This window comes from Bombina bombina, chromosome 1, assembly GCF_027579735.1.
Source record: "Bombina bombina isolate aBomBom1 chromosome 1, aBomBom1.pri, whole genome shotgun sequence".
Lineage (NCBI taxonomy): Eukaryota > Metazoa > Chordata > Amphibia > Anura > Bombinatoridae > Bombina > Bombina bombina.
In genome coordinates, this window is record NC_069499.1 from 607,968,209 (window position 1) to 608,249,799 (window position 281,591).

Genomic DNA, 281,591 nt, shown 5'->3' on the forward strand with positions numbered 1-281,591 from the left:
AATTGAATACTTTGCTTTAAACAAATATCGCTTAAACAAAACTTAGCACTATTGCACACCTAATATAAGTTAGTTCAAACATGTTTTCAAGTTTTTAAACACATTGGCAAGTGGAAAGAAAGCTTAAATTGCCTTGTTTCACTTTAAGGCGGTTTTCACTTAACAGCAGGGCTCCGGTCCCTAACCCGCGGTATGAGGTATACCTGTATATACTTTCTAGCTATAGGAAAGGCTAAGTAAGCAGATGGAAACCAAGGGCTGATTTATAAAGGCATCTTTTGCTATAGAGAATGAGATGTGAAATGTCAGATTACAAGAGGTCGGTATATATTGGTGTGTGGACCTGAGTTTGCTTGAATTAGAAGCCAAATTAAGCCTGTGTCGCTAGGCCCTGATTTAAGCTGACCTAGGAATGATAATGAAAGACACGTGAGTTGTCAATAGACTGTTTACCACATCCCATGTGATGTTTAAAACAAAAGTTGTATACATAGAATGACAAAGGGTGAGCTATTGTTTATTCTGTTTGATAAAAGTATCTTCTTATGGTGGCATATCTGGACCTAATAGCAGTGTGGTGAGGTAACATATGTAAGTACAATTATTGTCATGAGGAAAAATAATTTTAATTAAGGCAACTAAAAAGAAAAAGAGGGGTAGCCTGTTATGGAAAATGTATGTAGGAGAGATATGACATTTGTGGTGAGCAAATTATTATCATCCTAGGCACCTATATAATGTTTTTCATTATTTGTTTCGAATATATTTCATGGCTTGATTTTCCATATTTTGGAGGGTTACAAAAAGATTTGCTCTCCTAAATTTTCCACCCCAATAAACATCCTACCACACTATTCCCACTGAACACCTTTTTCGAGATTTTGTCCCTTGACTGTGTACACAGAGAAAACATCTTTCCAAAAGAACTCAGTATTAAAACATTGCTTCCTTTGTACTAAGGGCGTTTTTCTTTTAAACATCCTCCTACTTAACATGCATGTCACTTAAATAACCCCCCCCCCCCCCAATAAAGGTCCAGATTATAAGTGCTGCACTAATGATAGCTAAGACATAATACATAATATTGCTGGACCGGACTAACATTAGCGCACAACTTAATATTACAAGTCTAGGGTAAAACTGATTTACCAGAGAACAGTTAGCGTAACCGGTATCGCTCTAGGGTAACCTATCGTTTCAATGGATATTGAGATATTTTTACAAAAAAACAGATTCAGATAAACTATAACACTCATATATACACATTTTGATAAAAAAAAATATTATTTTAATATTGATAAAAAGGATTTAAAATGGAATATGGCAAAGTGTTTTACTGGAAATGGCTCCAATGTGTGTGTATTTATGTGTTTATATGTGTAAATACACATGTAAACTCGTGTGTGTGTGTATATATATATCTATATATATATATAGTTAAATACCTGTAAACATGCTTTATCATATATACTTGAAATTCCTATTTTCTTCACTTACAAGAAGTTCTCTTTATTTTTAAATATCTCTCTCTCTCTCTCTCTCTCTCTCTCTCTCTTTACTTCCAACTTGAAATACATGTGTTAATGCAGTCGCATTCATTTTTTATTTTGAGTTAGCGCTTGTGAAGAAAAAAATAATTAGTGCACTACTTGTAATCTGGCCTATGCTATACACTTTCCAAACATCACTCTTTCTGCAATTTTTTTTTGCTCTTTTCAAATACTCATATGCCCTGAATTTTACTCACTAAACAAACACGTTTTCCACCAAACCATGTACTTTTTTTTTTACACTTCACTTTACAGACTCCCAACACTAAGCTACACGGGCCCTATATATTAATGATTTATCTTCATTCTGGGCCCTGTTTATAGCCTACATGTATGTCAAAATTATGCACACCTATCCTTTTAGAGGTGCTGTAACTTCAACATAGCATTGCCCCCTCGCATACTATCAATCTTCAAGTAGCATCTTGACTTTATTATGGGTAATTTTACTGGGCCTTTCAATGTATCCCAAAACAACAAGTGCCTTAATATGGTGACACTTGCCTAAATATTCCTGTCTTGGAGGCTGGATCACTTCCAAACCTCCACCATCTGCAACTTGAATAACATATATATAACTAGGGTGACCATATTGCCGCTTTAAAAAGGGACACATATGAAAAAGACATATGTCAGGGCTGTTTAAAAGAAATGTTTTGTATAAGAACCCTGGCATATGTATTTTTCAAACGTGTCCCTTTTTAATGCGGCAATATGGTCACTCTATATATAACATATATAAATAAATATATACATAGTATATACAAGCTACAAAAACAAATGACAAAACGTTGCTCTACATAGGACTGACAATTTAACTTTAATGTTATTAGGGCACTGACTAAGGGAAGTTCACATCTTTTCTTCAAAACTTCCTCTACTGTGCTAATATCTGTTACCTTTAAAAGGCCACTTACAAGACACTGAGTTCTGGCCAAGACCCCAGCTGCCAGTCTGCTTTTCATTCGGCCAGGGACATGAGTCACGAAGTGGGAATGTAAACAGTGATTAGACGTCTTGAAACATACGCCCAATTAACATGTTTCGATATGTGCTTTAAGCTGGGCCAGAAGTACTGCTGATTTTTATTCTGATTCTCTGCTGTATCTGCATTTTATATATACTCCGGGCAGTATTTCACTTATACAACTCAGTACCACTGTTTTATAGTTAACCGACTCCATTGTAACACTGATTTTATTTTGTATATACCCAACATTAATTTGTTTTTTTTTTATACCCAGTTGTAGAACTGTTAAATTTACTTAGTATAAGCATTATCATTATTTTTGTATATATGTATTAAAAAGCAAGAGCTTTCTTCCATGATTCAGATAAAGCATACCATTTTAATTGTTTTTTTTTTTCAAATTTACTTCTGTTATCTAATTTGCTTCATTCCATGTTTTCCTTTGTTCAAAAGAATGCCTAGGTAGACACAGCAGCAATGCACTACTGGGAGCTAGCTACTGATTGGTGGCTGCACATAAATGCATCTTGTCATTGGCTCAAGTGATGTATTAAGGTAGCATGTTTTAGATACCAGTTTTGATTTAGAGTATATGGCATATACTTACAGGAGGTGGATATACAAGCTGTAAAATATTCAGTAATGGCTGAAATATGTATTAGGTAATCTTGATGACTGATTAAACTAATGCTTAAAGTTACAGTAAACACCTTGAGACTGTAATATAAAATATTTAGTTATTCATAATAAAACAACTTTTTATATTTTTTATTGCCCTTTTGTCATGTAATATGAGTGAAAATTGAGGGTTTTCTAATCCTCCGAAGTGGAAATGCACCCTGCTGACTTCTCAAGGCTGATCCTGCTACATATATGTATCTAATTGGACTCAGCAGTGGTTATTAGATAACAAAATATTCTGGATTCAACAAAACTCATTTGTGCAATTAAAGGGACACTGAACCCAAATGTTTTCTTTCGTGATTCAGATAGAGCATGCAATTTTAAGCAACTTTCTATTTTACTCCTATTATCAAATTGTCTTCATTCTCTTGGTATCTTTATTTGAAATGCCAGAATGTAAGTTTAGATGACGGCCCATTTTTGGTGAACATACTGGGGCATATGTATCAAGCTCCGAATGGAGCTTGATGTCCCGTGTTTCTGGCGAGCCTGCAGGCTCGCCAGAAACAGCAGTTATGAAGCAGCGGTCACAAAGACCGCTGCTCCATAACCTGTCCGCCTGCTCTGAGCAGGCAGACAGACACCTCCCTGCTGGCAGCCTATTGGCCACGAGTCTGCAGGGGGCGGCGTTGCACCAGCAGTTCTTGTGAGCTGCTGGTGCAATGATGAATACGGCGAGCGTATTGCTCGCCGTATTCAGCGATGTCTGTCGGACCCGATCCGCACTGTCGGATCAGGTCCGACAGACATTGATAACTAGAGGCCACTGTGTGGTTCTTGCTGATTGGTGGATAAATTCACCCACCAATAAATAAGTGCTTTCCATGGTCCTGAACCAAAAAATAGCTTAGATGCCTTCTTTTTCAAATAAAGAAAGCTAGAAAACGAAGAAAAATTGATAATAGGAGTAAATTAGAAAGTTGCTTAAAATTGCATGCTCTGTCTGAATCACGAAAGAAAACATTTGGGTTCAGTGTCCCTTTAATATCTGACTGAAAAAAACAAAACTGTCGCCGCTCATATATGGCAGAATTCATAAAGATTTGTAATTGACTCGGGGCAGAGAGTGGGTGGTTCATCTCTATTGAAATCAATGAAGTCATAATTCCAATTCCAAAGATAACGGCATAAGTTATGAAATAGTGAGACTCAATCACAAGACGAGATAGGGGCAACATCATGCTTAAAAGGACAGTCTACTTGAAAATATGTATTTCTTAAAAAGATAGATAATCCCTTTATTACCCATTCTCCAGTTTAGCAGACAAAGGTCTTTGACATACGTATGCGTGTATATATAGAGAAGAGGAACAGAGGCGCCAAGCATGGCCTAGTAACGTCAGGGCACCAGAGAACACAGGATCAACAGGATAGAATATACTCACAAGTGAGGCGCACCCATATGGTGCTATTGGAGCAGACTGGAACTATATACGTGGTCCAGCTCACGTCACCACCAGCTAGAAGTCCGAAACCAGATGATCCTTAGGATAGCCTATTGGTTAAGTCAAGAGGCGAAGCACCACCAGGTGCAATATCAGCATTACTGGGACCTCTCAGCCACCCAGTGGACTGCGGATTCCAGCCAACAGGATGAAAGTGATCCCAACTTGAATATAAAAATCCAGCAAAGGAAATATTCTTCCCCCACAAAGTAGGACCACGCAGGGGGGGCGTAGGCCTACGGGCATTACGATGAATAGGTGTGTTCCCTTAGGCCACGTAGGTGGGCGGGGCTCACGGATGCCACGATGAACAATTTGTCCATTATAAACGCCAGGTCTGCAAACTCAGGGTAATCTGTCATTTCAAATAAAAAGAAAACGATCAACATTGTGAATAACATTGTAGGATTCTAAGTCAGCTATTACATGGTAAAAAACATGATGATTTTAAACAGATGAATCTGTAATTGTGTTGACTTTTTGAGATTACGGATCAATCAAAAAGTAAATGTATCATTCTATCAAAGTTAGCGTTTTACTACTGTAATGGTTTTTTACTAGACAACTTTTTATATTTAGTCAATATAAGCCTAGGTAACATAACTAGTACATTTCTAGGGTACTATAGAGGGAGAATGGATTATTTGAGACAATACATTTTCACGATATGTATATACACTATTACACTTTTGGTATAATTTGATGTACTATGTATAAAAATTGAATTGAATTTGAGCATATTGTGATACGAACTTATATAGGTAATGTTTAGAGATGTATGATCATTTCCAGTGGTCTGAATGTAATATATGATTGAATTGTATTAATGCTGTCAAATGTTTTTAATTCTGTCTGTGAGGGTTTTTGTATATAGAGGTTGCTATACCAACCGATTACCAATACAGGTGTTAACACTCAAATGGTTAATTAATTGCTCCTTTAGGACCAAGCCCCTTTTGCTCTACCCTTTATATGTAGCAAGTGTTTGTAACATTGTTTTATAGCCTGATGAAACAGCCCTGGGGTGGCTGAGAAACACGTCACTTGATTTTAAATAAATAACTTTTTATTATACACTTGCTACTATTTTTGTCCTACTTTGTGGGGGCAGAATATTTCCTTTGCTGGATTTTTATATTCAAGTTGGGATCACTTTCATCCTGTTGGCTGGAATCCGCAGTCCACTGGGCGGCTGAGAGGTCCCAGTAATACTGATATTGCACCTGGTGGTGCTTCGCCTCTTGACTTAACCAATAGGCTATCCTAAGGATCATCTGGTTTCGGACTTCTAGCTGGTGGTGACGTGAGCTGGACCACGTATATAGTTCCAGTCTGCTCCAATAGCACCATATGGGTGCGCCTCACTTGTGAGTATATTCTATCCTGTTGATCCTGTGTGCTCTGGTGCCCTGACGTTACTAGGCCATGCTTGGCGCCTCTGTTCCTCTTCTCTTTTTAGACCACGTTACATCAGGATGACCGTCCTATGACAGAGAGCTGCCTTTATCCTTGTTTCTTCAAGTTTACTGTTGTGGACTTTCTGTGATATCTGCATACACTCATATGCCCACTTCCACTTATTCGGGTTTGATTTTATGATTGTATAGATTGTGTTACTGATAACAACCTTAGCTATACTTTTATGTTTTTGTTGTAGGTGTTATACACTAGTTAGCGCCCCCTAAGAGTGCGGTGTGTACCGAGTGCACACCACTCTCTCAATTTCTTGCGTGTATATATATATATATATATATATTTATATATATATATATATATATATATATATATATATATGTATACATATGTATTAATTTGTGTATATATGTATTTACAGACATATATACACATATAAACACATAAATACATGTGTGTGTGTGTATATATATATATATATATATATATATATACACACATATATATAAGTGTATTGGAGCCTATTGCAGTCAAGTAGCTGAAAAATCATATCTATGCAATATTCACCTATACTATAATCGCGTTTGTAACGCGCCAGTCGCCAGTTGTGCACCCATCCTCAAAGGAATGTTGGCTGCGTGCGCAGCCAAAAGAATCCACCTGGATGCAGCGTAGGCAAACTCGAAGCCTTAAAAAAAAAAAAACGCAAAAATAACTAAAAAACACGTAACCGCCCACAGGAAATAAAAAAAAACTTAGCCGCCCACACAAAGTATAACAAAAAAAAACGAACATTCCGCACAAAGTATTAACAAACACCTAAACTGTCAAGCCCTACATCGCAAAACAATAAAGTAATTAACCCCTAATCCGCAAATAAGATAATTAAAATATTAATCCCTAAACCGCCAGCCCTCAACATCGCAATAAACCTAATTAACATATCAACCCCTAAACCGCCAAAACCCCACATCGCAATAAACCTAATTAACCTATTAACTCATTAACCGCGAACCCCCCACAACGCAAATAAATAATTTAATTACTAAGCCCCCTAACCTAACACCCCCTAAATTAACCCCTATACTAAGTTACACTTAAATAAAACCTAACATTAAATTACAAAAAAAAATCATCTAAAATTACAAAAAGTAAAAAACTCTAAAATTACAGAAAAAATAAACAAAATTATCAAAAATAAAAAAAAATTAAACCTAATCCCTATGAAAATAAAAAATCCCCCCCCCAAAATAAAAACACCCCCTTAGCTAAACTAAACTACCAATAGGGCCTTTTGTAGGGCATTGCTCTAAGTTAAACTGCTCTTTTACGTTTAAAAAAATACTAAGGGCTCGATGATATAATCTTCGCCAGCTCTAACTTACTTTTTTTTCACTGACTCTCGCAGGGCTGCCCCGGTGCAATGATCGTAAAAAAGAGGCAGTCCCTGCAAGTGGCGAGATGGCTCCTATTAAAAGTAATGAAGCTCGTTGAATAGGGACACTTTGCTCCTTAGTGCGAAGTTAGCAGGGAGCAGGGGGAGCACTTTAAAATTAAAATCCTGCAGCCAATATAACTCACATTATGCTGCTTTCTGCGTATAGCATCTAACATTTGCCTATATTTTAGTTTCCCTTTTTTTTTATTGGGGTTATAAGTGTTCGTATTGTTTTGAGAAAAGCTCGCCACCCTTTAGTTGGCGAGAAAAAAACTGTGACATCTGCAGTGCGAAAATCTTTATAGAATTACGATGGGATTAGTGAGACATTTTCATATACGCCCATGTTAAGCCCATTTTAAGAAAAAACAACAATTACGCTTTGCATTTTGTATTTATAAGTTCAAATTTCTGTGTGATTTTTGCATAACCAGTGTGCTACAATCACGATTTACGCTGTGCCTATTTCATTTGATTTATTCCTGTGTAAATTACATACAAATTTTACTTTTTTGTTAACATACGATTTTTGGTGAAGAATTTTGTTACGATTTTTGATGCACCTGAACAATACAAATTTTCCCTGCTTATTTTTTGTGTGAATGGTTCAAATATTTGTTTTGTATGATGTTTAAAATACGAATTTTATTGTGAATTTTTCATATGAAAATGCAGAATACGCCCCTTAGCGAGACACCCTGTTTTCAGGGTAAAAAGCTTTAGATCATTCCACTAGGGAAATAGAAGGACTGGCGAGCATTCTTTAATAATCTCGCCAGCCCAGAGAGCTTTTATTCATTGAGTCCTATGTCCCCCCTAACACTAAAGAAACCTAAACTACCCATTGCCCCTAAAGGAGCATTTGTATGGGCATTGCCCTTAAAAGGGCATTCAGCTATTTTACTGCCCTTAAAAATGAATTTAGCTTTTTTACAGCCCATTAAATCAATCCCTATTCTTAAAAATTAAAAAAACCACAAAAATAAAAAAAAATCCGAAGACTAAGCCCCAAATAGGTACTCACCGTTCCTGAAGTCCGGCAGAGAAGGTCTTCTTTCAGGCAGCTCCATCATCTTCTATCCTCATACGTAGTAAATGCGGCGCGGAGGTGCGGAGCTGGCTTCCCCAATGCACGGATCCTCAACGGCGTTTCTGGGCGGCGGTCCTCAACGGCGTGGAGGCTCCTCTTTATGCGATCGTCCGTGGCACACTGAAAATTGAATGCAAGGTACCGCTGAGGAGCGCCGCTGAGGACAGCCGCTCAGGATCCACGCATCGAGGAAGACCGATCTGCACCTCCGCGACGCAACGCCTTCGCACAGGAGATGAAGATAGAAGATGACGGACCCACCTGAAAGAAGACCTTCTCCGCCGGACTTCAGGAACGGTGAGTACCTATTTGGGGCTTAGTCTTAGGATTTTTTTTTATTTTTGGGGTTTTTTTTATTTTTAAAATGAGGGATTTAATGGGCTCTAAAAGAGCTTATTGCCCTTTAAAGGGCAGTAAAAGAGCTGAATGCCATACAAATGCCGCTTTAGGGGCAATGGGTAGTTTAGGTTTTTTTAGTGTTAAGTTTTTTTCTTTTGGGGTGGTTGGTTGTGTGTGGGGGTTTTACTGTTAGGGGTAATTGGTGTTTTCTGTAAGTAAAAGAGCTGTTTAACTTAGGGCAATGCCCTACAAAAGACCATTTTAAGGGCTATTGGTATTTTAGTATTAGATTAGGGGTGTTTTTATTTGGGGGAATTTTTTATTTTTATAGGAGTATTAGTTTAGGTTTAACTTTTTTTATTTTGGATAGCTTTGTTTATTTTTTTCTGTAATTTAACTTTTTTATTTTTTGTAACTTTAGCTAGGGGGTTTGTATTTTTTAAACATAGACTGTCCTCTGGGCAGGCTTATCGCCTCATATTTAATAAAGTGTTTGTGTATTTACTGTAAATATTTCACAAGCAGGTTTGCATGCGAGTAAGGGAATTGTTTCCCCCCCACTTTTTGTGCTGCATTAAGGACTCTATAGGGGAATTTGTTAATTAATTCACAAAATTCAGTTTGGCTTTTTGCACGCCTCAGGTAAGCGCTTGTCCGAAAACTTTTTACTCTCAACTTGAAATAAATGTGCTACCCGACACATGGATAAAATCTAGCAAAGTTAACGTGCGAGTGAGAGTGCTAATTTGATCAGCACTTGTAATCTAGCCCAAAATGTAGGGAGTGCAAAAAAGATGACCATAAAGTCAAGGGTGCAGAGTTTACATGTGTGGTACCTCAGATTCTACACTCAACTCCTACGTTTATCTTTTTTTTCTCAAATTCCCTATTCCCTCTCTCTTTGTTCTGTGGAGAGAACCAAATGTTTAAAACAGACATTGCCCTGCAAATTCAGTGCATATGGTGCCTTTGAAGTTTGGGGATCCACTAGTGTTTGTCCCACAGTATGACTGGCTGTACTTTAATAAGAGGCCCGCTTATCCTCAGTGCAGTATCCTTTGTGTATTTCTTATTAGTTTGTACACTAAGCTCTAGCAATCTCCATACCACAATCTGTAAATATTTTGTTCCTTAAAAATTACTTTAGAATCAAAGCCAAGTACAACATGTTCCCGCCCTAATCCCACACATTGGGATGAAGTAACACTGGAGGAACACAGTAAACCTCTTCTATTAAATCACCCAGTAGCTCTACAAGATGCAGTGTTTGTAGAATTTGATCCTATAAACATGCAAGGGGTAAGGTTGCTAGGTAACCAGTATTAGTATTAAACCTGTATTTTAACTGGTTGTTCAGTAAACTTTATCTAGAAAATGAGACACTTGTGCATGTTCAGGGCCATGGGTCTGATTTGAGGTTTAATAGAGGTAGAAAACTGACAAGTGCTGCAGGCAACAGAGTGTGATTTAATGTCCTATATGGGCATATGGCTAAAAGGAGCTGGTTTCCAATATTTTTGTGGAGGAGTCAGGAGGACAGCTGGGAAGCCTAATAATATGATACTTGCAATATGAAATATATAACTTTAAGTAAGATCTTTGCAGTTTAGGACCAAATAGGTAGGTAACAATCCTATAGCCTTGTTACAAGACAGCTGATATAAAAAGAAATGCAACCATGAAGACGTTATACACAGAGCTTCTAACTATGCTGCATTTTTTTTGATTCACCTACTTGAGGTATGTAAACTCTACCTCCATTTTCTTTATATATGCAACCTAAATTCACCCAGAAATGTCCACCCACTTTAATTGCTCTGGATCAGAATAGGCCTCCAAGACTGCACATGGGTTTAAAATAAGAACAAATAGCATTGTGCCAGATTACGAGTGGATCGCTATTGTTAGCAACTGTGGTTTTCTTTACGCTCAAATTCATAGGTGGTTTAGATGTTAGTGGATTACTTTGCAATGGGGGCTGTGGCAGTTTAGGGTTTAAAAGGGTAGTGGGTTACTTTGCGATTTTGGTGTGTGGCAGTTTAGGGGTTAATAGTGTAGTGGGTTTCTTTGCTTTGGGGGTTGTGGTGGTTTAGGGGTTAATGGTTTAGTGGTTTACTTTGCAATGTGGGGGTGTAGCGGTTTAGGGGATAATAGTGTAGTGGGTTACTTTGCAATGGGGGTTGTGGCAATTTAGGGGTTAATATCAGCATTAGGTATTTTTCCACTTTTCTCTCTCCATTGAAGTCAATATGAGAGTATGTAAAGATTTACTTTCAACTTGTAATACTACTCGACGTGTTCTAAAAGCAGAAGTCGAGTGGAGTTAGTGTGCAAGCTGTATTGGTAATTACTGCTCCACTAGTAATCTTGCTAATTGTGAGGTATATATATGCAAATGTGGATCCCATACAATTAGAGATATTTGGTGTAGGCATTTGTGGTATAAAATAGTTTGAATCATCTAGTATGTTTAATGGTGTCCTATAGAGACCCAGTAGAACCAATGGTATGTACAATCCTATAAACCATCATTTAAGTATCTCTGTTATACACTATAATGTGGCCAGACACAAATGTTGATAAATACTATCATCCTGGTTTAGAATAATTGCAATTCTGAATGGAGAACTTCTACCCCAGTCAAAGGTTTCAAACAGACTGAAGCTTATATTCCTTTGGATTTCTTATATTTAACATGTTGTTCAATATACAGGAATTTAAGCTTGAAAGGTTGTCGTTTGTAAAACAGGGAATGGGTGTTTGTCAATGGGAGTGTTTTGTGTTTCCCTGAGTGGATATTGCCAGGGTCAGTGACAGGGACAGACTACTAGTTAAGACTTTTACTAGCTGTATGGAGGTGGGGGACAGTGGCACAAACACATGTTCAATTTCAGGGGCGTCCTCAGGATGTGGGAAACTTGTACTTTTTAGTACATGTTGCAATTTATATATCTTTTAACCAAACACACATGGGTACCAATTAAACAGATTTTCATCAGTGGCTTTCTTTTGGTTTTTGGTATGGCTTTGAAACTGCTCTTATAGTTTGAGTTACCCAGATGCTCTAGATAACTTTGGCTTCTTGGTGACATTTCTCACCACCGAACAGTCAATTTTGTCAGGAAGTTATTTTTAGGCAGAGTTGTCATTTGTTCCTTTTTAATGTTGAATTCAACTTTGGTTATGGTGGGTTTTGAACTTGTTTGTTTATAAGGCCGAACCCCAACTGACTGGTTACCATTTAAAAGCTGTCAGATTTACTTGTCCAACCTAAGGTTCGAGAGCTACATGTGGCCTTCCAGTGCTTCTTTTATCAACTACTTAAAAAACTGAAGATTATTTGTATCTGAATTAGTATTTGATCTTATAACAGCTATATTTATTTTCTTTCACCAAATATCTACTGATTCGGGTTAGGAAAACAAGAAATTATTCCACGTGTCTGGATCTTTATCACATCCCATCTCAGATGCATCAATGCATTATATTAAAAAGAACATATTGGCTAATGTATAAGCAAAATCAATGGTATATATCATGACCTTTAAAGTCGTCAATCCCAGGCCCAACATAATAACACTTTATAAAACTACATTACTTATATAAATAAGACTTGCACACAAAACTTTGGTATAACATTGGCCGCAGCCATTTTATTAATAACAATAATTTAAATATTAAATATAATAAAACATTTTAAACATTTTAAACAGAACATACCTAATGTTCTTAATTAACATTAAACATTAAAACATATTGCCAATTCCCCACAGCGGTGCTAGTTCCCAAACCCACAAAAAAATAACATGGCCGTCATTCAAAAAACTGGACTCAACTATATCCACGTTGAGTCCGTACCAAGCACACCTCCACTTTAATAGGGAACCCCTTGTCCCTATAATAAACCAGTTGCCCGCTCACCCCATGGAGAGGCAACTTCTTAAAATCCTCCAAATCACTTGGCCATATTGCTTAAAATATTTGTCTGGGAACTAGCACCCCCGCCTTGCTGCGACAATCACAAAACAAGGAAGGAACACCACATATTCAGGGAAGGAGGGAGGGAGCACTTTTCCAAACAATTTTTCTGACAAGCTGATGACAGATTCTCCTGCTCTTTTCTTAAGTACGCAGTGGCGCGCGCTAACCCCGCCCATTACCCCTTAAAACCCAATCAGAACAAACCAGGCCTATTCCTCCAACGGTCAAGGCCCCTTCCCGTTACTCCGCACTCCCAGGGGCTCCTTGACCTTTAAAGTCGTCAATCCCCGGCCCAACATAATAACACTTTATAAAACTACATTACTTATATAAAAAGACTTGCACACAAAACTTTGGTATAAAATTGGCCGCAGCCATTTTATTAATAACAATAATTTAAATATTAAATATTAAATATAATAAAACATTTTAAACATTTTAAACAGAACATACCTAATGTTCTTAATTAACATTAAACATTAAAACATATTGCCAATTCCCCACAGCGGTGCTAGTTCCCAAACCCACAAAAAACAACATGGCCGTCATTCAAAAAACTGGACTCAACTATATCCACGTTGAGTCTGTACCAAGCACACCTCCACTTTAATAGGGAACCCCTTGTCCCTATAATAAACCAGTTGCCCGCTCACCCCATGGAGAGGCAACTTCTTAAAATCCTCCAAATCACTTGGCCATATTGCTTAAAATATTTGTCTGGGAACTAGCACCCCCGCCTTGCTGCGACAATCACAAAACAAGGAAGGAACACCACATATTCAGGGAGGGAGGGAGCACTTTTCCAAACAATTTTTCTGACAAGCTGATGACAGATTCTCCCGCTCTTTTCTTAAGTATGCAGTGGCACGTGCTAACCCCGCCCATTACCCCTTAATACCCAATCAGAACAAACCAGGCCTATTCCTCCAACGGTCAAGGCCCCTTCCCGTTACTCCGCACTCCCAGGGGCTCCTTGACCTTTAAAGTCGTCAATCCCTGGCCCAACATAATAACACTTTATAAAACGACATTACTTATATAAATAAGACTTGCACACAAAACTTTGGTATAAAATTGGCCGCAGCCATTTTATTAATAACAATAATTTAAATATTAAATATTAAATATAATAAAACATTTTAAACATTTTAAACAGAACATACCTAATGTTCTTAATTAACATTAAACATTAAAACATATTGCCAATTCCCCACAGCGGTGCTAGTTCCCAAACCCACAAAAAACAACATGGCCGTCATTCAAAAAACTGGACTCAACTATATCCACGTTGAGTCCGTACCAAGCACACCTCCACTTTAATAGGAAACCCCTTGTCCCTATAATAAACCAGTTGCCCGCTCACCCCATGGAGAGGCAACTTCTTAAAATCCTCCAAATTACTTGGCCATATTGCTTAAAATATTTGTCTGGGAACTAGCACCCCCGCCACCAACTGGTCTGCTCAAGCAGCCCAGTCCCGCCAAACCCAAAATTTTTCCCAAAGCTTCTTTGATGTCAAATAAAAATAGCTGCAGCCCAAATTGATTGAAATGAACCCCATCTTTTAGATAAAATTCCTCAGCCTTCACCCTTCAAAATCAGGGTGAAAAACAACCCTCCCCCCCCAACCTTCTTACAAAGGAACTAATTATTTTATTAATTTTTTTACGGCTCCTTTCAAGCTTTTCATAATCCCATGCTGATCTCCACACTAGTCGTGGAGTGATCTGTGACCAAATTATCTTTATCTCAGGATAAAGATCTTTAATATTGCCCAAATCTCTTTTTATTCTTCTGACTAGTTCCTTTTGAGGAATAATACCCAAATCATTCCCCCCCAAATGCAACACTAAAACATCAGGGTGATGGAAAACCTTACTGTACTCAACAAATACTGGAAACAAAAGCTCCCAACACATGCCCCTAATCCCAAACCATTTGACTTCCCATTGACCAACTGGACACCCGAGCTGCAGGCCGCCCATTTTCTTACTGTCCTCAGCATTGGCCCAATAAATAAATGAATGCCCCATCACCCATACGATCCTCACACCTGAAAATACAAGAAAATAAAAGAAAAACATTCAGGATGCTATTTGCTCAGGCATTCCCACAACATTCTCCCACCTTTTTCTTTTTTTTTTAAACTCTCAAATCAGGCCTAACATAAGATTTATAACAATTTGAACCCCATCTACCAATCTTTTTTACTATATCTTCCCTCAAACCTAGTATAGAAGCCTCAGTAGCGGCCCCTATACGAAATGAATGGGACCCAAACTCTAATGGATTAAAACCCAATAACCCAATTGATCCCTTCAAAATGGCCCTAAATTGATACTGCGACAAAAAGGAACCATCGGAATGAATCAATAACGGGCCATCTTGCGAAGGCCGTATAGACCCATAATGCATCAATACCTGACAAGGACATACTACTGACCCACTAGGGAACAGAACTATATTCTTGCCTTTTTTTATAAATGTCAGTTTTACTACTCCTCAATAAAATTTCCACCCGATTTTCGTCCCATATCACATCTTCTTTCTGTAAACCCCCAGAAACCCTTCTGCTAGGGCTTACTAATTCTGATATCCGGAAGGCCCCGAAAAAGGCTAAAACAAAGGCCGTTCGAAACAATGTTATTTCAAATGCTGATGAACAAATATAAGACAGTACTACCCAAATCTTTTCCAGCAATGTAAATGTAATAGGCCTTCTCTTATCTATATTCTTCGACTTCTTTTTCAAACCCTTAAGGACCTGACGTACCCAAAAAACTTTTGTAATATCACACATACCCAATAAACGGAATCTAAAAGCTAATGCCGCCAATCTTTTATCCATATTAGATGCTGACAAACAAGAAGTTCCCCAATGCCACATCCATTCCAATAAGCAACCTGTGACATCATCAGACCCTTCCTTAAGTTCAGCCTGACCTAACCACGTTTCCCATTCTCTCCAGACTGATACATAAGAAGACCAAGTACCTGGAGCCAAAGAATTCTTAACTAACTCAGCCAGTCCTCCTCCCCAAGCCTCCATAATTGATTCGGGAAATTCACTCCAACTGCATCGGCCTGAGGCGCTAGCTCCCGAAAACGGCTCCACTGTGAACGAGATAAAGCATCTGCTATCAAATTACACTTACTAGGGATATGTTTTGCCCTGACAAAAACATTCATACTCAAACATTTTAAAACCAGCACTCTCAGTAAACGCAAAACTGGCAATGAGGAAGCAGATAACGAATTGATAGCAGAAACAACACCCATATTATCCGTGTGGAATAATATAGATTTATTAACCAAGTCACCCTCCCAAACAAATAAAGCTACCAATATCGGAAATAGTTCAAGAAATACCAGGTTTCGAGTTAAACCAAGTCCCACCCAATCCTGAGGCCACACATCCGCACACCAATGGCCCTGAAAATATGCCCCAAAACCCACACCACCAGCTGCATCAGTTACCAAATCCAACTCAACATTGGAAACCCGAGCTTCCATGAAGATCGCAGCTCCATTAAAAATTTTAAGGAACTCTAACCAAACCCTCAAATCATCTTTGTGTCCTTTTTTAACCCTCACAAAATGATGAGGCTTGCTTACACCAGATGTGGCCAATGACATTCTCCTGGAAAACACTCTCCCAATGGGAATGATTCTGCAAGCAAAATTCAATTTCCCCAACAGTGATTGCATTTCCCGCAAAGTCACCTTACGAACACCAAGAAAACGCTGAATAATTTCCGACAAATCCACAATCTTTTCCCTCGGCAACCTACATTCCATCTTAGCCGAATCAATTGTGATCCCCAAAAAATTAAGGGCCGTAACTGGACCCTCGGATTTTTCCATTGCAATGGGAACCCCAAATTCAGATGCCATTAAATAAAAACAATCCCTCAACTTCAAACAAACATCCGACTCAGGAGGACCCACAAACAGAAAGTCATTGAGATAATGTACAATAGAAGAAAATCCTGACTTAACCTTAACAACCCATTCCAAAAAGGAACTAAAACACTCAAACAATGAACAGGAAATGGAACACCCCATCGGAAGACAAAGGTCCACATAAAAAACTCCATCAAAACAGCAACCCAAAAGGTAGTGGGAAGAAGGATGAACCGGAAGCAACCGAAAAGCTGCTTCAATATCAACCTTAGCCAGCCAAGCAAACTGACCGGCTTCCCTAACCATCTTAACCGCCAGGTCGAAATATGCATAGGACACTGACGATAATTCATCCGGAATGCCATCATTCACAGACCCACCTTTTGGAAAAGACAAGTGGTGAATAAGACGAAATTTACCCGGATCCTTCTTAGGTACCACACCCAAAGGTGAAATACGCAAATGGGGGATTGGGGGAACTTTAAAAGGCCCCGCCATTCGACCCAACGTAACCTCCTTCTCAAGTTTACTCTTAACAACATCTGGCCATTCCCTAGCTGACTTCAGATTGCCTCTATAATAAACAACACCCCCAGAAGATGGAATTTTAAAACCATATTCAAAGCCATGCAACAATAACAAAGCTTTCTCCCTAAAACCCTTTTGTTTAGCGTAAAGTACGAGCCACAGCTCCATCCCGCTTAACCTCACCGGAGTTACTCCCTTTTTCAGACAACTCCTGGGCTCCACCCAATTTGTTCTTTTTGAAACACTTGGAGAATGGGTGAGCGCCCCCGCACCCTGAACACGAACTTACAAGCAGATCCCCATTTGCAACCCTTCTCATTGAAAGCGAAGCAGAAACCCTTTTTAACTGTTGCCGACGACCCACTCTGGAGTGACCCGCCGGCTCCCCCACGAAAGGGCTGCGAAGACCTTAACGGGGTCATTATCTTGAGCCAAAGACCCATATCCCGATCATCCCATTTCATCTCAGGCTTAACCGACAAACGTTGCCTAAATTGCTCATCATAAACCCACCAAGCCATACCCCCATATGTTCTCTGAGCAGCAGCAACTTCATCTAAATAACAAAAAAGAGCCGCTCCCTGTTCAGGAAACTTACCAGCAAACACACTGGCATAAATAACAAAAGCTTGAAACCAATTGGTAAAGGTTTTAGGTAGCTTTCTGTACCGTTTTTTCCTCTCCTCTTCCTCCTTTTTTGACGCATCTTTCTTTGAATCCTCAGGTATTTCAAAAGATTGGTCAAGCGGTAAAAGAGAAAATAATTCAATAAATTCCCTCTTCCAGATCTTTTCCCTTAACTCAACCGTGAAGTGCATACCTAAAGGCCCGATAGAACACAAACAAGACCTAGCCAAAGCCGTATCAGCAATTTTAAGTTCAGGGCCCCCCAACCCGTTATTCTCAATATTAACCACTTTTGACTGGGGCAATCCAACTGCTTGGGCCTGAATTGCTGACCCTTCACCTTTAGTGACCTCAACAGAACTCCCAACTGACACATTTGGCAATGGAGATCCAGAAGGAACCCAAGAATTGGCGACTCCTCCTGGAACTTTAGCACCTTCTAACTTAGCTAACAACTCCCTTAAACCCGCTACCACAGTTACTGATATAGGATCAACATTCACCCCAACTTTTTCAACCCCAACATTCAATTCCCCAGCACCAGCTCCCCCATTACCTGTTCCATGATCCTGAGCCGCAGGGGACTGATCCACTTGAGATGCAGCCGTGACCTTCTCCCTACTTTGAAACCCAGAAGCCCTAGGTTCTGTAATAGCCATCTCTTGTTGACTTCTTTCAGCCTGTAAAACAGAAACATGTGACAAACCCCCCCGATGGCGCCCATAAACCAACACCCCTACTAGCCGTAGACATACCCAACCCGCTATCAACCAAAACCCCTCTACCCTTCTTAGGAGCTGTAACCCCAGACACTTCCACCCTTGAGTACCCATACCTCTTGCGCTGTCTACCTCTACATTGTATTCTCCCATTCCCAGACCTGTTTGGACGTTGAACAGAATTAACCGAACTATTAAATGTATTGCTATGACCCCTTCTCAAATCCCCTTGATAGCCAAAATTTAAATTGTTGGCCGTACTCACCCCTGCTTCATCTCCCTTCGAATTAGAACGTCCCACCATCGGAACGCCATCCTCTATATCAAGCCTGATATTATCCATCCAGGATTCCTGTAGGCCATAAGCTTCCCCACTCAGGCCGTCATTTCCCACCACCAGAAAATTCCCTTCTGAAAAATAAGCATTATTAGACACAGGCAAATTTTCGACCACATCAACATTCCCGCCCCTCAAATTTCTTATCTCACCCCTTAAAATTAAATCTCTCGATGCCCTAACTGCTGGCCTAAACTGGCAAAGAGAACCAACCGTACGAGGAGAAGAAGGTATAAAATCCTCCTCAGAGGAATCTAAATATAAGGTTAAATCCTCATCGCCAGTACAAGCTTCCGCATCAGGCTGATTCTCAATTACTTCAACCCCCTTAACTCTTTCATCTAACACTCGAAAAGTCTGCTCCTCAAAACTGCTACTAGGCCTCAAAACCTGGGCCGTCCTCGCAACTTTATGTACCTGCGCCTCTACCACTTGAGATAAAACAGACGAGCCTGAAACCCCTGCCTCCCTTCTATCCTCGACTCTCTGTCTTTCTAATACACCTACTGACCTAACACTATTTGCTTGCTCATTACCAACGCCCGCTAAGCTAGGCCTCAACGAGCCGTCACCTTTATTAACTTGTCTCCTTCCTTTACTAGACTCTTTCTGGCCTACAATGGCCGTCTTACCCTTAGGCAAAGAATCACCCTCCTTTCCCGAAACTATCACTTGTTCCGGTACAGAAACACTGCTGCAGGATGGTATAGCAGGCTGCCTGGTCTCCGCTTCAACCTGCCGACTCCCAGAACCGGAACCTGTTCTCTTCTTCATGGTCGACTTTACCCCCGGACTGGGGCTGCATCTCCTGCGGCCACCGGTACTTCCTTCAGAATCCGGATCCAGACGAACCGGAGGCCTAGAACGCCTTACCGGTCTAGGAGAAGCAGCCTCTTTATCCGCCCTCTCTCCGGTATCCGGAACCAACAGTGGACGGAGCTTTTCTTCGAGCCAGGTAGGGCCCCTTTTTTTTTTTTTTTTCAAAAGTAATTTTTATTTTAAGGTAAACTTATACATAACAATAACTTGTTATACAGTTTCTTGTATATACATAGGTCTTTCTGAAATCACAATGAGAATGCCAGCATAAGCAAACACAGGTCGTATCATACACCCGCAAGGGTTTCTCAATTTACATAAACACATAAAAAAATGACATTACATTTTGACTGATCTTAATTATAATGATTGGTAGGATATAATAATCCTAGATATTAACTCAACATTATAGTAATTACAGCAAGTCAGTCTAGGGAAAACCATTACCATGCTTCTCTCAGTGACCCGACGGATCAATTCCAGTGTGCATCTCCAGGCGGGGCAAACCGTCCCAGAAGAAATAGGAGCAGTAGAGAGTAAGGACTGGGGTAGGGGGAGTAGGTTGCATAGTGGGAGGAGAGAGGGTGGGGGATAGGGAAATAGAAGGTGGAGGTGAGAGAGTGTGGGTCAGTGATTGCAGGTGGAATAGAGCAGATGGGGGGGCCTGTGACAAAGGTCAAGGCCCGCCCATCTATCTAGAGTTTTCTTGGTAATAAAACCAAGGTTCCCAGATCTGCCAGTAGAGATCTTCTTTATCCATATTGAAGTAAAAGCCTTGTTCCATCCTGGCATATGTCTGTATTATGGAGGTAATAGCTGCAATGTCTGGGGGTTGTGTCTGTTTCCAGGCTCTCGCTATCGCCAATTTAGTGGCCGCAAGGACAAAAATTAGTAGTTTAGACAGAGGGGCCAGAATATGTCTCGGGAATATGTGCAGTAGAGCTATATCAGGGGTAAGTGGTCTATCAAGCCCTAGGGTAGAACAAAGGGAGGACACTTGCGCCCACAGATGTTTTAACTTAGGGCAGTCCCACCATATATGTATATCGGAACCTCTCAAATCGCAGTCTCTCCAGCAGAGAGGGGATGTTGTAGGAAACATCTGGGAAAGTCTAGAGGGGGTATAGTACCATTTCAGAAACAATTTCATATACGATTCTAGAGTGTTCGCACAATGTACTGTCTTCTTGGTTAGTGTCATTGCCGTGTGTAGATCTTTGTCAGTGATTGGTCTGGACAAGTCTCCCTCCCAAGCTCTAATTTGCCAAGGTCTGTCTTTGTTTGTGGACGACTGTAGTAAGCTATAATGGAATGAGATAAGTTTAGGGGTCCTAACAGGGAGTTGCCACAATTTTTCCCAGGTAGTCAAAGGTCTATTAGGGCCTTTAGGGAATCCCCAAGAGATCAAGAAAGCGTATAGTCTAGAGTACTCGAATTTAATCCATACGGGGGGTTTGGAATGACAGATCTTATATTGCTCGGGGCGACCAAGGTGCCCGAGGGATATAGCTGGGAGATCATCTTCAAATCCCAAACACCCCAGCTCTGCACATGTGTATCAGGCAGGGCTGCAAGCAAGGCGGGCAAAGACTGGATAGGAGATGGGTGCGGAGCAACCTCTGGCAGATTTCGAAGGGTATACCAAATTTTCAAGTTTTCTCTAATAATGACGTTTTTTATTCCCAGAGTGTCTAATCGATAGGCAGGGATCCATGGCAGGTCAGCTAAACTCAGACCTGTAGGGAGATCACAAGCCTCAATGGTCTTCCATCCTTGCGGTTCACTTTTGTCTGCCCATGCTAGAATGTGAGAGAGCCTGGCGGCCTCATAGTACCCGCGAATACTAGGCATAGCCACGCCCCCCTGGTCATACTTTTTCTGAAGTATCTTTGCTGCAATACGAGGTTTAGATTTACCCCAGATATACTTTTGACCAAGAGATTGGAGCTTATCTATAAGGGCACTAGGAACATTGAGGGGAATGCAGCGGAAGTAATAAAGAATTTTGGGCAGGATCGTCATCTTAAAAGATGCTATGCGGCCCAGCCATGAGATTTCTATGAAGTTCCATGAGGTGGTGAGCTCAGTAACTTCCTTAATAATATCTGAGTAGTTTATAGCAAGTACTGCTTTCGGATCTGCCCCAAGTTGGATCCCCAAGTGTCGGATGGTGGAATGTGACCATTGAAAGGAGTATGAGGTTCGCAAAACATCTAGTTCAAAAGTAGGGAGACCAACAGGTAGAGCCTCGGTCTTAGAGACGTTGACCTTATAATAACTATGGGCACCAAATATGGAGATAAGATCGAGGAGGGCAGGTAGTGAGCCCAGTGGGTTTGTGAGGAATAGTGTCACGTCATCCGCGAACAATGCAATTTTTGCAGTTCAGCCGGAAAACTGTACACCCTGTATCGTACGTGAATTTCTAATGGCTTGGGCCAAAGGTTCAATGGCTAGTGTGAAAATTAGGGGCGATAGGGGACACCCCTGTCTAGTACCATTCGTAATACAAATCTCCGGAGAGGTAAAACCCAAGCCCTTAACAACCGCAGATGGAGAGGAGTATAAGGCACGGATAGCTGTTATCACTTCGCCTGGCATGCCGAATTGGGCTAGTGTGCACCACAAGTAATCCCATCTGACCCTGTCAAACGCTTTTTCTGCGTCTAAAGACAGGGCCAGCATGGGAAGTTTTAAACGAGATGCCTCTGTGAGGATATTCAGCATTTTTCGAGAATTATCTGGCCCTTCTCTACCAAAGGTAAATCCAACCTGATCTGAATGTATTACCTTCGGGAGTAGGGTATTAAGGCGGTTGGCCCAAAGTTTGGCATAGAGCTTTACATCACCATTAATCAACGAGATTGGTCTGTAACTGGTGCATTGTGTTGGATCTTTATTTGGCTTGGGTATTGGTAGAATTATTGCCTGCAGGTATTCTTTAGTAAAAAGGCCTGACTCTCGAGCTTCCGAAAAAACCTTGAGAAGGATTTTATTTAAATCAGCTTTAAAAAGCTTGTAGAAGGATGCCGGGTACCCATCCGGGCCCGGGGCTTTATTATTTTGGGTATGCTTGATAGCTAAATTAATTTCAGTTAGAGAGAACGGGGCCTTAAGTATTTCTTTATCTTCCTCTGATAGAGTGGGTAGATTAAGACTTTGTAGGAAATCCTTCACTTGTGATATAGGGGATTCTTCACCAGCCATTGAAGGGTGAAGATGGTATAAATCAGAGTAATAGGCCGCAAAAGTTTGTCCAATTTCTTTAGGCGAGGAGACCGAAATGGTCCCCTGTTTGAGTGACAGAATTCTAGCTGCCGCGGTTCTACCTCTTAGTTTGTTCGCTAAGAGTGTCGAGGCCTTATTACCCTGGCAATATAGTAACTTTTTGAATCGAGTATGGGCTTCTTTAACTCTCTCCAATTCCTTGTCTGCTATTTGCGCTCTAAGCGTTTTGATTTTATCAGCCAGAGGGCCCGACGGGGAAATCTTATTTTCTTGTTCAGTCAGTCGTAATTCTGTCATAAGAAGGCCCAGAGGGGCTTTCAACTGATGTCTAAGTTTTGCCTGCCTCCGAATGCAGATCCCTCTCACATACGCCTTCAAGGCAGCCCAAACTGTTTGAGGGGGCATACCTGGAGTTTCGTTTAGTCTTAAGAATTCTCTTATAGAGTTTTGGAGGGATGTCCTAAAAGGCTTATCCTGGAGGGCTTGTTTAGGGAATTTCCAACTAGGCCTAGACATAGTTGTTTGGTCAGTGGAGAGAGTAAACATGAGAATATCGTGGTCCGACCAAGCACAGACCTTTATATGCGACATTAAAACTCTGTCAAGTGTCCATGAATCTGTGAAGAAGTGGTCTAGTCTCGAGTAAGAGTGATGGGGTCTAGAGAAGTATGTGTAATCTCTGTCATTATGGTGGTATGCCCTCCAAATATCATAAAGATTGTGCTGGATTATGTGCTGACGGAATTTGTTGGCAGTATTTATGGTATATGTGTCAATTTTTTTCTCCTTCTGAACTTTCTTGTCAACTAGGGGGTCCCACACCATATTGAAATCACCCCCTAGAATCAGAGTTCCAGTCTTATACTTTTCTATTTTAGACAGTATCCCTTTCAAGAAATTGGGTTGCGATTGGTTAGGGGCATAGATATTTACCAATGTAAATAGAATACCGTTAAGCTTACAGGTGAGTAAAAGATATCTACCCTGAGAGTCTTTCTCTTCATAGATATGTTCAAAGTGCATAGTTTTATGTATAGCAATAGCTACCCCTCTAGATTTCTCAGAGTGAGAGGATAGAATCACAGTGGGATAATCTGGGGTTCTATATGGGGCCTGGGAGGACGCTAACCAGTGTGTCTCTTGTAAAAAGATAATTTGTATTTTGAGAGCCTTCATGGTGTTTGTAAGCATACTTCTTTTATCTTGCGAGTTGAGGCCCTTAGCATTCAATGTTGCAAAAGAGATATTATTAGGGATCGACATGTTTGCAGGCTTAGGAAACCAGGGGAGTGAGAGGGAAAAAGATAGTGGAGAGGGGAGTAGGGTTAAGGCACAAAACTTACCCCGCCTGGATCTGCACACCCAAATATGTCTCTTGGTAATCTTAGGTTAAGAAGTTCTGGTCTATGTTCAGAGAGGCCTCGTGAGACCCAATTCCAAGGGAACTACCCTTGTTACCTGAAAGAAGAAGTATAATTAGCCTGGAATTATTTATGTAGTATAAACAGTACGACCTATATCGTTAATACTAAACCAAGTTTACTCGGGTGTATTTGCTTAGGGTGGAAGTGTATTAACAAGTATGGTGACCCGTCGGATCACCAAATGGAGAAGCGTATCTAGGAATTAGACTAACTTCTCCTGTCCCCTTAGAAGGGGATATCACAAATATAATTTGCGTATATGTGGGGGGGGGGGGGCGGTACAAGTATATCAACTTGTAGAAGTAGATTGACTAACCATGGGGGAATGTGAACTTTAGGACAGCAATCATAACTCAGATTAATTGACATAGTAACATAAGTCTACATTCAGTGCTATTAGTCTGTTGCATGTTATAGCCATAAATTCAAATTTCAATTAGATCTAGATTTAGTTTAAAACAAATCTTACTATATGCCTATTAAACAGTTTGCAGCATAGACTATTTGGAGAAGGGGAGATATTCGCGACCCTCAGCATCTGAAAAAATAGGATGCTTAGTAAATAGAGGCAAACGCCTCAGGGCGGATTTTCTGATTCCGACAAAAGATCTCGAATCTCCACCTCTTCAACATGAAACAAGTATCTAAACAGAAACATAAGTACACACAACAAAACTTGTAATGGCATATATATCATTTGAAAGAGTACTATCATATCATTTTTTGTCTCTCAAAGAACAGCGGCTAAACTTCAGTTGGATCCAGATTTTAGTTTTAAGCGATTCTTACTATATGCCTGTCAAACAGTTTGCAGCATAACCTAATTGGAGAAGAGGAGAGAGTCGCGACCCTCATCATCTAAAAGAAAAAGGGGATGCTTAGTAGATAGAGGCAAAACGCCTCAGGGCAGATTTTCTGTTACCGACAAGGAATCTCGAATCTCCTCTTCTGCAACATGAAACAGATATCTAAACAGAAACATAAGTACACACAACAGAACTTATAATGACATATATATCATTTGAAGGAGTGCTATCATAACATTTTTTTTTTTTTTTTTTTTTTTTGTCCCTCAGAAGGACAGCAACCAAATTCCAGTTGGATCTAGATTTAGCTTTAAACAATTCTTACTATATGCCTGTTAAGCAATTTACATCATATATTATTTGGGGAGGGGGAGATATTCGCGACCCTCATCCTCTGAAATAGGGGATGTTTAATGAGCAGAGGCAAAACGCCTTAGGGCAGATTTTCTGTTTCCAACAAGAAATCCCGAATCTCCTCCTCCTCAACATGAAACAGATATCTAAACAGAAACATAAGTGTACACAACAAAACTTGTAATGGCATATATATCATTTGAAAAAGTGCTATCATATCATTTTTTGTCTCTCAGAAGAGCAGCAGCTGAGGAAATTTGTTTTCCTATAGAAGGCTTTTGTGGGCCAGGTGTGAAGTCTGGGGCTCCAGCTCGTAATTTAGGTTGAGGGGCCAGAGGGAGTGTATCAAGGCCGGATGTATTAGGTAGTGAGTCCCTTCTTGTTCTGGATTCAGGTGTTATCAGATCCCACTCTTTTAGCAAGTCAAATCCCTCCTGAATGGTGAGAATGGTATGGGTTTCCCCATTTTTTGAGACTATCAATTTCGTCGGGTATCCCCATCTATATCTAATATTCTCAGCTCTCAGGATTTGGGTAATGTTCCTAAAGGTTCTTCTTCTTTGTAGAGTGAAGCTTGAAATGTCTGGAAAGACCGAGACCTGCTGGAATTTTGCTGGTAGTTGTGGTTTATTGGCCAACTCTCTCATTATTTTCTCCTTATGTGTGAAAAAATGTATCCTAGCAAGGACATCTCTCGGCTTATCTTGAGATACCGACCTTGGTCTTGCCACTCTGTGGACCCTGTCTAATAGGAAACTTGTCGGGTCGGTATCAGGCAATACAGTCTTACAAAACTCTAGGACATAGGGTTCCAGATCTTGTGAGCCAATTTCCTCAGGTATCCCTCGGAACCTCAAATTATTCCGTCTGGATCTGTCCTCCATATCGGCCAATTTTATCTCTAGGTCTGATAACTGGGTTGCCAAGCTCTGAGAATATGCTAGAAGATGAGCCTGATCTACCGTAAGATCTTCTTGTTTGCGTTCTAGGGTGTCCGTCCGTTCCCCCAGTGACACAATCTCCCTGCGCAGCTCAGCTGTAGAACCTTTTATTTCTTTAGTTAATGTGTCTTGAAGGAGGTTCATTCGTTTGGTGAGAGCATCAACAATAGATGTAGATATTGCGTCTGATGTGGGAGCTTGGGAGTTAATGCTGTTGTCAGATTCACTGTCATCCATCACAGAAGCAGAATCTCGGTATGCTTGAGCTTTATGAGAGAAATGGCCTTTAAAGTGGTCAACTACTGTCTTCTTGGGTGGTTGAGATAGCCTTGGCCTTCTTCTAGAATTTTGGGACATGCTTTGTTTCCTGTCTTCAGTTGTAGAAGTGTAGCCAACTGGAATTCAGTCAGATATTGCACTGGAATGTAGGATAGCAATTATAAAGAGTAAATTGTAGAGGATTGTGACATAGTCTCCCTGATGTCAATCTTAGGTTAGGCGGCCATGTTTAACATATTACCTGCAAGCAGGGTAAATTGTAATAGTATACTGTGTATCAATAGAGTGTCCTGCTTAACTCCACATAAGAACTGATTATTTAATATTCTATAGAGTATAGAGAGCTCAGTTTTAAATAAGGTGTGGATGCTTGTCTAGTCCCCTTGTCACTGCGCTTGTTCTATATGCGCCAGGAGGGTGCAGAGGAAGTCTATTGTGTACTACTCCGGTCCTTCCGAGTGCAATTGTTCTTCCAGCCTGGGCACTGTTTAAGCCTGAGTTATATTGCTCTAGCTGGCATATCAATCTCCAGCTCCTATTCCCTGCGCTGTTCAGAAGGGGTAGGGGAGCTGAGTAGCTAGATGAGTATAACAGTAGCAGGTATTCAGTATTGTAAAATGAGGCCCTGTATGAGCAAGGTGTTAATTCAGGCACCTAGAATTAGCTTGTGATAATATAGAAAGGAACAGCAGCTTTTATGTCTTGTGAATAGCCCAGGGCAGAGGTTGAAATAGATATGTTACAGGTCGTTTGTTTCCTCAACTTAATCAAAATTAGCTGTTAAATAGAATGTGCCAGTAGTTAGTACAGTCCAAATATGCCGTGGAAGGTTGATTTGGCAGGGTTAATGTCCCAATGTGATGCCTGGATTTTTAAGTTAGAGAGTGCTACGTATTGCCTGCAGGGTGGGAGACTGAATGGCTATTGATAGTGCCCAATTTATAAAAAGTGTATTAGGGTCTGCGGTAGTGAGGGCTATCAGTGCAGAAATGTAGTGCTTTTATGTCTCACCCTCCGTTCAGGCTGATATCAGTTTCCAGCAGCACGTCTCATCACCTCCAGGGCAGGCCTCAAAGATGGCGGCGTTCGCGCCAAAATGCAGGGCACAGTGTGCACTCCCTCTCCGCTGCCTCCAAAGAAGTCCGGTAAGCTCCGGTAAGGAAAAAGTAGGAACCGGGTCCACCCCCGGGTTGTTATAGAAGCCGGGCTATTGAGAAAAGACTGCCCGATGAAGTAAGTGTCCTTGTGCGGCGTCCCCCAGGCAGGTCTGATGTGCGGCACTGAGCTGCTGCTCCGGAGCGGAGCCCCGACCCTCCGGGCAGCAGCGATGAGTGTAGGGAGATAGGAGGGTGAATGCCGGGGTCAGGCAAAGGCAGGATCAAGGCTGTACCGCAAGGTAAATTTGCACCCCTGGCTCCGGTAAAGATGGTATGCTGCTCCCGAGCTGAGTCAGAGGGATGCTGTTGTAACGCTCATGCAGCGTGTCCTTCACAGCCTCAGGCGTAGACTTCAATAGCAGGAGGTCTGATGTAATATATTTTAGGATTTGCTAGGAAAGATATGGGTTTTATATATTAAAATAACAGTGTACTAAGAGAGAGCTCTGTCGACACACGTCTTCACAGCTAGACGGTTAGCTCCGCCCCCGGTAGGGCCCCTTTTTACCGCTTCCTCTTTAAGCTGCTCTAATAGAGCCTCAAACTGCGCCATAGCAATAATGCAAACGAACAAGCACTTTTCCAAACAATTTTTCTGACAAGCTGATGACAGATTCTCCCGCTCTTTTCTTAAGTATGCAGTGGCGCGTGCTTACCCCGCCCATTACCCCTTAATACCCAATCAGAGCAAACCAGGCCTATTCCTCCAACGGTCAAGGCCCCTTCCCGTTACTCCGCACTCCCAGGGGCTCCTTGATAAAGCAATGCAAATTTAAAATGTGTTTATATTAAAGCATATGCTCTACATTTTATTAAACAGTATTTCTACAATTTTCTTCTCAGTTCTTTAAATGTAAAAAAAAAAAAATGGCCTCCATAGTGCGCTAGGCAAACGGCTGAACAAACAACTCTTCTAGAACCAAGAATATTTTGGCTCCCATTCTATAAAGTTCTCTGTGCTTGTCAGATCCTATAAGAAATCTCGTTAGTACTGGGAAGCCCCTGTGCTAATTCTATAAAGTCAGTTTTTACCTTGAGAGCAGTATATAAACAACAGTATATCTATATATAGATGTTTGTGGCATCCATTCAGTAGATTAGAAAAGTTCTAATGTAGGATTGGCAGGTATTTTTTCTATTAAAAAAATGTAAAAAAAAGACCCAGAAACAAATATCTAGGTCTGATCTGAAATCTGATGTGGACCTATGGATGACAGGAGCTATGAGGCAGTGGCCCTAATCTGTGCTTTGAAAGAAGTGTATAACTATCAGGGGCTGCAATCAGTGGGTTCTGATCTGAGGTTTATGGTTAAATGGTTAATATATATGCAGAGCAATGGGGTTTGAGATCTGATTGTGATGGCACTTAACTGCTTTTCCTCAGCCATCTGCTGGCAATTTGATATTTTTATGGAAGACACCGGGCATCCTAGAAGGTATCTCACAATTTCATACAGTACAAACATTTAGGTGTTTAGGAGACACACAGAGTTTCTTTTAGGAGAGAAACTGTCCCTCCAAAAAATGTTTGACATCTGATTAGCTCAGCTGCAGTTTTATCATGCGTTCCTTTAATAGTTCAGTCTATTAATTTGTAGTGTTTTGATTATGTTATACACAGATCAGTGACTGCACTCTTACTGCTTACCTTCTATGAACAGGAGATGCTGTCTACAGGTTGTTTCCTTAATACAGAGTTTTAAATAGTTTTCCTCTCTGTCTACAAAAAAATAACACAATAAGTGTTTAATTGAGAAACACTACACACCAGCTATGCTTTATTTAAAGAGACAAGATATTCCGATAGAGCATGCAATCTTAAACAGTTTTCCAATTTACTTCTGTTATCAATCTTGCTTCATTTTCTTGGTATTCTTTGTTCAGTGAACAACATTGCACTACTGGGATCTAGCTAAAAGCATTAGGTGGCCAGGAACAGGAAAAATATGTACACCCACCAATCAGCAGTCAGCTCCAATTAGTGCTTTGCTGCACCTGAGCCTACAGAGGTATAATTGGAAAGTTGTTTAAAATTGCATAGTCTAATATATGCTAAACATCTGACTACCAGATTAGGTCATTACTTACCTTCTGTGATCCACCTTGACCGGGGGGGTTTGTCATGGGAAAACAAAGGACTGATAACATCCAGGGTCGGGGTTTGGCATAAGCAACACATATATCACTACTGCATGATTTGGGAACCTTGGGAAACTTTAGATCCCTTATAACCTAGGAATGTAACCGAACTCAAGAATCTGTGGGCCAATCTATTTGTGACAGATAAGGCTGTATTGGCGGCTAAATGCTGGAGAAGTGTTTTTGTTAGTTTATCCCCCTCTTTTTTTTTCAAGAGCTTAATTTCAGATAAGTACTGCTGAGAGTACTAGGCTAGATCTATTGTTGAACCAGTAATGATATGTTAACATACAGGTTATATAGAAAATGAAGTTGACTTTATTATAAGAGTATTCAATAGCATCCACATTCTGCAATTTTATTTCTGATTACCTTATAATACTTAGGGCTCCATGTCCTAAGCAGTGTAAGCTGCTTTGGAGCCTTTGCGGGTCAGGTTTGCACATGAGGACCGCTGCATCTTACAATCTGCACCACATCTGAGTTTTCACAGAGAAATCACCCCGAACATGTTTACACGGGGTGATTGACAGGCCCTTCTCTTGTGCAATTGCAATGGTACACACGGGCAGCGGACGAACAGTTGAGAGCCTTGTCCGCATGGAGTTTAGTACATCTGGCCCTTAGAGTCTGACAATTATTAGCTTTGAATGTACAATACTCGTTGTGCAATGATCTACTGTATACTCAACAAACACTTAAAAATAAAAGGCATTTCATGCTCCTATCTGAATCATGAAGCCAAAAGTTTGGGTTTCATCATGTTCCTTTAAAAGTGAAGCAGACATTTCCACTAAAAGGAGGCTGCGTAGCATTTGCTGCAATTAACACTCCTGCATATTAATCAAACATGTAAAATTACTTTTTAATATTTTTCAAAAATATAAACCCCAAACGGCTATATTTTTTGTATTATACTTATTAATTGTGAAATAATGCTACAACAGCTTGCATAGTAATGCTATGAAGTCTGCTCTTGTAACTAATAAATACATACTTGTAAAAAGAAGGATTATATATGTCTTTAAAGTAAACTGGTTATTATGGTTCCATGAAATCAGCAATAAAAACATAGCAACATACACCAACATACACCTGCATCTTTCAAAGAAATGGAAAGATTTACTTTCTTTACTTTAGTAGTTTTAAACAATTTTAGAAGTTTTCATAACATTTGATCTAGATTTAATAAATTAAACAAAATATACAGGTACAGTAGAATGTAAAAAAGCCAGAAGATCAGGGCAAAAACACAGGTCCAGTACAGGGACACAAGTCAGAAAATCAGAACAGGTAGCACAGGTCCAGTATAGAACACAAGCCAGAAAATCAGTACAGGTAGCACAGGTCCAGTACATGAACACAAGCCAGACGATCAGTACAGGTAACGCTAGTCTAGCACAGGTGCACAAGCCAGAATTACAGTACAGGCAGCACAAGTCCAGCACAGGGACACAAGCCAGAATATCAATGCAGGCAGCACAAGTCCAGCACAGGAACACCAGCCAGAATATCAATACAGGCAGCACAAGTCCAGCACAGGAACACCAGCCAGAATATCAATACAGGCAGCACAAGTCCAGCACAGGAACACCAGTCAGAATATCAATACAGGCAGCACAAGTCCAGCACAGGAACACCAGCCAGAATATCAATACAGGCAGCACAAGTCCAGCACAGGAACACCAGCCAGAATATCAATGCAGGCAGCACAAGTCCAGCACAGGAACACAAGCCAGAATATCAATACAGGCAGCACAAGTCCAGCACAGGAACACAAGCCAGAATATCAATACAGGCAGCACAAGTCCAGCACAGGAACACCAGCCAGAATATCAACTGCCTACACCACACCCACTACCCAAACCTATTTTTGCATATGTTTAGCCATTGAGAAAAACCTTATTCAGTATCAGTATCTTTCACTACTCAACACAATGTTTTTTTAGTACAAAATGTATTTATACCTATATATATGCATATATATATATATATATATATATATATATATATATATATATATATATATATATATACAGTATCTCACAAACGTGAGTACACCCCTCACATTTTTGTAAATATTTTATTATATCTTTTCATGTGACAACACTGAAGAAATAACACTTTGCTGCAATGTAAAGTAGTGAGTGTACAGCCTGTATAACAGTGCAAATTTGCTGTCCCCTCACAAAAGTGAGTACACCCCTAAGTTGAACTGTCCAAATTGGGCCCAATTAGCCATTTTCCCTCTCCGGTGTCATGTGACTCGTTAGTGTTAAAAGGTCTCAGGTGTGAATGGGGTGCAGGTGTGTTAAATTTGGTTTTATCACTCTCACACTCATACTGGTAACTGGAAGTTCAACATGGCACCTCATGGCAAAGAACTCTCTGAGGATCTAAATAAAAGAATTGTTGCTCTAGATAAAGATGGCCTAGGCTATAAAAAGATTGCCAAGACCCTGAAACTGAGCTGCAACACGGTGGGCAAGACCATACAGCTGTTTCACAGGACAGGTTCCACTCAAAACAGGCCTCGCCATGAGTGACCAAAGAAGTTGATTGCACGTGCTTAGCGTCATATCCAGAGGTTGTCTTTGGGAAATATACGTATGAGTGCTGCCAGCATTGCTGCAGAGGTTGAAGGGGTGGGGGTTCAGCCTGTCAGTGCTCAGACCCTACACCGCACACTGCATCAAATTGGTCTGCATGGCTGTCATCCCAGAAGGAAGCCTCTTCTAAAGATAATGCACAAGAAAGCCTGAAAACAGTTTGCTGAAAATAAGCAGACTAAGGACATGGATTACTGGAACCATGTCCTGTGGTCCAATGAGACCAAGATAAACTTATTTGGTTCAGATGGTGTCAAGCGTGTGTGGCGGCAACCAGGTAAGGAGTACAAAGACAAGTGTGTCTTGCCTACATTCAAGCATGGTGGTGGGAGTGTCAAGGACTGGGCCTGCATGAGTGCTGCTGGCACTGGGGAGCTACAGTTCATTGAGGGAACCATGAATGCCAACATGTACTGTGACATACTGAAGCAGAGCATGATCCCCTCCGTTCAGAGACTGGACCACAGGGCAGTATTCCAACATGATAACGACCCCAAACACACCTCCAAGACGACCACTGCCTTGCTAAAGAAGCTGAGGGTAAAGGTGATGGACTGGCCAAGCATGTCTCCAGACCTAAACCCTATTAAACATCTGTGGGGCATCCTCAAATGGAAGGCGGGGGAGCGCAAGGTCTCTAACATCCAGCAGCTCCATGATGTCATCACGGAGGAGTGGAAGAGGACTCCAGTGGCACCCTGTGACGCTCTGGTGAACTCCATGCCCAAGAGGGTTAAGGCAGTGCTTGAAAATAATGGTGGCCACACAAACTATTGACACTTTGGGCCCAATTTGGACATTTCCACTTAGGGGTGTACTCACTTTTTTTGCCAACAGTTTAGACATTAATGGCTGTGTGTTGAGTTATTTTGAGGTAACAGCAAATGTACACTGTTATACAGGCTGTACACTCACTACTTTACATTGCAGCAAAGTGTAATTTCTCCAGTGTTGTCACATGAAAAGATATAATAAAATATTTACAAAAATGTGAGGGGTGTACTCACTTTTGTGAGATACTGTATATATACATATAGGAATATCTATTTAGAAATACTTAGAACATATTCTGCTATATGTAGAACATTGGAATGTGATATATGTACAGTAAATACACAGTATAACACTTTATAAAATATGAATATTGCATAAATATGCTTTTACATGTTTTTACTACTTAAATGCAAAGGGCCCCAATATACTTATATATGTTTAGATGTGAGGGTGAGGGGAGGTGTGTGGTACTCGGTATGCAGGAATAGAAACACAGAACAAGGAAAGTCTTTTCTTGAAAAGCTTTACTGAAGTAATGCAAATAAACAGCAGGTAAAGCAATTTGAGATCACAATTCAACCTGATGATAATCAAATAAAAGTCTTTTGCAAAAAATATAGTCAACAGTATACTGGTGTTGGGGAGAAGGAAAAGAATACTTAAAGCACAAGTCCCTCAACAAGCACAGACTACCCAGCGGGAACTGTTGGTGAGGGTTCTTTAAATGTCCAGGTAAGAACAACTGACACAGCTTGGGGAAATAAGATAAACACACCAGTATTAGGAATCCTGGTTTGACTTTCAGGATACAGGTAAGTATACACAGGTATCACAGCAGAGATACCTGTGCAAAAAGAGAAAAACACAGTGCAGCTTCGACTCAAGGTAATTTATTTAACATAGAGCAAAGTGCACCAAGCAAGTGATTGCCCTTACTATATATAAGATTAAAAAATGCCTTTGGTAATGGAGTTGCAGTGTACAGTCCTCAAACATCCAAACGTGGGGCAAGATGGAAGTCCCCTGTGGAGCAATGAGAATCTGTGTGTTATACGCACGCATGTGACCTCAACACGTTTCTTCAGATCAGCAGTCGAGCTTTCTCAAGAGGAGAGGAAAAGTCGGATACCATTGAATCACCCAACCTCCTATTAAATATGCAGTCCTTAAAGCGGTAGTACTTATGAAAATGTTAATAAGAAGGATAATTTATCTTCATATTAGACATATAGATCATTTAAAAACCAAAATACAAAAATATTTAAATGTTAAAAAATGTATGTACAAAATGTTATAATCCGCTGTTCCAAACATATTAAATACATTCAATAACTGAATCCTAAAATTCAAGTATCAGTATTTAAAATTAAAAATAAAAATTAATAACAATATGTTCCCAGCATGAAATTGCAAAGGTACAAAATGAGTGAAATAAAAACATATCAACAAGTTCAAATTTAAGTACAAGCAATTAATATATAAATTATGAGTTTAGTTTATGATGGAATTGTCTATTGGTCAAAGGTGGCATAAAGGGAAAGACAAGAATATCTAAGTTGGAATCCTAATAGAGACAATGAGATTATTATGGTTAAAATAATACCTGATAGCTGCCCCTGTGATTACCATGAATTACAAGTCTACATATGTGCCTGTATATCAATGTCTATGTTTAAACCATGAGGTTATAGGCTATTTAGTTTCTTGCTTACGTAACTGTAGGAGTCTATTGTATCTACCCGACGGTATCATATCAATCACCTGTACCTTAAGGGATCTGGGGTCATTCCTATGATACTCAGAAAAATGTTTTGGGACATTATGCTTAATGTGTTTCTCTTTGATACTGTAAAGATGTTTATTAATCCCCCATCTTATTTGGCGTTTGGTGCGTCCTACATAAAGTAGACCCCACCCACATTCTAGTTGATATACTACATAGGTTGAATCACAGTTGCTTCTGAACTTAATATAAAAGGTTGCAGTATTATCAGAATTATGGAATTGAGGTGAACAATTAGTGTGACTACAAATGTTGCACCTTGACTTTCCATATTTAAAGGTAAGATCCCTTAAGGTACAGGTGATTGATATGTTCCCACCGGTATCACTGTTTTTAGTATTACTTTATGTGTATTTATCTCTGCTTTCCACCTTGATATGTCTTTTGGGTACAATTATAGACACCTGTATGCTTATTATTTTAAGCATACAGGTGCTTATTTATTTCCCCTCCACACCAGCGCTGTTCAATATATATATACTATCATAGCAGAGATACTTGGTTTCAGGAGCATGGTAAGCATACACAGGTATCACAGCAGAGATGCTTGGTCTTAGGAGCAAGCTAAGCATTCACAGGTATCACAGCAGAGATGTTTGGTCTCAGGAGCAAGGTAAGCATACACGGGTATCACAGCAGAGATGCTTGGTCTCAGGAACAAGGTAAACATACACAGGTGTCACAGCAGAGATGCTTGGTCTCAGGAGCAAGGTAAGCATACACAGGTATCACAGCAGAGATGCTTGGTATCAGGAGCAAGGTAAGTATACACAGGTATCAAGGTAGGTATGCTGGGTCTTAGGAGCAAGGTGAGCATACACAGGAATCAAGGTAAGTATGCTGGGTCTCAGGAGCAAGATGAGAGAGCATACACAGGAACAAAGGTAAGTATGCTGCATCTCAGGAGCAAGGTGAGAGAGCAATAACTCAGTCTAGAGTGATGGTATAAGTGAGCTTTTATAGGAACTCCCACACCTGTTCCTATAATCAATGACTGGACCTTTAAATCTAGGAAGCATGCGGCTGCACACGCCTAGAGAGTTGCAGCCACAGCTGTTAGACGGACTGATCTCGGTGTCCCTCCACTTGGGACGCCAAGCATAACTGCTGCAGGTTCCGTGGTTGCAGCGGCCAGGGGGTAAAGGTAAGGTCCTGACACTAGATATGTATACATATGTATTTATGTGTTTATATGTGTATATTTGTCTGTTAATATATATATACACATATAAATACATACATATGTACACACACATATACATATATATTTATATACAAACATATCCATCTTTAGAGATGTATATGTATCTCAATAATAAAGCCCTTTGTTGCCTTTTTTTTTACCTGAGACCAATGGGCATATTTATCAAGCTCCGAATGGAGCTTGATGCCCTGTGTGTCTGGCCCTAATATCTTTTAGCTCTTATAACTTCTGTGTGCAATAATGTTTATTAGATAGTGTTATTATGAGTGCAAGTGTATTTGTAATGTATTTTTTATCGGCTAGATTTAGAGTTTTGTCGGTAACGACCCGCATAGCTAACGCTGGCTTTTTTCTGGCCGCACCTTTAAAATAACTCTGGTATTGAGAGTCCACAGAATGGCTGCGTTAGGCTCCAAAAAGGGAGCGTACAGGCATATTTAACGCCACTGCAACTCTCGATACCAGAGTTGCTTACGGACGCGGCCAGCCTCAAAAACGTGCTTGTGCACGATTCCCCCATAGGAAACAATGGGGCTGTTTGAGCTGAAAAAAAACCTAACACCTGCAAAAAAGCAGCGTTCAGCTCCTAACGCAGCCCCATTGTTGTCTATGGGGAAACACTTCCTACGTCTGCACCTAACACCCTAACATGAACCCCGATTCTAAACACCCCTAACCTTACGCTTATTAACCCCTAATCTGCCGCCCCCGCTATCGCTGACCCCTGCATATTATTTTTAACCCCTAATCTGCCGCTCCGTAAACCGCCGCTACTTACATTATCCCTATGTACCCCTAATCTGCTGCCCCTAACACCGCCGGCCCCTATATTATATTTATTAACCCCTAATCTGCCCCCCACAACGTTGCCTCCACCTGCCTACACTTATTAACCCCTAATCTGCCGAGCGGACCGCACCGCTATTATAATAAAGTTATTAACCCCTAATCTGCCTCACTAACCCTAAAATAAATAGTATTAACCACTAATCTGCCCTCCCTAACATCGCCGACACCTAACTTCAAACATTAACCCCTAATCTGCCGACTGGAGCTCACCGCTATTCTAATAAATTTTTTAACCCCTAAAGCTAAGTCTAACCATAACACTAACACCCCCCTAAGTTAAATATAATTTAAATCTAACAAAATAAATTAACTCTTTTTTTTTTTTATTTATGTTTTCTTTTTATTTTCAATTCAAAACAACAGGTAAACATATATAAGGTCAATAGTTTACAATCAAGGTAGGATAAATAAATCATGAAAAAGATTGATGTTAAGCTAAACATAGCATAATGTTTGTCATGAGGACAGTCCTTGTTGAAAGATTATACCATAGTCCAATGTCCTTTAATTAATCCATCGTGTGCTGTGACATTAGAGCTCTTGTGCTTAGGAAGAGTTAGAGATTAGCAGGTGTGGGGGGAGCTCCTGTTGTTTCAAAGATAGGACTAATGGTGACCTTGCCCAATTGGGATGCTGATATACATTCCTCAAGACATATTGTATTATAAGTGTGAGGCAATGAAAGTAAACTTATCTCAGAAAAATTAGCACTTAACATAAATTAAGGAGAAAAAGGAGAGAAGAGTAGAGTAAAGAGAAAGATGGGAAATGGAAAGATAATGGGGAGCTAACATGGGGACCGTGTACACAAACAGTGGTCTTATTTCTCTGCTTCTTCTGGTGTTGTTTACTAGCCCACTTCACTAGTCTGTGGTTAGAATTTTTATGCGTTGAACCATATTTAGATCATTACGAGTTGTATATGATTAGGGCAGAGATGTCTCGTTAATGGCAGGGAAAGGGGGGGGGGGATATGGGTCTTTTATAGAATTTAAAGATTTTAAAGATTTTAAAGGGAGGACCTTTTGTTGATTTGAGTCTATGTACCAGCGAATGTGAAGGATTCCCACAAGAAGATCATATCTTGATATAGGGTGAGTTGGCCTAATTTGAGGTAATGCAATCTTTCTAAAAGAAGATTTTTTTGAACTGATGTTATCCATTCCTGGATAGCAGGGATTGATGTAGATTTCCATTTTCTAGGGATTAGCTGATTTGCAGTGTTGAGCAGTAAGTGGTAAAGGTGTTTTCTTATCTTACAAGTAATGGCGGGGGGTTGGCAGAGTAGAACTAGATCTGGGGTGGGAGATATGTTTGTGTTTAATATTTTATTAATATATGTAAAAATTTGTGACCAGAATGGTTTTATAAGATCGCAGTCCCACCAAATGTGGGTGAGGTGTCCCTCTTGTGTGCAGCCTCTCCAACAGAGCATTGATGAGTTTTTATATATAGATTTTAATCTTGCTGGAGTTAAGTACCATCTCATCATTATCTTGATGTTGGTCTCTTTAGCTTGGGCTGAATGTGCTGAGTGGGTTAGAGTGTCGAATCTGCGCATCCAGATTTTGGGGGCAGTGTTCATCTTGAGTTCTAGGTCCCATCTTTTTGTATAAGAGGGGAGAAGTGGAAAGGACATTTGTAGGATCAGTTTATGTAGTTTGGAGATTGTTCTAGGTGTATTTTCAATTGATTGGCATATTTGTTCAAAGAGGGTGAGAGATCGTGTTAGGTTCTTTATATCCTTGTGTGTGGTTATGTAGTGTCTTGCCTGATTAAGACGAAACCAAGAGGATAGGAATGGATGATTTAGGGATTCCATTTGGTTTTTGGTTAAGATTTTGTGATTGCTATCTGTCAAGAGGTATATAGGAAGTGATCTGGAAGGACTTGCGGGTTGGGGGGGTATTTGGTGAAGGCCCGGTGGGAATTCCGGGTTATTGAGAAGTGTGGTGAGAGGAGAATATCGAGAGGAGATTTTGTTCAGTGGTTTGTTGATTAGTCTCCAGTCTGACCATGTTTCATTTGTTATGGATAAGGAGGATATACTGCATTTATTGAAGAAACCCGGGTTCCAACATATCTCATCTAAGTTATGTGACAATGATAGGGAGTTTTCTAATTGTACCCATTGTTTGGGATTTGGGCCATTGATTTTGCACCAATCTGAGATTCTTTGCAACGAAGTGGCAAGTTTATAGGAGCGAAGATGAGGGACCCCCAGTCCCCCATCACTAGGAAGTTTGTGAAGCGTGTTTTTATTAATTCTAGGGGGTATGCGTCTCCAAATGTAATCGTTTATAATTTTTTGTAAGATATCCAGGTCTTTCTGGGTGCCTGGGATGGGGATTGTCTGGAGGATATATAATATTTTTGGCAATAGCATCATTTTTGCTGTGTGGATTCTGCCTAGCCATGAGATGTTTTTGGGTAACCAAGTTGAGGTAAGGTTTTTAAGTTCTGAGATTAAGGTACCATAATTGTGTATGCGGAGATCTGCTATGTTGGGGGTAATGCGAATGCCTAAATATTTTAGGAATTTTGTTTGTAATTTGAGGGGGCAAGATAGTTTCAATTCATCTAGAGATTGGTTAGTGAGATTGATAGGGAGATATTCAGATTTTGTCATATTGATCAGGAAGTTGGATACAGTCCCGTAATGGTCTAACTCTGAAATAGTTGTTCTAAGGGAGGGGAGCGGGTTAGTGAGTGTCAGGAGGATGTCATCTGCGAATATGGCTAACTTGTGGGTTTGGTCATCTACTTCTATTCCACGTATCTGGTTATTAAGACGTATTTTAATAGCGAGCGGCTCTAAGGCTAAGATAAATAAGAGTGGAGATAAGGGGCATCCCTGTCTGGATCCATTTCTGATTTCAAAGGGGTCAGATAACGTACCATTTATTCTGATTTGTGCTGTGGGATTGGTATATAAGGCTAGGATTTTTTGAATAAAAGAGTCTGGGAAGTTATATCGTCTTAGGGTTTCTTGTAGAAAAGTCCAGTCTAGTCTGTCAAATGCCTTTTCGGCGTCAGTCGATAGGAAAACAGTCGGGGATTGGGTTGTCGAGATGTATTCTAGGAGATTGAGAACTTTAACTGTATTATCTTTAGCCTCTCTGTGGGGCACAAAACCCACTTGGTCTTGGTGGATTAAGGACGGAAGGATTTTATTAAGACGGGTGGCTAAAATTTTGGCGTAGAGTTTTAGATCTATATTAAGAAGGGAGATGGGTCTGTAATTGGCTGGGGAGTCAGTAGTTTTACCTGGTTTGGCAATAACAGAGATATTTGCTTGAAGCATGCTATCAGAGAAGGGACGGGAGGCATTTATGTGGTTAAATAGGTTTGTTAAAGGTGGGATTAGTAAATTTGCAAATGTTTTATAGTAGAGACCTGTATAGCCGTCTGGGCCTGGGGCTTTATTTTGTTTTAACTGTCGGATAGCGTCATTTACTTCTGAGGTGGATATAGGTTTCTCCAGTAATTCGCTTTGCTCAGAGGTCAATTGTGTGAGTGGAATATTCTTAAGGTATTGGGAGCAAAGTTGGCGGTGTTTTCGGGTGTCCCTGTTGGGGTATAAGTTATAGAGTTTATGGTAGAATATTTTGAATTCGTTCGCTATAGTGTGTGTGTCTTCTATGATTTTACCTTGAGCTGATTTTATAGAGTGTACATAGGTTTTCTGTTGTTGTTTTTTCAGAGCTCTTGCAAGGTATTTCCCTGGCTTATTACCCTCTCTATAGAAATTTTGTTGGAGAAATAGCAATTGCCTTTGTGCTTTGACATGAAGGATGGAATTCAGTTTATCTCTCTTTACTTTGAGTTCCTCAAGGACAGCATTATCTAGGGGGTTGATTTTGTGGGTGTAGTCTAGCTCAGATATTGCAGAGGTTAAGCTTTCTATTTCGAGTCTACCTTTCTTTTTGATTTGTGCTTTTGCTTTAATAAATTCTCCCCTGATTGTGCATTTGTGAGCTTCCCAAAGGGTTGCCACATTCATATCTGGAGTGCTGTTATGTGCGAAATAGTCTTTAATATGAGTTGCGAAGAGCTTTGCTTGAATTGGGTCTAGTAGTATGGAGTCATCCAATTTCCATTGGAAGGCCCTAAGTGGAGCAGAGGGCCAGTTAATATGACACGAAACTAGTGAGTGGTCGGACCAGGAAGTGTGTTTTATTTGTGAAAGTTTGGAATGAGATAGGAGTAAGTGATCTACCAATATATAATCTAGCCTGGAATAGTTGCGTTTGGGGTGGGAAAAAAAGGTGTAGTCACGTTTTTGGGGGTTGAAGTATCTCCATACATCATGTATGCCTAAGGATTTGAATTTCCGCCAAATCTTGGGTAGGTTAGGGGTTTTGGTTCTGGATTCTGGGTTTGAGCAATCAACCGTAGGGTCTAGAGGGAAATTGAGATCTCCAGCTACTATAAGGGAGCCTTTTAATTCTTTTACAATTAAGTCTGAAATCGAATTTATAAATTGGTCTTGTCTGGAGTTAGGAGCGTAGGCATTCACTAAGGTTACTGGTTTACCAAATAGTAAGCCTTTTAGGCAGATATACCTACCTTCCTTATCTGAGATGCACCGTATCTTAGTGAACGGCAAGGATTTGTGGAGCAATATACTGACCCCATTGATTTTCTTATTAGGGTTTGTGCTGTGGAAGTGCTGCGGATAATGTGGGGAGAAGTGTTTGGGAATATTTTTAGATTTAAAGTGCGTTTCTTGGAGCATCAATATGTGTCCACCTTTTTTCTGGAGGTCATTAATGGCCATTCTCCTTTTTTGGGGGCAATTTAGGCCTTTGACATTTTGAGTAAAAATAATCAGTTCATGTGGTGAGTGTCTATTCATTTTGGTTGTGTGAGAAAGTTAAGTTTATTTTGAAAGGTGCCAGCATAGCTAATAAATTGGGCGTCATGTGTGCACACGGTAAGAGACAGAAGAGGGGGAAAGGTAGGAGGTGCAGAAAAAGGTAGAGAAAAGGAAGTAAAGAGAGAGAGAAAAGAGAAACAGAGTACATTTTCCATCATAAGTACATTAAACATTCATAAAATTGAGGAGATAAACTCCCAACTGTATGAGAACCATTAAACTTTGCTAATAACTAACAGTCAGCATAGTATAAGAAATCAAGCATTTCAGTGCAATAAAAGGGAACTTACGAAAAATAAAAACATTGTGCAGCAATAAACCAATAATAAAGAAATATGGGCCCCAATCTAAACTGGGGCAGGAAGAATGGAAACAAAAAGTGGGGTTTACCACGAAACGTCAAAGTCAGCTTGTAACATCTCTAGAAGACATCTGGGGTGAAGCGGGCTTCTGTGTTCTCTTTTGACGGACTGGGATCCATTCCTTCCGTTGCGGGAGTGGTGGAGGTCCTGTGGTGTTGGGGTCTTTGATATGGGCGGGTAGGCCCTCAGCTAGTTGTGGTGGTTGAATGTCTAGTTCTCTGCAGATAGGTAAGATGTCATCTGTAGTGGAGCATGATAGGCGTCTGCCCTTCCATAGTATTATCAAATGAAAGGGAAAACCCCAACGGTATGGTATGCTTCTCTTCCGTAGAAGTGATGTTAGTGGTTTAAGATCTCTGCGTTTGGAGAGTGTCCTTTGAGATAGGTCAGTGAAAACCTGTATCTCTACATTGTCGTACCTGAGGGGTTGTTGTTCTCTTGCAAGTTTCATTAATTCTTCTTTTACCTGGTAATTGGTGATTCTGGCTATAACGTCTCTTGGTGGTTGGTCTATTTGTGGTTTGGGGCGCAGAGCTCTGTGAGCCCTGTCAATTTCAATTTTTGTCTGTGTTTCTTCTTTTTTCAGGGTACTGAAAAAGTTTTGAAGGTATTGCTCTAGGTCAGGTGTTGCAACAGCTTCATGAATTCCTCTTAGTCTGATGTTATGGCGCCTGCTGCGATTTTCTGCGTTGTCCAGTTTATCTTCCAGCTCTGAAATGTTTGCACCCTGACGTTGAACAGTGTGATGGAGCTCTGTGATAGCCTCTGCTTGGGCATCTTGTGTGTTTTCAAGTGATTCTACCCTGTGTCCTATTTCAGAGATGTCTTTCTTGAGGTCAGAGATCTCATCTTTAATGCATTGCTTGACTTGAGTTATTAGTGATGAGAAGTCTTTTTTTGAGGGGATTGAGTGAAATAGAGCTGTGGGTATGGTAATGCTTTCTGCAGGTTGATCACTTTCAGATTCTGATGAGCTTTGGCCTGAGACAAGATCAGGGGGGTCAGCTTCTTCTGAAGCATTGGCTTTATTTTCCAAGGTCTTAAAGAATGTATTTACAGTGTGAGACGTGGCTTTCAGCTGCTTGCTGCTTTTACTTGGTTTACTGCCTTTCTTTGGCGACATTTTTTAGCGTAGATAGAGAGGTTTGCAAGACCAGTTAGGAGCTGCAAAAAAAAAAGGAAGGTGACTCTAGGATCTGATTTGACAGTTATGTCCCTTTTAGTAGGAGAAATTAGGTTGCAGTGTGATCCCTCAAGTAAGGTAAAGGATTGTGTCCTCAGGTCTTTTCACTGTTAGATTTTTGATGAGGAGAAGCTTACGTTGGCAACAAGCTATGTAGAGTGTTACCCCTCTGCAGTTTATTCAAAGATCTTTTTTTTTATGTAGGCATGTAGGGGTTAATGCTTGAGTCTTTTGCGTTACATTATGTGCCGGTGCTACGATATGAACATGTGTGTTCTTAGTGCAAATATATCCCCACAGTAAAGCTGCCGGACATAGGTCTAACTGAGAGATGTGTCTCGTTCTGCTGCTTCAGCTATTAGTGCCAGACTTCTCCTTTGGTTGTGCGAGGTGCGCACATTACTTTATTTTAGGCTGCGGCCTACTGCGTGACTCACCTCCGCATCGGGAAGCCGTGACTTGTTGCCCAGTGCTTTGTTGCTGCTCCGGTTTGCCTCGACTCAAGACGCTCAGTTGATATGGGCTAACCGTGAGAGCCGATGTGCTGGTGTCTCATTTAGGAGCGTTGGCGGGTGCGTGAAGGCCGCAGTCATGCGTTCACTTTTAGGAGGCGATCCGGTAATTAAATTTGCAGATAGATGGTCCCAGAGTGGCTAGTCACAGAGTGAGTGTGTTTGCCGAGGATTGTGGCTGTTAGTTTGCGTGAGGCATGAGCCTGAACCGCTCTCATACAGATAGGGCTGAGGAGCTCTAAGAGAAAGCAGCCATCTCCTAGGCTGGCTAGCTCCGCCCTCAAAATAAATTAACTCTTATTAAATAAATTATTCCTATTTAAAGCTAAATACTTACCTATAAAATAAACCCTAATATAGCTACAATATAAATTATAATTATATTATAGCTATTTTAGGAGTAATATTTATTTTACATGTAACTTTGTATTTATTTTAACCAGGTACAATAGCTAAAATAGTTAAAATAATTACAAAATTACCTGTAAAATAAATCCTAACCTAAGTTACAATTAAACCTAACACTACACTATCAATAAATTAATTAAATAAAAACCCTACAATTACCTACAATTAAACCTAACACTACACTATCAATACATTAATTAAATACAATATCTACAAATAAATACAATGAAATAAACTAACTAAAGTACAAAAAATAAAAAAGAAATAAGTTACAAAAAATAAAAAAATATTTACAAACATCAGAAAAATATTACAACAATTTTAAACTAATTACACCTACTCTAAGCCCCCTAATAAAATAACAAAGACCCCCAAAATAAAAAAATGCCCTACCCTATTCTAAATTACTAAAGTTCAAAGCTCTTTTACCTTACCAGCCCTGAACAGGGCCCTTTGCGGGGCATGCCCCAAGAAATTCAGCTCTTTTGCCTGTAAAAAAAACACATACAATACCCCCCCCAACATTACAACCCACCACCCACATACCCCTAATCTAACCCAAAACCCCCTTAAATAAACCTAACACTAAGCCCCTGAAGATCTTCCTACCTTATCTTCACCATACCAGGTTCACCGATCGATCCAGAAGAGCTCCTCCGATGTCCTGATCCAAGCCCAAGCAGGGGGCTGAAGATGTCCATGATCCGGCTGAAGTCATCATCCAAGCGGGAGCTGAAGAGGTCCATGATCCGGCTGAAGTCATCATCCAAGCGGGAGCTGAAGAGGTCCATGATCCGGCTGAAGTCTTCTATCAACGGCATCTTCAATCTTCTTTCTTCCGGATCCATCTTGAAGACCTCCGACGCGGAACATCAGTGTTAGGGGCAGCAGATTAGGGGTACATAAGTATAACGTAGGTGGCGGTCGGCAGATTAGGGGTTAAAAATATTTAATCGAGTGGCGGCGATGTGGGGGGACCTCGGTTTAGGGGTACATAGGTAGTTTATGGGTGTTAGTGTACTTTAGAGCACAGTAGTTAAGAGCTTTATGAACCGGCGTTAGCCCAGAAAGCTCTTAACTACTGACTTTTTTCTGCGGCTGGAGTTTTGACGTTAGAATTCTAACGCTCACTTCAGACACGACTCTAAATACCGGAGTTAGGAAGATCCCATTGAAAAGATAGGATACGCAATTGACGTAAGGGGATCTGCGGTATGGAAAAGTTGCGGCTGAAAAGTGAGCGTTAGACCCTTTCCTGACTGACTCCAAATACCGGCGGTAGCCTAAAACCAGCGTTAGGAGCCTCTGTGTTAGGCCTATGTGTTTTGTGCTACTTTTTAGTTTTGCAAAACAGTTAAACAGAGCTCTGAAGTTGCAGAATTATTCTAGCATTAATCACAGCGATCACGTTTACTTTCAACTCATAATACCAGCAGTAATCCTAATGAACACAAAAGACCCGCGATAAACCCCTTATTGCTCACACAGAAAAGTAGTAAAATAGCATGCCCTATTGGAATCATGAAAGTTTAGTTTTGACTAGACTGCCCCTTTAATCCTGGTTTGAGCATTGTCATACTACTTATTCAAGTTTGATTAACTATATCATTTCCCACACCAAGAAATGAGGCGCTTGATTCCTCTAAATGAGTTATAGCAGTAGTTTTTCCTTAATGCTATTTAAGAGCCAGATAACAAGTGAATGGCTAACAGTTATGCGCAAGCAAAAAATGGTTGATCACGGGTGTTATGGTAGCATTTTAACCTTTACGCAACTCTCCATTCCGAACTTAAAAAATTACTTTTGAGTGTAGAGTTTTCAGTGCGCCTGTATTACAGTTTGTGCGGTCGGCTATAACACTAGCATTATGGCTTATAACGCCATGATCCATTCCGCGATCTGAACAAAAATGTTTCACAAATCTCATAATACACTAACACCCATAAACTACCTATTAACCCCTAAACCGCTACACCCCGCATCGCAAAAACTATATTAAACGTATCAACCCCAATCCATCGCCCACCCACATAGCCAATATTAAATAAACAAATGAACCCCTAAACCGCCGACCCCCACATCGCCAACACTAAATAAACCTATTAACCCCTAAACCGCCGCCCCCCCCACACCACTACTACTATAAAAAAAACTAATACCCCTAAACCGCCGGCCCCCCACATCGCAAAATACTAAATTTAATTATTAACCCTTAAACCTAACGCCTCCTAGCTTACTTACAATATAACTATCTTAAAATAAATAAAAACCTACCTGTGGAAAAAAAAACTATGATTAAACTATAAATTACCCTAACATTACTATTTTAAAAAAATAAAATAAAAATAAAAAAACCTAAATTACAATATTAAAAAGTCCTAACACTACGAACATATTTAAAAAAACCTAACATTACAAAAAAAATACTAAAATTACGAAAATTAAAAATAATCTAACATTACAAGAGGACCAGTGCTCCAGATGAGGACCAGCGCTCCGGATCCGTGCATCGCTAAAAACCGCTCTGCACCTCCGGGAAGAAGATGGTGCCGCCTGGAAGAAGATCTTCGCCGCCTGGATGAAGACTTTGCTCTGCCTGGACTTCTGGATTTCAGGAACGGTGAGTAGATTTTCTGGGGTTAGTGTTGTTTTTTTGTTTTCTTTGGGGGTGGGTTTTGTTTTTAGATTTGGGCATTTTTTATTTTATTGGGCACAAAAGATCTGATTGCCCTATTAAGAGCAATGCCTACACAAATGCCCCATTAGGGGCAATGAGTAGCTTAGGTTTTTTTTAGACTAAGTTTTTTTATTTTGGGGGGTTGGTTGGGTGATTTATGTTTATGGGGGACTGTAATTTTTGTAGGTAAAAGAGCTGTTTAACTTAGGGCAACGCCATACAAAAGGCCCTTTTAAGAGCTATTGGTAGTTTATTGATAAATCAGTTTATTTTTAATTTTTGGGTGGCTTTTTTGTTTTATAGGGCTATTAGATTAGGTTTAATTTTTGATATTTTTAATAATTTCGGTAATTATTTTTTGTAAACTTAGATTTTTTTTTACTTTTCGTAATATTAGTGTTTTTTTTGGTAATGTTAGATTATTCTTAATGTTCGTAATGTTAGTGTTTTTTTTTGTAACGTTAGGTTTTTGAAATATTTTCATAGTGTTAGGATTTTTTAATATTGTAATTTAGTTTTTTTTAATTTTCTTTTATTTTTTTAAAATAGTAATGTTAGGTTAATTTATAGTTTAATCTTAGGTTGTTTTTTTTTCACAGGTAAGTTTTTATTTATTTTAAGATAGTTATATTGTAAGTTAGGGGGTGTTAGGTTTAGGGGTTAATAGTTTAATTTAGTGTTTTGCGATGTGGGTGGGGGGAGGCGGTTTAGGGGTTAATATGTTTAGTTTAGTGTTGGCGATGTGGGGGGCCGGCGGTTTAGGGGTTAATAACTTTATTTTATTAGTACCGATGTGGGGGCCGGCGATTCAGGGGTTAATATGTTTATTTAGTGTCTGCGATGTCAGAGGGTGGCGGTTTAGGGGTTAATAACTTTAATTTGTTGGGGTGGCTGATTAGGGGTATTTAGACAAGGGGTTTATGTTAGGGTGTTAGATTTATATATAACTTTATTTTCCCCATAGACATCAATGGGGTTGCATTACAGCGATTGCCATTCCGCGATCACAGGTGTTAGTTTTTTGCTAACACTTTCTCTCCATTGATGTCTATGGGAGAAAATGTGCATGAGCACGTCAAGTCAGGCATTGGCTTTTGTGCGGTATGGAGCTTATCACACCATGTCGCACAACAAAAGAAGGTTTTTCAGTAACTTGTAATAGCAGCACTTTGGAGAGTGCAATGCCGCTATTTTTTTTGCGTTATTTACGCACTGGGTTTAGCGCATAACTTGTAATCTTAGTGATTATACGTTGAAAGTAAACACAATTGCTTGAGCGAAATTGAAGTTAACCTTCGTAGGGATAATGCATCTTCCGAGCACTGGTTTACTCTTTTGCAAAACAAAAAAGTGTCACAAAACCCCTTTAAAAATAAAATACATTTTAAAGTATAGTTACACACATAATAACACCATTTAATAAAACATATTAAAAAAAATATTGCACAATAAAGTTATAAGGGTTAAAAAATATGAGGTCTCAGGTGCTGGAAAAAGAATGACATAACTAAGGACTGGATATAGGTCTGAAAACGTTGCTTTGTACCTTGGACCATAAACAAATAACGGTCTCTTTTTAATCAACCTGATCTAGGCTGGAGTAACTTTCTTCATATTTGTCTGCTTATGACCCTACACTCCCGGCCTTAAAGTGAAGGTAAATTTTGATGATAAAGTGCCCAGTTTTTAAAAATTTAATTAAAAACTGGGGAACTTTAATTAATCAAAATGTACATTTCACTTGTGGTGTGAGCTGCTGCATCGCTTCCTCCACCCATAGCAAAGCCTCTTCCTGGGTCTAAAATGAGGAATACGGCTTCCTCCAATCATGGCGTGATTGGAGGATGACCGATCCGTCATTTCTGATGTAGGAAAAGGTTTTGCAACAACCGGGGGAAGCTGGAGCGGCTGTCAAGATTAAAAGGTAAGTATTTTCACAACACGAGTGAAATGTAAATTTTGATGAATTAAAGTGCCCCTGTTTTTAATAAAAAATTTAAAAACCGGGAACTTTATCATCAAAATTTACATTCTCTTTAACTGCTTATAGGTTGCTGTTCCCTATACCTTTTTAAATTACACAGTTTCCATCAGTCAGGCTAGGTACAAGGATGATCCATAAGATTTGGAACGCAGGAATCAGCAACTGTCAAGCAGCAAGTACAAAATCAGAACCAGAGGTATAGTCAAGACCAGGTAAGTTTTATCCAGCAGATTTGTCTTGGTTGAAATCTCACTAAGCAAAAAGTCTCTTTTGGGAAGATGAAACAACTACCATTCATAGCTGCTTGCTGGAGTCATGGTTGCCCTGGTTACATATGACATGAATTATTTACAATGTATGTCTTCCTCTTCCAAGTGATTATACTCCCACAAGGGCTCAAAAATCTTCTCAGGATAAAAACGGCCATATTCTTTAGCTACATAACTGCTAAAGTCCAAACCACATAATTAAATGCACATTGTCAGGTGTGTGCCAATATGGAGAACCCATTAAATATGAGAAATTCAAAGTCTATAGTAGTTCATGGGCCAGTTTCAGAGATCTCAGTGGATGACCAATAAGAAAAAGTGCTGAATAAAGTCCATTAAAATTTTGATTTTCAGGGAGTCAGAAGATGGGATAAGTTGGTCTGGAAACCCAACCGATAAAGCCTCAGATGTAGAGATATTCCAAACTAAGGATGACTTTCTTAACTACCTTACAGCTAGATTATGAGTTTTGCGTTATGAGTGAAAAAGCTTCATAACGATGTTCCAATCAGCAAATAGAATGCAAGCTCAATCCTATTGGCTTATTGCATCAACCAATAGGATTTTTTCAACTTTAATTCCAATTGGCTGATAGACTTCTATCAGTCAACCAGAATTCAAGGGATGCCATCTTGGATGACATCCCTTAAAGGAACCTTCATTCTTCAGTAGCCGTCGTCAGAAGAGGATGCTCCACGCTGGATATCTTGAAGATGGAGCAGCTCCGCGTCGGAAGGATAAAGACAGAAGATGTCGTCTGGATGAAGACTTCTGCCCACCTGGAGGACCACTTCTTGCCGCTTGGATGAAGACTTCTCCTGGCTTCGTTGAGGACTTCTGCCCGCTTGGATGAAGACTTCTCCCGGCTTCATTGAAGATGGATGTCTGGTCTTCAAAAACTGTAAGTGGATCTTCGGGGGTTAGTGTTAGGTTTTTTTAAGAGTTTATTGGGTGGGTTTTATTTTTAGCTTAGGGTTTGGACTGAAAAAGAGCTAAATGCCCTTTTAAGGGCAATGCCCATCCAAATACCCTTTTCAGGGCAATGGGGAGCTTAGGTTTTTTTAGTTAAGATTTTATTTTGGGGGTTTGGTTGTGTGGGTGGTAGGTTTTACTGCACCTCTCTGCCAATCCCTTCACTGACATCCTCTTGTCTCTAGGATCAAACATAAAATTATCACTCTGACATACAAAGCCCTCAACTGCACTGATCCCCCCTATATCTCAGACCTTGTCTCCAGATACTCTCCCTCCCGTCCCCTTCGCTCTGCTCATGACCTCCTACTCTCCTCCTCTCTGGTTACCTCATCGCACTCCCGTTTACAGGACTTCTCCAGACTGGCTCCCATCTTGTGGAACTCTCTGCCTCGCTCCACAAGACTCTACCCTAGTTTTGAAAGCTTCAAGCGCTCACTAAAGACTCTACTGTTCAGGGATGCATACAACCTATGCTAACCTTACTTTATACCAGTTCCACTCCTCCATTGCCATCCCCTGAACCCCCTTAGCCTGTAAGCTTAAGAGTCCAGCTGTTTGTAGATCACCTTCTTAAGAGCTGACTACAACAGTGCAACTCTTGGCAGGGCCCTCTACCCATTTGATCATATAATTGTTTTGTTGTACCCCCCCTTTGTTTATAGCGCTGCGGAATCTGTTGGCACGCTACAAATAACCGATAATAATAATTTTCATACAATATTGAGGTATACCACTGAAAATTAAACATAAGTTGTACTTTAAAATTAATTTCAAAGTTACAATGCAAAACATGTGTCTCTGTTAGCCAGCCTAATGTGTATCTAGTCTTCAAAGGAAATCCAGTGAGCCTTTGTGTTAAATTATCACATGTGTCTGTTAGCTCATAATATCTTGAAATTCTGTTAGCTTATCTGAAAATAGTGCAGAATTTCGTCTCCAACACCCCAGGATGCATATTGAGAATCTTCAAGGGGCTGTTTGTGATCTAACATTTGATTGCCAAGTAAGTGTTAATTACTATCTTTATGGGCTTTAGCCATTTCCAAAGAGGTCATCACAGACAGCATGCCTGTATATCTCTATATGGGGTCACCATCTAATAACCATTATTATACATTTTGGGCAGGAAACTCCATATATGGGTATTCAAACTTGAGAGTGTCATTCTAAGACTTTAAAGGTGTGAGTTCCTTTGTTCTCAGATGTTTTGTTAATCAGGAAAAGGCATCTCATGCCTGACCTCAGATTTCCAATACACAGAATGTAATCAGCGATAAAATGAGCATGCTCAAATTTAATATTTGATAGATTGTATACTTATTTTATCTTATTATATATATATATATATATATATATATATATATATATATATATATACAGGTAGCCCTCAGTTTACGCCGGGGTTAGGTTCCAGAAGGAATGGTTGTAAATTGAAACCGTTGTAAATTGAAACCCAGTTTATAATGTAAGTCAATGGGAAGTGAGGGAGTTAGGTTCCAGGCTCCTCTCAAAATTGGCATAAGTAACACCTAATACATTATTTTTTTAAAGCTCTGAAATGAAGACTTTGAATGTTAAACAGCATTATAAACCTAATAAAATAATCACACAACACAGAATATATAATTAACCTAAGTTAAATTAACAAAAACATTTGCTAAACAGCATTATAAACCTAATAAAATAATCACACAACACAGACTTCACTTGCATTTTTCTGCAAACAGTTATTTCTATGCATTCCAATCTGGACTGATTTATAGACAGGAAGATCTTGTTCCTTTGAAATCTGCTCGATAGCTCAGGTCTGGTTAAACTGATTAATTTCAGCTTGCTTGGCTTTGCTGCAACACAAGCGGACATCTCCACCTACTGGCTATTTTAATAAATGCACTGCTTCTCAATGCTTTTCAATAGCAGTCACATGACTGGAAAAAAAGGTTGTTATTCTGAAACGGTGTAAATTGAACCGTTGTAAAACGAGGGCCACCTGTATATATATATATATATATATATATATATATATATATATATATATACTCCTTGCAAATAAATGCACTCACAGGTCTTCCTTAAGGTGAAAAACAAAGCTTTCTTTAATGTAACGTTTTCAGGGATTTCTTCCCCTTCTTCAGCATAACAAAGTGAGAAAAAACAATCAAATTTATACACATGTGTACAATCAACAAACAATTCATACCTGTGTTCACTCAGTGTAATTTTGCGGCAAACTGTTATGTGGAACGCATAGCTTGCGTTCTATCTGTGCTAAACCGGAAGTTTCTGTCCCTGCCATATCCGGTGTATAACTTCAAATAATATATATATATAATTTGTGTCTGTGCTTTTTTTAAATTATATGAGTCAGTCTTATTAATCTAGTCTATATGACTACTGTGCAAATGTTCATCCTACCTATTGTGTATACTTAATCACTTCCTATTACCTGAAAGTGCGCTACCAGAGTTTGTGTCTCCTGAACTTATGCTAGTTAAACTTCCTTTCTTCTGCGTGTGATTGCCCGATCATAGTACTTACTGTTATCCCTCATCGGGACTATAACTTACTCACTGTGATCATCCTTAAGTTAGCTGTATACTTGCTATAAGGGCTATGTTACGTTGTCGTTCCGGTATTGTTATTCTGGTTGTCAAGGTAACCGTTCTCGGCCGGAACTATTTGGCGTGGGGATCTGTTACTAGTAATTAATGTATGGATAGCTTTTAATAGTATATGCTTAATGTGCTTCCCCTGCCGTTGTGATTACAGTATATACAATCATACTATTATATCAACTTGCCACACATAAAGTAACATTGTTGTACCGATCATACGGCATATTCAACTATACATTATATACATTATACATACTGACATTAAGTTACTGATAATATATTTACTAACTGCTATGCACTGCTGCATAGCCTACTATTTTCTACTGCAAGCTGCCAGATGGTATGAGCATTGACCATAGGTGATGGTGAAATTTAGTTGTCAAAAGTTTCTGTAGAATTGTGTATTTCCCAGAGTGGTTAAGATTTACTCATATACAGTTCCTGTATTGGTGTATTGTCCCTATATAGTATTCTTTGTAGGACCCTTATGATCTTTCTTCCCTGCTTCCCTTCATTTAGGGTATTCTCAATGTTTATGTACTAGATATATATTGCTCTTAGTACTGTCGCTGTTCTGTTTTTTCTGTGCGTACACCATTTCACATGCCTCCATAGATAGAATGATTGCTTCTTCCTGTATCCTTTTGTAGGGACTCTCAGCGCGATTTTTGGCTCATTTTATTAGATATAGGAGAAAAATTTCTTTAAATACATAAAGGGCAACTGACCCATGTGGACCACTTGTTCCATGTGTGGTGGGTGGCACCTCTGTGTCTCTGTCCTACTCAGGTTTTTGGTATATATTAGATGGTTCACCCCCACTGGGGGCAAGCCCACTAGAGCACCAAAACTCACAAGTGTTTACCACTGGCTGTGCCTTGTAATGTGTCTCTGATCTATATGAGCACTTTATAGTCCAGCGGAGAGTTAAGTCCCCTGGGGCTATGGTGCCCAGTCTGTACATCCACTCGGCTTCACACCTTAGCAAGGTCTTGTTCCGATCACCTCCTCTGTCCAGTGGGGGGATGTGGTCGATGAGTATGTATCTGATAGTTGATAATTGGTGAGACTTTATTGCACAATGTCTCGCAACCAGTTGGTCTGAATCTCCTTCACTGAGTGCTAATCGGATAGCTCTCCTGTGGTTGGCCATCCTTTCTCGTAGTGTGCCACTTGTTTTCCCGACATAGAATTGGGAGCATGGACAGAAGAGTAGATATATCACTTGTGTCGTGTAACAAGAAATTGAGTGCTTAATGGTGTACACTTTATTGGATTGATATGAAATGTTTTGGTGGCTATTAGGCCATTGCATGTGGTGCATCCTAGGCATCTATACGAGCCTTTAATGTTTACATGGGTAGGTCCCATGTAGCTTTTCTTAGGATCCGTGTGAACCAGAATATCTCGCAAATTGGTTCCTCTTCGGTAAGCTATCATAGGTGTCAGATTTTCTGCAAACTTCAGCCTCGTGTCAGATTGTATCAAGGGCCAGAGCGTCCTCAGTATTTTACCAGCTTGTGTTGTGTTTGGGGCAAAGGTGGTAGCCATTATTAATTTGTTCTGTGCTTTAGCTTTTGCTGCTGTGTGGATGAGAGTGTCCTGTGTAAGTGGTAGGACTTCACTCAGAATATCATCCACAATCTGTTTCTTATAACCCCTCTGAAGGAATTTGTCTTTCATTTCTTGTAGCTGGGAGACCCCTGCAAAATGGTTCGAATTATTCCTAATTACTCGGATCATCTGGGATTTGATGATTCCCCTCAAAAGTGTAGGTGGATGACAGCTATTGGCACTCAATATAGAATTTCTGTCTGTTGGCTTGTGGTAAAGCATGCTACCCAATTTATGGCCCTGTATATAGATATTTAAATCAAGGAACTGTATTTCATTCTCATTGTGAGTAATTTTAAATCTCACAGTGGTATCTGTGTTGTTTAAGTGGTTAAACCATTCATATAGTGTTTTTTGTCCCCCTCGCCACACCATGAAGACATCATCGATGTATATCACGTAAAATACTATCGAGGATGTGTCTGTATTCCATAGGTAATTATTTTCGAAGTGGGACATAAATATATTGGCGTAGGATCGGGCCATATTTGACCCCATCGCCGTGCCCGCTATTTGCAGGTAAAATTTTGTCTCAAATCGAAAATAATTATGGGTGAGGCAGAACTCTAAAAGGGTAAGTAAGTATTCCACTGGTGGTCCCTCATATAGCCTGCCTTCTGTAAGATGTGTTCTTACTGCATCCATGACAATGTCATGAGGGATTATCGTGTAGAGGCTGTTGACATCCAGGGTTACCAGGATGTCACCAGCCTCCACTATCACATCCCTCATTTTCCTTATCAGATCATTGGTGTCAGCTATATATGATCTGACCCCCCTGACTGTGGGTTGTAAAAGGATGTCAATCACTTGAGCAACTGGCTGTGTGAGTGATTGTACTGCTGACACTATGGGGCGACCCGGAGGCTGATGTAAAGTTTTATGTATTTTTGGAGTTGTGTACAGGATAGGTATCCGTGGATGTTTAGTGACACAAAACTCATATGTTGTGTCGGTTAGGTAGCCTTGTTGTAGACCCATTTGTAAAATGCCATCAATTTGTTTTTTAAACACAAAGGTGGGGTCTTTCGGTAACCTTGTATATGTGTTTGTATCTGCCAGTTGTGTCAGGATGTCTATCCTGTAATCTTCATAGTTCATTAATACAATTGCCCCGCCCTTATCGGCGGGGCAAATTACAAGACTATGATCACCCTGTAATGTCTTAATGGCTGCTTTTTCTGTGTTAGTTAAATTATGTTTCCATATTTTAGTAGTCCTCTCTTGTTCCATATCTTGTGTGACTAGCCTCACATATGTCTTAGTGCTTGCACTACTGTTGTGAGGTTCAAATGTACTGGGTTTCCTACATTTTGGGGTCATGTATATCACCACTCTGTGGAATATGTTGGAAATGTTCTTTAATTTTCAAATTTCTGTTAAGCTTATATATATCCGTTTTAAGGTCAATTTCAGATATAGTATGAGTAGGTACAAAAGATAAACCCTTGTTTAAAACAAGTGTTTCAGCCGAAGTGAGTTTATGTCTACTTAAGTTAACAACTATGTCCTCTGTCTGAAGCGACGTGTTGGTCTGTTTCTTTTACTGCCCCCCCGTCCTCCTGATATGTGGTCTATGCCACCTCCCTCTCCTCTTGATCTGGTGGTTACCCCTAAAAAATGTTCAGGTGTAGAGTGTCCCCACCCTGTGTAAGAGGTATGATGTACAGTTTGTGAGGGGTATATATCAGGTGATGTTTGATTTATGCGCAGGGTGCTTGTGTCTGTATCCGAGGTTTCTGCTCCACTTGTGTCAATGGTATGTAACTGACACATATAATTTAAAAAAAGCACAGACACAAATTATATATATATATTATATGAAGTTATACACCGGATATGGCAGGGACAGAAACTTCCGGTTTAGCACAGATGGAACGCAAGCTATGCGTTCCACATAACAGTTTGCCGCAAAATTACACTGAGTGAACACAGGTATGAATTGTTTGTTGATTGTACACATGTGTATAAATTTGATTGTTTTTTCTCACTTTGTTATGCTGATGAAGGGGAAGAAATCCCTGAAAACGTTACATTAAAGAAAGCTTTGTTTTTCACCTTAAGGAAGACCTGTGAGTGCATTTATTTGCAAGGAGTATCTAATTCATTTCTGCACCCAGGCAGTTGACCCTAGGAGGGTAACACGGTACAGTGGACGGTATTTATATGATGTATACTAGTGTACCCCCAGGAACCTACAGTGGATACACTCAGTGACTACTATACTACAGCAAGTTTGTGCATTTTTTAGCACACACAGAGAGTGCCCTAGGACGGAGTGGGTAATACAGGAGAAACCCTTATTTCAAGTACTCAACCGAAGTGACCTACATAGAGCTGAAAATAATCCATCAATATGGAAGCTGCATTCCATCCTACTACAGATCTCCCTCCACCAGGAATAACCACAATGGATAACATAGAGGATCCAGGAGTACAGGCATTTGGAGCACAGATTGGCACAGTGACATATACACAAGACGATGCGGCCAAAATATTATTTGCTCTGATCAACAGAACAGCTGGTGAGACCTCTGTAAATGTATATCACAATCTGTTAAAGTTAAAAAAACTTGAAATTGACCTCATGTTGCATGGCAGCTATTTATCAGAGTACCATAGACTTAACCACATACCCAGGGGGTTTAGGGTAAAAAATATCCCCACAATAGGTAGGGAGAATCCAGAATTCCGAAAAAAATGGTGCCATATATTAAATAAATGCTCTCTAGATTTAATGTTGCTTGTAGTAGAAGAGGTTACTATCATCTTAGCCAGGGTTAGGATTGAAATAGTCACATTTGAGCAGACACATAATGACACACTAACTAGAGACCAACAAGAAAATTGGCTACTCAAACTTAAACAGCATATAGAAAAATATAGATCAGAACTACTGGTGTTTAAGAATAGAAAACTTGACACTGTCAACTCAGATTACACACATGGTAGAGTATACAAATGGTTAACCAACACTAATGAAGGTAGGACCAGGAGACCACAAAGTGTACATCATACCTCTTACACAGGGCGGGAACACTCTACACCTGAACATTTTTTAGGGGTAACCACAAGATCAAGAGGAGAGGGAGGTGGCATAGACCACATATCAGGAGGACGGGGGGGCAGAAACAGAAACAGACCAACACGTCGCTTCAGACGGAGGACATAGTTGTTAACTTAAGTAGACATAAACTCACTTCGGCTGAAACACTTGTTTTAAACAAGGGTTTATCTTTTGTACCTACTCATACTATATCTGAAATTACCTTAAAACGGATATATATAAGCTTAACAGAAATTTGAAAATTAAAGAACATTTCCAACATATTCCACAGAGTGGTGATATACATGACCCCTTACACAAATGTAGGAAACCCAGTACATTTGAACCTCACAACAATAGTGCAAGCACTAAAACATATGTGAGGCTAGTCACACAAGATATGGAACAAGAGAGGACTACTAAAATATGGAAACATAATTTAACTAACACAGAAAAAGCAGCCATTAAGACATTACAGGGTGATCATATTCTTGTAATTCGCCCCGCCGATAAGGGCGGGGCAATTGTATTAATGAACTATGAAGATTACAGGATAGACATCCTGACACAACTGGCAGATACAAACACATATACAAGGTTACCTAAAGACCCCACCTTTGTGTTTAAAAAACAAATTGATGGCATTTTACAAATGGATCTACAACAAGGCTACCTAACCGACACAACATATGAGTTTTGTGTCACTCAACATCCACGGATACCTATCCTGTACACAACTCCAAAAATACATAAAACTTTACATCAGCCTCCGGGTCGCCCCATAGTGTCAGCGGTACAATCACTCACACAGCCAGTTGCTCAAGTGATTGACATCCTTTTACAACCCACAGTCAGGGGGGTCAGATCATATATAGCTGATATCAATGATCTGATAAGGAAAATGAGGGATGTGATAGTGGAGGCTGGTGACATCCTGGTAACCCTGGATGTCAACAGCCTCTACACGATAATCCCTCATGACATTGGCATGGATGCAGTAAGAACACATCTTACAGAAGGCAGGCTATACGAGGGACCACCAGTGGAATACTTACTTACCCTTTTAGAGTTCTGCCTCACCCATAATTATTTTTGATTTGAGACAAAATTTTACCATGGTGTGGCGAGGGGGACAAAGAACACTATATGAATGGTTTAACCACTTAAACAACACAGATACCACTGTGAGATTTAAAATTACTCACAATGAGAATGAAATACAGTTCCTTGATTTAAATATCTATATACAGGGCCATAAATTGGGTAGCATGCTTTACCACAAGCCAACAGACAGAAATTCTATATTGAGTTCCAATAGCTGTCATCCACCTACACTTTTGAGGGGGATCATCAAATCCCAGATGATCCGAATAATTAGGAATAATTCGAACCAATTTGCAGGGGTCTCCCAGCTACAAGAAATGAAAGACAAATTCCTTCAGAGGGGTTATAAGAAACAGATTGTGGATGATATTCTGAATGAAGTCCTACCACTTACACAGGACACTCTCATCCACACAGCAGCAAAAGCTAAAGCACAGAACAAATTAATAATGGCTACCACCTTTGCCCCAAACACAACACAAGCTGGTAAAATACTGAGGACGCACTGGCCCTTGATACAATCTGACACGAGGCTGAAGTTTGCAGAAAATCTGACACCTATGATAGCTTACCGAAGAGGAACCAATTTTGCGAGATATTCTGGTTCACACGGATCCTAAGAAAAGCTACATAGGACCTACCCATGTAAACATTAAAGGCTCGTATAGATGGCCTAATAGCCACCAAAACATTTCATCACCCCAATCCAATAAAGTGTACACCATTAAACACTCCATTTCTTGTAACACGACACACGTGATATATCTACTCTTCTGTCCATGCTCCCAATTCTATGTTGGGAAAACAAGTGGCACACTCCGAGAAAGGATGGCCAACCACAGGAGAGCTATCCGACTAGCACTCAGTGAAGGAGATTCAGACCAACCGGTTGCGAGACATTGTGCAATAAAGTCTCACCAAGTATTAACTGTCAGATACATACTCATCGACCACATCCCCCCACTGGACAGAGGAGGTGATCGGAACAAGACCTTGCTAAGGCGTGAAGCCGAGTGGATGTACAGACTGGGCACCATAGCCCCAGGGGCACTTAACTCTCCGCCGGACTATAAAGTGCTCATATAGATCGGAGACACATTACAAGGCACAGCCAGTGGTAAACACTTGTGAGTTTTGGTGCTCTAGTGGGCTTGCCCCCAGTGGGGGTGAACCATCTAATATATACCAAAAACCTGAGTAGGAGGGAGACACAGAGGTGCCACCCACCACACATGGAACAAGGGGTCCACATGGGTCAGTTGCCCTTTATGTATTTAAAGAAATTTTTCTCCTATATCTAATAAAATGAGCCAAAAATCGCGCTGAGAGTCCCTACAAAAGGATACAGGAAGGAGCAATCATTCTATCTATGGAGGCATGTGAAATTGTGTACGCACAGAAAAAACAGAACAGCGACAGTACTAAGAGCAATATATATCTAGTACATCAACATTGAAAATACCCTAAATGAAGGGAAGCAGGGAAGAAATATCATAAGGGCCCTACAAAGAATACTATATAGGGACAATACACCAATACAGGAACTGTATATGAGTAAATCTTAACCACTCTGGGAAATACACAATTCTACAGAAACTTTTGACAACTAAATTTCACCATCACCTATGGTCAATGCTCATACCATCTGGCAGCTTGCAGTAGAAAATAGTAGGCTATGCAGCAGTGCATAGCAGTTAGTAAATATATTATCAGTAACTTAATGTCAGTATGTATAATGTATATAATGTATAGTTGAATATGCCGTATGATCGGTACAACAATGTTACTTTATGTGTGGCAAGTTGATATAATAGTATGATTGTATATACTGTAATCACAACGGCAGGGGAAGCACATTAAGCATATACTATTAAAAGCTATCCATACATTAATTACTAGTAACAGATCCCCACGCCAAATAGTTCCGGCCGAGAACGGTTACCTTGACAACCGGAATAACAATACCGGAACGGACAACGTAACATAGCCCTTATAGCAAGTATACAGCTAACTTAAGGATTGTCACAGTGAGTAAGTTATAGTCCCGATGAGGGATAACAGTAAGTACTATGATCGGGCAATCACACGCAGAAGAAAGGAAGTTTAACTAGCATAAGTTCAGGAGACACAAACTCCGGTAGCGCACTTTCAGGTAATAGGAAGTGATTAAGTATACACAATAGGTAGGATGAACATTTGCACAGTAGTCATATAGACTAGATTAATAAGACTGACTCATATAATTTAAAAAAAGCACAGACACAAATTATATATATATATTATATGAAGTTATACACCGGATATGGCAGGGACAGAAACTTCCGGTTTAGCACAGATAGAACGCAAGCTATGCGTTCCACATAACAGTTTGCCGCAAAATTACACTGAGTGAACACAGGTATGAATTGTTTGTTGATTGTACACATGTGTATAAATTTGATTGTTTTTTCTCACTTTGTTATGCTGAAGAAGGGGAAGAAATCCCTGAAAACGTTACATTAAAGAAAGCTTTGTTTTTCACCTTAAGGAAGACCTGTGAGTGCATTTATTTGCAAGGAGTATCTAATTCATTTCTGCACCCAGGCAGTTGACCCTAGGAGGGTAACACGGTACAGTGGACGGTATTTTTATATATATATATATATATATTTATATATATATATATATATATATATATATATATGTATTGTCTACTGACATTCAGAGGTACCCTGACTGACAGAACCAGTCGATCTTCTACAGGAGGGTTAGGAGTTAGACTTCAACTGTGTTTATGAGAAAAAAGCTTATGTATTGTGATGTTCTTTATCAATCTATTCACATACAATATCTTAGAGAAAAGGTCAAATTTGTAGGTGGGGGCAAAGCCTAGTCCCAGACCTAGAATACTAACTTGTGCATCACTGAGTGGATAGTCTAATAAAATAATCACATTGTAGTTTTGTATTTGGACTGATGTCTTTTCTCCCTCAGATTATATCTGTCCTGACTGCCTGGATCGGTACCTCCCACCCCCATAAGTTCCTGGGACAACATAAAAACCTGTTCCAATAACCTTTCCTCAGTCACATTAACTACAGGCCACAAAACGTGTGATCCAATATACCTGGCTCTTTCAGGTGCAACCGCTATATGTCCTCGCCTTTCTTTGGGTCTAACATCTGGATCCTGCAACATATTACCAGGAGTGGAGGCCATCCCTGTATCTTGATTATTCACTTTATTTTTCAGAGTTCCCTGCTTATTCACTATAGTTTCTACTACTCTGGGGGGGCATAACTTCATCTCCTGATTTGGGCTCATTATCCGAAAAGGTGACCGATTTAGACATACTGTAGTTTAATCTCCTTCGCCTCCTATTCCTATTCCTAGACTTATTCCTGCCTCTATTATTCTGGGTTCTCCTGAACTTTGACCTCTATTTACGATTTCAAATATAAACAGTATTAGTATCATAATCTGTCTGATCTCAAATATACTTGGAATGTTTGATGTCCAAAACTCCAGCCCTTGCCTCTGCTACTGCCTGTTGTAAGAGACCATCAAACTTTGGATAATCAATATTGTCCCTTGTAGCATTAAGCATGACAATTTTATATTTAATCAATAACAGCATCAAACGTACAGAACATTCACTAAGTATGTACATAATTCCAAGAATCTATAAATTCCTTATACTCAACCTCAAAGGTTGGGAACTTGATAATTTGTAGTCCCCTTGGAATGATTGAAAGCTTTAGATAGAGCTCCAGGGTTCAAATGTTCCACTGTAATTGATGTTCCATAATCAATGATTTCCCCATTTCCTCAAATAGTTGACTGAGAGAAAAGTCAGTTCTAGAAGTTGAGAATACCTTTTCCAAATCAGAACCTTGACAGTCTCTAAAAGTAATTGGCTTAAGTAAGTAAAAATGTGTGCCTTCCATTATAACCCTTACTGGATGCCCACTTTTAAGCAAAACTAGTGCAGCCAGATGCACTCATATAATTCCAAAAGAAAAGAGATTGTTTTACTGCAGGGGAAATTCCACCATATTTAATATTCTTAGTTGTGTAATCCAGCCCGGTATTTCAGTACATAGCATATAGAGAGGCTAAACCACAACATCATAGCAAATATTTATGTTCATATATCATACACTGAATGGTCGCAGTCAATCCTAGTAAGAGGTAATGTCAAATGGATATGTAACCCATAAATCACTGATAGTGGACACCAAACACATCTGTGTCAAGGAGACTTACTTGCGTATATATCCATAGTAGGTTGCTTCCACAAGATATGTGGGCAAAGCAATTGTGGTATACCTGCACCGTCAGTGTAAACTCAATTGTCGCACCGTACCCAATCATTCCCGTGTTGGAGACACAGCAAACAGCCGTTTAACTCAACCTCATTCCAGGAGACAGCAGCCCTTCAAACACACAGCACACCAACAATCTTCATTCACTCTGTGGCGGACATTCACAGCGACCAATCAGCTGTTAGGCACATGACTGCAAATTCTAGGTTGTCTCTCTCTCTCACTGGCTGGCTGGCTCAGGTGCATATGGATGTGTCACTGCTTCCTTTTATTATCAAGGAAAAAAGGGCTGTCCCTTGCTTAAAGGTATAACATATCACAATATCAGATTCTAAACACAACTTTGGTTTCTGCAATATAGATGCAAGTGAGTGTATATCTTTTAGAGTAATACTGATGAATCTATCAATAAACATATAGTAGATGGATAAAACCTAAAGCAACTCATCCAGTAATGATAATTAGGTAAAATGATTTACATATTTTTACAAAACTCCTAGCCGGCAATTCTCCAAAGTAGAGGGTGGTGCAGTATGATGGTTTCAGAGTTTCAGGAATGCAGCTTAATGTAACTGTCAGCATAAACTCTAGATTTCCGGAGGCATACTAACTCCCACTGTTTTCAAGCACTTGGCCTACATGGCTATAAATAAAAAGAGATGCTCATGCATTGTGGGAGGTACAAGAGCATATGGCCCTTTTACTGAAGATACCAATTGGTGAAGAAATGCCTTTACTGTCACAATCCAGTGCAAGCCTGGGATATATTTATTTCAAAGAATCTATGGGACTGGCATGTAGTGCAATCAAGTCCAAGTTCAAGTTTAACATATCAATCCCTGCCCAAGATAAAGTAAAATGAAAATTATATCAACAACAAACACAATGGCCTCAATTTATCAAGGTCTGTCGGATCTGATCCGACAGTACGGATCAGGTCCGACAGACCTCGCTGAATACGGCGAGCAATACGCTCTCCGTATTCAGCATTGCACCAGCAGCTCACAAGAGCTGCTGGTGCAACGCCGCCCCCTGCAGACTCGCAGCCAATAGGCCGCCAGCAGGGGGTGTCAATCAACCCGATCGTACTCGATCGGGTTGATTTCCGGCGATGTCTCTCTGCCTGCTCAGAGCAGATGGACAGGTTATGGAGCAGCGGTCTTCTTGACCGCTGCTTCATAACTGCTGTTTCTGGCGAGCCTGCAGCCTCGCCAGAAACACGGGGCATCAAGCTCCATTCGGAGCTTGATAAATATGCCCCATAGTGATCACATACAAAACAATAATCTAAATAAAAACATACATTATAGGCAAGCTTTATTTAATTTTCACAAAAGAGATTGCAGGCCATGCCGCATAACCTTAGAAACTGCCAAAAAAAATCATGGATGACTATTTAAGTCCAAGACTTTGTCAACCAGTACCTAGCAGTCCACTGCTTCAGTCAATAGATATTGCCCCCCAAAAAAACATAACTGAGAACCACAGATAGACCCTCTGACTTATCCAAAACAATGGGTACAGCAAAATCTACAGCTACAATGTAGAAAGTATCACACAATGTGACAGAAATGTTTGAATCAGCAGGACTGAAAACAAAAAGTCATCTATGTAATGGTCAATTGAGGGAAAAACGGACTGCTAACAAAGCATACACTTGAGCATCCCAAAGGAGATAGAGGTCTGTATAATAGGCAACATTATAGCAAATTATGATAAATGGGAAGTAGGCAGAAGGCAGCTTCAATATCCACCGTTAACATTAAAAGGAATCACCAGCCAACAGAACTAAAGACACAGCCTGATCAGAAGCGGGATACTTTTGATGAAAATTCGGTGAGAATAATATCAATAACAGAACTCAGATTTGGTTTCCAATAAATGATGGATCATCTTAAAATTTCCAGGTTCCTGTTTTGTAGAGGTACCCTTAGTGGAGAAATCTGTTAGTTAAGCAAAGGTAAACAAAAATGGTCCAGCCATATGACCCAACACCATTTCTTTTGCAAGCTTCTCTCTCACAGCATATTACTTTAAATAAATATACTTTGAGCTTATATGAACCTTATTATGGTCCCGCTTAACATTTAGCAGTGGTACTATTTGAGTTCTGACCAGGAGGAAGGTGAAAAGCAGAGCAGTAGTGGCTTCTTAATCATCATATCTCCACAGTGAATTCAACATTGATAGATAAACTACAACTAAGAACCAAATGGATAAAAAAAGAAATATTTTATAAGTCTTACATGGCTTATCACTTTCAATAGCAGTACAACACCTTGGAACCAGAGTTTGCAATGTACAAGATAGGAGACAATGGGGCCCATTTATCAAGCTCCGAACGGAGCTTGTGGGCCCGTGTTTCTGGCGAGTCTTCAGACTCGCCAGAAACAGCAGTTATGAAGCAGCGGTCACAAATACAGCTGCTCCATAACCCTGTCCGCCTGCTCTGAGCACGAGTACGATCGGGTTGATTGATACCCCCTGCTGGCGGCCCATTGGCCGCGAGTCTGCAGGGGACGGCATTGCACCAGCAGCTCTTGTGAGCTGCTGGTGCAATGCTGAATACGGAGAGCGTATTGCTCTCCGCATTCAGCGAGGTCTTGCGGACCTGATCCGCACTGTCGGATCAGGTCCGCAAGACCTTTGATAAATAGGCCCCATAGAGTTTAAAGAGATATATGGACAATAATTGTAACTCATGGGTGAGAGATCTGTGATTAAATGTGGGTTTCTAAGATTTGTTCACTATATATTTAAATTGTTCTATGTGTTGCACTGTTTATCCACCAGTCTCTTTACCCTTATACCTTAGTATATTTTTCGCAGCATGTGTGGTTCACTGTAAGGTAATATGGTTTTTTTCCCTTTATTTTTCTTTCTTTTTTCTCCCTTCAGCTGGAAATAGAGGGTACTCCCGATGTGGAAGTAATAAACTGAGCTATCGCCTCCCACAATTATATATATATATATATATATATATATATATATATTTATAGAGTATACATATATTTTTTTTCTCCTCCTTTTTCTCTCTCTCTCTTGCTCCTTGCTATAGTATTTTTTTATCCTAATAATGAAGTTGTTAGCACAGCAGGAGATCTGGACTATGCTAAAGACAGGAGGCTGAGTTTGGGAGTTAGCGTAGGGTATGCTATGTGTATATCGGTTCCTGAAGAATGCTTGGGGGGGCATGCACAGTTTAGCGTGCAGGAGATTTTGACCTCTGCTTTTCATCTTTCTGTTTGTCATACCTGCTCTAAAGGTAGCGCTACTTGCAAGTTTCGTGTTGGAAGTGACCCTACAGTAATTTTGGGGCCATGGCCTTTGGAAAGGTGTTAAAAGACCTTTACTGATGTCTCTTTAGTGCTTATTCATTCAATGGAAATCCTGGCATTCTTGTTACTGCTGGTAATGGTTCTGATCCCTGTTTATGTCCTAGTTTATGCTCCAAGTCTTGCCCTTACCTGTACCCTGCCAGACTTACTGGTTGCTGACACTTTACTTTCCATCTGCCAGCTCCTTTTGCTGTGATATCTGGTTCCAGATGGATATACTGGTTCTAAACTGTGTCCTATTTACTAACTACACTGTTGGGTGCTCCTTGTTTCTATAATTGGCTCAGCTTTCCCATTGATGACCTCAGACTGGTCAGACTTGGTTCCAGTAACCAATGTTCCCTCTAACTTTTTTTTTCTGAGGGCAATTTTGTTCTGCATGCAGGCTTGATACAACTTGTGGGCAGCACTACACAAACACACACACATATATATATATATATATATATATATATATATATATACACAATAAAAAAAAGTCCAGCACTCGCTCACAAGCTCACAGCTAAGAATAAAAGCAAAACTGGAAGAGTTAGTTACCGCATTTGGCCAAATGGGACAAGCTCAGGCACCACGTCAAGGTCTCTTCCTAGTGCCTGAGTCCCTAATACAGCCACACAACTGCAGCCACACACACAAATGCAGGCTAATAAACAAACTGGGAACAAGTCAGGGTTCACAGACTTATGTAATCACTCCGGGCGTAAGCAAAGTTAAGGAGTGGAACAGCACATCCAGACCGGACCGGGTACATATCCCATGACCCACAACCAGGCTCAGCTTCGGTTGCTATCGCACTCACATAAAGCTATATCCACTTGCAGGGTCACAGGCAGTTAACCCGGTCCGGTCTGGATGTGTTGTTCCACTCCTTAACTTTGCTTACGCCCGGCGTGATTACATAAGTCTGTGAACCCTGACTTGTTCCCAGTTTGTTTATTAGCCTGCATTTGTGTGTGTGGCTGCAGTTGTGTGGCTGTATTAGGGACTCAGGCACTAGGAAGAGACCTTGACGTGGTGCCTGAGCTTGTCCCATTTGTCCAAATGCGGTAACTAACTCTTACAGTTTTGCTTTTATTCTTAGCTGTGAGCTTGTGAGCGAGTGCTGGACTTTTTTTATTGGGTGTAACAGTGTTTGTTTCTGTAATTCAGCCTTTGGTTCCTTCACCCATGCAGGCCCGGGGTTAACTTCCTGTGACCCTGCAAGTGGATGTAGCTTTATGTGAGTGCGATAGCAAACGGAGCTGAGCCTGGTTGTGGGTCATGGGATGTGTACCCGGTCCGGTCTGGATGTGCTGTTCCACTCCTTAACTTTGCTTACGCCCGGAGTGATTACATAAGTCTGTGAACCCTGACTTGTTCCCAGTTTGTTTATTAGCCTGCATTTGTGTGTGTGGCTGCAGTTGTGTGGCTGTATTAGGGACTCAGGCACTAGGAAGAGACCTTGACGTGGTGCCTGAGCTTGTCCCATTTGTCCAAATGCGGTAACTAACTCTTACAGTTTTGCTTTTATTCTTAGCTGTGAGCTTGTGAGCGATTGCTGGACTTTTTTATTGTGTGTAACAGTGTTTGTTTCTGTAATTCAACCTTTGGTTCCTGCACCCAGGCAGGTCCGGGGTTAACTGCCTGTGACCCTGCAAGTGGATGTAGCTTTATGTGATTGCAATAGCAACCGAAGCTGAGAGTGGTTGTGGGTCATGGGATGTGTACCCGGTCCGGTCTGGATGTGCTGTTCCACTCCTTAACTTTGCTTACGCCCGGCGTGATTACATAAGTCTGTGAACCCTGACTTGTTCCCAGTTTGTTTATTAGCCTGCATTTGTGTGTGTGGCTGCAGTTGTGTGGCTGTATTAGGGACTCAGGCACTAGGAAGAGACCTTGACGTGGTGCCTGAGCTTGTCCCATTTGTCCAAATCCGGTAACTAACTCTTCCAGTTTTGCTTTTATTCTTAGCTGTGAGCTTGTGAGCGAGTGCTGGACTTTTTTATTGTGTGTAACAGTGTTTGTTTCTGTAATTCACCCTTTGGTTCCTGCACCCAGGCAGGCCGGGGTTAACTGCCTGTGACCCTGCAAGTGGATGTAGCTTTATGTGAGTGCGATAGCAACCGAAGCTGAGCCTGGTTGTGGGTCATGGGATGTGTACCCGGTCCGGTCTGGATGTGCTGTTCCACTCCTTAACTTTGCTATATATATATATATATATATACAGGTAGCCCTCAGTTTACGCAGGGGTTAGGTTCCAGAAGGAATGGTTGTAAATCGAAACCGTTGTAAATTGAAACCCAGTTTAAAATGTAAGTCAATGGGAAGTGAGGGAGATAGGTTTCAGGCCCCTCTCAAAATTGTCATAAGTAACACCTAATACATTATTTTTAAAGCTTTGAAATGAAGACTTTAAATGCTAAACAGCATTTTAAACCTAATAAAATAATCACACAATACAGAATATATAATTAAACTAAGTTAAATGAACAAAAACATTTGCTAAACAGCATTATAAACCTAATAAAATAATCACAAAACACAGACTTCACTTGCATTTTTCTGCAAACAGTTCTTTCTATGCATTTTAATCTGGACTGATTTATAGACAGGAATAACATAATTTATGCTTACCTGATAAATTTATTTCTCTTGTGGTGTATCCAGTCCACGGATCATCCATTACTTGTGGGATATTCTCCTTCCCAACAGGAAGTTGCAAGAGGATCACCCACAGCAGAGCTGCTATATAGATCCTCCCCTAACTGCCATATCCAGTCATTCGACCGAAACAAGCCGAGAAAGGAGAAACCATAGGGTGCAGTGGTGACTGTAGTTTAAATTAAAATTTAGACCTGCCTTAAAAAGACAGGGCGGGCCTTGGACTGGATACACCACAAGAGAAATAAATTTATCAGGTAAGCATAAATTATGTTTTCTCTTGTAAGGTGTATCCAGTCCACGGATCATCCATTACTTGTGGGATACCAATACCAAAGCTAAAGTACACGGATGAAAGGAGGGACAAGGCAGGCTTAAATGGAAGGAACCACTGCCTGTAGAACCTTTCTCCCAAAAATAGCCTCCGAAGAAGCAAAAGTATCAAATTTGTAAAATTTTGAAAAGGTATGAAGCGAAGACCAAGTCGCCGCCTTGCAAATCTGTTCAACAGAAGCCTCATTCTTAAAGGCCCAGGTGGAAGCCACAGCTCTAGTAGAATGAGCTGTAATTCTTTCAGGGGGCTGCTGTCCAGCAGTCTCATAGGCTAAGAGTATTACGCTCCGAAGCCAAAAAGAAAGAGAGGTTGCCAAAGCTTTTTGACCTCTCCTCTGTCCAGAGTAAACAACAAACAGTGTAGATGTTTGGCGAAAATCTTTAGTAGCTTGTAAGTAAAACTTCAAAGCACGGACCACGTCCAGATTATGTAAAAGGCGTTCCTTCTTTGAAGAAGGATTAGGACACAATGATGGAACAACAATCTCTTGATTGATATTCTTGTTAGAAACTACCTTAGGTAAAAACCCAGGTTTTGTACGCAGAACTACTTTATCTGAATGGAAAATCAGATAAGGAGAATCACATTGTAAGGCAGATAACTCAGAGACTCTCCGAGCCGAGGAAATAGCCATCAAAAACAGAACTTTCCAAGATAAAAGTTTAATATCAATGGAATGAACTTTAAGAACCAAGTTTAAGCTCCATAGGGGAGCAACAGGTTTAAACACAGGCTTAATTCTAACCAAAGCCTGACAAAAAGCTTGAACGTCTGGAACTTCTGCCAGACGCTTGTGCAAAAGAATAGACAGAGCAGAAATCTGTCCCTTAAAAGAACTAACTGATAATCCTTTTTCCAAACCCTCTTGGAGAAAGGACAATATCCTAGGAATCCTAACCTTACTCCATGAGTAATTCTTGGATTCACACCAATAAAGATATTTACGCCATATCTTATGATAGATTTTCCTGGTGACAGGCTTTCGTGCCTGTATAAGGGTATCAATGACTGACTCGGAGAAGCCTCGCTTTGATAAAATCAAGCGTTCAATCTCCATGCAGTCAGTCTCAGAGAAATTAGATTCGGATGATTGAAAGGACCTTGTAGTAGAAGGTCTTGTCTCAGAGGCAGGGTCCATGGTGGAAAGGATGACATGTCCACTAGGTCTGCATACCAGGTCACGCAGGCACTATCAATATCACCGATGCTCTCTCCTGTTTGATTTTGGCAATCAGTCGAGGGAGCAGAGGAAACGGTGGAAACACATAAGCCAGGTTTAAAAACCAAGGTGCTGCTAGAGCATCTATCAGTGCCGCTTCTGGGTCCCTGGACCTGGATCCGTAACAAGGAAGCTTGGCGTTCTGGCGAGACGCCATGAGATCCAGTTCTGGTTTGCCCCAAAGATGAACCAATTGAGCAAACACCTCCGGATGGAGTTCCCACTCCCCCGGATGAAAAGTCTGACGACTTAGAAAATCCGCCTCCCAGTTCTCTACACCTGGGATATGGATTGCTGATAGGTGGCAAGAGTGTGTCTTTGCCCAGCGAATTATCTTGGAGACTTCTAACATCGCTAGGGAACTCCTGGTTCCCCCTTGATGGTTGATGTAAGCCACAGTCGTGATGTTGTCCGACTAAAATCTGATGAACCTCAGGGTTGCTAACTGAGGCCAAGCTAGAAGAGCATTGAATATTGAATATTGCTCTTAACTCCAGAATATTTATTGGGAGGAGTTTCTCCTCCTGAGTCCACGATCCCTGAGCCTTCAGGGAATTCCAGACTGCACCCCAACCTAGAAGTCTGGCATCTGTTGTTACAATTGTCCAATCTGGCCTGTGAAAGGTCATAGCTTTGGACAGATGGACCCAAGAAAGCCACCAGAGATGAGAATCTCTGGTCTCTTGATCCAGATTTAGCAGAGGGGACAAATCTGTGTAATCCCCATTACACTGACTGAGCATGCATAGTTGCAGCAGTCTGAGGTGTAGGCGCGCAAATGGCACTATGTCCATCGCCGCTACCATCAAGCCGATTACTTCCATACACTGAGCCACCGAAGGGCGCGGAATAGAATGAAGAACACGGCAAGATTTTAGAAGCTTTGATAACCTGGATTCTGTCAGGTAAATCTTTATTTCTACAGAATCTATCAGAGTCCCTAGGAAGGAGACTTTTGTGAGTGGGGATAGAGAACTCTTTTCCTCGTTCACCTTCCACCCATGTGACTTGAGAAATGCCAGAACTATGTCCGTATGTGACTTGGCAATCTGAAAGCTTGACGCCTGTATCAGGTATCAGGATGTCGTCCAGATAAGGGGCCACTGATATACCTCGCGGTCTTAGGACCGCCAGAAGCGATCCCAGAACCTTTGTAAAGATTCTTGGAGCTGTAGCTAACCCGAAGGGAAGAGCCACAAATTGGTAATGCCTGTCCAGAAAGGCAAACCTTAGGAACCAATGATGATCTTTGTGAATCGGTATTTGAAGGTAAGCATCCTTCAAATCCACTGTTTAAGATCTTTAGATACAAAATGGGTCTGAAAGTTCCCTCTTTTTTGGGAACCACAAACAGATTTGAATAAAAGCCCTGTCCCTGTTCCGTCTGTGGAACTGGACAGATCACTCCCATAACTAGGAGGTCTTGCACACAGCGTAAGAATGCCTTTTTCTTTATCTGGTTTACAGATAATCTCGAAAGGTGAAATCTCCCTTGAGGAGGGGAAGCTTTGAAGTCCCGAAGATATCCCTGAGATATGATCTCCAACGCCCAGGGATCCTGAACATCTCTTGCCCACGCCTGGGCGAAGAGAGAAAGTCTGCCCCCTACTAGATCCGTTACCGGATAGGGGGGCGTTCCTTCATGCTGTCTTAGAGGCAGCAGCAGGCTTTCTGGCCTGCTTGCATTTGGTCCAGGACTGGTTAGGTTTCCAGCCCGGCTTGGATTGAGCAAAAGTTCCCTCTTGTTTTGTAGCAGAGGAAGTTGATGCTGCACCTGCCTTGAAATTTCGAAAGGCACGAAAATTAGACTGTTTGGCCCTTGGTATGACCCTTACCTCCAGTAATGTCAGCAATAATTTCCTTCAAACCAGGCCCGAATAGGGTCTGCCCCTTGAAGGGAATGTTAAGTAATTTAGACTTTGAAGTCACGTCAGCTGACCAAGATTTAAGCCATAGCGCCCTATGCGCCTGGATGGCGAATCCAGAATTCTTAGCCGTTAGTTTAGTCAAATGAACAATGGCATCAGAAACAAAAGAATTAGCTAGCTTAAGTGTTCTAAGCTTGTCAAGTATTTCAGTCAATGGAGTAGCTGTCTGAAAGGCCTCTTCCAGAGACTCAAACCAGAACGCCGCAGCAGCAGTGACAGGCGCAATGCATGCAAGGGGCTGCAGGATAAAACCTTGTTGAATAAACATTTTCTTAAGGTAACCTTCTAATTTTTTATCCATTGGATCTGAAAAAGCACAACTGTCCTCGACAGGGATAGTGGTACGCTTTGCTAAAGTAGAAACTGCTCCCTCCACCTTAGGAACTGTCTGCCATAAGTCCCGTGTGGTGGCGTCTATTGGAAACATTTTTCTAAAAATAGGAGGGGGGGAAAACGGCACACCGGGTCTATCCCACTCCTTATTAATAATTTCTGTAAACCTTTTAGGAATTGGAAAAACATCAGTACACTCCGGCACTGCATAGTATTTATCCAGTCTACACAATTTCTCTGGCACTGCAATTGTGTCACAGTCATTCAGAGCAGCTAATACCTCCCCAAGCAATACACGGAGGTTCTCAAGCTTAAATTTAAAAGTAGAAATATCTGAATCAGGTTTCCCCGAATCAGAAATGTCACCCACAGACTGAAGCTCTCCTTCCTCAGCTTCTGCATATTGTGACGCAGTATCAGACATGGTCCTTAAAGCATCTGCGCGCTCTGTATTACGTCTAACCCCAGAGTTATCGCGCTTTCCTTTGAATTCAGGCAGTCTGGCTAATACCGCTGACAGGGTATTATCCATGATTGCCGCCATGTCCTGCAAAGTAATCGCTATGGGAGTCTTTGATGTACTTGGCGCCATTTTAGCATGAGTCCCTTGAGCGGGAGTCAAAGGGTCCGACACGTGGGGAAAGTTAGTCGGCATAATTTCCCCCTCGTCAGAATCCTCTGGTGATAATTCTTTTAAAGATAACAGCTGATCTTTATTGTTTAAAGTGAAATCAATACATTTAGTACACATTCTCCTATGGGGTTCCACCATGGCTTTTAAACATAATGAACAAGGAGTTTCCTCTATGTCAGACATGTTTATACAGACTAGCAATGAGACTAGCAAGCTTGGAAAACACTTTAAATCAAGTTAACAAGCAATATAAAAAAACGTTACTGTGCCTTTAAGAGAAACAAATTTTGCCAAAATTTGAAATAACAGTGAAAAAAGGCAGTTTAACTAACGAAATTTTTACAGTGTATGTAACAAGTTAGCAGAGCATTGCACCCACTTGCAAATGGATGATTAACCCCTTAATACAAAAAACAGATTAACAAAACGAAAAATACGTTTTTTAAACAGTCATAACAACTGCCACAGCTCCACTGTGGCTTTACCTTCCTCAATACACGACTTTTGAAGCCTTTTGAGCCCTTCAGAGATGTCCTATAGCATGCAGGGGACTGCTGAGGGAAGCTGAATGTCACAGTTTGTAATATTAACTGCACCAACTGTAACTTTTATACTATAACAGTGGAAAGCCTCAGGAAACTGTTTCTAGGCAAAAATAAAGTCAGCCATGTGGAAAAAACTAGGCCCCAATAAGTTTTATCACCAAAGCATATATAAAAACGATTAAACATGCCAGCAAACGTTTTATATTGCACATTAATCAGAGTATATACCTCTGATAGCAAGCCTGATACTAGTCGCTTTTAAATCACTGTATTTAGGCTTAACTTACATTAATTCAGTATCAGCAGCATTTTCTAGCAATTCCATCCCTAGAAAAACCTAAAACTGCACATACCTTATTGCAGGATACCTTGCACGCTATTCTCCCTCTGAAGTTACCTCACTCCTCAGACATATGTGAGAACAGCAGTGGATCTTAGTTACTTCTGCTAAGATCATAGAAAACGCAGGCAGATTCTTCTTCTAAATGCTGCCTGAGATAAAATAGTACGACTCTGGTACCATTTAAAAACAATAAAACTCTTGATTGAAGAAAAAACTAACTATATTACACCACTTTCCTCTTACTACCTCCAGCTATGTTGAGAGTTGCAAGAGAATGACTGGATATGGCAGTTAGGGGAGGAGCTATATAGCAGCTCTGCTGTGGGTGATCCTCTTGCAACTTCCTGTTGGGAAGGAGAATATCCCACAAGTAATGGATGATCCGTGGACTGGATACACCTTACAAGAGAAATCTTGTTCCTTTGAAATTTGCTCGATAGCTCAGGTCTGGTTAAACTGATTAATTTCAGTTTGCTTGGCTTTGCTGCAACACAAGCGGACAGCTCCACCTACTGGCTATTTTATTAAATGCACTGCTTCTCAATGCTTTTCAATAGCAGTCACATGACTGGAAAAAAAGGTTGTTATTCTGAAATGGTATAAATTGAACCATTGTAAAACGAGGGCCACCTGTATATGTGTATATATATATATATATATATATATATATATATATATATATATAGTATATATATATATGTATATATATATATACTGTGTATATATATATGTATATATATATATATATATACACACACACTGTATAATATATATATATTTATATAAATAGATATGTACACTGTATATATATATATTGTATGTGTATATGTATGTGTATCTATATATATATATATATATATATACACACATCTCATGGGACATGTTAAGCATTTTTGATGTACCTGCACAAATTGGAGTAATGCTTAAGAGACAGAAGTTCCCATTCCATGCCAACCTCAGGAGAGTGCGGCTAAAGCCCATATACAAGAAAACTTTAGCTGTAAATCCCCCAGATGGGCTCACTGTGAAATAAAGAAAAGGCGACTTCCTCATCCCTCCGGTGTTGTGTGGCCTGATGTGCTGCCTGCGCTACACCGAGAGGGAACATTGCCAGTGACCCATCAAGGTAAATCCTTAGTTGCAATATACTGTGACACCTATATGGTCTCTAGATCAACAGTAAAAGCATGAAACAATGTAGTAAATCCATATCTCAATCTCTGCTTCAACACTAAAGAGAGTGTCCATCAGCTCACTCCACCAATAGTTCTTTTATTCCACACATAAGCTATGTTTTCTTTCTTTTTTCTTATAAGATGGGATATGATAAATCATTTATTGAGTTTAATAAAATGCTGTAATGCTACTGAGCATACTCTTAGGAGCCGATTTATTAAAGTGCGAGCGTACATGATACGATGTAGTGTATCATGTCCGCCGCACATCGATACATGCCGACAGCATATATGCTGTCAGCATTTATAATTGCCCAAGCAGTTCTTGTGAACTGCTTGTGCAATGCCGCCCCCTGCAGATTCGCGGCCAATCGGCCGCTAGCAGGGGGTGTTAATCATCCCGATCATATAAGACCACTGCTTCATAACTACTGTTTCCGGTAGACATGTGAGTTTCGTTTCGGGCGAATTCAGAATTTAGCTGAATCTTGGCCAATTCAGAGATTTGGATGCATTCGAATTTCCAAATCGGCACATCCCGAAAAATTCTGAAGATGAATAAATTAGTTTCCGATTTTTCTGATCCATTATTCATATTCAGAATTTTTCATTGCTCTATGTAGTAAATCGCAGTTCCCCGACACTAACTTTAAGTCTCTAAATCATTAAATAAAGCTATTAACCCCTAAACTGCCATTCCCGACACTAACTAAACCTTTTAACCCCTAAACCACTGTTACGAAACATCGCCGACACAAACTAAACATATTAACCCCTAAACCGCCTTTCCTAAACATCGCTGGCATGAACTAAACCTTTTAACCCCTAAACCCCCCACATCGCCAACACTAACTAAACCTATTATCCCCTAAACCCTAGTTCCCCAACATCGCCGACACTAACTAAACCTATTAACCCCTAAACCGCCGTTCACAAACATTCCCAAAACTAACTAAACCTATTAACTCCTAAACCGCCGTTCCCAAACATCGCCAACACTAACTAAACCTATTAACCCCTAAACCATTGTTCAGAAACATCGCCGGCACAAACTAAACCTATTAACCCCTAAATCGCCGTTCCCACACATTCCCAAAACAAACAACCTATTAACCCCTAAACTGCTGGCCCCCACATCACAACAACCTAAATTAAACTATATTAACCCCTAAAACTTACACCCCCTAACTTTAACATAATTAAAAAACACCTAAATTAAAGTTTAAAATTATTAACTAACTACCTATTTAAAACTAAATACATACTTACCTGTGAAATAAAACCTAAGCTAGCTACAATATAACAGTTATATTGTAGCTAGATTTTGTTTTATTTTTATTTCACAGGTAAGTTTGTATTTATTTTAACTAGGTAGACTAGTTAGTAAATAGTTATTAACTATTTACTAACTACCTAGTTAAAAAAAAAAAAATTTACCTGTGAAATAAGACCTAAGCTGCCTTACACTAAAACCTAACATTATAAAAATAATAAACAGTACACTATCTACAATTACACAAAATAAAAAAACTACCATTATAAAAAAAACTAACGAAATTATTCAAAATAATAAAAATAAATTATTAAAAATAATAAAAATTATTCCTATTCTACAAAATAAAAACAAACAACCCCTAACATTACAAACTCGCACCCCCCAAACCCACAAAATAAAAAACCTAACTAGAAAAACCTAATCTACCCATTGCCCTGAAAAGGGCATTTCTATGGGCATTGCTCTTAAAATGGCATTCAGCTCTTTTTCTGCCCTTAAAAGGGCATTCAGCTCTTTTAAGATTGCCAATTAGCCCTAATCTAGAAAAAAAAAAACCCACCTCAAAGAAACCTTAAAAAAAACCTAACACTTACCCCTCTTTAGGGACTCACAGTTGCTTAAGTCCAGCTTGAACAATCTTCATCCCAGAGTCTCCATCTTAATCCAGGCGGCTCCATCTTCATCCATCGTGGGACCGGCATCTTCTTCATCCCTGCGGAGGCAGAGCTGTCGATGCGCAGAGGCGGAGGTCCAGACGGAGGTCCATCGATCTGACGTGGAGGTCCTCTTCATGCAATCGTCCTCCGCACACTGAGGATTTATATGCAAGGTATCATTGCAATCCTATTGGCTGAAAAATTTAAATCAGCCAATAGGAATGAGAGCTGCTTAAATCCTATTGGCTGATTTGAACAGCCAAAAGGATTTAATCAGCTCTCATTCCTATTGACTGACATTTTCAGCCAATAGGAATGCAATGGTACCCCCAGTATAAAAAGGGTACCTTGCATTTGAATCCTCAGTGTGCGGATTGATAATTTGTTTGTTATTTTTTGTAATGTGTTTTTAAAACTTTTTGGGGTGTTTTTTTCCCGATTAGGGTTAATGGGCACTCTTAAAAGAGCTGAATACCCTTTTAAGGGCAGTAAAAGAGCTGAATGCCCTTTTAAGGGCAATGCCCATAGAAATGCCCTTTTCAGGTCAATGGGTAGATTAGTTTTTTTTATAGTGTTTCATTTATTTTGTGGGTTTGGGAGGTAGGGGTTTATAATGTTAGGAGGTGTTTGTTTTCATTTTTTAGAGCTGATTTCTTTAGGGCAATGCCCTACAAAAGGCCCTTTAAGGGCCCTTGGTAGTTTATTATAGATAAGGTTTTTTTTTTGGGGGGGTGTTTTTAAAAAAAACAAAAAAAAACAGGTTATTAGAATAGGAATAATTTTTATTGTTTTGGATAATTTCGTTTGTTATTTTTTGTAATAGTAGTATTTTTTATTTTTTGTAATTTTAGTGTTTATTATTTTTTCTAATGGTAGGTTTTTTTATTTTTGTAATGTTAGGTTTTAGTGTAAGGCAGCTTAGGTTTTACTTTTATTTCACAGGTAAGTTTGAATTTATTTTAACTAGGTAGTTAGTAAATAGTTACATAAATTAGTAATGTTAAATTTTTCGTTTTTTCGGATCCATTCTTTATTCATATGCATTATTCTATAACTTCAGAATAGAATAATGCATATGAAATAAGAATGGATCCGAAAAAATGAACGGATCCGAAAAAAACGAACGGATCCGAAACTGATTTAACATAACGTAACTAATTTGCCAAAACACATTTTTTTTTTAAACTTAACTAAATTAATTTTTCAAAATTTTTTTTTTTTAACTACTTGAAAATGAAACAAGGGGAAAACGAAAATGAAAACAAGGGGAACAAGGGCCGTTCGCCCCTTGTTAAATCTACCCCTTAGCCATTAAAGATGATTATCATCTCCTAAAAAATGGTAAAGGGAGGGGGAACAGTAAGGACACACACACTGGAACATACAAAATTTAGTCTTTGATCAGGCCAGCACGTGCACTGTCCACCCTGGGGCAGATCACAGGTTTTCAAATGTAAAAAATGCAATATAGTATATTAAAACAATGGACAACTTAGTCATCAATCACCGCCCGAAGTCCACCGTTCCTGAAAACTCTGTGTTCACTTATCCCAAACAGCTACCCTCATGAGAGATGAGCAAGGCTGTACAAATGTGAGTGCTGTGTTTAAAATGGAGAAGATTAACATTCAAAGTTCACAACTATACTCCAACAGTATAAACAAAAGCAGCTTACTCACAATGGCATATTCCTTTAAGAACGGAACTCCCTTTATATTCGCTGTAACTCTCTCTCCCAGATCCGTAATGAAGTGCTGTAAGCGTTGTAGTGTGCAATCCGTATCGTGCCCTCTGTGCTGTTCTCATTCCACTTTCATGGGCCGTCTTTTATGCAGACTTTCATTCACTACCCTTGGGGTGTTGTACACAGATATTGGATAAATCTCCCCTGCAGAATCCCAACCAACTTGTCCGTGCTCACTATTGGCCAAACAGCATCCGCATGATCATACAATGAAGTAGTTAGGAGCACCAAGTGAGTGGGGTTTTAGAATAACTATTTATTGTTACATACAAAGTAAAAGTAAAGGGTACAATGCCCTAGGTGAAACCTCTATAACGGGAGGCAAAAGAAACAATGGCTGACATTGTTTCTTTTTAACAATAAATAGTGATTCTAAAACCCCACTCGCTTGGTGCTCCTAACTACTTAATTGTTTGATAATCATCTCCTGCCACTATTTTTGGAACAATAAAGTATAGAAGTATTTTCTATAAGAAAAAACTAAGGGGACGCGCTGTAGTGTTGATAGAAATTGTGTTGATGTGAATGAAATTCTTCTGATATCGTGTGAGTTGAACCGTGACAGATAAGTATGTGAGAGTAGAGGTGTATATGTGTATATGATTGAGTGAAATCTTGTTAATCAAAGGAGAATGTGTGACTTGTTACAAACCGTAAGACTTGAAACAATTGTGATACATAAGCAAAAAAATCATGAAACAATTGTGATACCTAAACAAAAAATCAGTTGGAATATTGCAAAGAACTAAAGACTTGCAACAAAATATGTGAACAGTTGAATTTGATTAAACTCAAAAAACTGAAAAGTCCAATATGTGATAAGTGTTCAGAGATAAAAAGTCCAAATTCAATGTAAAGGATATATAAAGAACAAAAGTTCAAAGGATCAAAACAAATGGCTTGCTCCGCTTGAATCCAAGGTGTGATGAATCAGGAAATCTAGGAGGATAGAAAAACAAGGGGCGCCAACATAGTGTGAATCAGTTTGGAAAACTGGAAAACAGTAGTTATAATAAAATCTACTCACAAGTGGAGTGGCACCTAGAACCAACTGGGTGCATACTGGCAGGCTGACATTCAGGACCAGCAGTCAGTACGCTGGGGGTCTCACCCGGGAGACCTGTGGGTGGGTCAGATGAGGTAGATGGAGTCGGCTGTGTGTCGTCTGGTGAGCCGGATCGCCACTGTGGAAGTCCAAAGGGCTGTGTTGTTTATCCCAAAAGGGTAGCTGCTCACACAATCAGCCTTGTTTCCAAACGAGTTTCCAATGTCAGTGTATGGAACAAAGGTTACATAAAAGACCATTTTTCTTGTTCTATCTAGAGTCTATCGACCATAACCATCTTATTTTTGTTTTCTAGAATATAAGATATGAGGGCTCTTTACAAGAACAATGTTTTCTGCAAACTCATATTTCTAATACATCCATATTATCTACTATTGTTTGGTATATTACGAGTGATATCAATCTCATTTGTTGTCATATCTGAATAGCTCTTTTAGATCAGTAAAAGCCTAGCATAAACAAGGTCAAGGGTTCGAGCCCAACCCAGAGGAAAACATATATATATTTTTTCTAGTTTATATATATTCTTTATTGATTATATACAGATTTGTTTTGCACACTAAACAATAGTCACCATTGGGATCTTATTTTCATATAACCCAATAGTCTTTTGAGGTGACAACATGTTTATCTATAGGATAGGATACATACACAGGTTTACCTTTTTTTTTTTTTTTTTTCAGAAACACTATCACAGGTGTTACTCATCAATGCAAATACATGCTGTTTTTATGTTTGTTCTTTTTGTTTTTTGTTTTTTCATGATATGAATATATTATCTGATTGCTGCTCAAACACAATTTTGATACGTTCCATTTTTTATTGTATTTTCGTTTTTTAACATTTTATTGTCAATTCTTTGGAGATGACCTCCACATTTTGATTCCGGGTCACTGTCAGGTATAAATGGTAGCCTGTTGAACACCTTTGTATATGCCTGAGGAAACGGTCCTTTACGGACTGAGAAACGCGTAGCAATTAAATACTTGTTTTTAGACAGACCCGGTTTTCTGTGCCTTTTTAATATTACCACAGTTTGCAGTGGTTATACCCAGTTTGGTTTTTATCCCTTTGTTCCATACACTGACATTGGAAACTCGTTTGGAAACAAGGCTGATCGTGTGAGCAGCTACCCTTTTGGGATAAACAACACAGCCCTTTGGACTTCCACAGTGGCGATCCGGCTCACCAGACGACACACAGCCGACTCCATCTACCTCATCTGACCCACCCACAGGTCTCCCGGGTGAGACCCCCAGCGTACTGACTGCAGGTCCTGAATGTCAGCCTGCCTGTATGCACCCAGTTGGTTCTAGGTGCCACTCCACTTGTGAGTAGATTTTATTATAACTACTGTTTTGCAGTTTTCCAAACTGATTCACACTATGTTGGCGCCCCTTGTTTTTCTATCATCTTTGGAACAATACTGCAATGCCAAGGACCATCAGTATCAGCACACCCAAATATTGGTAAAATACAGCGGTATGCCCACTGTTTTCTCCATAGCTGCAGGAGATACATTAACAGGAGCATTTTTATTATGATAAATAAAAGGGGTGTGGTTTAGTAGGTAGAATGATCCTTGGGATTTTCAACAGAAAGGCACGTTTAATTACCAATATAATTCTTGTTTTGTGAGTAATGAAAACTTGGATAGAAAATAATACTGAATGTTAGCACTTTCTAATAATATGTACATTTGTTTGAAGTTGTTTAGCTGTTTAACTGTGTATTATTATTCTATTGATTTAAACTGAGTAAATGAACTGAACGATTTTTTACCCATTTCTTTATTATCCCAAATACCTTGTTCATAGAAATATATATTTGTATACCCTGTTAAAGCCTCAGGGGTCGATTTATAAAGCAGTGGATTCTGCTTCCGACCCTCTCTGCTTCAGTTCCGACTGAAGCGGAAGTTTAGAAGCAGCGATCCTAAGACCGCTGCTCCTTAACTTGTCCGCCACCTCTGAGGTGGCGGACAGCAATCAGCCCAATCGAATAGGATTGGGTTGATTGCTAGCGGCCGATTGTCCGCAAATCTGCAGGGGGCGGTATTGCACCAGCAGTTCACAAGAACTGCTGGTGCAATGATAAATGCGACAGCATATGCTGTCGGCATTTATCGATGTGTGGCGGACATGATTCGCTATAGCGGATCATGTCTGTCCGCACCATGATAAATTTACCCCTCAGATTTAAAGTGATGATAAATCCTAGCGTTTTTCAAACACTAGGATTTACCAGTGATGCAAATAAAGGGGACTTTCAGTCATGAAGTATAAAATACTTCATGCTGAAAGTTTCTTTATTTGCCTGTAGCGTATGCCACGCTGAACGCCTCAGGCCTCCCACGGCAGAACGTTATTTTGTCTGTAAGGTGATGTTAGCCATTAGCCGTGCGGCCCAGTTGAAACTATGCTGTATGGCTAGCACGTTATTGGCTAACATTACCTCATACGATTTATCATTTTATATCACCATCTCAAAGTGTTTAATGACCCTTTAAAAGCATTGTATATAGCTTACATTTACTTTCATTGCAATTTTGAGGGCATTTTACAGACATTCGCATAAAGAAGTTCTAAACCGTGGGATATGTTGTTGCTTTACAAATAAATGATAATAATAAACAGATAATGGCAAACCACTGCATCATCACAAAACTGAGACATTGTTTACAATATGTAAGACGAAGTTCATGAGATGAATTTTAGCAGCATATTTGGTGAGAGGAACAGGAAGGCTATTGACATAAAAAAGCGTCAATAAACACATTTGGCTAGATTACGAGTTGTGCGTTAGGCTGAAAAAGCAGCGTTAACAGGTCCTAACCCTGCTTTTTCACTACCGCTGCTATTACGAGTCTTGCAGGTTATGGGGCACTGCACACTTTTTTGGCCTTACCGCAAAACGACGTAAACTTCTTAAACCCTTTTTTCTATGGGACTTCCATAGCGCTGGTATTACGAGTCTGTCCTAGGAGGCCAAAAAGTGAGCAGTACACCCTACCTCATCAAGAGTCCTATCGCATATAAAAGTCAGTAATTAAGAGTTTTACACTACAACGCCGTAGCATAAAACTCATAACTAAAGTGCTAAAAAGTACACTAACACCCATAAACTACCTATTAACCCCTATACCGAGGCCCTCCCGCATCGCAAACACTACAATAAAATTTTTAACCCCTAATCTGCCGCTCCGGACATCGCCGCCACTATAATAAACATATTAACCCCTAAACCGCCGCACTCCCGCCTCCAAACACTAGTTAAATATTATTAACCCCTAATCTGCTGTCCCTAACCTCGCCGCCACCTACATTATACTTATTAACCCCTAATCTGCTGCCCCCAACATTGCCAACACCTACATTATTTTTATTAACCCCTAATCTGCCGCCCCCAATGTCGCCGCAACCTACCTACACTTATTAACCCCTAATCTGCCGCTCCCAATGTCGCCGCCACTATTCTAAATGTATTAACCCCTAAACCTAAGTCTAACCCTAACCCTAGCACCCCCTAACTTAAATATAATTACCATAAATCTAAATAAAAAATAATATTATTACCTAAATAATTCCTTTTTAAAACTAAATACTTACCTATAAAATAAACCCTAAGCAAGCTACAATATAACTAATAGTTACATTGTATCTAGCTTAGGGTTTATTTTTATTTTACAGGCAAGTTTGTATTTATTTTAACTAGGTAGAATAGTTATTAAATAGTTATTAACTATTTAATAACTACCTAGCTAAAATAAATACAAATTTACCTGTAAAATAAAACCTAACCTAACACCTAACACTACACTACAATTAAATAAATTAACTAAATTAAAAACAATTAAATTAGCTAAATCACAAAAAAACAACACTAAATTACAGAAAATAAAAAAACAAATTACAGATCTTTAAACTAATTACACCTAATCTAATAGCCCTATCAAAATAAAAAAAGCAATTTTCAATAGCCCTTAAAAGGGCCTTTTGCGGGGCATTGCCCCAAAGTAATCAGCTCTTTTACCTGTAAAAAGAAATTCAACCAACCCCCCCAACAGTAAAACCCACCACCCACACAACCAACCCCCCAAATAAAATACTAACTAAAAAAACCTAAGCTCCCCATTGCCCTGAAAAGGGAATTTGGATGGGCATTGCCCTTAAAGGGGCAGTTAGCTCTTTTGCGGCCCAAAGCCCTAACCTAAAAATAAAACCCACCCAATACACCCTTAAAAAAAACCTTACACTAACCCCCTGAAGATCGACTTACTGTTCTGAAGACAGGATATCCATCCTCAAGGAAGCGGCAGAAGTCTTCATCCAACCGGGCCGAAGTCCTCAACGAAGCCGGGAGAAGTCTTCATCCAAGCCGGGCGAAGTGGTCCTCCAGACGGGCAGAAGTCTTCATCTAGACTGCACCTTCTATCTTCATCCATCCGACGTTGAGCGGCTCCATCTTCAAGACATCCGAAGCGGAGCATCCTCTTCATCCGGAGTCTTCTTACTGAATGACGGTTCCTTTAAGTGACGTCATCCAAGATGGCGTCCCTTAGATTCCGATTGGCTGATAGTATTCTATCAGCCAATCGGAATAAAGGTAGAAAAAATCCTATTGACTGATGCAATCAGCCAATAGGATTGAAGTTCAATACTATTGGCTGATCCAATCAGCCAATAGGATTGAGCTCACATTCTATTGGCTGTTCCAATCAGCCAATAGAATGTGAGCTCAATCCTATTGGCTGATTGCATCAGCCAATAGGATTTTTTCTACCTTAATTCCGATTGGCTGCTAGAATTCTATCAGAACAGTAAGTCGATCTTCAGGGAGTTAGTGTTAGGTTTTTTAAGGGTATATTGGGTGGGTTTTATTTTTTAGATTAGGGTTTGGGCCGCAAAAGAGCTAACTGCCCTTTTAAGGGCAATGCCCGTCCAAATGCCATTTTCAGGGCAATAGTTTTTTTTAGTTAGTATTTTATTTAGGGGGTTGGTTGTGTGGGTGGTGGGTTTTACTGTTGGGGGGGTTGTTTGTATTGTTTTTTACAGGTAAAAGAGCTGATTACTTTGGGGCAATGCCCCGAAAATGGCCCTTTTAAGGGCTATTGATCGTTTAGTTTAGGCTAGGGTTTTTTTTTATTTTGGGGGGGGCTTTTTTTTATTTTGATAGGGCTATTAGATTAGGTGTAATTAGTTTAAAGATCTTGTTATTTGTTTCTTATTTTCTGTAATTTAATGTTTGTTTTTGTACTTTAGCTAATTTAATTTAATTTATTTAATTGTTTTTAATTTAGTAAATGTATTTAATTGTAGTGTAGTCTTAGGTGTTATTGTAACTTAGGTTAGGTTTTATTTAACAGGTACTTTTGTATTTATTTTAGCTAGGTAGTTATTAAATAGTTAATAATTATTCTACCTAGTTAAAATAAATACAAACTTGCCTGTAAAATAAAAATAAACCATAAGCTAGCTACAATGTAACTATTAGTTATATTGTAGCTAGCTTAGGGTTTATTTTATAGGTAAATATTTAGTTTTAAATAGGAATAATTTAGTTAATGATAGGAATTTTATTTAGATTTATTTAAATTATATTTAAGTTAGGGGGTGTTAGGGTTATGGTTAGACTTAGGTTTAGGGGTTAATATGTTTATTATTGTGGCGGCGACGTTGGGGGCAGCAGATTAGGGGTTAATAAATGTAGGTAGGTTGCAGCGACATTGGGAGAGGGAGATTAGGGGTTAATAAATTTAATGTAGGTGGCGGCGATGTTGGGGGCAGCAGATTAGGGGTTCATAAGTATAATGTAGATGGCGGCGGTGTCCGAGGCGGCAGATTAGGGGTTAATAAATATAATGTAGGTGTTGGCGATGTCGGGGCAGCAGATTAGGGGTTAATAAGTGTAAGATTAGGGGTGTTTAGACTCGGGGTTCATGTTAAGGTGTTAGGTGTAAACATAAATTTTGTTTCCCCATAGGAATCAATGGGGCTGCATTACTGAGTTTTACGTTGCCTTATTGCAGGTGTTAGACTTTTTTTCAACCGGCTCTCCCTGTTGATTCCTATGGGGAAATCGAGCACGAGCACGTACGACCAGCTCACCGCTGACTTAAGCAGCGCTGATATTGGAGTGAGATATAGAGCAAAATTTTGCTCTACGCTCACTTTTTGTCTTTTAACACCGGGTTTGTAAAATCCCGTAATACCAGCGCTGTAGGTAAGTGAGCGGTGAGAGAAAACTGCTTGTTAGCACCGCATAGCCTCTAACGCAAAACTCATAATCTAGCCGCTAGAAAATACAAGATTTTTCTACAGACTTCACTTAATCAAACTATAAAATTAAATAAATGAGTATAATAGGTGACTGTGAAAATGTCCTGAATTTATTGAAACTTTGTTTGCCTAGATTGTTTTTCAATGTTCAAACTCCACCGACCACTTGCCTTATTTTCAGGAGCCAATCTGGACTTGTTGCTTGAGCAGACACAGCTAGCCACAGTCCTTTTGCTAGCGAAATATCTATTGTTTTGCAGTTTGTTATCTTATCATCTCTGCTAAAGCAATTAGGGACATATATACACCAGGGTGAAGCCTGCCATGTGCACTTTGAGTTCTTAGAACTGGAAAACCAACAGCTTTCAGACTTAAAGGGACACTAAAGTCAAAATTAAACTTTCATGATTCAGATAGACTATGCAATTTTAAAAATCTTTCCCATTTTCTCCCACTATCAAAATGCGTACAATCTTTTTATATGCACACTTTCTGAGACACCAGCTCCTACTGAGCATGTGCAACATTTCACATTATATGTACAGTACATGTATGTGTTTGTGATTGGCTGATGGCTGTCACATTATATAGGGGGAGGATGAAATGGTCGTAAAATCTACTACTCATTTAAAATTAAGTGCTATAGCATTGTCTTTCTATTATGTATTTGTTGATTATAGAATCCTACAGTATTTAATGGTTGTTTAAATTAGAACCAAATGGGGGACAATAATTAAACTATGTTGTAAAGTTGATTTTGTATGCATATTTAAACTTTTTTTAAGTATAATCTTGAGTGTTTATTGTTCCTTTATGGCTACATTATTTTACACACACTGCACATATATGTACATAACATTACATAATACACAATACGTTGCATTTATGTTTTTCACATGTACACGTTCATTTTACATTTAAAGGGACACTAAAGCAAAATTAAGCTTTTTAAAATTCAGATAGAGCACACAATTTTAAACAATATTCCAATTTACTCTCATTGTCAAAATGTGCACTTTCTCAACCAGCTCCTATTGAGCATGTGCAAACATATTCATATATATACGTATATGCATTTTGTGATTGGTTGATGGCTGTCACATGGTACAGGGGCAGTAAAAATAGAAATATCTTTGAAGCTTGTCAGAAAGAATTTTGAGCTCATTTGAAATTCATACTATTGTATTATCTTTTTATAATGCATTTGATACTGATGCCATTCTACTGTATTTAATGGTCCTTTAAACATCTAGTATGTTTTGTAAGGAGGGGCAAAAATCTGAAACTGAGAGAGTGAAAGCGTAAGTGAGGGGGGAAGGAGTGAAAGGAGTAAGAGGAGGCATGAGATAGAGTGAATGAAAAAGGTAGAGAAAGAGATGAAATGGGGATATATTGAGAGAGTGAGAAGGAACGTGAAAGAGTAAGAAACCATTCAGATGGTAACATTATTAGAGAAAGAAATGGAGGAGTTTGAGATAGAGAAAGTACAGGAGCACATCAGTGAAAGGACAAAGGTAAGAAAAAATGTACAAAAAAAATGTAAGTGCAAAGAAATGTAATGTATAAAACACAGGTTTTATGACTGTTACACAGCTGTCAAGCCTAAAACGGGGCTAGTGGTAAAACTAGATAAGAAAACAGGTGGTAGACCTCCAATTGAAATAGTCTTTAACAAATAGGTAGATATGTTCTCAATTTAACTAAATGTTTTGAAATAATAAAGTAGTTCAATCTGTAGTTACGCTATATCTACAATTCATTTGTCCATACAGAACAAAAAACATTTGCTGTTTATAAGGTCAAAAATGGGTTTGTCTAACATCTCTCTTCAAACAATCTTTAATTTTCTATTTTGGTCTTTTTTTGCCGGTTTTTCTAGATTCCTTCTATAGGAAAGATCACATTCCATTTTTAAGATCAACAACAACTATTTATAGCAACACAAATCTTCATATAATGTAATAGAGAGTTTTATTGTTGCTAACTCTGGAACTGGAATAAGATCTTTGTCTATGTTTGCAATCATATTTATAATGACCTCTATGTTCCTTTCTTTGTCTAAGGGCTTATGTCTTTTTGATTCTTTTTATTTATTCCTTTTACTCATATATCTGCATTGTATCAGATAGTATATATAATCAATTTACTTTGAAATATAGTAAAGATTGTCTATTAGTAAAAATAATAAAATTTGATAACAGGTTATTATTTTAAGTTTACAAACTATTTAGATACATTTTTTTATATTTTCATATCTATCTTTAGAATGTTACTGTTTCCACTGATCTCTTCTGCTAATGTAATTATCCTATAGAATTTTTGGAAAATCGCACTCTCCCATAAATAAAAATGTTCTAAGTTTTGTACATTCTTCCATATGTAATAGTAGTTGGTTTCCCCAATATTTTACTAAATTGTTTATTAGAGGGTATTTGTCAGTCATATTTCAGTTCATTGTTTGCTTGAAGCTTGAAATATGGATTTCTTCCCACAAGGCCATATTTTAGTCCAATGTAATTACTGTTATTTTTGCAAGGGAAAAAAAATTCTGAAGCTGATAATCTTCGGGGCATGAACATACAATATGAATAAGACTACAAAAGTACCTGCATAGCTAGCTAAGGACATTAGTAGTCTTGGGCACAGATAATTGTCATAAGACATTCTGGAGCTTATAGGGACATAAAACTTTGATTACAAGTGGAGCATAAAAATGGTATCTCTATAGTGTGCTAACATCTCTAGAATGCAATCCATAGCTCTTCCATTTTTACTGTCTTACTAAAAGTTCAAAGTAAAATGTTAGCGCTTAAGCAAAATCTATGGGCGGATAGCGTGGTCCTATTAAATGCCTCACATGGGCCAAGCTGAAAAACTCAGGTGCTGGCTATTGCCTGATCTCTAAATCAAAGGTCCTCTAAACTTTTAAGCTTTTAAATATATATATGGTATGGCATGGTATATTACAATGTGTTGTACTGGGAAGGGCTCAAAGCAAAGGTGTATATGTATGTGTATAGATTTGTATGTGTGTATGTATATAAGTGTCTGTATGTATATATGTGTGTATGTATACATTTGTATGTGTCGTCTCACATACACATACATATGTACACACATATATGCATACACACTTATATATCTACACACATACTAATACACACACATACAAATACACCTTTGAGCCCTTCCCAGTCCAGCACCTTGTCATATACCATAGCGCTTTAATTCACTTTTTTAATATTTATTTAATAAAAAAAACCTGTATATTTAATTTAATTTAATATATATTAATATATCGGTGTGTGTGTGCAAATGGATTTATTTTAATATACTATACATCCATTTCGTTATGCTTTTATTTTATCCCTAAACACATTATTTCAGGTCTCCCAGCGCAATACATTTTTCAGCACTATTATGTGTTGCTCTCGAGCCCAACACATAACTCACAACTTTTTGCTATCCATTGAAACCATAGGACATAATAACAGTTTGTGATAAACCTTTTTTTTTCAATTACATATAATACTAGATTGTGGATAGAACACCATATCAGCAGAGCTATCAGTAGCACTCCACTAATCTAGGCCTTTGTAATTATAAGAATTTTCTATGTTCTTATAATAAATTGACATACCCGTTAAGCATGAAAACTTTCCATGGCCAGACTGCCCCCACTATTTGTCTTATTTGTTTCTGGAAGAGACAACGCTTACCACAGCAAACTTATTGTCAAAACTTTTATTGGAATGTACTATTTTATCTTATCACAAGTTAGGAATCTGTATGTAGCAGGGTTAGGCTTGTTAAGCCTTCCTTGTACACTTCCAGCTCTCAAAAGTAGAGAACCCTACATTTTTTAGAGATAAATAATAGGAAAAGGGGGCAAAATAAATAAATAAATTATATTGCAGAGTGTTTGCTACTTATAATCATTTTATATTACAGTTTCATAGATTTTTATGTCTTTATAAATAGAAGTACAAAACGAAAGTGCGTCAGTACAAGTTCAGACAAAGGCTACTGACTTTGAATCAGTGAGTGTTTGATATACGTTTTCATAAAGCACTGATGGGCATTTCCATAACTGTGGGCTCCAGCATACACACCTGTTTGTCTAAAAGGTTATACTATTAAAATGTCTCCAGCATTAAAATGTCATTAGTAACATTAAGCTTTCAAATTTTGCAAGTTGTAAAATACATGGGTTTAAAATGTTGGAGCCCCAGACAGAGGACATTTCAGGTGTAGACTTAATAATGTAGGACAAACATGTTGACAATTAGAACTTCACCTTTGGACACAAACACAATATTACAGCCTGATTATAACTGTATTCAAATACCCAACCAACAACATAACAAAATGTAATTTTCTTTTTATTATTATTTTTAACAGGCATACAAACATTGATGAATAAAAATACCATGAGAAGAGTTGCATGAGTTAGCAATAATAATTTCAAGAATCTCCTTTCTAATTGACACAGTCAGTCTGTTATTTCAGAGTGTCAAAGAAGTAGACCTTTGTAGGGGAGTATAGCTCTCCGGGAGGAATAATAGGCGAATAGTCCTTCTAAATGAAGATCCCAATGAATGATGCTCAACAGAAGGAGATATATGTGAAAAAGACAACATTAATTAACAAATAAAATGTAGGTGTTCGTATGAACATATAAACAAATAAACATAAACACGAGACAGCAGGTTCGTAGTTTGGTTGAGTAGACCACTAGACAGCTAGGTTTGCTTATAAGAGTAAAGCTTAAGTAGTAGTGTAGAGAGGTTACAGGTATTTCCAATTAGTTTTACAGATGTGTCGGTAGAGAGGGTAGGGAGAAGAAGGGGAGGTTAGCGAATGGGATGATGTGAATAGATGTCCCTACATCTTTAGGAGCAATGCTAGTTGGGTTTGACATTGACTCCCAGTAAAATTTAACATCTAAAAACATAGAAAGTTTATTGCATTTGTAGTAACCATAAAGTTCTCAGAGTAGGATCTCATTTGTTTTTTTGTAACCATAGTTGTCCGGTAGATAGTCTTGTTAATTTCCAAAACTTGACCAGTAACAGCTTGGCGCTCTTCAAGCACATTTGGGAAAGTGTGGAGCATATTTTCCAGTAGCAACTTCTGTGTAATAGGGCCACATCTGGTGTTAAAAAAAGGTCTGGGCCTATAAGTGTTTGAAGTGTTTGCTCTACGGATTTGCATAAAGAAACTATTTTAGGGCATTACCACCACATGCGTAGCATAGTGCCAGCTGTGTTGCAACCTCTCCAGCATAGTGGAGAGGAAGACGAGTAGATTTTATTAAAGGAACATGAAACTCAAACATTTTCTTTTATGATTCAGATAGAGAATACAATTTTAAACAACTTTCTAATTTACTGCTATTATCTAATTTCTTTCATTCTCTTGGTATCATTTGTTGAAGGGGCAGCAATGCACTAATGGTTTATAACTGAACACATGGGTGAGCCAATGACAATCAGTAAATATATGCAGCCACCAATCAACAGCTAGAGCCTAGGTTCTATGCTGCTCCTGAGCTTGTCTAGATAAACCTTTCAGCAAAGCATAACAAGAGAAGGAAGCAAATCACCATATTTTTCGCTCCATAAGATGCACTTTTCCCCCCTTCAAAAGTAAGGGGAAATGTCTGTGCATCTTATGGAGCGAATGTGACTGCCTATGACAAAAAAAAATTAAGTGAATGACACCGCACAGTGACCTGGCTGGCTGGCTGACCCGGCTGCCCGTCCCGGCTATTATTGCTTTAAAGTTGTTGGCACTGTGGTGGTCTGTGCATGCCGTGCGTGTGTGTGTTGTCAGACTCATAGAGTGGAGGACTGGAGCGCGAGGCGGAGCTCACTTGCCTGACGTCACTCACTCTGAGACAGAGAGGGAGAAATCTTGCGGGATGAGCCGCCTGACATCTCCAAGTGAGTCATGACACAGGCTCACACACTGCAGCAGCAGCACCATCCATCCATCTGAGCCAGGTGAGGTGGTGACTGAGTGAGCCCGCCGCTGCGGCCTGCAGAAGACAGTCGACATGCGAGGAGCATGTGAGTAGGTAGGAATGGTTGCAGCACTGGTGGGGGTCTCTGAGGAGCCGGCATTTCTTGGAATGGGGTGGGGGGCTCTATAAGGAGGGGCATTTGAATTTCTACTAGGATGGGGCCTGAGGGGGGTCTCTCTGTCCGAGGGGGCCGAAGCAGCTGGGCACATGCAGTATGAGTGTCAATCATTCAATTAAAAATGACTTCTTCACTAGTTACAGCACTGGTAGTTTCCTTCCTGTCCTGATAATAATTATATTGGCATCAATTGATGGTTGTCCTGGCAGCAAGCAGCCAGCACCCAGGTTCTTTATTCCACTGTTGACTGCTGTTCTATTATTCTGTTATAGTTTATTAAATAGTTTACTACACCATTTGATTCAGAATATTTTTTTTCTTGTTTTTTTCCCTCTAAAAACTAGGTGCGTCTTATTCTCAGGTGCGTCTTATGGAGCGAAAAATACGGGTAAATAATAGAAGTAAATTGGAAAGTTTTTTAAAATTGTATTCTCTATCTGAATCATGAACGAAAAAATGTGGGTTTCATGTCCCTTTAAGCTTGACCGGTGTTAAATACCAGCTAAGGAGTATCTTAAAATTCATCTCTATGATTCGAGCCAAGGTGGTGGATCTACGGGTGTTATTGTAAATTTTCCTCCATTCCTGTTCTAAGTGTTGTGTCGTATATGTTGGGAGTTAGAACAAACTGTTATTTTTATTAGCAGAGCAGAAAAACTGCAGATAATGCTGCAATAGTCTATAAGGGCAATTATAGTGGGACAACAATATGCTTTAATTCATTACAGCATATAACTTTATTACTAGCAACCCTGCAGCTCTGTTTTACCCTCACATAGTTAAAATACCTTTATGTGTACCAAATAGTTAAAGTACTATTCAGGAGCTGCAGAGAACTGTTCCTGAGCAGAATCTTCCTGTGACCCAATCAGCAACGGTAACAAACCAACAGTGGGGCTTAAACACATGTGAGCGCCATTAGTGATATCAAATGCTCTGAGTAAATAGAGCATGCCATTTTTTCCACTTTAATATCCCTTTAACACATCGCAGTATTATAGCAGCTGATTTCTCCTTCTTACCGCATGAATATGAATTAAAGTGGTATTTCAGCCCCTATTCAGATGCTCTCTAAAATGGCTGCCCTGCCAGACTCCGAACAAAGATTTACATTTTTCCCAATTTGTTATGTTTTATTAATTGTATTATTTATTTTACAGGTAGGTATGCGGTACAGCCAATCAGAAGCATACTGCCCAACCCATAGATTACAATGGGAATATGCTTCCAGCTACCATTACTGTCTGTGGGTTGTGCAGTACACATCTGACTCACTGTACGGTCTGTCTGGAAGATAAAAAAAGCATTACAAAGGTGGTCCATCATGCTGCTTTTCAAAGATCACCCAAAGGGGGGCTAAAATACCACTTCTACACCTCTTCATACTGCAAGAAGGTTACATGAGCTACTAAAATCCTGCTATTCGTAAACAACAAAGCAGAAACATAAACTGTTTACTACCCCTTTAATTAGACATTTGAAGTATTTGTAGCAGTGACAAGGCTGTGCAACATTTTAAAGATCAGTGGCCATATTATAAAACCCAAATATTCTACCAGTACTTACCGCGTGGGTTATTTCTGGTGCTTCCAAATTCAAACCCATTACAATCCATACATCAGCTCAATGATAACCCATTTATCTTCAGGTTTTCAAATGCATTCGGCCAAAGCAAACACCCCAAGAATACTTTATTTATGTCTGTTTTCCAAGGCCTAGATTTGGAGTTTGGCGGTAGCCGTGAAAATCAGCGTTAGAGGCTCCTAACGCTGGTTTTAGGCTACCGCCGGTATTTGGAGTCAGTCAGGAAAGGGTCTAACGCTCACTTTTCAGCCGCAACTTTTCCATACCGCAGATCCCCTTACGTCAATTGCGTATCCTATCTTTTCAATGGGATCTTTCTAACTCCGGTATTTAGAGTCGTGGCTGAAGTGAGCGTTAGAATTCTAACGACAAAACTCCAGCCGCAGAAAAAAGTCAGTAGTTAAGAGCTTTCTGGGCTAACGCCGGTTTATAAAGCTCTTAACTACTGTGCTCTAAAGTACACTAACACCCATAAACTACCTATGTACCCCTAAACCGAGGTCCCCCCACATCGCCGCCACTCGATTAAATATTTTTAACCCCTAATCTGCCGACCGCCACCTACGTTATACTTATGTACCCCTAATCTGCTGCCCCTAACATCGCCGACCCCATTATTATATTTATTAACCCCTAATCTGCCCCCCTCAACGTCGCCTCCACCTGCCTACACTTATTAACCCCTAATCTGCCGACCGCAAAGCACCGCAATTTACGTTATCCTTATGTACCCCTAATCTGCTGCCCCTAACACCGCCGACCCCTATATTATATTTATTAACCCCTAATCTGCCCTCCACAACGTCGCCTCCACCTGCCTACACTTATTAACCCCTAATCAGCCGAGCGGACCGCACCGCTATTATAATAAAGTTATTAACCCCTAATCCGCCTCACTAACCCTATAATAAATAGTATTAACCCCTAATCTGCCCTCCCTAACATCGCCGACGCCTAACTTCAAACATTAACCCCTAATCTGCCGACTGGAGCTCACCGCTATTCTAATAAATTTATTAACCCCTAAAGCTAAGTCTAACCCTAACACTAACACCCCCTAAATTAAATATAATTTTAATCTAACGAAATTAATTAACTCTTATTAAATAAATTATTCCTATTTAAAGCTAAATACTTGCCTGTAAAATAAATCCTAATATAGCTACAATATAAATTATAATTATATTATAGCTATTTTAGGATTTATATTTATTTTACAGGTAACTTTGTATTTATTTTAACCAGGTACAATAGCTAAAATAGTTAAAATAATTACAAAATTACCTGTAAAATAAATCCTAACCTAAGTTACAATCAAACCTAACACTACACTATCAATAAATTAATTAAATAAAATACCTATAATTATCTACAATTAAATAAACTAACTAAAGTACAAAAAATAAAAACGAACTAAGTTACAAGAAATAAAAAAATATTTACAAACATTAGAAAAATATTACAACAATTTTAAACTAATTACACCTACTCTAAGCCCCCTAATAAAATAACAAAGCCCCCCAAAATAAAAAAATGCCCTACCCTATTCTAAATTACAAAAGTTCAAAGCTCTTTTACCTTACCAGCCCTGAACAGGGCCCTTTGCGGGGCATGCCCCAAGAAATTCAGCTCTTTTTCCTGTAAAAAAAACCATACAATACCCCCCCCAACATTACAACCCACCACCCACATACCCCTAATCTAACCCAAACCCCCCTTAAATAAATCTAACACTAAGCCCCTGAAGATCTTCCTACCTTATCTTCACCAATCCAAGTTCACCGATCGATCCAGAAGAGCTCCTCCGATGTCCTGATCCAAGCCCAAGCAGGGGGCTGAAGAGGTCCATGATCCGGCTGAAGTCATCATCCAAGCGGGAGCTGAAGAGGTCCATGATCCGGCTGAAGTCATCATCCAAGCGGGAGCTGAAGAGGTCCATGATCTGGCTGAAGTCTTCTATCAACGGCATCTTCAATCTTCTTTCTTCCGGATCCATCTTGCAGACCTCGAACGCGGAACATCCTGCTGGCCCGACGGACTACCGACGAATGAAGGCTCCTTTAAGGGACGTCATCCAAGATGGCGTCCCTCGAATTCCGATTGGCTGATAGGATTCTATCAGCCAATCGGAATTAAGGTAGGAATATTCTGATTGGCTGATGGAATCAGCCAATCAGAATCAAGTTCAATCCGATTGGCCGATCCGATCAGCCAATCAGATTGAGCTCGCATTCTATTGGCTGATCGGAACAGCCAATAGAATGTGAGCTCAATCTGATTGGCTGATCGGATCAGCCAATCGGATTGAACTTAATTCTGATTGGCTGATGGAATCAGCCAATCAGAATTTTCCTACCTTAATTCCGATTGGCTGATAGAATCCTATCAGCCAATCGGAATTCGAGGGACGCCATCTTGGATGACGTCCCTTAAAGGAGCCTTCATTCATCGATAGTCCGTCGGGCAAGCAGGATTTTCCGCGTCGGAGGTCTGCAAGATGGATCCGGAAGAAAGAAGATTGAAGATGCCGTTAATAGAAGACTTCAGCCGGATCATGGACCTCTTCAGCTCCCGCTTGGATGATGACTTCAGCCGGATCATGGACCTCTTCAGCTCCCGCCGCTACTTACATTATCCCTATGTACCCCTAATCTGCTGTCCCTAACACCGCCGACCCCTATATTATATTTATTAACCCCTAATCTGCCCCCCACAACGTCGCCTCCACCTGCCTACACTTATTAACCCCTAATCTGCCGACCGGACCGCACCGCTATTATAATAAAGTTATTAACCCCTAATCCACCTCACTAACCCTATAATAAATAGTATTAACCCCTAATCTGCCCTCCCTAACATCGCCGACACCTAACTCCAAACATTAACCCCTAATCTGCCGACTGGAGCTCAACGCTATTCTAATAAATGTATTAACCCCTAAAGCTAAGTCTAACCCTAACACTAACACCCCCCTAAGTTAAATATAATTTTAATCTAACGAAATTAATTAACTCTTATTAAATAAATTATTACAAAATATTACAAAATGTTATGCATGTTAAATTCAATGGCTACAATTTGTTAACGGCATATGCATAACATTATTCCCCTTTAAATCTTAGAAGGGGTTGCAACATTGTATCTGCACCAGTGTTTAAAAACCTGTTCAGTTGTCTAATTTGACACATCTGATGAAGCCCTGAGTTCAGCCCGGAAAGGGGGAGGGGCGAAATGCGTAATGCTTTGAACAAGACACAGCGTGGAGGACGCCAGCATGGTGGAAGTGCTGTGAATTTTGGCGATATCGATTCCAAGTGTTTGGGCAAGTGAAGAGCTGCATTGGCCATATACATCGCAGTAAGACACACCGCGGAAGAGATCCTGTCAGGTAATACCCGCTGAGTTTGTGAAGATATCGAAGGTAAGCCGTGCAGCAATAAGCCTTGCACCCTGAAGATTTCTGTATTACCTGCATATGCGATTAAAGTATTTAACAGTGATTTGCCACACTTTGACTCTCATATCATTATTTAGAATCCGGTACCGGATAAGATACATAATCAATAAGGGGAATCAAGGATGGCATTCTGTTTATCAATAACCGGAGCATGTTTTTACACTCAAGTGCCCGGTAGCAGAGATGAACTTTCTCATGAGCCGGCTCTAATCTTTAATATGCTAGCCATAATCATATTTCAGTAGTGCACTACACTTGTATTTTGTTAATTGCTTTTTTTTCAGTATTTGCTTATGGCTATGTTTTTAATAAATATGTATATGTCCAGCATACCTGTTTAGGATATCGTTTCTATTTATATTGTGTGGGTTTTGTATGGTGCGGCCTGACATCCGCTTTAGCTCTCTAGGGCCTAGATTTAGAGTTCGGCGGTAGCAGTGAAAACCAGCGTTAGAGGCTCCTAACGCTGGTTTTAGGCTACCGCCGGTATTTGGAGTCACTCAAAATAGGGTCTAACGCTCACTTTTCAGCCGCGACTTTTCCATACCGCAGATCCCCTTACGTCAATTGCGTATCCTATCTTTTCAATGGGATCTTTCTAACGCCGGTATTTAGAGTCGTTTCTGAAGTGAGCGTTAGAGCTCTAACGACAAAACTCCAGCCGCCGGAAAATAGCAGGAGTTAAGAGCTTTCTGGGCTAACGCCGGTTCATAAAGCTCTTAACTACTGTACCCTAAAGTACACTAACACCCATAAACTACCTATGTACCCCTAAACCGAGGTCCCCCCACATCGCCGCCACTCGATTAAAAATTTTTAACCCCTAATCCGCCGACCGCCACCTACGTTATCCCTATGTACCCCTAATCTGCTGCCCCTAACACCGCCGACCCCTGTATTATATTTATTAACCCCTAACCTGCCCCCCACAACGTCGCCGCCAGCTACCTACAATAATTAACCCCTAATCTGCCGACCGCAAAGCGCCGCCACCTACGTTATCCTTATGTACCCCTAATCTGCTGCCCCTAACACCGCCGACCCCTATATTATATTTATTAACCCCTAATCTGCCCCCCACAACGTCGCCGACACCTGCCTACACTTATTAACCCCTAATCTGCCGAGCGGACCTGAGCGCTACTATAATAAAGTTATTAACCCCTAATCCGCCTCACTAACCCTATCATAAATAGTATTAACCCCTAATCTGCCCTCCCTAACATCGCCGACACCTAACTTCAATTATTAACCCCTAATCTGACGACCGGAGCTCACCGCTACTATAATAAATGGATTAACCCCTAAAGCTAAGTCTAACCCTAACACTAACACCCCCCTAAGTTAAATATAATTTAAATCTAACGAAATTAATTAACTCTTATTAAATAAATTATTCCTATTTAAAGCTAAATACTTACCTGTAAAATACATCCTAATATAGCTACAATATAAATTATAATTATATTGTAGCTATTTTAGGATTAATATTTATTTTACAGGCAACTTGGTAATTATTTTAACCAGGTACAATAGCTATTAAATAGTTAAGAACTATTTAATAGTTACCTAGTTAAAATAATAACAAAATTACCTGTAAAATAAATCCTAACCTAAGTTATAATTAAACCTAACACTACCCTATCAATAAATTAATTAAATAAAATACCTACAATTACCTACAATTAACCTAACACTACACTATCAATAAATAAATTAAATACAATTCCTACAAATAACTACAATTACATAAACTAACTAAAGTACAAAAAATACAGCCAATAGAATGCGAGCTCAATCTGATTGGCTGATTGGATCAGCCAATCGGATTGAACTTGATTCTGATTGGCTGATTCCATCAGCCAATCAGAATATTCCTACCTTAATTCCGATTGGCTGATAGAATCCTATCAGCCAATCGGAATTCGAGGGACGCCATCTTGGATGACGTCCCTTAAAGGAACCGTCATTCGTCGGGAGACGCCGGAAGAAGAGGATGGATCCGCGTCGGCTGATTCAAGATGGACCCGCTCCGCACCGGATGGAAGAAGATCGAAGATGCCGCTTGGAGAAGATGTTTGCCGGTCCGGATGTCCTCTGGACCTCTTCAGCACCGGATGCCAGGACGGATCGGTGATACCTGGATGGTGAAGACAAGGTAGGAAGATCTTCAGGGGCTTAGTGTTAGGTTTATTTAAGGGGGGTTTGGGTTAGATTAGGGGTATGTGGGTGGTGGGTTGTAATGACACCGCACAGTGACCTGGCTGGCTGGCTGACCCGGCTGCCCGTCCCGGCTATTATTGCTTTAAAGTTGTTGGCACTGTGGTGGTCTGTGCATGCCTTGCGTGTGTGTGTTGTCAGACTCATAGAGTGGAGGACTGGAGCGCGAGGCGGAGCTCACTTGCCTGACGTCACTCACTCTGAGACAGAGAGGGAGAAATCTTGCGGGATGAGCCGCCTGACATCTCCAAGTGAGTCATTACACAGGCTCACACACTGCAGCAGCAGCACCATCCATCCATCTGAGCCAGGTGAGGTGGTGACTGAGTGAGCCCGCCGCTGCGGCCTGCAGAAGACAGTCGACATGCGAGGAGCATGTGAGTAGGTAGGAATGGTTGCAGCACTGGTGGGGGTCTCTGAGGAGCCGGCATTTCTTGGAATGGGGTGGGGGGCTCTATAAGGAGGGGCATTTGAATTTCTACTAGGATGGGGCCTGAGGGGGGTCTCTCTGTCCGAGGGGGCCGAAGCAGCTGGGCACATGCAGTATGAGTGTCAATCATTCAATTAAAAATGACTTCTTCACTAGTTACAGCACTGGTAGTTTCCTTCCTGTCCTGATAATAATTATATTGGCATCAATTGATGGTTGTCCTGGCAGCAAGCAGCCAGCACCCAGGTTCTTTATTCCACTGTTGACTGCTGTTCTATTATTCTGTTATAGTTTATTAAATAGTTTACTACACCATTTGATTCAGAATATTTTTTTTCTTGTTTTTTTCCCTCTAAAAACTAGGTGCGTCTTATTCTCAGGTGCGTCTTATGGAGCGAAAAATACGGGTAAATAATAGAAGTAAATTGGAAAGTTTTTTAAAATTGTATTCTCTATCTGAATCATGAACGAAAAAATGTGGGTTTCATGTCCCTTTAAGCTTGACCGGTGTTAAATACCAGCTAAGGAGTATCTTAAAATTCATCTCTATGATTCGAGCCAAGGTGGTGGATCTACGGGTGTTATTGTAAATTTTCCTCCATTCCTGTTCTAAGTGTTGTGTCGTATATGTTGGGAGTTAGAACAAACTGTTATTTTTATTAGCAGAGCAGAAAAACTGCAGATAATGCTGCAATAGTCTATAAGGGCAATTATAGTGGGACAACAATATGCTTTAATTCATTACAGCATATAACTTTATTACTAGCAACCCTGCAGCTCTGTTTTACCCTCACATAGTTAAAATACCTTTATGTGTACCAAATAGTTAAAGTACTATTCAGGAGCTGCAGAGAACTGTTCCTGAGCAGAATCTTCCTGTGACCCAATCAGCAACGGTAACAAACCAACAGTGGGGCTTAAACACATGTGAGGGCCATTAGTGATATCAAATGCTCTGAGTAAATAGAGCATGCCATTTTTTCCACTTTAATATCCCTTTAACACATCGCAGTATTATAGCAGCTGATTTCTCCTTCTTACCGCATGAATATGAATTAAAGTGGTATTTCAGCCCCTATTCAGATGCTCTCTAAAATGGCTGCCCTGCCAGACTCCGAACAAAGATTTACATTTTTCCCAATTTGTTATGTTTTATTAATTGTATTATTTATTTTACAGGTAGGTATGCGGTACAGCCAATCAGAAGCATACTGCCCAACCCATAGATTACAATGGGAATATGCTTCCAGCTACCATTACTGTCTGTGGGTTGTGCAGTACACATCTGACTCACTGTACTGTCTGTCTGGAAGATAAAAAAAGCATTACAAAGGTGGTCCATCATGCTGCTTTTCAAAGATCACCCAAAGGGGGGCTAAAATACCACTTCTACACCTCTTCATACTGCAAGAAGGTTACATGAGCTACTAAAATCCTGCTATTCGTAAACAACAAAGCAGAAACATAAACTGTTTACTACCCCTTTAATTAGACATTTGAAGTATTTGTAGCAGTGACAAGGCTGTGCAACATTTTAAAGATCAGTGGCCATATTATAAAACCCAAATATTCTACCAGTACTTACCGCGTGGGTTATTTCTGGTGCTTCCAAATTCAAACCCATTACAATCCATACATCAGCTCAATGATAACCCATTTATCTTCAGGTTTTCAAATGCATTCGGCCAAAGCAAACACCCCAAGAATACTTTATTTATGTCTGTTTTCCAAGGCCTAGATTTGGAGTTTGGCGGTAGCCGTGAAAATCAGCGTTAGAGGCTCCTAACGCTGGTTTTAGGCTACCGCCGGTATTTGGAGTCAGTCAGGAAAGGGTCTAACGCTCACTTTTCAGCCGCAACTTTTCCATACCGCAGATCCCCTTACGTCAATTGCGTATCCTATCTTTTCAATGGGATCTTTCTAACTCCGGTATTTAGAGTCGTGGCTGAAGTGAGCGTTAGAATTCTAACGACAAAACTCCAGCCGCAGAAAAAAGTCAGTAGTTAAGAGCTTTCTGGGCTAACGCCGGTTTATAAAGCTCTTAACTACTGTGCTCTAAAGTACACTAACACCCATAAACTACCTATGTACCCCTAAACCGAGGTCCCCCCACATCGCCGCCACTCGATTAAATATTTTTAACCCCTAATCTGCCGACCGCCACCTACGTTATACTTATGTACCCCTAATCTGCTGCCCCTAACATCGCCGACCCCATTATTATATTTATTAACCCCTAATCTGCCCCCCTCAACGTCGCCTCCACCTGCCTACACTTATTAACCCCTAATCTGCCGACCGCAAAGCACCGCAATTTACGTTATCCTTATGTACCCCTAATCTGCTGCCCCTAACACCGCCGACCCCTATATTATATTTATTAACCCCTAATCTGCCCTCCACAACGTCGCCTCCACCTGCCTACACTTATTAACCCCTAATCAGCCGAGCGGACCGCACCGCTATTATAATAAAGTTATTAACCCCTAATCCGCCTCACTAACCCTATAATAAATAGTATTAACCCCTAATCTGCCCTCCCTAACATCGCCGACGCCTAACTTCAAACATTAACCCCTAATCTGCCGACTGGAGCTCACCGCTATTCTAATAAATTTATTAACCCCTAAAGCTAAGTCTAACCCTAACACTAACACCCCCTAAATTAAATATAATTTTAATCTAACGAAATTAATTAACTCTTATTAAATAAATTATTCCTATTTAAAGCTAAATACTTGCCTGTAAAATAAATCCTAATATAGCTACAATATAAATTATAATTATATTATAGCTATTTTAGGATTTATATTTATTTTACAGGTAACTTTGTATTTATTTTAACCAGGTACAATAGCTAAAATAGTTAAAATAATTACAAAATTACCTGTAAAATAAATCCTAACCTAAGTTACAATCAAACCTAACACTACACTATCAATAAATTAATTAAATAAAATACCTATAATTATCTACAATTAAATAAACTAACTAAAGTACAAAAAATAAAAACGAACTAAGTTACAAGAAATAAAAAAATATTTACAAACATTAGAAAAATATTACAACAATTTTAAACTAATTACACCTACTCTAAGCCCCCTAATAAAATAACAAAGCCCCCCAAAATAAAAAAATGCCCTACCCTATTCTAAATTACAAAAGTTCAAAGCTCTTTTACCTTACCAGCCCTGAACAGGGCCCTTTGCGGGGCATGCCCCAAGAAATTCAGCTCTTTTTCCTGTAAAAAAAACCATACAATACCCCCCCCAACATTACAACCCACCACCCACATACCCCTAATCTAACCCAAACCCCCCTTAAATAAATCTAACACTAAGCCCCTGAAGATCTTCCTACCTTATCTTCACCAATCCAAGTTCACCGATCGATCCAGAAGAGCTCCTCCGATGTCCTGATCCAAGCCCAAGCAGGGGGCTGAAGAGGTCCATGATCCGGCTGAAGTCATCATCCAAGCGGGAGCTGAAGAGGTCCATGATCCGGCTGAAGTCATCATCCAAGCGGGAGCTGAAGAGGTCCATGATCTGGCTGAAGTCTTCTATCAACGGCATCTTCAATCTTCTTTCTTCCGGATCCATCTTGCAGACCTCGAACGCGGAACATCCTGCTGGCCCGACGGACTACCGACGAATGAAGGCTCCTTTAAGGGACGTCATCCAAGATGGCGTCCCTCGAATTCCGATTGGCTGATAGGATTCTATCAGCCAATCGGAATTAAGGTAGGAATATTCTGATTGGCTGATGGAATCAGCCAATCAGAATCAAGTTCAATCCGATTGGCCGATCCGATCAGCCAATCAGATTGAGCTCGCATTCTATTGGCTGATCGGAACAGCCAATAGAATGTGAGCTCAATCTGATTGGCTGATCGGATCAGCCAATCGGATTGAACTTGATTCTGATTGGCTGATTCCATCAGCCAATCAGAATTTTCCTACCTTAATTCCGATTGGCTGATAGAATCCTATCAGCCAATCGGAATTCGAGGGACGCCATCTTGGATGACGTCCCTTAAAGGAGCCTTCATTCATCGATAGTCCGTCGGGCAAGCAGGATTTTCCGCGTCGGAGGTCTGCAAGATGGATCCGGAAGAAAGAAGATTGAAGATGCCGTTAATAGAAGACTTCAGCCGGATCATGGACCTCTTCAGCTCCCGCTTGGATGATGACTTCAGCCGGATCATGGACCTCTTCAGCTCCCGCCGCTACTTACATTATCCCTATGTACCCCTAATCTGCTGTCCCTAACACCGCCGACCCCTATATTATATTTATTAACCCCTAATCTGCCCCCCACAACGTCGCCTCCACCTGCCTACACTTATTAACCCCTAATCTGCCGACCGGACCGCACCGCTATTATAATAAAGTTATTAACCCCTAATCCACCTCACTAACCCTATAATAAATAGTATTAACCCCTAATCTGCCCTCCCTAACATCGCCGACACCTAACTCCAAACATTAACCCCTAATCTGCCGACTGGAGCTCAACGCTATTCTAATAAATGTATTAACCCCTAAAGCTAAGTCTAACCCTAACACTAACACCCCCCTAAGTTAAATATAATTTTAATCTAACGAAATTAATTAACTCTTATTAAATAAATTATTACAAAATATTACAAAATGTTATGCATGTTAAATTCAATGGCTACAATTTGTTAACGGCATATGCATAACATTATTCCCCTTTAAATCTTAGAAGGGGTTGCAACATTGTATCTGCACCAGTGTTTAAAAACCTGTTCAGTTGTCTAATTTGACACATCTGATGAAGCCCTGAGTTCAGCCCGGAAAGGGGGAGGGGCGAAATGCGTAATGCTTTGAACAAGACACAGCGTGGAGGACGCCAGCATGGTGGAAGTGCTGTGAATTTTGGCGATATCGATTCCAAGTGTTTGGGCAAGTGAAGAGCTGCATTGGCCATATACATCGCAGTAAGACACACCGCGGAAGAGATCCTGTCAGGTAATACCCGCTGAGTTTGTGAAGATATCGAAGGTAAGCCGTGCAGCAATAAGCCTTGCACCCTGAAGATTTCTGTATTACCTGCATATGCGATTAAAGTATTTAACAGTGATTTGCCACACTTTGACTCTCATATCATTATTTAGAATCCGGTACCGGATAAGATACATAATCAATAAGGGGAATCAAGGATGGCATTCTGTTTATCAATAACCGGAGCATGTTTTTACACTCAAGTGCCCGGTAGCAGAGATGAACTTTCTCATGAGCCGGCTCTAATCTTTAATATGCTAGCCATAATCATATTTCAGTAGTGCACTACACTTGTATTTTGTTAATTGCTTTTTTTTCAGTATTTGCTTATGGCTATGTTTTTAATAAATATGTATATGTCCAGCATACCTGTTTAGGATATCGTTTCTATTTATATTGTGTGGGTTTTGTATGGTGCGGCCTGACATCCGCTTTAGCTCTCTAGGGCCTAGATTTAGAGTTCGGCGGTAGCAGTGAAAACCAGCGTTAGAGGCTCCTAACGCTGGTTTTAGGCTACCGCCGGTATTTGGAGTCACTCAAAATAGGGTCTAACGCTCACTTTTCAGCCGCGACTTTTCCATACCGCAGATCCCCTTACGTCAATTGCGTATCCTATCTTTTCAATGGGATCTTTCTAACGCCGGTATTTAGAGTCGTTTCTGAAGTGAGCGTTAGAGCTCTAACGACAAAACTCCAGCCGCCGGAAAATAGCAGGAGTTAAGAGCTTTCTGGGCTAACGCCGGTTCATAAAGCTCTTAACTACTGTACCCTAAAGTACACTAACACCCATAAACTACCTATGTACCCCTAAACCGAGGTCCCCCCACATCGCCGCCACTCGATTAAAAATTTTTAACCCCTAATCCGCCGACCGCCACCTACGTTATCCCTATGTACCCCTAATCTGCTGCCCCTAACACCGCCGACCCCTGTATTATATTTATTAACCCCTAACCTGCCCCCCACAACGTCGCCGCCAGCTACCTACAATAATTAACCCCTAATCTGCCGACCGCAAAGCGCCGCCACCTACGTTATCCTTATGTACCCCTAATCTGCTGCCCCTAACACCGCCGACCCCTATATTATATTTATTAACCCCTAATCTGCCCCCCACAACGTCGCCGACACCTGCCTACACTTATTAACCCCTAATCTGCCGAGCGGACCTGAGCGCTACTATAATAAAGTTATTAACCCCTAATCCGCCTCACTAACCCTATCATAAATAGTATTAACCCCTAATCTGCCCTCCCTAACATCGCCGACACCTAACTTCAATTATTAACCCCTAATCTGACGACCGGAGCTCACCGCTACTATAATAAATGGATTAACCCCTAAAGCTAAGTCTAACCCTAACACTAACACCCCCCTAAGTTAAATATAATTTAAATCTAACGAAATTAATTAACTCTTATTAAATAAATTATTCCTATTTAAAGCTAAATACTTACCTGTAAAATACATCCTAATATAGCTACAATATAAATTATAATTATATTGTAGCTATTTTAGGATTAATATTTATTTTACAGGCAACTTGGTAATTATTTTAACCAGGTACAATAGCTATTAAATAGTTAAGAACTATTTAATAGTTACCTAGTTAAAATAATAACAAAATTACCTGTAAAATAAATCCTAACCTAAGTTATAATTAAACCTAACACTACCCTATCAATAAATTAATTAAATAAAATAATTACAATTACCTACAATTAACCTAACACTACACTATCAATAAATAAATTAAATACAATTCCTACAAATAACTACAATTACATAAACTAACTAAAGTACAAAAAATACAGCCAATAGAATGCGAGCTCAATCTGATTGGCTGATTGGATCAGCCAATCGGATTGAACTTGATTCTGATTGGCTGATTCCATCAGCCAATCAGAATATTCCTACCTTAATTCCGATTGGCTGATAGAATCCTATCAGCCAATCGGAATTCGAGGGACGCCATCTTGGATGACGTCCCTTAAAGGAACCGTCATTCGTCGGGAGACGCCAGAAGAAGAGGATGGATCCGCGTCGGCTGATTCAAGATGGACCCGCTCCGCACCGGATGGAAGAAGATCGAAGATGCCGCTTGGAGAAGAGGTTTGCCGGTCCGGATGTCCTCTGGACCTCTTCAGCACCGGATGCCAGGACGGATCGGTGATACCTGGATGGTGAAGACAAGGTAGGAAGATCTTCAGGGGCTTAGTGTTAGGTTTATTTAAGGGGGGTTTGGGTTAGATTAGGGGTATGTGGGTGGTGGGTTGTAATGTTGGGGGGGGGGTATTGTATGGGTTTTTTTTTACAGGCAAAAGAGCTGATTTTCTTGGGGCATGCCCCGCAAAGGGCCCTGTTCAGGGCTGGTAAGGTAAAAGAGCTTTTACATTTATTAATTTAGAATAGGGTAGGGAATTTTTTATTTTGGGGGTTTTTGTTATTTTATTAGGGGGCTTAGAGTAGGTGTAATTAGTTTAAAATTGTTGTAATATTTTTCTTATGTTTGTAAATATTTTTTTATTTTTTGTAACTTAGTTCTTTTTTATTTTTTGTACTTTAGTTAGTTTATGTAATTGTAGTTATTTGTAGAAATTGTATTTAATTTATTTATTGATAGTGTAGTGTTAGGTTAATTGTAGGTAATTGTAGGTAGTTTATTTAATTAATTTATTGATAGTGTAGTGTTAGGTTAATTGTAGGTAATTGTAGGTATTTTATTTAATTAATTTATTGATAGGGTAGTGTTAGGTTTAATTATAACTTAGGTTAGGATTTATTTTACAGGTAATTTGTAATTATTTTAACTAGGTAGCTATTAAATAGTTCTTAACTATTTAATAGCTATTGTACCTGGTTAAAATAATTACCAAGTTACCTGTAAAATAAATATTAATCCTAAAATAGCTATAATATAATTATAATTTATATTGTAGCTATATTAGGATGTATTTTACAGGTAAGTATTTAGCTTTAAATAGGAATAATTTATTTAATAAGAGTTCATTAATTTCGTTAGATTTAAATTATATTTAACTTAGGGGGGTGTTAGTGTTAGGGTTAGACTTAGCTTTAGGGGTTAATCCATTTATTGTAGTAGCGGTGAGCTCCGGTCGTCAGATTAGGGGTTAATAATTGAAGTTAGGTGTCGGCGATGTTAGGGAGGGCAGATTAGGGGTTAATACTATTTATGATAGGGTTAGTGAGGCGGATTAGGGGTTAATAACTTTATTATAGTAGCGCTCAGGTCCGCTCGGCAGATTAGGGGTTAATAAGTGTAGGCAGGTGTCGGCGACGTTGTGGGGGGCAGGTTAGGGGTTAATAAATATAATATAGGGGTCGGCGGTGTTAGGGGCAGCAGATTAGGGGTACATAGGGATAACGTAGGTTGCGGCGGTGTACGGAGCGGAAGATTAGGGGTTAAAAAAAATATGCAGGGGTCAGCGATAGCGGGGGCGGCAGATTAGGGGTTAATAAGTGTAAGGTTAGGGGTGTTTAGACTCGGGGTACATGTTAGAGTGTTAGGTGCAGACGTAGGAAGTGTTTCCCCATAGGAAACAATGGGGCTGCGTTAGGAGCTGAACGCTGCTTTTTTGCAGGTGTTAGGTTTTTTTACAGCTCAAACAGCCCCATTGTTTCCTATGGGAGAATCGTGCACGAGCACGTTTTTGAGGCTGGCCGCGTCCGTAAGCAACTCTGGTATCGAGAGTTGCATTTGCGGTAAAAATGCTCTACGCTCCTTTTTTGGAGCCTAACGCAGCATTTTTTTGAACTCTCGATACCAGAGTTAATTTTATGCTGCGGCCAGAAAAAAGCCCGCGGAGCGTTAACAGCCCATCTACCGCCAAACTCCAAATCTAGGCCTAGATTTGGTAGAGCTCTCTCTATCTAATTTGTTATATATTGAATTTTGGATTCCCAGCACATAACTTAATACCCATATATAATCTGAGTGCCCCATAGCCCTAGTAACATATATATATATATATATATATACACTTACACATATTTAGACATGTATATGTATGTATCTCTATGTTAAAGCCCTTTGTAGTCTTTTTTTAACATCTGAGACCTCATATCTTTGAGCCCTTATACATTTTTTATGCAATATTTTTTTTTTTAATAATTTTGATTAGACAGCGTTATTATGAGTGTAACTGTTCAATGTATTTTTGATGTGTTTTGTGCAACTTTTTAGTCGAGCATAACAATTAACCAGAGCTCTGAAGTCACGCTAATCCAATGCGCATTTAGTTTCAACTTTTAATACATGCGCTACTTTCAACACAAGCCGCAATATACCCCTTATCGAACACGCGCAACAGTTATTGCATCAGTCATGATCTAGGCCTAGATTTGTTATATACATCATTTTGCTTGGTTTGAATGTCATTTTTGGCTGTTTGCACAGCTTTTTTAATGTTAAAGTTTTTGCACATACTCAGTTCGTATGTAAATAAACCAATCATGATTACTAAATTTCTTCCCAGCATGTATAACCTAGTTATACAGAACAGTGTCATTTTTTAGAAAAGGACAAAGTAGATTTTATGTTAATGGTAAAAAAAGGAATAAGAAAAATTTCAAAATTTGAGAAACAATATACTGGAGTAAATATCACAGACATTTATCTGCTGCTCATAAAAATAGCTAATTAAAGGGGCATTGTAGCCACTATATTATTATTAATTAGCTTTCAAAAGAGAAATTTTTTTTTTAAAATGGGACAAAAAACTCCAACTTTTTCTGTAAACACTCAGATATAGCATGCATTTATAAACAACTTTCCATTTCACTTCCATTATCTAATTTTCTTTGTTTTCTTGACATCTTTTGTTGAAAAGTATAACTTGGCAGGCTCATGAGCAGCAGTGATTATTGGGAGCTAGATGCTGATTGGTAACTGCACATATAAACCTCTTGTGATTGGTTTACCTGATTTGTTCAGCTAGCTCCCAGTAGTGAATTGCTGCTCCTTTAACAAAGGATACAGAGATAATATAGAAGTAAACTGTAAAGTTGAAATCATATGCACTATCTGAATCAAGAAAGACAAATGTTGTTTTTTATGTCCTTTTAAGCTTAGCATACTGTACTTGATTCCGTGAAAACATTGCTCTTCAGTTCCCTGTTAGCTGTAAAATGTTTTCTTTTTGCCAATGCTGTACAGGTACAAAACCCTTCATCCAAACTGCTTGGGACTGAAATAGTTTGGATTTTGGAATGTTTGCATTTGTAAAATGGGGCAGTTTGCAGAGGGGATGCAGTCAAGTGTAAACAACAATGTGCCAGATTATGAGTGGAGCACTATTTAGCACTTTTGCTAGAGCGCTAATTGCGCTAGAAGTAAACTTTTTGCGCGTGTCGGGTTTCGCTTGTATTATGAGTTGAAAGTAAAAAGCTATCCCTCTTGCGCTACCCCGATGCATGGAAAAAGCTGAACGTAGAATATCATGTTTTATTTATTTATAAATACATATTTCTACATATATTTGATGGTATTTTGGCACAATATATATCTATATCTATCTATCTATCTATCTATCTATCTATCTATCTATATACATGATAATATATAGGTATTGATATATACATATAGCATCGAAGAAAGAAGGCACTCACTGGGTCTTATCCATCAAAGAAACAACTTTAATTTATGACGTTTTGGGGTTACCCCCCTTTTCAAACAAACATACCACCATACCGTGGTATGTTTGTTTGAAAACGGGGGTAACCCCGAAACATCACAAATTAAAGTTGTTTCTTTGACGGATAAGACCCAGTGAGTGCCTTCTTTCTTCGATGCTCTGGCCTCTATTTATCAAAGGTCTTGCGGACCTGATCCGACAGTGCGGATCAGGTCTGCAAGACCTCGCTAAATGCGGAGACCAATGTGCTCTCCGCATTTAGCATTGCACCAGCAGCTCACAAGAGCTGCTGGTGCAACGCCGCCCCCTGCTGACTCACGGCCAATCAACCACCAGCAAGGAGGTGTCAATCAACCCGACCGTACTCAGAGCAGGCGGACAGGGTTATGGAGCAGCGGACAGGGTTATGGAGCTGCTTCATAACTTGTGTTTCTGGCGAGTCTGAAGACTCGCCAGAAACACGGCCCTTCAAGCTCCGTACGGAGCTTTATAAATATGGGCCTATGTTTTATGTTGGAGTGCACCCTGGGCATCACAGGCGAACAAAGTCTTGAAACCTATTACCTGGAGTGCTTTACCATCTCTTGTGCTTATATATATATATATATATATATATATATATATATACTTTTATATATATATATATATATATATATATATATATATATATATATATATTCTAAATACATAGAACATATTCTGCTATGTGCAGAACATTGGAATGTGAAATATTTACAGTAAATACACAGTATAACACTCCATTCAATATAAATACTGCATAAATATGCTTTTATTGGTTTTTATCTACTTGACTGCAAAGGGCTCCAATGCACTTCTATAAATGTCTATATATGTCAACATATGTATTTATGTCATACAGAGAGAAGCACACTCACAGGAACCATTAGTGAGATTTAAAACATACAGAGAGAAGCACACTCACATTCTCCATAGGGGTGATGGGGGAAATTAGACTTTGGACTCCTTTCCAAATGTACTTAGAGGGATATGGCTGCACCTCACTGACGAGGCCCATAGAAGCCGAAATGATCGTCTGGGGTTGCTGTTTCCCTTGTTCAGAGAAGAACTGCCTGGTATTTCAGGGCTGGACTGACCTTGTTAGGCAGGATCAGACTGATATACTGCAGGAACATTTTCCTCAGTGAAAAGCACAATTGGGCAAAAATAAGCTACTGCCAGGTGGTAACCATGCCATAGGACATGCCACTGAGCTGCTGTTTGTTCCTGGCAGACTGCTTCTCTTTCCATTTGTATTATGATCCTGGATAAAGTCTCCCTAAGGGTGATGGGGGGAACCAGACGTGGACTCCTTGCCTAATGTGCTTAGAGGGATATTGCTGCACCTCACTGACAATGCCCAAAGGTGGCTGAAACCTCACTGACGAGGCCCATAGAAGCCGAAATGATAGTCTGGGGTTGCCGTTTCCCTTGTTCAGAGGAGAATTGCCTGGTATTTCGGGGCTGGACGGACCATGTTAGGTGGGATCAGACTGATATACTTCAAGAAAGTTTTCCTCTGTGAAAAGCACAATTGGCAAAAAGAAGCCAGGCTATAGAACAAACAACTAAGCTGTTGTTTGTTCCTGGCAGACTGCTCCTCTTTCGGTTTGAATTTGGATTATGACCATGGGGAAAGTCTCCCTAAGGGTTATGGGGGAAACCAGACATTGGAGTCCTTTCCCTCTAGCGCAACCTCAAAGCTCTAGTTAACAGTTTCACAAAACAAAAAGTGTCACAAAAACATCAAAAACACATTACAAAGAACAGTTACACTTATAATAACACTATCTAATAAACAAGTATTAAAAAATATTGTACAAAAAAGATATAAGGGCTCAAAGATATAATATCTCAGGTGTTAGAAAAAAAGACAGACAAAGGGCTTTAACATAGAGATACATAAATATACAGCTCTAAATATGTATGTATTTATGTATACTTATGTATTTATTTGTGTAAACATGTATTTACAGACAAACATATAAACACATAAATACATGTGTACACATATATAGACATATATATATAGTGCATTGGAGCCTTTTGCTGTCAAGAAGATGAAAACATGAAAAAACATATTTATGCAATATTCATATTTAATAATGGTTTAAAGTATGTATTTATTTTAAATGTTTCACATTCCAATGTTCTGCACATAGCAGAATGTATTCTAAGTATTTATAAATAGATATTCCTATATATTTGTATATATATATCTATATATGAGTACTTATGTATTTATATGTGTATATATGTATTTAAAGATACTATTACACCAAAAGGCTTGAATGTGATGATTGATTACAGCTGCTTCTATAAATGACTGTGAGCTTCCTCTCATCAATATTTTTGTGCGCTTCTACCATCTTCTTGGAGCACGTAGTTCTTATTTTTTATTCTGTATATAATGATGGTTAACATTGGTCATTTAGTATATAAATTGATATGTATGGAGTAACATATTATATGTAATTAATTGGGATTTATTTGACATTAAGACATAAAATATGGAATATCTAATACCTAATATTATTCCCTTTACCTCTATCAACTATGCTAGGACCAATTTTATTTTAACTTTTGTAGAGTCTATAGTAATATCCTGATAAGCTTATTTTTTTCACAGATTAGTAGTTTTGTTGTCATGGGAACATTTTATGCCTTGCTGTGGGCGGAGTGACCGCATCCAATTGGGTAAGACCGCTACTGAAGCACTCATAATGAGTGTATATATAGGTTCTCCGGACAGCATATGTCACCTACATTATGATTTTTTGTAGTCATTTGGGCATTATATGACGATGTGGCTGATTGGTTACCATGGTAACACCCTTTGTCTGATTGTGGGCGGTTTCGCCCGTATTCAAATTGTAGACCTGATTGTTTCCTTTTGGTTACCATGACAACCGACTCCATATATGTCATCACGTACGTATGTGCGTTCGGTCCATGTGCATTATGCCTTACGGACGTTTGTTGTGCTTTTATTGTTATGACTATGTCCATATGACGATGACATAAATTCATGTTGAGAATGTTCAGCTGTTTTATGTGCTAATTGCAGCGGTGTACGTAGCGAATCAGGATATGGGGTGGGGATATTTAAGACACTCTTTGGGTGATATGTTTTATGCTTGTCGTGTGTGATTTATACATGTGACTAAGACCTCCTTTTGTGGCGAAAACATTATGTTTTTGAATCATTAAAGGTGCTACTTTGAATCTCTTGTGCTGCCTTGTATTGTTGTGGATACAGTGGGATTTACACCGGATCTTATTCCTCAACTATTTACATGTTTGGATTTGCTAAGGCCGTGCACAGAGTGGCTGGTGATGCTGGTGAGTGCTGATTTCTCTGTATATTTTATATATATATACTGTATAGGTATAGATATATATTGTACCAAAATCAAGTCATTAGATCAGCAAAGCTCGCTAGCTCTCTCGAACCTCTTCTCTCTTCCATCCCCTCCTTTTCCTGTCCTGATGAATCCATCTGCCACTATAACTCCACCCTTACATCGGTCCTTGATAACCTGGCCCCACCTGCCATAACTCGGAAAACATACACTCAGCCTCAGCCCTGGCATATTCCTCTGACACTGCACCTACGCAGATGTTCCCGTACTGCTGAGCGACACTGGAGGAAATCTCGGAGTTCTGCTGACTTTCTTCTCTATAAGTTCATCTTGAACTCTTACTATTCTGCCCTTAATCTATATAAGCAACATTACTTCTCTACTCTTATCTACTCTTTTTTCAAACCCAAAACATCTGTTCTCCACATTCAATACTCTTCTCTTCCCACCCCCACCTCCCACCACAACTTTTCTCTCAGCCCAAGATTTTTCCAGCTACTTCAACAATAAAATTGACTCCATCTGAAATGAAATCAGCTCTCAACATACTACCGGTCTCCCACCCCCTCAAAAGCTCACAATCATCCAAAACCCACATAGCCATAAATTTAGCTATTTTGCCCCTGTTACAGAGGATGAAGTTTCTGCCCTTATACTATCTTCTCACCTCACTACCTGTCCCCTTGACCCCATCCCCTCACAACTACTCCCCTCCCTCTATTCTTTCCTTACCCCTATACTCACACACATCTTCAACCTCTCCCTCAGCACTGGTATAGTTCCCACATCTCTTAAACATGCATTAGTCACACCTATCCTCAAAAAACCTTCTCTCGATCCAACCTCCCCATCCAACTACCACCCTATTTCCCTACTACCTCTTGCCTCAAAACTTCTTGAAAAGCTAGTATATGCACGTCTATCCCATTTCCTTAGATTAAACTCCTTCCTTGACCCACTGCAATCTGGATTTTGCACCCTTCACTCAACAGTGACAGCAATTGTTAAGGTTACTAACGACCTACTTACAGCAAAATCAAAAGGCCACTTCTCTCTACTTATCCTCCTTGATCTGTCTGAAGCCTTTGATACTGTCGACCACCCTCTTTTTCTCCATACCCTCCAATCCTTCGGCATCTGTGACATAGCTCTCTCTTGGTTCTCTACCTATCTGTCTAACCGTACCTTTAGTGTAGCCTTCTCTGGGGCATCCTCTGCCCCGTTACCTCTTATTGTTTCGCAAGGCTCTGTCCTCGGTTCCCTTCTCTTCTCAATCTACACATCCTCACTAGGTTCCTTAATAAAGTCCCACGGGTTTCATTATCATTTGTATGCCGACGATACCCAAATCTACCTCTCTGCACCAGAACTATCTCCTTCCTTGCTAACCCGTGTCACTAACTGTCTCTCTCATATCTCATCTTGGATGTCCTCTCACTACCTCAAGCTAAATCTCTACAAAACTGAGCACCTTATTTTCCCCCCTTCTTCCAAAATCTCCACCCCCCATGTCTCTATAACTGTTGATAACTCCATCATTACCCCAACCTCACATGCCCGATGTCTTGGGGTCACACTCATCCTTTCCCGCCTCGACTACTGCAACTTTATCCTCTCTGGTCTCCCTAGCTGCCGCCTAGCTCCTTTACAATTCATAATGAATTCCTCTGCCAGGTTCATCTTCCTTGCATGTCACTTTTCATCTGCCGCACCTCTCTGCCAATCCCTTCACTGACTTCCTCTTAGCCTCCAGGATTAAACACAAAATTCTCACTCTGACACACAAAGCCCTCAATTGCATTGCTCCCCCCTACATCTCAGACCTTGTCTCCAGATACTCTCCCTCCCATCCCCTTCGCTCCGCTCATGATCTCCTACTCTTCTCCTCTCTTGTTACCTCCTCACATTCCCGTCTACAAGATTTCTCCTGACCTCTAGTTTTAAAGCTTCAAGTGCTCGCTGAAGACTCTACTATTCAGGGATGTTTACAACCTACACTAACCTTCCTATCTCCACTGCTATCCCCTAAAACCCCATAGCATGTAAGCCTATGAGCCCAGCTGTTTGTAGTTCACCTTCATAAGAGCCGACTACAACAGTGCAACTCTTGGCAGTACCCTCTCTCCTCATTTGATCCCTGCAATCGTTTTTTATATACCACCTATGTTCATAGCGCTGCGGAACCTGTACCTGTTGGCGCTCTACAAATACCTGATAATAATAATAATAATAATATACCATCAGATATATAAATATATATATATATATATATATATATATATATATATATATATATATATATATAATATGTATTTATGAATAAATAGAACATATTCTGCTATGTGAAGAACATTGGAATGTGAAATATTCATATTTTCATGTTGGGTTAGCGCAATTGAGAATATGCAATAGCATTCGCTCACTAGTAGGGTGTTTATTTTTTGCTCCATTGACTTCTATGGGGCAATAGTTATCGCTCACCATATATTGTAAGTTCGTCTTTTGGCGTGCATCTGTTAGCAAGTTTTCTTTCAACTTGTAACATGAGCGTAACCCGAAGCAAGCAAAAAGCTTACTTCTAGCGCAGTTAATGCTTGAGCAGGAGCATTAAATAATGCTCCACTTGTAATCTGGCCCAAAGGATTGGAATTTTATATTAACATTTTGTCAAGTATTTTTGACTTTACTTATTGGGACAAAAATATTACAGGGTTCTGCTTCCTAGAGAGCTTAGAATCTACAATCTAATAGTTCAGCCAAAATGGATATTCCGATCCAAAGTTATATACATCTGAAAAAAAAACTAATGCTTATAATGCAGCACTTAATTGATACAGGTATTTAAAGAATGTTTTACAAATGAAATAATTTGATAACAATAATTATACTATGTGCATTAATAATGGTGTATAATTATGCCAAAAATTGATAATAATCACATACTGCTATTAATTAAACCATATAAGTGTGTGATCATTTATTAGCAACATAATAATACTAGCAAGATATATAATAATATTGTAGTGAAGTTTGTTGACACAATTGTGTAATAACTACATTAGAGTGTATCACAATTAATGATGTCGCGAATAGTTCGCCGGCGAATAGTTCCCGGCGAACATAGCTTGTTCGCGTTCGCCGCGGCGGGCGAACATATGCGATGTTCGGTCTGCGCCCTATTCATCATCATTGAGTAAACTTTGACCCTGTACCTCACAGTTAGCAGACACATTCCAGCCAATCAGCAGCAGACCCTCCCTCCCAGACCCTCCCACCTCCTGGACAGCATCCATTTTAGATTCATTCGGAAGCTGCATTCTTAGTGAGAGGAGGGACAGTGTAGCTGCTGCTGATTTAATAGGGAAATCGATAGCTATGCTAGTGTATTCAGTGTCCACTACAGTCCTGAAGGACTCATCTGATCTCTGCTGTAAGGACAGCACCCCAAAAAGCCCTTTTTAGGGCTAGAACATCAGTCTGCTTTTTTTTTTTTTTTCCTGTGTAATCTAATTGCAGTTGCCTGCCTGCCAGCGTGTGTGTCAGACTCACAGCGTATACTGTGCCCACTTGCCCAGTGCCACCACTCATATCTGTTGTAACAGTAGTGTACATTTAAAAAAAACAACACTTTTTTGACTGTGAAATAATAGCAGTCAGTTTCCTTCACATGTGTGCGTTTCAGTGCCTGCCAGGGCACAGTGTCACACCAGTGCAACTCATATCTGGGGCGCGATCCGATATCGATCGCAGTTTGCGGCGCAAGCGAGGGAACCGGCGTCGCCCGCAGTTTCAGCTCGCAACTCGAGCCATCCCATATAGGTCGCCGTCAGATGCTAACGTGCCGTAAGTCTCACAAACCAGCGATGTCCAGAAATCTGCGTAAGTACAAATTTCTGGCGTCGCCAGTGACTTGCGCCACGTTAGAAACTGCCGGCGCCTATAAAACCTGACTAAAGTTTAAAACACCCGCACTGTCTAACACGCCTCCCTAACATAGCCCGCACTGTCTAACACGCCTCCCTAACATAGCCCGCACTGTCTAACTGTCTAACCCTCTATCCGCTATCCCCCCTCACTAGCCTAACAATAAAAATGCTATTAACCCCTAAACCGCCGCTCCTTTACCCCGCCGCAACCTAATAAAAAACACCGCAGAAATGTAAAAATAGCCCTGGTCCCAAACGGACAGAAAATGGAAAAGTGCTGTGGTCATTAAGGGGTTAATGTACACTACTGTTACACCTAGGGGTCGATCCGATATAAATCGTCCCCCGCAAAAGCCGGCGACGCCAATATTTGCGCGGATTTGGTATCACATATACGGCGTAACCTAGAAGTTACGCGCGTATATTTCTGCCGTCGCCCGCAGTTTTTTGGGCCATAGGCAGGTATACCAAACCCGCGCAGTTTGGTATCCAATATGCAGCGTAAGGACTTACGTGGCGAAAATGGAGAAAACTTACTCCATTTTCACCTCGCCACAAAAAGCAGCCGTAAGAAGCCTTACGCTGACTATTGGAGCCCCGTAACTCCCTAAACTAACTAGAAAATAAACCTAACACCTAACGCATGCGCAATGTCTATCTCCCTGTCAACCGCGATCTGCTAAAATAAACCTAACACCTAACGCATGCGCAATGTCTATCTACCTGTCAACCGCGACCCCCCCCCCCCCATCTACATAAACTAACCCCCTACTGTGAGCCTCTAAAACCGCCGCCATCTACCTTATCTATCCCCTAATCTGACCCCTTACACCGCCGCCACCTATATAAAAATTATTAACCCCTAATGTAAGCCCCTTACACCGCCGCCATCTCTATTAAAATGATTAACCCCTAATTTAATCTACCTACCCCGCCGCCAGCTATATTATCTATATTAACCCTAAGTATATTATAGTTAATATAGGTATTACATTATATATATTAACTATATTAACCCTAATTATATTAGGGTTAATATAGTTAATATAGTTACTATAGTATTTATATTAACTATATTAACTCTATCTAACCCTAACTAAATTTATATTAAATTAATCTAATTCATTTATAAACTAAAATATTCCTATTTAAATCTAAATACTTACCTATAAATTCTTCTTTGCCGCTTGGAGGAAGACATCGCCGGAGGAAGAATTCTTCTTTGCCGCTTGGAGGAAGACATCGCCCGGATCGGATCAGGAGTTCGGCCCGGTGTGGTGAAGACAAGGTAGGGAGATCTTCAGGGGGGTAGTGTTAGGCTTTTTTAAGGGGGGTTTGGGTGGGTTTAGAATAGGGGTATGTGGGTGGTGGGTTGTAAATGGGGGGGGGGGGATTGTATTTGTTGTATGCAAAAGAGCTGAATTCTTTGGGGCATGCCCCACAAAAGGCCCTTTTAAGGGCTGGTAAGGTAAAGAGCTTTGAAATTTGTTGAATTTAGAATAGGGCAGGGAATTTTTTTTATTTTGGGGGTTTATTATTTTATTAGGGGGCTTAGAATAGGTGTAATTAGCTTAAATATCTTGTAATCTTTTTTTTATTTTTTGTAATTTAGTGTTTGTTTTTTTTTGTAATTTAGTTTAGTTAATTTAATTGTATTTTTAGATAGATGTTTGTAGTTTATTAAATTTATTGATAGTGTAGGTGTATTTGTAACTTAGGTTAGGATTTATTTTACAGGTAATTGGGTAATTATTTTAACTAGGTAGATATTAAATAGTTAATAACTATTTAATATCTATCATACCTAGTTAAAATAATTAACAATTTACCTGTAAAATAAATATTAACCCTAACATAGCTACAATGTAATTATTAATTATATTGTAGCTATCTTAGGGTTTATTTTATAGGTAAGTATTTAGATTTAAATAGGAATATTTTAGTTTATAAATGAATTAGATTAATTTAATATAAATTTAGTTAGGGTTAGATAGAGTTAATATAGTTAATATAAATACTATAGTAACTATATTAACTATATTAACCCTAATATAATTAGGGTTAATATAGTTAATATATATAATGTAATACCTATATTAACTATAATATACTTAGGGTTAATATAGATAATATAGCTGGTGGCGGGGTAGGTAGATTAAATTAGGGGTTAATCATTTTAATAGAGATGGCGGCGGTGTAAGGGGCTTACATTAGGGGTTAATAATTTTTATATAGGTGGCGGCGGTGTAAGGGGTCAGATTAGGGGATAGATAAGGTAGATGGCGGCGGTTTTAGAGGCTCACAGTAGGGGGTTAGTTTATGTAGATGGGGGGGGGGGATCGCGGTTGACAGGTAGATAGACATTGCGCATGCGTTAGGTGTTAGGTTTATTTTAGCAGATCGCGGTTGACAGGGAGATAGACATTGCGCATGCGTTAGGTGTTAGGTTTATTTTCTAGTTAGTTTAGGGAGTTACGGGGCTCCAATAGTCAGCGTAAGGCTTCTTACGGCTGCTTTTTGTGGCGAGGTGAAAATGGAGTAAGTTTTCTCCATTTTCGCCACGTAAGTCCTTACGCTGCATATTGGATACCAAACTGCGCGGGTTTGGTATACCTGCCTATGGCCCAAAAAACTGCGGGCGACGGCAGAAATATACGCGCGTAACTTCTAGGTTACGCCGTATATGTGATACCAAATCCGCGCAAATATTGGCGTCGCCGGCTTTTGCGGGCGACGATTTATATCGGATCGACCCCTAGGTGTAACAGTAGTGTACATTAACCCCTTAATGACCACAGCACTTTTCCATTTTCTGTCCGTTTGGGACCAGGGCTATTTTTACATTTCTGCGGTGTTTGTGTTTAGCTGTAATTTTCCTCTTACTCATTTACTGTACCCACACATATTATATACCGTTTTTCTCGCCATTAAATTGATTTTTTAAAGATACCATTATTTTCATCATATCCTATAATTTACTATAACATTTTTTTATAAAATATGAGTAAAAAATGGAAAAAACACACTTTTTCTAACTTTGACCCCCAAAATCTTTGACAAGTTATAGGGCCATAAATACAAGTAGCACTTTGCTATTTCCAAACCATTTTTTTCAAAATTAGCGCTAGTTAGATTGGAACACTGATATCTGTCAGGAATCCCTGAATAAACATTGACATGTGTATATATTTTTTTAGAAGACATCCCAAAGTATTGATCTAGGCCCATTTTAGTATATTTCATGCCACCATTTCACCACCAAATGCCATCAAATAAAAAAAATTGTTCACTTTTTCACAAATTTTTTCACAAACTTTAGGTTTCTCACTGAAATTATTTACAAATAGCTTGTGCAATTATGGCATAAATGGTTGTACATTTTTCTCTGGGATCCCCTTTGTTCAGAAATAGCAGACATATATGGCTTTGACGTTGCTTTTTGATAATTAGAAGGCCGCTAAATGCCACTGCGCACCACACGTGTATTATGTCCAGCAGTGAAGGGGTTAATTAGGGAGCATGTAGGGAGCTTTTGGGGTAATTTTAGCTTTAGTGTAGTGTAGTAGACAACCCAAAGTATTGATCTAGGCCCATCTTGGTATATTTCATGCCAACATTTCACCGCGAAATGCGATCAAATAAAAAAAAAACGTTACATTTTTCCAAATTTTAGGTTTCTCACTGAAATCATTTACAAACATTTTGTGCAATTATGGCACAAATGGTTGTAAATGCTCTCTGGGATCCCCTTTTTTCAGAAATAGCAGACATATATGGCTTTGGCATTGCTTTTTGGTAATTAGAAGGCCGCTAAATGCCGCTGCGCACCACACGTGTATTATGCTCAGCAGTGCAGGGGTTAATTAGGGAGCTTGTAGGGTTAATTTTAGCTTTAGTGTAGTAGACAACCCCAAGTATTGATCTAGGCCCATTTTGGTATATTTCATGCCACCATTTCACCGCCAAATGCGATTAAATTAACAAAAATAGTCAACTTTTTCACAAACTTTAGGTTTCTCACTGAAATTATTTACAAACAGCTTGTGCAATTATGGCATAAATGGTTGTAAATGCTTCTCTGGGATCCCCTTTGTTCAGAAATAGCAGACATATATGGCTTTGGCGTTGCTTTTTGGTAGTTAGAAGGCCACTAAATGCAACTGCGCACAACACATGAATTATGCCCAGCAGTGAAGGGGTTAATTTGGTAGCTTGTAGGGAGCTTGCAGGGTTAATTTTAGCTTTAGTGTAGAGATCAGCTTCCCACCTGACACATCAAACCCCCTGATCCCTCCCAAAGAGCTCTCTTCCCTCCCCCACCCCACAATTGTCCCCGCCATCTTAAGTACTGGCAGAAAGTCTGCCAGTACTAAAATAAAAGGTATCTTTTTTTAATATATATATTTTTTAGCATATTTACATATGCTGTTGTGTAGAATCCCCCCTTAGCCCCCAACCTCCCTGATCCCCCCCCCAAAACAGCTTCCTAACCCTCCCCCTCTGCCTTATTGGGGGCCATATTGGGTACTGGCAGCTGTCTGACAGTACTTAGTTTGCAAATAAAATGTTTTTTTTTAAATTTTTATTTAATTTTTCTGCAGTGTAGCTTCCCACCCCCCCAAGACCAATCCCCCACCCGCTCCCAGATCACTTAGATTTCCAAGTACTAAATATTTTGCACCCCTTTCTCCCACTTATAAAAACATTTTTTTCTGTAGTGTAGCAGTTCCCACCCGCTCCCTCCCCGTGCACGTGCCCGCCCGCCTCCTCCCGTGCATGCGCGCGCGCCCCCGGTGATCCCGCCCCAATCCCGCCCCCCCTCTCTGACAAGGACCGCATCGATGGCCGCCCACCCGCCTCCCACTTCAGCTCCCACCCACCAACGAATGCGGCCATCGATGCCCGGTGCAGAGAGGGCCACAGAGTGGCTCTCTCTGCACCGGAGGGGTAAAATTTGTTATTGCAGGATGCCTTGAGGCATCGAGGCATCCTGCAATAACCGGAAAGCAGCTGGAAGCGATCAGGATCGCTTCCAGCTGCTTTCCAAACAGAGGACGTACGCCATACGTCCTCAGGCGTTAACTGTATTTTTTCTGAGGACGTAAGGCGTACGTCCTCGGTCATTTAGGGGTTAAAAAAAAACTAGAAATTTGACTGTGAAATAATAGCAGTCAGTTTCCTTCACACGTGTGTGTTTCAGGGCCTGCCAGGGCACAGTGTCACACCAGTGCAACTCATATCTGGTGTAACAGTAGTGTACATTTAAAAAAAAATTACAATTTTGACTGTAATAGATTGAATAGCAGTTAGTTGTCTGCAAGTGTGTGTGTCAGGCCTACAGCGTCTACTCTGCCAACTTCTGCCAGTGCACAGTGCCACTCATATCTGTTGTCACAGTAGCTTGCACGCATAGTACCACTAATCGAAAAAAAAATGACAGGCAGAGGCAGGCCACCCCGCAGGGGCCGTCGTGGTCGTGGTGCTGTGATTCCCTTTGGCCCTAGAATAATGCAGTGCGGTGCGTTAAACGGGGAGCTTGGTCTGTCACTGTGAAGCGGGCGTAACCCTTACACTACCTGATCAATACAACATCATACCTGATGTTTTAAAGCACGTTATTCCAAACAATTTAGGAATGTTAGGTGATTTATGCCCTTTATGGATTAAAACCAGACTCTGCATCAACTATGTAATTTTCCATGGGAGTTTTGCCATGGATCCCCCTCCGGCATGCCACAGTCCAGGTGTTAGTCCCCTTGAAACAACTTTTCCATCACTATTGTGGCCAGAAAGAGTCCCTGTGGGTTTTAAAATTCGCCTGCCTATTGAAGTCTATGGTGGTTCGCCCGGTCCACGAACATTTGTGGAAGTTCGCGTTCGCCGTTCGCGAACCCAAATTTTTATGTTCGCGGCATCACTAATCACACATTCATTATTTTTTTTTACAAATTATACATCTATAAAGGCTTCTAAGTTACACAGCATTATGGAAAAATCTGGTACATATGCGTTAATAATATTATATATGTGTTTTGCTAATTATAAAAGATCACCTAGATATTATGTTTTTCCACTGTAACTATTCTATTACTGTTTCTCTAACGTTCTTCCCTCAGAGGGAACAGGTTAAACTTAACTCAGGTTTTTTTTCTTTTCCTTAGCCTTGAAACATCAATAAAGATTTCACATATCCACAGAGGAGGAGTAGGAAATATTTATGGGTAACTTTTGAAGCAAGAAATACAGTAAAATACACCATGTTCAATGCCTTCCTTTCATACATATGACACACGGTTCCATTGTTAAAGTTAAACATTACCCAGAAACCTTTTTCATTTTGGCAATAAAAGACATTGGAGACGCTAAGCATGGTTCTTTATTGACCTTATGTCTTTTTTTCTTTTTTTTTATCCTGGAAGCATAGTTAAACTTTACCCAAGTTATATGGCCTTCCAAAAGTTGTTGTGAGGTTTCAGTTCCTACTTTTATTTGATTTTATTTTTAATAAAATTTTTGTTCAAGTCTAGACTATCCATAAATCCGCTTTAAACAAAGAGGGTCAGATTAGAAGTAGCGCAGACTTTTCCCCTTGCTTTAACTGTGGTCTGAGTTAAATTTTAACATGGCCGGGATTGCACACACATTACAAGTTGAAAGTGAAAAGTTAGTGCACAAGCGAAAGATCAGGCGCGCTAAATTCAGGACTTCAGATATCAAGACCGCGCTAACTCCTTCCCCCCGTAGACTTTTATGGGGAGTGCTACTTTGAAATGTGTCAACAGATTCCTCAGGTCTTTGCAGGGTGCAATAAATAAAACCTAACACTTATCACTCCCTCGCTAACTTGACACCGCATTTTAAACAACAGCACTAAACTCAAATGTAGTTAAGAACACTTAACATTCCAATGTTCTTTTCATATATATATATGATTTTTTTTTGTAAAATATATATCTATATATTTATATATCTATATGAATTATGTATAGATATATACAGATATATACAGGTAGCCCTCAGTTTACGCCGGGGTTAGGTTCCAGAAGGAATGGTTGTAAATCGAAACCGTTGTAAATTGAAACCCAGTTTATAATGTAAGTCAATGGGAAGTGAGGGAGATAGGTTCCAGGCCCCTCTCAAAATTGTCATAAGTAACACCTAAAACATCATTTTTAAAGCTTTGAAATGAAGACTTTAAATGCTAAACAGCATTATAAACCTAATAAAATAATTACACAACACAGAATATATAATTAAACTAAGTTTAATGAACAAAAACATTTGCTAAACAGCATTATAAACCTAATAAAATAATCACACAACACAGACTTCACTTGCATTTTTCTGCAAACAGTTCTTTCTATGCATTCCAATCTGGACTGATTTATAGACAGGGAGATCTTGTTCCTTTGAAATCAGCTCGATAGCTCAGGTCTGTTTAAACTGATTAATTTCAGCTTGCTTGGCTTTGCTGCAACACAAGCGGACAGCTCCACCTACTGGCTATTTTAATCAATGCACTGCTTCTCAATGCTTTTCAATAGCAGTCACATGACTGGAAATAAAGGTTGTTATTCTGAAACGGTGTAAATTGAACCGTTGTAAAACGAGGGACACCTGTATATATATATATTTAAAATACAAAGAACATTTTCACCTAAGTGAAGAACATTGAAGACTGAATAAAAATGATATTGCATGTTTCAAGGTATTTAACGGTGAAGGGATGAAAAGTATACAGTATATATTATATATATATATATATATATACACATATATATGTGTGTGTGTGTGCATATATGTGTGTTTATATGTGTATATATGTATGAGTGCACATATATATATGTATACACACATACATATGATGAGAGCTACTGAAATTCTATTGTCTATTCAAATCAGCCAATAGAATATCTGTAGCTCTCATCCTATTGGCTGATTTGAACAGCCAATAGGATTTCAGTAGCTCTCATCCTATTGGCTGATTTGAATTTCAAAAATCAAATCAGCCAAAAGGAATGCAAGGGACGCCATTTTGAAAAGGCTCCCTTGCATTGAAGATTCAGTGTACGGCGGCGACCGTATGAAGAGGACGCTCCATGCCGGATGTCTTGAAGGATGGACCCGCTCCGTGCCGCCGGGATGAAGATAGAAGATGCTGTCTGGATGGATGAAGACCTCGCCGCGTGGATGGATGAAGACCTCGCCGCCTGGATGAATACTTCTCGCCGCCTGGATGTCCGGACTTCAGAAACTGTAAGTGGATCGTCGGGGGTTAGTGTTAGTTTTTTTTTTAGTTTTTTTGGGTGGGTTTTTTTTTAGATTAGGGCTTGGGCTTTCTTAAAAGAGCTAAATGTCATTTTCAGGGCAATGGATAGCTTAGGTTTTTGTTAGAGTTAGGTTTTTTATTTTGGGGGGTTGGTTGGGTGGTGGGTTTTACTGTTGGGGGGGTCTTTGTATTTTTTTTACAGGGAAAAGAGATGATTTATTTAGGGCAATGCCCTACAAAATACCCTTTTAAGGGCTATTGGTAGTTTTTTGTAGGCTAGTTCTTTTTTTATTTTGGGGGGCTTTTTTATTTTTATAGGGCTATTAGATTAGGTGTTATTGTTTTTATTTTGGATAATTATTTTTGTTATTTTTCGTAATTTAGTGTTTGTTATTTTTTGTAATTTAGTATTTTTTATTGATAGTTATTTTAATTTTAGTATAATAGTCGTTAGGTTAATTGTTAGTTTAAACTTAGTTTTTTTTAATTTCACAGGTAAGTTTTTATTTATTTTAAGATAGGAGTATTGTAATTTTAATTTAAAGTTAGGGGGTTGTAAGGTTTAAGGGTTAATAGTTTAATTTAGTTTTTGTGATGTGGGGGGCTGGCAGTTTAGGGGTTGATAGGTTTATTTAGTGGCAGTGATGTGGGAGGCCAGAGGTTTAGGGGTTAATAACTTAATTTAGTGGCGGCGATGTTGGGGAGCGGCGGAATAGGGGTTAATATCTTTATTATAGTGGCAACGATGTTGGGGTGCGGAGAAATAGGGGTTAATAACTTTATTATAGTGGCAGCGATATCGGGAGCGGCAGATTAGGGGTTAATAAATTTATTTTGGTGTTGGCGATGTCGGGGGCGGCAGATTAGGGGTTAATAACTTAATGTAGGTGTCGGCGATGTAGGGGGCAGCAGATTAGGGGTGTTTAGACTTGGGGTTTATGTTACGGTGTTAGGTTTAAACCCAACTTTTTTTTTCCCCATAGACATCAATGGGGTTGCATTACGGCGATTGCCATTCCGCGCTTCAGGTGTTAGTTTTTTTTATAACACTCTCTCCCCATTGATGTCTAAGGGGAAAGCGTTCACAAGCACGTCAAAGCAGCCCTTGGATTATGTGCAGTATGGAGCTCATCACCACCATATCGCACGCACAAGACGGCTTTTCAAAAACTTGTAATGGCAGCTTTATGGATCGTGAAATAACGCAACTTTTGTTGCGTTCGTTTTACACCCTTTATAGTGCAAAACTTGTAATCTAGGTGTCAATTTCTAAGTCATTTGGTGACTAGTGGACCACTGGAAATTTCAAACCCTGTATGCATACATTGAAGCCCTTTCCATTCAAATACCTTGTCATATATACCCATTTTAACCATTATAAAACATTTTGGGTCAGATTACGAGTGGAGCGCAAATGTTTGCGCCCAAATAATAAGGGGTTTATCGCGGGTGTTTGCATTCGACAGGCTTACCGCTGGTATTACAATTAAATGCGATCACTTGTGCGCAGTCGCGATTTACGCTAGAATGATTACCACAACTTCAGAGCTCTTGTTAACTGTTTTGCAAAGCATAAAAGTGTCATAAAACACATAAAAAATACATTACAAAGCATATAGTTACACTCATAATAACACTATCTAATAAAAATTATTCAAAAAACATATTGCACAAAAAAGTTATAAGGGTTCAAAGATATGAGGTCTCAAAAAGGCAACCAAAAGGCGTTAACATACAGATACATACATATACATGTCTAAAGATGTATATATATGTATATATGTCTATATATGTGTACATATGTATTTATATGTGTATATATGTATTTAAAAAAACATATATACACATATAAACACATAAATACATATGTACACATATATAGACATATATATATATATATATATATATATATATATATGTGTGTGTGTGTGTGTGTGTGCATTGAAGCCCTTTGCAGTTAAGTAGATGAAAACATGTAAAATGATGTAGATGTAAAAGCATATATATGCAATAGACATTTTTAATAAAGTTTTATAGTGTATATTTACTGTAAATATTTCACATTCCAATGTTCTGCACATAGCAGAATATGTTCTATGCATTTATAAATAGTCATTCCTATATACCTAAATATATCTGTATATATCTATATAAAATCATCTATATATACAGTATATAGGTATAGATATATATTGTACCAAAAAACATCAGATATATGTAGAAATATGTATTTATGAATAAATAGAAAATATTCTATTTAAAGAACATTGGAATGTGAAATAAACATATTTTCATGTTGGGGGTTTTTCCTCACTTTTTTTTGCTCCATTGACTTACGTGAACGCGCACGTGATATTCTAACTTTGGCTTTGTAAAATTAGTTTACTTTCAACTTGTAATATGAGCGTAACCCGACAAGCGCAAAAAGCTTACTTCCAGTGCAATTAACGCTCATGTGGAAGCGTTAATTTGCACTCCACTTGTAATCTGGCCCTTTAATTAATATTTACGGGATTTTTTTGAGCAGAAATTGTATATATTAGTGTAACAGTTTATTTTAAAGGGACACTAAACCCAAATATTTTCTTCAATATTCAGATAGAGAAAACAATTTCAAACAACATTCCAGTTTACTTCTATTATCTATTTTGCTATATTCTTTAAATATCCTTTGATTAAGAAATAGCAATGCACATGGATGAGCCAATCACACAAGGCATCTATGTGCAGTCAACAATCAGCAGCTACTGAGCCTATCTAGATATGCTTTTCAGCAAAGAATATCGAGAGAATGAAGCAAATTAGCGAATAGAAGTAAATTGGAAAGTTGTATAAAATTGCATGCTATTTCTAAATCGTGAAAGAAAAAAAATTGGGTTTCATATCCCTTTAATATGTTTTAAATTTGTTTTGTAAAGATTTTTTGTAACCCTTACAGTTTACACTAGGGGGCGGTCTTAGGACCGCTGCTTCTTAATTTATGTTTCAGGGAAACCTGAAACTATGGGGGGTAGATTTCAGCATCTGCTTCTTGATAAGTCTATCCCTAGGTCTGAAGCCACGCTAATTCTTCTAGTGCAGTTTCTGTTTGCGATTGAGTCCAACCGTTTACTTTTAACTTGTAATATGCACGCTAGCTAACACGGTTATTATATACTTTGCATGAGAATGTTCATCTATCCATATTTGCTGTGTATAACAATATTAAACTGAGGGACAACCATATATTTCATGAATACTCTTGTCAGGACATTGCAATGTGCAGTCTTCATAGATTTTCTTTCACCTAAAGTAGCCTGAACTGTCCAAAAACAAGCAGTAAAAATGTGCCTATGATTTATTTAAACCTGGGTTATTTCACCAACAGAAACATAGAGCATAGGGCACTACAGCTTTCTATCTTATCATGGGAAAAGAAAATGACTGCACAGTTAAGCAGCACTGCAATGGCATCAGTATTGCGGACCCTGTGTGTGTCTGTAGAACTGGGTATACTCATTACTTAATTGTGCTCCTGTCAACTGAGAAAAATATATATATTTATGATCAATAAAGAAAGAGATCTACTGGGGTGTGAGGAGAAGGGAGACCGACTAATAAAGGCTATTCCTTTGAAAGACTAGAGAGAGACCAATGACATCCACCCTATTCAAGATCACACTTCGGGGGAAATGCCCATCAAAAGCTTATAAAATGCATATGTTTGGCTTGACCAGTATGGACATGCATTGTAGCAAACTACACACACATGGGGGTCTTTTTGGAAATAGCTGGCATGGAATATCAAAGGCTGAGGTGAAATACAGGTCATAAAAAATTACTCAAGGAGAATGGTCCTACAAAAGCAAAGGGTGGAAAGTGTATTGTAATAATAAAGATTCTCACATGAAATGAGAGATGTATGTCTCAAAAGAATTTATTTTCAAGGGTAGTTTTAATCTTGCTTTAAAAAGAGAATATATATTCAGTAGAGATAAAGGGTTGGAATTTATATATTAATATAGATATATTTATATATTTTAATACTCCAGAACATAAATGTTTTTGCCATGCAGGTTCATATATAGAAGAGGACCTATACCCTGGCCTTTTTCTGCATACACATACTGCAGAACAGATACACTTCTAACCTTGAAAAACAAGTGTACTACTGACCTCTCATAAGCATACTACACACACAAACACATACACATATGCGCACACACACAAACACATACACATATGCACACTCACACAAACACATACAAACACAAACACATAACACACACAAACACATACAAACACATACACACACACACATATGCGCACACACACAAACACATACAAAGACAAACACATATACACACACAAACACATACACATATGAACAAATACAAACATACACACACATATACACACACACACACATACACACATATGCACAAACACATACACACACACAAACACATACACAAACACATACACATACAAACACATACACACACAAACACATATGCTCACACACACATATGCACACACACACACATATGCATGCGCACACACACACATACCCATACGCACACACACACACATGTACAAATGCACAGTTACTCACACAAACTTGCATTTAATAAGTATAGAAAAAAGTAATAGGAATAAAGTAAAACAAAAACAGGCAACAGATATATATTCACATGCACTGGTATTTGCTTGCTTCTAGATCTGCACATGAGACGTGGCATAGGATGTAGTATGAGAAAGGTGAATATTGTCTGAATACTTTGTTACTCACACACACACACACACATCAGGCTACAAGTGACGGCTCACTCATGCTGTGCAAACACATTAATGGATGTGAGGTAATGTGTAAACAGCTCCCGCTTATCTACTGTTAATTGGAAAGCAAGAGGTACTCAGAGGTTAGAAAGAACTGGCAGCTTCTCACGCACCCAGAGGGAACAAAGGAAGAACGCAGGAGGAGGGGTTAGAGAGAGAAAGCTTTCGATTTTCATTATACACTCTTCTGTATATATCTAGGCCATTGAGATTGTCCCTTACCTTAAAGGTTAAACAGACAGGAAAAAAACAATGGTACATGGAATCTATCTCTCTATCTATAGACAGACACAACTGTGAAATTCCTAGTCTGTCTGCTACCCACTTAGTGGCAATGCATGTAGATAAATAATAATGTCTAATCTGTATATATGAGGGAGTACCTGCAACCACTCTCTCAGCCAAATAACCACAAAAGTTTTCAGAACCCTGGCCCTGCAGGACCTTAAAATCACCCTAGCCTGCTGTTGCTTCTGTTTCCTCTGATTTTGGTGTGTCCACTCTACAGCATCATATGTGTGACCTTTCTGTGCACCAGAACTGAGGAGGAAAATGATGGGCCTGGCTGCCACACTGCCTGACCACCAAGCAGAAATGTAACAAGATGCATGCTAATGCATACCAAAAGCAAGTTGCACTCTAATTCATACCAAAAGCAAGTTGCACACTAATGCATTACAAAAGCAAGTTGCATGCTAACTTATACCAAAAGCAAGTTGCATGCTAATTCATACCAAAAGCAAGTTGCACACTAATGCATACCAAAAGCAAGTTGCACACTAATTCATACCATTATTATTATCAGTTATTTGTAGAGCGCCAACAGATTCCTCAGCGCTATAAACATAGGCGGTATACAAGGTAGCATTTATAGGGATCAAATGGGTAGAGGGCCCTGCCGAGAGTCGCACTGTTGTAGTCAGCTCTTATGAAGGTGATCTGCGAACAGTTGGGCTCTTAGGCTTACATGCTAAGGGGGTTTGTGGCAGATAGCAATAGAGGAGAGGAACTGGTATTAGGAAAAGTTAGTGTAGGTTGTATGCATCCCTGAACAGTAGAGTCTTTAGGGAGCGCTTGAAGCTTTCAAAACTAGGGGAGAGTCTTGTGGATCAAGGCAGAGAGTTCCACAAGATAGGAGCCAGTCTGAGAAGTCCTGTAAATGGGAATGTGAGAATGTAACAAGAGAGGAGGAGAGTAGGTGGTCGTGAGCAGAGTGAAGGGGATGGGAGGGAGAGTATCTGGAGACAAGGTCTTAGATATAGGGGGGAGCAGTGCAGCTGAGGCCTTTGTATGCCAGAGTCAGAATTTTGTGTTTAATCCTGAAGGCAAGAGGAAGCCAGTGAAGGGATTGGCAGAGAGGTGCAGCAGATGAAGAGATATGTGTAAGGAAGATGAGCCTGGCAGAGGCATTCAATATGGATTGTAATGGATATACCAAAAGCAAGTTCCACGCTAATGCATAAGAGGAGCAAAAGCAAGCGCTGTGTTATCCCTCACACCCTAGATCAATGTTTTAAAAAAAAAACCCAAAAAAACCTGACACTGAGCGTGTGAGCACTTACCTCCTAATTAACTTTTGTCTAAATTACGAGTTTTGCGTTATGAGCTGTGCGGTGCTAACGTGCAGTTTTTTTCTCACTGCTCACTTACCTGCAGCGCTGGTATTACAGGTTTTTACAAACCTGGCGTTAAAAGGCAAGAAGTGAGCGTAGAGCAAAATTGTGCTCCATACCGCACTGCAATACCAGCGGTGCTTAAGTCAGCGGTGAGCTGGTCATACGTGCTCGTGCACGATTTCCCCATAGACATCAATAGGGAGAGCTGGCTGAGAAAAAGTCTAACACTTGCCAAAAAGCAGTGTAAAACTCAGTAACACAGCCCCATTGATTCCTATGGGAAAACACATTTTATGTTTACACCTAACACCCTAACATGAATCCCGAGTCTAAATACCCCTAATCTTACACTTATTATCCCCTAATCTGCCGCCCCCGACATCGCCGAAGAATACATTATATTTATTAACCCCTAATCTGCTGCTCCGGACATCGCCGCCACCTACATTATACTTATTAAACCCTAATCTGTTGCCCCCAACATCGCCGACACCTACATTATATTTATTAACCCCTAATCTCCCTCCCCCCAATGTCGCTGCAACCTACCTACATTTATTAACCCCTAATCTGCTGCCCCCAATGTCGCCGCCACTATTCTAAATTTATTAACCCCTAAACCTAAGTCTAACCCTAACACCCCCTAACTTAAATATAATTTAAATAAATCTAAATAAAATTACTATCATTAACTAAATTATTCCTATTTAAAACTAAAATACTTACCTATAAAATAAACCCCAAGCTAGCTACAATATTACTAATAGTTACATTGCAGCTAGCTAAGGGTTTATTTTTATTTTACAGGCAAGTTTGTATTTATTATAACTAGGTAGAATAGTTACTAAATAGTTATTAAAGGGGCATAATACCCAAATGTTTAAACACTTGAAAGTGATGCAGTATAGCTGTAAAACGTTGACTAGAAAATATCACCTGTACATCTCTATGTAAAAAAGAAAGATATTTTACCTCAAAAGTTCCTCAATAGCCACATCCCATTGTAAAGGATTTCTAAGCAGCATATTAGTATGTCTGTCCTGGGACAGCTAAGGGGATGAGCCTCGTGCACTCTCATATTTTTTCCCTATTCAGGTTAAAGGAAGTTTACTATGAAATCTCATGAGAGTTAAGTCAAATCTCATGAGATCACAGTAAAAGAGTTCATGACCTCAGCACTGCTGATGCTGATTGGCTACAGTTCATTTCTTCATTATTTTTTTTACCTGCAGCTGGGAGCAGCTGAGTATAACTTTTTACACAGAACTAACTCTGCTGAGATGAGGAGATTGTGAGGTAAAATATCTTCCTTTTTTACATAGAGATGCTCAGGTGATATTTTCCTGTCAGCTTTTTACAGTTATACTGCATCAGTTTCAAGTGATTTAGCATATGAGTATTATGTCCCTTTAACTATTTAATAACTACTTAAATTAAATACAATTAAATAAATTAAATAGAATTAGCTAAATCACAACCCCCCTCCCAATTAATTACAGAAAATATAAAACAAATTACAAGATCTTTAAACTAATTACTCCTAATCTAATAGCCCTATCAAAATCAAAAAGCCCCCCCAAAATAAAAAAAAACCCTAGCCTAAACTAAACTACCAATAGCCCTTAAAAGGGCCTTTTGTGGGGCTTTTACCTGTAAAAGATTGCTGCCCAAAGCCCTAACCTAAAAATAAAACCCACCCAATACACCCTTAAAAAAATCCTAACACTAACCCCCGAAGATTCACTTACCGGGAGAAGTCTTCATCCAAGCGGCAAGATGTCCTCAACAAAGCCGGCGGAAGTGGTCCTCCAGATGGGCAGAAGTGGTCCTCCAGACAGGCAGATGTCTTCACCCAGATGGCATCTTCTATCTTCATCCTTCCGACGCGGAGCGGCTCCATCTTCAGGACATCCGACGCAGAGCATCCTCTTCAATCAACGTCTTCTTCGGAATGAATATCTCTTTAAGTGACGTCATCCAAGATGGCGTCCCTTAGATTCCGATCGGCTGATAGAATTCTATCAGCCAATCAGAATTAAGGTTGAAAATATCCTATTGGCTGATGCAATCAGCCAATAGGATTGAGCTTGCATTCTATTGGCTGTTCCAATCAGCCAATAGAATGCAAGCTCAATCCTATTGGCTGATTACATCAGCCAATAGGATTTATTCTACCTTAATTCTGATTGGCTGATAGAATTCTATCAGCCAATCGGAATCTAAGTGACGCCATCTTCGATGACATCACTTAAAGAGATATTCATTCCGAAGAAGACGTCGATAGAAGAGGATGCTCCATGCCGGATGTCTTGAAGATGGAACCGCTCCGTGTCGGAAGGATGAAGATAGAAGATGCCGCCTGGGTGAAGACTTCTGCCCGTCTGGAGGACCACTTCTGCCCGTCTGGAGGACCACTTCTGCCGGCTTCATTGAGGACATCTTGCCGCTTGGATGAAGACTTCTCCTGGTAAGTGAATCTTCGGGGGTTAGTGTTAGGATTTTTATAAGGGTGTATTGGGTGGGTTTTATTTTTAGGTTAGGGCTTTGGGCAGCAATAGACCTAAATGCCCTTTTAAGGGCAATGCCCATACAAATGCCCTTTTCAGGGCAATGGGGAGCTTAGGATTTTTTAGTTAGGCTTTTATTTGGGGGGTTGGTTGTGTGGGTGGTGGGTTTTACTGTTGGGGGGTTGTTTGTATTTTCTTTTACCAGTAAAAGAGCATATTTTGGGGGGCTTCTTTAATTTGATAGGGCTATTAGATTAGGTGTAATTAGTTTAAAGATCTTGTAATTTGTTTTTTATTTTCGGTAATTTAGTGGGGTTTTTTGTGATTTAGCTAATTTTATTTAATTTATTTAATTGTATTTAATGTAGGGAATTTATTTAATCGTAGTGTAGTGTTAGGTATTATGGTAACATAGGTTAGGTTTTATTTTACAGGTAAATTTGTATTTATTTTAGCTAGGTAGTTATTAAATAGTTAATAACTATTTAGTAACTATTCTACCTAGTTAAAATAAATACAAACTTGCCTGTAAAATAAAAATAAACCCTAAGCTAGATACAATGTAACTATTAGTTATATTGTAGCTATCTTAGGATTTATTTTATAGGTAAGTATTTAGTTTTTAATAGGAATAATTTAGTTAAAGGGACAGTCTAGTATAAATTAAACTTTCCTTATTCAGATAGGACTTTTAATTTTAATCAACTTTCCAATTTACTTTTTTTTTAATTCTTTTTTTTATTAAAGAAACACAGGTACAAGGAGATATATATCAGCATTTACAAGGCACAGTCATAAGACATTAAAGAAATGCTACATACTAAACATCTGTATATTAACATTTGTGGTATAGTTGTCATTGAGCATTACAGAAGAAGGTGGTATATTTCTCAAAGGTGATTCACATACGTGATTGGCGTAAGGACACGCCCCCTTCTTACCTCCTACCTGTGTGTATGTTTGTACTCTGAATCGATATGGATTAAACATCCTATTTTATTTTGCAAATACAACGCTGTGCTGCCTTTTTTGTTCCATTATTTCTCAAAGGTATATATGCACTATGCAAATCTGAATACAAAGGATTGAGTCTGTATAAAAGAGATCTGAACATTGAGAGGTACATAAAGGACTAGTCGAGTCCCATTTTATACTAAACCTGTGCCTCTTAATTTTTTTTTTATATATTAACAACTAAGAACAGAACAAAATATACAACAAAACATACAACAAAACATACAACCAAATATTAACACTGGTGGTATGCCCAAAAGGGTATACTAATTCTTGTTGCAGTAGGTATAACAGGTAATATGCAGCTTTATAGAAGATGGAATATATGTATATGTGGTGCTCACATAGCAAAGAAACCAAGTGACATTCAGTTGTACATATATATATACGCATACACGCATACACATACATACATACCCACACATACAAGTCGTTGTAGATGAAACTTATAAAGTGAAACAGCAGGCTTTTATAATATGTGATGAGGTAAGCCAAGGCATGAAAAACCAGTTGCATCATTCAATATGAAGAGAGGTGCAGCACTGAAAGATAATTAGCAGGAATGTTTAAGTAATGCTACTAATGTCTAGGCTATACTGTGGAAACAGAGACTGGGCAATCCCAGTATATTAAACACAAGTGATGCATGAGACTGCAAATAATTCTAATAAAGTAATACAGCATGCTTCTGCATATAGAGTAAACTGAAGTATATCGGAAGATAAAATACAAATGGCATCCTACAAAAAAGTAAAAAAAAAAAAAAAAAAAAAGAGGCAGGATTGAGAAATCATTAACAAAATCTATAAGCAATAATACCAATGTCTAGCTTATACTGTGGAAACAAATCAGGAGTTTTCAGCATGGGAAGCTGGGCAACCTCAATATGTTAACTCTAAAGTATTTAACTCTAAGGCCTAGATTTAGAGTTTTGTCGGTAACGACCCGCGTAGCTAACGCCGGCTTTTTTTCTGGCCGCACCATAAAAATAACTCTGGTATTGAGAGTCCACAAAAAGGCTGCGTTAGGCTCCAAAAAAGGAGCGTAGAGCATTTTTAACGCAGCTTCAACTCTCGATACCAGAGTTGCTTACGCAAGCGGCCAGCCTCAAAAACGTGCTCGTGCACGATTCCCCCATAGGAAACAATGGGGCTGTTTGAGCTGAAAAAAAACCTAACACCTGCAAAAAAGCAGCGTTCAGCTCCTAACGCAGCCCCATTGTTTGCTATGGGGAAACACTTCCTACGTCTGCACCTAACACCCTAACATGTACCCAGAGTCTAAACACTATACACTAATAACAGACACAGTTTGGCTAACCTCTTCTCATATGTTTTGTGGCCCTTCTCTGAACTTTTCTTATTCTACAATATAATTTTTAGAGATTGGTCCCCAAAAGTGTACTCCATACTCAAGGTACATACTCAAAATTTAGAACCTTACGGCTAGATTTAGAGTTCTGCGGCAAAAGGGGTGCGTTAGCTACGCGTGCTTTTTTCCCCCCGCACCTTTTAAATACCACTGGTATTTAGAGTTCACAGAATGGCTGCGTTAGGCTCCAAAAAAGGAGCGTATAGCATATTTACTGCCACTGCAACTCTAAATACCAGCGTTGCTTACGGACGCGGCCAGCTTCAAAAACGTGCTCATGCACGATTACCCCATAGAAAACCAATGGGGCAGTTTGAGCTGAAAAAAAACCTACCACCTGCAAAAAAGCAGCGTTCAGCTCCTAACGCAGCCCCATTGTTTTCTATGGGGAAACACTTCCTACGTCTGCACCTAACACTCTAACATGTACCCCAAGTCTAAACACCCCTAGCCTTACACTTATTAACCCCTAATCTGCCACCCCCGCTATCGCTGACCCCTGCATATTATTTTTAACCCCTAATCTGACGCTCCGTAAACCGCCGCTACTTACATTATCCTTATGTACCCCTAATCTGCTGCACTAACACCGCCGACCCCTATATTATATTTATTAACCCCTAATCTGCCCCCCTCAACGTCGCCTCCACCTGCCTACACCTTATTAACCCCTAATCTGCCGAGCGGACCTGAGCGCTACTATAATAAAGTTATTAACCCCTAATCCGCATCACTAACCCTATAATAAATAGTATTAAACCCTAATCTGCCCTCCCTAACATCGCCGACACCTAACTTCAAACATTAACCCCTAATCTGCCGACCGGAGCTCACCGCTACTATAATTAATGTATTAACCCCTAAAGCTAAGTCTAACCCTAACACTAACACCCCCCTAAGTTAAATATAATTTTAATCTAACGAAATTAATTAACTCTTATTAAATAAATTATTCCTATTTAAAGCTAAATACTTACCTGTAAAATAAATCCTAATATAGCTACAATATAAATTATAATTACATTGTAGCTATTTTAGGATTAATATTTATTTTACAGGCAACTTTGTAATTATTTTAACCAGGTACAATAGCTATTAAATAGTTAAGAACTATTTAATAGTTACCTAGTTAAAATAATAACAACATTACCTGTAAAATAAATCCTAACCTAAGTTACAATTAAACCTAACACTACACTATCAATAAATTAATTAAATAAAATACCTATAATTATCTACAATTAAACCTAACACTACACTATCAATAAATAAATTAAAATACAATACCTACAAATAACTACAATGAAATAAACTATCTAAAGTACAAAAAATAAAAAAGAACTAAGTTACAAAAAATAAAAAAATATTTACAATCATAAGAAAAATATCACAACAATTTTAAACTAATTACACCTACTCTAAGCCCCCTAATAAAATAACAAAGACCCCCAAAATAACAAAATGCCCTACCCTATTCTAAATTACTATATTTCAAAGCTCTTTTACCTTACCAGCCCTGAACAGGGCCCTTTGCGGGGCATGCCCCAAGAAATTCAGCTCTTTTGCCTGTAAAAAAAAACATACAATACCCCCCCCCAACATTACAACCCACCACCCACATACCCCTAATCTAACCCAAACCCCCCTTAAATAAACCTAACACTAAGCCCCTGAAGATCTTCCTACCTTGTCTTCACCCTACCAGGTTCACCGATCCGTCCTGAAGAGCTCCTCCGATGTCCTGATCCAAGCCCAAGCGGGGGGGCTGAAGAGGTCCATGATACGGCTGAAGTCTTCATCCAAGCAGGAGCTGAAGAGGTCCATGATCCGGATGAAGTCTTCATCCAAGCGGGAGCTGAAGAGGTCCATGATCCGGATGAAGTCTTCTATCAACGGCATCTTCAATCTTCTTTCTTCCGGATCCATCTTGCAGACCTCCGACGCGGAACATCCTCTTCTCCCGACGCCTACTAGCCGAATGACGGTTCCTTTAAGGGACGTCATCCAAGATGGTGTCCCTCGAATTCCGATTGGCTGATAGGATTCTATCAGCCAATCGGAATTAAGGTAGGAATATTCTGATTGGCTGATGGAATCAGCCAATCAGAATCAAGTTCAATCCGATTGGCTGATTCGATCAGCCAATCAGATTGAGCTTGCATTCTATTGGCTGTTCCGATCAGCCAATAGAATGCAAGCTCAATCTGATTGGCTGATTGGATCAGCCAATCGGATTGATCTTGATTCTGATTGGCTGATTCCATCAGCCAATTAGAATATTCCTACCTTAATTCCGATTGGCTGATAGAATCTTCAGGGGCTTAGAGTTAGGTTTATTTAAGGGGGGTTTGGGTTAGATTAGGGGTATGTGGGTGGTGGGTTGTAATGTTGGGGGGGTATTGTATGTTTTTTTTTACAGGCAAAAGAGCTGAATTTCTTGGGGCATGCCCCGCAAAGGGCCCTGTTCAGGGCTGGTAAGGTAAAAGAGCTTTGAAATATAGTAATTTAGAATAGGGTAGGGCATTTTGTTATTTTGGGGTCTTTGTTATTTTATTAGGGGGCTTAGAGTAGGTGTAATTAGTTTAAAATTGTTGTAATATTTTTCTTATGTTTGTAAATATTTTTTTATTTTTTGTAACTTAGTTCTTTTTTATTTTTTGTACTTTAGATAGTTTATTTCATTGTAGTTATTTGTAGGTATTGTATTTAATTTATTTATTGATAGTGTAGTGTTAGGTTTAATTGTAGATAATTATAGGTATTTTATTTAATTAATTTATTGATAGTGTAGTATTAGGTTTAATTGTAACTTAGGTTAGGATTTATTTTACAGGTAATTTTGTTATTATGTTAACTAGGTAACTATTAAATAGTTCTTAACTATTTAATAGCTATTGTACCTGGTTAAAATAATTACAAAGTTGCCTGTAAAATAAATATTAATCCTAAAATAGCTACAATGTAATTATAATTTATATTGTAGCTATATTAGGATTTATTTTACAGGTAAGTATTTAGCTTTAAATAGGAATAATTTATTTAATAAGAGTTAATTAATTTCGTTAGATTAAAATTATATTTAACTTAGGGGGGTGTTAGTGTTAGGGTTAGACTTAGCTTTAGGGGTTAATACATTTATTAGAATAGCGGTGAGCTCCGGTCGGCAGATTAGGGGTTAATAATTGAAGTTAGGTGTTGGCGATGTTAGGGAGGGCAGATTAGGGGTTAATACTATTTATTATATGGTTAGTGAGGCGGATTAGGGGTTAATAACTTTATTATAGTAGCGGTGCGGTCCGCTCGGCAGATTAGGGGTTAATAAGTGTAGGCAGGTGGAGGCGACGTTGTGGGGGCAGATTAGGGGTTAATAAATATAATATAGGGGTCGGCGGTGTTAGGGGCAGCAGATTAGGGGTACATAGCTATATTGTAGGTGGCGGCGCTTTGCGATCGGCAGATTAGGGGTTAATTATTTTAGGTAGCTGGCGGCGACATTGTGGGGGGGAGATTAGGGGTTAATAAATATAATACAGGGGTCGGCGGTGTTAGGGGCAGCAGATTAGGGGTACATAAGTATGACGTAGGTGGCGGTCGGCAGATTAGGGGTTAAAAAAATTTAATCGAGTGGCGGCGATGTGGGGGGGCCTCAGTTTAGGGGTACATAGGTAGTTTATGGGTGTTAGTGTACTTTAGAGTACAGTAGTTAAGAGCTTTATGAACCGGCGTTAGCCCAGAAAGCTCTTAACTACTGACTTTTTTCCTGCGGCTGGAATTTTGTCGTTAGATGTCTAACGCTCACTTCAGACACGACTCTAAATACCGGAGTTAGAAAGATCCCATTGAAAAGATAGGGTACGCAATTGACGTAAGGGGATCTGCGGTATGGAAAAGTCGCGGCTGAAAAGTGAGCGTTAGACCCTATTTTGAGTGACTCCAAATACCGGAGTTAGCCTAAAACCAGCGTTAGGAGCCTCTAACTCTGGTTTTCACGGCTACCGCCAAACTCCAAATCTAGGCCTAAGAAAGGGAAACCATATTTTCCTACATATACATATACACATAGAAAGCAAAATGAGGTATCAGAGTATAAAATGCAAATTGTTTCATTCAATGTGATGATTGAGACAGCATTGATGGGAAGTGAACAAAATCTGCATTGCTGAATACTTGCTGTTGAATATTCAAAATAAAAATTAAAAAAAAGGATTGCAGGCATATTTTTTTATCAAGGTTTAAGCAACCTGTCATAAGTAAAATGATGGTGCACTGCCATCTCTTTAAAGCAGTCCCTTATGGAAGTCCCAAACATGAGGGGGGTGAGTTAATACCCTATCTCTGCAAAGGATATCATCCAACTCCTACACGAGCAGGGAGAGGATGAACGCTGCAAACAAAGCATGAGTGAACAGGACATAAACTGCTCCAAGTGTGGAATGAGAAATATATTGCAGCTGTCCCTGAAAAGGTCCTGCAGAGCTTTACATCTTTTCTATCCAGACAGTCTGCCCACGTGTTGCTCCACTGAAATGGTCTTGTAAGTTTATTACACTGAGGGTTCCTCTGAGAGCAGCCAGCTGCTAGTAGCTCAGGAGCTGACCATCAGTAATCAAATAGGCACAAGTCTGTTACGTTTAAACTGACCTCATGGCATGTTTCTGCAGTCTTAGGTGGGAGTCTCAGTGATCCAAGAGATATATCCTCTGAGCAGCCGTTATGAGAGTCCAATATGAGAACAGTTAGATTGTCAGCATACTTCACATAGCCATGCTGTATTGGGTACTCAGTAGTAGAATTTTCCTTGTGATCTTCACACATGGTCATTATCGGTTTGGTGCCTCTCACAACTCCCTGAACTTCCTGGCATAACTCTGAACAGGCAGATAGCAATCTGTCCAGTGAAGGTGTAAACAGCATTGTCAGTTCCTGGATGAGGTTATCTTTGCACATCAGCATGTTGAATCCTACTTTGCATCCAGGATTATAGGAGGCCTCAGCTGCTGTTTATAAGATGTGTAGGCAGTTTTACTGCTGTCTCTTCTCAGGACAAGGGCGTGATGTAGGGGCCCTTCACGCATCAGGTTTCAGCTGCAGCAAGTGCCCGCATAGATTAGGATGCCTGCTCAGCAAGAAAAGTAGCGTGGGTTAGCTGGTGGCAGCGATTAATTGCTTTTTTAAGAGCTGTTTTGCAGAGCTCTTTCTTCTTGCTGCCACCCAGTTGCTCCGCCCACAGGAAGTCTTCCAATTTACTTTTATCATCAAATTTGCTTTTTTCTCTTGGCATTCTTAGTTTAAACTATACATAGGTAGGCTCATATGCTAATTTCTAAGCCTTTGAGGGCTGCCTCTTATCACAGGATTTTTAAATCTCTTTTCAACACAAAGAGACAGAAAGTACACGTGGGCCATATAGATAACACTGTGTTCAGGCATAGGGGGGTTATTTAAGATCTAGCACAAAACAATGCTAAATGCAAGATAATAGAAAATAACATGTCACAGTCATGTGATCACTCAGGGGGCTGGAAGAAGGTTCTAGATAAAAGGTAATCACAGAGGTAAAAAGTATATTAATATAGGCAAATGGCTGACACATAGGATTTTACACCTCACAGGTACTCCTGGCTATTCAGAACAGACCATGTAGCCTTTACCACAAAAGTTAGCTATACTTCATAAAGTACTAGACACAAGCACTTTCTTTTCTCTTCTTTCTATTCTTTATTTTATTGTTGATATTTTACAAGTTTAACATCGCATAAACCCCTTTTTTGGTTACTGTATTTATAAACCCCAAAAGTGGTTCATACAGCAACCCAGCTGGACATTCCTTTTGGATAAAAAGACTGTACCCTGGATCCACACCAATTTTCGAAATGAGGCTCTCACAAGATGACTTTATAACGGCCTACACTCCACAGATAGCCTCAAACATTTAGCACATATGAAACGTAAACTACAGCCAGTGGGCCCGAGGGAAGTATATATGGAAGGTTAGCAAAATGGGTTTGTTAATAACGAGTCATATTAATGTCTGTAAGCAACTCTATTTCCTATTTGTTGTAATTCTTCCTTATATGAAAAATAAAAAAAGTTGAACACAAAAAAAAAAATAAGTATATTAATATAACTGTGTTGGTTTTGCAAAACTGGGGAATGGGTAATAAAGGGATTATCTATCTTTTAAAACAATAACAGTTCTATGGTAGACTGTCCCCTTTAATGATAGTAATTTTATTTAGATTTATTTAAATTATATTTAAGTTAGGGGGTGTTAGGGTTAGACTTAGGTTTAGGGGTTAATAAATTTAGAATAGTGGTGGCGACGTTGGGGGCGGCAGATTGGGGGTTAATAAATGTAGGTAGGTTGCGGCGACATTGGGGGAGGGAGATTAGGGGTTAATAAATATAATGTAGGTGTCGGCGATGTTGGGGCAGCAGATTAGGGGTTAATAAGTATAATGTAGGTGGCGGCGATGTTAGGGGCGACAGATTAGGGGTTAAGAATATTTAACTAGTGTTTGCGAGGCGGGAGTGCGGCGGTTTAGGGGTTAATATGTTTATTATAATTGCGGCGATGTCCGGAGCGGCAGATTAGGGGTTAAAAATTTTATTATAGTGTTTGCAATGCGGGAGGGCCTTGATTTAGGTGTTAATAGGTAGTTTATGGGTGTTAGTGTACTTTTTAACACTTTAGTTATGAGTTTTATTCTACAGCGTTGTAGTGAAAAACTCATAACTACTGACTTTAAAATGCGTTAGAAATCTTGTCGGTAGAGACTGTACCGCCTCACTTTTTGGCCTCCCAGGACAAACTCGTAATACTGGCGCTATGGAAGTCCATAGAAAAAAAGCTTTACGAACTTTACGTAAGTAGGTTTGCGGTAAGGCCAAAAACGTGTGCGGTACACCTATACCTGCAAGACTCGTAATAGCAGCGGGCGTAAAAAAGCAGCGTTGTTAACGCACTTTTTTACCTTAACGCACAACTCGTGATCTAGCTGTTTGTATTTAAATTCAGTGTCAGAAATATTTTTTGTTAAATACATTCAGCTAGATTACGAGTTTGGCGTTATGAGTGAAAAAGCATCGTTATGCTTCATAACGCTGCTTTTTCCCTAACGCCGCACACCTTTTTGGCCGTCACGCAATGTCAGTACCGCACTTTTTAAAAGTCCTTTTTTTAATGGGACTTCCATAGTGCCGGTATTACGAGTTTGCCTGGGAGGCCAAAAAGTGAGCGGTAAACCCTATACTGACAAGATTTGTATCGCCATCTAAAGTTAGTAGCTATGAGTTTTACGTTACAAAGCTGTAGCATAAAACTCATAACTAAAGTTTCACAAAGTACACTAAACACCCATAAACTAACTATTAACCCCTACAGCGAGGCCCTCCCGCATCACAAATACGAAAATAAAATGATTAACCCCTAATCTGCCACTCCGGACATCGCCGCCACTTAAAACATGCATTAACCCCTATTCCGCCCACTCCCCAACATCGTCGCCACTATAATAAACCTATTAACCCCTAAACCGCTGCCCTCCCGCATTGCAAACACTATTTAAAGATTAATAACCCCTAATCTGCTGTCCGCCTACACTGCCGCTATAATAAACCTATTAACCACTAAACCGCAAGCCCCCCACAACGAAATATACTAAAATAAATTATTAGCCCCTAATCCTCTGGCCTCCCACATCACTACATAAATATATTAACCCATAAACTTAACCCGAACCCTAACGTAACCCTAAGCCTAACCCTAACCCTAACACCCTCTACACTTAAATATAATTAAAATAAATCTTAATAAACGTACAATTATTACCTAAATAATTCCTATTTAAAACTAAATAAATACTTACCTGTAAAATAAAACCTAAGCTAGCTGTAATATTACTAATAGTTATATTGTAGCTAGCTTAGGTTTTATTTTTATTTCACAGGTAAGTTTGTATTTATTTTAACTAGTTAGACTAGTTAGTAAATATTTATTAACTATTTACTAACTAACTAGTTAAAATAAATACAAATTTACCTGTCAAATAAAACCTAACCTGCCTTACACTAAAACTTAACATTACAATAAAATTAAATAAATTAACAAAATACAATTATCTAAATTACAAAAAAAAAAATAAACACTAAATTACACAAAATAAAAAATGAAATTATCAAAAATAAACAAATTACTCCTAATCTAATAGCCCTATCAAAATAAAAAAAGCCCCCCAAAATAAAAAAAAACCTAGCCTACACTATACTGCCAATGGCACTTAAAAGGGCCTTTTGCGGGGCATTGCCCCAAAGAAATCAGCTCTTTTACATAGCAATTAAAAATACAAACATCCCCCAACAGTAAAACCCACCACCCACACAACCAAACCACCCAAATAAAATTCTATCTAAGTAAACCTAAAGCTAACCATTGTCCTGAAAGGGCATTTGGATGGGCATTGCCCTTTAAAGGGCATTTAGCTCTTTTTCCATGCCCTGAAAAGGGCAATCAGCTCTTTTACGAAGTGCCCAAACCCTAAGCTAGAAAATAAAACCCACCCAAAAAAAACTTTAAAAAACCTAACACTAACCCCCGAAGATCCTCTTACAGTTTTCGAAGTCCGGACATCCATCCTCATCCAGCCGGCGAATTCTTCATCGAAGCGGGCAGAAGTCCTCATTGAAGCGGGCAGAAGTCTTCATCAAAACGGCATCTTCTATCTTCATCCATCGGTGCGGAGCGGGGTCCATCTTCAAGACATCAGGCGCAGATTGATTACTATTGAGCTTTCATCCTATTGGCTGATCCAATCTGCCAATAGGATTAAGCTTGCATTCTATTGGCTATTCCAATCAGCCAATAGAATGCAAGCTCAATCCTATTGGCTGATTGGATCAGCCAATAGGATGAAACCTCATTTTTTCCCCTTTAATTTCTATTGGCTGATAGAATTCTATCAGCCAATTGGAATGTAAGGGACGCCATCTTAGATGACGTCACTTAAAGGAACTTTATTTTCCAGTGACGATTGGAACAAGAGGATGCTCCGTGCTGAATGTCTTGAAGATGGACCCGCTCCGTGCTGGATGGATGAAGATAGAAGATGCCGCCTGGATGAAGACTTTTGCCCGCTTGGATGAAGATTTATGCCCACTTCGATGAGGACTTCTGCCCGCTTAGATGAAGACTTTGCTGTCTGGATGAGGATGGATGTCAGGACTTCAAAAACTGTAAGTGGATCTTCGGGGGTTAGTGTTTTTTTGGTGGGTCATATCTTTAGCTTAGGGTTTGGGCACTTCGTAAAAGAGCTGATTGCCCTTTTCGGGGCATGGCAAAAGAGCTAAATGCTCTTTTAAGGGCAATGCTCATCCAAATGCCCTTTTCAGGGCAATGGTTAGCTTATGTTTCTTTAGATAGAATTTTATTTGAGGGTTTGGTTGTGTGGGTGGTGGGTTTTACTGTTGGGGGATGTTTGTATTTTTAATTTCTATGTAAAAGAGCTGATTTCTTTGGGGCAATGCTCCGCAAAAGGCCCTTTTAAGGGCCATTGGCAGTTTAGTGTAGGCTAGGGTTTTATTATTTTGGGGGACTTTATTTATTTTGCTAGGGCTATTAGATTAGGAGTAATTCGTTTTATTTTTGATAATTTAGTTTTTTATTTAGAGTAATTTAGTGTTTATTTTTATTTTTTAATTTAGGTAATTGTATTTTATTAATTTTATTTATTTAATTTTATTGTAAACTTAGCTTTTATTGTAAGTTAGGTTAGGTTTTATTTGACAGGTAAGTTTGTATTTATTTTAACTAGGTAGCTAGTAAATAGTTAACTATTTACTAACTAGTCTACCTAGTTAAAATAAATACAAACTACCTGTGAAATAAAATAAAACCTAACGGCTAGTTTACAAGTTTTGCGTTAGAGGCTATGCAGTGCTAACAAGCAGTTTTGTCTCACGCTCACTTACCTGCAGCGCTGGTTACAGGTTTTTACAAACCCGGCGTTAAAAGGCAAGAAGTGAGCATTGAGCAAAATTGTGCTCCTTACCGCACTCCAATACCAGCGCTGCTTAAGTCAGCTGTGAGCTGGTCGTACGTGCTCATGCACGATTTCCCCATAGGAATCAACGGGGAGAGCCAGTTCAGAAAAAGTCTAACTCCTGCAAAAAAGCAGCGTAAAACTCAGTAACGCAGCCCCATTGATTCCTATGGGGAAATAAAATTTATGTTTACACCTAACATCCTAACATGACCCCGAGTCTAAACACCCCTAATCTTACACTTATTAACCCCTAATCTGCTGCCCCCCAACATCGCCGACGCTTACATTATACTTATTAACCCCTAATCTGCCGCTCCGGACACCGCTGCCACCTACATTATATGTATTAACCCCTAATCTGCCGCTCCGGACACCGCTGCCACCTACATTATATGTATTAACCCCTAATCTGCTGCCCCCAATATCGCAGACACCTACATTATATTTATTAACCCCTAATCTCCCACCCACAATGTCGCCGCAACCTACCTACACTTATTAACCCCTAATATGCCGCCCCAACATCACCGCCACTATAATAAACATATTAACCCCTAAACCGCCGCACTGCCGCCTCCCAAACATTAGTTAAATATTATTAACCCCTAATCTGCCGTCCCTAACATCGCCGCCACCTACCTACATTTATTAACCCCTAATCTGCCGCCCCCAATGTCGCCGCCACTATATTAAATTTATTAACCCCTAAACCTAAGTCTAACCCTAACACCCCCTAACTTAAATATAATTACAATAAATCTAAATAAAAATTTATATCATTAACTAAATAATTCATATTTAAAATTAAATACTTACCTATAAAATAAACCCTAAGCTAGCTACAATATAACTAATAGTTACATTGTAGCTAGCTTAGGGTTTATTTTTATTTTACAGGCAAGTTTGTATTTATTTTAACTAGGTAGAATAGTTATTAAATAGTTATTAACTATTTAATAACTACCTAGCTAAAATAAATACAAAAGTACCTGTAAAATAAAACCTAACCTAAGTTACAATAACACCTAACACTACACTACAATTAAATAAATTAACTAAATTAAATCTGCCGCTCCGGACACCGCAGACACCTACATTATATGTATTAACCCCTAATCTGCTGCCCCAATATCGCCGACACCTACATTATATTTATTAGTCCCAAATCTCCCGCCCCCAATGTCGCCGCAACCTACCTACACTTATTAACCCCTAATCTGCCGCCCCCAGTGTCGCCACCACTATAATAAACATATTAACCCCTAAACCGCCGCACTCCCGCCTCGCAAACATTAGTTAAATATTATTAACCCCTAATCTACCATCCCTAACATCGCCGCCACCTACCTACATTTATTAACCCCTAATCTGCCGCCCCCAATGTTGCCTCCACTATATTAAATTTATTACCCCCTAAACTTAAGTCTTACTCTAACCCTAACACCCCCTAACTTAAATATAATTACAATAAATCTAAATAACATTTTTTATCATTAACTAAATAATTCCTATTTAAAACTTATACTTACCTATGAAATAAACCCTAAGCTAGCTACAATATAACTAATAGTTACTTTGTAGCTAGCTTAGGGTTTATTTTTATTTTACAGGCAAGATTGTATTTATTTTAACTAGGTAGAATAGTTATTAAATAGTTATTAACTATTTAATAACTACCTAGCTAAAATAAATACAAAAGTACCTGTAAATAAAACCTAACCTAAGTTACAATAACACCTAACACTACACTACAATTAAATAAATTAACTAAATTAAATACAATTAAATGAAATTAAATTAGCTAAAGTACAAAAAAACAAACGCTAAATTGCAGAAAATAATAAACAAATTACAAGCTATTTAAACTAATTACACCTAATCTAATAGCCCTATCAAAATAAAAAAGCCCCCCCAAAATAAAAAAAAAACCCTAGCCTAAACTAAAATATCAATAGCCCTTAAAATGGCCTTTTGCAGGCCATTGCCCCAAAGAAATCAGCTCTTTTACCTTTAAAAAATAAATTCAAATAACCCCCAACAGTAAACCCACCACCCACACAACAACCCCCCAAATAAAATACTATCTAAAAAAACTAAGCTCCATGGCCCTGAAAAGGGCATTTGGATGGGCATTGCCCTTAAAAGGGCAGTTAGCTCTTATTAGGCCCAAACCCTAATCTAAAAAATAAAACCCACCCAATACACCCTTAAAAAAAACCTAACACTACCCCTGAAGATCGACTTACTGTTCTGAAGAGCGGACATCCATCCTCAAGGAAGCGGCAGAAGTCTTCATCCAACCGGGCCGAAGTCCTCAACGAAGCCGGGAGAAGTCTTCATCCCAAGCCGGGTGAAGTGGTCCTCCAGACGGGCAGAAGTCTTCATCCAGACGGCATCTTCTATCTTCATCCATCCAACGCGGAGCGGTCCATCTTCAAGACATCCGATGCGGAGCATCCTCTTCAAACAAAGTCTTCTTACTGAATGACGGTTCCTTTAAGTGACGTCATCCAAGATGGAGTCCCTTAGATTCCGATTGGCTGATAGAATTTCTATCAGCCAATCGGAATTAAGGTAGAAAAAATCCTATTGGCTGATGCAATCAGCCAATAGGATTGAAGTTCAATCCTATTAGCTGATCCAATCAGCCAATAGGGGTTGAGCTTGCTTTATATTGGCTGTTCTAATCAGATCAAATCTTTTTTTTATTTTGATAGGGCTATTAGATTAGGTGTAATTAGTTTAAATATCTTGTAATTTGTTACAATTTGTTGTAGTTTAGTGTTTGTTTGTTTTTGTACTTTAGCTAATTTAATTTAATTTATTTAATTGTATTTAATTTAGTTAATTTATTTAATTATAGTGTAGTGTTAGGTGTTATTGTAACTTAGGTTAGGTTTTATTTTACAGGTACTTTGTATTTATTTTAGCTAGGTAGTTATTAATAGTTAATAACTATTTAATAACTATTCTACCTAGTTAAAATTAATACAAACTTGCCTGTAAAATAAAAATAAACCCTAAGCTAGCTACAATGTAACTAATAGTTATATTGTAGCTAGCTTAGGGTTTATTTTATAGGTATTTAGTTTAAATAGGAATTATTTAGGAAATAATATATTTTTTTTTAGATTTATTTTAATTATATTTAAATTAGGGGGTGTTAGGGTTAGGGTTAGACTTAGGTTTAGAGTTTAATACATTTAGTATAGTGGCGGCGACGTTGGGGGCGGGCAGATTAGGGGTTAATAAATGTAAGTAGGTGGCGGGCAATGTTAGACACGGCAGATTAGGGTTAATAATATTAACTAGTGTTTGCGAGCGGTTTATTTAACTAGTGTGTGCGGCGGTTTAGGGGTTAATATGTTTATTATTAGTTGCAGCGATGTCCGGAGCGGCAGATTAGGGGTTAAAAATTTTATTTTAGTGTTTGCGATGCGGGAGGGCCTCGGTTTAGGGTTAATAGGTAGTTTATGGGTTTTTAAGTTACGGCGTTGTACTATAAAACTCTTAACTACTGACTTTTAATGCGTTAGGGATCTTAGAGTTTAGAGGGTGTACCGCTCACTTTTTGGCCTCCCAGGACAGACTCGTAATACCGGTGCTATGGAAGTCCCATAGAAAAAAGACTTTACAAAGTTTATGTAAGTCGTTTTGCGGTAAGGCCAAAGAAGTGTGCGGTGCCCCTAAACCTAGCAGCGGTAGGGAAAAAGCAGCGTTAGGACCTGTTAACGCTGCTTTTTCAGCCTAACGCACAACTCGTAATCTAGCCGTAAGATAGCTACAATATAACTATTAGTAATATTGTAGCTAGCTTAGATTTTATTTTACAGGTAAGTATTTATTTAGTTTTAAATAGGAATTATTTAAGTAATAATTGTATGTTTTATTTAGATTTATTTTAATTATATTTAAGTTAGAGGGTGTTAGGGTTAGGGTTAGGCTTAGGGTTTCGTTAGGGTTTGGGTTAAGTTTATGGGTTAATATATTTATGTAGTGTTAGTGATGTGGGAGGCCAGGGGTTTAGGGGTTAATAACTTTAGTATAGTGGCGGAGACATTGGGGGCGGCAGATTAGGGGCTAATAAGTTTAGGTAGGTGGTGGCAATGTTAGGGCCAGCAGATTGTGGGTCAATACATTTATGTATTTGGCGGCGATGTTGGGGGCAGCAGATTAGGAGTTATTAACTGTAATGTAGGTGGCGGTGATGTTAGGGGCGGCAGATTAGATGTTAATAACTGTAATGTAGGTGGCGGCGATGTTGGGGGCGGAAGAATAGGGGTTAATAACTGTAATGTAGGTGGCGGCGATGTTAGGGGCGGCAGATTAGGGGTTAATAACTGTAATGTATGTGGCGGCGATGTTGGGGGCGTCAGATTAGGGGTTAATAACTGTAATGTAGGTTGTGGCGATGTTAGGGGTGGCAGATTAGGGGTGTTTAGACGTGGTTTTTATGTTAGGGTGTTAGGTTTAAACATAACTTTTTCTTTCCCCTCAGACATCAATGGGGCTGCGTTAGGCTTTTTTTTTGCCGGCTCTCCCCATTGATGTCTATGGGGAAATCGTGCACGAGCACGTCAAAACACAGCTTGTATTTGGGTGAGGTATGGAGGTCAACACTACCATATCGCCCGCACAAACCGGGTTTTTTTAAACCTGTAATAGCAGCACTATAGGGAGGTGAAATACTGCTGCTTTTGTGGCGGTCGTTAATTTCCCTATAGCGCTCAAAACTTGTAATCTATCTGATTGTTAACATTGTCATTGAAGGGCGAGCTGTGCAAAACTAAAACTACATACTCTCTGGGCTTTACTGAAGATATCACATAGGTCAATATCAGTCACAACTTTTGACATCAGTAACATGAAAACACTGATTAGTCAGTATGTGATTTTCAACCAATGGTCACTGACTGTGAACTAGATCACTTCCACTGATATTGCATAAAATAAAAATCCCTAATACTACAGCAAATCTTAGTGCTAATACTTTCTACATTATGTGCCACTAATTCAGTAAACTATTCATAGGAGGACTTTTATGCAGTAAATGGTCTGAAAAATAAATTATTTTTTTAATTAATAAATATTTTTAAACAGATATTTCTATATACATATGAATATTTTTTGTAAAATATATATCTGTACCTTTATATCTATAAATATATATATGTATATATATATATATACAGATAAAGACAGATAGATAGATAGATAGATAGATAGATAGATAGATAGATAGATAAATAAATAAATAGATACACACAGATATATTTATATACAAACCGAATTAAAAAAAAAGTTGGGATAGTAAGAAAATGCAAAAAAACAACAACAATAAAAGTCATTTGAAAATTCAATTCACCCTGTACTATATTGAAAACCTTTTTGGAGTATGTTGCAGTCATCAGATTTGAAATGAGTTTATATTTTTAAAAATATATTAAATTCACAAAGTAAAACATCAATTAACGTGTGAATAATGTGTTCTCAATATAGTGCACAGGGAAGTGGATTTTCAAATGACTCTTTTTGTTTGTTTTTTTTGCATTTTCCAAACTGTCCCAACATTTTTGAATTGGGTTTGTATATGTGTGTGTACCTATGTATTTATTTTAGTAGTTAAAGGGAGTAACATAGGGGCAAGGCCTAGAGAAGGGGCAGCACATAGATCCTTGGCAGGTTTTATTGCAGTTAATAATGATGAGGCTAATGCAGGGACTCAGGAGACAGATATTATTGAAGTATCAAAATTGGAAGAAAGTTTACCAGCTCAATACCCAAGCAGATTGGGAAAAAAAGAAGGTGATTTGGAAAGAAAATAATTATTTTTTAATGTCTCAAATTTATCTACATTTAATTTAGCTAAAGCACATTGTTCTCTTCAGGGGACTTGGGTACTCTTCTTCCTATGATTTTAACCTTTTCAATACTATAATAGACCTGAATAAATTAATTCGCAAGGTCACTTTAAGAAGACACTTCAGTGATTTGGAAATTGAAGATCATGGGAAAGAGAGTTTTATCTCCCTTGAGGATGTAGTTGGTGAACAATTTGAGATACTGGAACACACGGAACAATGTGATCTCACTTATCTGCGCATATTACAAAGTGAAAGTGACAGATATACGGATTCTAATGTATACATAACTACCACACATAAAATAAATATTAACAAACAGTTCTAGCTGGTTAATGCTAGAGGTGACTTGATTGAAATTTTTCCTACAATAGTGGAGGAAGAATTTACACAGCTTTATCAAAATAGCAGTGCTAAATATAGCTTTAAACTAGAAGGAAATTTAAATAGTCAGGAAAAAAGAGCCTTAAAATAACTTCAGGGCTGCCCAAATATTGTGGTATCAAATTCGGATAAGGGAGGATCAGAAGTAGCACAGAACAGAACCGATTATGAACCATAAAAGAAGCACATAGGCAGTTGAATGATATAGATACTTATGTCATATTAACATCTACTATTCAATTTGTTCTAGAATTGGAATTGATACTAAAGGAAGGGGTACCTTTGGGCATCCTAGATGCAGACACTTTGGAATATTTTCTAGTCAGAAATCCTAAAATATCCACTTTCAAACATTTACCCAAATAAACAAAAATAAAACTACACCACCTGGTGGGCCCATTTTTTCAACAATAGGAACTGTAGGTGAGAAAGTAAAGGGATGGGTTGAAAAATTTACAATTAATTTAATCCTTTAAGAGATCATTTGATATATTTTTCACTTGCTTTATAGATGACATCCTTTTTGTGTGGAAGACGGACCAATCAAGTGCAGACTCTTTTGTAAGCTATTTGAATGACAATTTGGGTAACTTGAGATTTACATACATGTGTTCCCATAAAGAGGTCATCTATCTCGATTTGAAAATAATCAAAGTATAATACTCAGAAGAGTTTGTTACCATTTATTGTAAGAAACAGCAGGTGATACAATGTTTTTTGGTCAGATTCTTCTCATCCCAGACATTTGAAAAATGCTATACACCGAAAGGGCAGTTTTTTAGAATTCAAAGGAATTGTACTAGTGAGGAACAATATTTTAAACATGCCTTTGATCTAAAAAATAGAGTGGGTATAATGAGACAACTTTGGAAGACACTGCAGGAAGACTTGAATATGAAAAGAGAGATCTATTAAATCTATTAAAAGATAAGAAGGGTAAAAATGATCACAGAGAAGGGAATATTTTGACTTTTTCCACTCAATACAGTCGGCAGTATGTGATGTTATTATTTTTTTGGCCTTTATTAGAAAAAGATCCTAAATTAAAAGCACTATGAAACAAGGTGTTAGGTTTGTATCTAAGAGGGCAAAAAGTTTGGGCAATATTTAAAAAAAAGTATTTTTCTGAATATCTAATACTACCCCAAATGTAATTGTTTATCTAAAAACAACCCTGTAAAAGTTGCTAGCATGTAATAGTTGGCAATACATTTAAATAGACAGTAACAGGTTTTCTTTATGATATAAGGAATTATGTTAACTGTAACACAAAATATGCTATTCATTTAATAACTCCCAATACACAGGGAGAACGATACGCCCGGTAAAAGATCGCATACAAGAACATTTACTATCCCTGGAACTTGAACATACTAAGACCCTGGTAGTTAAGCACTTTGCTTCGCATAGACGAGGGGAAAAGTGTTAATATATTATATGTACAAACCTTGTTGAAGTTCCTAGTGATAGATAATGTTTCTAAGAGAATTAGGTGATAGGCAAACGATCCTACATAAAAAAGAGGTATTCTGGATATAAAATTTAAAGACAGGAAAATCGAATGGTATCAATGAAATGTCAGATATTAAGTTGTATATTGAATAATAGATTATTCCCCCCCCCCCTATAAATTCACAGATTTAATATTGATATTTGTATTATCATGATATTTTTATTATATTATATTATTTGTTGATGTATACTATGCTTTTGTTTATATTTCTTTTTGGAATTTATATTATTATATCAAATGGATTATTGTTATTATTATATCTGTATCGTATTGCAATTTACCTATTTGATATTATATTATATTATACAATGATATTATATTATTTTATACATTGATGCAAATCCCATTAAATATCTATAGTTTGAATATTTACTGTTTTTGTTATAAACAGCATAAATGAAGTATTTAGTGAAGTATGTGTGTTATATTTAATCTTAAAGGGACAGTCTAGTATAAATTATTTTATCTGTGTTTGTATTTTCATTCAGCTAGATTACAAGTCTGTGTGTTCGTCTTTTAAAGCTAAAAGTATGATATTTTCAGTGTTAAAACAGCAACGCAGCCATCACGCCTTTTAGCCTGTAATGCAACGTGAGTACCGCACTCTTAAAAATTACGGCTTTTAATGGATTTCCTTAGAGCTGGTATTACGAGTTTTGCGTTCTGGCTAAAAAAACGGCGTTACAGATCCGTAACGCCATCTAAAAGCAGTAGTTATGAGTTTTACGTTACAAATCTGTAACATAAAACTCATAACTAAACTGCTACAAAGTACACTAATACCCATAAACTACCTATTAACCCCTAAACTGAGACCCTCCCGCATCCCAAACACTATATTAAATTTATTAACCCCTAATCTGACACTCCTGACATCGCTGCCACTAAAAAAATCATTAACCCCTATTCCGCCGCTCTCCGACATTGTCACCACTATAATAAACTTATTAACCCCTAAACCGCCGCCCTCCCGCATCACAAACACTATTTATATATTATTAACCCTTAATCTGCCATCCGCCCACATCGCCCCACTTTACTAAAGTTATTAAGCCCTACACCGCCACCACTATAATAAGCCTATTAACCCCTAAACCGCAAGCCCCCCACAACGAAATATACTAAAGTAAACTATTAACCCCTAAACCAAAAGCCCCCCACATTGCAATAAACTAAATTAAACTAGTAACCCCTAAACCTAACGCCCCCCTAACTTTAGATTAAAATTACAATTTCCCTATTTTAAATAAAATTAAAAATTACCTGTCAAATTAAAAGAACTAAGTTTAAACTAACAATTAAACTAATATAATTGTTAAACTAGAACTAAACTAACTACCAATTAAATTAAACTAAACTACACATTAAAAAATCCTAACACTACTCTAAAAATAACAAACACTAAAGTACGAAAAATAACAAACGAAAATTATCAAAAATAAAAAAGAATTACACCTAATCTAATAGCCCTATCAAAATAAAAAAGTCCACCCAAAATAAAAAAAACCCCTAGGCCTACAATAAACTACCAATAGCCCTTAAAAGGGCCTTTTGTAGGGCATTGCCTGTAAAAAAAAAAAAGACAAAGACCAACCTAACAGTAAAACCCACCACCCAACCAGCCCCTCAAAATAAAAAAACCTAACTCTAACAAAAATCTAAGCTACCCATTGAACTGAAAAGGGCATTTGGATGGACATTGTCCTTAAAAGGGAATTTAGCACTTTTACATGCCCAAAACCTAAACTAAGAAAAAGAAAAAAACAACACCCAAAAAACCCTTAAAAAAAACTAACTCCCGAAGATACACTTACAGTTTTTGAAGACCCGCATGAATGACCTTCATCCAGGCGGCAAAAAGTCTTCATCCAGACGGCCACTTCAATCTTCATCCCGGCAGCGAAGTCCTCATCCAAGCAGCGAGAAGTCTTCATCCAGTCTGCCTATTCAATCTTCTTCCAGACGGCATATTCTATCTTGATCCCGGCGACACAGAGCGGGTCCATCCTGAAGACATCCGGCGTGGAGCATCCTCTTCATACGATCGCCGCTGTACACTGAATCTTCAATGCAAGGTACGCGATTAAAGATGGCGTCCCTTGCACTCCTATTGGCTGAAAATTTTGAATCAGCCAATAGGAATTAGAGCTACTAAATTCATATTGGCTGTTCAAATCAGCCAATAGGATTTAATCAGCTCTCATTCTATTGGCGAATTCGATTGGATTTTTAAATGGGTATTAGAATAGGAATATTTTTTATTATTTTTTATAGCTTGTTTGTTATTTTGTGTAATGTATTTTTTCGTTTTGGGGCGGGTTTTTATTTTTAGATTAGGGCTTGGGCAGCAAAATAGCTATATGCCCTTTTAAGGGCAATGCCCATACAAATGCCCTTTTCAGGGCAATGGGTAGATTAGGTTTTACTTTCTTTTTATTTTGTGGGTTTGGGGGTGGAGGTTTGTAATACTGTTAGGAGGTGTTTGTTTTTTGTAGCAAAAGAGCTGTTAACTTTAGGGCAATTCCTACAAAAGGCCCTATTAAGGGCCCCCAAAAGGCCCTTTTCAGGGCCCTTGGTAGTTTGGGGGGTGGGGGTTTGTAACTGTTAGGGGGTGTTTTATTTTCTTTTGTAGCAAAAGAGCTGTTTAACTTAGGGCAATGACCTACAAAAGGCCCTTTAAGGGCCCCCTTAAGGCCCTTTTAAGGGCCCTTGGTAGTGTATTATAGTTTAGGGTTTTTTATTTTGTGATGTATTTTTTTATTTTTAAAAGGCTATTAGAATAGGAATATTTTTTATTGTTTTGGATAATGTTTGTTATTTTTTGTAATGGTAGTTTTTTATTTTTTGTAATTTTAGTGTTTGTTATTTTTTGTGGTTTTAGTGTCAGGTTAGGTTTTATTTGACAGATAAGTTTGTATTTATTTTAACTAGGTAGTTAGTAAATAGTTAATAACTATTTACTAACTATTCTACCTAGATAAAATAAATACAAACTTATCTGTGAAATAAAAATAAAACCTAAGCTAGCTACAATATAACTATTAGGTTATATTGTAGCTAGCTTAGGTTTTATTTCACAGGTATTTAGTTTTTAAATAGGTATTATTTAGTTAATAATTGTAACTTTAGTTTTGCTCTATTTAAATTATGTTAAAGTTAGGGGGTGTTAGGGTTAGGGTTACGTTAGGTTTAGGTGTTAATAAAGTTTAATTTAGGTTGTTGCGATGTGGGGGGCTGGAGGTTTAGCGGTTAATAGGTTTATTTAGTGGTAGTGATTTGGGATGCCATAGGTTTAGGGGTTTATAACTTTATTTAGTTGCAGCGATGTCAAGGAGCGGCGGAATAGGGGTTAATAACTTTAATATAGTGGCAGCGATCTTGGGGTGCGGCAAAATAGGGGTTAATAATTTTATTTAGGTGGCAGCGATATTGGGGGTGGCAGATTAGGGGTTAATAACATTATGTAGGAGCCAGCGATGTCGGGGGCAGCAGATTAGGGGTGTTTAGACTTCAGGTTTATGTTAGGGTGTTAGGTTTAAACGTAACTTTTCTTTTCCCATAGACTTCAAAGGGGCTGCGTTATGGAGCTTTTCTTTCCACGATCGCAGGTGTTAGACTTTTTTCTTACCCGCTCTCCCCATTGATGTTAATGGGAAAGCATGCACGTCAAAACAGCGCTTGTTTTGTGTGCGGTAAGGAGCTTAAGGGGGTTAAAAAAAGCAACTTTTCTTGCGTTCGTTAATTTCCCCATAGCACGCATAACTCATAATCTAGGTGATTGTATTGGAATTTAAAGGTACCATGTTACTGAGGTAGATCATAGTTACTTTATTGGGCAAGTATATAGTAGATAATGTGTTAAAGGGACATTAAACCCAAAAAAATTATTTTATGATTCAGATAGAGAATACAATTTTAAACAACATTCCAATTTACTTCTAGTATCTAATTTGCTTCATTCTTTAGATATCCTTTGTTGAAGAAATAGCAATGCATATGGGTGAGCCAATCACACAAGGCATCTATGTGCAGCCACCAATCAGCAGCTACTGAGCCTATCTAGATATGCTTTTCAGCAAAGAATATCAAGAAAATGAAGCAAATTAGATAATAGAAGTATATTAGAAAGTTGTTTAAAATTGCATGCTCTTTCTAAATCATGAAAGAAAATTTTTTTTTTGTACTCTAAAAAAAAATCTTGCCTCTTTAAAGTTTATGTTAGTTTGGTACTTTTAGGGTTAAAGGTTTAGACTATTTAAAGGACACATGGACACAGCTTTGCATCCCCACAGAAAGTATTGGATAACAGCTACATAGCCTAGATGACTCCAATTTCAAGGCACAACAGGAACAGCTTACATTTGTCACCACCTTTACTGGTGACAAGAAGGAAATGAAAGAATCCTTTGAGAAAAATTGGGATATTGTAAAAAGTAACCAGACCCTTCCCTTTTATTATTATTATTATTATTATTATCGGTTATTTGTAGAGCGCCAGCAGATTCCGCAATTTCCCCTACAGATGACACATGCCTCCCCCACGGATTGGATATAGGAGGGTCACCTCTCTAAAGGATATGCTGGTTAAAACGGATCACAAACCCTGTTATCAGAAGAAGACTTGGTTGGATAATACAAAACCTGGGTACTTTAGGTGCCTGGGATGCACCATCAGAAGAAGACTTGGTTGGATAATACAAAACCTGGGTACTTTAGGTGCCTGGGATGCACCACGTGATGGTTTGCAGATGGGCCAATATTTCACTCATCCAACTGAAAAGAAGAAATGTTTCCACAGGCACCGTTTAACATGCACAGCAACCTATATTGTGTATCTCCTCCACTGCACTTGTGGCCTATTTTATGTAGGAAAAACGACAGATGATTTGTGCACTTGTATGACCAACCACAGATCGGCCACCCGGTTGGCTATACCGAAATGGACATCTGAGTAACCTGTTGCACCACACTTTGCACAAAAGGGCCACTTGGACTGGCAATGTTTCCCTTTAAGCTCATCTATGGGGTGATATTTATCGTTAGGGAGTGAAGGAAGCATTAGAAAAATTAGGAAGAAATTTATTAAAAGCAATATATGTTTAAAGTTTAGATCATGCTTTCTAAATAAAGCTTAGGTTTGTAAGCTAGCATTAGTTGATATGAGTTAGATTTAGGTAGATATAGGAATCAGGGTTCTCTACTTAAGAATCTCTCCTTCCTGACGATAGAGTGGGTATAAAGAGAATTGCGCTCATATTGCAGGATGAGGGCTTTATGCTGCGCTGTCCCTACTATATTCTTTAATGAGCGATGCAATATGCCTTTGTATAGGACTATAGTTGTACCATCCTTATTAATATGCCATTTTAGAATTGTTTAGCGGCGATCCCCTTACACGTGTATTGACAGCATGTCAGCAATGTGTTTGGGTGGTTGTCATAGCAACCCGGCTGTCAGTACATGTGTTGGGGAATACGGTGTGATCATCTAGATAGCTTATGCTACTATAAACAGGATGGGGACGCTATGTGATGTATTTGACTGTCAGATGTGTCTTTTCATGATGTTTGTGCACTATGTTTTAACATGGGAGTTTTGTATATATATTTTCATAGGTATTAGATAGATCCAAAACATTTTTTTTAAAATCAACTTTAATGTAACAAACAATAGACACAATAATTCTGAAAACTAAATATTTTGCAGCTTTCTTGTTCTTAATGTTCAATTACAGTGGTTTATGCTGATTGTCATTTATAAGGTAACACTGTGAATGAACATTAAGAACAAGAAAGCTGTGAAATGTAAGGCTGAAGATGGCTTATTATTCTGCAACTGATTGCAATTTGCAAAATAAAGCTTTGTAAACAAAATATCTAGAGTTATTTTTAGTTTAAATAAAATAATACACTTTCCAAACACCTAAACAAACTTACATTTTATAAAAAAAAAATCATCTTATATTGCAATAAACAGATGGCAAACATGGCACAATTTTGATTATGTTTTGAATAAGTAACTGATATTTTAAAAGGGTTAAAATACTTGGGCCACTTATTTATGTGTGTATATATACAGGGCATAAGCCTATCATAGGAGAGATGTTATAAACCTGGCTCAACGCTCTTTATGGCAAACAATCTGCTGCCAACCTTGCCACTTCATATATTTTACCTTTTCTGAATAAGTAACTGGTAATTTGAAAGGGTTAAAATCCTTTGGGTCACTCATTTCTGTGTGGATTTATACACCGCATGAACCCTTTCACAAAATAGACATATTTTCAGTCTGGCCCAACGCTCTTTATGGCAAACAATCTGGTGCCAACCTTGCCACTTCATATATTTTACCTTTTCTAAATAAGTAATTGGTATTTAAAAAGGGTTAAAATCCTTTGGGCCACTAATTTCTGTGTGGATATACACTGTGTGCAGAATTATTAGGCAAATTAGTATTTTGACCACATCATCCTCTTTATGCATGTTGTCTTACTCCAAGCTGTATAGGCTCGAAAGCCTACTACCAATTAAGCATATTAGGTGATGTGCATCTCTGTAATGAGAAGGGGTGTGGTCTAATGACATCAACACCCTATATCAGGTGTGCATAATTATTAGGCAACTTCCTTTCCTTTGACAAAATGGGTCAAAAGAAGGACTTGACAGGCTCAGAAAAGTCAAAAATAGTGAGATATCTTGCAGAGGGATGCAGCACTCTTAAAATTGCAAAGCTTCTGAAGCGTGATCATCGAACAATCAAGCGTTTCATTCAAAATAGTCAACAGGGTCGCAAGAAGCGTGTGGAAAAAACCAAGGCGCAAAATAACTGCCCATGAACTGAGAAAAGTCAAGCATGCAGCTGCCAAGATGCCACTTGCCACCAGTTTGGCCATATTTCAGAGCTGCAACATCACTGGAGTGCCCAAAAGCACAAGGTGTGCAATACTCAGAGACATGGCCAAGGTAAGAAAGGCTGAAAGACGACCACCACTGAACAAGACACACAAGCTGAAACGTCAAGACTGGGCCAAGAAATATCTCAAGACTGATTTTTCTAAGGTTTTATGGACTGATGAAATGAGAGTGAGTCTTGATGGGCCAGATGGATGGGCCCGTGGCTGGATTGGTAAAGGGCAGAGAGCCCCAGTCCGACTCAGACGCCAGCAAGGTGGAGGTGGAGTACTGGTTTGGGGCTGGTATCATCAAAGATGAGCTTGTGGGGCCTTTTCGGGTTGAGGATGGAGTCAAGCTCAACTCCCAGTCCTACTGCCAGTTTCTGGAAGACACCTTCTTCAAGCAGTGGTACAGGAAGAAGTCTGCATCCTTCAAGAAAAACATGATTTTCATGCAGGACAATGCTCCATCACACGCGTCCAAGTACTCCACAGCGTGGCTGCCAAGAAAGGGTATAAAAGAAGAAAATCTAATGACATGGCCTCCTTGTTCACCTGATCTGAACCCCATTGAGAACCTGTGGTCCATCATCAAATGTGAGATTTACAAGGAGGGAAAACAGTACACCTCTCTGAACAGTGTCTGGGAGGCTGTGGTTGCTGCTGCACGCAATGTTGATGGTGAACAGATCAAAACACTGACAGAATCCATGGATGGCAGGCTTTTGAGTGTCCTTGCAAAGAAAGGTGGCTATATTGGTCACTGATTTGTTTTTGTTTTGTTTTTGAATGTCAGAAATGTATATTTGTGAATGTTGAGATGTTATATTGGTTTCACTGGTAAAAATAAATAATTGAAATGGGTATATATTTGTTTTTTGTTAAGTTGCCTAATAATTATGCACAGTAATAGTCACCTGCACACACAGATATCCCCCTAAAATAGCTATAACTAAAAACAAACTAAAAACTACTTCCAAAAATATTCAGCTTTGATATTAATGAGTTTTTTGGGTTCATTGAGAACATGGTTGTTGTTCAATAATAAAATTAATCCTCAAAAATACAACTTGCCTAATAATTCTGCACTCCCTGTATATACAGGGTGTGAAGTTGAACCCTTTCATAGGATAGACATGTTCGCAGCCTGGCCCAATGCTTTTTATAGCAAACAAATTGGTGCCAAACTTGTCATCTCATATATTTTACCTTTTCTGAATAAGTAACTGGTAATTTGAAAGGGTTAAAATCCTTTGAGCCACTCATTTATGTGTGGATATATACAAGGCGCGAACCCATCGTAGGACAGACAAGTTATCAGCCTGGCCCAATGCTTTTTATGACAAACAAACTAGTGCCAACCTTGTCAAATCACATATGTTGCCTTTTCTAAATAAGTTACTGCTATTTTTAAAGGGTTTCTTTGCCATATAATTCTTTGGGACAGTCTGAAAACATATGGATTGTATATAGGGGCTCATGCCCTATATAACCACACACAAATCAGTGACCCAAAGGATTTTAACGGTTTTAAAATGCTATTTACTTACATAGAAAAGGTAAAATATGTATATAAGTGGCAAGGTTGGTACCAGTTTATTTGCCATAAATAGCGTTGGGCCAGGCTGAGAACATGTCTCTCCTATAATGGGGCTCACATTCTTTATATATCCACACAGAAATGAGTGGCCCAAAGGATTTTTACCCTTTTATAATACCAGTTACTTATTCAGAAAAGGTAAAATATATGAGGTGACAAGGTTGGCACCAGTTTGTTTGCCATAAAAAGCGTTGGGCCAGGCTGAGAACATGCCTATCTTATGAAGGGATTTATGCCCTGAATTTATCCACACAGAAATGAGTTTTCCAAAGGATTTTAAAGGGACATTAAAATAAAATAAAAAAACTTATTAAAAATCGTTTAATTGTGTTGAATCAAAAAACTTTTAAATGTAATTCTATTTTTAATTATGTACCTTTTCGCTGTAATGTAAATTTTAATTTTTATTAATTTCCAAACCCACTCTTTGGGTACTGTTGCCAATAGTCAAATCCGGGCTGACAACCCAGGTTGGAAAATGGTGGCACTTTGCCGCAATGCGCATGCGCAAGCTCTATCGCCGTTATTGAAGATGTCACTCGCTGGATGTCTCTGCTGAGTGTAGGATACCTGCTCAATCGATCGCAGATCAGAAGAGTGAGCTGCGTTGACAAGGTAAGTTGTGTCCGCTCAGGGAATCTCCCTAGTATTAACGAGTAATTTTAATTGTATGGCAATAACATATTATTATTGACATAACATAAATTATATTCAAATAAATAATATTTTATCATGTTGTATTAAAATCAACTTAGTATTTTTTGGTTCAGCACCTGAGTAGAGCGTGCATATTGATGGATACTTTTAGCAAACAATTACCTGGCACTAATCTGGTTCAGAACTAAAAATGGGCATTTTCCTAAGCTTACATTCCTGTAAAAAAAAAAAAGGAGGATTGTATAAAGGGGCTCACACCCTGTATATATCCACACAGAAATCAGTGGCCCAAAGGATTTTAACCCTTTTAAAATACCAGTTACTTATTCAAAACATAAGCAAAATTATGCCATGTTTGCCATCTGTTTATTGCAATATAAGATGATTTTTTTTTAATAAAATGTGAGTTTGTTTAGGTTTTTGGAAAGTGTATTATTTTATTTAAACAAAAAATAACTGTAGATATTTTGTTTACAAAGCTTTATTATGCAAATTAAAATCAGTTGCAGAATAATAAGCCATCTTCAGCCTTGTACATTTCGCAGCTTTCTTGTTCTTAATGTTCATTCACAGTGGTTACCTTATAAATGACAATCAGCATAAACCACTGTGAATGAACATTAAAGGGCCAGTAAATCCACAAAATAATGTTATATAATTCGGCACATAGTGCAGAATTATATAACATCAGCTTAGCGCCATATTTCTACCTTAAAAGATTTCAGTGAAAAATTGCTACGAAAGTTACTTTTTCAGTACGCCGCTACTGGTTCTACTGAGCGGGTCTGTTTATTTTCCCTAAGCCATCGGGCACGCTGTCTATTCACAGAGTTACATTGAGTTTAATGGCGCGATCGGGCCGGCTGTGAATAGACAGCATGCCCGATGCGCTTAGGGAAAATAAACAGACCCGCTCAGTAGAGCCAGGAGCGGCGTACTGTAAAAGTAACTTTCATAGCAATCTTTCACTGAAATCTTTTAAGGTAGAAATATGGCGCTAAGCTGATGTTATATAATTCTGCACTATGTGCAGAATTATAACATTATTTTGTGGGTTTACTAGCCCTTTAAGAACAAGAAAGGTGAAAAATGTTTAGTTTTTAGAATTATTGTCTATAGGTTGTTTGTTACATTAAAGTTGATTTAAAAAAAAAAAAAAGCAAACAAAAAAACTACGGTTGCACCGATACCATTTTTTATGACCGAGTACAAGTACCGATACTTGTTTTCAAATACTCGCCGATACCAATTACCGATACTTTTTTTTTAATGCCATGCGACAGTTTACCAAGCACAATACAGACTAATTAAGATTCCTTCTTTATAATTATAAAGGACTGTAATTCAACATATGAAATAATAAAACAGTTTTATTTGTCAAAAGTTTACTGAACATGTTTATAAATAAAAAATATTACAATAAAATATTACATTTAAACTTTTAATGGCGTTATGCCGTTCTATTCCTTCATAATTACACTGGGCTTTAAAGCTGTTATGACGGAATAGAACGTCATAGCTAACGGCTGTCCTGAAGTCTTCTGTGCTTTCCGGATTTGATCGCGGTCTGGAGGGCGTTCGTAGGGTTGTAGGGACGCACTCCAGACGCGATCCAATAATTGAAATCTCGTGATTGTTTCAATTTGTCTACATCGGAACAGTTGTTCCGATGTAGGCACTTTTGCCCTGACACCAAAGGGTTAAAGGGGTGATGCAATTGGGTTGTAGGGCTGTAATATAACATCAATCTGACATTTGCATACAAAGAGAGAAGCGCTCTACCAGGAACGAACAACAGCTCAGTGGCTTGTTCTATGGCGATTTACCACCCGGAGGCAGCCTCTTTTAGACCAGTGTGCTTTTCACAGAAGAAAACTTTCCTGAAGTATATCAGTCTGATCCCGCCAAATAAGGTCAGTCCAGCCCGAAATACCAGGCAATTCTCCTCTGAACAAGGAACATGACAACCCCAGACGATCGTTTCAGCCTCCTATGGGCCTCGTCAGTGAGGTGCAGCCACATTCCTCTAAGCACACTGGTCAAGGAGTCCACGTCTGGTTTCCCCCATCACCCATAGGGAGACTTCCCCAGGGTCATAATAATTTGCATACAAAGAGAGAAGCGCTCTACCAGGAACGAACAACAGCTCAGTGGCTTGTTCTATGGCGATTTACCACCCGGAGGCAGCCTCTTTTAGACCAGTGTGCTTTTCACAGAAGAAAACTTTCCTGAAGTATATCAGTCTGATCCCGCCAAATAAGGTCAGTCCAGCCCCGAAATACCAGGCAATTCTCCTCTGAACAAGGAACATGACAACCCCAGACAATCGTTTCAGCCTCCTATGGGCCTCGTCAGTGAGGTGCAGCCACATTCCTCTAAGCACACTGGTCAAGGAGTCCACGTCTGGTTTCCCCCATCACCCATAGGGAGACTTCCCCAGGGTCATAATAATTTGCATACAAAGAGAGAAGCGCTCTACCAGGAACGAACAACAGCTCAGTGGCTTGTTCTATGGCGATTTACCACCCGGAGGCAGCCTCTTTTAGACCAGTGTGCTTTTCACAGAAGAAAACTTTCCTGAAGTATATCAGTCTGATCCCGCCAAATAAGGTCAGTCCAGCCCCGAAATACCAGGCAATTCTCCTCTGAACAAGGAACATGACAACCCCAGACGATCGTTTCAGCCTCCTATGGGCCTCGTCAGTGAGGTGCAGCCACATTCCTCTAAGCACACTGGTCAAGGAGTCCACGTCTGGTTTCCCCCATCACCCATAGGGAGACTTCCCCAGGGTCATAATAATTTGCATACAAAGAGAGAAGCGCTCTACCAGGAACGAACAACAGCTCAGTGGCTTGTTCTATGGCGATTTACCACCCGGAGGCAGCCTCTTTTAGACCAGTGTGCTTTTCACAGAAGAAAACTTTCCTGAAGTATATCAGTCTGATCCCGCCAAATAAGGTCAGTCCAGCCCCGAAATACCAGGCAATTCTCCTCTGAACAAGGAACATGACAACTCCAGACGATCGTTTCAGCCTCCTATGGGCCTCGTCAGTGAGGTGCAGCCACATTCCTCTAAGCACACTGGTCAAGGAGTCCACGTCTGGTTTCCCCCATCACCCATAGGGAGACTTCCCCAGGGTCATAATAATTTGCATACAAAGAGAGAAGCGCTCTACCAGGAACGAACAACAGCTCAGTGGCTTGTTCTATGGCGATTTACCACCCGGAGGCAGCCTCTTTTAGACCAGTGTGCTTTTCACAGAAGAAAACTTTCCTGAAGTATATCAGTCTGATCCCGCCAAATAAGGTCAGTCCAGCCCCGAAATACCAGGCAATTCTCCTCTGAACAAGGAACATGACAACCCCAGACGATCGTTTCAGCCTCCTATGGGCCTCGTCAGTGAAGTGCAGCCACATTCCTCTAAGCACACTGGTCAAGGAGTCCACGTCTGGTTTCCCCCATCACCCATAGGGAGACTTCCCCAGGGTCATAATAATTTGAATACAAAGAGAGAAGCGCTCTACCAGGAACGAACAACAGCTCAGTGGCTTGTTCTATGGCGATTTACCACCCGGAGGCAGCCTCTTTTAGACCAGTGTGCTTTTCACAGAAGAAAACTTTCCTGAAGTATATCAGTCTGATCCCGCCAAATAAGGTCAGTCCAGCCCCGAAATACCAGGCAATTCTCCTCTGAACAAGGAACATGACAACCCCAGACGATCGTTTCAGCCTCCTATGGGCCTCATCAGTGAGGTGCAGCCACATTCCTCTAAGCACACTGGTCAAGGAGTCCACGTCTGGTTTCCCCCATCACCCATAGGGAGACTTCCCCAGGGTCATAATAATTTGCATACAAAGAGAGAAGCGCTCTACCAGGAACGAACAACAGCTCAGTGGCTTGTTCTATGGCGATTTACCACCCGGAGGCAGCCTCTTTTAGACCAGTGTGCTTTTCACAGAAGAAAACTTTCCTGAAGTATATCAGTCTGATCCCGCCAAATAAGGTCAGTCCAGCCCCGAAATACCAGGCAATTCTCCTCTGAACAAGGAACATGACAACCCCAGACGATCGTTTCAGCCTCCTATGGGCCTCGTCAGTGAGGTGCAGCCACATTCCTCTAAGCACACTGGTCAAGGAGTCCACGTCTGGTTTCCCCCATCACCCATAGGGAGACTTCCCCAGGGTCATAATAATTTGCATACAAAGAGAGAAGCGCTCTACCAGGAACGAACAACAGCTCAGTGGCTTGTTCTATGGCGATTTACCACCCGGAGGCAGCCTCTTTTAGACCAGTGTGCTTTTCACAGAAGAAAACTTTCCTGAAGTATATCAGTCTGATCCCGCCAAATAAGGTCAGTCCAGCCCCGAAATACCAGGCAATTCTCCTCTGAACAAGGAACATGACAACCCCAGACGATCGTTTCAGCCTCCTATGGGCCTCATCAGTGAGGTGCAGCCACATTCCTCTAAGCACACTGGTCAAGGAGTCCACGTCTGGTTTCCCCCATCACCCATAGGGAGACTTCCCCAGGGTCATAATAATTTGCATACAAAGAGAGAAGCGCTCTACCAGGAACGAACAACAGCTCAGTGGCTTGTTCTATGGCGATTTACCACCCGGAGGCAGCCTCTTTTAGACCAGTGTGCTTTTCACAGAAGAAAACTTTCCTGAAGTATATCAGTCTGATCCCGCCAAATAAGGTCAGTCCAGCCCCGAAATACCAGGCAATTCTCCTCTGAACAAGGAACATGACAACCCCAGACGATCGTTTCAGCCTCCTATGGGCCTCGTCAGTGAGGTGCAGCCACATTCCTCTAAGCACACTGGTCAAGGAGTCCACGTCTGGTTTCCCCCATCACCCATAGGGAGACTTCCCCAGGGTCATAATAATTTGCATACAAAGAGAGAAGCGCTCTACCAGGAACGAACAACAGCTCAGTGGCTTGTTCTATGGCGATTTACCACCCGGAGGCAGCCTCTTTTAGACCAGTGTGCTTTTCACAGAAGAAAACTTTCCTGAAGTATATCAGTCTGATCCCGCCAAATAAGGTCAGTCCAGCCCCGAAATACCAGGCAATTCTCCTCTGAACAAGGAACATGACAACCCCAGACGATCGTTTCAGCCTCCTATGGGCCTCGTCAGTGAGGTGCAGCCACATTCCTCTAAGCACACTGGTCAAGGAGTCCACATCTGGTTTCCCCCATCACCCATAGGGAGACTTCCCCAGGGTCATAATAATTTGCATACAAAGAGAGAAGCGCTCTACCAGGAACGAACAACAGCTCAGTGGCTTGTTCTATGGCGATTTACCACCCGGAGGCAGCCTCTTTTAGACCAGTGTGCTTTTCACAGAAGAAAACTTTCCTGAAGTATATCAGTCTGATCCCGCCAAATAAGGTCAGTCCAGCCCCGAAATACCAGGCAATTCTCCTCTGAACAAGGAACATGACAACCCCAGACGATCGTTTCAGCCTCCTATGGGCCTCATCAGTGAGGTGCAGCCACATTCCTCTAAGCACACTGGTCAAGGAGTCCACGTCTGGTTTCCCCCATCACCCATAGGGAGACTTCGTCTGGGGTTGTCATTTTCCTTGTTCAGAGGAGAATTGCCTGGTATTTCGGGGCTGGACTGACCTTACTTGGCGGGATCAGACTGATATACTTCAGGAAAGTTTTCTTCTGTGAAAAGCACACTGGTCTAAAAGAGGCTGCTTCCGGGTGGTAAATCGCCATAGAACAAGCCACTGAGCTGTTGTTCATTCCTGGTAGAGCGCTTCTCTCTTTGTATGCAAATTATCAATCTGACATTTGTATGGAGGTTGTATCTAAGTTGAACAGTCTCACTTTCAGCTCTACTGCATGGGGCAGAAAGATATTTTTGGGCCATTTTAGCCAGAGCTGGAAATCTGTTTATTAACTGCCCAGTACTTCAGGGGTTTGTCTGAACGAGGTACAGTGATCTCTACTACAATAATACAAATAACAGCAATTTGTATTGGCAGAACAGTAGTAAACAATTTTTAGTTTAGTCTCCACTCCAGTTTAAAATGAAATGGGAACATGCAGTTTCAAAAAACGCCACAAGATAGCATATGGGTAGGAAGTGGAGGTATCCGTTTAAGTATCGGTGCATTTGCACGAGTACAAGTACTCATGCAAATACTTGGTATCAGTACAGATACCGATTCTAGTATCGTATCGGTGCAACCCTAAAAAAAACCTTTGAGTGAAGGTCACATGTTTTCTGTCTAGAGTGGAGCTCCAATCTGTAGCCAGACACTTTTCTATAGAACGGCAGCCGGGTCGCCACCTGATGACATCACTCAATGGGGAATGGAGGGATGTGTCACGGCTCGGTTCCGTTTAACTGCAGAGAAGTCTTAAGGCACGGTGGGGGTGAGTACATGTTTGTTATCACTTTAGAGGTGTCTGACAAAGGGGGTAAAACCCTGAAATGTTACAATAAAGGAGTGACAAAGTTTTAAATCCTGGAGAGTGCATCCATTTATTACTGTCTATATATATATAATATATATATATATATATATATATATATATATATATATTGTACCAAAATACCATCAGATATATGTAGAAATATGTATTTATAAATAAATAGAACATATTCTGCTATGTGAAGAACATTGGAATGTGAAATATTCATATTTTCATGTTGGGTTAGTGCAGTTGAGTATATGCGATCAGGTTTGAGTGTGAGTAGGGTTTTAGGTTTTTTTCCCCCATATTTTTTTGCTCCATTGACTAATATGGGGGAATGCATTAAAGCATTCACAATATTCTAACTTAGGCTTTTTGCGCGTATCGGGTTAGCATGCAAACAAAAACCTTTTACCTTCAACTTGTAATACAAGCGCGCGAGCGGGAGTGATAAACACCTCTCCATTCATAATCTGGCACTTAGGGGCCAATTTACCATCTGTCGGACGGACATGATACGCTGCAGTGATCATGTCCGCCTGACATCGCTGAATGCCGACAGCATATGCTGTCGGCATTTAACATTGCACAAGCAGTTCTAGTGAACTGTTTGTGCAATGCTGCCCCCTGCAGATTCGCTAGCTGGGGGTGTCAATCAACCCGATCGTATCTGATCGGGTTGATGGCTGTCTGCCTTTTAGAGCAGGCAGAAGAGTTAAGGAGCAGCGGTCTTAATACCATTGCTTCTTAACTCACATTTCCGGCAAGCCTGGAGGCTCGCATGGAAACAAGAGGAACAGGGGCCATTCGCCCCTTGTTAAATCGGCCCCTTAGTGTTTAGTGTCCCTTTAAACACACAACAAAGCACCAATAAACTATAACAAGCTATAATAATTAATATATATTGTATAACACAATATAACAAGCGTTTAGGTTATTGTACTGTATGTATTTTTACAAACCTTCAAGGAAACAAAAGATACATGGCCAAAGGAAAAATACAACATGCTGACTAATGATTTCAATATTGATGTATTGATGTTGATGATTAATACCTGATGTGTTTGATTGAATTAAACTCAAAATTTAAAGGGACATTAAGCTCATAGACATATATTAGCAATAAATCACTTCACTGCAAAATAAATGACCCTTTAGTAGACAAACAGAGGTCTTAAACATAACCACCATCCATCCCACCTTTTCTGGAGAAAAAAAAAACACAAAGCTGTGAATATATTAAACATTTTTAAACAGTCAACATCCATCTCTCTCTATTTTAATCATATTTCCACATAAACAAAGTTACTCCCACAACCAAGGGTGAGAGGGAGGGGAAAGCTGCCCCACATTCACAGTTTACTAACACCAGCAGCTCCCCTCCAGCTCTGAACTCAATCTAAGATAAGCTCCACCCCCTTTCTGGCATTGCTCTTCATGTCTGGGACCATCCCTTCAAATGATTTATATATATATATATATGTACTGTATGTATATATATATATATATATATATATATATATATACTGTATGTAGGGGTGGAAAAACATCAATGCAGTTTACTAGTCAAAAGTAAAAATTTACAAGCCCAGAGAAAAAAAGTTACTAGTACCCTCAGTGTTAAATACAGGAAAAGCTCAAAATTATATATATACAGGTATATATATATATATATATATATATATATATATATATATATATATATATATATATCAAAAGAACCCATACAGAAGTTGTGGTAGGGAAGCGGCACTCACTGGATTTGAAATTTAAAGCAAACAATCCGACCATGATATTTAAATCTCAGATTGATAACACCATTGGCTTATTCTTTGAATTAGAATATATCAGTAAAGATTTAAAGGTATTTCTCGCTGTGGACTTCCCAATTATACCAATTTTATATACCTTACCCAAAGTCCACAAAGATGCTCACAATCCACCAGACCGCCCAATCGTTTCGGCCAGGGGCTCACTGCTACAGCCAATTGCCCAATATGTTGACTCCATCTTACAACCGTTTGTTCTACATATGCCATCTTACATTCGTGATTCTGGTCAATTAATCTCCAAGCTCAATGCCTTAAATAATATCAATGCACAAGATATTCTTGTCACTTTGGATGTAAAGAATCTCTACACCTGCATACCACATAATGAAGGATGTGCTGCTGTACTTGCCCAGCTTTTGAAATATCTCTACATTGGACCCCCACCTGATGTAATTTGTGAAATATTACACTTATGTTTGAATTTAAATTACTTCACATTTGTAAACAACTACTACTTACAAATAGTAGGAACGGCCATGGACTCTAATGTAGTACCATGCTATGTAAATCTGTTTGTGGCCCAATTTGAAGTGAATAATAAACTTCTGGATACACCAGAAATATTAGCGTTCTATTGCTATATCGATGATATTCTCCTAATTTGACAGGGGGAGGAATCTGCACTCTTAAAATAGTTTGATAACCTTAAGGCACTACCAAGCCCTTTAAAATTTACTATACAGCTTGACAAACAACAGATTGATTTTCTGGACATTAGAATTTTTAAAGACAAAGGTAAACTTGGCACCACTCTGTACAGAAAGCCTACAGACAGGAATTCAATCCTCCATGGCAGAAGTTGCCATCCTCCAGCACTTCCACGTGCTATCCCAAAGGCACAGTTTGATCAAGTAATTAGGAACAATACTTTGGATGATACTAAACTAATTCAGATCAATGAAATGGAACAAAGATTTAAACAGAGGGGCTATGGGGCAATATTGCTGAAAAATTCCAAAATAAAAGCAGTGGAAGCTCAAACCAATCAAACCAAGAGGGCACAGAAAAGACTAACTTTTACCACAACGTACTATCCGGACAAACAACTAATAAGTTCCCCTCTACGAAAACATTGAGACAATATCAAAACTGATCCTAATCTACCGTTTGGGGACTATGACCCACCACTTGTAGGTTTTCGTCGGGGTATTAACCTCAAGAACCAATTGATGAGACCAGACATGGACAACAGAATAACACAAAGAACATGGTTGCCTGTAAAGAAACCAGGATGCTACCGATGTGTGAGCTGCACTACCTGTAACAGCTTAATCCCTGGAAAAAAGTTCCACCATCCCCATACAAACAAAGAATTTGTGATTAAACATTATGTCACTTGCACCACTACTTACATAATCTACATCATTATTTGTGCATGTGGACTTTTTTATGTGGGAAAGACCTGTGACACCTTGAGAACAAGAATGGCGAATCATCGTTCTGCAATAAGGGTAGCCCTGGACAAAGGCACATCTGATCAGCCAGTTGCTAGATATTTTGCTGAAATGGGACACACAGTTTCCCAACTGAGAACCATGATAATTGACCATGTCCCTTCTGCAAAGCGAGGAGGCAACAGGGACAAACTGGACACACTCTACCCAAAGGGATTAAACACGATGCTAGAGTGGCACTGTTTCTTATCATTTGTTTGCCTTTAATAAAAGTGATACAACACCCTAGACCAGGGTTTCCTTCTATCACCTGTGATAGATTTTATTGATCTGCTCCAGGATTAATACATCTGATTAATCTCAGGGTTTTGGCTCTGCAGATTCCCCAGTACAGGTTTGGTCTATTTTTGTATTCTCTATTACAAAGCAACAGTGCATAGCATCTTTAACAATGAGATAAGTCCATTCATGTTTACTTATGTATTTCTTGTTCATTCTAATTTTTCCATACAATGTGTAATTATGACTGCATACCTTATTAAGAACATTCCTAAGAGTTAGATTCTCAAAAAATATTTTTTGATTGTTTTAATGACATACACTAACTATGTGCTTAACTTAACTCCGTGACATGCTGTGGTAATGGAATTTGGGATCAATGCTTTATTTTCTATTCCGAATGTAGCTATACTTTAGCACAAACACACTGATTTAGACAAACTGGTCAATAATTGTCTTCTCCGCACCAACCATGTGTTTATTTTTAAACGGAGGTTAGGTGTATCAATTGGCTGATATTAGTGTTCCTTTTCAGATGCATTGGTGCTTCATTCTAACTATAGTGATTGAATTTACCAATAGGCAAAGGGCAGAGACCCTGCATTAGAAATCTGTTTCTTTAACAGATCATATAGCCTAATACACTTTGCTGCCAGTGCTGCTGCTACAAAGTAAGATTAACAGCTTTTTCAAATATTATTTTGATTTAGCGCTTGTGCTCTTTTTATAGTCTTTTGTTACTTATTAAGATCACCTATCCACATTGTATCACAATCTGTTTCAGCACTTTAATCACTAAGTGTAACACAGTGTCTCAATATTATGTGTATAATAGTTTGTGTTTATCATGATCACTATGGTAACCCAGGGGTCAGATCACATAGGAGAGTAAACCGGAAGTGGTTCAGGATTCAAACTGCTACAGTTTTCTAACTGCACATAGGGGTAGGCTTCAGTGCTCAATTGTTTGTTCACATTCTGATTATTTGCATAATTGATTATACACGCTATTTAAGTGTGTTGTTTTTTTTCACTTTTGCACTGTCTGAGGAAGGCGCTTGCGACCCCGAAACATCACAGTAGTGTAAAAAATAAAAAGTTGTTTGCTTTAAATTTCAAATCCAGTGAGTGCCGCTTCCCTACCACAACTTCTTTATGGGTTCTTTTGAGATGTAATTTTCCAAGCTGGACACCCTGGTAACTGACCATTAAGTTAGAGTGCCTGCCTTTTTCAATTTTATATATATATATATAATAATTTTCATTAGTACCTTTCTCAATACTGCCTGCCCCCTCCTGAGTTTCTACAATATAGGAAGACAAATCTCCCGAGTTCATTTTCCTGATTAGTTAAGGCCAGAAGCAAATGTGTTTAGATGCGGCCATGAATCAATCACATCACCAGTGACGTATGCTCACCGCCCTCTCTAACTCAAATAAAGCTGCAACCAGTGGGGGGTACTCACTCACCTGTACTGGGTACCCCCACCTCGGCCAACTCATAAGAGGTAATATTTGTAAACATCATTTTTTCACAAGAGGGGGCTGCAAAATTCACCTTTTCTTTTCATTTAAAAACCCCCACTGGCTGCAACTATTGCTTTATTGTAAATAAGATATTAACTAAATCAGTACATAGATGTTCCTAGGAAATCTAAATCTCTTTTCATTTTTATTTCCAATATCATGGGGTTGCTAATCTATAACTATTTCCTGCCTACCAGTTATCAGAGTGGGGTGGTTATAAAAACAAGGGGTAAGGCAGGAATTGGGGTTTTTTACTCTGGGAATGGTTGTTTGGTGACATATGAATAAGCAAATGTACTAGGGCCTCAGCAACATCTGAGGACTGTGCAGTGTTCATGTGCAGGGCTCTAGTTTGCTGCTAGACTCTATGAGCAGAGCAGACTTTTGGCAGTATAAGCTTTCTGAGTTAGTGTTGAGAGCAGCCCGCAATAAGCTGCTTTATTGTCCATGTACAATTGTGCAACATCTCCTGATGAGATGAGAAATGACTGTAACAGTTGAATTTAGCACTTCCAACTCCAATGGTTTTGTTATATATTTGTTACATATTCTTTCAACCTTTTTTCAAAATGAAATGAAAGGGATATACACATTGGGCCAGTTCACAAGTTGAGCACTAATTAACGCTCCGGCTCGAACATTAATTGTGCTAGAAGTAAGCTTTTGAGCTTGTCGGGTTGAGGTTGTATTATGAGTTGAAAGTAAACTATCCCGTAGAGTGCAAAAAGCTGAATTTAGAATATTGCGCGTGTCTTCACGTATTCCCCCATAAAAGTCAATGGAGAAAAAAAAGTGGAAAAAAAAACCTTATACCCTACTCACGCATAAACCCGTTTGCATATTCTCAAGTGCTCTAACCCGACATGAAAATATAAATATTTCACATTACAATGTTCTTCATATAGAAGAATAGGTTCTATTTATTCATAAATAAATATTTCTACATATATCTGATGTTTTTTGGAAAATGATATATCTATACCTATATATCTATACTATAATCACATTTGTAACACGTCTGTCGACGTCGCCAGTTGCACACGCATCCTCAAAGAAATGTTGGCTGCGCAAGGCGCAGCCAAAGGAATCCACCTGGATGCAGCAAAGGCAGGTGGATTCTTTCACCACCCTGCCATTTTCAGAATCCTCCTGGATGCAGCGTAGGCAAACCCGAAGCCTTAAAAAAAAAAAAAAATGCAACCCCTGGACAAAAAAATAACAAAAAAACACGTAACCGCCCACAAGAAATAAATAAAAAACACGTAACCGCCCACACGAAGTATAGCAAAAAAGCCCCCCCATAATAAAAGCACCCCCTAATCTAAACTAAATAGCCCTTAACCCCTTAATGACCACAGCACTTTTCCATTTTCTGTCCGTTTGGGACCAAGGCTATTTTTACATTTTTGCAGTGTTTGTGTTTAGCTGTAATTTTCTTCTTACTCATTTACTGTACCCACACATATTATATACCGTTTTTCTCGCCATTAAATGGACTTTCTAAAGATACCATTATTTTCATCATATCTTATAATTTACTATAAAAAAAATGATAAAATATGAGGAAAAATGGAAAAAAACACACTTTTTCTAACTTTGACCCCCAAAATCTGTTACACATCTACAACCACCAAAAAACACCCATGCTAAATAGTTTCTAAATTTTGTCCTGAGTTCAGAAATACCCAATGTTTACATGTTCTTTGCTTTTTTTGCAAGTTATAGGGCCATAAATACAAGTAGCACTTTGCTATTTCCAAACCATTTTTTTCCAAAATTAGCGCTAGTTACATTAGAACACTGATATCTTTCAGGAATCCCTGAATATCCCTTGACATGTATGTATTTTTTTTTAGTAGACATCCCAAAGTATTGATCTAGGCCCATTTTGGTATATTTCATACCACCATTTCACCGCCAAATGCGATCAAATCCAAAAAATCGTTCACTTTTTCACAAATTTTTTCACAAACTTTCGGTTTCTCACTGAAATTATTTACAAACAACTTGTGCAATTATGGCATAAATGGTTGTAAATTCTTCTCTGGCATCCCCTTTGTTCAGAAATAGCAGACATATATGGCTTTGGCGTTGCTTTTTGGTAATTAGAAGGCCGCTAAATGCCACTGCGCACCACACGTGTTTTATGCCCAGCAGTTAAGGGGTTAATTAGGGAGCTTTTAGGGAGCTTGTAGGGTTAATTTTAGCTTTAGTGTAGTGTAGTAGACAACCCCAAGTATTGATCTAGGCACATTTTGGTATATTTCATGCCACCATTTCACCGCCAAATGCGATCAAATTAAAAAAAACTTAAAATTTTTCACAATTTTAGGTTTCTCACTGAAATCATTTACAAACAGCTTGTGCAATTATGGCACAAATGGTTGTAAATGCTTGTCTGGGATCCCCTTTGTTCAGAAATAGCAGACATATATGACTTTGGCGTTGCTTTCTGGTAATTAGAAGGCCGCTAAATCTTGCTGCGCCTCACACATGTATTATGGCTAGCAGTGAAGGGGTTAATTAGGGAGTTTGTAGGGAGCTTGCAGGGTTAATTTTAGCTTTAGTGTAGAGATCAGCCTCCCATCTGACACATCCCACCCCCTGATCTCTCCCAAACAGCTCCCTTCCCTTCCCTCCCCCACAATTGTCCCCGCCATCTTAAGTACTGGCAGAAAGTCTGCCAGTACTAAAATAAAAGGGGTTTTAAAAAAAATTTTTTTTTAGCATATGTACATATGCTACTGTGTAGGATCCCCCCCTTAGCCCCCAACCTCCCTGATCCCCCCCAAAACCGCTCTCTAACCCTCCCCTCTGCCTTATTGGGGGCCATCTTGGGTACTGGCAGCTGTCTGCCAGTACCCAGTTTGCAATAAAAAGTGCAATAAAAAGTGCTTTTTTTGTTTTGTTTTTCTTTTCTGTAGTGTAGCTTCCCCCACCCCCACACAGACAAACCCCCACCACCTTGCTGATCGTTTGTTTTTTGGTTTTTTTTTTACTTTCAGCATTTTTAATTTTCAAAAGTTTCTGTAGTGTAGCGGTTCCCACCCGCTCCCTCCCCGTGCACGCGCCCGCCCCCACCCTCCCGTGCACGCGCGCGCGCCCGTGCGCGCCCCCAGCCACCCCCGCCCACGATCCCGCCCCCCATTCACATAACCAGGGCCATCGATGGCCGCCACCCGCCTCCCGGTCCGGCTCCCACCCACCAACGCAGTAAGCCACCGATCTCCGGTGCAGAGAGGGCCACAGAGTGGCTCTCTCTGCACCGGATGGCTTACAAAGGTTATTGCAGGATGCCTCCATATCGAGGCATCACTGCAATAACCGGAAAGCAGCTGGAAGCGAGCAGGATCGCTTCCAGCTGCTTTCCACACTGAGGACGTGCAGGGTACGTTCTCAGGCATTAACTGCCTTTTTTCTGAGGACGTACCCTGCACGTCCTCAGTCGTTAAGGGGTTAAAAGGGCTTTTTGTAGGGCATTGCCCTAAGTTATACAGCTCTTTTATGTTTAAAAAAATACTAAGTCCCCCCTAACAGTAAAAAAACCCAGCCACCAACACTGGCTAAGGGGTAAGGCAGGAATGCTATGTGCAGAGCATTGAAATTTGATTTTTTACATTAAATACATAGTTAAAACCTTTGTTAAATATGAATATTACGTAAATATGTTTTTTCATGTTTTCATCTACTTGACAGCAAAGGGCTCCAATGCAGTCTATATATGTCTAAATATGTGTACATATGTATTTATGTGTTTATATGTGTACATATGTCTGTAAATACATATATACACATATAACTACATAAATACATATGTAAATATATAAAGACATATATATATATATATATATATATATATATACACATTAATACATATATATATATTTACACATATGTATGTATCTCTATTTTAAAGCCATTTGCCTGCCTTTTTTTCCCCTAACACCTGAGATCTTATATCTTTGAGCACTTGTTGTGTGTCTTGTGGGATTATCCAAGGCTAGGAGCCAGCCTCAAACAAAATATATGAGTAGCAGTGTCTGCACCCTTAGTGATAACACTATACACTGTAAGAGGTGATATAAAATGTTTAACCCCTTAATGACAACTGACGTACCAGGTACGTCATGCATTAACAAGCAGTTAATGACAATGGATGTACCTGGTACGTCAGTTGTCTAACAGAGTGCTGGAAGCGATCACAAATGCTTCCAGCAGCTCTGAGGGTATTGCAGTGATGCCTCGATATGGAGGCATCCTGCAATACCACTTTACAAGCCCCCGATGCAGAGAGAGCCACTCTGTGGCCCTCTCTGCACCAGTAGCGATAGTGCCGGGTGTGAGGGTGCGCGCGCGCGTGCACAATGCGCGCGTGTGCACGTGAGCATGCACGTGCGCGCGGGTGCACGTGCACCCATTAGCCACACTGACACCAATGAATGAGGGCAGAAAGGGGAAAAAAAAGGGATTTTTAAAAAAAAAAAAATATAAAAGGATCTGGGAGGGGGTGGGGGTGGGGGTATTGTGGGGGGCTGCTACACTACAGAAATAGTTTTTTAAGTAAAAATAAAATAAAAATACTTTTTGGGGTTTTTTTGGGGCCAAACTGGGTACTGGCAGACAGCTGCCAGTACCCAAGATGGTGGTAATTAGGTAGGGGAGAGGGTTAGAGAGCTGGAGGGGGGATCAGGGAGGTTGGGGCTAAGGCAGGGGTCCATCACAGCTAAAATACTTTATTATTTTTATTTAAAAAAAAAAAAAACTCTTTTATTTAGTACTGGCAGACTTTCTGCCAGTACTTAAGATGGCGGGAAAAATTGTGGGGTGGGGGAGGGAAGAGAGCTGTTTGGGAGGGATCAGGGGGTGGGATGTGTCAGGTGGGAGGCTGATCTCTAAAATTAACCCTGCAAGCTCCCTACAAGCTACCTAATTTAACCCCTTCACTGCTGGGCATAATTAACGTGTGGTGCGCAGCAGCATTTAGCGGCCTTCTAATTACCAAACAGCAACGCCAAAGCCATATAAGTCTGCTATTTCTGAACAAAGGGAATTCCAGAGAAGCGTTTACAACAATTTCTGCCATAATTGCACAAGCTGTTTGTAAATAATTTCAGTGAGAAACCTAAAATTGTGAAAAATGTTAAGTTTTTTTTTTTATTTGCTCGCATTTGGCGGTGAAATGGTGGCATAAAATATACCAAAATGGGCCTAGATCAATACTTGGGGTTGTCTACTACACTACACTAAAGCTAAAATTAACCCTACAAGCTCCCTACAAGCTCCCTAATTAACCCCTTCACTCCTGGGCATAAAACACATGTGGTGCGCAGCGGCATTTAGCGGCCTTCTAATTACCAAAAAGCAACCCAAAAGCCATATAAGTCTGCTATTTCTGAAAAAAGGGGATCCCAGAGAAGCATTTACAACCATTTGTGCCATAATTGCAGGAGCTGTTTGTAAATAATTTCAGTGGGAAACCTAAAGTTTGTGACAAATTTTGTGAAAAAGTGAACTTTTTTTTTTTATCGCATTTGGCGGTGAAATGGTGGCATGAAATATACCAAAATGGGCCTAGATCAATACTTTGGGTTGTCTTCTAAAAAAAAATATATACATGTCAAGGGATATTCAGGTATTCCTGACAGATATCAGGGTTCCAATGTAACTAGCGCTAATTTTGAAAAAAAGTGGTTTGGAAATAGCGAAGTGCTACTTGTATTTATTGCCCCATAAATTGCAAAAAAAGCAAAGAACATGTAAACATTGGGTATTTCTAAACTCAGGACAAAATTTAGAAACTATTTAGCATGGGTGTTTTTTGGTGATTGTAGATGTGTAACATATTTTGGGGGTCAAAGTTAGAAAAATTGTGTTTTTTTCCATTTTTTCCTCATTTTTTATTATTTTTTTTTTTAGTAAATTATAAGACATGATGAAAATAATGGTATCTTTAGAAAGTCCATTTAATGGCGAGAAAAACGGTATATAATATGTGTGGGTACAGTAAATGAGTAAGAGGGAAATTACAGCTAAACACAAACACTGCAGAAATGTAAAAATAGCCATTGTCATTAAGGGTAAGAAAATTGAAAAATGGTCCGGTCATTAAGGGGTTAACTCTCATGAGATTTCATAGTAAACTTCCTTAAACTGAATAGGGAAATAAGATGAGTGTGTAAGAAGCTCACTCTCTTGCCGGGACAGGCATACTGATTTGCTGCTTAAAGTCCTTTGCAATGGGGTTTGAATTCTTAGGATATTTTGAGGTAAAATATCTTTCTTTTTTACATAGAGATGTTCAGGTGATATTTTCTAGTCAGCTTTTTACAGCTATGCTGCATCACTTTCAAGTGTTTCAACATTTGGGTATTATGGCCCCTTTAAGATATTCTTTATTTAAATGTTCCTTCAACTTTGTTAGATGTGGTTTGTATTTTTACCACAAGGTGTCAGTGTAAACCAGGATTTGCTAAAATATTAATTTCTTTAATTTGTGGTATTAGATTCCAATACATCTATAAACCCTAATAATTTATCAATCAATGCTTTTGCCTTTTAAGCCACACTTTCTTTTATGGAGGGTTATTAATGGTTGGATTGGTATGGGGTATATCACATTATACTCACACTTTCATAAGAAATTACTATTATTGATTTCATTTAATGATATATACATCTCTAATTTACAAAATTTTGAAAAAAGTTACACAACATTAATTATCTAATGAAATGTCTAAATAAATTACCAAAGGTTTTCTGCTCTTTGGTTCTCACGGTTAAGTTTAATGGGGGATTTTTTAAATGGAGGTCTGGCAGTTTTGGGGTTAATAGCAGTGTGGAGATTTTTAGCAATGAAAGCTAATGGGTTAATAGTGGTTAGGGTGATTTAGTGATTATGTTTTAGTGGGGGAGCTAATTGTGATAGAGGTTTATGGTGTTGAGAGATTAATAGAACTTTGGTCTGGCAGTTTAGTAGTTAGGGTGTTTTAGAGGTGGGGGTTAATTTTCAGGGGTTTTATGGAAGCCAAGGGGGTCAATTGTATTTGGGATGTCTGGTGTTAAAGGAATTAATAGCAGTTGGGCTGGTTAGGAGGTGGGGTTATGGCCATTTAGGGGTTAATAGAGGGTTGATGCATAGGGGTTTTGAAGGATAGGGGGTTAATTTCATTGGGGTCTGGCAGTCTAGGGGTTAATAGCAGTAATGTAGGTTTAGTGGTTATGGTGTTTAAGAACTAGGTGTTATGTGTGGTGTTGCGGTAGCAGTTTAGGTTTACACCCACTTGAAAGTTTTCTACCCTTTGAATTGCACTACAAATGTGACAAATGATTACTTTTGCTTCATTATGCTGATTTTGTATTGAAAGAGAATAACAAGCCAGTTTTCAAATAGTCTTTATATTTGACTATCAGAGAGCAGAAATCACGTGATCTGTATCAAGGCTTTTTTTCTCTGCTAATGAGTTTTGACCAGAAGCTTGCACTGTCATGACATGACTTATTAGGCATCAAATTGCAATTAAAAACCCAATGCACACTCATTAATCAATTTTAATTAAATGGAGCAACCAAAGTACATTTCTAAAAGACATGCTAAGAAAAGTAGAACTGTCTAATTTCATACATACTGTATACAGAATGGAAAACAAATTACATTAATGAGTTATGGAAATACAAGGTTGCAGCAGTCTCCCAATGGAAATCTAATACTTAAAGGGACATGAAACCCAAACATTTTTTTTTATCATTTAGAAAGCACATGCAATTTTAAACAACTTCACAATTTACTTCTATTAGCTAATTTGCTTCATTCTCAAGATATCTATTGTTAAAAAGCATATCTAAATAGACTCAGTAGCTGCTGATTGGTGGCTGCACATAGATACCTCGTGTGATTGAGTCACCCATGTGCATTGCTATTTCTTCAACAAAGGATATCTGAAGAATGAAGCAAATTAAATACAGGTAATAGAAGTAAAATGGAATGTTGTTTAAAATTGTGTTCTCTATCTAAATCAAAAAGAAACATTTTGGGTTTCATGTCCCTTTAAACTCTGCCCCCCTTTAATACATTGCGCACGAGCAAAGCTAGAAAACTGCACCACCTGACCATTTAACAGCAGAAGGTTCAACATTTTTTTGTGCTGAGTGCAGATTTGAATTTATTTGAAGTAGGAGCGAGGTCGTCTATTGGACCAGTTCTCAATACTAACAAGTACTTCTGACCTTAATGAAATAGCAATATGTGTGCCCAGCTGATTATGCCCAAATCAAGGTAATTACCATAACGTGTGCCACTGCCAGTGCAAGTGCTCAACTTAAAAGAACAGGAACACCCCAAATTGTATTTTCATGATTCAGATAGAAAAGGCAATTTTATACAATTTTCTTATTTGCTTCTATTATTAAATTGTCTTCATTCTCTTGGTATCTTGGTATTTGTTGAAAAGCAGGGATGTAAGCTTAGGAGCTGACGTGTCTGGAGTACTATATAGCAGCAGCTTTGCAAGAAAACATTAGCAAGAGCACTAGATGGCAACACAAAGTTAATTAAGACTAAGGTAGATTTAACAAACAGCGGATGCTGCACTCTACCCCCGAAGTTTTAGTTTCTGCTGAAACATAAGTTAAGAAGCAGCAGTGCTTAAAGGGACAGTCAACACCAGAATTTGTGTTGTTTAAAAGATAGAGAATCCCTTTATTACCCATTCCCCAGTTTTACATAACCAACACAATTATATTAATACACTTTTTACCTCTGTGATTACCTTGTATCTAAGCCTCTGCAGTTCTTTGACAGACTTGCTTTTTAGCCAATCAGTGCTATCTCCAGGGTAACATCACGTGCATGAGATCAATGTTATCTATATGACACACCTGAACTAATGCCCTCTAGTGGTCAAAATGCAGTCAGATTAAAGGCAGTCTTCAAGGACTAAGAAATTAGCATATGAACCTCCTTGAATTAGCTTTCAACTAAGAATTAGCAAGAGAACAAAGCAAAATTGGTGATCAAAGTAAATTGAAAAGTTGTTTAAAATTGCATTCCCTATTTAAATCATTAAAAAACATTTTGGACTTGACTGTCACCTCTGAGGCGGCGGACAGCAATCAGCCCGATCTGATATTCCACTAGAAATGCTTGTGTAATGATAAATGTATTGATGTGCGGCGAACATGATCTGCTACAACGGATCATCTTTGCTCGCACAATGATATTTTGGCCCCTAAGGGTCTGATGATCTAAACCTCGCAATTTCAGATGTGGTTTTACTCGCCGATCCTTACAGGGGCTGCCCTGGTGAAATTGTCATATAAAAGGGGCAGCCTCTGCGACTGTGAGATCTGTAGTGCAAAAATCTTTACAGAATTACGCTGGGCATAGAGAGATAATTTTATATACGGAAAAAAACTATTAAGCTTTGTATTTTGTTCTTAAAAGTACAAATTTCTAAGTGATTTTTGCACATCCTGTGTGTATTTGTTTAGTAAGATGTTTAAAATACAAATTTTATTGTGCACATAACATATGAAAACTTAGTACTGTAAATGCCCCTTAGCGACACACCCTGTTACAGGGTAAAAAGTGGCTTTAGATAACTCCACCAAGGAAATAGTACTGGTTAGCATTCTGTAATAATTTCACCAGCCCAGAGACCATCATCAGGTCAAATGTAGCCATTATGAAAATAAGCTTTAATGCACAATATAAATCCCTGTAACAATAGAAATTAAATAATTTTTAAAGTAAAAAGATTTCTTTAACATAAAATCAACAAAGTTCCAGAGGAAATCAACTTAACCCATTAACAACCGCAACATACAATGTATGTCGCCGGTTGTTAATGGTTTCCTCGTTTATAATAGCATGGCTCCCACGCTATTATACCCTCCCTTCTGGTCATTGGAAATAGCACGGTATTGCTGCTGGCGGCGAGACCGCGCTATTAGTAATGCAAACCCCATAAAAAGACTAGCGACGTACGTACATATAAATGATGCCAATATTCAATACTTTTATAATGCATTTGTCCAATTAAAAAGTAATAAATATGCACAAGTAAAAATGATTGATTCTCACACTTTATCTGTTCATAATGTGCTTCTTGAGTCAGGGTTACTTTCCTTTTCTAACTACTTATTGCCAGTAACTCTCCCATATACGAATTTGGTCACCTTTCCTCCAGTAATTCACATACTGCAGTTATTTAACCCTTTATTACTATTACCAATAATACAAAAGATCATTATTTTGTCCCCTTACTGACAGTTGTTCAAACAGAGCAGTGATTTACTCCCCTTATTGCCAGTAACACTCTTACGGCTAGATTGCGAGTTTTGCGGTAAGAGTGGTGCAGTGCTAACTTGCACGTTATTGTCACCGCTTACTTCCCTACAGCGCTGGTATTACAGGTTTTCATAAACCCGGCGTTAACAGGCAAGAAGTGAGTGTAGAGCAAAATTGTGCTCCATACCGCACTCCAATACCAGCGCTTCTTAAAGCAGTGGTGAGTTGGTTTTACATGCTCGTGCACAATTTCCCCATAGACATTAATGGGGAGAGCAGGCTAAAAAAAAGCCTAACACCTGCAATAAAGGAGCGTAAAGCTCCGTAATGCAGCCCCATTGATTCCTATGGGGAAAGAAAATTTATGTTTACACCTAACATCCTAACATGAACCCCGAGTCTAAACACCCCTAATCTTACACTTATTAACCCCTAATCTGCCGCCCCGACATCGCCGACACCTACATTATACTTATTAAAGGGACACTGAACCCAATTTTTTTCTTTTGTGATTCAGATAGAGCATGTAATTTTAAGCAACTTTCTAATTTACTCCTATTAGCAAATGTTCTTCATTCTCTTGGTATCTTTATTTGAAAAGCAAGAATTCAAGTTTAGATGCCGGCCCATTTTTGGTGAACAACCTGGGTTGTTCTTGCTGATTGGTGGATAAATTCATCCACCAATAAACAAGTGCTGTCCAAGGCTCTGGACATTCTTTTTCAAATAAAGATAGCAAGAGAACAAAGAAAAATTGATAATAGGAGTAAATTAGAAAGTTGCTTAAAATTGCATGCTCTATCTGAATCATGAAAGTAAAAATTTGGGTTCAGTCCTTTAACACCTAATCTGCCACTCCGGACATCGCCGCCACTATAATAAACATATTAACCCCTAAACAGCTGCACTCCCGCATCACAAACACTAGTTAAATATTATTAACCCCTAATCTGCCGCCCCTAACATCACCGCCACCTACCTACATTTATTAACCCCTAATCTGCCGCCCCCAATTTCGCCGCCACTATACTAAATTTATTAACCCTAACACCCCCTAACTTAAATATAATTAAAATAAATCTAAATAAAAATTCCTATCATTACCTAAATAATTCCTATTTAAAACTAAATTCTTACCTATAAAATAAACCCTAAGCTAGCTACAATATAACTAATAGTTACATTGTAACTATCTTAGGGTTTATTTTTATTTTACAGGCAATTTATTTTAACTAGGTAGAATAGTTACTAAATAGTTATTAACTATTTACTAACTACCTAGCTAAAATAAATACAAATTTACCTGTAAAATAAAACCTAACCTAAGTTACACTAACACCTAACACTACAATTAAATAAATTACCTAAATTAAATACAATTACCTAAATTACAAAAAAAAACCCCAAAAAAACACTAAATTACACAAAATAAAAAAGAAATGATCAGATATTTAAACTAATTACACCTAATCTAATAGCCCTATCAAAATAAAAAAGCCCCCCCAAAATAAAAAAAAAAACCTTAGCCTACAATAAACTACCAATAGCCCTTAAAAGGGTCTTTTGCAGGGCATTGCCCCAAAGAAATCAGCTCTTTTGCCTGTAAACAAAATACAAACACCCCCCCAACAGTAAAACCCACCACCCACACAACCAACACCCTTAAATAAAATCCTAACTAAAAAAACCTATGCTCCCCATTGCCCTGCCAATCAGCCGATAGAATGCAAGCTCAATCCTATTGGCTGACTGGATGTGAATCAGCCAATAGGATTTTTTCACCTTTAATTCTGATTGGCTGATAGAATTCTATCAGCCAATCAGAATTCAAGGGATGCCATCTTGGATGACGTCACTTAAAGGAACATTCATTCGGGAAGAAGACTTCATTTGAAGAGGATGCTCCGCGCCAGATATCTGCCCGTCTGGAGGACCACTTCTGCCGGCTTGGATGAAGATTTCTCCCGGCTTAGGTGAGGACTTCTTGCCGCTTCGCTGAGGACTTCTCCCGGCTTCGTTGAGGATGGATATCCAGTCTTCAAAACTGTAAGTGGATCTTCAGGGGTTAGTGTTAGGTTTTTTTAAGGGTTTATTGGGTGGGTTTTAGTTTTAGATTAGGGTTTGGGCAATAGAAAAAGAGCTAAATGCCTTTTAAGGGCAATGCCCATCCAAATGCCCTTTTAAAGGCAATGGGGAGCTTAGGTTTTTTTTTGTTAGGATTTTATTTGGGGGTGTTGGTTGTGTGGGTGGTGGGTTTTACTGTTGGGGGGTTGTTTGTATTTTTTTTTACAGGTAAAAGAGCTTTGGGGCAATGCCCCGCAAAAGGCCCTTTTAAATTTATAGTTTATTGTAGGCTAGGGTTTTTTTTATTTTGGGGGGGCTTTGTTATTTTGATAGGGCTGTTAGATTAGGTGTAATTAGTTTAAATATCTGATAATTTCTTTTTTTATTTTGTGTAATTTAGTGTTTGTTTTGTTTGTTTTTGTAATTTAGGTAATTGTATTTAATTTAGGTAATTTATTTAATTGTAGTGTTAGGTGTTAGTGTAAGTCAGATTAGGTTTTATTTTACAGGTAAATTTGTATTTATTTTAGCTAGGTAGTTAGTAAATAGTTAATAACTATTTAGTAACTATTCTACCTAGTTAAAATAAATACAAACTTGCCTGTAAAATAAAAATAAACCCTAAGCTTGCTACAATGTAACTATTAGTTATATTGTAGCTATCTTAGGGTTTATTTTACAGGTGAGTATTTAGTTTTAAATAGGAATAATTTAGGTAATGATATGAATTTTTATTTAGATTTATTTTAATTATATTTAAGTTAGGGGGTGTTAGGGTTAGACTTAGGTTTAGGGGTTAATAACTTTAGTATAGTGGCGGTGACGTTGGGGGCGGCAGATTAGGGGTTAATAACTGTAATGTAGGTTGTGGCGATGTTAGGGACAGCAGATTAGGGGTTAATAATATTTAACTAGTGTTTGCGAGGCGGGAGTGCGGTAGTTTAGGGGTTAATATGTTTATTATAGTGGCGGCAATGTCGGGAGCGGCAGATTAGGGGTTAATAATTTTATTATAGTGTTTGCAATGCGGGAGGGCCTCGGTTTAGGGGTTAATAGGTAGTTTATGGGTGTTAGTGTACTTTGTAACACTTTAGTTATGAGTTTTATGTTACAGCTTTGTAGCGTAAAACTCATAACTACTGACTTTAGAATGCGTTACGAATCTTGCGGGATAGGCTGTACCGCTCACTTTTTGGCCTCCCAGAAAAAGCTTGTAATAGCGGCGCTATGGAAGTACCATTGAAAAAAGACTTTACGCAAATTGCGTAAGTTAATTTGCGTTAAGGCCAAAAAGGTGTGCGGTGCCCCTAAACCTGCAAGACTCGTAATAGCAGTGGTAGTGAAAAAGCAGCGTTATGAGCCTTAACGCTGCTTTTTTACTCATACCGAAAAACTCGTAATCTAGTCGTTAGTGCAGTGATTTAACACTCTTATAAATGATTCAAACAGAAGTCTGCTATTAGGGGTCGATCCCTTTATGTGATCACTGAAAGGCTGCAGCTTTGCTTCCCATATGTCTGGCAAATGAAGATAAATAAATGTATATGTGATATCAACCATGATGCTGACGACAATGACATTATTAACCTCTTCCCATCACAGATATCCATTTGCCATGCTGTGTCTGAAAATACACCCATAGGGTATTCATATTCTGAAAGCCTAAATACTTGTATATGTCAGTAGCAAAAATCACTTTCCCACGCTGCTGAAATAATTCTAATGCCTTCAATTGAGAAGAGTTTTAGAAATAAAAGGCAAGAGAGGCTCTGCCTTTGTTAATCCATTTTGTAAACTTATGAGAAACTACTTGTCAGTAGGGATTTGTTGCTATACCGCCTTGCACGTACACAAGCTAGAGTTCCTCATTATTCAGTCTAACAACATTGTGCATTTTGTTTATTGCTGCACTAATATGAGGGTTCTGGAAAAGTGTTTAACATGATTAGAATGTTTTTGTTATTTGAGATGATGAAATATGGTGGTGCAGTGAGTCTCTTTAGTCTCTCTAGATACTTATATAGCTATTAAAGCTATAAATGCATATTCACCCTATTTATTAAAGGAACTGCTGAGTACAAGTACCATAGCATGGTTATTACTAACTGTTTTTTATTATGTGTTAAAGCCCAGTTCTTTAGGACGGCATGGAACGTCCTAACAATATATAGGGGTTAAAACTGTTCTCTTATTTTAACCTATTACAGAAGATAGCTGGTAAAAACAAATCTTTATACTGGGCACCACCATCTTGTAATACACTAAGGACCAGATTACGGGTGGCAAACTCAGTTAAGCGTGTGGGAAAAGGGGTTTATTGTGTCTGTTTGCATGGGTCGGGTGTTTTACTTATATTACAAGTTGAAAGTAAACTCAAATGCTTGAGCGCAATTGAAGTTAGCGCTCATCGGGATACCGCTATCTCAGAGCTTTGGTTAACTGTTTTGTGAAACCAAAAGTGTCACAAAACGCATGAAAAATACATTGAAAAGTACAGTTACACTCATAATAACACTATTTAATTAAAATTATAAAAACAAATTGTACAAAAAGTTATAGGGGCTCAAAAATATGAGGTCTCAGGTGTTAGAAAAAAAAAAGCCAGGCAAAGGGCTTAAACATAGACATAAATACATATACATGTCGAAAAGATGTATAAGTATGTATATATACTCTTATCGGCCACTTTATTAGGTACACCTGTTCAATTGCTTGGTAACACAAAATGAGTCAATCACATGGTAGCAACACAATGCATTTAGGCATCTAGACATGGTGAAGACTAGTGATGTCGCGAACAGTTCTGCCGCGAATAATTTGCAGCGAAGATAGCATGTTCGCGTTCGCAGCGGACGGCGAACATATGCGATGTTCGATCCGCCCCTATTCGTAATCATTGAGTAAACTTTGACCCTGTAGCTCACAGTCACAAGACACATTCCAGCCAATCAGCAGCAGACACTCCCTCCCAGACCCTCCCACCTCCTTGACAGCATCCATTTTAGATTCATTCGGAGCCTGCATTCTTAGTGAGAGGAGGGACAGTGTAGCTGCTGCTGATTTAATAGGGAAATCGATAGCTAGGCTAGTGTATTCAGTGTCCACTACAGTCCTGAAGGACTCATCTGATCTCTGCTGTAAGGACAGCACCCCAAAAAGCCCTTTTTAGGGCTAGAACATCAGTCTGCTTTTTTTTCCCCTGTGTAATCTAATTGCAGCCTGCCTGCCAGCTCAGGCTCACAGCGTATACTGTGCCCACTTGCCCAGTGCCACCACTCATATCTGGTGTAACAGTAGTGTACATTTAAAAAAAACAAAACTTTTTTTAATTTGAAATAATAGCAGACATTTTCCTTCACACGTGTGCGTTTGAGGTCCTGCCAGGGCACAGTGTGACACCAGTGCAAGTCATATCTGCTAAAAAAAGTAGTGTACATTTAAAATAAAAATAAAAACTTTTTTTAATTTGAAATAATAGCAGTCATTTTCCTTCACACGTGTGTGTTTGAGGTCCTGCCAGGGCACAGTGTGACACCAGTGCCAGTTATATCTGCTAAAACAGTAGTGTACATTTAAAAAAAACAAACAAACCTTTTTTTAATTTGAAATAATAGCAGTCAGTTTCCTTCACACGTGTGCGTTTCAGGTCATGCCAGGGCACAGTTTGACACCAGTGCAAGTCATATCTGCTAAAATAGTAGTGTACATTTAAAAAAAACAAAAAACCTTTTTTTACTGTGAAATAATAGCAGTCAGTTTCCTTCACACGTGTGCATTGCAGGTCCTGCCAGGGCACAGTGTCACACCAGTGCAAGTCATATCTGTTAAAACAGTAGTGTACATACATTTTAAAAAAAAAAAACCTTTTTTATTGTGAAATAATAGCAGTCAGTTTCCCTCACACGTGTGCGCTCCAGGTCCTGCCAGGGCACAGTGTCACACCAGTGCAAGTCATATCTACTAAAACAGTAGTGTATATACATTTAAAAAAAAAAAACACCTTTTTTTACTGTGAAATAATAGCAGTCAGTTTCCCTCACACATGTGCGTTCCAGGTCCTGCCAGGGCACAGTGTCACACCAGTGCAAGTCATATCTGCTAAAACAGTAGTGTACATACATTTAAAAAAAACAAACCTTTTTTATTGTGAAATAATAGCAGTCAGTTTCCTTCACACGTGTGCGCTCCAGGTCCTGCCAGGGCACAGTGTCACACCAGTGCAAGTCATATCTACTAAAACAGTAGTGTACATACATTTAAAAAAAAACAACAACCTTTTTTTACTGTGAAATAATAGCAGTCAGTGTCCCTCACAAGTGTGCGTTCCAGGTCCTGCCAGGGCACAGTGTCACACCAGTGCAAGTCATATCTGCTAAAACAGTAGTGTACATTTAAAAAAAAAAAAAAAAACCTTACACTACCTGAACGATACAACATCATACCTGATGTTTTAAAACACGTTATTCCAAACAATTTAGGAATGTTAGGTGATTTATGCCCTTTATGGATTAAAACCAAACTCTGCATCAACTATGTAATTTTCCATGGGAGTTTGCCATGGATCCCCCTCCGGCATACCACAGTCCAGGTGTTAGTCCCCTTGAAACAACTTTTCCATCACTTTTGTGGCCAGAAAGAGTCCCTGTAGGTTTTAAAATTTGCCTGCCTATTGAAGTCTATGGCAGTTCGCCCGGTTCGCCGGTTCGCAAACTTTTGCGGAAGTTCGCGTTTGCTGTTCGCGAATGCAAAATTTTAGGTTCGCGACATCACTAGTGAAGACGACTTGCTGAAGTTCAAACCAAGCATCAGAATAGGGAAGAAAGAGGATTTAAGTGAGTTTGAACGTGGCATGGTTGTTGGTGCCAGACGTGCTGGTCTGATTATTTAAAAAACTGCTGATCTACTGAGATTTTTACACACAACCATCTCTAAGGTTTACAGAGAATAGTCCGAAAAAGAGAAAATATCCGGTGAGTGGCAGTTGTGTAAACGAAAATGTCTTGTTAAAGTCGTAGGTCAGAGGAGAATGGGCAGACTGGTTTGAGATGATAGAAAGGCAACAGTAACTCAAATAGCCATTCGTTACAACCAAGGTATGTAGAATACAATCTCTGAATGCACAGCACATCAAACCTTGATGCAGATGGGCTACAGCAGCAGAAGACTACACCGGGTGCCACTCCTGTCAGCTAAGAACAGGAAACTGAGGCTACAAATCTGATATTGGAAAAGCTTTGCCTGGTCTGATGAGTCTTGATTTCAGCTTTGACATTCAGATGGTAGGGTCAGAATTTGGTGTAAACATGAAAGTATGGATCCATCCTGCCTTGCATCAACGGTTCAGGCTGGTGGTGGTGGTGTAATGGTGTGGGGGATATTTTCTTGGCACACTTTGGGCCCCTTAGTACCAATTGAGCATAGTTTAAATGCCACAGCTTACCTGAGTCTTGTTGCTGACCATGTCCATCCCTTTATGACTACAGTGTACCCATCTTCTGATTGCTATTTCCAGCAGCATAATGCACCATGTCACAAAGCTCAAATCATCTCCAACTGGTTTCTTTGAACATGACAATAAGTTCACTTTATTCCAATTGCCTCCACAATCACCAGATCTCAATCCAATAGAGCACCTTTGGGATGTGGTGGAACAGGAGGTTCGCATCATGGATGTGCAGCCGAAAAATCTGCAGCAACTGCGTGATGCTGTCATGTCAATATGGACCAAAATCTCTGAGGAATGTTTCCAACACCTTGTTGAATCTATACGAAGAATTAAGGCAGTTCTGAAGGCAAAAGGGGGTCCACCTGGTACTAGCAAAGTGTACCTTATAAAGTGGCCGGTGAGTGTATTTATATTTATATATATATATATATATATATATATATATATATATATATATATATATACATATATGTGTGTGTGTTTACATGTGTGTACATATATATTTATGTATTTATATATGTATATATGTATTTACAGACATACACATATAAATACTTATATACACATATATATAGACATATGTATAAGTGCATTAGAGCCCTTTGCAGTCAAGTAGATGAAAACATGTAAAAGCATATTTATGCAATATTTATTTTTAATAAAGTGTTATACTGTGTATTTATGGTAAATATTTGACATTCCAATGTTCTGCACATCTTTCCTCCAATTCAAACACACCCCCATGTTAGAACAAGCAACCTCAACAATCAAACAAACAATCAACCAACGAACATCCAACTTCATCATGTTCACCAACTCAAGCACAGAAAGAGACCCTATGTCATTGCCCCCCAATGTAGAGCAATAAGGGAGGGCCTGTCCCATATTCAAAATGCTTCCTCAAGAATTCCAGGCTATTCTCGCCAAAGCATTCCCTCTTTGACCTATCCATCTAATGGTAACCGCATCTGGTCAAAATCCCTGGTGCTGGCCGTCCGGACATGACAAAGCATGGATAGCTGTGCAATGGACATTTGAATGTCCAAAAAAACAGGCACTAACAGATGAACTTCTCAAACCTAAAACAAAAAACATCAAATTCATACCACCAGAAACTTGGAATTACTGCAAAATCACATTTCACATTTGGCTGTGAACCAAGCATATCTGCTACAGGCCGTACATATAGGCAGTATATTTGGGACCTCCACCTGCCCAACCTCTGAATTCCTTAAGCTGACATGTCTAATGGCCGCCCCTATTCTAAAGGAATGGGGGATGATAAGTTTGGTGTTAAACCGCACCTTCTGCACAGCACATTCTAAAACCCTCAGAAAGTGAAATCTTGATGTTAGAGCTATCAGCATGCACTAACAAATGAAAAGATCTAGAATCACGCTTGCTTAGATAGTTAGCAAGCAAAAAGACAGGGCAACAGTCCTGTGCAGCTTGTGCCTGCATAGACAACCATACACTTATATTGTCCTATTCTGTGAAAAAAAACAGCAGAACCCCTGCATCAAACCTCAAATGTCACAGTTGTGCCCCCTTACCAACAAACACCCTGGAGGGAGCAACCAGCTCCTCAAAGCTCCAAAGAATGTGAGGGCAAACGCTGCCTTAAACAAGCTTTATTTAAACTCATCCACACAAACATCTTGCAAAACAGATAGCAAAACTCTCAGACGCTGAGCTCTAATGGGCTCCCTCCTATAATTCATTCGCCCTTTAGCTCTGCCCCATCCTCTAAGTAACTGCCTAACTAAGAATTAACAGGTGAGATCAGGAAAATTACTTCTTTTTTGCATCTACTCTCCTGCAAGCAAGCAAGCCAAGCCAACAGAACCTCATGAGACCCTAATGACGAAAGGACACCCTTACCAACACTGAAGGTCTCCAAATTTGACAAATGCCTCACATATATCTGCCATGTAGCTGAAGCCAGCAACACTCTCATTAGTGGAACCAAGACTTCCCACCCTCAGAAACCTGCCAAAGAGAAGAAAGACAAGGAAAACCCTCTTTAGCCACTCAGGGCTTCTGTCATCTTAATTGGTCCGATTGAAAGTGGGATAACGTCTGCAATCACATTATTAACCCCATGCAGTTGACACGACATACAATTAATATATTGCAGACAGTACAACATGAGCAAATGCAAGTAGTGAACCACCACTGGGGAAGAAGCAGATATCTTGTTTATTGCGAAAACTACCCTCTGATTATTTGAACAAAAAATGACTGACCGGTAAACTAAACAAGGGCTCCACAATTCTTCAGACACCACAATTGGGAAAAGTTTAAGAAATGTCAAATTTCAAGTGAATCAGGGACTCGCCCAAAAACATGGCTTTGGCTCAGTACTTCAGGAACCCTTAAAGAATTCTCCTTAACCACACACCCATGCCGCATTAATGAACAAATGAAAAACGTGACTAGAAATTAATTGGGATCTACAAAGCAAAACCCCATTGAACTCAGTTAGAGAGGTTTCCCAGACTCTCAAATCCTCCTGCATTTCACAAGTATCCGTACATTTCTACTCACATTGCCACACCCTTTCAATGGCACCTCAAGCCAGCTATTAAATACTTGCCCCATGGGAATAATCTTACAGGCAAAGTTAAGCAAACCAAGGATCAATTGCAGCTCCTTAAACAATAGTCAGCGCACTCTCGCAACTGCCCGAACCCCATTCAGCATACGCAGCACCGTTTTGGTAGGCAGACAAAGCCCGGCCTCCATATTGATCTCAATACCTAGAATAGTTAAGCACGTGCATGTCAAGGAAACCCTGAAGTGGGAAAGCAAACCTCTCATGACCATAATTAACCACAAGAACAAATCCGATTCCACTGGATCTACTATGAGAAAGTCATCTAATTAACAGTCAATAAGCCCCCACTTGCCGCTGTTCAAACCTCCCAATGCAAGAATGTACTGAATGTTTTAAAGAACACACAAGATACTAAACAACGGATAGGTAGACAACAATCTATATAATAGAGACCTTCAAACCTACAACCCATCAAATGAAAGGATAAAGAATTGAATAGGAAGTAAATGAAATGCAGACTCAATGTCCAGTTTTGCCATTAATGCCTCCTGCCCTGTTTTCCTCACCAATACCAAGGCCTTGTCAAACGACTGGTAATGAACAGAACTATCCAGTGGGTGAGTTGCATCCCTCCCCAAGCGCCCTTTTGGGTAGGACAGGTGTTGGATTAAACAAAGCTTGGCCATTTCTTTTTTGGGTACTATCCCAAAGGGGAAACAACCAAATCCTGGAAAGAAAGGTCAGTAAATGGGCCCACTATGCACCCCAATGACACTTCCTTATCCAATTTCTCTTTTACTACTGCAGGATGATCATAAGCTGAGCAAAGTTTTCAGTGTTTTTGAGATCCTCCAACCCTACCCACAACAGGGATGCAAAACCAATCTCAAATACAATCAAGCAATAAGTGCGCTGCATCAATGTCTGGGTAAGCCCCCAGCCAGGGGGTTGGTGCTCATTTGACCAGTAGATCCTTTGGTTGGTCCTTTGGCAAAGGCGCTATCTCTTTTTCTGGAACATTCATAACCAGGATGGAACCTCCACAATGCTATAAGGAACAGCATGTCCCTCTCTCACATTTACCATCATTATATTTCAAAAACCTTTCTCTTGATCGCGCTAGATTACTTAAACTGGGTCACATTCTGAGCTGGTGGAAGGGAAGGAGATCTCTCGGCCGTTAAGTGTGACCAGAGATGCAGGTCCATTACGCTGAAAGATAGCATCAGATTACCAGCCATCTTTTGGCATAACTCCATGTCATGCAATCTCTAGACGCCATCACAATAGCGCCTATGCATATATTTTAATACATCCATTAAATATGGCCATGGATTGGCTGATTTACATATATCTACTTAGGAGGGGTTAAACATACCAGACATAAAGCAATTTGCCAAAAAATGAATTGCTCTAACAAGAGATAATTTTATTTTTTGTCTATTATATATCTTCTTTTTCTATATATTTTCAACCATAAAATATTTCCTTTTTTACCCTCACTTTCATGATTTCACAAAATATAAAACTTTACTCTTTCCTAAAGTAGAGGTAAACTAGGGTTGAAGTCACTGCTACTATGTGGACTCACTATTGTAGTCTCAAACATATACGTATCTACTTAGAAAGATTCCATACAGTACATTCCCCAGTGTAAGCCTAGATCCCATGCAATGATAGTGACAGGGCCATATCACAGAGGCAGGCCTGTTGCAAGCAGTAGCGGATGGTCAGTCATCATATTTAAGCTGACTACATAAGTGTGACAGCTGTTACTTTCTATGGAAGCTGCTAGAACATAACTGTAACCATTTTTAATGGCTGTTACCATTATTTGCAGCCGCACTCAATTCTCCCACTAACTATTTGTAATAACTGGTTTTAGCTATTGTTGTAAGGATAATTGAAGGTTACTTTGCTGGTTAGCAGGTTAGGGTCAAGCCATGATTTGATAGCCATGTTGCTAGGTGGGCTGGAACTGGGAGTCTGTGCCAAAGGAAAGTAGCCAAGAAACAAGCCAGCGTCAGGGGACAAGGAGTACAATATGATGTGGAGCACAGCGAGTAGTTTCAATAATGGTCCAAAATACTGTTCCTATGGTCAGCGGCCAGGTAATCAGTCGAAAACAAGTAACTTAGCAAATGAGCAGGATTCAGAAGATAGGCCAAGGTCATAACAGGAAAAGAGGGGTAGGAGCTTGAACCCCATGATCATCATTAACGAATAACCAAGCATCAATCAGCAATTTCACTACCTTTTCAGTGCACTTTCTGCTGCAGGGTAACTTCTGATGTTGGGGTCACAAATACTGCAGTCCTCAATGCATAGCTCACAACATGGGTTATGTATAGTGCTACCACATATGAACATCATAGTATCAATAGAGCACCCCTCCTCTTAAGCAGTGCTGCCCTCCTTACTAATTTCCTTTATGCCCCAAACTGTGCACCAACCTTAGGCAACCATAACCCACACTTTCCTACCGTGGAAATAATGTAACTTGCTGACCCAATCTATCACTGCTACTAATCTCCCACTGCTATTAAACATATTAGGTATCTTTTCCCACCTCTACTATCCTGATCATAATCCCCATTTTTTTAAACCCCTTAACACCAACTACACCTATATACATTTGCTCCTTTGGTAACATATACTAAACCTGACCTATCCTCCATGACTCCCCAAACACCACCACAAGTCACTCCATCAGTGACTCTCTCTAGGTGAAGCCCCCTCTTTGCTACTACCCCCTGCTAAATAAAGCCCCCTAAGCACATCCCTAACTGTAACTCTCCCCATCATCTCCTCCACATAGCAAATCAACTCCCAACATCAAACCCTCCGCAAACAGAAGCGGCTGTAGAGTTAAAGAGACCTTAGGCAAAGCAAAAAATATGAGGCCCCTTTTGAAGAATGGAATAAAACTTGCAAAAATAACCCCAATAACACATACTGATAGTACCATACACACATACAGGCACAAATACTAATTGTAACATACACACATACGGGCACACATGTGGACAGTACCATACACACATACAGGCACACATGCTAGCTGTAACATACACACACATGCTGACAGTACCATACAAACATACAGGCACACATGCTAACTGTAACATACACACACAGATGCTGACAGTAACATACACACATACAGGCACACATGCTAACTGTGACATACACACATACAGGCACATATGCTAACTGTAACATACACACACATGCTGATAGTACTATACAAACATACAGGCACACATGCTAACTGTAACATACACACACAGATGCTGACAGTAACATACACACATACAGGCACACATGCTAACTGTGACATACACACATACAGGCACATATGCTAACTGTAACATACACACACATGCTGATAGTACCATACAAACATAAAGGCACACATGCTAACTGTAGCATACACACACATGCTGATAGTACCATACAAACATACAGGCACACATGCTAACTGTAACATACACACACACATGCTGACAGTAACATATGCACATACAGGCACACTTGCTAACTGTAACATACAAACACACATGCTGATAGTAACATACACACAAACAGGCACATATGCTAACTGTAACATACACACACATGCTGATATTACCATACACACATACAGGCACAAATACTAACTGTAACATACACACACACATGCAGACAGTAACATACAAACATACAGGCACATATGCTAACTGTAACATACACACACACATGCTGATAGTACCATACAAACATACAAGCACACATGCTAACTGTAACATACACACACACACACACATGCTGACAGTAAAATACTTACATACAGGCACATATGCTAACTGTAACATACACACACATGCTGATATTACCATACACACATACAGGCACAAATACTAACTGTAACATACACACACACATGCTGACATTAACATACACACACATGCTGATAGTACCATACACACATACATGCACAAATATTAACTGTAACATACACACACACATGCTGGCAGTAACATACATGCTGATAGTAACATACAAACATACAGGCACACATGCTGACTGTAACATACACACACACATGCTGGTAGTACCATACAAACATACAGGCACACATGCTAACTGCAACATACACACATATAGGCACATATGCTAACTGTAACATACACACACATACTAATAGTACCCTACACACATACAGGCACAAATACTAATTGTAACATACACACATATGGGTACACATGCTGACAGTACCATACACACATACAGGCATACATGCTAACTGTAACATACACACACACATGCTGATAGTACCATACAAACATACAGGCACACATGCTAACTGTAACATATACACACACACGCTGACAGCAACATACACACATACAGGCACATATGCTAACTGTAACATACAAACACACATGCTGATAGTAACATACACACAAACAGGCACATATGCTAACTGTAACATACACACACATGCTGATATTACCATACACACATACAGGCACAAATACTAACTGTAACATACACACACACATGCACACAGTAACATACAAACATACAGGCACATATGCTAACTGTAACATACACACACACACATGCTGATAGTACCATACAAACATACAAGCACACATGCTAACTGTAACATACACACACACACACACACACACACATGCTGACAGTAAAATACTTACATACAGGCACATATGCTAACTGTAACATACACACACATGCTGATATTACCATACACACATACAGGCACAAATACTAACTGTAACATACACACACACACATGCTGACAGTAACATACACACACATGCTGATAGTACCATACACACATACATGCACAAATATTAACTGTAACATACACACACACATGCTGGCAGTAACATACATGCTGATAGTAACATACAAACATACAGGCACACATGCTGACTGTAACATACACACACACATGCTGGTAGTACCATACAAACATACAGGCACACATGCTAACTGCAACATACACACATATAGGCACATATGCTAACTGTAACATACACACACATACTAATAGTACCCTACACACATACAGGCACAAATACTAATTGTAACATACACACATATGGGTACACATGCTGACAGTACCATACACACATACAGGCATACATGCTAACTGTAACATACACACACACATGCTGATAGTACCATACAAACATACAGGCACACATGCTAACTGTAACATATACACACACACGCTGACAGCAACATACACACATACAGGCACATATGCTAACTGTAACATACACACACACATGCTGACAGTAATATACACACATACAGGCACATATGCTAACTGTAACATACAAACACATGCTGATATTACCATACACACATACAGGCACACATACTAACTGTAACATACACACACACATGCTGACAGTAACATACACACACATGCTGACAGTAACATACACACACACATGCTGATAGTACCATACACACACATGCTGACAGTAACAAACACACACATGCTGATAGTACCATACACAAATACAGGCACAAATACTAACTGTAACATACACACACACATGCTGACAGTAACATACACTCACATGCTGACAGTAACATACACACACATGCTGACAGTAACATACACACACACATGCTGATAGTTACATACACACACATGCTGATAGTAACATAGACACACATGATGACAGTACCATACACATATACAGGCACAAATACTAACTGTTACATACACAAACATACTGATAGTACCATACACACATACAGGCACACTACATTATCTGTAACATACTGTCAGTATATGGCCGGGTTATAACACAATATATTTAATAATTATCCTTTAAACTAAACCCCAATAAAATATGCATATACCAAAAACCATAAAATTAATATAAAATTCCTGAATTCTTTTTATTAGTTAATATTTATAAACACATTGAAATATATTTGTAGGAACCAGAATATATACTGGAGTCAATACTATACAATGTTTCAACTATTAAAATATGCTATGCAAGGCTCATAAAATTTACCTTTAGAACTAGCCTTATTCACAATTGAATTTCATTCAATTAGCACAATGAGATTCCAAGATATTAGCTATTAACATTCAAACAGTACAATCCGCTATATAGCCACAATTGATTCTAATACAATTCTAATTAGGACACTAAAAGTACATATATTCTTAATGTAAACAGTCACTTTAAATGCCCATGTATTTAAGCTGAAATAAATTCTTAGTTACTTATAATTAAAACCAATTCTAAGATATATATATATCTATATTTTGCAAAGATAAATTACTTAGTATACAAAAGACAAACTTAACACTATACAGGACTATGAAACACTACTTTTAAAATACAATTTATTTCTTTAAATCTGCTACCTACAGCAACAATGGATGTTTGTTTTAAATATTTAGCATACAAAAAGGCAAGCTTAAAACTATTCAGGACTATGAATATAATTCTAAAATATAAATATGCTCTTTAAATCTATCAGTTGTAATTTAACTGCAGTGACTATGCATATATTTTGTTTTAGACATTTACCTGTAATTAGCAACCTTTTTATACTTTACACAAAATGATATTCAGCTTCAAAACATGTTTGTCCCACCTCATATGCAAATAAGTGTCTTTGCAATGGATAAGAAAAAGTATGGCCTACTTTGCTTATAGTTTGACTGTGTCCCACGCAACAGTTTTCAGTCAGTTTAGCAAAATCATCAGCAGCCTCCTTTCCTATCTTGCATACAGCTTATATGTCTAATCATTGGTGAGGAATATGGGAGACCCTTACGGAAACTGATCATCTCATTGGTCACCTGGGAAGCATCTCTCTGATTGGCCATAGGCGATGCATGGTTATTATGGAAACACATCTTTTAACAGTCAAATCTTTTGACTGTTATACTGGATTTTGGCCATCGGGGGCAGCATGACAAACAAACAGTTTCATTTAATCATTTCTAACATTTAAAAGCATTTCTTTAAAATGTGTAATTTAAAATGTTATAATTTCTTTATATTAATAAGTTACATGTTCAAATGTACTGTATTATGTCACATTATTTATTCTGATTATTTTAAGACCACACGAGAATTTATTCCACTTATAATATATAAAATGCATTTAAAACCATATCTTTTTGTGAAATAATTTAAAATCATAATATCCTTATCCTGGATTCAATTTCCTTCTTCAGCCATCCGCTCAATATCACATACATAGATATATGTGGTTCTCACACAATTATATCTACATTGGACTATTATTCCACACAGATTAATATTTCATATCTGTATATCTCTCTTTGAGAGGATAACATATACAGGATATCATTTAAAATATCAATTATATGTGTACTTCTTAGATGCCTGAAATGAAAGAGATAATTGTTAGAAATGTTAAACATTCATATATCTATTTGCAATATTTATCAATCTCAGCAAATATGAATGTTATTTGTCTCTGCCTGGCCACTTTCATTGTCTAGAATTTATGGATTCAAATACAGCCTGGACATATGGTTGTGTAAGATGTGTACACAGCTCACAGGGGATCATTTAACAGGTAATTGTTAAAAGCTATAATTTCTTGAACGTGTTTGTAGCTTCATCCATTTTTCAGACATTGTGTCTGTGTAACACTGTATGAGGTTATCTATCCGACAATCCTGTTTTCAGATGTTCTGTTAATCAAGAAAGTGAGATTTCCTGTTTGATCCAAGATTTATAACACACAAAAATATAAATGGTTTCAGAGTAGAAAGAAGGATTTTAACTTCACACCTCAGCGGGATATCTTTTGGAAACAATCCTTTGTTCTCAGATGTGGAATACATAGAATACACAGATGACTATCTCTTGAGGCAATCTGTCTTTTCTTTGAAATGGTTCAATGGTCCTATCCTATATCAAACTATAAACCTCTGCTCTTCCTCGAGATAACTTTGACAACATTTCTTTTTAAGTGACTATGTGACTCATCCTGTGTAATCAACAGGATTTGGGGGAGGATTGAATTTTGGTCAGTCAAAGCATTTAAAGTCTAATAAATGAATGAATCATTTGGTGCTGATAGCCAAATATATAATAATATATATATTAATCTTCACATATACCTTGACATAAATCCCCCTTCCAGTTTTAAATAGATGTAGGACACATGTATTTAAATTGGCTTAAGGTCAATGGTATTTGGTGAGGAGCTTGACGGTGTGCATCATAGACAGTCTCTTATGCAGAGAGTCCGTCATTTTTGAGCCTTCATGCTTATCAGCTAGGCATCTTTAAACTACAATATGTCTTTAGTGCATTTGGGGATATGACTTCATTCTCCCTGTATGACTTGTAGTTGGGACCTAGGATGGCACGCTCGCAATTGATTGATATAGACCCATTTATCTATGAAACTATCACTTTTGGGGATTCTTATTTTATAGGCCACTGGAGATATTTTGTCAGTAATGACAAAAGGACCTTTCCATGATGGAAGAAATTTCTTCTCCTTAAACTGATCTCTTCCAAAGTTATAAAGATAAACCTTATAATTTATTTCATATTCCTTTTTGGACATCTTGAGATCATAATAGGTTTTAGTGGCAGTTGCAGCTTTCTCTAAGTTCCTTTGAGCAAATGCAAAGGCATATTGCAGGTGCTTTCTTAGGTTCTCCACATATTGATGTGTATTGGCAGCGTTTATCAAGTTCTGGTCTGATGTACGGTACGGTAGATGTTGAGGTAGAACCAGTCTTCTACCAGTCATCAATTCAAAAGGTGACATCTTGGTAGCACTACTTGTAGTTGCTTTTAATGTCATTAAGACTAGAGGTAGTTTTACATCCCAGTCTTTACCCATTTCACTCACAAACTTTTTGAGGATTTTAACAATGGACTGGTTGTAACGCTCTACTCCACCACTTGAGGCAGCTCTATATGCAATATGGAGCTTTCTTTTAACCCCTAGTATTTTCCACATTTTGGTCATCACTTCACTAGTGAAGTGGGTTCCCCGATCTAATTTGATTCTTTGGGGCAAACCAAATCTGGAAAACAAGTGGTTGATGAGCAATGTTGCACATGTTTCAGCACTATTGTTAGGTGCACTGATGCACTCTACCTATTTAGTAAACATGCATGTCACTGTTAACATGTCTTTGTTACCTCTTGATGACCTTGTTACTTTACCAATAAAATCAATTTGTACATCTGACCATGGCATTACCATCCCCCTTTTCTGCAATGGCGCTCTATACGTTGGCGCAGTGGGTTGGAACTGTGGACAGATTAGACAACCTTCACAGTAGGTTTGAACATCTTTCAACATGTGTGGCCAAAAGGCATAATCATGCAATATTTCATACGTGAGTTTGGCACCATGATGACCAGATGTGGGAGCATCATGGGCATGTTGAAGCATTAGACCTCTGAACTTGGTGGTTACTACCCATTGCTGGATGCCAGTTTTGGAGGTTCTAATTAACAAACCATCCTGTAATTTGAATTGTGATCTGGACTTCATTAAGATTCTAAGATCTTCTTTGCCAATACAATCATCTTTTGAGATGGGGTTGCTTTCAGGATCTTCTATGTGTTTATAGAAGATGCCTACAATGGGGTCTTCTTTTTGACTAGTGATCAGGTCCTCACTAGGAGAATCCTGACTCCATTGTATCAGGTTAGGCTCACTCTGTTGTTTAGCCTGGTTTCTGGTAATGGCTTCTACCTGATTGCACCCATTAAGTGGTCAATATTAAGGAGTTCTCCAGTTATGGCTCCTTGTTTGGCTAATGAATCCGCAAGGTCATTGCCTTCTTTATCAGGACCTTGCACCCTGGAATGACCCATGGTCTTCTTCCAGTGTATGGTTAAATCACTGGATACCACCAGGTTATCAATCTTGCAGAACAACTTGCCATGCTTGACTGGTTTGTGGTTACTTTTCTGCATGCCATTTCTTTTCCAAGTTGGCAGATATTCAACAAAACTGTCACGCCCATAATTTGAGTCAGTAATGATCATAAATTCACAAATATTTTGTTCAATAGCCATTTCAGTGGTTTTTAGAACAGCAGTGAGTTCTGCAACTTGACTGGATCTTGGTCCAATATTGAAACCTACAGAAATATTTGGGAATCCATTTGCCCAAGTTATACCAATGCCAGCGACTAGTCTGTGCTCATTATCAATAGTGGCATGGTAAGAACAACCATCAACATATACCCAAGGTACTGTTTGACACTGGTCCTCATTATATATTTTATATGGGGAAAGCAATTGTTCCTCCAGGAAATCATCTTCTAATAACTCTTCCCCATGATCCTTAGCAGTACAGTCATGGAGCTCAGCAAGCCCCTGTGCGACTGGATTCCTTTTGTTTTGTTTATAGCAAATTTCTAAAGGCCAGCCTTGTAAGGAGAGAGTCCAAGCTGTTATGCGGCTATTGGACAGGTTCCCATCTCTTATTCTCTCACTTTGCAGATATAGCAAAGGCTGGTGGGCCATTTCTACAATAATTTTCTCGCCTTGTATATAGCTGTGGAAATTTTGTAGAGCCCATATAGTAGATAAGAGGGCTTTTTTGCAATCACTAAATTTTATTTCTACTGGGGATAGAGTTTTGCTCGCATATGCAATGACTTTGCTTAAATTATCATGCTTTTGGTATAAGACAGCACTCATGCTTATATCTGTGTAACCTGTTTCTAAGTAGAAAGGTTTACCACCTTCAGGGTAAGCTAAGCAAGGTGCGTGAGTAAGTTTTCTCTTCAGCTCTCTCTTGAGTCTCACTCCAGTGCCATTTCAAATCATTCTTTAGAAGATGTAGCAGTGGTTTAGCTAATTCTGCATAATTATCAATACATTTACGGGAATAATTTGTCATACCCAGGAATGATCTTAATTCCTTTAAGTTAGTTGGGTTTTTAGAATTTGTTATAGCTTCCACCTTTTTCTTCTGAGGATTTAACCCTTCAGGAGTAACTTCATGTCCCAAGAAGTTCACACGGTTACGACACCATTGGGCTTTTTGTAGGGATAGCTTGACACCTGCCCTTTTAAGATGGCTGAGGACATGTTTAAGCTCCGTGATGTGTCTTTCAAAGTCTGTGCTTTTGATTAACATATCATCAACATAAGATAATGTCCCCCTTTCCAGTGCATCAGGCATAGCCTTATGCATGAATACAGCAAATTCATGCTCTGAATTTATGTATCCAAACGGAAGTCTTTGGAATGCATACTGGACCTTTTGGAAGGAGAATGTGAGCTTATACTGGTCTTCCTCATGTACCTTTATGGTCCAGTATCCCTGCGCGCAATCGATGGCAGTGAATATTTTAGATCCCTGCATCTGCGCTAGGCACTGGTCAATGTATGGTACAAGCCAGCCAGACATATATACTCATTTGTTCAGCTGTCTTAAGTCTGAATACCTAGAATAGGATTATTATAAGAGCTATGCACCTGTTTGATGATACCCCTTTCTTCTAAGTTCCTTATGATTTCTACAAGAGCATCATAGGAGGCTAAAGGGAGTCTGTATTGTTTAACAAATACAGGTGGTGCATTGGGGTCGGTTTGGATTCTTGCAATGAGCAGGTCTGTAGTCCCACAGTCATAAGAATCCCTAGCAAAAATGTCCTGGTATTCCATCAGGAGTTCTTGTAGCTGTTGGTGTTTTCCATCATTGGAACAGCCATTAGCTAAGGAGATTTGCTCTTCAACTATTTGCTGAAATCCTGGAAATATTTCAGGCTGTCCTATCTAATAGTCTTCTTCCAACCTAGAGGTTGCCCCCATGATTCTGGGTATTGGGGTATTTTTGCTCTTTGATCGGCTGTTCAAATACTAGGGAGGCCTCTTCAATTTTACAGATGCCTTCCTCTGAGCTGAAGGGATAAATAGACTGAATTGTAAACAATCCATCTGGCATAGATGCAAAGGATTGTTCTATTAACTGTTCTTCAGTTAAGTATCCTTCAGGTATTAGCCCAATTATATTATTCTGGAATACAAAAATGTAATAACTGGATTCCAGCGCATATCCTATGGTAGTTCCCTTGGATAAGGTGATATCCTGTGGAGTCATTTTATTCATCATAACATGTATTGGAATATTTCCAATATTTACCATGGGAGTATGGGTCATTGTTATACCCAGATTTTTCACTCTATGGGAGATGCATATTAGTGTTTCAGAAGTTTTTAATTTCTGACCCCTTTTTACCTGTAAGGGTAAGAGAAATTTATCAGTCCCAGCAGGGATTACAACATCGTTAGACACCTGCATATTCACAGCATATGGCAATTGCTGGTTTGAGTTCAGGGCGGCATTTTCATCCTGAAATACTTCAGGGTCCCAGTTTAACCTGCTCCAGAGGCAAGAATTAATCAAATCTATTTGTATGGCATATCTATGTAAGAGATCATTGCCAATGTATATTTGATTATGGGGAGTATTTAAAGACTAAAAACAGGTGCTTTGCTGATTTATTACCTATAAAGATAGATAATAAACATTTAACTGTGATATTATAGTTTTCAGACCTGTCATCCAGGCCATGGACACAGTGGTCTTGGGGAGAAAGATATTTAATCACCTGAGATTCAGCTATCTGTGCTAATAAGCCTTCGCTTATATAGCTAGCTTCCTGTTTTAAGCTCAATTTGCCATACTTGGTTTTCCCAAGGTCATGCACTTGCATATGGATAAATAGATCCTCTTTAACTTTCGCAATTTCTGCGAGGAAATTGCGAATGTTCTCCCCCTTTAGGGGACTTAGTGTCCCCTTTGTGGAGAGATATTGTAAATACATCGCCATCTAAGGAAATATTGGCTATCTTTCCAGGTGGAATTTTAAAAGTATGATCATCAGAGCCACTTAGGGGAGTCTGATCATTTATCTGCAGGATAGTTACTTCAGGTACAGAATTATTCCTGAAATGAATCTCCACAGCATCTGGCTTCTCTTCCACCACATGACAGTTATGTCTGGTGTGAGACATGTTGGACCACTCATAATTAATAGGTCTTTTTACTTGTGACCAAATTACATTATTTATGCAATCAATTATGGTGCTTAATCACTTCAGGAGATCAATACCAATGATTAAACGATCAGTTGGCAGATCCACTATAATGACAGGGTGCCTTATGACCCTGTTCCCCAGCTTTAGCTTTAACCATGCCTTACCCCAAACTTTGAGGAAATCACCCCCAACACCTATTAGTAAACCATCAAATTCCCTTAGCTTAGGTTTGTGGGGTGTTAGCTCATCTACAGTAGCTGTGTGTAGTACCTGTGGGATAGAATAGTTGCCTAAGATCCAGTATCAATGAATCCCATGATAGGGTTAGTAACAGATACCTGGATCTTAGTTGATACATAATATCTCCCTGCTGTTTCTACCATTTCACACATAAAGTTATCATGTTTAAACATTGGTGGACTTCGCCACGGTTTACTTGGATTCATTACATCACCTGATGCAGCACAATTCTTATCGACCGCCTCCTCTGTAATAGGGATAACGGGTTTCCTGTATACTGCGCTGCAGTTAGGGGATACTCCCTCCTGTAGGGATTGTTCTGCACGTTCATCTGCGGGAATAATGCTTAGGGACAACTGAAAAATAGAAAAGTCATTAATACTTCCAGATTGGGGCACCTGTCATGATATTCAGGCCTTTCGTTGCTGGGCTGTAGGGAGATAATTTGATTAGTATAATTTTTAACATTCATTATCTCATTTGGTATTTCTCTCCCCTCAGATAATATCTGAGTATTTATGACTGTGCCTGTGGCCCACTGTTGACCACTGGCTGTACCCCTAAAAAAGTATTATTCGGTTTCTGAGCCGTAAACACTTGAGTCATATTAGTGAATTGTTCTCTCAACCGATTTTACTGGGTACTAAGCTGATCTACTTGATCGTACAAGTTACCTCTACCCCTGGGCCTATCTCTTGATTCCCCATAGTAGTTATTCCTGGACCATTGGGTCCCCTCAGAATCAGGGCCATGGTTTCTATCCTGGTGTGGTTGCCCCTGGGGTTCAGCTTGTCTTGCGTTACTTTCTTGGGGTGTGCTATTTAACTGGGGCGACTGGTTATCCTGAGAATATCTGCACCACTTATTGTATCTACCTCTATGGGGATACCTATTACCTTGTGGGTATTCTTCTCTTTGGGAATACCCATTTTTCTGGTCATGCCCCCCATCTTGGGTATATTCCCTCTGCGCCTCAGCCCTTGATGGGGAAGGGGCAGATTCAAAACCTTGTGGGCTAGGCCTGTTTTCTCTGGCCACTTCTGTATAAGTATTCTTTTTTTATTCTAAATTGAGGGGGCTAGGTGACACCCTAGTTTTGGCCACTACTTTAGGGTTGGGATTTTTCTCTCTTTTATCCCCATGGTCATTGGTTTGCTGTATGGCATATCATTTTGTACTTTCCCTAATCAGCCAATCTAATGAACAGTTTTCATCAAAGTCTCTAGTCAAATTTACTTTGCTATGAGGGGGTAGGGATTCATAAAATAATTCTGAGCTCTCATATTTGGGATAATTTTCGGCCATACTGTAAGCTCTTTTCAGTGTGGAAAGGAATTCAATTGGGCTCTGATTGGCGCCACATTTCAAATTGTATATCGCTGCCTTAGCACCGTTGTTTTATTTTACTCCAAGATTTGACATTCATATCTTTTAGTGAAGCAAAGTATTTATGATGCTTAACCTCAAATACCAATGGCAGAAATTCAATTTTAGATTGCCCATCATTTATATTTAATACAGCTAAGGCATTTTCATTAACCTCTAAATGATCAATTATAGAAGTGTTCCCCCTTTTGGAGAATGGGTGTACTGCTTTGGATCTTGATTATATATAGGGGTGTCATACACTTTATTAAGTACATTACCGGATTTCATTGGGATCTTATTGTTTGGGTTAGAGCGCCCTCTATCTGTCCTATCTTTACTATGCTGTAATTTCACCTGTGCATTTTGATATGGGCTGTCTGAGAAGCAAGCCCCTCCTTCTGACCCACTATAGTAACTGCCTTCTTCCTCTAAAGTGTAATAATTATCTTGCCCTTCAGAGTTAGGTAATTGCCTAAGGGGGAAGTTATCTCTGGGTCTGAATTAGGGCCATAATTTGGGGACTTTGGTTTATCCTCCCACCTTATATTTTGAAACTCACTTCTGACCCAGTCCTTAATTGAGTTAATAATTGCAGCACTAGTATTATTATTCAAAGGCTCCTTATTGCTGCTGATTTGTCTATTTAATTCATTTATTTCCTGTTCATGTTCTTTTTCAGCCCTACAATATCTAGCTTTTAAAGTTTTATTTTCATTTTGGCATTTTTCATAATCTTCTTCTAAAGCTTTTAATTTAGCCACTAATGTCTGATTATATTCATTTAAGGCAGAATTTTTTTTTATTAGCTTCTAGACTCTCTAAATTTCCATTAATAAAGGCTTCTTCTCACAATGAATAATTTTCACCCCTTAGCTGTCCTAATTGTACGTTTTGCCCTGCCATTTGGCTAGACATCTCACAGCTCAAATACATTAGGATAGGCCAAGTTTTTAAAATTATCTCATCACGCCCTCTTAATTCCATGCATTTACTAGGCTTCAGTCAAACTTGGTAAAATTCACCATCTTCAACCCACATATCTTTAACTAAACCTTTGGCCTTAGCCTTAAACCCCTGGATATAATTGTATACATCGTCCCTAATATCATGCCTGTTCATGAAGTGGCTCATGGCTTCTATTTTAAGAGTTCCTGTCTGAACCATTTCATGAACAGAGGATCTTGGGGAGGGCACATTTTCATCATGTACAGATATGCTAGAGTCGCTTTTTGTTGAAGACATAGCTATTTTAGTATGGTACTTGCTAAGATAAAAAAGCTTGTTTAATTTCTAGAAATCACTGTTTGCACAAAATAATTTTGGTGTTAAAAATACAAATTTACTACACAAAATAATATCGCTGTGAAAAATATCACTGATCTCAGCTATGCCTCCAACATGTTATATATTTTAGATTACAATATTAATTATGACTATCTCAGCGGTAACCTCCAATATATTTGTATTATTTTTCTGTAGTTCTAATCAGGTGATATCCTTTTAAACATGGTGAATTATATTTGTGAAGTACAGAGGATTCAGTTTGGAAAAATATATACAGATTTATTAAACATTAAACAAGATACTAACAAGCGATATACCATTTAAATTTACACAAAACAAACTCTCTGATACAATATGAAATAAAATATACTATTTTGCTTAGTTTTTAACCCTATGGGTACAAATCTAACAGTGAAATCTATTACAAGGTAAAATAAACCAGCATTGACCAATTATGCAGTATATGTTACTAACAACGGTTATTTAATATATTCTTAGCCAAATATTATCATTACAATTATGTTTTGGTAACTTAACAATACAATGCAATCAGTCAGATTCAGAATGTATATCTACAGCCGAAGGAACGCATAGGAACCTCTCTAATGCCTCAACAAGTCTCAACCTTAGGGAATATAAAACTACTAAAATAAAATATACTTAAACATAACACCAGGGTTTTTCTTACAATAAACTGAATTAAGTGAACACTGTTTATAATAAAATTTCTCATATTGTTAGGTGAATTAGATTCTTAGACAATATAAACCAGACTATGAGGGTAAGTACATATAAAAATTGGGCCTATAATAATCTAATACAAATCTTAATAAGGACCTTAAATGCAACAACTGCTTATATATAATCAAAGAGATTTTTATACTTCCCCAAATGTTTGCTCCTCCAAACCCTGGGTTATCAATAGTCAAGCTATGTGTTTCCTCTGCATCCTGTCCCACAAAATCGCTTAATCTACAGAAAAAACAGGCAAAAAGTTCCCAAGGATATCAAAAATATTGAATGGGTGCCACCAGGATTCAAAATTCTTTTTCAGGGGAAAATTGGACAGCGCTTCACGCTAACTTTATGCAACCCAGCGTGTCTTGTGAATGCTCAGTGACCCAATTTATCCTGAACTATATCTCAGCCCTAATCTCTAACAGCCATTTACAGATGTGTGAGGATCTGCAATCCTGTGATTGGATGAATACTAATTAACTTTTGGGAATAATTCACCCAATGTTAAGTATAGCTGTTTGTACTTTTACTATCTGGCCACAAGATGGCCATGGTGAGCTGTGCTATAAAAGTGAACTAATTCTTACATTTATCCTTCTTAGAATTCATTTTTCATATATCACACATGCATATATATCAGTATATATAAAAATCCTTTAATCCTCTTTAAGAAGAAAATGCTGCACTCACTGGTCTTTATTCTAAATCTCATCACATCAGCTCATAGCTGCATAGATACCCCCAATACATATATATATAGACATACACATATTCATTAATCTAATTTGTGAGCTAGACTTCATAAATTTACCAAATATACTTAAATAAGTATTCATGTCTTTATGGCTTATCATTTGTGCATTGTCCTTTAAAGTTGGGCAAATGGGTTTTAACATAGGGAGATAATTTTTATATACATCAATCTCCATATCTTCATTTAATATTTTTGTTTAACTAAACGGTACCAGTTTAAAATTAAATCCTCATGATTTAGATAGATACTTATTTATACATAAGGTATATACACATATAAATCTCCCTATGCGAGTATCTCACAGATACATGTATGTTACAGATGAGGCATAGTAAATTATATAGTATTTTACAATAGTTTCTCATTATATGTATATCTTAATCTGTCATAACTCCTCAATGTATGGTGATACCTGGGAGTATAATTTGGTCAGGTAATCAGTATAAATATTTATATACAATACATAAATGTACAAGTCACATACATATATATATATATATATATATATATATATACACATACACACACACACACATACATATATATTTATATACATATATATATATATATATATATATATATATATATGATACTATACTTGTGACAATGGATGTGGAATCCCTTTTTTGTAATTTACCCATTTGGGATGTGCACCCAGACCTGACTGGGGTTAACTGCCTGTGGCTCTGTGGACGTTGCAGCTTTCTGAGAGTGCTGTTTTTGCACCCAGGGCTGTGCATGTTGCAGTGTCATGGGATGTGTACCCGGTCCAGCCTGAGAGTGCGGTCCCCTTTCGTGTTTTGTATATGTCTGGGGAGATTACATAAGCCCGTGCACCCTTTATTTTTTTCCCAGTTTGTTTGACTGTGAGCCTGCATTGTGTGGCTGTTTAGGGACCCAGGTTTTGGAAGAGACCTTGACGTGGTACCTGGGCTTGTCCCATTTGGCCAGATGCGGTAACTAACTCTTTCATTGTTACTTTTTATCTTAGTTGTGAGCTTGTAAGTGAGTGCTGGACTTTTTCTGTGTGCTATATTATCTTATATATTTTTTTTAATTTACCCATTTGGGACATGCACCCAGACCTGACTGGGGTTAACTGCCTGTGGCTCTGTGGACGATGCTGCTTCCTTAAAGTGCTGTTTTTGCACCCAGGGCTGTGCATGTTGCAGGGTCATGGGATGTGTACCCGGTCCGGCCTGAGTGTGCTGTCCCCTTTCGTGTTTTGTATATGTCTGGGGAGATTACATAAGCCTGCGCACCCTTCATTTTGTCCCAGTTTGTTTGACTGTGAGCCTTCATTGTGTGGCTGTTTAGGGACCCAGGTTTTGGAAGAGACCTTGACGTGGTACCTGGGCTTGTCCCATTTGGCCAGATGCGGTAACTAACTCTTTCATTGTTACTTTTTATCTTAGTTGTGAGCTTGTAAGTGAGTGCTGGACTTTTTCTGTGTGCTATATTATCGTATATATTTTTTGTAATTTACCCATTTGGGACGTGCACCCAGACCTGACTGGGGTTAACTGCCTGTGGCTCTGTGGATGGTGCAGCTTCCTGAGAGTGATGTTTTTGCACCCAGGGCTGTGCATATTGCAGGGTCATGGGATGTGTACCCGGTCCGGCCTGAGAGTGCTGTCCCCTTTCGTGTTTTGTATATATATATATATATATATATATATATATGATACTATACTTGTGACAATGGATGTGGAATCCCACAGCAATATTCCACATAAAGATGGTATTGATGCCTGCTTAAACTTTCTTTCATCAGACAGCTCTAACCAGACATATAGTGCTTCTACAGTCAGTAAACTTTATTTATTTATACTCACCCACAATTATTTCATTTTCAATAACTCCATCTATTTACAAACCAATGGGAACAGCCATGGGCATGAAAATGGCACCACAGTATGCAAACCTCTTCATGGCTGATTTAGAACAGAGATTCCTAGCTACTCACCCCCACAAACCCTTCAAATACTTTCACTACATAGATTATATTTTCATCATATGGACAGAAGGAGAAAAAAACCTAGAATATTTTCATAAATCATTTAATCAATTTCATGCATCAATCAAGCTTAAAATGGACTTTTCTAGAGACTGTGTCAGCTTCCTGGATACAAAAATATCCATCACAAATGGCAAATTACACTCATCTGTATACAGGAAACCATCAGATAGATGCTGCAATCACATTAAAAAATCCATAATCTACAGTCAGGCCACCAGATATCACAGAATTTGCTCAGACACCATCACTTTCCCAATCATTCAGAGAAAAAGTTTACAAAACAAGGGTTATAAACAAACAAATTAACTCTGCCCTTAATACCCCACGTGAACACTTGCTACAATACAGGGAGAAGAAAAACATATTGCGTATCCCAATAGTTTTCAAATATAACCCTGCTGTAGAAGGAATAAGAAAAATCATAAAAGACTTACAGCCACTACTCTTAGAGGATCCCACACTCAAACAAATCTTTCCAAAACCCATATTCTGGTACTCAGACAACCACCCAACCTAAAACAGAAACTGGTCCAAAGAAAGCTACCCCTTGATAAAAAGACCACCCAGAATGGAACCAAGCGCTGCAACAAAGCTATCTGCAAACTATGTTAACACATTTGTGAAAGCAGCACAGCTAATCACAAGAGTAAATGATATAACATTAAAGGGGCATATTCATATATATCTGCAAATGTGGTATACATGATACATTGCACTGCATGTGAAGTGGGATGTTATATTGGAGAAACAAGCCAAAAACTGCACCTTCGGATGAACTTACACAGACACTCAATCAAAAACCACTGTAAAACAAAATACTGTACCCCTGTTGGTCACCATTTCACTCAACCTGACCACTCCATTCAAAACCTCAAAATCAAGATTCTCAGAGGAAACTTCAAAAACACCATGGAAAGAAAAACCTTTGAAATGAAAATGATAAGGCACTTCAACTTGCTAAATTCTGGACTAAATGTGGACTCTGGTTTCTTAAACCATTATCAAAATGTTTTGTAATGTACTTTCATATACTGTAGTCAATTACATAGTATATTCCACACTTTCTATGCATAGATACACAGGTAAGTCTAAGTCCACACTTTTGTCATTATTATTATTTTGTCTGTCTCCTAAACCCCCATCATGATTTTTACGACATCCCCTCCTCCCCCTGCATTCAGACCTCTGTAACACTTTGTCTTTTTAGCCTGTGTTTTAAGATATAATCTGTAAATTCCAACAAATTGGTCAGTATTGCTTCAGACTTGAAAAAGGAAGACACTCTTCCAATAAAAAATTATCATTGCTCAATGCAATACTCTTGTTATTTTGATATCTATATCTATCTATCTATCTATCTATCTATCTATCTATCTATCTATCTATCTATATATATATATATATATATATATATATATATATATATATATATATAAAACATGGAAGGGAACTGCACTCCAAGACCGGATCAGGTACACATCCTGTGACTCAGTAACATCCAGCCCTGGGTGCTAAATAGCACTCCAAAAAAGCTGTGATGTCACCAGAGCCACAGGCAGTTAACCCCAGTCTGGAATGGGTGCAAGAAACAAGGGAGATTACAAATAAAAAGTAATACAACACATAGAAACACCCAGCACTCACCAGCTAGCTCACAGCTAAGATAAAATCACAACTGGAAAGGTTAGTCACCGCATCTGGCCAAATGGGAAAGCTCAGGCACCACGTCAAGGTCCTTTCCTTTGCCTGAGTCCCTAACACAGGCACACCATCATGCGAGCTTACAAAGCCAAACAAACTGAGAACAAAGAAGGGGTGCACAGGTGGCTGTAATCACCCATAGAAAATACAAAACATGGAAGGGAACTGCACTCCAAGACCGGATCAGGTACACATCCTGTGACTCAGTAACATCCAGCCCTGGGTGCTAAATAGCACTCCAAAAAAGCTGTGATGTCACCAGAGCCACAGGCAGTTAACCCCAGTCCGGAATGGGTGCAAGAAACAAGGGAGATTACAAATAAAAAGTAATACAACACATAGAAACACCCAGCACTCACCAGCTAGCTCACAGCTAAGATAAAATCACAACTGGAAAGGTTAGTCACCGCATCTGGCCAAATGGGAAAGCTCAGGCACCACGTCAAGGTCCTTTCCTTTGCCTGAGTCCCTAACACAGGCACACCATCATGCGAGCTCACAAAGCCAAACAAACTGAGAACAAAGAAGGGGTGCACAGGTGGCTGTAATCACCCATAGAAAATACAAAACATGGAAGGGAACTGCACTCCAAGACCGGATCAGGTACACATCCTGTGACTCAGTAACATCCAGCCCTGGGTGCTAAATAGCACTCCAAAAAAGCTGTGATGTCACCAGAGCCACAGGCAGTTAACCCCAGTCCGGAATGGGTGCAAGAAACAAGGGAGATTACAAATAAAAAGTAATATTACACATAGAAACACCCAGCACTCACCAGCTAGCTCACAGCTAAGATAAAATCACAACTGGAAAGGTTAGTCACCGCATCTGGCCAAATGGGAAAGCTCAGGCACCACGTCAAGGTTCTTTCCTTTGCCTGAGTCCCTAACACAGGCACACCATCATGCGAGCTCACAAAGCCAAACAAACTGAGAACAAAGAAGGGGTGCACAGGTGGCTGTAATCACCCATAGAAAATACAAAACATGGAAGGGAACTGCACTCCAAGACCGGATTAGGTACACATCCTGTGACTCAGTAACATCCAGCCCTAGGTGCTAAATAGCACTCCAAAAAAGCACCCATTCTGGACTGGGGTTAACTGCCTGTGGCTCTGGTGACATCACAGCTTTTTTGGAGTGCTATTTAGCACCCAGGGCTGGATGTTACTGAGTCACAGGATGTGTACCTGATCCGGTCTTGGAGTGCAGTTCCCTTCCATGTTTTGTATTTTCTATGGGTGATTACAGCCACCTGTGCACCCCTTCTTTGTTCTCAGTTTGTTTGGCTTTGTGAGCTCGCATGATGGTTTGCCTGTGTTAGGGACTCAGGCAAAGGAAAGGACCTTGACATGGTGCCTGAGCTTTCCCATTTGGCCAGATGCGGTGACTAACCTTTCCAGTTGTGATTTTATCTTAGCTGTGAGCTAGCTGGTGAGTGCTGGGTGTTTCTATTTGTTATATATATATATATATATATATATATTTATATACATAGGCATACATACTGGTTATTTCATATACTTAATTCCATATTTAACTTATTGCTACATTCAAACTTTTAACTTTTTACATTTCCTTCCCACACAAATGTTGTATTTCGTTTATTAGGGAGTGTCTGAGTTGGTCACTTAGACTAGCAGGCATCTCATTAACATATGAGTGAGGGCCCATTTGTTTGTAATTCCATCCACTAAAGTATAAACAAAATCTTAGACAATGGGACTCTAATCTTTTGAGTTGGAACAACAGTTCTCTCTGTTCCATTGATAAAGCCCCCAAGGTGATTTCCTGTTCAGGTAACTCCTGGACACATGCTTTTGTTATCTGATTTTTTGTCTCTTTTTGTGTTTACAAACAGCAGGGGTTCTTCCTGGAAAAAGTCTTGTTACCTTTCTTTTGGAAAAATGCTCCAAGATAATTTACATTGTTATCTTACGAGTTACGGAGGTGTGGATTAAAGTAAATCCTAGGTGCAAGATGATTTTAAATATGTTGTTCCTGTAATATGAAATACCATATTTTTCCTGTATCAAATGAATTCTTTTTATAATTTGCTAAAATAATTCTTCTGATATAGACAACTCCCCACAGATGATATAACAATACTGTAGTTGGGGGTGGAGCCTAGCAAGGAAGGAGATAAAGGAGTGGAGACCACAGAAGCTGTTAGTCGAGGTGGGAAAAATCAGAACTCCCTCTCTTTAATTAGGTAGTGGTGTCGCAGCTGAGACAGAGTGCTGGCCTCGGGTTTAGCATAAGTGGAGGATAAGATGGTACCTCCCTGTATTGGGAAGAGATTATTAATGGTAAGCATACCCGGCTTGTAGCCAGTGGAAGGCACATGAGGTTCACGGGGGGCTAGCACTCATAAAATAAAATAAAATATTGGATTATGGTTATTGGTTATGTTAATGTGTTAATAAACGTGGGCTGCAGCCTTTTTACACCCGTCTCTGTTGTTTGTGTATTTATTTATTATGTAGTAAGTACTGAATACGGGGTCAACTCTAGGGCAGGCTAGGTCCTACATTTCCACTGTCATCTTCCCTCACTGTGAGCGCATCTGACACTACAAGCACAAGCAGAGCAGCACCAGCTAGGCTGGGCAGGGGACAAGGGAGTGAAGCGTGCTATTTACAGTGTCACCCTCTGCGTCCTGCTGCTTCAGGGGAGGGTTGACCGTCCACACACCAATCTACATCACTCCCACTGACCTGCAAATGACAGCAAATTACAACTACCGCTCCTGACTCTACACACCAGAGTGATGAGGCAAGTGGTAACGCAGCACCTAGAGGCTACATTCCTGCCCTGCCCTGCTTTGCCCACAACAGAAGCCTGTGTGCAGACTGTAATTGTGTTCCTGTGCACAGGTAATAAACAGTTAATTTTATAAAATGCCAGTAATCCCTGTCTGTGAGGTCCATGCCTTAGGCAACTCATAATATTACCTTCTCGGAAGTTTGGCTGAAGAGCAGACTCTTTTAGCCAGCAGCAGCAGGTCTTCTTTATATTGATACTTTCTTCTCATATTCTTTATAAAATAAATTCCAGTGGCTGAATGGTACAGGGTGGGGTGTAGTAAATCAGGAGGTGGGATTTGGATGTTTCAGGACTTTGTTTTAGTCCTGAATTCAGGACCATTCTTCTAATTGTTGGAGATCTATAATTGTATGTTTTAATTTTAATAACTACATTGGAAGTTTAAAATTATGGGGTTTATTGACTATAAAACTATTTTTTAGTAGAGAAAACCAATGGCACTACTGAGTTAAATAAACGTTATACACAGAGATTGTCTACTCACTATGAGTATCTCCTATTTTTTCACTAAAGATAGCGGTATTTAAATGGTATAGATCTCTGGTATCTCAAGAAAGATAATCTGCTATAAAATCAGGATCTGGATACTAGTGCTATAGCATCCATCATTACTCATAGTGGCAACTTAACGGTAATTAAAAGGTATAGGTATCGGTCTCCTTTGAGCCCCAATCTGTTGAGAACAATTATAGTAAACGGTATTAATAGGTATATCTGGTATTTCCAGAAAGGTTATTTGTTAGTAATTTAGCACCTGGACACTAGTGCCATAGCATCGACTATCACTTATAGTTGTAATTTAACGGTAATTAAAAGGTATAGGTATTAGTCTCTTTGAGCCATAATCCGGTCGAGAACATTTATAGACCATCGCAAACGATATTAATAGGTATATAACAAAAAAGTATCCAAAGCATGTACCGATAGGAAAAGAAAAATGTCCCTTGATATCCAACTTGTAGATTTAAAAAAAACAGCAAGCCTTTATTTAAACTTTTCAGCAGGATAAAACATGGTCATATAAAAACTCTCAGCAGAGAGACAAGGTGAAAATGTCTGACCGGTTTCGGCCCTGTGTGGCCGTAGTCATAGACAGTTAACAGGTATCTATGGTGCACACCTTATATACCTGTTAACCACTCCCCTACTGGGAGTGGTATTGTAAATTTACCTAAAAACAACTTGTAACTCTGTGCTTTAAAGAAAAGAGGGGGGGGGGGGAGAAAATCATATATAGTACAAATATAGTACAAAAATATAAAGATAATAATAATGATCATTGGAGAATCAAATGAATAATATGAATAATATAATATAAAGATATAGGGAGATATACAAAACACATACATATAAATAAGGGCTATAGGTGTTATAATCGTCTCATATATATACAGATGAGGTCAGAGAAAATTAGTGAGACTAGTGTGTAAATACATAGATGGTTAAACCAGTGTTCATATAAATAAGTAAATAAATAAATGATTGCATAAATGTATACATACACATCTAGATATTAAAATAAATTAAGCCTATTCTACAAAACACAATAAGATAGAATATAAATTATAAATTAATAAATTAATAAAAGTTAACGCTAGTGTCAAAGGAAACCAGATGAACAACTTGAACATAGATGTTGCAGTTATAAATAAGAAATAGGCAATATATAAAACCTTATATAGGTAATTAGTAATAAATAAATATATATATATATATATATAGATGTGCAAACAAATTCCTAGATATATGCTAAAGCCAAATATATAATTGGCCACTCAAAATATTTTATATGAGCTATATAGTTGATACATCTAGACACTAGTCAACCTAATATTATTTTTATTAAATTATTATGCCCTCCACATCTTAGCCTGATATATGCATATCAGTCTAGACAATTTACTATATATTTGTGAGTATAACTACCTAATTAGTGTCAGGAATTATATTAGGTGAAATTTGAATAATGTCCGAAACTATCTATGCCAAAAATGTATAATATCGAATTCTGAGTTAAAACCCTCAGGTACAAGGCTACCGAGCCTGTGGATCCAATAGATCTCTTGCCTGGAGAGGATATGAAGTAAATCACCTCCCCTAGGTGGTCTGGACACAGACTCGATAGCCCGCCACCTGAAGGTTCCAACATCTCCCATATGTACATCCAAAAAATGTTTGGATAAAGCAGAAACAGCCCTTTCCTGGGAAACGTAAGAGAGGTGCTCTCTAATCCGTTTGCCCACAGGCCTAGTCGTTCTACCAACATATTGCTTTTTGCACTGAGTGCATTCAATTAAGTAGATGACATATCTGCTACCACACTTAATGCAGCCCCTGGTGTCAAAGACCTCCAGCGTCGTGGTTGAAGAAAATGATTTTGAGACAACCATGTGGTCGCATGACTTACATGTCTTTTTCCCACATTTGTATGTTCCCTTAACTTGTAACCATGAGCTGCCACTCTCCTTTTGGGGCAGCATACTGGGGGACAGCATGTTGCCCAGAGACACATTACGTTTATAGATGAAATTACATCCATCATCCATAATGCGTCTCAATACTGTGTCACCTCGGAGTATGGGCAAATTCCTTTCAATGACCTTACAAACCTTATCGTATTGGTTAGAGAAAGCAGTCACTAGAGTGGGTTTAATTCTGTAGGTAGTATCATGACTGAGTATGTTTTCTCTTTTCTTACCCCCATTACCTTTCATATCCATTATGGAGACTTCCATAAAGGCCTTATTGATGAGGTGTTTGGAATAACCCCTCTCCTGTAATCTCATTTTCAAGTCCTCACTCTCCCTCAGGAAGTCCTCTCTCCGGGAACAGTTTCTTTTAATGCGCATGAATTGACCTTTGGCAATGCCTTTAAATACATGCCTCGGATGGCTACTTCTGGCATGTAACAGCGTGTTCCCGGAGATGGGCTTCCTGTAGAGAGTTGAGGATACACCCCCGGTTTCGCCATCAAAACTGAGGGTAACATCCAAGTAATTAATGCTGGTCTGGTCCCACTCAAAGGTGAAACGCAGACCAACACTATTGATGTTGAGCCAATTGACTAGTGTGTCAAGTTGATCTTTACTACCTGACCAGATGACTAGCAAGTCATCAATGTAGCGCAGATATTTGACAATATATTGCGTATAGTTTCTGTTACCCCCAAAGACGTGGAAGCGCTCCCACCATCCCATAAACAGGTTCGCGTAGGAGGGGGCAAATTTCGCCCCCATAGCGGTTCCACGTCTCTGGAGGTAAAACTTACCCTCGAACATAAAGAAATTATGACGGAGTAGAAAACTAACCACTCTAAGTACATAATCTCTCTGTTCGGGTGAAATTTCGGTGTCCCTTTTCAGAAAATACGAGATGGCCTGGAGGCCACACTCGTGAGGTATGGAGGAGTACAGAGACACCACATCAATGGTAGTCCAACTGTACCCCTCCTCCCAAGTCACATCCTCAAGTCTTGTGAGCACATGAGTGGTATCTTTCACAAAAATTGGTAGTCTTTGAACTAGTGGTTGCAAGAATTGGTCCACCCACTTGGGGAGTGGTTAACAGGTATATAAGGTGTGCACCATAGATACCTGTTAACTGTCTATGACTACGGCCACACAGGGCCGAAACCGGTCAGACATTTTCACCTTGTCTCTCTGCTGAGAGTTTTTATATGACCATGTTTTATCCTGCTGAAAAGTTTAAATAAAGGCTTGCTGTTTTTTTAAATCTACAAGTTGGATATCAAGGGACTTTTTTCTTTTCCTATCGGTACATGCTTTGGATACTTTTTTGTTATATTTCTACTGTGAAGTACAGGGACTCCACTTCCGCCAGCATATACCAGCCGACACGGATCCCCGGATGATCCCAGCTGACAGGGGAATGTGTGCGTCAAAGAGAGAGGCGGAGTAGTGTTACTTGGGAACGGAAGCTCGTCATTAGCCATTTACACCCGGGATTGCTTCACTTGCTCCACAACAGAACCCAGGCACTGGAGGATTAAAGAAGCCGGCACTGATAATTAGGCATTGAATGACCGCAAGAGATACTGAGATCCAGCGCTGTGAGTATTGCCTATTTATATCTGCTACAGATCATTCACATGTTACATGCTATGACCCTGCGTTTTTCGCTATGGAGATGAGGAATAGTGTATAAACTTGAGCCTGATTAACGCTATGGATATCGAGCTGACAGGCAAATAATATCATTAACTGTTTAATCATCCTACTCCTGCAAGTGTGATAAATGTAGGTGGCGTATGTGAACACATCTCACGGCTGGAGCATAAAGTTTATGATACATATGTCTAACAGTGACTGTTTTCAAGGCATCTTGTTTGCACGGCCCATTTTTACAGGTCTTTCCAAATAATAAGGAATAAAATATAATACCTTATTATATATATATATATAAAAAAAAAAAAAAAAGTCGCATCAATAGCCTGCCTTCTACCCTGAGCCCAAATGCAAGTGAATTAGCTGCATTCCTTCCGGTTTTTGTATCAGTCTGCATTATCCCATTTAACATTACATGTCGCGAAGGTGACAGTCTCTCTCACAGCATACTATAGTATCCTGCTCTGAACTTTGCTTTGAGCAACATTGGTTGCTCTCCTCTTTGTTGATATTAATAGGTATATCTGGTATTTCCAGAAAGGTAATTTGCTACTTATTTAACACCTAGATACTAGTGTCATGGTATCTATTATCAATCATAGCGGTAATTTAACGGTAATCAAGGTATAGGTACCGATGTCCTTCGAGCCACAATTTGCTGAGATCATTTATAGACTACAATTTGTACAGGCTATAATTTGAAGATACTCATACTACTAATAACGGTTATTTATTGGTATAGATTTTTGATCTCCTTAGATTAACGATTTATTGAGAACACACATTTTTTATTTATTTATAACATAGGTTGCAGATGTATGCCTACACTCAAGTGTATTTTTATCTATTGCATGATATCAATACAATTACAGGGTTAATCACAGACAGGAATCCTAAGCAACCCTATTTACAGGGAATATTTGAGCCGCGGATTTCGTACTCTGTCATATTTAACCATAAATACAGGCATATGCATATTTTAAAAGTGTGTTATTTTTCCTATATTTTTTCCCTTTTTTAAGTTAATATAATAAACGCTAAGTTTTATTTATGTTTCTTTGCTTCATGCTACCATATTTATTCAAATATAACACAAAAACGTCATGAGTGCTACATTTGTACTCTTTTTTTTCAGTCTCTTACTGATTAGTTCAAGCATGACTATACAACTATAACTTTTCTGAAGACAACAGTTTATGATAATAATATCTCAAATAGATTTTTGAGTGAAACTCCTGATAGTAAAAGCTGTCTGTTTTTAGTAAGACCTGATTACTTGTAAAGGATAATGCTGCAGATGTCCTCTTGCACGGGGATACTCTGGTGTTTATTGCATTACAGAATATTTATTGCCCACCCAGTGATGATCTTGTGTTTTTTAGGGTTATTTGGAAGATAATGTTGCAAAAATACAGGTAAATACAGTTTTGACCCATAGTAGGTCAAACATCAAAATGCATATATGACCAAAGCATCCTGATTTCCAACATTTGGTTGGTTAGCTGCCCAAAAACAAATATTTAGCAGATGTTTTTACTGGCGTATAAAAGATCTATATGGAAGCAACAAAACAAGAAGCCAAAGGGAAAGTGTAGCGTCATCAAAAAACAATGCCTTGTTAGATCCTATACAATAAATTGATATAACTTCAGGTTCTGTGAATTTAAATTGTATACACAGTGACATTTATATGATCTGGATATGTCTTGTGAAATGTCAATAATTTGTTCTGAGGGTTAGACATATGGATTGCTGTTTGTCAGTGTTTGCCTGGGTGGTACTTATTGGAGCTAATCTGACAGCTTTTTGTGTGATGGCACTTTTCTGATTCTGCAAATTACTCAAATAGTAGTATCATTGCACGGTACTCTTGGGATTGGCTTCTCTGCAAGTTTAACAGACAGAGATACGTTTCAGTACAGTTATGTCTAATTTTTATCCATAGCAAGAGAAGTTAAACAAAAGGTAATGAAGTACATTAAAATTAAACCATACTTGATGGTTCGAGAAATGTTTCGTTAAAGCTGCTATAGATATGGCTACAAAATAATAGAAATAATATTAACCCCTTTCTCTAAAGAATTTACAATACTAAGGCCCAAGAGCGACCTACTCAAAGTTAGGGGTAAAAAATTATGAGGAAAGATAATAATTTTTCATGTATACTTATGCATGTCAAATATGATGTTAAATTTTGAAGCTTTGACTGTTGATCAGGATGCATACATATGTGACCTTATTTGAACCTCATTCATTTTTTTTTTTATGTTTATATATTTTATTATCCTCAATAAAAATGCAAGGTTTAAAACAAAAACATACTTGAATCAGCAGCTAGCAGATAAGATACAGTTCACTCTTGCTTTGAGTCAGTTGATGGCCACTTTGGCCAGAGAATTACTGATAATATAATTGATTAATACACAGTATATTTCTTCTTTTATAAACACTATGCCAGGGGGTTTCAAACCTGTCCTCGGGCTTCCCTTATTAAAAAAAGTTAGGAGCCAACCAATCTTTTTAAATATGTATAAAAAAAAGATCACAATCAATAATAAGTTGTTTTAGGTATTGATGTGGTTGTTGAATCTACAGCCTTAGGATGGAAATTGATGAAGCCTGAAGCTCCTGTCTTAAACTTACAGATAACATATAATATATTTAAAAACAATACTTGAGGCCATCTTATTTAGGTGCATCTGAAGAAGTCATATTGTGAGTAGCCATATGATGGTTTCTTCAGGCTCAGCAGAAAAACAGCTAGTATAACTATAACAATGCCTGACTCATTTTCTCATCAGATGGAATTCAATAAAGAATATGTTTTAATTGGTTAGTTTGTTTTGGTTTCACTCCAGCTAATGAGTGCAATGTGATGTTATCTCATAGCCGTTGTCACTCTTATACCAGATCACAGTGCTGCTAATAAGGAGTTAAAGAGATTATTTCACAGATCCAGCAATGAGTCAGTTTATCATCCCACACAGGAAGCTCTCCCACACAGTGCTCAGCACGAGCTGCTTGTCCTGATGTGTGAGACATTGCACAGAAGCTTATCCTGCTCTGTGCACTCAGATTGATCTTGCATTGCACTAATTGGAACTGATATTAAATAGCATATTCACTAGGACTAGCCCTGCAAGGTGGCAGGTTAATAATGCTCTCAGTGGAAATAACCTACAAACTTACTGCTAAACATCTTGGTCTCACTGCAATAAAATTCACTTAAGATGACCAATGCAGTATTTACTAATACTCACTGACTTGTGCACACTGATGCTTATGGTACTGATCATGCATTCTATTAACTGCAAAAGAAGTAAGTATATTAACTGCATGTTCACAGTGTCAGCCCCAGTGGGCTAGATGCAATAACATACTCTTGGACTGAGATTTAAATGTTCTCAGACCTCACAGTGGAATCAACCAATGAATCCAATATAATATGTTGTTGGACCTCATATAACAAGTAAACTGCTTCCCATAGTAAGGAAAGGTCCTTTGTAGAAAGCAGTTTTTCACAGATCATTGCACATTTTCTATTGTGCTGTATCTGTCTTTAAAGTGAGGTGTAGTTGAATTTGAATACACTTACAGATTTCTATGCATTATTTTATTCAACATTACATTTGTGAAGTCCTTAAAAGGTTAAATTGAACAACTTCAAACATACGCCAGAATAGTCTTCTTTACTAATGCATTGATACATAGTAGAAAATATATTTAAAAAAATGCAAATCCAACAAACAGAGAAAAAAGTTGTGCACAGAACAATTAATGCAAACTGATTTTCATCAAATGATAAAGATGTATGTAAAGATGAATATACGTATAGAACACCAGATAGAAATTTCAGTCATTAATCAAAGGTACAGCCTACTGTTCAGTACATGTGTATGTACAACACAGTACCACTGGCTACTTCTTTTAAATAGCTATAACAATATATATGTCCTCAAATGTGTCTCAAGGAATTTACTAATAGTTCTGCTATGATTTTTGTAATTACATTTTGAAGAGTTTGAGGATAGGATATAGTATAATGCTGGTGTGGTATTGTACTTACAGGAACTACATCTGGTGAAGAAGTATCACTGGAAACTTCAAAATGCTTAAGGTTTTAATGAACTGGGCGTTCCCCCTGGGCCCACTTAAACTTAACTTCTTTTACATATGCTATTATTCTTACATCATGCCTAATTGAGAGTATTTAATGTGAGTTGCTTAATGTATTTTTAAAATGTTGTTTTTAAATAAACGGAGCAACACTTTTAGATTTTTCCTGATTTATTTTCACAACAAGCACACATGGGAGCAGAAAAAAATAACTGAGAAGTGGACTACCAACTCTAAGAGGCACGGAGCAAAGAGGTACACCTGTGGGAAAGGATCCATTTCCATATTACTGGCAGAGCCCTTTTCTTACCTAATAGGATTGAGGTAGGGCCATGTAAGTACAATACATTTGAACCGTCATAACTTTTTTTATGCAATTTTATTTTAATAGTTTTTATTAGACAGTGCTATTATAAAGTGTAACTGTATTTTTACATGTATTTTCAATGTTTTGTGCAACTTTTTTGACTTGCGGAACAGTTAACCAGAGCTCTGAAGTCGCGCTATCCCAACACGCATTAAATTCAAGAGAACGCATTTACTTTAAACTTGTAATAGGCGCGCTACTTACTACACGCACATAGAGCCTAGATAAACCCTTATCGCTTGCATGCAACAGTTATGCGCACCACTAGTAATATAGCCCTTAGTACTTACTGAGTCTGAGAACCTTGGAATGAACATACAGGAAATATTAACTGGATCAAAGCAGTTATTGAACCTGACCTGCCACTGCACATTCAGACAGATATTTTGCCTACAATGAAATGTTCAAGAACACATGTTTACACTAACTAAAAATAGCACCCATTAAGCTAGGCCAGGCAAAGAACAACATTTACAGAAATAGCACATTTTTAAATAGGCCAGTCATGGGAATAACAAAAAGGATAGGGTATAGTTTTACTATTTTTCTTATGAAAATGTGCCCTGCAGAAGGAGTTTTAAATGTCCTGCAGTATTTCCAGGCCCTTTACAGTTAAATGAAGTTTAAATTGTAGACACCTGTTACAGTGCTTGTGGGAAAGAAAACATCATATGTTTGGTGATGTGGCCTTAAAGGATAAAACTATATTAAGGTGTCACTCCATGTACTTATCATTTTATGTACCTTTATTTTCTTCCTTTATTTGACTAGGAACATTAATAATGAACCCAAAACACAGACATTTCTATATCTTGGCTCATACCACTCGATCATATTTACAAATGAGAGATCCGATGGGACAATTAATAAAAACTGGACACTATTTCTTTTACAAATTTAAAGGTTGCTTCCATTTTTGGACACCTTGATGTTGGCTGAATGCACATAAAAGGAAGACTAATGGGACAAGCAAGAACGGAAGGAAGTATGAAGGGCCACAATATAGAAATTTCAGTATTTTGGGTTTAATTTCTAATTTTCTTGCCTCTCTCTACATAGTACTGACCAAAATAAACCAATGCAAACAATGCATAAAAAATAAGAACAGACAGAAATATACTGCAAAAAATGAGACAGCAGATTTCAATAATCTTCTTCTAGACTTTGCAGAGGCTAATTTCCTGACATCCAACTGAGAAAATTAATGTGTTCATTTTCTTCCACATGACAAAAATAAATCGACATTGATTTCCACAGAAGCTAATCTTTAAAATGTTGCACATTATCGCTCTGTCTTCCAGTGGCTGAATAGATTATTTTGGGTTCCAACTACCGTGTAAAAACTACCTTCTGACACTGTCACTATTGACAAGAGTTTTTACAGATAACTGGAATATAATCATAAAAAGGGCAGTATAGAAGTATCTGGTAACTATATGACAGTCAGTTAAACTTCAGCAGTAGAGAAATTAATGAAAACTCTCTTAAAATAAAGAATTAGGACTTACATAAAGACAAATAATTTAGAGGACCAAAGTCAGCATAAGTTTTACTTTAGTGAGATCATGTCATACTAATGAAATTGACTCTTTTATTACATAACTAAAGTATTAGACCAGGGTAGAGCAGTTGATGTAGCATATCTAGATATCAGCATAAACTGCATCTCCTTAGTCTAGACTCAAAAATAATAGAACTTGGTTGAATTGGGTAGAATGCTGGCTTAAGGATAGATAACAGAGTGTCTTAGTAAATGGAGGGCTTTCAGTAGAGGGGTCAGTTACTAGTGGTGTTTCTCAGGGGCCAGTTTAGGTGCCTGTTTTGTTTAACAAATGTATCAGTGATATTAGCAAACGGCTACAAATGATATAACATTTTGTAATAGAGTTGATGTTCCAGGAGGGGTGGACCAAATAAGAAGTGATCATAATGTTAAATACAAACTTAATGGTACATTACTGACTGTTAAAAAAGAGGATTTGTGAATTATTATTTCAGATTATTTAATATTTAGTAAGCAATGTAGTACTGCAGCGAGTAAAGCCAGTAAAATGCTTGGTTGTATTGGTAGAGGTATTTGCAGCAAAAATAGTAAAGTTCTTAAACCACTTTAAAGATCACCAGTTATGCCTCATCTTGAGTATTGAGTACAGCCTGGAGGCCATGGGGTAGATTTATTAAATGCTGGGCAGACATGATTCACTGTCAGCATTTAACATTTCTTGTGAAATGCTTGTGCAATGCCGCCACCTGCACATTCGTGGCCAATCAGCCAATAGCAGGGGGTGTCAATCATCCCGATTGTATCGGATCGGGATAATTGCAGTTTGCCACCTAAAAGGTTGCTGAGAAGTTAAGGCGCAGCAGTCTTACGGCCACTGCTTCTTAACTTAGGTTTCCGGCGAGCTGGAAACTTCAGGCGAACACATCAACATCCACTGCTTGTTAAATCTGGCCCCATATCTCCAGAAGGATATAGACGAACTAGAATCTGTTTAAAGGACAACTAAAGTGGTACATGGTCTAAAAAATAAAACGTACCAGGAAAGGCCCAAATACCTAATTATGTACAGCTTATTGGAGCAAAGGGATAGAAGTAATATGATAGTAACTTTCAAGTTTATTAAGGGACTTAGTAAAGTTGAGGCTGCGTTTTTTTTTTCATAAAAATTTTTTTTTAGAACAAGGGATTATGATCTCAAGCTGAAGGGTAGTAGACTCAGGTGTAATTTGCGGAAACACTTCTTTACAAAAAAAGGGTGGTTAATTCATGGAATAAAACACTGTGAGAGACTTCAAGAATGCCTGGTTATCCTTTGAACTAGATAAGTTTACAATTTTAGGAAACTGTGAGCAGACTTTTTGGGTCTATGGTTGTTATTTGCCATAAAAATCTTTATTTCTATGTTTACGTTGCTTCCAACCAATGATTGTAATCTACCTTTCTTTTAAAAGAACTCTGCTGAGTGTGTAGTTGTATGTCTACCATTCTAGATTCTTGTTGCATTTCTTTATAAAGTACTATTAAAGTGGAAACATTCACAATCTTGACCACTCAACGATATTTTCTATTGCAGCTTCCCCAGCATTTTCATCCAAGATCTGTATCGTGGCCATATAGGATTCAGCAAATTAAAATAGTATGAGATGAAATCTTGCATTTTCTGATCCTGGTGAGACTATATCCTTCATGGTATGAAAGACTTGCAAACAACTGATTAATGACTGTGTATAATGCAATCATGATTCTTTCTCTTAACTTGCAACAAATAAAACTTTGCCTAGATAATGAAGTACAAAAAATATCTTCTTTTAAATTTCTGCAATATGTCCCCATGCACCTTCATAAAAGTTATTTTACACCTTCATAAATGTTTTCAGGGTTGAAAAGATTTTTAATAGGAGAGCCACAAACTTTAATGTTGCATTCCCGCTGCAAACTGCAGATGCTAGGAATGACTGATTGCCACTGGATCTTTTTGGTAGATCCTATGAAAACCAGAAATGTATTCAGAGGAATGAATTGGCCACAATACATTGATTCAGTTACATTATATATAATACAGGTCTCCTTGACTTTTTTTCTTCAATTTATGCATACCTTTCACTGCAGAAAAGAACAAATAATGATTATAAATTGGTAATGTTTTGAAATTACATCTAGTACTAGTTAATTTATGAAGTAAAAAGTGAACACCTATAGAAAACATTTGGGTATACACACCATCATTGTGAATTATTTTGTTGAGTAGATGAAGGACTACAATGACCTCTCCTTCTGGACTCAATTTACAATTTCAGCCATATAGTCTGAAAAAATAGTCTCACTGGATAGAATGGAAATAATCTCTGTGACCTCAAAGACATAATGTTCCAGGGTTTAGGTTGGAATTTTTCATCTACACTTATGATAAGCATGCAGAGTTTATAAAGACCCTATCACTGTCATGTCTTACTATTGCAAAGCTGACAAAGTAGTCTCAGCTTCTTCAACTTTATTTTCTTGCATATGTAAGATGTCAAGGTAGTTTTTTTTTCACTTTTAAATTAGTTTGTTCTGTAACATTTTGAAGGGGGTTATCTTGATTCTGGTGCCCTTCAAAGTGGAGCATGTTGCGTGTACTAAGAAGTGAACAGTTATGAGACAGATGCTGCTCCTTTGATTATAATTGCTAGTTACTCCCCACTTGACAGATGCGTTGAGGGGCAAGTAAAAATCTCTTTGACTTTTTAAAAATTCTCATCAGTACTTTAAGGTCCCTCAACGGCTTTGAAAAAAGCAAAATGTATCTTGGCTTTAAATGGGTTTTCCAGTTACAGGGACCTAGCTATAGAATGGTTCATAAACCTCTTAGGGCCTTATTTTCTTACTTTACTCAAATTAGATTCCGTAAAAAAAAATTATTCAGTGCTACCATGTCCTTCATTGGATTATCTACAGGCAAATGCTACCTTGATAAAATATCTCACCAAGGGGTGTAACCTGCATTTTTGTATTCGAAGGAGAGACACATACACTAAAATAAAGTGATTAACTTAAAAGAAAAACACTTTATAAAACTTATTGAAAGTAAATATCATAATTAAAGTGTACATTACAAGTATTATTTATTATTCCTTGATAAAATGTATATTAAAAGTATGCGGAAAAATGTTAATATATATTCGCCTAGATTATAAGTGGAGTGCAAAGATATTTTCGCTATTGAGCACCAACACTACTCATGTTAAATTAATAGTGCACCTATTCTTGGTATCATATTACAAGTTGAAAGTAAAAAGATATTGCTCAAGACGTACTAACATCTGGAGGTCGGGTGACACAGTCGCACTAACTCCCTCTCCCCATAGACCTATATGTGGAACTCTACAAAAGCCCATTCTGTCTTTCGCTTGTGCACTAACTTAAAGGTATATGCTAAGCCAATTATGCCAAAGGTGCATTGAGAAATACTTGAAATAACATTTTTTTTTAAATATATATATATATATATATATGTGTGTGTGTTCAATACTTTATTTTAATATGTTTTACTTGCGTTTTTTTTAATACTTTTATTGTAGTTCTAACACTTCAATAACTTCAAGTTGTGCTAACTTTATGCTGCACTCCAGTGCAACACATAACTCAAAACTTGAAATTTGAGCAATGTAAGTGACCGCACTGTCCATTGAAAATAAAGGAAGCGCTTAAGAGATATCGGCTGCGCTAAACATTCTTTCTTTTTTCTACTTTTTTAATACTTTTATTGTAGTTCTAACACTTCAATAACTTCAAGTTGTGCTAACTTTATGCTGCACTCCAGTGCAACACATAACTCAAAACTTGCAATTTGAGCAATGTAAGTGACCGCACTATCCATTGAAAATAAAGGAAGCGCTTAAGAGATATCGGCTGCGCTAAACATTCTTTCTTTTTTCTACTTTTTTTCCTACATTGATTTCTATGGGGGAATACATGTACGCGCACGTGAAAACTTAAGTTAGGATTTTTGTGATATTTGGGTTATCGTTTGCACAAAATAAGTTTTTTGGAACTTGTAATATGAACGCAACCCGACTAGGGTAAGAAGTTAAACTCTAGCAGAGTTTTCGCAATAACGGAAAAAAAATACTACGCCACTTGTAATCTAGCCCTAAATTGGGTATTTTTTGGATTATATTTTCTGTTATTGTAGATTTGTTTAAATGTTATATTTAATATAAAAAAATATTAAAGCTGTATTTTCTTGTATTGTTTTTTAAATTATTATTAGAATAACAATTCTCCCTGAAGATTGCTTCCTGTTTTCTTTCTTCATTAAAAAATGCAAAGACTACAGGCTTACTGTGAACTGTTATATATGACCATGTCCCATTTATGTAAATTAGTGTGATGATACTTCACCAAAGTATAAGGATTATTTCCTTTTATGTTTGTCAGGTGTCCTGTTGTCAGGAATCTACCTGTTACCTCCCACTGATGTGTCATACCTATTCCTGCCTATAAAACTTAGCTACGCCCTGTTCCTAGTGCTTAGTATTATTGTTTCTAGCACTAATGAAGAAGCAACTCTGAGCTCCTCAACTCCTAAATACATTTGATACAGGACTTACAAATATCTCTCTCAAGTTTGGCAGTTTCATTTATTTGGATTACAACTCCCCAGCAGCAATTGCTGTTTATCGCTAATCCGGAGTCTTTTCATTCATTCCGGATTCTCTACTTCACAGCCAAATTCCTGCCTTTCCAACAAGGTTCTCATGCCCCCCAGATTGCTACATTCATATCCAGCTTCAACCTACAAAACCGGAGGTTTACAACTTACCGCTTACTTGTTTTAACAAGCTTTCTCGGAATCTCCGCTACTCGATCAGCGTGTGATGTCATCTGTCAATCACCGCTCCCGGTCAGTTACTCCCACTTTTCCCCGCTCAGCTGAGCGCAAGGCAAGCTTGTATCTACGCTAGTAACTTTGTTACAAGACTCTAGTTACGCTGCTCAGTGCAGCCCAAGCTAATGTGAGCTTGCTTCCGGTTTCATCAGCACAAGCTTGATACAGCAACACTGCTTAATACTGTATTAATGTTTGTATCTCCAACTCATGCTATCTCATCTCACCTCATTTAATTCAACTATATCTGTGAATATGAATATTTGAACTGTGCCTACACAATTGTAATTGCTTATTCATGTTAGCAATTTATCTTCACCTTTTAATTATAACTCCAGATAAGTTATAATTAATTCTAACCACTCATCAATTCCAGTGAGCAAGTTATCTATTGTTATCTCATTTTCAATAGAAGATTGCTTCATGGTACAAACTAAATTATAGATCTACAGCTGGTATCACAAATTCTTAATAAAACATACAGGAATTATTACAGAAGGAAATTATCCTTACAGAATACTAAGCCCAATGTCGACTGATCCAGTAGATCTCTCCCAGCTTGTTTATTCCCTTGCACAACGTGTGGATCAAATGTGAAATAAGTTAAAAGAACTGGAGATTGAAAACCAGTCCCTTAGAAGGGTCATAAGAGATAACCTCACTCAGAAGCCTGACCCGACCCCATAACCTACAGTCTCACTCCCAGAACCATTTTCTGGAAACAGAAAACAGTATAGACAATTCAAGACTGCTTGCCAACTTCTATTTGGACTTAAACCGAGAACATATTGCACAGAGAGAGTTAAAGTTCTTACTGTGATCTCCTTCCTCAGGGGTGAACCCCGAGTATGGGCAGACGCCACCTTCGAAACCAGTCAAGCTATTCTAGGTTCACGTGACAAATTCTTCACTCATATGGATGAGCTTTATCTTGACTCTGATGCTCAATTAACAGCAGAGACTTCTATGCGCAATCTCAAACAAGGGAAACGTGTAGTGGAAGACTATATCACTGACTTTAAGCAATATGCCCGTGATTCCCAATGGAATCCCATAGCCCTTTGCAATCAGTTCAGACTCGGGCTAGCGGATAATATTAAAGATGAGTTGGCTCGTATTGACTTACCTAAAACACTAGAATCTCTTATGTCACTAGTTATTCAGATCGACAGAAGACTAAGAGAGAGAAGATCTGAAAGAGGCCACTCTGATTATGTATCCAAACCATTGCACACTTCATCTTCTTCTAATACTCTCCCGAGAACAGTGCCAGAGCCTATGGAGGTAGGCATAGCAAGGGCTCCTTTAACTCTTCAAGAGAGGACACGTCGGAGATTAAACATGCTCTGCATGTACTGTGCGAATTCTTCTCATACCATTACGGACTGTCCACTTCTCCAAAAATCCAAGAAAAGTAAGTCCTATTCTTTAACTGCACTACCATTACCTTCAGTATCTCAAACTTACTGTAAAATTTCTATGTCTTTGCAGTGGGACCTTCGAACTCTTCAAACTGAAGCCATTCTTGATACTGGCACCTACGGAAATGTCATTGATGTAACCACTGTGAAAGTTAATAAAATACCCTGTGTGATTAAGCATAACCCTGTTGCCATTCGTGTCATTGATGGTACTGCTATAGCAAGTGGTCCAATCACTCATCAAACCATACCTCTCCTACTGACTACCTCGGATGGTCACTCTGAGTTAATTGAATTTGATGTGTTACCTTCACCACTTTTTCCCTTAGTTCTAGGTATCTCTTCGTGTAAGAAACATCAACCAGAGTTCAATTGGAATTCTTTACAGGTAAAACTCATTTCATCTTACTGTCAACAAAACTGTTATGCTAAACGCTCTTTACTATCACTTCCATCAGATGTACCAGCTCTTCCAGAAGTTTATGCTGAGTATAGTGACGTTTTCAGCAAGATCGAGGCTGAGACCCTGCCGCCACATCGCATCTACGATTGTCCAATAGACATTAAAACAGGATCATCGATTCCATTTGGACGTCTCTACCCCTTATCTACTCCGGAACTTGACCATCTGAAAACATATCTGGAGGAAAACCTCCGAAAAGGGTTCATCCGACCCTCAACTTCTTCAGCAGGAGCTGGTATGTTTTTCGTGAAGAATAAAGATGGGTCCCTCCGTCCCATCATAGATTACAGAGAACTAAATCAACGTACCATAAAGAATCGTTACCCGCTTCCATTGATCCCAGAACTCATTGAACGATTACAAAACGCAACTATCTTCACCAAGATCGATCTCAGAGGGGCATACAATCTTGTGAGAATACGAGAGGGTGATGAATGGCTGACAGCTTTCAGGACCCGGTACGGTCTCTTCGAATACATGGTCATGCCATTTGGGCTCTGTAACGCCCCAGCTACTTTCCAACATTTTATTAATGATGTTTTCAGAGACCTTCTCGATGTTTTTCTAGTTATATACCTTGACGACATCCTAATTTACTCAGATTCACTTGAAAACCATGTTAAATATGTAAGACAGGTATTATCATGTCTTAGAACTCACAAGCTCTATGCCAAATTGGAGAAATGTCAGTTTCACACAAAATCAATTTCTTTCTTAGGATATAACATCTCGCCCAATGGTATTAGCATGCAGGAAGACAAAGTGCAGACAGTCAGAGATTGGAAGGAACCAAGGTCACGGAAAGAACTTCAAAGATTCCTTGGGTTTACAAATTATTATCGCAAGTTTATAAAAGATTTCTCTAAGATTGCAAAACCGTTAACACAACTGACAAGTACACTAACCAGATTCCAGTGGTCAAAAGAAGCTGCCGCTGCCTTCGATCTTCTAAAAGATAAGGTTACCACAGCACCAATTCTCCGTTTCCCTAATTCAGAACATCAGTATATAATGGAAGTAGACGCATCTGATTTCGCTCTAGGAGCGATATTGTCCCAGAAGTCTGGTTCCACTGAACCGTTGCATCCAGTCGCTTTTTTTTCAAAAGTCCTTAGCCCTTCTGAAGTTAATTACCCAATAGGTGAAAAAGAACTCTTGGCAATCAAAAAAGCATTGGAAAATTGGAGACATCTACTAGAGGGAACCAAACTTCCCATTATTATATACACTGATCACCGCAATCTCGCTTTCCTTCAAAACAGCAAGACTTTATCCTCAAGACAAGTGCGATGGTGCCTATTCTTCACAAGATTCAATTTCCATATTGTCTATAGACCATCCTCTAGGAATGGTAAGGCAGACACCTTGTCCAGGAAAGATCAACCTCTGGAGTACCGTTCAGAAGCCACCGCACTGATTCCTGCCGAAAGATTCATTGGTATAACTACTTACCTGAGCAAATCCATTATGGATTCATATTCCACAGATGAAGAGTTATCGAATCATGAATTACTTCCCAGTTCTGATGGTTTGTTACTCCACAAGGGTAAAGTGTATGTACCTGAAAAAGTCAGACCTCTAATACTGGATCTACATCATGATGCCCCTCTTGCTGGACATCCAGGTGAAAGAAGAACCCTGGAAATGATATCACGATCTTATCGGTGGCCCTCCATGTTCAAATCTGTCAAACAACACGTCTCCACTTGTAAGATTTGTGCAACATCTAAAAGTACCAAGTCATCACCAGTAGGCTTTCTAATGCCTCTACCCATTCCATCTCATCCCTGGACTCACGTCTCCATGGATTTTATCGTGGAACTTCCTAGATCTTTGGGTATGAACACGATCTTGGTCGTAATTGACCTCTTCACTAAAATGGCACACTTCATACCTTTCAATAAGTTACCAACTGCAGCAGAGACCACCAAACTATTCCTTGATAATGTGGTTCGTCTTCATGGATTCCCTAAAATCCTAACTTCAGACAGGGGAACACAATTTACCTCCCGTTTCTGGAAATCTTTAACAAACTTATTACAAATCGACCATCGGTTTTCCACATCATTCCATCCACAAACAAACGGACAAGTGGAGAGAACGAATCAATGGCTAGAACAATATCTCCGTTGTTTCTGTTCATATCAACAGGAGGATTAGATGTCTTATCTTTCTATGGCAGAATTCACATTCAATGATTCACAAAACTCATCCACAAGATGTTCACCTTTTTTTGCCAACTATGGCTTTCACCCAACTTCCTATCCAACATTTGGAAGTACTGGATCTGTTTCATCTGTTTGTCCCACTGCAAACAACTTCGCTTCTAACCTTCGAAAAAATTTTGAGATGTTGAAAAATAACATTTCTACCGCCCAAGAGAAACAAACTCATTACTACAATCTAAGAAGAAGACCGGCTCCACCATACAAGGTTGGTGACTACGTTTGGTTATCAACCAGGAATCTGAAACTCAAGATCCCTAGTAAAAAGTTGGGAGGCTTGTTCATTGGACCGTTTCAGATACAACGGATCGTCAACCCAAATGCAGTTACATTGGAACTTCCATCTACTATCAAAATTCATCCAACCTTTCATATATCTCTGATTAAACCTTATAAAGAGATGAGATCTCTAGGAACTATTCTACCACCTGATTCATCCTTGCCTTCATCTGATGAGTTTGAAGTGGCAGCCATTAGGGACTCCAGAGTCCATAACGGACGACTCCAGTATCTCATTAGCTGGAAGGGTTATCCTCCTGATGACGACTCTTGGGAACCTTCTTCAAACGTTCATGCTCCTGAAAAAGTGTCGCTTTTCCATCGTCGCCATCCAGATCGTCCGGCTCCTTGACTTCATCTCTCTTTGGGGGGGGGGGATGATGTCAGGAATCTACCTGTTACCTCCCACTGATGTGTCATACCTATTCCTGCCTATAAAACTTAGCTACGCCCTGTTCCTAGTGCTTAGTATTATTGTTTCTAGCACTAATGAAGAAGCAACTCTGAGCTCCTCAACTCCTAAGTACATTTGATACAGGACTTACAAATATCTCTCTCAAGTTTGGCAGTTTCATTTATTTGGATTACAACTCCCCAGCAGCACTTTCTGTTTATCGCTAATCCGGAGTCTTTTCATTCATTCCGGATTCTCTACTTCACAGCCAAATTCCTGCCTTTCCAACAAGGTTCTCATGCCCCCCAGATTGCTACATTCATATCCAGCTTCAACCTACAAAACCGGAGGTTTACAACTTACCGCTTACTTGTTTTAACAAGCTTTCTCGGAATCTCCGCTACTCGATCAGCGTGTGACGTCATCTGTCAATCACCGCTCCCGGTCAGTTACTCCCACTCTTCCCCGCTCAGCTGAGCGCAAGGCAAGCTTGTATCTACGCTAGTAACTTTGTTACAAGACTCTAGTTACGCTGCTCAGTGCAGCCCAAGCTAATGTGAGCTTGCTTCAGGTTTCATCAGCACAAGCTTGATACAGCAACACTGCTTAATACTGCATTAATGTTTGTATCTCCAACTCATGCTATCTCATCTCACCTCATTTAATTCAACTATATCTGTGAATATGAATATTTGAACTGTGCCTACACAATTGTAATTGCTTATTCATGTTAGCAATTTATCTTCACCTTTTAATTATAACTCCAGATAAGTTATAATTAATTCTAACCACTCATCAATTCCAGTGAGAAAGTTATCTATTGTTATCTCATTTTCAATAGAAGATTGCTTCATGGTACAAACTAAATTATAGATCTACAGCTGGTATCACAAATTCTTAATAAAACATACAGGAATTATTACAGAAGGAAATTATCCTTACAGAATACTAAGCCCAATGTCGACTGATCCAGTAGATCTCTCCCAGCTTGTTTATTCCCTTGCACAACGTGTAGATCAAATGTGAAATAAGTTAAAAGAACTGGAGATTGAAAACCAGTCCCTTAGAAGGGTCATAAGAGATAACCTCACTCAGAAGCCTGACCCGACCCCATAACCTACAGTCTCACTCCCAGAACCATTTTCTGGAAACAGAAAACAGTATAGACAATTCAAGACTGCTTGCCAACTTCTATTTGGACTTAAACCGAGAACATATTGCACAGAGAGAGTTAAAGTTCTTACTGTGATCTCCTTCCTCAGGGGTGAACCCCGAGTATGGGCAGACGCCACCTTCGAAACCAGTCAAGCTATTCTAGGTTCACTTGACAAATTCTTCAATCATATGGATGAGCTTTATCTTGACTCTGATGCTCAATTAACAGCAGAGACTTCTATGCGCAATCTCAAACAAGGGAAACGTGTAGTGGAAGACTATATCACTGACTTTAAGCAATATGCCCGTGATTCCCAATGGAATCCCATAGCCCTTCACAATCAGTTCAGACTCGGGCTAGCGGATAATATTAAAGATGAGTTGGCTCGTATTGACTTACCTAAAACACTAGAATCTCTTATGTCACTAGTTATTCAGATCGACAGAAGACTAAGAGAGAGAAGATCTGAAAGAGGCCACTCTGATTATGTATCCAAACCATTGCACACTTCATCTTCTTCTAATACTCTCCCGAGAACAGTGCCAGAGCCTATGGAGGTAGGCATAGCAAGGGCTCCTTTAACTCTTCAAGAGAGGACACGTCGGAGATTAAACATGCTCTGCATGTACTGTGCGAATTCTTCTCATACCATTACGGACTGTCCACTTCTCCAAAAATCCAAGAAAAGTAAGTCCTATTCTTTATCTGCACTACCATTACCTTCAGTATCTCAAACTTACTGTAAAATTTCTATGTCTTTGCAGTGGGACCTTCGAACTCTTCAAACTGAAGCCATTCTTGATACTGGCACCTACGGAAATTTCATTGATGTAACCACTGTGAAAGTTAATAAAATACCCTGTGTGATTAAGCATAACCCTGTTGCCATTCGTGTCATTGATGGTACTGCTATAGCAAGTGGTCCAATCACTCATCAAACCATACCTCTCCTACTGACTACCTCGGATGGTCACTCTGAGTTAATTGAATTTGATGTGTTACCTTCACCACTTTTTCCCTTAGTTCTAGGTATCTCTTCGTGTAAGAAACATCAACCAGAGTTCAATTGGAATTCTTTACAGGTAAAACTCATTTCATCTTACTGTCAACAAAACTGTTATGCTAAACGCTCTTTACTATCACTTCCATCAGATGTACCAGCTCTTCCAGAAGTTTATGCTGAGTATAGTGACGTTTTCAGCAAGATCGAGGCTGAGACCCTGCCGCCACATCGCATCTACGATTGTCCAATAGACATTAAAACAGGATCATCGATTCCATTTGGACGTCTCTACCCCTTATCTACTCCGGAACTTGACCATCTGAAAACATATCTGGAGGAAAACCTCCGAAAAGGGTTCATCCGACCCTCAACTTCTTCAGCAGGAGCTGGTATGTTTTTCGTGAAGAATAAAGATGGGTCCCTCCGTCCCATCATAGATTACAGAGAACTAAATCAACGTACCATAAAGAATCGTTACCCGCTTCCATTGATCCCAGAACTCATTGAACGATTACAAAACGCAACTATCTTCACCAAGATCGATCTCAGAGGGGCATAAAATCTTGTGAGAATACGAGAGGGTGATGAATGGCTGACAGCTTTCAGGACCCGGTACGGTCTCTTCGAATACATGGTCATGCCATTTGGGCTCTGTAACGCCCCAGCTACTTTCCAACATTTTATTAATGATGTTTTCAGAGACCTTCTCGATGTTTTTCTAGTTATATACCTTGACGACATCCTAATTTACTCAGATTCACTTGAAAACCATGTTAAATATGTAAGACAGGTATTATCACTTCTTAGAACTCACAAGCTCTATGCCAAATTGGAGAAATGTCAGTTTCACACAAAATCAATTTCTTTCTTAGGATATAACATCTCGCCCAATGGTATTAGCATGCAGGAAGACAAAGTGCAGACAGTCAGAGATTGGAAGGAACCAAGGTCACGGAAAGAACTTCAAAGATTCCTTGGGTTTACAAATTATTATCGCAAGTTTATAAAAGATTTCTCTAAGATTGCAAAACCGTTAACACAACTGACAAGTACACTAACCAGATTCCAGTGGTCAAAAGAAGCTGCCGCTGCCTTCGATCTTCTAAAAGATAAGGTTACCACAGCACCAATTCTCCGTTTCCCTAATTCAGAACATCAGTATATAATGGAAGTAGACGCATCTGATTTCGCTCTAGGAGCGATATTGTCCCAGAAGTCTGGTTCCACTGAACCGTTGCATCCAGTCGCTTTTTTTTCAAAAGTCCTTAGCCCTTCTGAAGTTAATTACCCAATAGGTGAAAAAGAACTCTTGGCAATCAAAAAAGCATTGGAAAATTGGAGACATCTACTAGAGGGAACCAAACTTCCCATTATTATATACACTGATCACCGCAATCTCGCTTTCCTTCAAAACAGCAAGACTTTATCCTCAAGACAAGTGCGATGGTGCCTATTCTTCACAAGATTCAATTTCCATATTGTCTATAGACCATCCTCTAGGAACGGTAAGGCAGACACCTTGTCCAGGAAAGATCAACCTCTGGAGTACCGTTCAGAAGCCACCGCACTGATTCCTGCCGAAAGATTCATTGGTATAACTACTTACCTGAGCAAATCCATTATGGATTCATATTCCACAGATGAAGAGTTATCGAATCATGAATTACTTCCCAGTTCTGATGGTTTGTTACTCCACAAGGGTAAAGTGTATGTACCTGAAAAAGTCAGACCTCTAATACTGGATCTACATCATGATGCCCCTCTTGCTGGACATCCAGGTGAAAGAAGAACCCTGGAAATGATATCACGATCTTATTGGTGGCCCTCCATGTTCAAATCTGTCAAACAACACGTCTCCACTTGTAAGATTTGTGCAACATCTAAAAGTACCAAGTCATCACCAGTAGGCTTTCTAATGCCTCTACCCATTCCATCTCATCCCTGGACTCACGTCTCCATGGATTTTATCGTGGAACTTCCTAGATCTTTGGGTATGAACACGATCTTGGTCGTAATTGACCTCTTCACTAAAATGGCACACTTCATACCTTTCAATAAGTTACCAACTGCAGCAGAGACCGCCAAACTATTCCTTGATAATGTGGTTCGTCTTCATGGATTCCCTAAAATCCTAACATCAGACAGGGGAACACAATTTACCTCCCGTTTCTGGAAATCTTTAACAAACTTATTACAAATCGACCATCGGTTTTCCACATCATTCCATCCACAAACAAACGGACAAGTGGAGAGAACGAATCAATGGCTAGAACAATATCTCCGTTGTTTCTGTTCATATCAACAGGAGGATTAGATGTCTTATCTTTCTATGGCAGAATTCGCATTCAATGATTCACAAAACTCATCCACAAGATGTTCACCTTTTTTTGCCAACTATGGCTTTCACCCAACTTCCTATCCAACATTTGGAAGTACTGGATCTGTTTCATCTGTTTGTCCCACTGCAAACAACTTCGCTTCTAACCTTCGAAAAAATTTTGAGATGTTGAAAAATAACATTTCTACCGCCCAAGAGAAACAAACTCATTCCTACAATCTAAGAAGAAGACCGGCTCCACCATACAAGGTTGGTGACTACGTTTGGTTATCAACCAGGAATCTGAAACTCAAGATCCCTAGTAAAAAATTGGGAGGCTTGTTCATTGGACCGTTTCAGATACAACGGATCGTCAACCCAAATGCAGTTACATTGGAACTTCCATCTACTATCAAAATTCATCCAACCTTTCATATATCTCTGATTAAACCTTATAAAGAGATGAGATCTCCAGGAACTATTCTACCACCTGATTCATCCTTGCCTTCATCTGATGAGTTTGAAGTGGCAGCCATTAGGGACTCCAGAGTCCATAACGGACGACTCCAGTATTTCATTAGCTGGAAGGGTTATCCTCCTGATGACGACTCTTGGGAACCTTCTTCAAACGTTCATGCTCATGAAAAAGTGTCGCTTTTCCATCGTCGCCATCCAGATCGTCCGGCTCCTTGACTTCATCTCTCTTTGGGGGGGGATGATGTCAGGAATCTACCTGTTACCTCCCACTGATGTGTCATACCTATTCCTGCCTATAAAACTTAGCTACGCCCTGTTCCTAGTGCTTAGTATTATTGTTTCTAGCACTAATGAAGAAGCAACTCTGAGCTCCTCAACTCCTAAGTACATTTGATACAGGACTTACAAATATCTCTCTCAAGTTTGGCAGTTTCATTTATTTGGATTACAACTCCCCAGCAGCACTTTCTGTTTATCGCTAATCCGGAGTCTTTTCATTCATTCCGGATTCTCTACTTCACAGCCAAATTCCTGCCTTTCCAACAAGGTTCTCATGCCCCCCAGATTGCTACATTCATATCCAGCTTCAACCTACAAAACCGGAGGTTTACAACTTACCGCTTACTTGTTTTAACAAGCTTTCTCGGAATCTCCGCTACTCGATCAGCGTGTGACGTCATCTGTCAATCACCGCTCCCGGTCAGTTACTCCCACTCTTCCCCGCTCAGCTGAGCGCAAGGCAAGCTTGTATCTACGCTAGTAACTTTGTTACAAGACTCTAGTTACGCTGCTCAGTGCAGCCCAAGCTAATGTGAGCTTGCTTCCGGTTTCATCAGCACAAGCTTGATACAGCAACACTGCTTAATACTGTATTAATGTTTGTATCTCCAACTCATGCTATCTCATCTCACCTCATTTAATTCAACTATATCTGTGAATATGAATATTTGAACTGTGCCTACACAATTGTAATTGCTTATTCATGTTAGCAATTTATCTTCACCTTTTAATTATAACTCCAGATAAGTTATAATTAATTCTAACCACTCATCAATTCCAGTGAGCAAGTTATCTATTGTTATCTCATTTTCAATAGAAGATTGCTTCATGGTACAAACTAAATTATAGATCTACAGCTGGTATCACAAATTCCTAATAAAACATACAGGAATTATTACAGAAGGAAATTATCCTTACACCTGTACTGAAATAACTGGTATTACATTTAGCTGTACAATAAATCTGTTCAAACTGTGCATAAAAATAGGCATTTTTTAACATTATTAAAATGTTACATTCATGGAGCCTGTGTGTGTATGTCTGTGTGTGCTTGTGCATGTATGTGTGTGTGAGTGTGTGTATGTATGTGTGCATGTGTGTGTGTGCATGTGTGTGCTTGTGCATGTAGGTGTGTGTGTATGTGAGTGTGCGTGTTGGTGTGTGTGTACGTGAGTGTGTGCGTATGTGTGTGTGTATATATATATATATGTGTATGTGTATATATATGTGTATGTGTGTGCATATGTGTATATGTGTGTGTAGTTGTGTGTGGGTGTGTGCATGTGTGTGTGTGTATGTATTTGTGTGTATGGGTGTGTATGTGTATCTCTGTGTATGTGTGTGTATGTGTGAGTATGTGTGTGCGTATGTGTGTGTGTGTCTGTATGTGTGTGTATGTATGTATGTGTGTGTATGGGTATGTGTATCTGTGTGTATGTGTATGTGTGTATGTATGTATGTGTGTGTTTGAGTATGTATGTCTGTGTGTGAGTATGTATATGTGTGTGTGAGTGTGTGTGTGTGTATGTCTGTGTCTCTGTTTGTGTGTGTGTATGAAGGGTAGCTTTTGGTGCTTCTGCTCTTGTCTTATTCTTACCTGGTTGCTAAGATGTGTGCCAGCCAGACCCAGTGGTCACCTCCTCCTCTTTCCCCCACTTACACACACACAAGCATCCTTGAGGCATCTCCCAGGTGGTGGTGCGCCAAAGAACAATCTACTGAGCCATTTCCTGGTGGAGCTCTTCTCTTTCTCTCTGTATATTAGGGGCGCGATCCGATATAGATCGTAGTTTGCGGCGCAAGCGAGGGAACCCCTGCCGCCCCTAGTTTCAGCTCGCAACTCGAGCTATCCCATATACGGCGCCGTCAGATGCTAAAGTGCCGTAAGTCGGATAAACCAGCGATGTCCAGAAATCTGCGTAAGTACAAATGTCTGGAGTCGCCAGTGACTTACGGCACTTTAGAAACTGCCGGCGCCTACAAAACCTGATTAAGTTGTAAAATCTCCCGTACTGTCTAACACGCCTCCCAAATATAGCCCGACACGTCTAACCCTCTATCCGCTATCCCCTCTCACTATCCTAATAATAAAAAATGTATTAACCCCTAAACCGCCGCTCCCGGACCCCGCCGCACCTAATAAAGTTATTAACCCCTAAACCGACGCTCCCGGACCCCGCTGCCACCTACATTAACTACCCCCTAATGTGAGCCCCTTACACCGCCGCCACCTACATTAACTACCCCCTAATGTGAGCTCCTACCCCGCCGCCAGCTATATTAAAATTATTAACCCCTAATTTAAATTCCCCTACCCCGCCACCAGCTATATTAAATTAATTAACCCCTAATCTAAATCCCCCTACACCGCCGCCACCTATATTACATTTATTAACCCCTAATCTAATCCCCCTATACTGCTGCCGGGGTAGGGGGATTTAAATTAGGGGTTAATAATTTTAATATAGCTGGCGGCGGGGTAGGAGCTCACATTAGGGGGTAGTTAATGTAGGTGACGGTGGTGTAAGGTCTCAAATTAGGGGGTAGGTAATGTAGCTGGCGGCGGTGTAAGGGGCTCACATTAGGGGGTAGGTAATGTAGCTGGCGGCGGTGTAAGGGGCTCACATTAGGGGGTAGGTAATGTAGGTGGCGGTGGTGTAGGGGGATCACATTAGGGGGTAATACATTTAATGTAGGTGGCGGCGGGGTCCGGGAGCGGCGGTTTAGGGGTTAATAACTTTATTAGGGATTGCGGCGGGGGATCGCGGTTGACAGGTAGATAGACATTGCGCATGCGTTAGGTGTTAGGTTTCATTTAGCAGTTCGCGGTTGACAGGTAGATAGACATTGAGCATGCGTTAGGTGTTAGGTTTTTTTTGCAGGTAGTTTAGGGCGTTACGGGGCTCCAATAGACAGTGTAAGGCTTACTACACCTGCAATTTGTGGCGAGGTGAAAATGGAGTAGGATTTCTCCATTTTCGCGACGTAAGTCGTTACGCTGTATATTGGATACCAAACTGCGCTGGTTTGGTATACCTGTCTATGGGCCAAAAAACTGTGGCCGAAGGCAGAAATATACGAGCGTAACTCCTATGTTATGCCGTATATGTGATACCAAACCAGCGCAAAATTTGGCGTCGCCGGCTTTTGCAGACGACGCTGCATATCGGATCGAGGCCTAGAATTGCACAACTAGTTAATGTAAAAGCACAAGGGGCAGCTGATGTGTGCAAAAAGTTAGTAGGCATGTGACCTACAAGAGTACCATATTCTGCAGGTGTAAGATACATGCAGTTTATACTGTTGTTAACTGAGCTGTCTCAATTTAAACAACCTGTTTGCGTACAGTCTTATACAGATGATTAACTAGACTTTGACAAAGACAGTACAAGATTAAAGGAAAGCAACACAATGCTATAGTAGGTATTGATTATACATTCATTTTACATATACTTCAGAAAATCACATTTCTTGAGCAGTAGCATATTGAATGGAAAAAAAAACTCCATCCTCAGGCAAACAATCCTCCATGTGTGATATAAAGTAAAATGATACATGGTGATACCTTTTAATTAAACATAAAGAAAACTGATGCTTTTAACATAGTGAGCAATTAACATGTGAACTACAAAGCAGACAGTATTATAAGGGAGTCATCCTTAAAGGGACATGAAACCCATTTTTTTCTTTCATGATTCAGATAGAGCATGTGATTTTATTCAACTTTCCAATTTACTTCTATTACCTAATTTCCTTCATTCTCTAGGTATCCATATTTGAAAAGCATACCTAGATAAACTCAGGAGTAACAATATAATACTGGGAGCTAGCTGCTGATTGGTGGCTGCACACAAATGCCTCTTTTCATAGGTTCACCAGATGCGTTTAGTTAGCTCCCAGAAGTGCTTAGCTGCTCCCTCAACAAAGGATACTAAGAGAATGAAGCAAATTTGCTAATAGAAGTAAAATGGGAAGTTTTTAAAAATCACATGCTCTATCTGAATCATGAAAGAAAAGTTTTGGATTTCATGTCCCATTAAGCGTTTTTAGTGCTGTGTCACACACACTGAAACAGTGATGGCAGCTATGAAATTGTCCATTGGCTGGCCCAAGATTAAAGGGCCACTGTAAGTAAATATTTTCTATGCCTGTTACTAACTAACTACCCCAAATACGCTTTTTATCAATAGCATTTCATTAACATATCTCTACCGTATATCAGAAATCTTGTCTGCAAATTTAATTGTTTTCCAAACCCACTCCGTGGGTATCCTTTGCTCTGTACCAATCCGTTTACAATACCTAGGTTTCAAAATTGCGCTTTAAACACAAAGTTATTGGTTTAAGTATTTTGAACAACCAGTGCTGAAAATAGTGGGCAGGATAACGTGACATCATCGGTGAATAAAAGATATAACTTTTAGAACGTTATGAAACTTCATTTTGGAGAAAATATAGGTCAGTAGGTTTTAATTAATGTTTATTAACTTTAATATGTTAGTTGTTTAGCTTAAAAATTATAACAGAAAGTAATCCTTTAAGAGCAATTGTGCTTTTAGAATACAGTCTGCTTCTTTTGTAAGCTAGTATATGCTTGCTGTGTTTTTAATCTTAGTTTGTATTGTATAATGTCTTCTGTTTGTTGTTACTCCTATATATTGTTCTATTACTGTGATAAAGCGGACAAGGGCACCTTGTGTCTTCCAGATATGTAGTGCATAGCAACAGCTGGTCTATGTAAAGAGGATCAGATAAAAGTGTAAATAACAGCTGGTGTATAAGAGAAAATCCTATTATCTGATGTATGTTTTATAGAATCATATAGAAGATGCTGTCTAAATGACTACCCAATGGCTATTTAGTCTGTTTTGCTGCCCTCATACAACAGCCCTTTATTTACAGTAGTATAGAATGAGGAGAGAGAATGTGGTGCTGCAGTGCTGCATTGGTCTATGGAGAATGGATTAGCTGTACTATGTTAAAGTATAGAAAGTAGGTGAACTGCATTATTTAAACATTTGTTTTTATTGTATCTAACTCTCCAGCAGGTTAAGTGCACAGAGCTATTTCCCACAGCACAGAAACATTGGACGACAGCACTACTAGAGACATATGAATATTGAAGAAGCTGGTGCATGTGAAATAGGTTATTAGAGAGAACTGTATAGAAAAGGATGTGTATCTGTGGAAGGTGTTTGCACTAAGAGGGGAAGAATGTGGGGTAGTAAGTGGTAGATGATTTTTGGTTTAAGTGTATGGGTATTACTTGTATATTTAAAAAGTCAATACAACAAAAGAGATGCTGGTAAATGTAAGAGCGGATTCTACTAAAGTGCATTTGCAGTAGGCGGTTGTATGGCAGGTTGTAGGAGTGGAATTCAGGTCAGTACAGCTGGGAGAAGTTTCTACGTGATTGAGATTCCATGAAATATAGATAAACTGCTGGTTAAAAATGTAATATCTACATGTTTGCTCAGTGCTGAGAGTTAGGGAGGTAACTTGTAAGAAAGCACTCAGGAGTGAAATGATTCTCAGGCCATTACTTCACTGCTGACAAGAGCTGTACACATCTGCAAACAGGCTGTACACGTTTTGTTTTTATGATAAGTGTAGGTGGGACAAGTGTGTAGATTTGTGGTAATTTAGCAGATAACCAGGGGCGAAACTACAGGGGGTTCAGAGGTCGCAATTGCAACTGGGCCCCCAAGGGTGGGGGCGCAGCTTAAAAATAAAACAACAAAAAAACGTTGACCTGCCACTGCCTGCCCTGATATCATGTGAGTGTGACATGGTGCTTCACTAGTGTCTCTGACTACAGGGGTTAGTGTTTCTGTTTTACCCATTGGTGTTTATGTGTGTGTGTGTGTATTTATGCATGTATGTGTGTATGTGTGTATGTTTGTGGAACCAGCAAATTACAGACCTTGTTACTGCAGCATGGGGGGGGGCGGGGGTCTATTCAGTACCACTATATACAGTACGGGGGGGCTGGACCATGTCACAGACAACTGTGGTCACTTTATAAAGTGCTGGGACGGGTAGGGTAAGGTCAGTCATCTCACCCGCAGATTACAGACTGTCACTGACTCACTATATACAATACTGGTGGGTTAAACAGTGTCACTATATACAGTAATAGGGGGTCAGAGCATCTCACAGACTGTGGGCACAGGGTACCTCCTTTTGCAGACATTTAATCTGATTCACATTTTTTTTCTGTGTTAAATGTAAAAAAAAAAAAAGATGTCTCAAATTCACTTTTTTGGGGGGGCCCTTCTTAGATTCTTGCACCTGGGCCCTGTGGTTTCTAGTTACGCCTCTGCAGATAACCTTAAACATTATCTGGAGGGAATATTCTTTATTTTTCTTTAACAATAAATATCTAAATTGTGTATACATATTATATGAATCTATAAGTATATATATTAATGCTTGGTCTATGGATATATAAATCCACTAGCAATATTACTTTACATTCGCCTAGATTACCAGTTTTGCGCTATAGAGGGTGCGAAATGAGCACATCAAAAGTTGCATTATTTCACCCTCCATAGCGCTCCCATTACAAGCTTATGAAAAGCCTCCTTGTGCGTGCGATATGATGGCAATAAGCTCCATACCGTACAAAATCCAAGGGCTGAGAATACATGCTCGTTCACGTTTTCCCCATATACATCAATGGAAAAAAGGTGTTAAAAAAAAACCTAACACCTAAAGTGCGGAATGGCGATCGCCGTAAAGCATTCCCCATTTCTATGGGGAAAAAAAGTTATGTTTAAACCAAACACCCTAACATATCCTTGCTTTTGCTACCTCTATGTACCATGTTCTTATTTTTCTCATTAAAAGTTATTTTTTAACTTACTACCTGTATAGTGCTGGCAGTTTTTTCCTTTTTCTGACCCTAACATAAATTCCAAGTCTAAACACCCCTAAACCGCCACCCCTGACATCGCCAACACCTAAATAAAGTTATTAACCCCTAATCTGCCACTCCCAACATCGCCGCCACTAATAAAAGCTATTAACCCCTATTCCACCACTCACCGACATCTCCGCCCCCTAATAAAAGTTATTAACCCCTAAACCTCTGGCCTCCCACATCACTGCCACTAAATAAACCTAATAACCTCTAAACCGCCAGCCCGCCACATACAACTAAATTAAACTATTAACCCCTAAACCTAACAACCCCCTAACTTTATATTAAAATTACAATATCCCTATCTTAAAATCCCTATCCCCAAAATAAAAACACCCCCTAGCCTACAATAAACTACCAATAGCCCTTAAAAGGACCTTTTGTAGGGCATTTCCCTAAAGAAATCAGCTCTTTTACCTTGAAAAGAATACAAAGACCCCCCAACAGTAAAGCCTACCACCCAACCAACCCCCCAAAATAAAAAACCTAAGGGCATTTGTATGGGCATTGCCCTTAAAAGGGCATTCAGCTCTTTTACATTGCCCTGAAAAGAGCATTCAGCTCTTTTAAAAAAGCCCAAAGCCTAATCTAAAAAAAAACTCCACCCAAAAAAAGTTAAACAAAACATTACATTAACCCCTGAAGATCTACTCACAGTTTCTGAAGTCCGGACATCCATTCTCATCCAGGTGGCGAGAAGTCTTCATCCAGGCGGCATCTTCTATCTTTATCCAGGCGGCATCTTCTATCTTCATCCCGGCGGCGTCTTCTATTTTCATCCCGGCGGCACGGAGCGGATCCATCCTTGAAGACATCCGGCACGGAGCGTCCTCTTCATACGGTCACCGCCGTACACTGGATCTTCAATGGAAGGGAGCCTTTTCATAATGGCGTCCCTTGCATTCCTATTGGCTGATTTGGTTCTTGAAATTCAAATCAGCCAATAGTATAAGAGCTACTGAAATTCTTTTGGCTGATTTGAATAGCCAATATAATTTAATTAGCTCTCATCCTATTGGCTGTTTTGAACAGCCAATAGGATTTCAGTAGCTCTCATCCTATTAGCTGATTTGAATTTCAAGAATCAAATCAGCCAATAGGAATGCAAGGGACGCCATTTTTAAAAGGCTCCCTTACATTGAAGATACATTGTGGAGAGGACTCCATATGGAGAGGACACTACGCACCAGATGTCTACAAGGATGGATCCGCGTTTCGTGCCGCCGGGATGAAGATAGAAGATGCCGCCTGTATGAAGATAGAAGATGCCAACTGGATGAATACTTCTCACCGCCTGGATGAAGACTTCTCGCTGCCTGGATGAGGATGGATGTCCGGACTTCAGAAACTATGAGTGGATCTTCGGGGGTTAGTGTTAACTTTTTTTGGGTGTTTTTTTTTTTTTTAGATTAGGGTTTGGGCTAAGAGCTGAATGCCCTTTTCAGGGCAATGTAAAAGAGCTGAATGTCCTTTTAAGGGCAATGCCCATACAAATGCCCTTTTCAGGGCAATGGGTAGCTTAGGTTTTTGTTAGAGTTAGGTTATTTATTTTGGAGGGTTGGTTGGGTGGTGGGTTTTACTGTTGGGAGTCTTTGTATTTTTTTCAAGGTAAAAGAGCTGATTTATTTAGGGCAATGCCCTACAAAGGCCCTTTTAAGGGCTATTGGTAGTTTATTGTAGGCTAGGGGGTGTTTTTTTTGTGGAGGCTTTTTTTTATAGGGCTATTAGATTAGGTGTAATTGTTTTTATTTTTTATAATTTTGTTTGCTATTTTTTGTAATTTAGTGTTTGTTATTTTTTATAATTAAATATTTTTTATTTTTTGTCATTTTAGACTTAAATTGTTTTAGTAGTGTTAGGTTTTTTTAATGTGTAATTTAATTGGTAGTTATTTTAATTTTAGTATAATAGTTTAGTATAATATTTATGTTAGGTTAATTGTTAATTTAAACTTATTTTTTTTTAATTTCACAGGTAAGTTGTTATTTATTTTAAGATAGGGTTATTGTAATTTTAATTTAAAGGTAGGGGGTGATAGGTTTAGTGGTTAATAGTTTAATTTATTAGTGGCGATGTGGGGGACTGGCGGTTTAGGGGTTAATAGGTTTATTTAGTAGTGGCGATGTGGTGGGCTGGCGGTTTAGGGGTTAATAGGTTTAGTTAGTGTCGGCGGTGTTGGGGAACGGCGGAATATTATTATTATTATTATCAGGTATTTGTAGAGCGTAGAGAGGGATTAATAACTTTATTATAGTGGCTTGGATGTGGGCGGGTGGCAGATTAGGGGTTAATACATTTTAAATAGTGTTTGCGATGCGGGAGGGCCTTGGTTTAGGGGATAATATGTAGTTTATGGGTGTTAGTGTACTTTGTAACATTTTACTTATGAGTTTTGTGAAACATTTTTGTTGCACAAAATCCATAACTACTGCTCTCAGATGACGGAATGGCTCGTGTCGGTATAGGCTGTAACGCAAGCATTTTAGCCTCACTGCACAACCTGTAATACCGGAGCTATTGAAATCCCAAGCAAAAACTTAATTTTTTTGAGTGCTGGATTGACGATGCGTTACAGGCTAAAATGCTTGCTGTATAGCTATACCGACAAGACTCGTAATGGCTGCATTACTGTTTTTAAAAGATAAAAGGAGACAAGAGGGGCGCCTCATGTGTATATCAGTATGTCACGCAGGAAAAAATGCCAAATGGGTACTCACATTAGGCCATAGTACACATATGTACTAGTACATGTAGGCTGGTAACTCTAGGTGTACCGGCTAACCTTTATGAACCAAAATCAAGGCAGCTCTCCTCCTCACAGAAATATCCAGAGCTAAATAAAAAGATAGGAGACAAGAGGGGCACCTCATGTGTGTATCAATATGCAGAGCCAAATTAAAACATTTCAGAAGCCAAGTGGGTACTCACATTTGGCCCTAGTACACTTATGTACTAGTAGGTGCAGGCTAGTAACTTGGGGTGTACCAGCTAACCCTCTCCAGATGTAGATAGGCCAAAGCAGGAGGAACCTGCTCTTCCGGATGTTGCTATGGAAAGTCAGTTGCAGCAGTATAAACTGCTATAGATGAAGGTGAACCAATGCTTGTATTATAAAAATTACTTTATTAAGAACAATATTAAAACAAATTAAAAAATATATAAGCCAGCAATGGTTTCAAATGCAACGGGTTTCTCAGCCCCAGCATGGGCTGTTTCATCAGGCATGCCATCTATAGCAGTTTATACTGGTGCAACTGACTTTCCATAGCACCATCCGGAAGAGCAGGTTCCTCCTGCTTTGGCCTATCTACATCTGGAGAGGGTTAGCTGGTACACCCCAAGTTACTAGCCTGCACCTACTAGTACATAAGTGTACTAGCGCCAAATGTGAGTACCCACTTGGCTTCTGAAATGTTTTAATTTGGCTCTGCATATTGATACACACATGAGGCGCCCCTCTTTTCTCCTATCTTTCATTACTGTTTTTACGCTGAAATGGACATTTTTTCAGCGTTAAAACTGTAACGCAAAACTCGTAATCTAGCTGATTGTTAATACATCTCTTATATATTAGTCTTGAGATCTCCACATTGAGATTTGATAGCGCCTGCATTGATATGCCAGGAAGAGATTGTAATTTGCTATTACTATTATTATTGAGCTTTTAACTTTTGGTTTTAAATAAAACTTTTGTTAATCTGTATCCCATTTATGTCTTGAGGGTGATTCTGGTAATAAAGCTGATCCTAATTCTGTAAATATCTTCCATTGGTGTACCCCTTTATGTGATGTTACTACACTATCTTGGGCTATTATCTTTTGGAGGTTAAAGAGACCTGATTTGACTGGAGAAGCAAGGAGGGATAGTCAACTTGATCCCTAAGAGACACAGCGCCGCCATGCTTGCATCTATTACTCTATATATACAGTTGAGGAGGACCTGGGCTGGCAGCAATCTCTATCAAAGGAAGTGCTTTACACAGTTTATACATTTGTTTCTATAAATACGTCATCATTTGCTATTACAACTGTACTAGGAGGGCCCTATGACTACTGGCATCACCTCTTACATTTTTCAGTAATCTTACTTCTTCGTTTTTTACTTGAATAATGTTATATCAATCTAAAAGCATGCAGCATATTTTGTGATTTTCTTAGTCTGGCCTCATAAGTGTAAATATATATTTGTTTAATGTACAATCATCTATCACATGAATGAAATATTGACTGACAAACTCTTAACCTCCACCAATTTGAATCCATTGTATATTTCCTTTAGACCACTATGTAAACTGGCTGGCCCTCTTAGATTGCCATTCCAGAAGCCAAATGTCTGTCTCTCTTGTCCATAGGATCCAATGATACTGCATTTCCAAAGTGTAAGAATATCAGCTCTCACACATTTAGCTAAATTGCCATCTTTAATACTTTTTTCCTTTCACAGCTGGTACTTTCTGATCAGCTCATTTTGCCAGTGCCTTTTTTTATTGGGGAAGGTCACTGGAATCCTTATGTTTCGAAACTCCTCTATACATTTGCTTAGTTCTGCTTCTAGGACCCTTCTTTCTTCATTGGCGTTGGGGGTCTCGGGACAACTCTCCATCCCATTCTCTCGTATGTGTTCCTGAGGGCTGTGGTTTTGACAGTCTGAGACTTTCTCCTCTTTACCTGTGAGTGACAGGCTCAAATTGGGTGTGATAGGACTGATAGGATCTTCTTCAGGGAAATTTAGACAGGGGTCTTCTTTGGGTGTAACCACTTCATTTTGGAGGTCAATGGAAGTGGGTGCTGAATCTCTGCTGTCTATGCTGGAACTAGATAGATCACTATCACTATCCGGCTCATGTGTTTCCTTCAGAGATGCTGGTGAGGTAGATTCAAGCTTTATATCCTCTTCCTTAAAATCATCTGCTAGAAAAACATAAATTTAATGTAGGATGAGATGAAAGATCTTCTTTCATAGCATTGCTAACACTTAAAAAACTTGATTACAGGGACAGTAAATTGTATTTTTTTGTTCATTGTATAAGGAATTAAAGGTTTTAAGCCCTGAAAGGTATATCAGCTTTATAGTAACATCCAAATCACCCCTGCCCTTACCACCCTTCAAATAACTAAAATAACATGTGGACACATAACTTGGAGAAAGACTGGTAGGTCACATTTATTTAACATAACAACTTTGCTGTATTTCACCAAATAAATTGGTGGAGGCATAAAAGTTCAAAACATTAACTCCTGCTGGAAAGTTAGCAGCCCAGGTGCACAGAAACAAGTGGAGCCAGGCTACCATCTTCCAAGGACAAAGTTGTTGTAAATTATAGATTATTTGACCACCCATCAAATCAGGACGAGCAGAACTCAAGGGGAGCATAACTAAAGCCCTAGACTTACTTAAAACTGGGACGATTAGCCGTGTCCCTGCCACAGACACAAATAAACCTCAATGGAGCCATTAAACTACTGCCGCTAACTTCCAGAGAGAGAGAGCGAGGGAGGGAACATTTCTTGAATCCTCATGAAGTAGAAAGACGGCTTAACCCTAGAATGTACCCTCTATATAAGGTGAGTTTAAAACCCTCCCCATAACTCACAATATTGTTGCACTTCTAGTCCCCATGTCAGAAACCAAAACCTTAATCCTTAAGCACGCTCCAAGTTAATCCATCTTACACTACTACTTTTAGAGTTAAGTAGGGTGGGAAGCGCAGCTTTTTCTAATGGTAAAGGCAGTATGGCCGCTGATTGGCTGTACCACTCATTAGATTGAAAACTATAACAATAAGATATGGGCAGCCGGTGAGTAAAAATAAAAGATGCACCTACAGGAAAACTAAACATATTTTTCTTTTATGGATATTCAACTTTTTTGTAAAGGCATCTATATATACTGTAATGTGTAAAATACAATGCACAAAACATACTTTTATTGTTCCTTTATATTTGCATTTTATTCCTGAAATTCAGTGATCTGTGGTGCTTTGTATGGCTGTTCATGGCTTTTTCTCATTTAAACCTGTTCTAATACATCTAGGGTTGCCACCTCAACCATGTTTTCCTGGACACTTAGTTTCATATACACTATACATATTTCTCCCTGCACACCCTGCAGCATGTGTAATTTATAAGTGTCCAGAAAACCATGGCTGACGTCACATCAGTGAGGTGGCAACCCTAAATCCATCTGAATAAACTGTGATACCTTACACACCTTTTACATGCATTTGTAGCATGATAAAGCCCTCTGCACCTTGCTTTGGGACAATTTGACAACAGTTTTCTAATCTATCAGGGAAAAAAATCCCAGCAGCTTTTTCAAATGCTACAACACTTTAACCTTTTGGAAATGACCTAAACCTGCAACATATCTATCCCTTATTGTCCTCAGAAGATATGATCAGCTAAGGAACTGCACAACAGTGACTGTGATAAAAATGACAATGGCTAGCTAGTTGTGTGTACGTCAGTAACACACTTGGATTGGCTCCTTTAAAAAGGCAAGTGTTGGGAGAGTTTGGCTACTAAAAACATTTGCAGCAAAGAAGGTGTTAAGCAATTTAAAACCACACTCAATTGTATGTTCATTTATTACAAACATACAGACAAATCTTCTCATTTCTTGCATGTTCCATTAAAGGGAGAGTGAGCACATTTAGATGTTCATGTACATGTTTGGTTAGGCATAATAAAAAAAAAAACATTGCAATATATTTGTACTATATATTATGCCCCATTTCATATATTTTAGCTCTGAGAATTGAGCAATTTTCAAATTCCCAGAACTGTATATGCACCCTGCTGACTTCTCAAGACTTCCTATGCAACATATATGTTCCTAATTGACTTTATCAGATAACAATTGCAAAACAATGCACTTTTTTATAGTAACTTTATTATAGTGATTAGCTGTGTTGTCTGTGGTCTAAACCAGAGGTCAGCAGCCTTGGGCCCCAGATGTTTTGGAACTACATTTCACATGATGCTGAGATACTCTTTAGGCTGTCTGAGCATCATGGGAAACGTAGTTCCAAAACATCAGTGAGCCCAAGGTTGCAGACCCCTGGTCTAAACATTATGCAGATTTTCAGATTCCTAAACAAGCCCCAATGTTTCAGATGTAGACTCAGGTCTACAGATTCCTGCTGCTATTGTTTGTGTAATCTGTCTTTTTATATGCAGGGGAGGGGGTCTGCGCTTAATGCTTTTACAGCCCATTTCACTGGGTGTCCCAGCCTAACATCATCAACAGTGCCAAAGTGGGAGCTTCTAAGTAGGTTTTTAAAAAGGTTTATACTGGATTTTTAGATCTGTATCTGTGCATGTTATTCTTTATAGTAGTGTCTCATGCAGTTATATGAAAATTGGTGTACACTGTCGCTTTAAGTGTTCAGAGTATCATGCCCCACATTGTATTCATTATAGCATTTGTATTCACCTGTATTCTCTTTATTGTGAATCTTCTCATGATAGATGTCCTCATCTTCCACATTTGTATCCTCTAGCTGTGCTTCTGTTTAGACAGTGGTAAAAAGACAGGGATCAGTTCTAAGCAGAAACAGATGGAGTTATTGATATCTATGATCTCTGACTACTTAGTCTAGAGGAGGGAATGCACTTGTCACAGTACTGACTGCTGGCAAAACATTGTGTCATAGTCACATTTAACAAAGCAAAGGCATTACTGAAATGACAGTTTCCTGAATAAGAGATCCTTGTGGCTGTGGAGAGAGATATCATTGAAACCATAAGCAATAGGGGACAAAATGGTAAAGCAGATGTTTGCTCTGGAGCTGGAGCAAAGTGCAGACATTAGAAGCAACTGTCACACTAGTGACCTAATAACAATAAACTAGATCTGCTATTAATTCTAAGCAATTCCCCTTAGTAAAACAGATATCTCCTACTCTTTTGTTATCCTATTGATCTAAATCACTGATATCTGGAGGGAGGGAACATAATGGTTTAATGATTCAGCTCAAAGGATGACAAGGGAATTTAAATAATTCTTTACATAGTTTTTTAATACTTTGTAAATCTAATAAAAATACAGTTTGTTCAATAAAAGGGTTTAAAAAATTGCATCTTGGTAATGGTATATTTTATGGATTATTTTAGATAATAAAAGCAAATGTGCAGCTTTGTCATGTTATGCCATAAAGCACTTCATGTATGAAAAAAATTATCTTATACAGGACTTCGATTAAATGTCACCTGGAATATTACCAATGTACCCTCTATAATATAAATAAAAAGAGAGAAGCGCTCAACCTGGGAATGAACAATAGCATAATAGCTTGTTCTATGGCTAGTTACCAACCTAGAAGCAGCCTCTTTTTGCTCAATATGTGCCTTTCACAGAGAAGAACTTTCCTGTAGCATATCAGTCTGATCCTGACTTCACAGTACAGTCCAGCCCGAAATACCAGGCAATCCCTCTCTGAACAAGAGAAACAGCAAAACCCCAGACGTACGTTTTGGCCTAGTGTGGGCCTCGTCAGTGAGGTGCAGCCATATCCCTCTAGGCACACTGAGCAGCGGGTCCACGTCTGGGTTCCCGCTTCACACTTAGGGAGACTTCCCTAAGTGTCATAATTTGCATAAATAAAAAGAGAGAAGCGCTCAACCTGGGAACGAACAATAGCATAATAGCTTGTTCTATGGCTAGTTACCACCCTAGAAGCAGCCTCTTTTTGCTCAATATGTGCCTTTCACAGAGAAGAACTTTCCTGTAGCATATCAGTCTGATCCTGACTTCACAGTACAGTCCAGCCCCGAAATAATATAATATATATATATATATATATATATATATATATATATATATATATATATATATATATATATATATATATAGGCAAAAAGAGTCAGTTGCACTCTCACAAACAGTTCTCCAAGGGCCAGGGTGCTAGAGTGAGTGAAATGTAGCAAAACAGGAAACAGCACTCTCTGGACTTAAGTATTAAACAGATAGTTTATTCGGTAACGTTTCGGGGAATGCTCCCCTTCATCAGACCAACAACATACAAGTGAACCAAACATTTAAACATACATAAACTCCTCCCCCTAGTGCAAAAACCGCCAAAACCTGGTTGCCATGGCAACCAAGCAAACAGTTCAAAGTAAATATATTAAAAAAGCAACAATCACATCAAAGAGCCCAAATAATCATGGTTAATTAGTTCAAGGTTAGTTAGCAAATAGACATATAATCACCCTACATAGTACATATATTGCATAAATCCCAGCAACAAGCCAGTAGCAGTGTATCATATACAGAGTCATTTCATAATATCTTTAAATAGGCACAGAAAAGAGTTCAGGTGAAACCCAGCAGTTCATCATATTGAAATGCAATTATTGTTGCAATCCACAGACTGTAATACAAGTATTTCATAACCTAGGTCCATTCATCCCATTTATGTTAAAAAAACACTTTCTGACATCACACTAGCTATTAATGATGGACACCTAAATGCCTCAAACAATGTAACTGAATACAATGTGCTCAATTTAACATGACCTATACCTTATGTAAGTGACATGGGAGCAGTAATATGTTAGTTTATGGCCAAAGTGAAATACCGTATGACCCTGTTAGGCACCGGACCGCACTCGCACTTGCTCCTCACACAGTCAATATCGGAATGGCAAGGGAAGTGCGCATGCGTATCTCCCCGGAGCAGCCCATCCCCCTTTGACCCTAGCTAGGCTCCCAATAGGTTGTAGTGGACAAGCCCCTATCCCGGACTCGATGATGTTATTGTAGTGACATAGTAACAGTGTGGGCACCATGATGCGTCTTAGGGAGGGAAGGGCCAGGACCATGCAAAAAAATAAAGCAGAACACGGGGTAACAGACCCCATACTCGTAACTGACAGTTTTACAGTCATAGTAACAGACAACAAAAGTCCCCCAATTGTAGAAGTGAATCCTACATGCTCAGACTGACATACCTAATGTGATGTGTGAACAGAGAGCCATTCCTCACTTGTCATCCCATATACTACAGTCAAGCCCCACACCGCGCTCGCGCTTACAGCTTACAGAGTAAATGGAAAAATATCGCTGTATATGCGCATGCGTATCAGCCTGGAGCTACCCGCCCCCATTGAACACGGCTAGGACTCTGATAGGCTGTAGGGGACAAGCCCCTACCTCAGTGTGAGTAACGATATTGTAAAGTGGTGGATAGGTCATATGTGTTGAGCAACATGTAGTGTATAGGGGAGGGGAAGGCAGGGGTCCCGTATCTGTATACCTGCCTGACACCGTGTGACTCAAGCCGGTGCTCTGACACAGAAAATGCTTGAGGCCGGCGGCCAGAACTTTATAACCGCTGTAACAATCAGACACCCCTTAACTATAAGTGAAACAATTTCTAGTTAGGGCAGGCCCCATCCCAATAGGTGAGGTAAATACAAGTAACAAAGCAGTGTTCAATAGTGCACGGCTACTAGAACTAGATCTCAAAAATGTGACCATAATTAAATGTGCGTCTGATATTTATGACATCTGATGGTCTAAAATACAGACAAGACCTAAGCCTGGGTCCCCCCTATGCACCCCTCATGAGGGTTAAAACACTGGCAGAACAAGGAGAAAATCTATATCTAGACCTCACACACCCACCGTGGATAGCAAAATGCTTTCAGAGAATCAGAAACTTATACATACTATACAAAACCCCTAAAGAAATACAAACAGATAAATCATAACAAAACATAAACAAACTGATTAGATCATAAAAAGCAATGCCAGTCTATCCCCATATTCAAACCTCTGGGGTGTATAGTGTCCAGTTTGAAGATCCACTCTGCCTCCTTCTGTAGGAGGCGGGTGTCCCTATCACCCCCCCTCGGGAGTGGGGGCACATGATCAATGAGCTTGAATCTCAGGTCCGCCACAGAGTGACCTTTCTCTATGAAATGTCTGGCCACCGGCTGGTCACTCTTACCCTTCTCAATTGCCGTCCGGATGGCACTGCTGTGGTTAGCCATTCTTTTCTTAATGTCATCCGACGTTTTACCTATATAAAATAGGCCACAGCTGCAATTCAGCATGTATACCACAAATTTTGTGGTACACGTAAGATAGTGCTTAATCCTGTAACTTGTATTGTTGTGTGGATGATTGAACTGTTTGCATTGCAGCATGGAGTTGCACGTTACACAACTCGGGCATTTGTAGGAACCCCTTTTGGTAGTTGTTGTGACCTTGCTGTAGCTGTCAGTTGGATCCGTTTTCATTAAAATGTCTTTTAGGTTTCTTCCCCTTTTGTACCCAATTCTGGGTGGTCCATAGTTGCGATAAGGTAGTGATGGGTCTGTCTGAACAATATCCCATTACAAACAGATAAATCATAACAAAACATAAACAAACTGATTAGAAAATAAAAAGCAATGCCAGTCTATCCCCATATTCAAACCTCTGGGGTGTATAGTGTCCAGTTTGAAGATCCACTCTGCCTCCTTCTGTAGGAGGCGGGTGTCCCTATCACCTCCCCTCGGGAGTGGGGGCACATGATCAATGAGCTTGAATCTCAGGTCCGCCACAGAGTGACCTTTCTCCATGAAATATCTGGCCACCGGCTGGTCACTCTTACCCTTCTCAATTGCCGTCCGGATGGCACTCCTGTGGTTAGCCATCCTTTTCTTAATCTCATCCGACGCTTTACCTATATAAAATAGGCCACAGCTGCAATTCAGCATGTATACCACAAATTTTGTGGTACACGTAAGATAGTGCTTAATCCTGTAACTTGTATTGTTGTGTGGATGATTGAACTGTTTGCATTGCAGCATGGAGTTGCACGTTACACAACTCGGGCATTTGTAGGAACCCCTTTTGGTAGTTGTTGTGACCTTGCTCTAGCTGTCAGTTGGATCCGTTTTCATTAAAATGTCTTTTAGGTTTCTTCCCCTTTTGTACCCAATTCTGGGTGGTCCATAGTTGCGATAAGGTAGTGATGGGTCTGTCTGAACAATATCCCATTTCTCTTTTAAAGTAACTCCTAGTGTTCTCGTGCTAGGAGTGTATGCAGTGACGAAATTCATCCTCTTCTGAGGGTCTCTCTTTGGCGTCTCCATGTTCACCTGGGACCTTGCGTCCCTTATGATGCTGCCATTGTATCCTCTTAAAGAAGTTTCCAGTTATGACGAAGTGGATTTCCTTGATCTAAGAATTTATAAAATAGCCAATAGATTGGGTACCACTTTATTCAAGAAGTCTACTGATAGGAATACACTGTTACACGCTTCTAGTTACCACCCCAGGTCACTCATAAAAGCCATCCCTAAGGCACAGATGCTGAGAGTCTTTCGGAATAACACATCAGAAGAAAACCGTGAGTTACAACTAAAAGAAATGGAATCACGATTCTACAGCAGAGGATACAATGGCAGCATCATAAGGGACGCAAGGTCCCAGGTGAACATGGAGACGCCAAAGAGAGACCCTCAGAAGAGGATGAATTTCGTCACTGCATACACTCCTAGCACGAGAACACTAGGAGGTACTTTAAAAGAGAAATGGGATATTGTTCAGACAGACCCATCACTACCTTATCGCAACTATGGACCACCCAGAATTGGGTACAAAAGGGGAAGAAACCTAAAAGACATTTTAATGAAAACGGATCCAACTGACAGCTACAGCAAGGTCACAACAACTACCAAAAGGGGTTCCTACAAATGTCCGAGTTGTGTAACGTGCAACTCCATGCTGCAATGCAAACAGTTCAATCATCCACACAACAATACAAGTTACAGGATTAAGCACTATCTTACGTGTACCACAAAATTTGTGGTATACATGCTGAATTGCAGCTGTGGCCTATTTTATATAGGTAAAACGTCGGATGACATTAAGAAAAGGATGGCTAACCACAGGAGTGCCATCCGGACGGCAATTGAGAAGGGTAAGAGTGACCAGCCGGTGGCCAGACATTTCATGGAGAAAGGTCACTCTGTGGCGGACCTGAGATTCAAGCTCATTGATCATGTGCCCCCACTCCCGAGGGGGGGTGATAGGGACACCCGCCTCCTACAGAAGGAGGCAGAGTGGATCTTCAAACTGGACACTATACACCCCAGAGGTTTGAATATGGGGATAGACTGGCATTGCTTTTTATGATCTAATCAGTTTGTTTATGTTTTGTTATGATTTATCTGTTTGTATTTCTTTAGGGGTTTTGTATAGTATGTATAAGTTTCTGATTCTCTGAAAGCATTTTGCTATCCACGGTGGGTGTGTGAGGTCTAGATATAGATTTTCTCCTTGTTCTGCCAGTGTTTTAACCCTCATGAGGGGTGCATAGGGGGGACCCAGGCTTAGGTCTTGTCTGTATTTTAGACCATCAGATGTCATAAATATCAGACGCACATTTAATTATGGTCACATTTTTGAGATCTAGTTCTAGTAGCCGTGCACTATTGAACACTGCTTTGTTACTTGTATTTACCTCACCTATTGGGATGGGGCCTGCCCTAACTAGAAATTGTTTCACTTATAGTTAAGGGGTGTCTGATTGTTACAGCGGTTATAAAGTTCTGGCCGCCGGCCTCAAGCATTTTCTGTGTCAGAGCACCGGCTTGAGTCACACGGTGTCAGGCAGGTATACAGATACGGGACCCCTGCCTTCCCCTCCCCTATACACTACATGTTGCTCAACACATATGACCTATCCACCACTTTACAATATCGTTACTGACACTGAGGTAGGGGCTTGTCCCCTACAGCCTATCAGAGTCCTAGCCGTGTTCAATGGGGGCGGGTAGCTCCAGGCTGATACGCATGCGCATATACAGCGATATTTTTCCATTTACTCTGTAAGCTGTAAGCGCGAGTGCGGTGTGGGGCTTGACTGTAGTATATGGGATGACAAGTGAGGAATGGCTCTCTGTTCACACATCACATTAGGTATGTCAGTCTGAGCATGTAGGATTCACTTCTACAATTGGGGGACTTCTGTTGTCTGTTACTATGACTGTAAAACTGTCAGTTACGAGTATGGGGTCTGTTACCCCGTGTTCTGCTTTATTTTTTTGCATGGTCCTGGCCCTTCCCTCCCTAAGACGCATCATGGTGCCCACACTGTTACTATGTCACTACAATAACATCATCGAGTCCGGGATAGGGGCTTGTCCACTACAACCTATTGGGAGCCTAGCTAGGGTCAAAGGGGGATGGGCTGCTCCGGGGAGATACGCATGCGCACTTCCCTTGCCATTCCGATATTGACTGTGTGAGGAGCAAGTGCGAGTGCGGTCCGGTGCCTAACAGGGTCATACGGTATTTCACTTTGGCCATAAACTAACATATTACTGCTCCCATGTCACTTACATAAGGTATAGGTCGTGTTAAATTGAGCACATTGTATTCAGTTACATTGTTTGAGGCATTTAGGTGTCCATCATTAATAGCTAGTGTGATGTCAGAAAGTGTTTTTTTTAACATAAATGGGATGAATGGACCTAGGTTATGAAATACTTGTATTACAGTCTGTGGATTGCAACAATAATTGCATTTCAATATGATGAACTGCTGGGTTTCACCTGAACTCTTTTCTGTGCCTATTTAAAGATATTATGAAATGACTCTGTATATGATACACTGCTACTGGCTTGTTGCTGGGATTTATGCAATATATGTACTATGTAGGGTGATTATATGTCTATTTGCTAACTAACCTTGAACTAATTAACCATGATTATTTGGGCTCTTTGATGTGATTGTTGCTTTTTTAATATATTTACTTTGAACTGTTTGCTTGGTTGCCATGGCAACCAGGTTTTGGCGGTTTTTGCACTAGGGGGAGGGGTTTATGTATGTTTAAATGTTTGGTTCACTTGTATGTTGTTGGTCTGATGAAGGGGAGCATTCCCCGAAACGTTACCGAATAAACTATCTGTTTAATACTTAAGTCCAGAGAGTGCTGTTTCCTGTTTTGCTATATATATATATATATATATATATATATATATATATATATATATATATATATATATATATATATATATATATATATATATATATAAGGTAAGTTTAAAACCCTCCCCATAACTCGCAACATTGTTGCACTTCCACTCCCCATGTCAGAAGCCAAAATCTTAACCCTTAAGCTTGCTCCAAGTTAATCCATCTTACACTACTGCTGTAAGAGTTAAGTAGGGTGGGAAGCGCAGCGTTTTCTAATGGTAAAGGCAGAAAACTCATTAGATTTAAAACAATAACAATAGGATATGGGCAGCCGTTGAGTAAAAATAAAAGATGCACCCACAGGAAAGTTAGCCCTGGGACACGCGGAGCATAGGGGGAGGGGGCTCATGACCCCATGGGAGGAGTCAGCCCTCTAGGTGAAATCAAAAGGGGGTGGATGGGAAGGCAACCTCCTAAGGGGAGGAGTGGTGGCCATTTTAGGAGAAAAGTTTAACGAGATGGCAGCAAGTTTTTACACTCCTCCACTGTTTTGATCAATTTTGTCATGGACATGGAGGAGTTACTTAGAAAGGTCCGGGCACTTGCAGAGGAGAGGGGAGCCGGTTGGATCAGTGAACAGCTTGCTGATGTCCTCCCGGCTCCCGCAGCTTCCACCAGGCAATCTGAGGAGCAGGCTGGCAGACGGCCCACGCAGCGATCTAATCCACCGAAAAGGCTCAGTTCTGAGATGAGCCATGGTCCTGCAAGTAAGAGGAGGCTGAAGAGCAGCGATCCGCTTGGCAAGCTCAGCAGGAACCCTGGATTTGAGGTCGTCAGCAAAGAAGTGCCGTGTGTGAGCCTTGAAGGGGTCCCGGTTGTTCCAGATACTCAGAGGAAAGTCCAGGACATCAATCCGGACATGCTGGAAGGTGAGGCTGGGGAGCAGTTTGTTATTCACGGCCCGGATGGGTCTGTGCAGGGTCACATGGTCTCATCTCAAAGGGAGTGTGTGGATGGCTTAGTTGAGCCTGAAGGGGGAAGGGATTAAAGGGACATCATTTTTTGCCTTGATAATGTGGGTGAGGGTGGTCAGGTTCAATTGTCCGGGCTCCAGGGGGACATCTTAAATGTCGATTTAATTTTGCCTGTAGGGGGTACTGTTCAGGCTCCTATTGGGATTTCCCCTAGTACAGTTACTGATATGCCTTGCCCTCCTAAGCCTGTGTTAGCCAAACATCAAAAATTTACAAGGGGCGTACCAAGAACAGCTTATTCTAGGGTCCTTAGGCCTGGTGGTCATGCGTTCAATACATATTCTGGACATTCCAGGGTTAGAGCCCAGTCTAGGAGGGGCATGAGGGCAAAGGTTCTGTGTATTATGGGGTTGAAGATGGTAGAATTGAGTCTTTTTCTAGCCCCTCAGATGGGGAAGATGTTATCCCTCCCTCCCCCAGGCTCAGGAGTGTTGGTCTTAATTTTAGCCAGTTTAGGCCTGGCAATGGTACTAACAATGATGCAATTGTGCAGGTTCATCAGGCTCCTTATGTGGTGGGCTGAGAGCCGGGATCAGGGGGCAGGGCCATGTTATGTCTGTTACTACTAATGTTTTTCCCCCAACAGATGTGCCTACAAGAAATATTAGGCCTTTAGGGCCGTCAAGGGTCATTGTTGATGAGGAAGCTGACGCCTTTTATATGGCAGATTCATGGACTGAATCAATTCGCTTGGATGCCGATGATGGTGTAGATTTGGGTGGGGCCGAGGAAACGGCCGGTGCGGTAGGTTTTTCTGTATCTGTGGGAAGGGCAGGGAAAATGTTGGGCTTGGCCAAGGGTGCCACTAAAGACATACAACAGTATCCCATAAGGGTGCCTGTCAAAAAGGGAGGGATTCAGGATCCTAAGATTAAGGGTAGTGTTAAACGGTGAGGTGGAGTGCCTAAATCCTTAACAAGGGCGGAGCAATTAGTTGTTAGACGGGCCAAGGGGAGTTGCTTGGTTGGGGCAGTCCTGCCAAAAAGAGGTGTTCAGGATACAAAGTCTATGCAGAGCAATTCAAACATTGATATTTTGCAGGTGTTACAGGATCCATTACGGTCTGTGGAGCATGACCAGAACATCAGAGCGCCAATTCATGCACAGCCAACTCAAAGAAAGGAGCTGGATGTGGCATCACATGCTGGTAAGCAAAACACTGTGGGTCATTGTGGTGAGAGTGGAGCAGATGTTGGATTGGGAGGGGTTTCAAGTGACTCCGCTTCATTGCAGATACTGGAGGGGATTAAGGAGTTGCTTCAAAGGTTAGAGTCACCAGCGTCTGTCTCTTCCCCATCCTCTACAGCAATACGTGCATGGGTTCCTGCATTGGGTTTGGGAACAATTCCCACAGCTGGGTCCAGTGTTTTAGCACAAACTACAGATGTGTCAGTTATCAGAGGAAACAGTGAGCTGTCCTTGCAACCTAGCCAGGTTGCACCTTTGGTAGTGGGTGTTGATAGGACTTAAGAGGTCCCTGAGTTGCGGGTGGCAGACATGGCCATGTCCAGATCTTGTCTCTGTTCAATTGGCCCGTTGGGACTGCATTTGTCAAAAGACACTAGGGAAAAAATTTGGAAGAGGGAGTACTTAGAGTTGTTTTCTTTGTTGCCCTTAGAGCAGTCGTTTGAGTTGCCCGAGGAGTCTAAAAAGGAGACATCAAAAAATGAGGAGGAGGAGCGCAAGAAGCGCTATAGAAAACCATTTCCAATTGGTTTCAGGCGTTTGTCATCTACGCTAGTGTGTTGGCGGAAAAGTTCCTGGGTCAGGGTGCCCCCCTTTTTTGTTACCTTGATGAGATTGCTGCAGCGCAGCGTACATACAGCGGCATGGCCTGGTAGACGTATGATGAACATTTCCATCAGTGCCTGGCCGTTAAGCCTGATATGAAGTGGGATGATAGGGATATGGGTCTATGGCTTAAAGTCATGACACCACTTCGTGCTTCGCAATCTTTTTGAGGGGGAGCCGGCGGATCAGCATCTGCAGGTTTGGTGGCCCCCTTTAAAAAAGGTTTCTGTTTTGCCTTTAATGAAAGTCAGTGCAAGTGGGGATCCTCTTGCACATGAATGTTCCGGATGTGGGGGCGACCATTCCTACTCTAAATGTTTTAAGAAAGGAAAGCCGCCGGGTAGGATTGAATGGCCTGGCAAGGGGAACAACTCCAGTACGGGCGGAAAAGATGGTGAAGTGGCTAGGTTGGTACGGCAGTAGGCGTGGGTTTTTGGATAGAGCAGCTGTGCTTTTGCATGGTTTTACTTACGGTTTTGTCATACAGTCAGTTGGGGGTTTGGATTATTTTTCCGGTAACCTTAAGTCGGCAAATGAATGGCCATCTGTGGTTAGAGATAAACTTAAACGTGAAGTGGAATTGGGTAGAATGGCTGGTCCATTTATCTCCCCTCCATTGGCTGATTTGATGGTTTCTCCCCTGGGGGTGGTACCCAAAAAGGAAATTGGTAAGTTCTGGCTTATTCACCATCTCTCTTATCCCGACGGTCTATCAGTTATTGATGGCATTCCAGTTAGTGTCCGTTAAATATGCTTCCTTTGACCAAGCTCTAGACTTGGTCAGGAATGCTGGCAGGCACGCATTAATGGCTAAAGTAGATATTGAGGCTGCATTTCGTTTGTTGCCTGTTCACCCTGTTTCTCACAAACTGCTGGGATGTTTCTTTGATGGGGCTTTTAATGTGGACTTGTGCCTCCCCATGGGGTGCTCGATTTCTTGCTCGTTGTTCAAGGGTTTTAATTCATTCCTGGAATGGGTTTTGGGTGAACAGTCGGGCCTGTTTTCCACAGTCCATTATTTGGACGACTTTCTTTTTGTCGGGCTTGCCGATTCCAACGTTTGTAGAAATTTGAGGGATAATTTTTACAGGCTGGCAGAAGATTTCGGGGTGCCCATAGCTTTCGAAAAGTCAGAAGGTCCGGGTACGGTTCTCTGTTTCCTGGGGAATGTGATTGATTCAGACAGGTTGGAATGTAGACTTCCTGAATCCAAGGTTTTGGATTTACGGGAGGAGATAAGCATATTTTTAAGGTCTAAAAAGGTACAGCTCAAAGTCATGCAATCTCTTTTGGGCAAACTCAACTTTGCCTGCCGAATTAACCCAGTTGGGAGAATTTTTTGTAGGCGCTTGGCAAGTGCCACGGCAGGAATCAAAAGGCCTCATCATTTTGTGAGGCTTTTGAAGGAACTAAAGAGTGACCTTCGGATTTGGGCGGATTTCCTGGTCGGTTTCAACGGATCAACGTTGATTCAGGCGCCCAGAATTTCCTGTGAGGAGTTGGGGTTGGCCACTGATGCTGCAGGGAATACAGGTTTCGATGCTATTTTTCGGAATGAGTGGTGTGCTGCGGAATGGCCGGTCACATGGAAAGAAGGAGGTCTGGTTAAGAACCTGGTCCTTCTGGAATTGTTTCCAGTGTTGGTGGCTATGTTCGTATGGGCGGGATCTTTTGAAAACAGGGCTGTGCTGTTGCACATGGATAACATGGGGGTTGTGTCAGCAGTCAACACCTTATCTGCTTCATCCCCTCCAGTCATCCAGCTGTTGCGGGTGTTTGTGTTGCAATGCTTGAGATTGAATGCGGTTGTGAGGTTGCAAGGCACATAGCCGGAGTCAGTAATTCATTGGCTGATGCACTCTCTCGTTTTCAGTGGCAACGCTTTGGGGAACTTGCGCCTCATGCAGACAGGACTAGCGGATTTCGTGAGGTCCTCCTTGGCGAAAAAGACTTGGTCTCCTTACTCAAAGGTGTGGTCAGAGTGGGAATGCCTGCTGGCACTTAATGGCATTTCAGATGGTGATGAGGCATGTATGGCAGTATGGTTGCAGTGGTTGTGGACGTGGGGCACCTGTGGATGGTCGCCGTCTGCAATAGATAAGTGACTGGCGGCCATGACGTTTCGCTTTAAACTACTAAATGTTGTGGATTTAACGAAAACATTTTGTGTTCGTCAGGTCATTAAGGGTATTAAAAAGGGGGCGGGGCGTTCAACGGATGTACGGCGCCCAGTTTCCTTCTCCTTATTGGTTCAACTAATAGAAAAATTGCCTGCGGTGTGTGCGGTGTGAGGTCTCACTATTTACGGCAGCTTTTGTGCTGGCCTTCTTTGGGGCATTTAGGATTTCTGAATTAATCAGTCGTAACAAAGGTTGTCAGGGAGGTTTGAATGTCAGGGACGTGGTGGTCACGGACTCGCAAGTGTCCATTTTCCTCAGGCAATCTAAAACTGATCAATTAGGAAAGGGTCAGTCTATGTCTTTGCTCCCAACTGGGGTTCCTACTTGTCCATGTGTGGCTTTAAATAGTTTGAGTTTAGTTGAGACCTAAGGTTGGGGGATCTTTGTTGATACACTAGGATGGGGGGTCTCTGTCACAGTTTCAGTTTAGGGCTGTGTTCGCTAAAACGTTAGTGGTTTTGGGTTTGAATCCGGACGAGTTTGGGTCCCATTCTTTCTGGATTGGGGCTGCCACTGAAGCTGCAGTTGCGGGGATGGGTCAGGAGATTATCAAGGGTGTAGGTAGATGGAGTTTGAACAGGTTTTGAACATATATTCATCCTCACTTGACAGTTTAATATGTTCATGGTTTTTCGTTCTTCTTGTTGTAGGTCCGGTCCACGTGTGGGTTGTGGGACACTCATTTATTTATTGGGCCAGGAGAGAGGCAGCAGTCAAGTCGGATGGTCTTCAGTTGGGGTTTGATTGGTCTAAAGTTCTATTAAAGTGGTTTGGAGTCAGGGGTCTCAAATGGGACCGGGTGTTACCCTTAGTGGTGGATTATGCTAAGCAGTTCCCTCCTCCTGGGGTTCTGGTAGTGCATGCGGCGGGAATGATCTCGGGTTGTTGCCACAGAAGGAACTGGTGCGGAGGATCAAAAGAGATCTAGCGAGATTATTAGTGCTTTTCCCTGGTTTGACTATTGTATGGTCTGCCATAGTCCCAAGATTGAGCTGGAGAGCGGCGTGGGAACATGTTCGGCTCAATAACAGCAGGAAAAAGGTTAACAAATTGGTCACAGCCTTTATGCGCAGGGATTATGGTGTGGTGGCTCAGCATTTTGATCTGGAAGAAGTTGGTGATGGCGAGTTTTACTTGATAGATGGTGTGCACCTTAATGTCTTTGGGTTGAGGCTTTTCATCCTGGGTCTCCAGGAAGCCTTAAAACATTTGTTGTGAGGGTTGGTGGGTCTGGTCTGTCTGTTATCCAGTCCAGTTTTTGGCGAGTGCTAGTCCCCTCACGTCAGTAATTGGACTATGGCCTTAATTGAATAGGTTAACCTCCCCACGGGGTGGGAGAGCAGTTTAAGTAGCTCTTCGGGCATGGGGTCCCGTTGTGCTTGGGGTAAAAAATGAGTAACGGACTTATTTAAGTCCATGTGAATCTAAATACGGCCTGGACAATGAGAGGAGGAAAGTTAAGAGTTATGTTGGGGGCTAGCATCTTTGTTTTGGTTGCACTTTAACATTTTCTATTTAATAAAGGTTTATATTTCAAAGAGTTATTTATTAAGTTTTTCAAATGTTATTTAATAAACAGACTGTGGCCAAGTTTTATACCAATATAAGTGTCTGTGTCTTATTTATATTTTAAGTATGTAATGCTATTAAAGGTTTAGGGGTCGTTATTTGACGACTCAAGGGGTCAAGCTAAACATATTTTTCTTTTATGAATATTCAACTTTTTTGTAAAGACATCTATATATACTGTAATGTGTAAAATACAATGCACAAAAAATACTTTTATTGTTCCTTTATATTTGCATTTTATTCCTGAAATTCAGTGATCTGTGGGGCTTTGTATGGTTGTTCATGGCTTTTTCTAATTTAAACCTGTTCTAATCCATCTGAATAAACTGTGACACCATACACACCCTTTACATGCATTTGTGGCATGATAACAGCCTCTGCAACTTGCTTTGGGAACATTTTTTTTCATTTTATATTTTTATTAAGATTCACTTTAAGGCTACAATACAAGAAAAACATAGAGTTGCGAGACATTTGTAGGATCTAAATATGTGGATTATGCCTATCAAACTATACATCCTCTAAATGGACTATGAGGCTTCTCTTGGACCTCTCAATGTTATAGGAAATATATTAAGCTAAAGAAGGCTATTAGAATCTGTAAGAGACCACTCTTGGGTCTCAATCAGTGAATCTTATTTTTCGTATTTTTAGGGATTATCAGTTACCACTATGGTTAAGCGTATATTTAAAAGTTTGGAGATATAGAATATTTGTGGGATATGTTTTCCCTAGTTTACTAACCGCTAGATTTAGAGTTCTGCGGCCAAAGGGGTGCGTTAACTACGCATGCTTTTTCCCCCCCCGCACCTTTTAAATACCGCTGGTATTTAGAGTTCACAGAAGGGCTGCGTTCGGCTCCAAAAAGGGAGCGTACAGCATATTTACCGCCACTGCAACTCTCAATACCAGCGGTGCTTACGGACGCGGCCAGCTTCAAAAACGTGCTCGTGCACGATTCCCCCATAGGAAACAATGGGGCCGTTTGAGCTGAAAAAAAACCTAACACCTGCAAAAAAGCAGCGTTCAGCTCCTAACGCAGCCCCATTGTTTCCTATGGGGAAACACTTCCTAAGTCTGCACCTAACACCCTAACATGTACCCCGAGTCTAAACACCCCTAACCTTACACTTATTAACCCCTAATCTGCCGCCCCCGCTATTGCTGACCCCTGCATATTATTATTAACCCCTAATTTGCCGCTACGTACACTGCTGCAACCTACATTATCCCTATGTACCCCTAATCTGCTGCCCCTAACACCGCCGACCCCTATATTATATTTATTACCCCCTAATCTGCCCCCCCCCAACGTCGCCGCTACCTACCTACAATTATTAACCTCTAATCTGCCGACCGGACCTCACCGCTACTATAATAAAGTTATTAAGCCCTAATCCGCCTCACTAACCCTATAATAAATAGTATTAACCCCTAATCTGCCCTCCCTAACATCACCGACTCCTAACTTCAAGTATTAACCCCTAATCTGCCGACCGGACCTCACCGCTACTCTAATAAATTTATTAACCCCTAAAGCTAAGTCTAACCCTAACACTAACACCCCCCTAAGTTAAATATAATTATTATCTAACGAAATAAATTAACTCTTATTAAATAAATTAATCCTATTTAAAGCTAAATACTTACCTGTAAAATAAACCCTAATATAGTTAAAATAATTACAAAACTATCTGTAAAATAAATCCTAACCTAAGTTACAATTAAACCACACTACAGTATCAATAAATTAATTAAATAAATGAGCTACAATTATCTACAATTAAACCTAACACTACACTATCAATAAATAAATTAAATTAAATACAAATAAATACACTAACTAAAGTAGAAAAAATAAAAAAGAACTAAGTTACAAAAAATAAAAAAATATTTCCAAACATTATAAAAATATTAGAACAATTTTAAGCTAATTACACCTACTCTAACCCCCCTAATAAAATAACAAAGCCCCCCAAAATAAAAAAATGCCCTACCCTATTCTAAAATTAAAATAGAAAAGCTCTTTTACCTTACCAGCCCTTAAAAGGGCCTTTCGCGGGGCATGCCCCAAAGAATTCTGCTCTTTTGCCTGGAAAAAAAAAATACAATACCCCCCCCCCAACATTACAACCCACCACCCACATACCCCTAATCTAACCCAAACCCCCCTTAAATAAACCTAACACTAAGCCCCTGAAGATCTTCCTACCTTGTCTTCACCATGCCGGGTATCACCGATCGGTCCAGAGGAGGCTCCGAAATCTTCATCCAAGCCCAAGCGGGGGCTGAAGAGATCCATCATCGGGCTGAAGAGGTCCATCATCGGGCTGAAGTCTTGCACCAAGCGGCGGCTGAAGAAGTCCATCATCGGGCTGAAGTCTTGATCCAAGCGGCGGCTGAAGAAGTCCATCATCGGGCTGAAGTCTTGATCCAAGCGGCGGCTGAAGAAGTCCATCATCGGGCTGAAGTCTTGATCCAAGCGGCATCTTCAGTCTTCTTTCTTCCGGATCCATCTTCATCCCGCCGACGCGGAACATCCATCCTGCCCGACGACTTCCCGACGAATGAAGGTTCCTTTAAATGACATCATCCAAGATGGCGTCCCTCGAATTCCGATTGGCTGATAGGATTCTATCAGCCAATCGGAATTAAGGTAGGAAAATTTTGATTGGCTGATGAGCTTGAGCTTGGCTGTTCCGATCAGCCAATAGAATGCGAGCTCAATCTGATTGGCTGATCAGATCAGCCAATCGGATTGAACTTGAATTTGATTGGCTTATTTCATCAGCCAATCAGAATTTTCCTACCTTAACCTTAGGGTTTATTTAAGGGGGGTTTGGGTTAGATTAGGGGTATGTGGGTGGTGGGTTGTAATGTTGGGGGGGTATTGTATGTTTTTTTTTCCAGGCAAAAGAGCAGAATTATTTGGGGCATGCCCCGCAAAAGGCCCTTTTAAGGGCTGGTAAGGTAAAAGAGCTTTTCTATTTGTATTTTAGAATAGGGTAGGGCATTTTTTTATTTTGGGGGGCTTTGTTATTTTATTAGAGGGCTTAGAGTAGGTGTAATTAGCTTAAAATTGTTGTAATATTTTTTTTATTATTATTTGTATTTAATTTATTTATTGATAGTGTAGTGTTAGGTTTAATTGTAGATAATTGTAGCTCATTTATTTAATTAATTTATTGATAGTGTAGTGTTAGGTTTAATTGTAACTTAGGTTAGGATTTATTTTACAGGTAGTTTTGTAATTATTTTAACTAGGTAGCTATTAAATAGTTCTTAACTATTTAATAGCTATTGTACCTAGTTAAAATAAATACAAAGTTGACTGTAAAATAAATATTAATCCTAAAATAGCTACAATGTAATTATTATTTATATTGTAGCTATATTAGGGTTTATTTTACAGGTAAGTATTTAGCTTTAAATAGGATTAATTTATTTAATAAGATTTATTTTATTTAGTTAGATAAAAATTATATTTAACTTAGGGGGGTGTTAGGGTTTATGGTTAGACTTAGCTTTAGGGGTTAATACATTTATTAGAGTAGCGGTGAGGTCCGGTCGGCAGATTAGGGGTTAATAATTGTAGGTAGGTAGCGGCGACGTTGGGGGCGGCAGATTAGGGGTTAATAAATATCATGTAGGGGTCGGCGGTGTTAGGGGCAGCAGATTAGGGGTACATAGGGATAACGTAGGTTGCGGCGGTGTGCGGTCGGCAGATTAGGGGTTAAAATATTTTATTAGAGTGGCGGCGATGTGGGGGGGCCTCGGTTTAGGGGTACATAGGAAGTTTATGGGTGTTAGTGTACTTTAAAGCACAGTAGTTAAGAGCTTTATGAACCGACGTTAGCCCAGAAAGCTCTTAACTCCTGGCTTTTTGCTGCGGCTGGAGTTTTGTCGTTAGATTTCTAACGCTCACTTCAGCCAAGACTCTAAATACCGGCGTTAGAAAGATCCCATTGAAAAGATAGGATACGCAACGTAGGGGGATCTGTGGTATGGAAAAGTCGCGGCTGCAAAGTGAGTGTTAGACCCTTTCCTGACTGACTCTAAATACCAGCGGTAGCCCAAAACCAGCGTTAGGAGCCTCTAACGCTGGTTTTGACGGCTAACGCCAAACTCTAAATCTAGGCGTAAGTAAGCTATGGGGGGGGAGGTGGAGCCAACAATAATACAAGAGGCTTGTTGTTTGCTATAGACAACACAATGTCTTAGTCATAGACATAGCATATATTATTCCTATGTTTACAAGGTAAACAATATTAAGGGGGCAGCGGAGTTAATGACAAAAAAATTGGAGTTCGTAATTCAATATGGGTAATGAGGTAGATTAGGGTGCCAAATGACTGATGTTAGTTGATTAACTTATAGACCGTTTTTTCAAGACTATATTGTCAAAATCATATCATCCACCATATAGATCTAAAGATACAAAAAGTAAAGTTTAACCTTTATAACAATGACTGCCCGAAAAATATATGTAGATGGTGCTCCCAGAGTGTCCGGAGACTGGAAAATAAACCCTCAGTTGGGGATCAAGTATAGAGTTCACAAATATACTAGAATTTTAGGTAGAAAACTCCCTTAAATCTATATTAACTCTGGAAGCTCCTGTACTGTGCATCTGGTCGCTTCGGCAGTCGGCTCCGCCCCCCCGCCTTTGGGACAATTTGACAACAGCTTCTAATCTATCAGAAAAAAAAAATCCTAGCTTTTTTTAAATTCTATAACACTTTACATTTTTGAGAATGTGTTTAAACCTGCAACATACTGTATCTATCCCTAATACAGCACAACAATGACAGTGATAAAAATGACAATGGCTAGTTGTGTGTACGCCAGTAACACACTTGGATTGGCTCCTTTAAAAAGGCAAGTGGTGGGAGAGTTTAGCTATTAAAAAACATTTGCAGCAAAGAAGGTAAGCAATTTAAAATCACACTCAATTGTATGTTCACCTTTTGCAAATCTACAGAAAAATCTTGCATGTTCCATTAAAGGGAAAGTGAACCCCTTTAGATGTTTATATAAAATGTTTAGTTAGGCATAATGAAAAAACATTGCAATATATTTGTTTTATTTATTTTGCCCCATTTCATATAATTTAGCTCTGAGCATTGAGCAATTTTCTAATTCTTAGAATGTCAAATGCGCCCTACTGATTTATCAAGACTACCTCTGCTACATATATGTTCCTAATTGACTTTAACAGATATTATTATAATTATTATTATTATCGGTTATTTGTAGAGCCCCAACAGATTCCGCAGCGCTATAAACATAGGCAGAAAACAACAAAACATTTATAGGGATCAAAAGGTTAGAGGGCCCTGCCAAGATTCGCACTGTTGTAGTCAGCTCTTAAGAAGGGGATCTACAAACAGCTGGGTTCTTAAGCTTACATGCTGAGGGGGTTCAAAGGGATAGCAATGGAGGAGAGGAACTGGTATAAAGAAGGTTAGTGTAGGTTGTATGAATCCCTGAACAGTAGAGTCTTTAGGGAGCGCTTGAAGCTGTTAAAACTAGGGGAGAGTCTTGTAGAGCGAGGCAGAGAGTTCCACAAGATGGGAGCCAGTCTGGAGAAGTCCTGTAAACGGGAGTGTGAGGAGGTAACAAGAGAGGAGGAGAGTAGGAAGTCATGAGCAGAGTGAAGGGGACGGGAGGGAGAGTAAATGGAGACAAGGGGGTCTATCAAGCTTGATGCCCCGTTGCCTGCAGGCTCTCCAGAAACAGCAGTTATGAAGCAGCGGTCACAAAGGCCGCTGCTCCATAACCTGCCCGTCTGCTCTGAGCAGGCGGACAGACATCGCCGGAAATCAACCCGATCGAGTACGATCGGGTTGATTGACACCCCCCTTCTAGCGGCCCATTGGCTGCGAGTCTGCAGGGGGCGGCATTGCACCAGCAGCTCTTGTGAGCTGCTGGTGCAATGCTGAATACGGCGAGCGTATTGCTCGCCGTATTCAGCGAGGTCCGCCAGACTTTGATAAATTGGGGCCAAGGTCTGAGATATAGGGGGGAGCAGTGCAGTTGAGGGCTTTGTATCTCAGAGCGAGAATTTTGTGTTTAATCCTGGAGGCAAGAGGAAGTCAATGAAGGGATTGGCAGAGAGGTGCAGCAGATGAGGAGCAACAATTGCAAAACAATGCACTTCTTTATAGTAACTTTATGACAGTGATTAGCCGTGTTATCTGTGGTCTAGACCAGAGACGTAACTAGAAACCACAGGGCCCAGGTGCAAGAATCTAAGAAGGGCCCCCCCACCACCCTTCCCCCTCCAAAAAAAGGTGAATTTAATACATTTTTTTTTTTTTACATTTAACACAGAAAAAAATGTGAATCAGATTACATGTATGCAAAAGGAGGTACCCTGTGCCCACAGTCTGTGAGATGGTCTGACCCCCTATTACTGTATATAGTGACACTATTTAACCCCCCCAGTACTATATATAGTAAGTTAGTGACACAGTTTGTAATCTGCCGGTGAGATGGCTGGCCTGACCCTACCTGCCCAATACTTTATAAAGTGACCACAGTAGTCAGTGACATGGTCCACCCCCCCATACTGTATATAGTGGTACTGTATAGTGACACTGTTTACCCCCTGCCCCCCCCATGCTGTAGTAACAAGGTCTGTAATTTGCTGGTTCCACAAACATACACACACACACATACACACACATACATTCATAAATACACACACAGTCACATACATACACACACACACATAAACACCAATGGGTAAAACAGAAATACTAACCCCTGTAGTCATGTCACATTCACATGATATCAGTGCAGGCAGTGGTAGGTTAACGTTTTTTATTAAAAAAATTTTTTTTATTTATTTATTTATTATTATTTTTTTTTTTAAGCTGGGCCCCCACCCTCAGGGGCCCAGTTGCACCTGCGACCTCTGCACCCCCTGTAGTTTCGCACCTGGTCTAGACAATGTGCAGATTATCAGACTCCTAAACAAGCCCCAATGTATCAGATGTAGACTTAGGTCTACAGATTCATGCTGCTAATGTTTGTATAATCTTTTTTTTCATATCCAGGGAAGGGGGAGGGGGGCTGTCTGCTCCTTATGCTTTCCCAGCCCCTTTCACTGGGTGCCCCAGTCTAACCTCATCATCAGTGCTAAATTGGGAGCTCCTAAGTAAGTTTTTA

The 281,591-nt window shown here is 39.4% G+C and overlaps 2 long non-coding RNA genes across 2 annotated transcripts in view; both read left to right on the forward strand.

Moving 5' to 3' along the window:
• Positions 1–88,141: 88,141 nt before the first annotated feature.
• On the forward strand, positions 88,142–232,729 carry LOC128638986 (uncharacterized). The gene is made up of 3 exons (XR_008399135.1): positions 88,142–88,349; positions 113,995–114,062; positions 232,695–232,729. It is a non-coding gene; the product is annotated as an uncharacterized LOC128638986 (long non-coding RNA).
• Positions 232,730–269,955: 37,226 nt separating this feature from the next.
• Positions 269,956–281,591, forward strand: part of LOC128645759 (uncharacterized) — a 16,150-nt gene continuing 4,514 nt past the window's right edge. Inside the window, exon 1 of the long non-coding RNA XR_008400139.1 lies at positions 269,956–270,025. This is a non-coding gene — a long non-coding RNA (uncharacterized LOC128645759). The remainder of the gene's footprint in view (positions 270,026–281,591) is intronic.